The following is a 288358-nucleotide window of genomic DNA, read 5'->3' as shown; positions in this document are numbered from 1 at the left end:
TTCTTACAAGGCCATTTGAGCTCCTATTTTTGGAATTGAAGTAGAGGCTTCAATTTCCTCCCTCTTTGCATCTGGCATCCAATTTTTTTCTCAATTTTTTGTGCTTTCGATAGTTGTTTCTTTGGTTTTGCAAGGGATATATTTATATGTTGTGGGAGGGACACATTTTCCTTTCTGTAATTTACTTTAGAATTGACCCTTCTACTTCCATCTTCTTCTCTCAATGTCGAACCCCTCTATGGCTCGATTAACACCACACAACTACCACAATTGGAAAGCACACATGAGTCAGCTTCTTATGGTATGTTTGGATGAGAATTAACCTATCTTGCAACACCCTTTTGAGGTTCTTCAACATAGGAGAAAAATGGATGAAGCCATGGGCTTGATTGCACTAAATATCTCTGATAGTCTCCTATTTCACTTGGATGGTTTGACCACTCCTCGAGCTATTTGGACCAAGTTTCACAACTTTTTTGACATAGTGAATGAGTTCTGAGCACTATAGCTTGATGTAGAGTTAAATTCTTTGAAACCTACTAGATTTCCCATCATTCATGACTTCTTGATGAAGTTCAAATCTTTGCATTCAGTTTTACAAGGATGTGGGAAAAATAAAACAGATGATGAGTGTATTTTTTTAATACTCTCAAAGTTGCAAGGACAATATCAAATCTTTTCTTCCACTTTCTACTTGACTATGGATGGCTTGGGTAAAAAACATTAGATGCCTTCTTTTGAGACTTTCTGCAATTGGTTGACATAGGAATAGGCAAAGATCTAAAAAGTGGATGCCTCTCGCTCTTCTAGCAGAGCACTGATTGCTTAGTCTTCTTAAGGTAAACCAAAATAGAAAGCTAAACTAAAGAGAGATACACCAAAAACTAATTCTAAACCTCTAGCTAACCCTTCCAAGGGTAAATATTCTTTGAAGTCTACTGAGTCTACCTCTAAGACTAAGAAGAAATTAGTTAAGACCTATAGTTTTTGTGGAAAGGATGGACATCCTATTTCTAGATGCTGGTAATGTTTGGAGGCTTTAGAGGAAGCCTAACAAGAGCACCACATTTCAGCTCCTAAGACTTCATCCCACTTGTAGGGAAAGGTCACACTCTTACTACATGAACTATGACTTCTAGGCCTACCTAGATTCTTGATTCTAGTGCCTCTCACCATATGACAAACACTCAGTAGTTGGTCACATCACTTGCTCCTTGTGCTACTTTACAGATTGTTGTGGGGAACTCATCACATCTTTTAGTCTTGGGTTTTGGTTCTATTACATTAGCTAGGGGTTCTCTTTAGGATGTTATTTTTTTCCTTGACATCTCAAAAAACCTATTTTCTATTTATCAGATTTTCCACTCCAGCTCTAGAAAGATAGTTGAGTTCTCACCACATGATGTGGTTATTTAGGACTTACATGATTTTGAGTTGATTGTGGCTACCGGGAGTGTTGACTCTGTATCTTGATTCTATAGATTTGATAGATTTGAGTCTTTTGATAACACAGGTTCCTATCTTGTAGCACAAATAGATTTAGTAAGCAGAATTTGGCATGAGCATTTGGGTTATGTCAATTATAGATATCTTGAAAAAATGAGCATAAATGCACTTTTTCTTGGGCTTCCCAAAATTTCTTGCATAGATGATGTTTGTCATGGATGTGTTCTTGGCAAACACCATAGGGATCCTTTTCCACATGGATGAGCTACTCATGCTTTTGCACCATTGGAGTTGATTCATAGTGACCTCATGTAATTTCCCACTCCTTTTTTCAGTGCTAGATATGTGCTTACTTTTATTGATGACTTCTCCAGAAACACATGGGTGTACTTTTTGAAGTACAAGTTTGGTGTCTTTGGTTCATTTTGAGTCTTCAAGACATTTGTGGGGAAGCAGTCTGGTCTTTCTATTTGATGGATACATATAGATAATGGGGGGGAGTATGTGAACCAAGCTTTCAGGGATTTTTTCTTTGAACATGGTCTTCAACGTCAGTTTTCAGTAACATACACCCCTCAGTAGAATGGTGTGGCAAAGAGAAAGAACATAACACTTTAGGAGATGGCTAATTGTATGATTTAGTCTAGGTCCATGGATTCATCTTTTGGGTAGAGGTAGAAAACTGTGCCAACTATATTTAGAATCAAATGCCTCACAAGGTAGTTTGACATATGACTCCTAAGGAGGTTTGGTCTCATGTCAAGCCTGATGTATCTTCATTCTGAGTTTTTAGTAGTGAAGCATGTGCATTTGTACCAGATGCTCAGAGGATAGAAATGGAATAGAAGAGCTGACACCTCATTTTTGTTGGCTACTGTGTGGATGTTAAGGCTTACAGGTTGTTTGATCTTGATTCTAGAGAGGTCCTATTTCGAAAGGATGTCCAGTTTGATGAATGCCTTCCTGTAGTAGATACCCTACCTCTGGAGTCTACTTTACTTACCACTACTTCATCATCCTTTCCAATCTCTTTTTTGGATGATGAGGATGATGATCTTCTACCATGGGACCCTCCACATATGCCTAAATGGGCTCATGTTACAGCTAAGCTTACAAGATCTCTAGTTGGTGACCCTTCCACTTCTCGTTGCACCCGTTCTCATACTGTAGGTTCTAGTCTTTTGAGTCATGCTATTTGCACTAATCCTTAGACATTTGCAGCTATGACAAGACATTCTAAGTGGGATAGTGCCATGGAGGAGGAGTATTCTTCTTTGATGAAGATTCATACTTGGGATCTTTGTCCTCTTCCTAAGGGAAGAAAGTTAGTGCAATGCAAATGGTTATATCGTATTAAGTTTGTTGCTAATTGTTTGATTGATAAGTACAAGGCACATCTTGTTGCGAAGGGTTTTTCACAAGTTGAGCGTATTGACTACACTAAGACATTTTCCCTTGTTGCCAAAATGAACTCTATTTGCCTTGTCTTATCCCTCACAACTTCTCAGGGATGGCCCATTTTTCAAATGGATGTGAAGAGTGCATTCTTGCATGGTGATCTTATTGAGGAGATTTACATAGAGCAACCTTAGGGATTTGTGTAAGATTCCTCCTTGGTTTGCAAGCTTTGACGCTCGTTATATGGTCTCAAACAAGCCCCTTGGGCTTGGTATGGGAAGATGGATTCTTTTCTACTTTCTATAGGCTTCACATGCTGCCATTTCAATCTTATAGTGTATATTCAACATCTTGAGGTTGAGGTTTGGATCCTTATGCTATATGTTGATGATCTTATCCTCATAGGTAGCTCATCCTTTATGCTCCAGGATGTTCAACGTGCATTGATGGAACAGTTTGAGATGACTAATCTTGGTCTATTACACTACTTTCTTGGTCTACAAATTTTTCAGTCCTCTACTGGTATTTTTTTTTTATCAACAGAAGTATGCTCTTGACATGCTTTGACACTTTGACATGCTTGATTGCAAGCCTACTCCTACACCTTTTTAGTTAGGTGTAACCTTGTCTCTCTCTGGCACTTCACATTCAGTGGATCCCACATTGTACCGACAATTGGTTGGCAGCTTGTTGTACCTAACTCACACCCATCCTAATCTCTCCTTTGTAGTTTGTCTTATCTCTTAGTTTTCCCATGAGCCTCATGAGAGTCATTGGCAAGATTCCAAGTGTAGTTTTATATGCATTCAGGGCACACTTATGTATGGCATTCATTACATATTAGGGACTCCTCACATTGTTGGCTAGACTGACTCAGTTTGGGTTGGTGATGTTGATGATTAGAAGTCTACTTTTGGCTTTGTTTTTTGTCTTTGCTTTGGTCCTATCACCTGGTCATGCAAGAAGTAGCATGCTCATGCACTTTCATCTACCAAAGCTAAGTATAGAGAAGTAGTGATTTCTAGTTAGGAGATCTTATGGCTTCGACAGTTGATGACTGAGTTTGGTTTTCCTCCTAATTGTCCCACTATTCTATGGTGTGATAATTACAGAGCTATTCATATTTACTGCAACTTGGTGCAGCATCAGTGTACTAAACACATTGAGCTTCATATGCATTTCACCCATCAATAGATTCAAGCTTTTGTTTTCTCTTTGGAGTACATTCTCACTAATGCACTGGTTGCTAACATCTTTACCAAACCTTTTGCATCACCATGATATCTTTAGTTATGATCTATGCTTAGGGTTACAAAAGTTGTCCTTGGGGGGTGTTGTTAAGGCCTTCCTTCCTTCATGTTTTTTCTGCATGTTTGTTCTATCTCTTTTTGGAGAGGATTTTTTCCCACTGGGTTTTCTCTATTGTCTCCAATTTACAAAGATTTCCTTGTTTTGGTTACCTGATCAAGCCTTATTGCTGGGACCCATTTTCCTACTTTCATTGCTTTGCTAGGTTAGCTTACTTCCTAAGCTTTTCTTAAGGAGGGGTGTTAGAGTAATTACTTATTTATGCTTATTAATTAGATCATGTTTATTTAATTAATTATGTTGTTTATTACTCTAGTTTAATTGAGCTATCTCTTAAGTGCATATAATTAATATTTTATATTAATTATAATGTGCAACTAGTTTTATTTCCCTTTTAGGGTTTCATTCACATTTAAGGTCAAACTCTTGTAATTTTGTTTTCATTATTTTGGAATACATTTTTCTCTCACTCCATTAAGATTTCCAAGCTACACTATTTTTCTTCTCTGGTTTCTCTTTAGCACAGGTTATTTGCATGTAGTTGTTCTTGGCGAACTATGAAGCTAGTTTTCACAACTTCTACAAGAATTATTCCTTGAAATTGAAGGTCTTAAGAGACTTAAGAGACTTAAGACTAAAAGAAAAGTTGAAAGACTTTGTTGTATCCCATTGGCTTGCATGGTAAATAATGGATAATTCAAAGGACGTGAACATGGTTGCCACCTTGAAAACTAGATTTGGGAAGGAGGTGCCAAAATGATGAACAATTTTGGCAACTCAGAGGGGATGCTTCCTTGCTAAGCATGAGATTAGTGGGCTTAAGCAATCCATTGGGCTGGAGTCACCAAAAAATGAACCTCGTATGCTATCTAAAATCACACACTCTTCTCCTCTACAAAAACTTCAAAACTTGGCTATCTCATAGAGAAAAGCCTATGCTCATGCACTTCTTGGAAAACTAAAAAATTGAAAAAACACCTACTCTTCTATATAAAAGAATTTACAAATATGAGAGCTAAAAAAACTCATTGATTGGCTTGTTAAATTAGTTATCTTTCCTCACAAGTTGGTTTCTTTTTCCATGTACATGGACATCTAAAAATATCAGTAGACATGACAAGTACACTGCTACATTGAACACTTTTTCCCCAATGTTGAAGACCATGAAGCTTTCTAGCACTGGGTCACCTTGATTTTGAACAAAACATGCTTTCTCTTCCTCATATACATATCCCTCATACTTTGGAATTAACATGACTAGGGGAAACTTACATTGCTACAGAGCTAGATGCCTTATAGGGCATCCTCTTGATGGTGTTGGGTCTAGGAAATCAGCCTTGACCAGGTTCATGTGCTCTGCAATTGTAGCATCCAATTGATTTGGGAGTGGCTCCTTGTCTTGTGAAGAAATAATCTCCACCTTCTCTTCATGTTGTTTGTGAGCCATCTCCTTGGGAGCTACTAGTATGGTGTGGTTCTCTACTTGTTGCAACTATCGAAAATGATCTTCATATATAGGAGATGATGATTCAACATATATGGAAGAGAAGATAACATCAAACTCATCCAAAAGATCATCGTCATCCTCAACCTCCTCCTTTATAGTGGCAATAACATGCATAGGTTGATGGGCAACCCCATACATGTCAACATGTTCTTCCTCAAGGATGGAGCTATCCTTGGGATTCTCTTTTTCATCCTCTATATCATGAAGGGTTTTCTCCTACAACAAATGTTCCTCATATGTGGAATATGACTTGTTAGATAAGCACGAGGCCTCAAGTTTGTAGAAATCAATCTCCCCCACCCACTATGATGTCCTTATGTCACAAAAATCCCTATGATGGCTTGAAGAAGAAAGAAACTCTTCTTCTTGGATTGTCTTCTTTGTTGTGACATTGCATGTAGGCTAAGGAGAATCCTCATGCACACCAATTTTTTCCTCCTTGAGGACAAGGATCTCCCTCTGATGTTCCTCTTCCTCAACATCTTGTTGTAGCACATGTTCTTTAATCGGTGGCTTCTCTTTTGTTGTCTCTGATGTGGGAAAATACATGTCAACTTCTTCATGAACTATAAATAAGGGACAAAAATAATTTTGGGGCTCATCATTATTGACATGTGGAGATGTTTGAACTGTAGGTTGAGGTTCAGGGTAGCTTGAAGTGGAAATCTAAGGACAACTACTTTTCTTGAAGCTAGCAAACTTCCTCCTTGGAGGCTCCTATAATTCAAATCTCTGTATTTGGGCAAGATTGATTCTTTCCTCCTCCTCAAGTCTCCTCTATCTTAATTCTTCCTCTTGCTACAACCTAAGGAGGGTCTAACGAGATTTATTGAAAATATCAACAACTTTAGACACCATGATGCAAACATAAGGATCATTCTCCCATATCACCTTGTCATCCTACAACTCTTTAATCCAAGAAGTCATAATAAGAATAACATGATAAAAAAAACCCGTAGTCTATATTTGGGTATGGATTTTCAACATGGCTTAAAATATTTCCAAGGTTAGTAAACTTGAACCCCAAACTATATAAGTGGTTATAAAACACTCTAACCTTCGACCTAAGATGACTACAGGGTTCTTAGGAAGACTGGGTAGGCTATTCATAACTAGGTTGTAGCTAATATAGGGTATGAGAGGGTTGAGGAACAAGCTCTTCATGATTTGGGGGAAAATGAGAGGCATTTATTTGGAGGGAATCCATGATAAATCAATTAGGAAGACAACTTCATAGAAATCTTAGGGAAATATAAAGGCTTAAAATCATACCAGCACTTGGTTTGTGAAATCGAAAGATGCATAAAGTCACCATGTTGTTAGATGAATGCCTCTAAAGGTTGATGGCACTAAGAAAAAAATCCAACTTCTCAGTGAATAAAGATCAACTACATAACTAGCAAACTTATGAATCTAAATATTTGTCCCACCAGGCATGCCAAAAATTGTTGACATGAAAGTTTGCACTATTTCCTAATTTTTTTACCTAAAGAAAACCTCGTGTAACATGGAAACAATCTCAAAAGTGTGGGACTTTGAAATTAGAGATTGAGTCTCTAGAGAAGGTTGAATTCCTTACTATCAGGGTGCACTTAACTATTTCTTGACAGGAAAATGGAGAAGGAATGCATGAAAGAAAACTACTTATTCTAATCTAAGAGGGGTGATACACCAAATATTATTGTTCAATCTTATCCCTACCCAAGGAAGAAAAATTCATCAATATAATTCTTAGATACACAGATTCTATCTTAGCTTTGACTCAACAATCATGCACAGACCATAAATCAATGAAATGGTATAAGGGACTTCACTCTATATCATTAAAAGACAAATTAACACAACATATAACTAAAGAATGAAAGTAATACATCAATATAAGGAAAAATATATTGCACGATTTAAATGGAACAAGGAGATACCACTGAGAATTATATTCCTTAAATCAAGCTCAACTACTACCATTACATTTTCTAAAGAACAATCATTGCTGATCTAAAGAAGATTTGATTGAGTGTGTTTCCCAATGCAAAAAATCATGTCTTCATACTGATTATGACCTTGAAGAGACAAAAATGATAGTTATAACTACATAGCTAGCTAGAAAGCTAACTCAAAGTGGCAATGGGGTGTCCGTTGTATCAAATAGGTGTGGAGGTGATCTAAAAGTAGTTGCAGACAATCAATGAATTAGTTCACCATTAAAGAGTTGCCTCTAAGTGTGTTTTCGATGTGCTAAATCAAATATGTCATCAATTTGACCATCAAACCTGCCACATGGCTCAATAATACTAAAGCATTTTGTCACCTTGTTTAGATATTCAACTATCTATTGACCCATGCTCATCACCTTATTTTGCAAATTTCTGACTTATTTCCTTCATTAGCTATCAGACCCTACAAAATTTTCAACTGCTTCATTTTATGTTTATCGCTACTTTGTAGCTTACATTCACTATATTCCTTTAACTAGTGCAATCTTGTGAGCAATGTGTAATTAGCTCTTTGCATCATTGCCATGGTTTAGATTTAATATTTTTCTAACCATGCGATGGTGTGAAGACAAATATGTCTTACTTGTCACCCCTTAGTAGCTAAAACTAATGTTACCTTTACTGCATATGCTTCCTTTTTGCACAGTTGCGACTTACATATGAATTGCAACTTGGACACTTGCGACCTAGCAAAGACTATCTTTTAACCATAATTGTACCATCATGAATTGATCTTTTAACCTTGATGTTAACTTAGTAGTGATGTGATAAGGGTGCTTTGTAGCTCTAGCCTCAATTAACCCTTAACTCCTTGCGACTATGCCACCCATAAACATTTGCAACATTGTGGCCTAAACTATCAAGCCATCTCTCAACTCCACAAATATGTGATAGTAGAATTTTGCCACTTTGTGACCTTGACCTATGGTTGACCTTAACCATTCATAACTATGTGAATAGGAGGAAGATCTCAATGTCACCACTTGAAATTTTAACTCAAACAATAACCATACAAACAAGTGATAAAGGGAATCACTACATTACAACATTGACCATGGTTTAGGCTTAACCACTTGTGACCATGTGATGACTTCCATTGTGAATTATTAGAGTTAGAGATCATGATGTGGCACCCTAAAAATGAAAGTTATCCTTGTGATTTGTGAAGCTATATTGATGGTTTGAGCCAATGGTTTTGCACTGTCATGACTTGATTGAAAACTACTCCTTAACTACTTGCGACCTTGTAAAAGGAATGATCATGTCATTATAGTTCATAATTGTTCCTTCAAAATGAAGGTCTTAAGAAACTTTAGACTAAAAAAAAATTCAAAAGACTTCATCGTATCCCATTGGCTTGCATGGTAAATAATGAATAATCCATAGGATGTGAACACAGTTGCCACCCTGAAAATTGGATTTTTGAAGGAGGGGCAAAAATGGTGAATGGTCCCCTCAAAACCTACTTTTTCCCTATTAATAGAAAACTAAAATAGTTCTATTCATTACTACTTAAAGGGATTTGATCATTAGCAACTATTCACAAATTTGAACACTTACAAAATGGAGAACAGAGGATGAAAGATACATAAGAATGATCATTTAGAAAGCTAGAAAAAAAAATTAGAATAAGCTACACGAGAATGGAAACATTACTTTATTCAACATATCTAGGAGTGAATAAAATGCAAGAAGATATTTAAAAACTTTACACTATTATGGTCACTATGGATTGGTTAACTAAGGTTTCTTCCTTATCACCCTTTTGATCAGCTTATACAACATCTACTATTGCAAGATTCTTCATGGAGGATATTATTTTCTTGTACAACATTCCTAGGATGATCATCTCAGATCAAGAACATATTGTTAAATCTCATTCTTGAGATTCCCTCCAATAGAATTTGAGGATAAAGTTAAACTTTAGTTCTTCATATCATTTAAAGTCATTTTTTTAGACACTGAGAGTTAACTAGATCTTGGAGGAGATTTTGGATATGTAAACAATAGACCAAAAATTACATTGGGAGCATTATTTTTCCTTTGTGGATTTTTTTTCTTAAAAAGAGATACCACAGCTCAACTAGGATGTCACTTTTTTCAAGCCTTGTATAGTTTCCTTGGTTGTATGCCCCTAAGTTAGGACAAATTAGAGGATCGTGTGTTGATGGGATATGCAGATGCAAGTAGAGAGGATCTGTGAGCACTTGATTCTAGTCTACAATTTATAGAATAAATATTCAAATTCTTAATGGGTAGATTGATAGTTTGTAGTAGTTGATAGTCTATGTATTTTTTAGAGGGAAATCATAGAAGGCCCCAATACTATATTGAAAGAGTTCTAGTTGTTTCCTTGTTTTATAGGCACCTTTGATATTCTTGAGTATGTAGTCCCATTTGTCTATTATCTTGTCTTGTTGATGTCAAGGAACTTGTGTCCAAGTTCACCCTAAGGGATTGTCCCACCTTTCCAAGGTTTCTTAAAGAAAATCCTTTAAGACAATGAGTTTCTTTGCAACACAACCTCCTTAACTTGGAAAATGTTTCTTCTAAAAGATGGCTACCATAAATCCCTTACCAATTAGTAGTCCAAGGTTCTAAGATTATTTATGACATTCAAACAAGTGTGATTCAAAACCCTCTTCCAATGTTATAATGGGTTATGTCCAATCATTTATAAACTTCAAGTTTCTAGAGGAGATCTAATTGGGCCTGATTGAATAAGCCATGTTAAAGGATTTTGTTGTTACAATGGTTAGAGAGTAATAGAAAGAAAATGATTTATGATTTGCACTACCTCTATATGATTAGATCCAATTAAGTATTTTATCTCTTCAATATACCCAACACTCTTCTCTAGCTTTATCACACTTGATTCTTGCACTTCCTAAGCTATTGAATCTATATCCAACTTTACAAATCAAAAAAAAGCTTCTTTATTATTTTATCCTTAAAAAAATTTCCACCACCTTAAAAATCCCTAGATCCAACAATCCAAATCAATTTAGGTAAGTCAAAACACATCTAACCATTCATAAACTATTTTCTTTTGATTTCTTGTAAATTTTTTCATCTCATAAGTTATTTTGACCAAAAAGAAACTTCTTGAATAATCCTCCTCATACATATCTCAATCAATTTGTTGTTGAAAATTTTCCATAAATCATGCAACTACATTCTTTCTTCTCAAATATCATCATTGATCCCAATAAAAAATTGAATTTCTTGACCACTCCCCAAATCTTCATCACCTTGTCTTTTTTCACCTATTTAACCTTTACTTATTTACCTATTCATCTATTTATATAGATCAAGTATTTATCCAATTTATCTTTTTACCCATTATCTTTTTCCTATTAGCATCACCTATAGATCATTGAACTACCTTTACATGTGCACAATATAAGGTGATATATTATCCACATCATCTATAAATCATCACCAATCATATTCTATGATCGATCCTAAAACATATTATCGATTTGAAGTAAAATACAAATCAATTAACTATTTATAACTGATTATGTTAGTAATTAGCCACTTTAACCTCATCAATCATAACTTACTCAATTCTTCACAAAAAAGTTTCTATCATAAACATAGCATCATGACACATACATTAGATTTCTTGTAGGATATAAATACTAAGTTCATGCCACAACTCGTCATTTACTGAATTAATATATGTAACATGCTAAAAACACCTAGTCAAATAGTTGGCATCAATGACAACCCAATATTTGATTTACTTGCTATCAAATTTTTGATCAAATCATCACATACCATCCTTTCAACAATCTCTTCATCTATTATCACCACTTTGTATCAATTATGCCAACAATCACTAATCACTTCATTACTCTATCACTCCATCAGTTATGCCAACAATATCCCTCTTTGGCATTGATGGCAACACTATAATAACTTATTTATTGATGAAAACACTCATTTATATCATGACAAAGTGTGATATCATAAATTACTACAACAACTTGATGGCAACACCTACATCTTCAAATAATGTTTCAAGTTCTCTCTATACTTGTAGCATTTTGTATGTATTCCCTCTAGGATACTACTTCATCTCTTCTTCTCTCTTCTTCATGTTTTTATTTTCTTTTCTTGGCTCTTCCTACTAGATCTCTCCCTTGTGGAAGCTCTCCCCCTTTGGCTCATGTCTACATGATAATTGATCTCTATCAATCTCTTCATACATCACCTCCCATGAACATCAGGTCCCCCTTTCACTTGAGAATGTATCATCGATATCCATCTCCTCTTTAACCAATAGGACCCCCCTTCACTAAGTCTCTCCTACTTTGACACCAATATCAAAGGTAACAATTCATTTATTTAGGTATCTCTATCTTTTATCTTCCAACTTTGATGATTTAAGAACCCCTTAGAAATCAAAGAGAGAGTGAAATACATATGCCAAACCAATAAATTAAACTTATTTCATATGTAAATAGTGATGGAATAACGAGAAGTTTCATTCAAAATTAACCTACCATGATGACATGACTAATCTGACATAAGACAAAACCTATCAAACCCCTTGTCAACCCAATCCAATCACAAAAATGGGAAAGCTCATGCAACAAAAAAAGACACTTGGAAAAATATTCTTGACAATTTTTTTATTTTTTTCAAATCATTACATAGATATCATGCTTCTATTCCTAATGTCAATATATGAGAATCTCCCCTTTTTTTGACTCAAAGAGATATCCACAACATTGTACAAACATTGTGCTAACCAAATCAATTCATTTCCAATGAAATTGATACTATTAGAAGGAGTCTCTCTGAAAGATAAAATAAAAGTTGTCTTAAAATTATGCAAGTAAAAATATTTGTCACTTTGGAATATTCATGACAAAGTTCCCAATATACGAGTTACAAACTAAATATAACAATTGAATAAACCACGTTGGAGGTGTGATAATTATCTATATTTTAGAAGGATAACTCCCTCGTGTGATAGGTGTATTTGATATTTTGCAATTTTTAAAGAATAAACATACATGACAAAGAAAAATGAGAAAGAGGGAAATATTCTATATCTAAAAATATTCAACACATCTCTCTTAAGATACCAAAAAAATTATAAGTTCAATCAACCCACATAAGACACTCAAGAAAAAATATCCACTAATGAACATATGATCATGAATAATAACACATGCGAACTTTGAAAGCACTTCCAAAATTGTTCTTTATTTCTTTTCTTGAAAATACCATTCAATTTTCTTTACAATGACCTTATGTAAGAAAGTTTGGAACCCCTTTTATAATAAGTTTTCTCAAATTTATAGGCAACGAGTGGTATAGCAACTTCAACCACTTCATATAACTACCTAACTACCTCTTATAACTACTTGAGGCAACTAACTAACTACATCTTCTAAGTACTTGAGGTAATTAAGTAACTACATCTTATAACTGGTTAGTTATTTGAAACAAAACTATTTATATTAATTAACTAAGAAACTTCCAAACGTGATCACCTAGAATAGGTTTTTGAACTTAGAATAACTACTTTGGATCAAGTTATGATTAAGCCTAAATTTTACAAAATATGGCTACCCAAAAAACCTTAGAAGTAGAACAAATCATATGACAAATTCGTTAGCATAATTGATGAAGTTAATGGAATAGGTGATTATTTGATGATGTAAAGAACAAGTGTTGATTTGATTACATGATGTTCATGTTGAAATCTGATTGAAAAGATCATTATTAAAGAAGGGAGATTGTTCATAAAGAATGTTTTCAATCTTTGTTTTGTCACTAATGTCAAACTTACTATTTGTTGGAATGACAATTGCTTATAAGATCCGAGTACTATCACTTAGTTGATTGATGAAGAGGATTTAATCAATAAGATGTAACAAAAGCACCTAAGGGAAAGGTTGAGTTATGGTTTTGTAATGAAGTACAAGGATTAGTCAAGACATTGGTAAAATGACATATTGATAATACACTTGAAGATACAGAGGTTGACTACACTTAGAAACTTTAGAAGAATAAGTTGTAAGAAATTTGTTTGCAAAGATTGACTAAATTCATCAATGGGTGTTGAGAAAGTTAGTTAATGCTGAGTAGATTATCAATAAGTGCCAAGAAAATGCAAAATCTAGTGTGTGTCAAGTGAAACAGAAGGTGTCGAGCAAGTTCAGGTGTCGAGCTAGATAGAATGTAATAGGTGTCGAGCATCAGTAAAACTTAGTTGATGTCAAGTGAATCCATAATAGGTACCAAGTAACACAATATGTATCGAGCATCAGAAAGTCAGTAGTACTGAGCTACTGCATTATTTGAAAAGTCAAAAATTCACCAAATCTGAGCCAACAATTTTGTTACCTTGAATTTTGTAAACCAGATGGAAGATAAGAATGTTGAGTTGGTGGCACAAAATTCTAGGTTAAGTATTTTTAAGCAAATATAGGGGGATTCTACATGATGTTTCTAGAAGAAAACAAGATAAGGGGAAGATACATCATATCTTACCTAATCCATTCGAACCCAAAATAAGAGCAAGAAAAGTATTCCAAACTTCTATTTAAGGAGTTACATGTCAAGAAGCAAAGGGGTAGGAGAGAGTGTGCAGTGCCAAGGAGAAGACATTGAGAGGGAGGAACAGAGTACAAAGACTTTACTTCAATAGGTGACCAAAGAGGTGATTGCATTGGCACAACAAGCATGGAGACTTAAGGAGACAAAGCTTGGAACGAGGACAAGCTATCAAAGCTAAAGAGACTAAAAGCCAAGAAAATTTGTGAATTGAAATATGAAATCTACAAGTTATGTTGTGAGTTATATTAGATCAAAAGCCCTTATTTTTACTCTCTAACAATTGTACCAGTTAGGAAAAAATCCTACGGACTTAGGTTGGTTTAACAACCATTTTGTAAATCCTTTAACAGGGTGACATTCCAAGTGAATGTTCTAGAGTCCTTTAACCAAACCCACTTCTAACAAGGTGGTTGAAATCCTTTAACTAGGTCACATTTAATAGTGTGTTTTGTAGCCTTTAATAGGGTAGGGCTTTCATAGGGCATGTTACTGGTGGTTTTTCCCAAATTGGGTTTCCACGTAAATCACTATGTTATGTGCTGATCTTTCATGTCTTACTCCTGCATGTTGATTTATCAGTAACTTGCTAAGAAAAATGTTTAGCTTGGATGCATGGTTAGTTTAAATGGGCTCACTATACTTAGTGAAAAAGTTTTATTAGGACATTTGGACCCTGAATAACTAATTCACCCCCCCTCTTAGTTATTCTAAATCATTTCTACCAATTGGTATCAGAGCCATTTGTTGATTTGGTTTAAAGGTACTAGAAGCAGAAGGATCAAGATGTCCAAGAGAGAAGTTCCCAAGCTCAATAGAGATAGTCTTGCAGCATGGAAAAGTTTAATGAAGCTGCATCTTGGATCAATAGGTGGTCATGTACAAACCTTAATTGAAGTGGAACATGTTGATCCAAATGGTATCCCTACTATAGAAGATATGAAGAAAAAGAAGGAGCACAATTAGATAATGTTGGAGATTGCCTCTGCCCTCAGCTAGTTTGAATTTGATGACATCAAGGGATGTACCTCTGGATTCAAGATGTGGAAAACCTTGTCAAATATTTATGGAGGAGATTAGAATGTCCAAAGAGCAAAAAGAGAAAGCCTCAGAGGAAAGTTCGATGACATGAGAATGGAGGAAGGTGAGAATATAGCTCAATATGCCTCTAGAATAAAGGAAGTAGTAAGTGCAATAAGAAGTTTGGGTGGTCATTTAGATGATGAAATTGTTATTAGCAAAGTCTTAAGAACCTTGCTCCCCATCTATGCTATTAGAGTATCAACCATCCAAGAGTTGAGATGCATACCAAGAAACAAACTAACTCTTGAAGGTATAGTGGGAAGACTTACTACAATTGAGTTATCCAAATTTGATAACTATAGACCTAAGAACCTAGAATCTACTTTCAAGGCCAAGCTATTTTTGAAAGACACTAAAGAGGTGAAACTAAAGAAGAAGAAAAGAAAGATAAAATATGCATCAAGTGATAGCAACACAGATGAAGAAGATGTAGAACAATTGGAAGTATTGCTAGCCAAAAGATTTCACTGAGGCAAAGGTAAAGAAGGTAAATTCAAAGGTAAGTTGTCTATCATTTGTTTTAATTGTAATGAAGTAGGACATATTTCTGCAAGGTGCACACATAAAAAGAACTATAGAGAAGGCAACAAGCACAAGAACAAAAGAGAAGATGATGGCAAAGATTACAAAGACAAAGACAAAAAGTGCTACATTGTTGAAGAAGAGAGTTCTAATGAAAATGATGATGAGGTAGTCTATGTAGCCATGAAGGATGAGTTAGATGAAGATGAGGCAACAAAACCAATAACCTATGTAAAGAATAATGATAGGTGGATCATAGACAGTGGGTGCTCACATCACATGACAAGAGACAAAAGAAAGTTTGTTACTCTAACTTAGTATGCTGGCAATAGTGTTAGATTTGGAAATGATGCTCCATGTCCAATCAAAGTAAAAGGTTCCATTAAGCTTATAGAGAAAATTTCATGTGATAATGCATATTATGTTGAAGGATTGAACTACAATCTGCTGAGCATGTCACAATTAGGCAATGTAGGATGCAAAGTAGAATTTGGAAACAAAACTGCCAAAATCTATGACATTGATGGAAATCTAATGGGAAAAGGAGACCAAACTAGGAGTAATCTATTTTAGCTAGATATGGAGGATGTTTCTTTTCTTATTGTAAGATTTGATGATGTGTGGATATGACATAAAAGGCTATGTCATGTCAATTTTGATAATCTGATTAGCATTAGCAAAATGAAGAAAGTTAGAGGTTTGCCTAAACTGAAAAAGCCTGACAATACAATGTGCAAATAGTGTCAACTAGAAAAGATGACCAAGTCAAGTTTCAAAATAAAAACCTACACTTCCAAATAAGTACTAGAGTTAGTCCATACTGATTAATGTGACCCAATAGAAGTGCAAAGCTACAAAGGAGACATATATATAATGTTGTTTGTTGATGATTACTCTAGGATGATGACTATCATGTTCTTAAAGAAAAAATCTGATGCATTTCAAATGTTTAAGTGGTATTTGGCTGGGGTTGAGAAAGAAATATGGAAGAGTTTGAAGTGCCTAAGATTAGACAAAGGAGGAGAGTTCACATCAAAAGAATTTAAGACATTTTGCAATGATAAAAGAATTAAGAGACAAACATCAGCACCTAGAACTCCCCCAAAGAATGTAATTGTAGAGAGGAGAAATAGAACAGTGATGGACTGTGCTAGAATATTAATGATAGAGAAGAATGTTGGTCTAAAGTATTGGAGAGAAGTTTTAAGTACAACTATCTACACCCTGAATCAAGTAAAAATCAAGAAAGGTACAAATGCAACACCTTTTGAATTATGGTATGGTCACTCACCCAATGTAAAACATTTCAAAGCATTTGGTTGTAAGTGTTATATTCTTAAAGATTCTTGAAATGGCAAGTTTGATGTAAAGAGTGATGAAGGCATATTTCTTGGATACTCCACTAGACATAAAGTGTTTAAATAGTAACACTAACAAAATTGTGGAGAGTGCAAATATAAACTTTGATGAGCATACATAAGTTCAAGTTGATGAATCCAAGAAACTAGAAGAGTACAAATCTTTTGTGTACTTCTATGAAGGAATGTATGCTAAAGAAGAAGCTACCAATCAAGTCAGGAATCAACAAAAAGTTTAAGTATCAACCAAGTCATAACTAGTAAATGTCAAGTTGTATTCAGAAGCTGAGTTACAAAATAAAGACAATGCATTTCAACTCTAAAATTAGTACACATGAAAGAGATGTTGAGCTACCTGAAAGAGATGTGCATAGTGACTCTGAAGCTAAAAGACCAGACATGGAAATAAGGAAAGAACCAAGGCTATCCAATTATGTGAGAAGACATCAACCTACTAAACAAATCATTGGTGACAAGGAAGCTCGATCAATGAAAAGGAACATACTAAGAAATGAATCATGTTTGCTAAGCAAGATTGAACCCAAAATAGTGAAAGATGCACTACAAGATGATGATTGTTGTAAAGCTATGGAAGAGGAGATTGAACAGATAGAGAAGAACAAAACTTGGAGTTTAGTTCCAAGACCAGAAAATAAGAATGTGGTTGGTACCAAGTGGGTATTTAGGAACAACCTAGATGAGAATGGTGAGATCACAAGAAATAAGGTCAGACTAGTCTATAAAGGTTATGCACAAGAAGAAGGACTGGACCATGGCGAAACATTTTCCTATGTTGCAAGGATGGAAGGAGTAAAAACTCTACTTGCATATGCTGCTTACAAAGGTTTTAAAGTCTACCAAATGGATGTAAAGTCTATTTTTCTGAATGGTATACTGGAAGAGAAAGTCTATATAGAACAACCAGAGGGATTTGTTGATGACAACAAGGATATGGTTTGCAAATTGCATAAAGCACTCTATGGTTTGAAACAAGTGCCTAGAGCTTGGTATGAGAGACTTCACAAATATCTTGTGAAGATAGGATTTGAGAGAACAAATGACAAAAACAACTTATATATCAAGACAAAAAAAGGTAAAGACATTTTGATATCTGAAATCTTTGTTGATGACATTGTATTTGGAGGAAAAGATGCACTATGCAAAGATTTTTCTGATTAGATGAGACATGAGTTTGAGATGTCAATGTTTGGGGAAATCAAATTCTTTGTTGGATTGTAAGTACATCAATTGAAATATGGCACATTTGTGATTCAATCAAAATATATCAAGGAGATACTCAAAACATTTGGCTTAGAGGATTCAAAACCAGTCAGTACACCAATGGTAACAGGACATAAGTTATCCAAGAATGATGAGTCAGCTGAAGTAAATCAGACAATGTATAGATCGATGATTGGAAAGCTATAGTATGTTGTACATAGTAGACCAAACATTACATTATCTATTGAAATAGTGGCAAGATTTTATGAAAACCCAAGAGAAAATCATCTTATGGTAGTAAAAAGAATGAGGTACCTAAAAAGAATATATGAATTTGGTTTATACTACAAGAGAACTGAAAAATTTGAGTTGAATGCCTACACTAATGCAGATTGGGGAGGTAATATAGATGACAAAAAAAGTACTAGTGGAGGAGCACTCTTCTTAGGAAAAAGTTTAGTCACTTGGACTAGCAAAAAACAAATTTGTATCTCACAGTCCATAGCTGAAGTTGAGTATGTTGTTGCTGCCACCAATTGCACCAATATTGTATGGACCAAGCACCTATTGAAAGATATGAAGGAAGAGATGACTAAACCTATGATACACTATTGTGATAAAAAAAGTGCAATCAACATATTAAAGAATTTTGTGATACATGCTAAAACAAAGCACATTGCAATTAAGTATCACTATGTAAGAGAATTGGTGGAAGACAAACAAGTGAAGATGGAATATGTCAACTCAAAGGAGAAAATTGCTGACATCTTCACAAAACCATTACCTAAAGATGCATTTGAGTATCTTAGATGTAAGTTAGGGGTGATACCCCTATCTAAGGTTTCTTAAGTAATAGCAAGATTATCCTGCATCAAATGAGTTGATTGCTAAAATGATATAAATTGATGCAGAGGATACTTACTTTAGGTTTTGCCTGAAATAATTAAAATACTAAAAATCCAAATAAGTAATAGGTAAGGTGACAGAGGGAGATATAATTGGAGTTCCTACAAATCCTACACTTGCATGATAAGATGCTAAAACAATATGTCTTTGGCATTGTTGTCAAAGAGGAAGAAATAGCAGAAATTGATTAGAATTTACAAGATCAAATGCGTAAAGGAAGAAATAGAAAAAAGGAAGGAGAAATGAAATAGCAGCTAAGAGGGAGAAAAAAACATAGACATGAATCGATCAGGATGACAAGATCAGAGAGGGAGTAGAACAAAAAGGAGAAGACATTGTATTAGCAAAAGAGATATCCCTAATACTTTGAAAGAGGGACTTACTTAAAGAATTCAGAGGGAGTCATAAGAAATTCAAAGTTGCTAATAGAATGAATAATTTTGGATACAAACTTTTCTTTTTGGCGTTTGACATAGTATTTTAACCTAGTTAGCATTTTGATAATTTGGTTGATTAGTTTGGTTTGCCATCAATGCCAAAGAGGGAGATTGTTGAAATTTGATTGAAAAGATCATTATTAAAGAAGGAAGCTTGTTGATAAAGAATGTTTTCAATCATTGTTTTGTCACTGATGTCAAATTTGCTATTTTTTGGAATGACAATTGCTTATAAGATTCGAATACTATCACTTAGTTGATTGATGAAGAGGATTTAATCAATAAGATGTAACAAAAGCACCTAATTGAAAGGTTGAGTTATGGTTTTTTAATGAAGTACAAGGATCAGTAAGATAATGGTAAAATGATGTATTGATAATACACTTGAAGAAGAGGTTGGCTACACTTAGAAACTCTAGACGAATAAGTTGTAACAAAGTTATCTGCAAAGCTTAACTAAATTCATCAATGGGTGAGAAAGTTAGTTCATGTAGAGAAGATTATCAATAAGTGCTAAGAAAATACAAAATCTAATGTGTTTCAAGTGAAACAGAAGGTGTTGAGAAAGTTCAGGAGTTGAGCTAGACAACATTTAATAGGTGTCGAGCATCAATAAACTTAGTTGATGTCGAGTGAATCCATAGTAGGTGCTGGGTAACACAGTATGTGCCAAGAATTATAAAGTCAATAGTGTCAAGCTATTGCATTATTTGAAAAGTCAAAGGTTTGCCAAATCTGAGCTGACAAGATTGTTACCTTGAATTTTGTGAACTAGATGGAAGATAAGAATGTTGAGTTGGTGGGATAGAATTCTAGGTTAACTATTTTTAAGCGAATATAGGGGAATTCTACATGATGTTCCTAGAAGAAAACAAGATAGGGGGAAGATACATCGTATCCTACCTAATCCATTAGAACCCAAAATAAGAGCAGGAAGATTAAAGTAGGAAAAGTATTCCAAAATTCTATTTAAGGAGTTACAGGTCAAGAAGCAAAGGGGTAGGAGAGAGTATGTGGTGTCAAGGAGAAGACATTGAGATGGAGGAATAGAGTACAAAGACTCTACTTTGATAGGTTACCATAGAGATGATTGTATTGGCACAATGAGCATGGAGACTCAAGGAGACAAAGCTTGATAGGAGGACAAGCTATTAGAGTTGTAGAGATTGAAAGATAAGAAAAATTGTCAACTGAATTTAGATCTAAAATTTGCAAGTTATGTTGTGAGTTATATCAGATCAAAAGCCCTTATTGTTACTCTCTAGCAATTGTACTAGTTAGGGAAAAATCCTATGGACTTAGGTTGGTTTAACAACCATTTTGTAAATCCTTTAATAGGGTGACATTCCAAGTGAATGTTCTAAAGTCTTTTAACCAAGCCCACTTCTAACAAGGTGGTTGAAATCCTTTAACCAGGTCACATTTAGTAGTGTGTTTTTTAGCCTTTAACAAGAAGGCCTTTCATAGGGCATCACTTTAGAAGAGTGAGAAAGGAGTAGCATGTTACTGGTGATTTTTCTCGAATTGGTTTTCCACATAAATCACTGTGTTATGTGCTAATCTTTCATGTCTCATTCTTGTATGTTGATTTATCGGTAACTTGCTAAGAAAAATGTTTATCTTGGATGCATGGTTAGTTTAAATGGGCTCACTATACTTAGTGAAAAAATTTTATTAGGACATTTGGACCCTGAATAACTGATTCACCCCCCCTCCATCCCCAATTATTCTAAAGCATTGCATACAGATCATTTATTGTGTTGTCATTGCTGGCAACTATTGAATTTTTTTATAGTATGTTTCCAAGTACAATAGAAAGGATAGAGCTTGAGTAAAACTATTGTAGAGAAGAATGAAAGGATTAGTAAAGTAGAAAGTGCAACTACTATGAGTAGTTAGTGATAATTAGAAAAGGTTATTTGATTGGTTTATTAATTCCATGATAAATTAAATGGATCAATCATAAGAGGATATTCACTAGTCAATGAAGCTAACTTAGTTATGATAGAAATACATTATCATTATAGATAAAGTGTTTCCAAGATGGAAAGATGACAAGTGAGACAATTGTAGGTTAAGCATAGTTAACCAATGAAGCTATGATAGATCGGTAAACAAAAGAATGAGTTATTGAGTAATAATTAGTTAATCTTGAATTAGAAAAAAGGTGTCACAATTGAAATGACTTATAATGAGTTATTTTTAATTCTACGGCATGGACATACATGTGGAGGTGATGTTAGATATAATAGTGATTGAGGTCAAGTATTATAAAGAAGATTTTAGAGGATGCTTGTGACAAGTCAAAACATGTTCAATATATTGCACAAAATACTATGAATTAGTGGTGTGGTCATGAAATTTGACTTATTAAATAAGATAGCATCTTATAGAAATTGGATATGAGTAGGCTATTTGAATTTTCCAATGATAATATATTTATACTATTTTTTAAGTCAATAGAAGCAAAAAAAACTACTATAACAAGTGAGAGGACATGTTTTGTTGTTGTTGATCATGTTCTAGTGGTGTGTGAAGAAGTGGAAAGTGAATTCCAACAAGAGAAGAGAGAAGAGGAAAAGATCTCAAATGAATCTAAGAAATTAGATTAAGTGTTATTTCATAGATCATTATTTATGTTATTCCCTAATAGTTACAATAGGTGAAATCCATTAACCTAGTGGATCCTAATAGGTCCTCACTATAAATCCTCTAATAATTTGGAACTTTAATTAGTGCTAAGATTCCTCTAACAAGTCTCCCCCTAATAGGGTAAAGGTCTTAATAGGGATGGAGGTAAATCATCTAATAGGGTGGCACTTAACCATGCCTTTGTAAGCTTCTAATAGGGTTAAGCTCCTAACAATGCATACTTTAGAAGAGCACAAATCATTTGTGGGTACTAATCCCCACCATGAGTTTGATCCAAGCTAGATTTCCTTGTAACCAAAATATATGTTTCAAATATGTGGATGCTTTAACATGTTGGATGTTTCATTTGATGCTTTAAGTTTTATTTCTAGTTAGTTGTTTAAAAGGTGAAAACATTGTTTAAGTTGTTGATCACTAATTCACTCCTCCCCTCCAATAATATGATAACTCAGGACCAACAATTAGTATTAGAGCTCTAGTCCTCGATTGTGGTGAAAGACAAAAACTTGACATAAAGATCAAAGGTGATGAATAAGGAAACTCATACTATTTTAAGAGTAAACTATCCATTACGATGTGGAAGTATGAAGTTATACCTTTGGGGTATGGGAGAGAAATACTAGAATAATGTTGTCACATGATATGCCACTCCCATAGTAATTCTTGATTTAGATTAGTTGAGGGCACAACAAGAACATATAACTACAATGGATGTTATTTCTTGTACTTTGTGTGATGATGAATATTTAGATGTAAAGGCCCATGTATACAACTTATGACAAATGGTAGAAACTAAAGACAATCTATTAAAAAAATGTACATGTTCAAGAAGAAAATGTGGACAGTTTGAGAGGTAAATATGATAAGATGTAGATGATGTAGGACAAAAGGATTGGACAATACAGTCAAATGATTAAGGATGTGGTTGATGCTATAAAAAGTGTTGGTAGATCACTTGTTTTAGATGATTTGGTAAGAAAAATTTATAATAACTTTGACACTCAAGTGTGCTATTAAAGTCTATGATTTTCAAGATCTTTTATCTTTAAGCACTAGTGTAGTTAAACATTGGATTCAGTGCTAAGTAAGTTGACATCTTTTGAGCTTAGTAGTTTTGGTAATATTATGCCTAAGATGGAAGTTTCTTTCAATGCATTTATGACTCTTTCTCCAATAAGAAAGGGAAAATAAATTGCTAGTTATGTGTCATCTTCTTATAATTTTAATTTTGTTTTAAATGAGGAAAGAGAACAAGAAGAACTAGAGATTTTTTTGCAAAAAGGTCACCTAAAGGAAAATGCTATCCTACATTTGAAGTGTTTCAATAGGAGAAATATTGGACATCTCTTTGTCAATTATCCTGAAAAAGAGCACATGGAAAAGAAGTGCAAGGAGAAGAAGAAGGGACATTATTTGCAGAAAAAGGTATTATTAATGACATAATTTTAATGGAAATGATGAAAAATAGATTGTGTTTATTAAATTCAAGGAAGAACCTATAGGAAATGATGAAAAGACTTTGATTTTTAGAATGAATAATAATGAAAATTAGTATCAATAGTGGTTTTTCACATCACATGACATGTGACAATAGAAAATTCATTAAAATTAAACAATGCAATGGAGGTACAGTAAAGTTTGTAACAATAGTCATTGTGTTGTGAAATGTAAAGATACATTTTTTCTAAATGTTAAAATATTTTATGAAGATGTTTACTTTGTTGAAGGATTACAATGTAACTTGTTAACTATGTCTTTGTTAAAAAACAAAGGTTGCCTACTAGAGTTCAAGAAAGGACAGTGGAGATTCATTAGAAAATTAGGAGATGTCATTGATATAAGTGAACATGCAAGAGGATTACAATGTAACCTATAAACTGTGTCTTTGTTAAAAAAACAAAGGTTACCTAGTAGAATTCAAGAAAGGATAGTGGAGACTCATTAGAAAATTAGGAGATGTGATTGATATCCCTTAACCAAGTGGATCCTAATAGGTTCTCATTGTAAATCCTCTAACAATGTAGAACTTTAACTAGTGTTAAGATTCCTCTAAAAAGTCTCCACATAATAGGGTAAAGATCTTAATAGTGATGGAGGTAAATCCCCTAATAGGATGGCACTTAACCATGTCTTTGTAAACTCCTAATAGGGTTAAGCTCCTAAAAATGCATACTTCAGAAGAGTACAAATCATTTTGGGTACTAATCCCCACCATGAGTTTGATCCAAGCTAGATTTCCTTGTAACCAAAATATATGTGTCAAATATGTGGATGATTTAATAAGTTGGATGTTTCATTTGATGCTTTAAGTTTGATTTCTAGTTAGTTATTTAAAAGGTGAAAACATTGTTTGAGTTGTTGATTACCAATTACAAATGGTAGAAATTGAAGATAATCTATGCAAAAAATGCACATGTCTAAGAAGAAAAGGTGGATAGTTTGAGAGGTAAATATGATGAGATGCAGATAATGGAGGACAAAAGGATTGGACAATACATTCAAAGGATTAAGGATGTGGGTGGTGCTATAAAAAGTGTTGGTAGATCACTTGTTGCAAATGATGTGGTAATAAAAATTATAATAACTTTGACACTTAAGTATGCTATTAAAGTCTATGATATTCAAGATCTTAGATCTTTAAGCACTAGAGTAGTTAAACATTGGATTCAGTAATAGGCAAGTTGACATCTTTTGAGATTAGTAGATTTGATAATAGTATGCCTAAGATACTAGTTTCTTTCAATGCATCTATGACTGTTTCTCCTACATGAAAGGGAAAATAAATTTCTAGTTAAGGTCATCTTCTTATAATTTTGATTTTGTTTTAAATGAGGAAAGAGAACAAGAAGAACTAGATATTTTCTTACAAAAAGGTCAACTAAAGAAAAATGATATCCTACATTTGAAGTGCTTCAATAGGAGAAACATTGGACTTCTCTCTACTAGTTATCTTGAAAAAGAGAAGGATATGGAAAAGAAGTGCAAGGAGAACAAGAAGGGACACTATTTTGTAGAACAAGGTATTATCAATGCAATAATTTTGATGGAAATGATGAAAAATAGATTGTGTTTATTAAAGTCAAGGAAGAACCTATAGGAAATGATAAAAATACTTTGATTTTTTAGAATGAATAATAATGACAAGTAGATAATCGATAGTGGATGTTCACATCGCATGACAAGTGACAATAGAAAATTCATTAAAATTAGACAATGTGATGGAGGTGCAGTAAAGTTTGGTAACAATAGTCATTGTGTTGTGAAATGTAAAGGTACAATTTTTCTAAATGATAATATATAGTGTGAAGATGTTTACTTTGTTGAAGGATTGCAAGATAACTTGTTAACTATGTCTTTGTTAAAAAAAAAAGGTTACCTACTAGAGTTCAAGAAAGGACAATAGAGATTCATTAGAAAATTAGGAGATATAATTGATATTAGTGAACATGCAAGAGGTAACTTATTTTGACTCAATTATACTATTAATAGTTGTCTTATTAATAAGGTTCAAGATTGTTGGTTGTGGCATAAAAGGTTATGTCATTTAAAAATTTATAATTTGGCCAAAGTAAGAAAGATGAAATTAGTAAGAGGATTTTCTAATCAAGAAAAATAAAACAATGTTATGTGAAAAGAGTGTCATCTTGAAAAGTTAACCTATTCTAGCTTTATTAGTAAAAGTTTCACTTCTAAAGGTATTCTGGACATAGTTCATACAAATCTATGTGGTCCCATAGGAATTCAGAGTTATCATGGATGAATTATTTTGTTCTATTTGTTGATGATTACTCAAGAATGATGTGAGTTATCTTTTTGAAGTGAAAATTAGATGCATTCTACATGTTAAAAATGTTCAAATCCAGAGTTGAAAGAGAAACTAGTAAGAAGATAAAATATTTGAGACTAAATAGAAAAGGTGAATTCACTTCATACAAATTCATAGTATACTTAGAGGAACATGGAACTAAAAGACAAATGTCAGCCCCTAAAACACCACAATAGAATGGAATTGTTGAATGAAGAAATGGGTCAATCATTGCTTGTACAAAACTTTGATGGTGCAGAATAGTGTATCGAAAACCTTTTAGAGAGAAGCAGTGAACATTGTAGTCTAAGCACTAAATTGTGTATAATCGAAGAAAGGTATGGACAAAACACCCTATGATTTATGGTATGGAAAATCATGTAATACCCCTCCTTTGCTATCATTGTATACTTAGTTGTTGAAGTTCTATATGACTCTCCCATAGATGTGTTAGCCCTTATTTGATATTTGAAATTCAATACATTGATATGTTGAGTAATTGATTATGTCAGGTTGTAACAATTTTCTACTTGTAGTGATAATGATTTAATTACTCTTAGTTAATGAAATATATTTATGATGATGTCATATGGTGTGTTTTAGAAAGATATTTATTATATCCTCATGATGATAAAATCTCCATGTTAGAATATGATGTTATTTATATTTAAGATTTACTACCCCATACTTGCATATGTATAGTGTGTGTGTCTATTTTACTTTTTTGTGTGACACATCTAATATGGTTAAGGAAGGGAGTCGTAGTCACCTACTAGTTGGGATCTACATGATTTACCAATCCCTATCATTGATGCCCAATCCCTATCATTGATGCAGGTACCAAGCATCGATTTCTCTGAATTGTCAAGATGAGCATGTCATATCACAATAACTCAATGGTAAGAATGAGAAGATAATGTTTAAGTCAAATCCCAACCACAGCCTAATTTCTTGTCTTGAGAAGAAAATATATCTGACTTTTCATCCCTTTTAAACCCATGAGTTTATCTTTGTCTGTATTGTTCAATTTTGAATTTTGGTTAGTTTTGGTAATGTTGCTTTTATGTGGATTTGGATAAGTGATTTATTTGGTAAATTGTTTAATTATAATATTTAGGTTAATCATATAATATTGAAAATTATTAAGTATTATTTGATTAAAAATAAAATATTGAAATATGAGAATATTTAATAATTTAAAAACTAATTAAGTATGTGCTTTAAATTAAAATACTTAATTTGGAAGTTTAATTTGAAAAATTAGTTAAAGAGAAACTAAAATACATGATGATATTTATTTAATTAGAAAATAATTAAATATGTGCTTCAGTTGAAAAGATTTAATTTAAAAATATAATTTGAAAAGTTCTATTAAAAAATAATAAGAATATTACAAGGTTAAAAAATTAATATTATTTTATTATAATTATTTAATTACTAGTAATTAGATTAGAGTTGCATTTAACTAATGAACTTTAATTATTATTATAAATTTAAATAATAAACTACACTATAAGAAGTGCTTGCACTAATTAATAAAGTGGAGGAAAAGAAAAGAAAAGAAAAGAAAAGAAAAAAAATTGATTTAAAAATTATTTAAGTCTGCATGAAAAGATTAAATAATTAAAGTAAATATTATTTAATAAAGTTAGTGGCTTTTAGTAATTGGGGATTAGAAACCCTAGTTAGGGTTATGGTTATTTATTAGAGGGACACATGTGTTTTGGAGAGTGAAATTTGGAATTGAAGCAAAAGAATTGTTGAAAGTTTCAGAGGGTTTTTTGCATGCATTCACAGATTGTCTCAGATTTTAGCTGTTATTTTGAGGTAGGGTTTGAAAGCCCATTGTAAAATCTTATTGAAATTTTGTATACTTTGTGTCTTCTTGGGTGCTTGCATAATGCTTATTAGTTTATTGTATTAATTTTTGGATAAAGAATTATATTGTAGATTTTGAAAAGGAAAACTTATTGATTAAGAAAATTTGACTGAGGAAAATTGTAGAAAAAAATAGAAAACTATTATGGTTATTTTAAAACCCTTTCTAATATAGGAAAAAATCAATTATAGAAAATTGGAAGAAAAAAACAAAATAAATAGCTAGGGTATCAATTTTCAATTTGTCATTAGAACCATGTAATTATCATGATTTTTCTAAATAAAGATAAATATTCTTCTTATATCTAAAAGAATTTGGGTACAAAATTTATTAGAAAAGAAAAATATTAATCGAGAGGAAAGTATGTAGTAACTCAACTTATACATTCATGTGACAATAAATATACTAAAATTAGAAACTAAGTATATTATGCTTGCATTATTTGAGATATCGAAGACATATGAAAATACTAATTGTATGTTTTATTTTATTTTATAAAAATATAATTTAATTTATGAATTTTTAATTAAAAAACTTTTTTTATGATTCAATATTAATTTTGGAAAAAAATTATTAAAAACTAATTTTAAAAAATTATTATTTATTTATTTGAGAATTTAAATAAATAAATACTACTTATTTTCTTTCAAGTGAGTTTTTAATATTATTTTTTTTAAAACGTGTAGTTTTTTTAATAGGTAATGGGCTAAAGCCTAGAGATTATTTTATTTGTTTATATTAATTATTATTATGTATTAATGTCAAGCAGATTGAAACCCAAGACCTCTCCTAGAAAATAACATTTTTCATATAATAGGTTATAAGAAGGGAACCTTTCAATGTAAATACCTAGGGATCCAAATAGAAAAAGGGACTAGAGAAGGAAAAACTTGGGATCCAATTATTAAAAAATTATATAAGAAAACTAATAACTAGAAAAATAGATGGCTCACTAAGGTAGGTCAAGTCACAAAGATCAAATCGGTCATGTCAACAATACCATCATATCACATTTCATGCCCCCCATTACCAAAAGAAGTAAAACACCAAAATAGATAAGAAACTCAAGGATTTTTTTTTGGAAAAGGGACAAAAGAGAAGAAAAAAGCTCTAATAAAATGGGAGAACATATACAAACCAAAAACTCTAGGAGGTCTAGGAATCAAAAACCTCAGCTGGCAAAATGAAGCCTTTAAAGCCAAGTTAGTAAGGAGAATGTATACAAATCGGGAAAACAAGTGGACAAAAATACTTTATAACAAAAGCTCAACCCAACTAATCCTTTATCTCTTTTTCATACAATTAATCCCTTGTGAGGCTGTAAAACCTAGAAATTTATGATGCAATGCAATTCATTAATCAACAATAGTCTAATTTGGGATATAGGTTGAGGAGAAGAAACATTATTCTAGGAAGACTCTTGGGATGGGCTTCCCTCTCCTAATTTCTCCAAACTCCTGACATCCATAAAGGTTAAATTAACTAATCTATGGGGAGTAAATGTTAAAGATTACAAATATAGAGTAATTGACAACATAAAGAGAATTGGCAATGAAGAAATGTGGAAAATACTAATCTATCGGTACAAGAAAAACTATTGTATGAACAATTCATTCATCAAAGATGAATCAAACACTTTGACTGAAATGATAAACTAATTGGGGGGTTTTGAGAAAAGGATCCTACAAAGTAAAGATAGGATATGACATAATTATGAATTCCCAAAGATGGGAGAAAATCAAAATCACCCTTGCCCTGTGCTAGGATCCAACATGCCTCCCCAAGGTTGGTATCTTTCTATGTGTAGCTATCCAAAACATAATCCTGACCCCTAATAGATTCACTAAAATGGGCTTTGAGGGACCCTCAAGATTCCCCCTTTGTAAATAAGGGGTAGAGACAACAATCCATCTCCTTTACCAATGTAGTTATACAAATATAGACTAGTTATGGTTATGAAAAAAATTAAACTTGTCAATAACACTACACTGCAACCTTTGGGAACATCTAAAAAGTTGGCCTAAAGATAGGTGGTCCAAAATCTACAACAATATTTGGAAAAAATTTCCTTCCATCCTCCTATGGGAGATTTGGAAAGAAAGAAATAGAAGAATTTTCAAAAATGAAGAAATGCAACATTAATTACTCTTAAGAAAAGTAGAAATAAGCATTACCAAAGTTATTGTAAGAATTTGGTATAGCTATGATACCAAATAAGAATTTTCCTTAGGAAAAAATCACCCAAGATCAAGGAACTCAAGCACAAGCACAACAGTAGACCAACAAGGTATGATCAGAATAACAATATCCAAAATTGATTTATTGTCATTTAATGTTCAGTTGAGTGTTTAAGTACACTAGGAGTGCTTGAATATAAAGGCCTTTGGAATGCTTCTAGAATGCCTAGGAATCAGCATATTGATAAGTCTTACAACCAAGCACATGTCCACCAGGAGTGGATTTTCCTCCATTAAGCACAAGAGTATGTGCAATGATGAGAGGAAGCCTACAAAGGTGTAGCATGCAAAATTATGTTGTAGACACCATGTGCTAAAATAAGAGTGCGAATAAATGTGTTGTCTACATGACAACTCAGTTAATTATGCAAACTCTAGTGTGTAGACACCATGTGTTGAATTAGAGTTGCTTACTCCTATGTTGTCAACATGACAACTCATAAAAGTATGCAAACTCCTAGGTTTCAACCTAATAAATAATAAAGTAATGCATTGACCTAAGTAAACTTATGTAAAATGTAGTAAGTAAATACTTATTTACACCAACACCCCTTAAGTGCAACTTAGGGGAATGCACTTAAGCTCACAAAAGCTAGCATGAAAATGCAAGATGGGTCCTGACTACTAGGCCATGTTAGGTATTCATGTACATAATGAAATGCAATCTCTCATAAAGTAGAGGAATAGGGAAAACCTCATGGGAAAAACCCTCCCACAAAAAGAGATGAAAAAAAAAGATGCATGGATGGATGGAGTAATCAAGACCCTCCCATTATGACATACATCAAGTATATACAAAAGAGAAGTATGAGAAGTATAAAACCCCATAAGAAGAAAAAGTCCCTCGCATAAGAGAGAAGAAGAAGACAAAGTAGTCCCCCCCCTAAATGTAGTGTGTGGATCAATGATAGCTACTCCAATGTAGAAGATGATCCATGATTGCTAAATAATGGACCTCCCCTTTGGAAGAAACAATGGCAAAGGTACAGGTGAGATGCTTTCCCTATGTGTGGAAAGAATCTTGATGATGAAAGGTGTCTCTAAAACCTGCTCAACTATCCATGTGTCGATATTGATGGTTGCTCCTTCCAATACTACTAAGAAGAAGTGCAAATCAAGCAAGGATGTATGTAGAACATGGTCCAAACAAAAAAGTGTCTCCTCAAATGATAAAGAGACCTTTTGCAACTATTGTACATAAGGATCCATAATCATATCAACCTGTGAAGACTGATCATGTCGAGAATGGATAGGAGGGTCTGAGTGAACCCTCGTGGCAACTGAAGAAAGATCTACTTCATCAAAGAGAAGATGTAGATCCAAATCTTCTATGTGTGACTCCACAAAAAAACCTAAAATATCTACTATGTAGCCATTTACTGATGCTAGAACTAGAAGACGAGGTGTACCTATTGTGCTAGACCTATTACTGTGGCAATGGATGAAGTATTTTCCTCAACAAAGAGAAGATAAATATCATCAATGATGTCTCCCACATCTTTAATGTGAGACTCCATGAATAACACTACAATGTCTAGAAGGAAGTCGTCCCATGAAGCTGAAGTAGGAAGACATGGTAAATCCTACTACACTGAATCATAAGCATTTGTGGCTGGAACTAGATTAGTAGTAGCAATAGGAGCATTAGGAGGTGTGATCTCATCTGGAGAGGATGCAACTACAATTGGAGGTAAAAGATCTTTTGGTAATGGAGGAATGTGTGGATATCCATACATCTCTCAAAGATAGATCCAAATATCATATGGATCAATTGACTTCATGTCATCAAGTGAATTCATAACCTCCATATCCGTGAATAGAAAGAGTGTACACCGAAAGATGGAACCAATGTCCTCATCATATGAAATTCCTTTCGCATATGTCAATGCATTATGCTGACTAAGATAAGGGATAACCAATTGACTCCACTCCTTGTTGTTTTGTGTTATCAAGGTAATTAAATATTCTTCATCCATGATGTACTAATCAATGTACCTCCCAAGATGCAAAAAAACAATCAACCCCCCCAATGTATGATTTGGTGCTTTATAGGTTGTGCATGTACAAGAGGCCACTTGTCAAAATGTACAAGGTGGACTTTTGATTTTGCTAGTTACAACTACCTTTTGAGGCCTAAATCGAGCACTAAGCATTGTAGCTCAAATGTACAACAATTTTGAAAAGTAATCAAAGCAATACAATGCAAAAAATGCCCTAAGTCTGAAAGTGATATTTTTGTCCACACAACCCTATAATATCATTACAGATCTAGAAAGTAGACCAAAAATTAAGTACTTTAAAAAAAAATGAAACTTTTTTTATAGTCTAGATGATCCCGTATAGAGCGTTTCAAGTTTCAAAATGCAAGATTAGATAGGTATAGTCACCAAAAAAGTAATTTTTGATAAATTCGTGCACCAAAATTAGAAAAGAACACCACCACAAAAAAGTTCAAGAAATTCTACCCAAAATATATTTAAAAATGCACCTGATTTGGAGTCTGGATGACTGAGTTATGGCCTCCTAATGTCGAACTATCAAATCAAAACTACATATGGAGAGGGGTTTGGGCAAAAAACTACAAGGTTAAATTTGACAGTCAAATGTTCATTGTGGCAGGTCAAAAGTGCCTAAGAATGACGGTCATATGACCATCAAATTTAGTGTTGTGAAATGCTTACATGAGTGAAAACACAATCCCATTGCTCACATGGAAAGGTTGTACTGTCAATTTGACATGTTATTGACATGGAAAAAGTACGATCCACATGTCAAATGATGTGGAGGGGTGACTAGGATGGCTACTTAGGTGGAAGAGTGCTACATGGCAAGTGATTAGTGGTCCATGTGGAGGTTTGATGTAGACCCTAACTGTGTTTGAACTGACATTGCATGTATGCTCGGTGGACTCATGGTGGTCCACGTGGATGGTTGGAGGTTTTATGCATGGAGTGATCTCTGTGGGCCACATGGAGGATTCTCTTCTTGCCATGTGGTGGGTATGTGAGTTGAGCATAGATGTCAGAAGCTATCACCGGGGTTTAATAGGTTGCTAGGGACGTGGTTTTTACAGTCGATAGTGGATGTTCACAATGTCAGGTTGTAAAATGGCAATGGGAAAGGATCCCACATGCATTGTGGGGGAGTCTCCATAGGTAAATAAAATCCAATTCCCATGATATGGTAATAACAAAGCACACTGAGAATTGTTGGTTGGCTAGTGTTGTAGTGTGTGCCAAAAATTTTATAAGTTTTGATCGTGGAAATGAATGAAGTTTTTTGGAATAATAGTAATAGTCAAACTTTGACTGAATTTTCCTGTTGGTGAAATTAAGATGTTAATGGAATATTTGACTTGCAAGGGTCGGGGTATCACTACTTAGTTCTTGCAAAAAAAAATTCTTTGAAAAATTTGCAAAAAATATTTTGCCAAAAATGCAAAGAAAAATAAATACCAATCTGAAATAAAATTTACAGATCTAAAGAACTATCATACCAAAATTGTAAATTGGGCCTTTGGGTACCAATTTGCAAAAAAAAATTGCCTCAAATTCAACTATGGCCTAGGGTATGCAAATTTATAGTCAAATTTCACTGAATTGACATTCCAAACACAATGGCAAGGTTCATTTTGGATGTAGACGCTCCTAATGACTACGATACTTTGGATTTGAGTTGAGATCCTTTAAGAGGTGAAGCAAGAAAATGGTCTTGAATAGCTATGTGAAGAGAAATTCTCTCAGCTCTGATATCATGTAAGAATTTGGTATAACTATAATACCAAATAAGAATTTTCCTTAGGGCAAAATCACCCAAGTTCAAGAAACTCAAGCACAAGCACAACTATAGACCAACAAGGTATGATCATAATAACACTATCCAAAATTGACTTATTGTCATTCAATGTTTAGTTGAGTGTTTAAGTACACTAGGAGTATCTAAATATAAAGGCCTCTAGAATGCTTAGGAATTAGCATACTAATAAGTCTTACAACCAAGCGCATGTCCACCAGGAGTGGATTATCCTCCATTAAGCACATGAGTATATGCAATGATGAGAGGAAGCCTACAAAGTTGTAGCATGCAAAATTATGTTGTAGACACCATGTGCTAAAATAAGAGTGTGAATAACTATGTTGTCTACATGACAACTCAGTTAATTATGCAAACTCCAGTGTTGTAGACACCATGTGCCGAATTAGAGTTGCTTACTCCTGTGTTGTCAACATGACAACTCATAAGAGTATGCAAACTCCTAGTGTCAGCCTAATAAATAATAAAATAATGCATTGACCTAAGTAAACTTAAGTAAAATATAATAAGTAAATACTTATTTACACCAATAGTTATTAATAATAACTTGAGACTTGAAACACCAAAGAAGAAGGAACCTTCTCATAATGGGATGCCCTGATGAAAAGGAATTGGTAAAATTTGATAATTCCCCCATTTCTCTATTCTAAAGCAATCAAATAGGCCAAGAAAAATTGTAGGTAGAGTCCCCCCATAGGATGGGCAAAGGTTAACTTCAATGGAGCATCTAGGGGCAACCCCAAAATAGCAGGCATAGGATGTTTCATCTCCAATCCAAATAAATGGATCATCACATGAGCCAAACCTTTAGGTAAATCAACTAATAACTTGATAGAATTAGAAGCTCTTATAGAAGGACTTCATCCAAGTTTGGATCTGGGAATCAAGAAACTTATAATAGAAGGGGACTCTCAAATCATGCTTGATGTGCTTTAAAAAATAAGTACACCCAACTAGACATTGGACTCTAGACTTGAAGTCGTGTTAAGTATAGTGGATAATTTTGAAGAGATTAGATATCAACATATATATCAAGAAGGCAATAAAGTAGTAGACTCATTAGCAAACTGAGGAGAAAATGATCCAAACTTCACTATTAGAAATACAAAAGAATCTTTATAAAAACTTTATAAAAAAAAGAATAGAAAGGTTGTAAAACTAATCCACTATGAAAATAGCCATCTTTGGGTGCTAGGCTTGTGTCATCTAACACCGTCCACTTAGCAAAGCTCAAGGAAAAGCTCAGACTAACACCTAAGCCTTTAGCATAAAATTGTTGAGGGGTGACATTGGATTCAAATCACCCCCTTTATACTCATATTAACACTAGTTCAACTAGGGGATTCCATCATTTAAACATATACACTAAGAAATCAATGCAACACATGTAAACAAATTGTGATTAACTTGTAATTTGTACCCATCTAATCCCAATTTTCCTTAAAACAAACAACACATTAGGTCAAGGACAAAACTAGGCATCTTGTACTTAAAACCACTACGTAATAAGATCACCCAAATATTCGGTATAAGTGTCAAAGTGAAAAGCAACTTATAGTGATGACAACCCAACTATTTAAGGTCCTTGATAGTAAAGATGCCTCACACTATTACTAAGTTATAGGAGTTAGTTTGGTGAATAATATTTGTCTCTAACTGGGTATAGGACTAGGATGGATACATCCATTAGGATGAAGTTTGGCCTTAGAAAAATGGCCTTCTGCAAGGAAATCACAACCCTCAAGATCAGTAAGATAATAAAAAATATCGATACATTAGTTCACTGGGCTATTAAGATCATCCTTGGGGATGAATTCTCTGACCTAGCTAATTGAACCAAGCATAACTCTAACATTGTAGCTATGTTTATCATTACCATTTTTCATGTGGATAGGGACAAACCAGCCATTGGGCACTTCTGTAAGACTATTTTCAAATCGTCAATTATTAAGGAGCTTGGTGTAGTTTTAAATAACATTGATGATGGCCTCTACGTTCCCAAAAGGGGTGAGTATAATATCTAGGATGGTCTAATTGAAGTGTTTCCAATTTTGATCATGAAAGATAAGAGGGCCTTAATGTAAAGAATGAAGTGTATCACCCGTAATTGGATGTTCCTATTGGCAGCCACAAATACATGCATATGCTTTGACTAGAGAGGTATGGAATCATATCGTCAGGTGGAAGACCTCTTGGAAGACTAAAGATATAATTTCAGTGCAAATTTTGGTCTAGTTTAGTTTAAGACTGATACCACATATATGGTTATGACCTAGCTCGTAGGGTTTGTTTTTCCATTTTATGGTAACTCTATAAGGAATGCCAACATTATATCAAGGGCCATTTTTTTCTCTACTATCAAGGTTAGCATTTTAGCAAGTAAGATATGTAAATTTAGAAAATATAAATATATCAGCAAAATGGTAGCTGCTCCCTTAGATAAGATGGAACATTTTTGAGATTGTCTAAAATCTAGGTCCGATAATAATATTTGGTATTAATACATAAATTTAAGGTCTTAGTTTAAGTGGTGTCCTCTATTCACTATCATTTTTTTCCTTCTTATGATGTTCTTTCTCCCCTTTTGGTTTCCTCCCTCCTTCATTTCTTTAGCTCTTTGATTTATTTGGTAAATGATTTAATTATTATATTTGGGTTAATCATATAATATTGAGAATTATTAAATACTATTTGATTAAAAATAAAATATTAAAATATGATAATATTTAATTATTCAAAAACTAATTAAATATGTGCTTTAATTTAAAACACTTAATTTGGAAGTCTAATTTGGAAAATTGGTTAAAGAGAAATTAAAATACATGATGATATTTGATTAATTAGAAAATAATTAAATATGTTCTTCAGTTGAAAACATTTAATTAAAAAATCTAATTTGAAAAGTTGGATTAAAAAAGAATTAGAATATTAAAAGAGAAAAATTAAATATTGTTTAATTACAATTATTTAATTACTAATAATTAAATTAGAGTTACATTTAATTAATGAGTTTTAATTATTATTATAAATTTAAATACTAAACTAGTACGCTTTAAGTAGTTCTTGCACTAATTAATAAAGTGGAGGGCAAGAAAAAAAGAAAAAAATTGATTAAATTTTTCTTTAGGTGTCCATGAAATGATTAAATAATTAAAGTAATTATTATTTAATAAAGTTAGGGGCTTTTAGTAATTGGGGATTAGAAATCCTAGTTAGAGTTATGGTTCTTTATTAGAGAGTTAATAGTTCATTTGAGGGACACACAAGTTTTGGGGAGCGAAATTTGGAATTGAAGCAAAATAATTGTTGAAAATTTTAGACCGTTTGGATTTGCATGCGTTCACAAAGTGTCTTGGATTTTAGCTTTTTTTTGAGGTAGGGCTTGAAAATCCATTGTAAAATTTTATTGAAAGATTTGTTTACTTTGTGTCTTTCTAGGTGGTTGCATAATGCTTATTAATTTATTGTATTGATTTTTGGATAAATAATTATATTGTAGATTTTGAAAAGGAAAAATTATTGATCAAGGAAACTTGAAAAAGAAAAACTATACAAAAAATGAGAAAATTATTGTGATTGTATTATTTTAAAATTCTTTCTAATATAGGAAAATTTTAATTATAAAAAATTGGAAGAAAATAATAAATTGAACAAGTAGGGTATCATCTTTAAATTTTCCATTAGAACCATGTGATTATCATGATTTTTCTAAATAAAGATAAATATTCTTCTTATATCTAAAATAATCTGGTTGCAAAATTTATTAGAAAAGAAAAGGATTAATTGAGAGGAAAACATGTTGTAACTAAACTTATGCATGCATGTTAAAATAAATATACTAAAATTAGGAAATTGAGTATATTATGCTTGCATGATTTGAGATATCAAAGGCATAGGAAAATATCAATTGTATGTTTAATTTTATTTTATAAAAATATAATTTAATTTATGGATTTAAAAAATTATGATTAAATATTAATTTCTTAAAATAAAAAAATATTTAAAATATTTATTTATTTATTTCATAGTTTAAATAAATATATACTACTTATTTTCTTATAAGTGAGTTTTTAATAATATTTTTTTTAAACTCTTAATTTTTTGATAGGTAATGGGCCAAAGCCTAGAAATTATTTTATTGTTTGTTTAATTATTATTTATTTATATTAATTATTATTATATATTAATGTCAAGTAGATTCAAAATTATCTAGTTATGAATATTTAATATAATGAGAGAATTTACGAATAACTTAATTATAATTATAATTTCAAATTTGTGTGATCTTTAGTTGCATTATGAATTAAAGGAAAAGTAAATATTAATATTGGATTTAAATAGAAGTCAAATTAATATTTTAGAAATAAAATTGATATTAATATTTAATCAAATAGTATACATTTATGGTTTTTTTTTTTCTAAGAGGGGTAAACGCTTTGACCTGGAGCTATGAACCAGTGAGGCCACAAACAGGGGACCTCATCCCCATGAGATTTGAACCTTGATGGCAAGAATAACAACGCAACAACTTAAAATGTTGCATGATATTTTATATGCACAAAGAGATTTGGCAATTAAAGACTTATTGATTTAACTAAGTATATTAGTATAACAATTTATATTAACATATATATTCTTACTTTATTTCTAAACACATTCTAATGACCCAAACTAAACAAGAGAAATTGATGAAATCAAATCATATAGCTGAAAACTCTGTGTTTTTTTATATTCTATTTACAGTCTTGTGATGTTTATTTTTGTGATGATTTTTCTTGTGAGTTGTTTAGTTGGCCAAGTTAAGACGTGCACCATACACATTTTGAGATTTCTTTTATAATTATTTGGCTAGATTTCATGATGTATTTTATGATTCAAATTGAGATTTATTTTATGAGATGTCTTTTGATGAGCAATTATGAGAACTTGAGTTTTGAGAACTTATTAAGGAACCAAATTCGATCAATATTACTTTTGTGGTATGGGACACATTGTGGTTTGTGAGTTTTGGGAAGGTAGTTTAGGCATATGACTTTGGGTGTGGGTTATAATAGGAATTTGGGACCCAAAGTGATTAGTACCAGGGTAACCTATTGTAAGTTATATAATAAGTGATAGTCTAGTAATTAATATTTGGGAAAATGCACTTAAAAGATAAGTTAGAGATATTTTGTCACTCATGCCTTGAGTGCTTGTATAGGCTAAGAATGGGAAGATACCTAATGAGAGGTATGACTAGTTTGCCTCATCTTCATGAGAGGGTATTCTAGTCTAGTATGTGTGACATTAAGGGTTCAGGATTCAGAGTGACCAATCCAAGGTAATTTAATGCTTGATGGGTCGAGGTCTAATAAGAGACCAGGCCAGGGTAACTCAAGTAGATTGATGATGTGATGACACTCCCTAATAGTGTAGCTTGAGTCTCCTCCATAGATTTTGTTTTTCCTCTGGTGGTGTAGTTATTGTTGGATGTACTTATTGTTGGTGATTTACTTTTACTGATGATAGTTGTTATCATTTTATTATTGTTCTTGGACATGTGGCTTTTGACTTAAGGTAGATATATTTCATTGACTTTATCTTGATTTTGGCTTGGTATGTGATGTTGGTATTGGAATGAGTATCTTTTTGATGTTGTCATATTTTCTTTGGTAGTTTGATACCCTTGAGGTAGATTTGGCTATTAGGATTTCTTTCCTAGGAATGTTTTATGATTGATTAGCCATATGTGGATCGTTCATTATCTTCCTTGCATGGTGTGAATGGAAGCCTAACTAGGTGCCCATATGGTCAAGAGGTAGTGTCTTGATGCAAGAGCATCCTAGGTGTAAGAGAAATCTTTCATCACCCAAAAATGTTTCTTTTTTTTTTCTTGAAAAAGGGATGTCATAGTGTAGAGTTGTTTGTGAAGGCTTGTTACTTAGTAAGTTAGTCATACGAGCTCAGAATGTCATAATTTCAAAGGTGGATGTTCATCTTCAATATATCAGCCTACCAGTTGAGGCTTAGTACCATATTATGATTATTCATGGATTTATTGTAGATTTTTGGTGTGTAATTTGTGTACAAAAACTTTAGGCTCACCATTGAAGACCTTAGAGGCCCCCGATGTCCTTTGAAATAGGGTCAACTAGAGCTTGCACAAGTTGGGCCTTATAGATCAGATGTTGCAAATTCTAAAAAGGGATTATAATAGTCAATCAAAGCAAAAATTCAAAATTTATAGCCTTCCAAAGTTTGGCCGACCTAAATTTCTAAAATAAGTGTCAAAAGTGTATGGGACTAACTCTATATGCAACATTAGAGTTAGTCAGTCTAAAGGTTTAGGGTTTGATGTCTAGAAACTTTCTGGACGGTTTAAAAATGCCTATTTAAGAAATGCCTATACATTGTCTAAGAAAACTTTGGGTGATAGTTCATGGCTCTGTGTTACAAATTATTGTAAAGAAGGCATCCATGTAAGTTTTCATATTATATCTAAAATTTCTACAATTCTGCATTTACGTCGATAATAAGAAACACATATTTTGTTCTTGCCAATTATTGTTATTTCTTTGTTTTTGTTATATGTTTTTGGTATTAAGGGGATTACCCTTCATCAAGTGGTATCAGAGTAGGAGTTCTTAAGTGTGTAAAAAAATCAGTGATTGTGAGGTAGTTACATTAGGATTTTGGTTTGGGTTGTGTGTGTAGATGGATCAACGATTGTGAGATAGTTTGTGCTAGGGTTTCAACGAAAGTGTGAAGATGTCTCCATGAAAATAGTGTGATGGGAGAGTCATAGGTGCTACCTTGAATGTTTTAGAGCCCTCTAGAGGAAAATTCAAGCATTGCAAGAACCAATATGCAGAGGAATGAATCTTTCTGTAGCAGATGATGAAAGTGAGGATGAAAGAGAAGATGAAGAAAATGTTGATAATGTGGTACTAGATGAAGTTCTTAACCTAGGAGAGGGAAAAAAAATTAAGGCCATTTATATGAATTAAAAAAGACCTAAGTTTTATGTTCCCACATTTTTGGAAAATCTTAACCCAAAGGAATTAATTGATTAGATCAATGAGTTGAAAGAGTAATTTGAATATGAAGATATTGAAGATCCAGATAGGGTCAAGTTTGCACAAGCCAAACTAAAGGATCACACAAAGATATTTTGGTAGGAGATCCAATTGGAGATAAATAGAAGAGGGAAGGAAAAAATCACTAGATGATATCAAATGATAGCTAAAATGAAGCAACAATTTATTCCTATGGATTATGCTTGATCTACTAAAGAAAATGCAAGGGTTGAAGTAGGCGAGAAGATATTTTTAGGAGTATATAGAAGAGTTCTACTAAGTTATCATCATAATAGGCCATGTAGAAGATAAAAAGGACAAGGTTTCTCATTATCTTAATGGGATGAGGCTAAGAAATTAGGAGGAGATGAGTCTGGTTCGAATGACTAGTATTGAGGAGGCGTACCAATTTTCGCTAAGGGATGAGAAAAAGCTGAGCAAAAAGTTTGATAACAAGAATGGTAGAAGAGGTTGTGGTGGAATATCTAATAGATGATCTTATGGATGATGAAATGATGATCAAAATAATAAGGATGATGCAAGAAGTAGCAGTTAGAACTAGGGGGAAATAGTTCAAATAGTTTTCACAATCAAAACAATAGAGAGTAGAGAGGAAGAGGTAGAGGGCAAGGATTTGGAAGAGGAGGTTTCCATGGATAATACTTCCATTGTAGAGAAGAAGGGCATAGAGAATTTAAATGTTCTTAGCATGAAGGAAGGATAGATTAGAGAATAGAATGTTAGGTCAAAGATGTGCATGTTGATGAAGATGCAAAATCATCTCATTCTAAAGATGTTGAAAGAGGAGAAGCCTCAAAAAATAGGAGGGTCTTGTTGAATTATGAGAATGAACCTGATCAAAGGAGGAGTTTGTTTCGCACCAGGTAAAAATGTGAAGATAAATGTTTTGATGTGATCATTTATTGAGGAAACACTGACAATTTGGTGTCAGAAAAAATGGTCACAAAGAAATACCCACATCTGTATTGTATTATCAGGGTGTAGGATAACCAAAAGATCATAGTCAATGAGTAGTGCCTAGTGAAGTTCAAGATTGGAAGCTACCAGGATGAGGTGCTTTGTTATATCATACCTATGGATATATGTCATATGTTGTTGGTTAGGCCGTGAAAGTTTGACATGCATGTTGTACATGATGGGCAAGAAAATACCTTAATTGTGACAAAGGATGGAGTGAAGCATAACTTGAAGTCATTGAAGGAGAAAGAAGAATAGGTATGTAGTGCTACTAGAATATGTTTTGTTGATGGAAAGGATTTTCTCAAAGGTATAAGGAAAGAACATATGTGTTTCTCTATAATCCCAAAAGATGGTAAAGAAGAAGTAGAGGAGTTACTTGCAGAAGTTATAGATTTTTTGGGAGAGTTTTTTGATATTGTGTCAGATAATGTACCTGATGAGTTACTCCCAATGAGGAAGATCATTCATTAGATGAAACTGATCCCATGAGCTATTTTTCCAAACAAGGCAGTGCATAGAATGAAACCAACAAAAAGTGAGTAGTTGAACAGACAAGTGCATGAGTTATTGTAGAACTAGGGGTTGATTGAAGAGATCTTGAGTCCATATGTTGTACCAACAATATTAGCACCAAATAATAATGGAGAATAGAGGATGTGCACATATTTGAGGGCTATCAACAAGACAACAATTAAGTACATATTTGCATTGTCTAGGATGCATGATATTATGGACTGTTTGAGTGGAATTTTGTATTTCACAAAGATAGATTTGAAGAGTGGGTACCATAAAATTCACATCAGAGAAGGAGATGAGTGGAAGACTACCTTCAATGCAAGGGAAGAGTTTTATGAGTGTTCAATCATGCCTTTTGGTCTAACCAATGCACAAAGCACTTTCACGAGGCTTGTGAATGAGGTATCAAAGGAGTTTATGGGTAAATTTGTCACTGTTTATCTAGATGATAGTTTGATATTTAGCAAGACATTGGAGGAGAATTTTATGCATATTCATAAAGTATTTGATAAGTTGAGGGAATAAAAATTGTTGATAAATCTAAAGAAGTCTAGTTTTGTGAAGGAGTTCGTGTACTTAGGATTCGTAGTATCAACATAAGCTTTGAAAATGGACCCTAAGAAAGTGAAGGTCATCCTTAAATGACCTACTCTAATGAGTGCAATAGAGGTTAGAACTTTCCATGGACTGGCTAGTTTTTATAGAAAGTTTATCAAAGATTTTAGTAGTATTTGTGGGCCTTTGACTGAAACAATGAGAGGGGATAGGAAAGAACTTAAGTGGATTGTAGGAGCATATAAGAGTTTTAATTTGTTAAAACAAAAAATCATTTAGTTGCATGTTCTAGCACTTCCAGATTTTAACAAGATGTTTCAAGTAGATTGTGATGCTAGTGATACTGTAGTAGGAGTTGTTTTGAGCCAAAAGAAAATATTATGTTTATGATGAGAAATTTTATGCTATAGTTCAAGAATTGAAGAAGTGAAGACACTATCTTCTTCCTAAAGAGCTTATTTTGTATAGATCATCAAGCTTTGCAATATTTGAATAGTCAAGAAAAATTGAAGTAAAGGCATTTGAAGTGGGTTGAGTTTTTGCAGAGTTATATATTTGTTTTGAAAAAAAAAAGAGTGAGAAGTCTAATAGAGTTGCAGATTCTCTTAGCAAAAGACAACTTTTGTTGACAGAGATGTAGATTGAGGTGGTTGGATTCAAAGAACTCAATAATTTGTATCCAGACGATCCTAATTTTTAACAAAGCTTGGAAGCTGTATAGAACATGTTACACTAGACAAGACAAAGTGGTTAGATTTCATAATCCAATATGGTATGTTGTTTAAAGGAAGTCAATTGTACATTCCTAGAAGTTTTATGAGAGAGAATCTCATCAAGAAGAACCGTAGTTGAGGGTTGGTTGGACACTTTGGTAGAGACATGACCATTGCTTTGGTTGTTGAGAATTATTACTGGCCATAGTTGCATCAATATTTGAATAATTTTATGTAGAGTTGCAGAGTATGTTAGATGGAAAAAGGTATGAAATAGAATACAAGGTTAGATCATCCATTATCTATACCATAGAATTCATAGGAGAAGGCTAGTATGGATTTAATTCTTGGTTTGCCAAAGACACAAAATGAGCATGATTATATATTTGTGGTGGTTGACATATTTTCAAAAATGGTGCATTTCATTCCTTGTAAGAAGACCAGTGATGAATGATCATATGGAAAAGTTATTTTTTAGAGAAGTGGTGAGACTAGATGGTCTGCCAAAGAATATAGTTTCAGATAGAGATACCAATTTTTTTGGGTATTTCTAGCATACATTGTAGAAGAAATTGAAGATTGATTTGAAGTTCAGTTCACCACATCATCCACAAATTGATGGACGAATTGAAGTTGTGAATCAAAGTTTGGTAAATTTGTTGAGATGTCTAGTTGGAGATAAACCAAATGGTTGGGATCTAATTTTACCATAGGTAGAATTTGCATGCAATAATTCTGTCAATAGGAGTACTAGTAAATCACCATTCTAGATTGTATATGAAAGTGTAGATACCTAAATCTGATCTCATAAATTTGTAATCAAATTTAGTTATATTCTAAAGCATATTTTAATTATATATTAGATATTTAATTTTTTTGTGCTATCCCCTAATTAATTAATTTAAGCAATTAATTATAGCCAAATTAATAAATTAATAGACAACCAATAGTCTAATTTATTAATAAAATCCCCTCTCCTCTATTAAATTAAATAAATGCAAATCTCATATAATTTAATCTGTAAAACCCCTCTCTATTTAATTAGTTTAATTAATTAAATCCCTTCACCCACAAGCTAACCATTCAACCCAATAGTTACTCAAACTCAACGCATGCACCAATAATTCCTCTTTTAATTAAATGATTAATTTATTTAATTAAATATCACATGCACCAATAGCTCATCTTTTAATTAAATTATTTATTTATTTATTTAAGTTCATCCACCAAACTTTTCTCTAATAAATCCATCCACCTCCCACATCCTCCAATTAATCGATCCACCTCACCCACCTTAACTTAAATACATCACCTCCTCTTCCATATCTAAAATCCCTCTTTGGGTCACTTGCATAAATTAAGGCATGATTTATCCCCTCTAACTCAAGCCCAAGTCCACTCTCATGCCACATCTCCCTCGTCCATATTTAAACACAAAAGTCTATCTCCTCCACCTATCTTAGTCAACTAAAGCCTATTTGACACCTCACTGAGTTAACTATCCATCAGAAATTATGATCTCCTCCTCCCCCAATTGCATATAAATTGAACCATTTTCTCCTCACAAACCATCCACCTTATGAGAAGAATTATTATTACTCTCAAAGTGCTATTTGGCGATACTCATATTTCCATGCATCTATCAAATTTGTCCATTGTTGAAGCTTGAGCACCACATTTGAGCACACATCCATGATCACAACCACATCTACATATCAAGGAGGCTACACAGAGACACATGTTTGCATGTTTTGTTCTTTGGTTTCCTTATTGGTTTATCATATATGTTTGTTAATTGATTTAGTTTGTTAGATGTTTTTCTATGGTTTTATATCTTTTGCATCTTGATTTTAATACATACATTTTAGCATGCCTGGTGGGACCCTGTAAATGGGTCATTTCACTATCCAAAATTCATTTATTATTTGTTAAAGGACTAAAATATTATCTTACAGTTTTGTATTTTTGTGATTCATTTGCATAGTTTCTTGAGTTTTACAAGTCAAGGTTGATATCAAGAGCCTACAAAAAAATATATTTTTGGGATCAATTTTTAAATTTATAATTGTTTCAATGATTTTCATAAAAAAAATATGTTCAAAGTAAATGAAAGAATTAGAAGCTCAACTTTTGGTTGGAGGTTTCTTCTGATGTTGATAGCCTAGAGTTAAAAAATTAGATTTTTTAAGCACTGTATGATATTTTATATTTTTTCCATGCTTTTTCATTAAAAGAATATTTTAGGAGCAAATAAAAGAATTAAGAGCAGAACTTTTTTTCAAGGTTACTATTCATTTTTTCATGCTATAGTAAACAATTCATTTTTTTTTGAACAATTTATGATTTTATATATTTTTTGCATGCTTTTTCATAAAAATAAAATTTAGGAGCAAATAAAATAATCGGAAGATCATTTTTTTGGAGGTTGTTAATGTTAGAAACTTATGATAAAGCAATCAGAGTTTCAAGATCAATTGCTGTCAATTAATAATTTTTTCATGATTTTTATTATTAAAAAAATTTAGTAACAAACTAAGGCATTGTCCGATGATTTTTTTTTTGTAGGTTGGAAATATTGTTAGGAGGCTACAATAAAAAATTCAAATCTAAAAAAAGCTTTGGGAGTTAAATTTTTAAATCTTAAAATTTAACTCACATTTCATTTTGGGTACTAAAAAGAACAATGCATGGTCTCACATACACACAATCTTGAATGATTAAGAGAATAAACTAAATGATGAATTTTTTAATTTGGGTCTAAAATGAAGTCATGCAATCTTGAATGCATCAAGTTTCAAAGAAAATTGCAAATTACACACTTTAATTTGGGTTTTAAAATCAATGCACAATTCTTGAATGACTAAGGTTAACATGCTCTTATTCCCTTCTCTTTCCAGCTTTCATGATTTGATTTATTAAGTTGACCCCTTCAAATGATTTCTTAAGTTGATAATCAATTTACTAAGATGACCATGTATATGTTCAAGTTCAGAAAATGAATATTGCATCTTAATCAGATGTGTCTTTTGTCATAGATAACCAGCTTAAAATGATTCAATTTGTAAAGAACAAACTTTTTGCTATGTTTCTAGGAGTGTTTCTACTACAAACACTTTCATGGGTTCATTTGATTCTTGCATTTTAAAATCCAATTAATTAGGTGACATGTTATTGAAAGGTTGTTAGCAAGATGATCCACAACAACCTTAGGAGCACTTCTAGAGAGGCTTTTTCATTAAGAAGCATCACCCCATTGGAGAATAACCTCACACTAATAAATTCCCCAACCGGTATGGAAACAAGGCACTGAAAGTAATTCTTTCTTTATATCTACACAAGTTTGGGTGATGCATTTTTTATGGTGGTCTAGGGTAGGAAAATTTTCCTATGGTTTTAACATGGTTAGGATAGACTCTTAAGTGGGTCACATGCATAACAATTGTTTGGGAGGACTCCACTGATCTAATTAAGAACCGAATTAGTAGCTAGCTATATTTTTAGCCATATTTTAGAAAACCAACTTGACCTTAGGGATAATGTGTTTCTAAAGTGCTTGTATTATGATTCAACCTCGTGAAAAAAATTATTGAACATATAGGGTTGTTCTTATTTTCTAAAATCCTTTTTTAGAAAAGACTATGTACTTGTCCCTCCCAAAGTTGCTATGTCCCTTGAGACACCATTTTGTCATGTATCTTATTGATTGGTAAATTTATCTACATGTGCCAAAAGGTTATAAATTTAATTCATAACAATCCTAGGATTTATTTCTTGAGTAAGTATTATTAATCAAATCATTTCCATTGTTTTTTAAAGATTGTTTGTTCACATATACGGTTTTCCATTGAGATCCCTATCATTGATGTATCGAAAGGTTGTTAACCAATCCATTCACAAAAACCCCAGGATTTTTTCTAGAGAGATGTAAACCTAAGCTAAGGTACACTTACCATAATCACTACCTCATCAAAACAATTTTCCAAACTTCCCAACATGGTCATCCTAGTCTTAGAGTCTCATCCTTGCTATCATCCAACATCAATTTTCTTCTAGCATCATTATTCTAGTCTTCTATCAAATCCTCCTTTTTCTCATCCATCTTAATCCTTCATCCCTTTCGAAATTTTCATCAAATCATGATGCCAAAATTCTATTATGATGATTTTGGTCATCCCACCTTGTCTCCCGCTCCATCCTATTCTAGTGATAATGAGAGTCTTATTGAATATGATGGGTACATTGAAAGTATTGGAGATCTTTCTCCAAACATCCTCCAAAATCCAAATCATCCTATTATGCCTCCATGCACTCCCAAAAATACTCCTTATCCTACCTTTGACAATAGAAATCCATTTTTGCATTCATCTACACCATCTTCCTATATCCCACCCACATTTCCCCCACAAATATCATCCATGTCTCCATCTTCCTCCATAGTAACATCACGATCTCCACCTTTCCATAGAAATTATACTAACTACATTCCTAGTGTAAATACACCACCTTCATTTTCTCCAACCCATTTTCCAAATCCTCAACTCAATCCTAGTTATGCAATGCATCAACCTAACTCACCTACTCTTTCAAATACAATTCCATCCGCTATATCCTTCATCACTCATCCACCATGTATTAGCCTACCATATGACACCCCACTATCTATTACTACCACCACACCATTCACAAAAAATATGAGCAAGTCCATTCCATGTCCATTGACACCATGGAGATTATACCAATCAAAAATACAAGTAAGAGGCATCCCTACTTTCACCCCCGCTATGCCCACTCCACCACAAATAACTTCCCATACAAAACCATCACCACCACCTATAAGTTCAATTCCACCTATCTAATTTTTGATTTGACTACTAATAAGTAGCCACACCACTCATCCACCACCACCTAAAAATAAAAATCCACCTATCATCAACTACTTTGCAAAGCCACCACTCGAAAGTGGCTACAACACTCATCCACCATGCCTATAGAAGACAAGGATGAACCCCACTATCAACTACTTTTCACCACCCACACCCATCATTCCTCTTCCATATCCCCAAGCTATTGTCCCATTTTCATCCACCCCACTTATAGATCCCCTTCCGTCTCCTACCATCATTGAAACTCTCCTAGCCATTGAATCCCTCTAATTCCTATCTACATCTCCTCCTTCTAAAATTATCTAAACCCCATATAATTAACCTTATGATTTTACCCTCCATCTTCCCATCCCCATTGAAGAAACTCTCATTTTTCCATCTAAAGATTTCACCCAAACGTCTCTTAACACACCATCCACTCACAACCAATTCTATCAAGATCTTGTCCAAACTCATGTTGAAATATTAATTGGCATAAATTATCAAGATCCCATCATCATACCTACTCCATCTCATGATCCCACCATCCCACTTATTCCACTTCATGATCCATTTTTACCATCCACTCCATCTAAAGAGAAGTCACCATCTCCTCAATATCAAGATCCTACCCTTTCATGTATCACTCCATTTCAACATCCTATTATTTCATTCATCCCTCCAAGTCAAGATCCATTTCTATTAACATATTCAAATAAAGATAATAAATCCTCATTACCTCTACTTCATGATCGTACATCTCCTATAATCCATGGTAATAGATCTATAGAAGAAGAAACAACTGCCATACCCAAAACTTTTACTCCTTCACCTACTAATGGACTCAAATATTGTGTTCCAAATAATGAACATCATATTGAAAAAATAAATAAAAGTATCTCTAGATGTTGGTATCCCTTATATCCCTTCATGGTCCCAATTCCTTCCATCTTCATGTCAAAGTTCCCATCCATCATATTCCACATCTATTTTGGGCCCATATCCTACTATTTCTTTCCATCCCTCCATTTTGAGTAGCTATATCCCTTGTCTAGAGCCTTCATCCTTTCCATCTATTTTGGATCCTACTTCTTCCTTGCTTCCATCTATTTTAGGTGCTTATCCTTCATTCCTTCCATCCATTTTGGGCAATTACATGCATCCATATATTTTATTCCAATCCATCACTATGTCCCCTCAAATCCACAAGCTAGATCATCAAAGGCACTGATCCTTGAATTCCCTCCAACCTTCAACCTCAATCATTCCATCCATAATCTATCCATATCCTCTATATGCTCATATTCTCATATAATGGCTAATAGAAGAAAATAGGATGTCAAAATAAAAAACCATAAAACCACAAATATCCAAGTATCAACATGTCCCATCTAAAATACATGTTCAAGAAGAGAAACATCTGATCTAAAAGAAAGAAAATTTTGAAAGGCCCTTAAGCCCAAAATGAAAAAGTCAAATATCATGTGGATACCCAAGATACTCATAAAAGAAATGTATCTCAAAGAAAAATCTTAATTGGAATCCATTATTGCTACTCATAAAGCCTCATCCATTCATTATTTATCCAAGTTTCCATATATACATCCTCCATTCCCCTAGTTCATTCTTAGTCCTTGTGCTTCTTATCCTAGCTTGTCAATCCTTCATCTTCCAACTTTACTTTTGTTATTTATATTCCTCATACTCCATTTTCTCCTTAGTCATGTTCAACATCATCTTTCCCACTACTTATTCATTCTTCAACGTGTGTGCCAATGATGATCTTTCCAATTCCCTCAACCATTTATCCATAAGTCTTATATTTTCTCATCCATTATTTGCAATAAGATAATTCAATACATTCAAATTGAATCTATAAATCTCAATTTGAATCATAAAATACATTCGGCATTCATGTCAAGCCTTAATTGGTTAGACAGTATGCTTAATAGAGTTCCATATCATTTGAATAATGAAGATGATTTTATTGATGAAGAGGATTTGAAGAAAGTATGATGGTGTAAGTGTTGATAGGTTTATGGTATTCAATGGACACTTGAATAAATTACTTTGGCAATGTAATGTTGGTTTGATTATTTTACATGACTTGATTAAGTATTGGAGATCACATATAAAAAAGATTGTTTGGTTGATGAATGAAGAAACACACTATTAATCAAGCTACTACAACTATCACCAAGCACTTGATCAAGAAGTGAAAAAATTTTAGTGTTAACTGAGTCTAGTATTGACCAAACAAGTTGTAATGTTCATCAAGTATGAACAACAAGAACAAGTTTAGAAAATATTTAATTTGAAGCTGACATTGGATGAAAATTAAGATCGTTTGAGAATTTTCAAGGATAAAGCCGAAGTTAGTTATGAGATCAATGACTAGAGAAATTCAAATAAGATTTGATGAAGGAGATTTATCAATTCGAAATGGAGAACAAAGTTCACTTGGTGGAACTATATTTTTTGGGCATGTAGATCTAAAGAATCTAAACCTAATGAATATCTAACAATTATGATTAAGAGAAAAAACTTGAAAGATTCTAAAGGAAAGATAAAGGTTTTATATTGAAGGGATGAACGTGATATTTTTTGTCACTGATGTTGTTAATTATTATTATTGAAGAAGAAGATAGTCATAAGGTGAACCAAGGAAAACAATATTATGGAGATCAAGAAAAGGAAATGCTAAGTTGATTTGTGAAGTGTGAGAATTAGCTAGGAAGGGATTAGAAGAAAGAGATAGATTGACGAAGAGATCTAAAGAAGCAAGGTAGTGATAAAACCTAACAAATCATTTCACTGTCACTTTCTTGCTATTATAGAAAAAAGATCTTTTGACTGAGTGGATCTAATAGTATTTTGAAATCCTATATGGTAGCATTATTTTGAGTGTTTTTAAAGTCCTTTAGAGAAGGCCACTCTTTAGAAACATCAAGGAGTGATAAGGTATAGAGGATCTTTGGTGTAAATCCTCTAACAGGGTCACTTGTGTGCCATCTTAAAATAGACACACTTTCCCTTTTAAGACTTTTTATCTCCCTCTTCATAATTCTATCTTTAGACCATGGATCTCCTTTTTCCCTCTATCTTCTTCCTCTTTCCACCCTTATCTTTATGGCAGGTCTACCTCTTCTTTCTATGGCACTTGGGACTGGACCTCCAAGACCATGTTAAATAAGATCAACCTAGTCTAGACAAGGTTGACCTAGTCCTAGACCAGGTCAACCTAGCATGAGGGCCAACATTTTTGGAGCTCAAGGCTTGAAAGATCTCAAGGGTTTAATTAGGTTTTGATCATTACCTAGTTGGCCTGTATTGTTTTCTTACCTAAAAACTCATATATAAGGAGACTTGGAGGCTTCATTTTAACATCACACACTCACGTAATCTAAGCTCTTTCTCTCAAGTGAATATTTTTATCTTTTTCTTTCAAGGAGTTCAAGTAGTCAAGTTTTCCAAGAATTCAAGTAAGGAGATTTCTATCTAGCATTGAATAATCCTTTGTGAGCATTTTCTCTTCAAAATCTAGTTTATTGTTAGTCATCAAGGGAGATCTACACTGAAGCATTCATCATCTTCTTCATTGGTGCACTCTTATATCCATGGCACCATGAAGGGATTATGTTAGATCCATTGCAAAGGGTGGAGATAACCTACATGCCTAATTCAAGATGTACACTATATTTACATACATACAAGCAAGGTGGATCTTAACATTTATCTTCTCTTTCTGTCATTTACATTTATATTTCTCAATTGTGGTTAATTATTTAACCTAGGGCTTGACCAAGGAAAGCCCTCATCAAACCATAGCCCCCAAACCTTTCTCTTCTTTGTTGATTTCCAAGTTGATAGGAAAAAAGATTACAAATATGGAACTTTATGTTTGTAATATTTCTAGAGTCAGTAGTTGCAGATCGCCAACCTATGTTAAGCTAATTGTAAGACATCTTCCCAAGTCAACATATTCCTTTAGTCTTAGATTTTGGGGAGATTTTTGGGTTTTGTTTCTTTCATTGTTTCATTCCAAGATCCACGGATGACTATTCAGATATAGTTTAGAGCTACAAGTTCGGAGTGTGTCATGCCCAAAACTAGGGGCAAAACACACATATAAATTTTAACCACTATTTTAATAGTACTCCATGATTCTAATACTAAAACTAAACTAAATTTAACTAACCTTAAACTACCACTAACTTAAATTTAACAATATATATATTTAACCTAAAGAATTACCACAACCCTATAGCTTCTAACTTAATATAACACTAGGACTTCACTAACAATTTAACCAACCCATCAAACAACTAATCTAAACCTGTCCTATACTTACCTAGACTAACCCCTATACCATGTGACACATGTCACATCTCACCTTCCCAACACTTGGGCACCTTCCAAGACATCATCCACACTGCCCAAGGCAAAAAGAGCGTAGGTTAAAAGGATTATGGAAGAATGGTATGCCAGGTCTGCAGGGGGGGGTGGGGTGGGGTCATAAAGGTAAAAGGAATGTTGGCCAAACACTCCTAAACCTTTTCAAACAAATCTTGCTCCAATCCCAAGCGTTGACAGGACTATAATGACAGTCTGGCCATAAGTGCATGATCCCAAGTTGCTTGGTGGAGAGAATTTGCATGGACATGGACAAGGTTTTTGGAAACAAGGACAAGCTACCATTTCCATTAATTTCTAGTTGACTTGGTGGCCCAATAACATAAGTTGTAAAAAGAGCAAGAATATTTCAATCTGCCCCAACTAGCATTCATAGGTAACTCTGACACAAGGATTTCGGTGTGTGGGGGCTTGATTTGCATGATAAATGAAGGAAGCCCTTACCACACCTAGGTAGGATGAGTGGGGTGGAGTTAAGAACCAAGTGGAAAGGGGAGGGGAGTGCAATAAAGACTAAAAGTTTATTAGGTGAGTTCATAGCAAGGGATATCTACAACTAAATATTACCTTCAACCAACTTTATATATTTATATATATATAGAATTTGAATAAAAATTAAAAGAAAAAGAATCAATTGGAATATACTCTGTTATCTCCCAAAGGATTAAATTTTGTCTCTCATACAAATTTCAAAGAGCAAAAATGCTCCTGGGTGTGTACTTTTTTTGTCAAGTCAATTCCTTTCTAAGTGTTGATTTATTTTAGAAGTGCGAAAATTTTCTAACTTGCCTAATTTTCTAAGAGGCATATTTTGAGTCTAATAGGGTTTTATAACAAGGTGGTGTATATTTATTTTTGTCAATTCCTTTCCATACTTGCATAACTTTCTTCCAAGAGACCTATTTTTTTTGTCATACATTTTAATACAAGGAAGTGTATATTATCTTACTCCTTCCTAATTGAATTTCCCAAAAAGACAAGATAACCAAGAAATCGAATAGTGTGTTTAAACAAGAATACAAGATTTGTTTTATTTCCAATTAAGCACGGATTGAATTGAGAATTTCAACGTGATATAATTTACTTCCATAGCAAGATTGAATTTGAAAATGTATAATTGACCATCATCATTCTATCAACTCATCGATGCACATATGCAAGAACTAAAATAACATAAGCTACAATGCAAGCAAGTTCCTCAATCTTTTCTCTCTATTAATCAACCTGGTTCAAGGCTTCATCGAGAAAGAACCAGTAAGAAAGCTTGACATCTTTGCCAAATACATCAAAATTTAAATACATTTCTTACATAATGTTATAATTCAATTGAATTCTCTTCTTTGTCTTTCACAAGAGGTCTTTTCCAATATCTTCAATGCACCAAGGGAACCATGGGAAAGACAAGAACTAACCCGAAGGTAAAACAACATATATGATGAACAATTCAAGCATGCATTCCCAACCCGATTTTGCACAATAGGTTCAACATTGAACCAAAATAGGGGGGAGGTGGATTTTCTCAATAGGAGATGTCAATCACCATACCATAACATAGCCCTTTCAGAGCTAAAATTCAAAAACTTCCATTCTTCTACAAATGCCCTTTCGAGGCCAATACAACAAGGATTTTCATTCCTTCCCTTCTACAAGAATTAAAATTTTCATACAAGGTATGAGATGACAAGTAGAAGCCCATACACCCTACCCTCTTTCCCTCTTCTCACCATGAGAGGAGACTCTACACTATTGAGGTCCAACTAAGGCCCTTCCCCCATACTTGGTCACTTCTTCCCTATCCAAGGGCGAGTAAAACCAAAACAATCCCCATGAAATCCCCTCGAAATTTCAAAGCAAGACATAAGAATGACATCCAAGAACAATTTAAGATCCCTCCCAAAACACCCTCAACACACATTCAAGCAATACAAAGATCATCACAATGCCTTATGCATGAATCAAGCATGAACAATAAGAAGAAACATGATCAAAAGAGTGAAGAACCCTACCTTCACAAAAATTTATGGTAAAATGACAAGTTGAGAAGAGCTTTTTCCTTTCTTTGCTTCAATCTTCCCACTTCTCTCTAAAAACTAGAGATTGGGTAACAACCCCAAAACTTCTCCAAAAAGCATCTAAATATGATCCTAACTCAACTAGGCTTTAGGTAACCTCAAGGTGACGTTTGAGTCACCAACTCATGAGAGAGACAAATCAATTTTCGCAATCAACCAAAAGTAAGGTTTTTGAGTGACTCTAAAAGTCAACCTAAGAGGCTAAGGGGGTGGAAAGTACTCCCAAACCATACCCTTACCCCTACGATACTTAAATTTAATGTTTTTAGGCCTTAAAGACTCAATAGAACCTTTAAAAAAAACTAGGAGAATTTTAAGACTATATAACAACCTTCAAAGAAAGACAATGCAAAAAAAAGCACAAATAGCAAGGGGTTCAGTTTTGTCTTTCCATTAGATTTTTCGGTTAAAAATCCTGCACACTAATTGCACACATCAGTAGTTCAAGAAATCACATGCATAAATGTAAATTATGTATCAATAAAATCATGTAAATTTAAAACATCCATCTTTCTAATAATCAATCATTTATCTCATTCTACTCATATTTTAGACCATTAAAATTGCATAATCAAAGTGTTAGTTCTGCATTCATTTACTTCATCATTATACATGTTCATAAAGCATTAAATGATGAAATCAGATATCTAAAAGTAGAGCATCACACATCATAAAATAGCATAATAATGTTCAGTGTATCAAATAATGTCCCGAAATATCGATTCATGAGTATCAAAATAGTAATGTATCAACTATACTATGATGGGTAGGGGCAAGGCCTCACAGAGTGAAAATACATCTTCCTCTATACATCTCAAGGTGAATCTTTCATATTTTATTTCCTTTCATATCTTTACCCTAGACTTGCATCTTAATTGGGCTAATCGTGTTTATATAGCATCTATATTTACATTATTCAAGAAAATAGTTCAATTACACATTCACATTATCTTATTGAGGGCCTAAGAGAGTACATTTCCTTGTATTGCATTCTTCTTTATAATTTTTATTTTGTATTATCTCCCTTCTTCCATTGAGTCCTAGTTAATTTAATTTGGATCATAAGTAGAATAATACTTCAAAATTTCCCTCTTTCCCTCATGCATATATTTAAATGGCTTAGTGACCCCATAAAATTAAGGCCTACAACCTTATTTAAAGTGCTTTAGTTTTACCACTAAACATTTTGGTGAACCTGACTTGTGCCCTTTTCTTTTTGGAGTTAGATCGTATTTTTAATAGAATTATATTTGGCTATCTTGTGTGTGGTTAGATCTTCCTTTTATTATCTTTATTACATTTTCATGTTTAGATCTCATTAGGGTTTCCATTTTTTATTTCCTCTTTTATAAACTTAATCACACAGAGTCCAACCTATAGCATTTACATTAGGCGAAGTTGTAGACTCATGGGCTCTTTTGATCATGGTTCCTCTTTTCTTCCTAGGTTATGATGACACTCACATATTTACTCATGGTTTTAATCCTATAATGAAGCATAACTCTTCTCACTCATCCCATGATGATGATTCCTTAAGAGTTCCTCCTTCACAATTTGATAAGCTTTCTAGTGAATTTGACAAATAGGAAACTTGGTTTTCTCAAGAAAATTAGAATCTTGATAGTTTTTCTATTGTTGAAGCTCTTAAGAATATTGCTAATAATGATGAAAAAAATATTTCTATCTTGCATGGTATATCTCACCTTATTAATACTCATGTTAATTCTTTGAAAAAATGTGCTCAATAGATGGGATGTCCTTTGCCTTCCACAACTATTGAACCTTCTATCTAAATTTCTACCACTCTTTCCAACATACCTACATATGCTTCACCTCTTATGACTACTTCTACCCATGTGCCAAATTTTTTAAGTGTTGGTCTTCCTATCTTCTCACTACCTATGAGTGTTCCTCCTACTTCTATTACTTCATTACATTCATATAATGTAGTTCCTTTTACTTATTTGAACCATTTCCCTGTTCATTCTAATCCTCCACCAACATCTTTAAATATTCCTTTTTCTTCTTCTAATTTTCCTAATCCATCTACCATACCTATGCCTAGTAGAATTTCTTTTGATCCTACCATTAGTACATTGGTTCAAACTGTCACCACTTTACAAAAACAACTTGCTCAATTAACTCAATCTAAGTACAATATTCCTCCATGTGATGTTGCTAATCCCCTTTCCTCAGATATCCTTCATGTTTCTATTTCAAAACATGTTGAGGTACCTCATCTTGAGACTATAATGGTATGAGAAATTGTATAATTTATAATAAAACTTTCTAGACTATATGTAGTGATTTTTCTATGGACTATAGTCTTATGGATAAATTATTCCCACATACTTTTAGGGATAGAGCTTTGTAATGGTATTTCTCTCTACCTCCTTATTCTATGGATTATTTTCAAACTCTTGCTAATACTTTATTCAATGTTTTTAGAATAATATTGGTCCTCAAAAAACTTTAACTACTTTAATGCATTGTAAGTAGAATGTTGAAGAGAAACTTACTAAAGTTATTGGTAGATTTAAACATTTGTATGCTCAAATTTCTTATCATGTGCTTGATCATGATATTTATCATATATTTATTTCTAATTTACAAAAAGACATTAGTGATAATATTCTCCTTATTGAGTATATATTATTTTCACATGTACGTGTAGTGCTTCACCATTACCAGTTATAAGTGAGTCAACTCGAGAGCTCTACTCTGATGACTCATATTTCTAGTGATAAGAGTGATGCTACCAAAAATTCAAACAAGTTTTCTAAACCTAAAAATTTCATTAAAATCAAGTCTAAAAATATAGTTGATGATCAAGTGTCTACTATATCCTGAGGTATGACTACTTTTCCCTCTATATTTCATCCTAATTCTTAGTATACTCAACTATCTAAGTCTTTATCTTAGGAAATGACTAAGTTGATTTATGCCCATGTTCTTAATCTTCATCCTATTTGTTCTATTGATCATATAGTAAACCATTGCCTAAGTCTTTTGATTCCAATTCTTTATGTAAATATCATCATCAACTAGGTCATGATACTCAAAAGTGTTATGGTTTGAAGAATGCTATTTGAGACCTTATTGGTTCTAATGGTATATCTTTTGATGCTCAAATTAATAACACAAATAAATATGTTGTACCACCTAATTAAAATTTGCAAATTTACACTAATCCTTTACCTTCTCACTCAACAAGAGTTTTTAATCAACCTTCTTATTTTGATCACCTTATTGATTATGATGAGAAGATACAAGAAGAAAATCATGTAGCTAATCATGTTGAGTTAGAACCTCAACCTTAAATAACCTTAAATTTCTTCTCCACCTGAACCTGAACAAACACCTATTATTACCTTTAGTCAACCAAATATGTTTAAATAACCTAATGGCCCTTTTTATATCACTACTAGAGTTTCTCATATTCCTTCTCATGTTACTGTGGTTGATCCTTCCTCTATTGTGAATGTTATCACCGAAGAAAACCTTTTTAACAAAGAGTTGAATAGAGATACTTATGATTATACTCTTGTATGGATTCAAACTTGTAATGGTTTTCTCTATTGTCCTCAAGGTTCTATCACTTTGACTATTACTTTATTAGGTAAATCTATCAAGGAGATCTATTTTTACTAACTTTGTTGTTATTCCTACTTCTGATCAATCTAGATTCTTGTATTCATAAATGTCTTAAATAACCTCATGATGGAAACATGATTATTAATCATTCTCTGTATAATCCATCGCATCCTAGAGACTATGTAGAGATTTATTTTTACTAGTCACCTCATCATGAAAAACCACCTACTCGTCATGATAATCTCTATACAAACTATCAATAGTACAAAATAGCTAAGATCATAGAGCTAAGTCTTCCTAAGAGTTGTTCACATGCAACTGTCTTTCCTACTGCTCCTTTTACTTCTGAACCTATTATTCCATCTGCATCTACTAAACACATTGATGTTCCTTCTTTGGAACCTATGGTATTTGATCCTAATCCTTATATTGTATCTCATAAGACTATTCATAATCAACAGGCTTGTTAGCATCACAAGAATGGTCAAGCTAAAGATAAGGATACAATTTGTTCTCTTGCTTCTCAAGCTTCACCATCTTCTCATCCTTTACCTTCCTTCGATCAAACTATGTTTAAGTATTTGGATAAAATTAAACAAGATTACATTTGGTATTTGGATAAACATGATGATTGTGTTTGCATTTTAGATTTTGTTAACCTACATATACAAGATACTTTAGATGATAGTAGTGATGAATGTTTAATTGATATGGATAGTGATTTTCCTAACATGCTTTATAGTAGCTTACAATTACTCCTATTAATGAGCATAATGATTCCCAAAGTCCCTTCTTAGAACTCGCTATGATTCCTACTATAATGGATAATGTTCCTCTCGTGAGTCGCACACAAAATTCTTGAGTTGGACTTTATTCATCATAGTAGTCTTTTTATTTTCACATTTTGTTTTTGTTTTATGTTTTGTCTTTTGATTTCTTTAGAAGATCCTTGTTGCTTTTTTGAGCTCAATAGGATAACATAATCATCCTATCATATACATCTTCTATTTGTTGTTACATTTTATGTTGTACTTGTGCTATTTGGTACTAGTGATCTTGTGTAGTCTTCTTGGTCGCTTATGATATGGTAGCGCTAATTTTTTTAGGTCTCCATGTTATTGGCCCAAAAAGACTCTTCTATGTTTGTTCTTCCATTGTGCCATAGTTCTACCTCCTTTGGGTAGTGATACTATTTTCATATTTTATATAATATTGCATATTATCATATGATCTTACTAACCCCAAAGTTTGTAGATCCCTTTTGTGCTATTTATTTTTGTCATGTTCTTATTTCCCTTGATATGTTTCTCTTCTTTGGGATAGGTCATAGTGGAAATGTTACCTACTAGATGCATATACGCTTTTGTTAAAGCTATATCTCTCATTAAGGTGTTTGCAATCACTTAAACATGGAGGCATACACTCTACCCATCCTGTGTACATGGAATATAAATATAGATTATATGTATAACTTGGAGTATGTTTCATCCTTTAGTGCTTGCTATGATTTCTAAGGTATACCTACATCTATGCATTATTATTTCATGCTTATCCCCTCTCTCTCTTTTTCCTTCTAGTTTCCAAGATTGGTTCCTAGGGGCTTGGTTTGTTTTGTTTTTGGACCTCTCTCTAAACTAATGATAGTTTGGGAGGCCTAATCCTTTTTTTGACCCTTCTTTTGACTACTAATAGTTTGGGAAGCCCAATCTTGTTTTGGTCCCATAAGGACACGTACATCCTTATGCCTAGGTCATTTTTCAATTCTTCTTTTTGGGATATGGAGTTACCTTGATGTTGAATCCCTCGATGGACTCACTAGCATTCCACACACACTTGCTAGACCATTTAGTTCTTCTTTTGATGGGTTTAATAGCATGCCATACACACATGATAGACCATTCAATGTCATCCCCTTTCAAGGAGATCTTTTCCTCCAATTTATTTTTCTTTTTTGGTTCACAATAAGGAACACAAACCTTATTGGGCAAGTGACTATGCCCCTTTTTGTAGTGCTTATCTCTCTTATTATGATTATGGATGTGACAAAGACTCAAGTTTTTTGGGGGCTTGATAATTTCTTTTCCTCCTAAATCATGATAGGATTTTCTCTTTTTCTCATTCTCTACTTTAGCGTGAGTTTGAGGAAACTCATGCTCTTGCTAAAGTGAGGGCTAAATGTACTATCTTAAAATAGATGCACTTTCCTTTTAAGATCATTTATCTCTCTCTTCATAATTCCCTCTTTGAACTATGGATATGCATGTGCTCAATCTCCTTTTTTCCTCTATCTTCTTCCTCTTTCCACTCTTATCTTTTTGGAACCTACCTCTTCTTTTTGTAGCACTCAGGATAGGACCTCCCGTACTAGGTCAACTCAAGTCAATCTATTCTAGGTTGACCTAGTCCTAGACCAAGTCAACCCAAGTCCACCTAGTCCCTGACAATTCTAGAGCTCGAGGATCGAAAAGCCTCAAGGGTTTAATTAGTTTTTTATTGTTACCTAGTCAGCTTGTATTGTTCTCCCACCTAAAAACCCATATATAAGGAGACTTGGAGGCTTCATTTTACCATCACACACTTAAGAATTCTAAGCTCTTTCTCTCAAGTGAATATTTCTATTTTTTGCATTCAAGGAGTTCAATCAAGTTTTTCAAGCATTCAAGCAAGGAGATTTCTATGTAACATTGAAGAATCCTTTGTGAGCATTTCCTCTTGAAGATCTAGCTTATTGTTGGCCATCAAGAGATGATATCTATACTAAATCATTCATCATCTTCTTCATTTATGCACTCTTATATCCATGGAACCATGATGAGATTATGGTAGATCCTTTGCAAAGAGTGGAGATACCCTACATTCCTAATTCAAGGTCTACACTACATTTACATACATGAAAGAAAGGTAGATCCTAACATTTACCTTGTCATTCAAATATTTACATTTACATTTCTCAATTATGATTAATTCCTTAACCTAGGGCTTGTAAAGGATTAAAAATTTGAAACTTTCTATAATTAAGCTTTTTGGAGTAATCATTTGTAGATCGTTGGACTACATCAACTTGGTTGTAAGGCATCTTCCCAAGTTGACCTAGTCCTTCAATATCAGATTTTGGAGAGATTTGTGAATTTTGTTCATTTCATTGTTTCATTCTGAGATTTGCATATGGCTATTCAAATATAGTTTAGATCTATGAGTTTTGGGGTGAAATACATCTTCCTCTATACATTTCAAGGTGAGTCTTTCATATTTTATTTCCTTTCATATATTTACCCTAGATTTGTATCTTAATTGGGCTAATTGTGTTTATAGTATCTATATTTACATTATTCAAGAAATTAGTTCAATCTCACATTCACATTATTCTATTAAGGGCCTAAGAGAGTACATTTCCTTGTATTACATTCCTCTTTATAATTCAAATTTTGTATTAGGCCCCTTCTTCCATTGCGTCCTAGCTAGTCCAAGATCATAAGTGGAATCATACTTGGAAATTCACCTCTTTCCCTTATGCACATATTTGAATGGCTTAGTGACCCCCTAAAATGGAGGCCTACAACCTTATTTAAAGTGATTCTATTTTACCACTAAACAACATTAACAATGCATATGTAACCTTTAATAAGGTTGGCTCCTAACAACTCTCACTTCAAAAGAGTAAAAACATTTGGGTTACTAATTCCTAGGTGGTTTTTTGCTTTACAAGGTTTCCACATTAAATACTTGTGTCAAAATGTGTGAATTCTTATTGTGTTGCATGTTTATTTGATCTTAATTGTTTAATATTTCAATTTGGTATAAGGTGGATGTTTACTCTAATACTTAGTATATTAAGGAATAATAAGTTGAACGTTCCATAAAAAGTATATATTAGCTTGTGTTATGATGTTAGATTTGGTTATTGAGTTAATGACCTAAGAATTTAAGATGTTAAAGTTGGTGAAAAGTGTGTTTAAGACATGTAGGATGATTGGTTACAACTAATTCACCACCCCCTCCCCCTCTGATTTGTATAATAATTGGTATTAGAATTGAGTGTTTTAAGGAAGAGGTTTGAAGGAGCTAAAGATCTGAAAATGTATAAGAGAGATGTACTAAAGTTAAACCAAAGTTGGATAATGAGAATTTATTTTCATGGAAAAGAAAGATGAGGTTTTATCTATCTTGGATTGGAGACAATATTCTAAGTTATATAGACAACTAGTACACTTCTCCAAGCCCTCATATGACACTAAAGAAGATGAAACAAAAGAAAGAACACAATAGTTTGATGATTGAAAATTATTCTACACTAAATTATGTTAAGTTTGATGATGCCAATGATTGTAGTATTGATAAAAAAAAGTGGGACAAGATGATACTTGTGCATAGCAGAGATTGTAATGTATTGAGAGTCAAATCAAAAAGCCTAAGAAGCAAATATGATTGTTAGAAATGCTTTAGAATAGCTGGGGGGGGGGGGGGTGGGGGTGTGAATCAGTTATTTAAGGTCCAAATGTCCTATTCAAACTTTTCTCTAAGTGTAGTGGACCCATTCAACCATTCATTCATCCAAGCTTTAACTTTTCTAATCAGCAAGCTATTGTAAATCAACATGCAAGCATAACACATAAGAAATCAACACATGACACAATGATTTATGTGGAAAACCAATTTGGGAAAAACCATCAGTAACATGCTACTCAATTCTTACTCTTCTAAAGTGATGCCCTATGAAAGGCCTGCCCTGTTAAAGGCTTAAAACATACTGTTAAATGTGACCTTGTTAGAGGATTTAACCACCCTATTAGAAGTGGGCCTGGTTAGGGGTAAAAGTACAGATCTGTGTCACTGTTTGTGATACCAAAACCTGTTTTGGTCAAATCTCATTTCTCTATCAAAACTCATATTTTTTTCAAAAACTAAAAATACCCTTTTATAGATCTTAGATTCAATATCATCATTATATAATTTTTTGAGTGTTTTGATTAGTTATGATATGTTATAATCTCAAAGTATTATAAGTTGATATTTTAACATTTCAAAAGATGCTCCCTCAAAAAGGGAAAACAAATAGTAAATCATATCAAAAAAAATTAAAAATTATATTTATCTCTAGAGGAGAGAATCCTCTTCACGAATATGTAATTTTTTTTCAAGAAGGTATAGATTTGATAGAAAAGTTTTGGCGGGAGGAAAAAATTGTTGGATTCTGATAAGGTCGAACTTGAGTACTTATAACAAAGAAAATATACATCAAAAATATTTATTTCTTTTTTTGTACACTAGCTATACATGTCATCTATAATATATTTTCAAGTTAGAACAAAAAAAGATGATTTGCATATACTTGTTTGACGGGAACTACACCCTATATTTTTTACAGTTAAAAAAGGGACTTCAAAATAAAATAAAATGAATAAATTACCACTCAAAAAAATAATAAAAATTATAGGCATAAAATTCATCCAATTCTACACATTTCATCAATTTACATCATCTTCATATTTTAAACACAAATACCATTTTTTTTGTCACTAATGTTGAACTGTCACATTCTGATATCACATTTCTTTATAAAAAGGTGACACAGGTTTGTGCTTTTACCCTTAGAGGACTTTAGAAAATTCACTTGGAATGCCACCTTATTAAAGGATTTACAAATGGTTGTTAAGCCAACCAAAGTCCATAGGATTTTTAGATTAATACAATTGCTAGAGAGTATTAGAAAATCTTGACCTAACTACAACATACAACTTATCTTGCAGATCTTAGATCCATTCTCAGCTCATACACTTGCCTGGCCTTCACTCTCTGCAACTCTTAATAGCTTGCCCTCCTTTCAATTTTAGTCTCCTTGAGTCTTTATACTCAATGTACTAGTGCAATAATTTCTTCATGACCACTCATAGAAGTAAAGCCTCTATGCTCTTCCTTCTCTGAGATGTTTCCCTCTGTACACCCTTCAAACTACTTCGCAGATTTGGCTCTTTAGCAGCAACAGTATCAGTAGCTCTAAGTTTCTTGGTCTATGGCTCCTTAAATAGAAGTCTTGGAATTCCTTTTCCCACTCAATTCTTCCATTCTTTAATTTCAATTAGCATGGATTAGGTAGGATTCATTGCATCTAACCCATATTTTGTTTCCTCTAAAAACTTCTTGAATAATCCTTTAGAATTTGCCCAAAAATAATTTACAGAGGATTATGTGCCAACAACTCATCATCCTTATCTTTCAACTTGTTCACAAAATTCAATGTAACCACTATGTCAGCTTAGATTTGACAAATCTTCATCATTTGAAATAATGTAGTAGCTCAACACTATTGAAATATTGGTGCTTGGCACATACTATGTTACTTGACATCAATTGTGTTTTTCCTGATGCTCAACACCTGAAGATCACTTGACACCAACTAAAAATTTTCTAATTCTCGACACCTAATCTTCACTCAGCACATGAAGATCACATGACACACACTAGAAATTTCTAATACTTAGCTTCTACTGAGAATTTTCTTGGCTTCAACTAACTTGTTCGGCACCCACTAATGATCTTAGTTTAAGCTTTGCATTCTACCTTATTATAACTTCTTCCTCTAATGTTTCTAAGTGTGACCAACCTCTGTATCTTTGAGTATGTCATCAATACATCATTTAAATATTATCTTAATTGATCCTTGCACATCATTACAACATCATAACTCAACCTTTCCCTTAGGTTCTCTTGTTTCATCTTGTTGATCAAATCCTCACTAATACATTAGGGGTCAATTTGCGATGCCAATTTGTGACGGCGGGCAAATGTTTTTTTTTTTGGATTTTTTTTTTCAATTATAGCCTGACAACATCACAATTGCGACATTAGGCAACGTAGGTGTCACAATTGCGACGTCGTCAGGCTATAATTGAAAAAAAAATTTGGAACACGAGTTTTTTTCGGTGGCATACAATATATGTCATTTCAAACATTTTTTCCCATCACATTTTTGTTGGTGTAGAGTCGATGTGGAGTACGTGCATATCTTAGCCTCATGAAAGTGTGGAGTAATTATGGTAGATCTTATCTACTAAGGCATGGGCAAGGGGATTGGTCGAATGCTTTGAGAATTTGGATTTTGATCAGTACCCTCCAGTACTAGCTATGAAACCCTCCAGTACCAGCTATGAAACCAACATACATTTCTTCCTTTAGAATCTCGGACATACATTAACCACGTTCTAGGGAAAGCCTAAGTTTTGTACTGTATAGAGCAGCTGGTTGAAGTAAGGGTGATTGGCAAGAAGAAGGGTCTCACTGCTAATATCTGGTATTTACATATCTCCATTTTTTTTTAATGTTAATTGTTATGCATACAAGAATGTAGGGTTGTAGTTTTTTTTTCATCAATTATATGTTAGTTTAAGATATTGTTATTATTTTCCCCATAAGTTTTCCTATGTTAAGAACTATTCATTCTATATGTTAGCTATAAAAAGAATTCAATCATGTATATAAGAATGTTTTCTTCCCATATTGTGCTTCATTCTCCTTAATGTGTGATGGTATTGTCCTTTTCTATTTACCCTTTCATGTGTTCTATTTTATTCCTCAGGAACTACAATCCATGTCGATCCCTCTGTATTTCTTTTCAGGATACTCCTATGATGGTTATACTTCATATCCACCAATGTATTGATTTCTTCTAATTCATAACCCAATACTCACAATAATCTCGAATCAATGTAATTGTGGGTTTGTTCAAATTTGCGACAGGAAATATTGCAATATTCAAAAGAAATTGTTCTTTCACTAAAGAGAAGGCACAGGAAATGAAAGTTACTCTGATACCATGATAATAATATGAATAAATTGATAATAAAAAATTATTAATCTGAAGGCCAATACTTATATTTCTATTGCTGCCTGTTATATATATTTTCTAAGTTAGCCCTCATACTAATATATATACTGACAGCCACTTAAAAGTCATACTTTATTAATAACGACCATTCATACAAATGGTGATCATTCATAATGAAAATTAGTTATAATTATGTTTATAACTTTATATATATACATGTATGTATGTATGTTTATTATTTCCACATATATATTAAATATACAAATATATATACAAACTCATATCCATTCCAAATAATAACCAATATAGTTCATATAGAATTCAAGATTGATTCTATATTAATCCATTACTGATCTGACTAAAGCTATAACACTGACAGCAATATCATAGATTCATGAATTCAAATACAATTGGCCACAAACAATACAGGCTTACAGAACATACAGGTATATACCTATGCTCCACGGTATAATGGCCCGCCTAGGGCAAGACATGAAAAATAGAAAACTACATTTTTTCAACCCAAAAAAGATATAACACACTATACATTGAATGCCCTCAAAAGGCTATGAAGCAATGTGGGAGTTCAAGAAAATGGCATGTTTATTCAACAAACCCTGGTTCTGGCAATGAATAGGCCAGTGGGTTTGGAATTTTATTACACTGTGCATAACTATTCACAAAGATCTACATAAACACATAGAGTAAGGAATCAAAGAAAAATAACTAATAATAACAAGAAAATGTGAATTTTAATTCATATTAAGGTAGTTTCTCGAGTTGCAAGCCAGACTGTGACAAAATTGCAGTGTAAATGCTATTGCTTGCTATTAAGGTTTGAGAAAAACCTCAACCAACACATACACTAGGCCTTGGATGACCTTATATATCTCCATATGCCATGTTCCAACTGTTTGAACTGACCCATAACCACCTTTGGAGATTTTGTAAAATCTTGCCCAAATGTTGAAGTTAAAATGACAACTTTACAACTTTTTAGCATCTTGACTCCTATCAACCTACCATCACCTCAAATCAATGCAAAATGCCTTCCTCGGCTACATGAACCATGTCTCCATCCTTTTCAAACAATTACACACTTTTTAGGGTCATTTGGCATATCTCATTTTTCCAAACTTGGCAATTTCTTGTCACCTATTGGCAACTTTTGTCCAAACACACACAAACTACCCTAACACACCACTTAAACCCTCTTGGAGTCTTTATTCATCAATGACCTGGCTAGGATCACAAAGACACACAAACTACCATGACACACCACTTAGACCCTCTTGGAGTCTTTATTCATCAATGAACAGACTAGGATCATTTACAAGCTAGAATATCTTGGGGTTTTAGCCCAAACCCTAGGTCCTCCTACACCATGGTGCTAGGAACATGTCAAACAGGTCTACATGAGAAAACCAGCCAATTCAAAATAATGTTGAAAGAAACATAGAACTGGAATGAAAAGGAACAAACTCAAAGCAAATATTTTTGGTTGATTCAAGATTGCCAAGAACCACTTATGCTCCTACGTCACCTTTATAAACTTCTAAATTTGGCATGAGCTTTAATGGACATCCACTCATCAAAATTCCCATTTGGCACAAGCATAGATTAAGTTTATGAGAATAAAACAATCATGTGTCCCACAAGATGACATATAGTGAAGAAACCTTTCAAATACTTCATAGGCTTGCAACTCCCATTCCACATGTACTAAAGAAACCTTTCAAATATTTCACAGGCTTACAACTCTAATTCCACATGCTCTAATAATGGTCAAAAGGTTGTAGAACTCAGCTCTATTCTTGCTAATGGCATTTTATTTTTAGTTTACCATTAACTTGGTGAGTGAACTTTTTGGGTTGGGTTAGGTGTTTGAGGACCTTGGAAACCATAGTAGAACCCTCGTGAAGTTGATTCCTTGTATTTGTATATGTGAGCCATTAGTAGCCCTAAGGAACATTGTTATTTTGGATTGCAATTTGATCTTTTGGCAAGACTGCCTAATAGTTGATAAAGAGCCCTTACCCATCTCTGCATCATTCCCCTCATCCTTAGTAGGGATGAATCTTCTAAATAGTACCACGTAGATTTTTTTGAGACAAAACATATGAAAAGATCAGATATATTCCATCTAAATTAACCAAAGTAGATATATAAATCCTATTTTAACTATAAGTTTGCATAAATTATAGAAAAAGACTATATTCATATCTCCTTCCTAAAGCCAATCAACCCTTACCTTGTACTTCCTAAAAATAGTTCTCATTACTTACTTAAGTTCTCAAACAACTTGAGACTCCTCTCTACTCAAATCCTATGAAAAGACAAGATCTTGAATTTTGGTAAGTGACAACACATGATCTTGTGCCTACCTCTTCCTAGCATAAATATTACCAATACATGACCATTTCTTGATATGCCATTTAAACATATTACAATTTCTTACTTCTATCATATGCTCATATGGCAGGCCTCCATCTCAGAACCACGAAGCCATGAAATGAAGCCACATTGGTTGGAACTTAAATGGAGGATTCTTAAGAAGTACAACTCGAGTAGCATAAAACTTAATAGGCCAATTATCTAAACCCCTCCAATGAAGAACTTGAAAAACTAGATAATGTACCCAATTTTGCTGTATTACTAATCTCTGACTACTGTTTCTGATCTTCCTATCCTTTGATATCGATATTCCTATTTACTCACTATTTCCATGTCACTTTTATTCACATTCATTTTTTATAATTTATTCATAACATCAATCATTTTTTTGCATGTATATTCACCACTATCTTTCTCTCTGATGTCACTATTTTTTTCATTGCAGTAGCGCTATTTGGATGCATATCTCCTCACTATTTCCTTACATTTTTTTATCACTATTTTTTTTCTTATACATATATTATTGTTGCTTTTATATGGCACACACATTGTTTCTACCCTTGGCCACCTCACTGCTCTTTTTTGTCTAATGGCCATCATAATATTCTTACTGCGTTTCTAGGTCTACTTTGTGTAACCAAGAGCATCGTTTCATACAATCACAGATATTGTATCTTCACCAAAAGTGTTGTAGCATTATTAACGGAAAATCATCTTTGACATTATTCTTTGGACCCCTTAGACAAGATAGTAAATTGATGATCATTATATGGCGAATATTTTTCAAATAAAAGCTGTGAATGTATCCAAGGATAGTGAATCACCTTGCAAACACTCTAAATACCTTTAACAAAAAGGTGAAATTATCTCTCTTTCTACATCTCATCATATGAGTCATGCTCTCTAATATTTATCATAGCTTTGATCTTCTTCTTCACTGAAATTAATTGTGATCATGTTGTTTTAATGTCATTAAATCTACTCATATCATTGTTGATAGCTCTTCTGTAACCTCTGATGATGATGCTCCTCTAGAAAATGGTAAATGTACATCTTGTCATGTCCTATCATCTTTGAGTTTCTATAATAGTCCATCTCACTATCTCGTCGTCACTGTTATGGATTCCATTTGATGACATATCTATTTTGTTATTTTCAACATTTACCATTGTTCTTGATCTGTGCTCACTGAAGATACATATAAAAGTGTGTCAACATTTCTTCATCATTGTCCTTTAATATCATATTTCTTTATCACTGTCCTTTAACATTGTTCCTACTGATTTTGATGACTTCTAATTGATCTCTGCTCAAGATATCTCTAATTCCTTCTCACTATTTTTACTCTTTTGCAGCACTTGTGTTTGTCTTTGAATGAGCACCATTTAATGACTTGGCTCTTGTCCATTAATTTTATTTTTACTATCTTAATTGCATGATTCTTGACTGTTGCTATCCTTTAATTTGTTGATCACTATTTTGCACTGGAATTCTCATTCTTTGGGATTTCCTTTTAGATTTCAGTATTCATCTTTTCAACAACAATGTTCTTGTCTTATTTTATGTAATTCTTTTCTCTTAGACAAACTTGTATCTTTGTCTCTAAGACACATGCCTTCCATTATCTCTTTCTTACTGCTATAATATTCACAAGACCTTATGCTCTGTTGAACATCCTTTTGATTGAGTTGTCATGACCATCACTTTTTTTTCAAAATTCTATAGAGTTAAATATCATTTAGGACCTAATATTCATGTAAAATCCCTCTGAGTCACAATATTTTCCATGGATGTCTAGATCAACCTAATCATCCTACATTTGATGTAAGGTGTCATTCTTACCCAACTACCAATTGTAAGTTTACCAGAATCATAAAGATTTTCTTTGCAAGCAATGCAGCCTAGATAGATCTTCATTTATATAATGAAAGTTAATAAAAATGGAGAACTATTATAAGAACTCCTATACTGGAAACATTTATGTAAAAATGTATTTCGTCTACTTTGTATCGTCTCTAACAGCTATCGCATTCTTTCGATGTTTTCATTAGTGTCCTTGATATTGTCTTCATTTCTTAGTTTCTTTCCTTTTCTCATGACTCTTCATAATGCTACTCCTAACTGCTCTTATCATCTTCAAGATCTCTGTAATATAAAAGACCTTGCTTGTCATAGCAGTGACATCTATTGAGCATCACTATCTTTTACTGATATCTCACTGTCGAAGAGATGCGTACTATCTTAAAGCATTGTTGATATCATTGTTACATTGAATATCATTGCTATCTATCACATTTTTTTCATTCTGAACATCAACACCAGAATGTACCCCTTGAGACTCAAGTTCTTTAGAAGTAGAAGCATTGCCATCAGCTCCAGCAACTAGCTCCACAATTAGCAACCCTTCTTCTTGTTGCTTCACAATATCATCACTTCGAGACAGGATCTCAATTGATGATTGAACTATGGTTGGAGATTCCTGCTTTTCCACCAGGTGCATCTCAACCTCTTTAGTTATATCTTGTTGCATGGGAGTTTCAAAATTTTCAAGTCTTTTTTCACTAGAATCAACCTTACCTAACTGGCATCCATCTTCCTCAAGTGGTTCATTCATTTCCTTTGGTTTTTCTGAAGACTTTGGTTTCTCTACTTCACCATGTTCCTCAGTAGCACTTGGATGAATGGTTGGCATATTAGCAACTACAAAATTTGAGGCCTCTTTAATCATGGCTCTCTCATCTAATTGAGCCTTAGCAGAAATCTCACCAAGTGATGAAGCACATCAAATGGAATCTTGATTATTTTGTAAAAATCTTGATTATATGCCAAACACAGCTGATGATTGATAGTTCAATGTCTAATGTCAAGTGTTTATAATAAATCAATTTCATTTATATTACTTGATATTGAATTATCAATTTACAGTTGTGTTTTGTATTTTTAGTTCGTATATTTTGTGCAACTATATATTCAACTAGTTTTGAAGAAATGTGTAGTTTCCCTAAAATCATCTATTGTCATTGAAATAACTAAGGAGACATCTTTTATTTAATTAGTGTTTAGATGCAACATGTCCATCAAGTAGTTTTGAATTTTTAATTATTTTGATTAAGTACTTTGCTATTTTGTATGGTTATTATGTTTCTAATATACACATGAATATTTCCAGGGTAAAATATTGGCATTTTTGTTGCCTATTCTGGAGTCATTAACAAGTGGACACTATTCCAAAGGTAGGAATAAGTCCTATGGAAAGCTACCTAGTGTGATTGTTTTGGTTCCAACTCGAGAGCTTGCAAAATAGGTATTATGTCAGCATTGACCTATAAACTGTCTGATTATGTTAGTATTTTGAAAATATGTTCTTTCTTTGGCAATTTCTCTACATCAGGAAATCTGGGAACTTTGTATGATGACTTTTGATATGCAGGTTCATGCAGATTTTGAGTTTTATGGTGGATCTATTGGCATTAATACATGTTGTGTGTATGGAGGTGCTCCGTATGGTCCACAGGAGAATGCACTATGTAGAGGTGTAGATGTTTTTGTTGGAACACCAAGTCATATCAAGGTAAGTGAGTAGCTTTTATTAACTACTTTCCTAATATGCAACAATTCATTGGTTAAAAAAATGTTTCAATTTCTTTACACAGGATCATATTGAGAGAGGTAGTCTAAACTTGAAATCATTGAAATTTTGTGACCTTGATGAGGCTGATGGAATGATTAACGTGGGCTTTGTGGAGGACGTGGAAAACATCCTTGGTATGATTTGTAATTTTGTATTGAAATTGTAACTAATAGACTATATGACTTCTTATTTGAATGACATAAATTACATGTTTTCTGAGTTTTCAATAAGAAGTGCCAATTTCCATGATGTATCTTTAGCACCTCACTTTTAATAGTTACCTTCTCATGTTTACTTGTTCTTATTCTCAAATTGAATTCAGTTTCAAGTGGTTTTTTTCTGCAGTGTGTCAAATTATGCTATCTCTACATTTAATTAAGATATCTAAATTCTTGCAATCTTGTGATTTGTACAGATTACTCAAATATTTGGTGCTCTGTACTATATCAATTTGTGCTTATTTATCTGGATTCAACTTACAGTGATCCATATTTCAATGAGCAGTGGTTAGTGGTTAACTAAAGTTCATATCTCATGACCCATGTTTAAACTTCGTTGAACCATATTGAACATCAAAAATATTTTCAAAATTTGTTTGGAAAAATTGACCTTATATTGTGATATCGCTAACAGGATTCAACTCTTGACCATGTTTCACAAGTAGTGTTCATAACAAAAAATTTCTCATTACATTCGCTTGTATGCAGTCATATAGTTTGTTGAGGCATTTTTTTGATGTTATTTTTAGTCAGAAAAGCTGCTTCTCGGGCACTTACAGGGCCAACACGTGATTTGTAAAGCCAATATGTGACCAAACTCTTCATAGAAAGAGTCATCATTTATAAGCTTTAGCATAAAGTCTTGTTAAAATCTTAAATAGCTTTTGTTTATATTTAACATTTATTATTTAATCAACTTTTTGGAATTTAGATTTGAATTCTATAATTTTATGGAAGTATTGGTATTTAATGTTTTAATGTTATTTTAATTTTTAAAGTATAATGTTGATGTGTGTTTTATGATCACACCAACAACAAAATAAATTATGAAGGTATCTTATCCTTTCTTAAGAAAAACCCCTTGTATAATTAGATTGTGAAAGATCATACATGATTCCAAGGTTCTTTACCAATCATGTCTTGACTTGTGATAAGTTCAATAGTTGATGTGATATGTTGGTGTCATAAAGGGACTTACATTTAAATTGTTCTTCACTTCCACAATAGTGATTGAAACTACATCACTTATTGCAATTTCGCTATACTTTTTCTTTGAACAATATAACTAAAATGAGCTGAAATTAAAAGGAAAAAGGTTAGAAGGATCTAAATCTATTCCTAAGGACAATGATGTCAATGGGTAGTTCTCTAGTAGACAAGCTCCCAATAACTAAGCTCTACTTCACCAAGATCAACTACAATTATACCATAACTGGTGGAATCTTCTAATGGTTATATTCAAAGAACTTTCACATCTCTATGAACAATATTATAATGAACAATGAACATTTATTGATAGAAGTTAAGCATCCATAAAAGGGGTGCAGGCTAACTTTACATGACAATTTTAATCAACAAACTACCAAAAGAATGATTGAGTGAAATTTATCAAACACTATTGCATTCTCCATTTTAATGAAGACACTTTATGTAACAAATCAATTTTCAATGAGGGAATAATGAAACCATGCAAGCACTAAAATACATCTAGTAGCACCAAATCTTTATTATCTTGGTAGCTTTTAGCAATAATCTCAAAATTTTCCCCTTTACAAATGAGAAGGGAGGCCTGTATATAGGTCTCAGATTACAATGGGTGACCAGGATTGAAATAAAATAAACATTGTAGATTTTGCCACTCAAGCCCAATTAGGGTTAGGGTAAGAAGAGTAATCTATAAGTAATGAGTGGGTCCATGTGGATGAATAGAAATACATATGCACAACAAGGTGGGGTAGTAAGTGCCTATTGTCCATATCCATATGTTTTTTTGAGAGAAAACAAGATTGCCTTTATTAAAATAATATCCTCACTTAGTTCAAATAATTGAAGTTATATAACCTCAGAAATGTTTGATCCTTTAACATTTACTAAATTTGGATGGTGCATTCACCAAATGGATGTGAAGATGCATTTCTGCTTTATTCGTTCATCCATAGGCATCTGGCATGCTTTAGATGATAATCGTGTATACATTTGCTACAGTTGTGAAGACATGTTTAATTTTGTGGAGCAAGCTCATTATAATTTGTGTATAACAGAATACACAAAAGAACTACAATTTTATGTAGAACCTTTTCTTTACATGGTAACACCAATTATACTAAAGTTGCTTAGACTAATTGAAGTTATTGTTATGACATTTTGTACTCTAGGTCTATTCAGTCAGTGAGAAAAGTGTGCTTTCCCAGAAAGCTTACATGCTATTCTATATACGAGATAAGAAAACTAGCATTCAAACAACAAGTGGGTCTAAATCTCAGTATAATGGCTCTAAACTAAATAATAGGGTGTCATTGAACATTGGACATCCAAATGAAAACCACTTACAAGATTCATATGGCCCCCAAGTGATAGAAAACATGCATTCTTTCCAAATGACAACAATCTCTTTTAGTGTTGTAGGTGTAAACAAGATACCCCAGCAGGTAGAAAATTTGTCAAATGTCAATTTCATTTCAGAAAGTCTAGAAAAGAACACAAGTTTTGGCTAGTCATGCAGTAAATCTAGATCATTAGCAAATCATGATGCTACGTTACAGATGATGCCTCCAAGAACCAATGGTATTCAAACAAATAATGTCTTCTAGTCAAGTCATACCATAAGTAATGGATGCACATCGAATGGGTCTGGTAATAATGTTAAGAACCAAGAATCTGAAATAAAGGGAACTGATTCTGTGGGTAATTTTAATGATATGGTTGTTAGACATTCTCAAAACTGCGATGTGAGCAATGATAATGAGAACTATATTGGTAGAAATTCTCAAGCTTATTCAAAAATTAATGGTAACATATCATGAGAATGTCAAACATTCTACAAATGGTTTGACATGCATTATTACTCAGCATCATGCTACTAAAATTCCAAAAAATGATTCAAATGGTAAACTTGTAGTTGGTGAGCATCTAGAGAATGGTAGTGTGGTCCACAATTCTATAGATAATGAGAGTGAAGCTGCTAAGCTCCTATCCCTGGAAGATGGTTCCTTATTTTAGGTGCTTTTTTTTTGTATTAATGTTGCAGTGTATATGTTTTTTTTTGAGAAAATTGCTTTTAGTCCTAATGAATCTTTATATGTTCCTTTTGGTAGGGAGGCAAAAATGGTACTTTTCTCTGTAAGGGAAGGGAAATGAATGGGTCATGTGTAAAAGCTATGCATCCACATAGGTTGCAGAAATATAGTCAAGAAACTAAATGTATTTCTAGCCAAAAGTGCCAAAAACACCATGAAGACAACCACTACCTCGTTAGTAGAAATAGATTGAAGCTTATGAAGAATCTTCCATGTCCTCAGTTTTTACAAACATTGTCTTTCAGGGGGCATTTTATTCTAAGAGAAATGCATATTTTGAGGAAGAAATGATCCAATGAAAGGAAGAAATACATGAAGTTACAGCTTAAGAAGGCTGACATTTTTCTTAAGTAGAAACACTCTGCAAAAATGCCTTCTAGAAAAGAGTATCTAACTACGAAAAGTTTTGCATGTTTAGTCGCTTCTAAGTATCCACAAAAATCCCATGGAAAGGGTCTGCCAAACAAAATAAATGGTTGTGTTTCTGTGTAGCAAACTAGGACATTTGAAATAATAGCTGGTGTGGTTCAGAATGGGTGTAACATTGCTAAATTTTGTGATACTCTGATGCCTCTTGTAAATAGGTAGCTTTCTAGTGGAAATGGTACTAAGCTAAAGAAACAAAAAGAAGTTCTTGGCAGACTTGGTTTAAGTAAAGCTAGACAATATTCTGATGTTGAGCAAGACTCTAACATTAGCACAGAGAAAAACTAGTCTACTCTCTGTGTTTCTGTGCAGCAAACTGAGACATCAGAAAGTATAGCTGGTGTGGTTTAGAATGGGTGTAACATTGCTAATGTTTGTGGCTAAAGCAGCAGGCTAAATATTCTTGCGGTGAGGTTGTTGTGGCAGCGACAGTAGCTGGCATTGCCACCATAGAGGCCCCATCACAATGCTTGTCATGGATGTCGCAATTGCGATGTCCACCCAACCATTATGATGGCCCTTGACGTTGCTACCATAGCGGTGCCATCGTCACCACAATGACTTGTCGCCAGATGCCATCGCGACCCTTGTCACAATTTTTTGTGGACGTCGCTATTGTGACATCCAGGGCAAGTTCCACAGTGACCCCATCACCAGATGTCATCGTGGCCCTGTTGCAATGCTTGTGGCAGACGTCACAATTGCGACAGATGTTGCAAGCATTGCAATGGGGTTCGTGCCATAATAAAGTGGTTTCATAGCGATAGATAGGCATCATAATTGTGACAAAATAGGATAGACGTCATAATTTGTGACTAAAAAACAGCAACGTCTATTACTATTGTAGTGGCGACACATTGCGATCATAATTATGACACTTAGCTGTCACAAATCGATGCCAAATGTATTAGTGCCTCTTCATCAATCAACTAAGTGATAGTACTTGGATCTTATAAGAAAATATCATCCCTACAAATAGTAAGTTTGACATCAATGACAAAAAAATGATTGAAAACATTCTTTTACAATAATCTCCCTCTTTGATCTTCAACAATGAGATTTTCAATCAGATTTCTAACAATGATGACATGAGAATGAAAGAAGAAAACATTGTTCAGTATGTGAACCAAATCAAAGAAGTTATGAGTGCTATCAAAGTTTTTGGAGGAGCCATCAATAAAAAAGAAGTAATAATTAAAATTCCTTGGACACTATTGCCTGTTTAAACTATAAGAGGATCTTCTATACATGAACTCATAGTTTTTCCTAGTAGTGATCTTACTCTTGATGGTTTAGTTGGTTATTTGACTACATTTGAATTAAGTAATTTTGATAATAGTGTGCCTATGATTGGGAGTTTTTTCAAGTCATCACTAACCATTGGAAGTTTAATAAAAGACAAGAGCAGTAAGGATGAGAGTGATTCAAATTTAGAGGATGGAATGGATGATATTGAAGCAGTGCTTGTAAGGAGGCTACTAAGAGGTAAAGGAAAATTCAAAGGTAAACTACCTCTCATACATTTTAAATGCAATGAAGTATGTCATATTGTTGCTAGATGTCCTAACAAGAATAGGAGTGATAAAATGACAAGAAGAACTAAGGATTACAAGGACAAAGGAAGAAGTCATGCTACATTGTTGAGGAGGAGCAAGTTGAGTCAGAAAATGATGATGAGAATGAAGGAGTAGAAGTGGTATATCATGTTGTTAAATAAGATCATAATGAGGAAAGCTATGAGGAATAGGAAGCCCTTATTTCTCATGTTAGTAAGAGTGATACGTGGATTATTGATAGTGGATGTCCACATCACAAGGCTAGTGATATTAGTAAGTTTGATAAGCTTCAAGAATATGATGGTGACATTGTTAAATATAGAGGTTTATTAATGTTAAATGATAAAATTAGATGTGAGGGTGCATACTAACTTCAAGGACTAAAGTAAAATATGTTGAATGTTGCATAGTCGAATAATACAAGTCACAAGATGGGATTTTAGAACAAAAAAGTTAAGATCTATGATGATAATGGAAATATAATTAGTATTGGAGAGAAAGAAGGAGGTAATCTATTTTACCTAGATCCTACTATCAATACATGTCTATTTGCAAAAGTTGAAGATGTGTGGTTGTGGAATAAGAGATGTAATGTCATGTTAACTTTGACAACATGGTCGAAGTAAGTAGAAAGAAGAAAATATGAGACTTATTGAATCTATATAAATATGAGAATTCTATGTGTAAACAATGTCAACTTGGTAAGATGACCAAAGCTAGTTTTTCACATGACACATTTAAGTGATGATATTATGGAATCGGTTCATACTAATTTGTGTGGTCCTATGAGTTGAGAGCTACTATGGAGATAGGTATTTCATACTCTTTGTTGATGATTATTATAGGATGATGAGTGTTACATTTATGAAGTTAAAGTCAAATACATTTGATATGTTCAAGTGGTATAAAGCTAAAGTTGAAAAAGAAACTAGTAAACAACTAAAATCGTTGAGATCTGATAGAAGTGGTGAGTTTATGTCTATTGAATTCACTAAATTTTGTGTTGAGCATAGAATTAAGAGATAACTATATGCACCAAGGATACCAAAACATAATGTGATTCCAAAGAGAAGAAACAAATCAACTATTGTTGAATGTGCTAGAACATTGCTAATTAAAAAGGAAGTTGCTCAAATATTATGGGGAGAAGCCATAAACAATATAATATATACTCTCAATAGATTTTAGATGAAGAAAGAAACAAATAAGACACCATATGAACTTTCCTATGGTCATACACTGAATGTAAGTTATTCCAAAATATTTGGAAGCAAGTGGTATATTCATGAAGATGCAAGGAATGAGAAATTTGATTCAAAAGGAAATGAAGGTATATTCCTAAGTTACTCTAATAATAAAAAGGCTTACAAATATTTGAATAAAGCAAGTGACACTATGATTGAAAATGCAAATGTTAGAATTGATAAGTTTATAGATAAGAATGATGAAGAGAGAAAAAAGAAACTTGATGATTACAATCTTGTTTATGTTTATGAAGAAGAACTTGGTGTAGTACCCAAGCAACAACCTACACTATTTGAGCCAAAGGAAGAACAACCTAATCTAAATGCAGAGCCCCAAATGAGTGAAGATAATACTAGAGATCACAAAGCATAACCCATCACATAAAACTATGTGAGAAGGAACCATTCACTGATGAAAATCATTGGAGATAAGAGTGTTGGAGTCATGACAAGAAGTAAGTTGAAGAATAGTACATGTTTGATTGCTGAATTTAAGCCAATAACCATGAAATTTGCACATGATAATGATGATTGGATCAATGCTATGCATGAAGAGAAAGACCAGATTGAAAAGAACAATACATGGACATTAGTGTCAAGACCTGTAGACAAGAATAGCATTGGAACCAAGTGGATTTTTGGGAATGCTAATTGAATGAAAAAGGAGAAGTTGTGAGGAACAAGGCCAAACTTGTTTGTTAAGGTTATGTCCAAGAAGAAGGAATTGATTATGGTGAGACATTTGAACCTCTAGCTAGATTGGAAGGAATCAAAACTCTGTTGGCATATGTGACTTACAAGAAATTCAAGATATATCAAATGGATGTTAAATTTGCATTTCTAAATAAAATATTGGAAGAAGAGGTATGCATTGAAAAACTGAAAGGATTTGTGGAGCTAAACCAAAATCACCTTGTTTTCAAATTGAACAAAGCATTGTATGGACTAAAGCAAGGAATGAGAGCATGGTATGAAAGGTTGCCTTCATATTTGATCAAGATTGGATTTGTTAAAACAAGCAAGAGCAGTAACCTATACTTGAAAAGTGAAGCTAAAAACAAGGTAGTGATTGTTGAGGTATTTGTAGATGATATAATATTTATTGGTAATGATTTTTAGTGCAACTCATTTGTGGATCAAATGAGCAAGGAGTTCAATCAGAAAAGTTTAGAGGATTAAACAATTAATAGAAGGAATGCAAGCAGACATAACTAAACCTATTACTATATATTGTGACAAAACAATGCAATAAACATATCTAAGAATCATTAATGTATGCAAAAACCAAGCACATATCTATGAAGTACCATTACTCAAGGGAGAAAATACATGGAAAGCAAGTAAGATTCGAGTATGTGAAGCCTAAGGAGAAAATTATAGTATATATTCACAAAACTGTTGCTTAAGGATGTGTTTGAGTATATGAGAGGTAAGTTAGGGATCCTACCCCTATCTAAGATTCACTGAGAAAGGATGTACATTGCATCAATTCATGGATGATCAGAAATATCTTTCTAGAGTAAATGCAAGAGCTCATTCTTTAAGGACTATTTCCTAAAGTTGTGAAAGTAACTACAATGAAATTGATGTAATAATTACATACAAGGTACAAGGTATTACTTAAAGATTTAATAAGTTTCTCATTGGAATTTATAATTACCTTTGGTATTGTTGTCAAAAGGGGAGAGAAGTAGTATGGGGAACAATGAATACAAAGGAAGAAGTATCATAAGGAAGATGATATCTTAAGGGGGAGTTCTACAGGATGATATGAAGAGATGTTGCTAAAAAGTAAAGTACACCCTAAGGGGGAGAATTTTTTTAAGTAGAGAAGAGTTGAAAAGAACCTAATTTTGAACTTGTTGCAAAGAACCTGATGAAGTCAGAGAGTTGAAGATTTTTTGGCATTTGATTATTTGATGATGTAATGTTATGTAATGTAATACCTTATATTTATGCATTTCCATCAATACTAAATGGGGAGATTGTTAGACCCAAATCACAATGTTGTTAATGTATGTGAAAGATTCATATCAATTGTTATGTTGCCACTGATTTCAAACCTTAATTAGTTAGACATAATGCTAATTTAATAGAGTGTCATATCATTTGATTGATGAAGAGGATTTGAAGAAAGTAAATGATGATGTAAGTGTTGATAAGTGTATAATATTCAATGGGAACTTGAATGAGTTAGAATTAGATAGTATAATGTTCATTTGATTGCTTTACATTATTTGATTAATTATTGGGCATCATGTATAAGCAAGACACTTTGGTCAATAAATGAAGGAGCACAATAATAATCAAGCTACTATGGTTGTCATTAAGCACCCGATCAAGAAGTGAAGAAAGTTTATTGTCAACCATGAAATCGCAATGTTAACCAAGTTTAGTATTTACCAAAAAAGTTGTAATGTTCATTGAGTATGAACAACAAGAACAAGTTTAGAAACTATTTAATCTAAAGTTGACATTTGATGAAAATTAAGATTGTTTGAGAACTTTCAAAGATAAAGATGAAGTTAGTTATGAGATTAATGGCTAAAGAAATTCAAAGGATATTTGATGAAGGAGATTTATCAATTGAAAATAGAGCACAAAGTTCAAGGTCAAACTATATCTCCTGAGTGTCTAGATTCAAAGAATATGAACTCAAATATTGTGACTAAGCAAAAAAATCTAGAGGATTCGGGAGGAATGAAAAAAAATCTATTAAAGGGATGAACAAGACATTTTGTTGTTGTTGATGTTGATTATATTTTTTAAGAAGATAGTCAGATGGTGAAATGAGTAGAATAGTATTGTGGAGATCAAGCAAAGGAAGTGCTAAGTTGATGGGTGAAGTGTGAGAATCAACTAGGAAGAGGTCCAAGGAAAGAGACAGAGTGAAGAAGAGATATGAACAAGAAACATGGTGCTAAAACCTAATAGATCATCTCACTATTACTTTCAAACCATTGTAGTAATAAAATCTCTTAACTGAGTGGACCTAATAGTCTTTTGAAATCCTATATGACAAAATTATTATGAGTGTTATGTAAATTATTTAGAGTAGGGAACTCTTTAGAAATTTCAAGGAGTGATAGGGGCTTGGTGATCCAAGTGTAAATCCTCTAACAAGGTCACATTAACAATGTGCATGTAACCTTTAACAAGGTTGGTTCCTAACAGAGCTCAAATCCAAAGAGTGAATATTTGGGTTATCAATTCCTTGGTGCTTTTTCCCTTTACAAGGTTTCCACATTATATACTTTTGTCAAATGTGTGAATGACTATTGTGTTGCATGTTTATTTCATGTTAACTATTTAATGTTTCAACTCGGTATAAGTTGGATGTTTACTTTGATACTATGTATATTAAGGAATATTAAATTGATATTTTGATACAAATTTTATATCAGTTTGAATAACTGGTTATAAGTGATTCACTCCCCCTTTTACTTATCTAACAAAAGAAAGAGTAGTTTGCAAAGGTTATGCACAAGAAGAAATACTAGATTATGGAGAAACCTTCACACATGTAGCAAAACTTAAAGGAGTCAGAATATTACTCACATTTTCTTTTTACTAATGATTCAAGGTCTATTAGATAGATGTAAAGTCAACATTCATAAATGGTATATTGAAAGAAGAGGTCTACATAGAATAACACATAGGGTTTGCAAATTTGAAGGGAAAGAACATGGTGTGGAAATTACAGAAGTCATTGTATTGATTGAAATAAGCTCCCAAAGCATATATAAGAGGTTACATTCATACTTAATCAAGATTATATTCACAAGGACACATGACAAAAATAATGTATACCCAAAATTAGAAAGTGAAGACAAGTTTGTTTATCATAAAACTCTTTGTTGATGATATTATCTTTGGAGGCAATGATGTGATGAGTATGGTATTCTCAAAAGACACTAGTAAATTTGAACTCAAATTTTGACCAATTTTGGTCAAAATTTCCACCCAGGTTGGTCAAAATTTTGACCAAGATGTTCATCAAAGTTTTTCTCATTGAAATTTCAACCAATACATTCATCAAAAAATTCTAATTTTTGGTGGTCCTAATTTTTCAATGTTGGTCAAAATTTTGACCAATCCATTCATCAAAAAAAAATTTATTGCTCAAAATTTCAACCAATCCATTCGTCAAATTTTTTTTGATTGGTGGAAATTTTGACCAATGCTTGGTAGAAAACTAATAGGCATTGGTCAAAATTTCCACCAATGTTTGGTCAAAAAAAATTAGCATTAGTGGAAATTTTGACCAATTCTTGGTAGAAAACTAACAAGCATTGGTCAAAATTTCCACTAATGTTTGGTTGAATTTTTTTTAATGTTGTATCAAGCAATTGCTTCTTATCCAAGCCATTTAATTTGCAACCTTTTAAATCTCTACAAAGATAAAGTTGGAGCACAAAAAAATTTCTTTTCAAAGGTGTCCTCTGATTGTAAAGCATCCATTCCATTATCTATTCAACAAACAAGACATATCTAGTTCAATAGATAATGGAATGGATGCTTTACAATCAGAGGACACCTTTGAGAAGAAAAATTCTCCTACTCCAACTTTACCTTTGCAGAGATTTAAAAGGTTGCAAATTAAATGGCTTGGATAAGAAACAATTGCTTGATATAGCATGGAACAAATGGAAATTTATGCATAGGGCACCATCAACTATGTGAGTGATGCAGATGCAACTAAAATTTTTGGGGTTAAAGCCACCAATTAATATAAGGTTTATAATCTCTATGAGGTCAACGTTGTGGTTATAAGGGTTGTGGAGAGGGCATTTCTTCATTTTCTACTTCATCATTGATTAACTTGCACCACAGATCGACAATCTTCATCTCTGTTGTGGGCTCCTATCCCTTATGTGAGTGTTGATGTAGAAGCCAAAGTGGAAAAAATAAGTGAAAGCATGTTGAATAAGGTTTCTAATCTCAACTTGGTCAACATTGTTTATTTAAGGGCTATGGACTGGGCAATTCTTCAATGTCCAATTAGGGGTAGCATTGCATCCTCTTTAACTATTACATCTATAGCCCTAGGAGGAAATAGGTTGTTGATTGCTTCTTCTAGCCTTGCACTTTCTTCTTTGTGGGTTTTTCTTAAACATAGCTCTACATCCATCCCTAGTTTCAATTAATTTGGCAATGCATCTATTTGCTGCAAAAAATAATACCCATTTCTTGTTTTAGTTTTTGATAGGTCTTGCTCAACTCTTTCATTTGGAGAGAAGGTTTTCATCATGGCAGTAGCACATAAAACATCTCAAGGCAAAATTGAAGATGAAAATGAATACAAGCATATAGTTGACTTACCTCAAACAAGCTTCACCCTGAAAGCCAATTCAACAGCAGATGAACTAGAAATATAGAAGCTGTGGGATGAGAAATAGATATTAAATAGGATTGCAAACAAGAACACAAGGGATATTTTTACTCTTCATGATGGTCCCCCCTTATGCCAATGGAAATTTTCATATTGGGCATGTGTTAAACAAGATATTAAAAGATTTTATCAACAAATATAAGCTGCTTGAAGGGTATAAAGTGCACCATGTGCCTAGTCCCCCTATTTGACACTTGCTCTAGAGTATATATGAAGTTGCATAGATTGAAGTATTTGGGGAAAAAAATTTGAGGGCCACATTTATAGAGGTCAAAAACCAGTTCATTGGAGTCCCTCATCTAGCATGGCTTTGGCTAAGGCTAAGTTGGAGTATCCAGAGGGACACATATCAAGAAGTGTTTATATTATTTTCAAAGTGGTTAATGTAGTAGACACAACTCCTAATTTTCTCAAAGGACTTCTACCCAATTTGGTTTGGCTATCTAGAATACAACCTTATGGACAATTCCTACAAATTGTAATGTCCCCTTTTTATGTTTCTTGGACACTACGTGAGCTATTGCAATATTATAGCTAATTATATTGATTTAAGAATGCTAAACAATGAAGGTATATTTATGTGAAATGGGCTCCTCCATAGGCTGAGAACCAAATAAAATCCATGATAGTTATTGATCTCTTGAACTATAGCAATGCATCTATTTGCTACAAAAAAAAATGGTACACTAATAGAACCAAAACATTTACAACACCTTAGAGTCACAAGGAAAAACAAATGCTGATATGAGAATTGGTATCAATCATCAATGCATTTAGCATTGAGATTAAATATATTTAAAGTGCATAGAATGAATTTCAACTTACTTGAATACATTTTTGAATTGCCTCGTGCTAGTTGTTTGCTACACTCTCCTGGATCAGGTCAATTTTGTTCTGTAGAATAATAATATGTTGAAGATGCATTATTTCTATAGCATCTAGGTGCTTTGAAGTTTGGGGAAGAGGACAACTCTCATTACTTGCAATCAAAAGTAATGCACTATCCATAATAGCAGCACCATTTAACACGGTAGCCATAAGAATATCATGACGCTACAATAAAGTAATTCAAAAGATGTAAATCAATTCATTATTGAAAAAGAATCATTTATTATCTAATTTGAAAAACTATAATCAACTAAAAATAATGACATATCTTAAAAGCTTCATGCATGCATTTTCAAATCCACAGACATCACATAAAGGATTGTCTTCCTTTCCACTACCATATGCCCTGCAATGTGAATTGAATGACATTAGTTATTTACCATGCTCCAAACCAAAGAGAAAAGCATCATTCCACTTTCATAAACCTTTCAATCATCCATTATGAATAAGAAATAGTACTTATCCAAACCATCCTTGTTCACAATGTCCTCTATACATATGCATGAGAGTCTAAAGATTTAGCAAATTTTAGATAGAACCCAAGTAGGAAACAATAATGTATTGGAACAAAAAGATGTGTCAAGTTTAGCATATGGTTGACTTACCTCAAACAAGATTTACCCTCAGAGACAATTGAAGATGAAGATGATAATTTATATTTCATACAAAATTAAGAGAACAACTAAAAAAACATTAATAGTAAAGGAAATAAGGTATGTTAGTTTGAGCTTCACTTTGTTTTTAGAATTACTTAATATTCTCTACTTAACAAGGCCAACCATGTGAAGGTGGAAGCTCATCTGGCCTCACCCCCCTCCCCCTAACATCAATCTAAATTCCCCATTAACATCTAATTACATACTTCATTCATTTCATTCATCCATTGATGAACTATAAAATTCAATCAATACAATCACATAACATTCATTAATATGATATAAAATTCATTAATACACAATACTAACAAGACTTTATATTATATTATCAGAAGATTTTTTAAAAAAAATTCCCTATTCAATTGCAGACACTGAGGGAAAAAGAATAGGGCAAAGAAAACCCCTGGTATAGCCCGGGACCAGAGTCCTATATACATTACAAATGCCCTTTATAAGGGTCTTTAAGAAAGCATACCTCCTTTTATACAAGGGGAGGATTTCTGGTAGAAGAACCTCCAAAAACAAATACAAGGTTGGATCAAAATGTATCTTAGCCAAATTCCCTTCCCAACATATTGGGGATTACAAATAATAATGGCTAAGACGGTCACAAATATTAATGTTGGAGGAAATTGGAGTGACAAAATTTTGAGGAGATCTCTGGTCTGGTTAAAGAAATTGTGGACACTAGAGGTAAATGTTGCAATCCTTGAATAACCTGCAATAAAAAAACAATATTTCATGGCAATGAAAAGAAGGGGGGTGAGAGGTTAGTAGGTCTTACCCCCTAAAACAAATACCCGACAAGTCACCTATTCTCAAAATAGGAATCTGTAAAACTACTTAGCACCTTACACTTCTAGCTTTGGTCATAAATAGAAATATACATATATAGAGGGGAGATTATGAATGATTCAAATTTGCATATGTATACATATACATGTATATATTCTTATGGGAGATAGTTTGTATATATATAGACATACATACATATATGCATATATGGAAATATACATTTAAACATATATATCTACATAAATAAAATTATAAATATATATATATATATATACATTTATATATACATATATACGTATATAAATCTCTATACATATACATACATACATACATACATACATATATATATATATATTACAGATTAACTTGCACTAGTGATTAACAACAGTAGATAGAAGAAAAGAAGGAACAACAATTTATTATTCTCCTTAGCATTATAGAGATGTAAAACAATGAGTTCAATATCAAGTGTTGTCAAATTAATGGACGGTCATATGCTGAGTCATTTCTAGTCAGCATAAATCAACATAGAAGCTATATGAAAGTATGAAGGAACAAGCATACGGTTGACTTACCTCAGACAAGCTTCACCCTCAAAGCCGATTCAACAGCATATGAACCAGAAATATAGAAGTTGTGGGATGAGAAACAGATATTAAATAGGGTTACAAACAAGAACACGAAGGATATTTTTACTCTTCAGGATGGTCCCCCTTATGCTAATGGAGATTTGAATATTGGGCATGCCTTGTACAAGATACTTAAAGATTTTATCAATAGATATATGTTGCTTGAAGGGTATAAGGTGCACTATGTGCCTATTTGGGATTGCCATGGGTTGCCCATTGAGCTCAAAGTTCTACAGTCTGTCGACCAAGAGGCAAAGAAAGAGCTCACACTATTGAAACTAAGAAAGAAAGCTACTTAATTTGCCAAGAAAACTGTGTTTATATATGTTTAAACACATATATAACATGTTTCTTTATATTCAAGAAAATGCAATTGGCAAGTATAAAGCTAAATCACACAACCTTTGCTAGAATTATTGATGCTTGTGCCAAAACAAGAGCTTTGGAATAAGCTATGGACATGCATTAAAGCATAAAGAATTTTTGTCAGATGTTGTAGTCACAATCGCCATGGTAGACATGTTTGAAAAATGGAAGCATGGACAAGGCATGTGAATTTTTTGATAGAATTCACAAACAAAATGTGGTCATGGCATGCCATGATTGCCAGAAATGTGTCAAAATAGATTTGATGAGATTATATATATGTTTAAGTTGTGATTGTCCTGGTAGACATGCATGCAAAATTAACAATATCAAATTTCCACAATCCATTTGTAATGCAATTTTATTTTGGATTTGATTGTGTGTATTTTTTAGCATCATCATTTTAGATCACTCTCTATAATCCATCATCAGAATGAGAGAGTGTAGGATGCATGCAAAATCTCAAATCATAAGCAAGGCATGTGAACTATTAATGTTGTCATTAGAGAAGTTAAAATAAAAATAAAAAATTGTTATTGTTTTCAGGATCACTATTGATAGATATTGCTTTGTTCATCGATGTGCATAAAATATTTATATTCTTCCAAAAGACATGGCCCCATAGGGGCATGACTCTACATGGCCAAAGGCCATGTAGAGTCATGACCCTACATGGTCATGACTAATCAAACTGTCTTAAACACCAATAGTAACTAATATGCATCTTCATTAATATGCCCAATACAATAAGCAAACTTGGCAACTATGCACAGCAAGTTATATGCTAAAAGGAAATCATTTAGGAGATACAAAATATGGGAAGAGTGGGACAATCCCTATCTGACACTTTCTCTAGAGTATGAAGCTACATAGATTGAAGTATTTGGGAAAATGTTTTTTTAGAACCACATTTATAGAGGTTGGAAATTGGTTCATTGGAGTCCCTCATTTGGCATGGCTTTGGTTGAGGTTGAGTTGGAGTATCTAGAGGGACACATATCAAGAAGTGTTTATGTTATTTTCAAGGTGGTTAACATAGTAGACATAGTTGCTAATTTTCTCAAAGGACTTCTACCTAGTTTGTGTTTTCCTATCTGGACTACAACCCATGGACAATTCCTAGAAATGTTGTTGTAGTCAATGGTCAGCTTCTTTATGCAGTGGTTTAGGTAAGAACAAAATCATCTATAGATACTGCTACAAAAGGTGCTAAAAACCTTTTTTTGAAAGTAGCCAACATATTGTTGTTGCAGCAGATTTAGTCAGTACTCTACAATTGAAGTAGGGGGTTTAGCTTGATGTGTTGGGAACATTTTGTAGTTTAGATCTTGAAAATTAGAGTTACATCCATCCCTTAGAAAATAGGGAATGCCCTATTGTTTTGGGTGGAGATTACATAATGACAAAATCTGGAACAAGGCTAGTTCATACTACTCTAGGCCATAGCCAAGAAGATTTTTTGACTAGCATGAAATATAAGCTTCCAGCACTGTCTCTTGTAGATGATAGTGGCAAGTTTACTAAAGAAATTGAGCAATTTTCTAGTTTGGATGTCTTGGGTGATGGAAATGTGGCAATTATCAAGAGCTTAGATGAACATTTCACTGACAATATCATCCACAAAACCGTTATCTGAAATTATCTCTTGCAGGAATACAAGTATTGTCTGATACATAGAGCTAACTTAAACAACTATTTCAATTTGAAATTGAGAGGAAGAGAGGTAGGGCTCCCAAAAGTCTTGTAGACTTGGTTATTTATTCTACACATGAAATATCTATCCAATTTCCTTATAGTTCAACCAAATGCCATGTCCAATATTTATTTGATATGCATGTTAGTACATAGAATTACCATATAATTGCTTACGAGTGCATCTCAAGGATTGGGAATGGTGTTTTTAAAATGCATTGGGGAAGAGTTAAACCCAATTAAAATGCTTGCCAGTTAAAGACATTTGGAATAATTTATCAATTACAAAACAAGGTGATAAGAATATATTTTAGAGATGCTCAAGTTTTTCCCTATTCTTAAATGTAAGATTAGGGGTGAAAAAGATGAATTCATGCTAAAATTAATTATCTGACAAGTAAAAAATAATAATTATACCAACTCTGAATAATGTGAAACTAAGGAAAAAGTTTGCTTGATGTTGAAAAATGTGACTTTGGTTGATGCTTTATACCTATCTCAAGAATCTTGTTGATTAACCTTGCACGGGCTCTCTTTTAGTTCCCTACTTCCATATAAATGATTTTAAATTGCTAAGATTCAAGTGGTATTTATTTAACTATTTGAGTTAGTTTAGCTTCTTATAAAGTTGATTCTCTTGGATAAGTTAATACTCTCAATGACTACATTTAAATGTCTTTTTAGTAGAAAAGGGTAGTTTGGGTTTTGATTATCCTTAGACAAGATTTCATTTCGAATTAATTTTAAAACTAACATATGCTTATGTTTGTTGATATTTTCTTAGGGTTAAGGGCAACCAAAAAATAGCATGCATGTGGTGCAATCTATTCAGGTTTTATAGAGGTGACCAATATTTCAACTCTAATGCATCACTTTATTGAAATGGACATGAGAAAGGATTACCTATATGATTTATTTATGGCAGGCCATCTAAATAGATTTCCTTGAACATTATGATGAAATTGTTTTTGTTAACAACAGCTCATTGAACAATCATAGATCAAAGTAAATAAGATAGAGAATGTAAAACCAAGAAGGAACCTCTAGAAATTTGAGTTGATTTGCTTGAACATTATGATGAAAATGTTTTTATTGGGTTGATGATAGCATTGAACAATCATAGTTCAAAGTAAATAAAAGAGAGAATCTAAAACTAGGAAAGAACTATAGATTTTAGTAGTTTTCCTCAGGCATTATGATTTAAAAAAATTTGTTAATAATAGAATTGAATAATCATAACTCAAAGTAAATAAATGAGAGAATCTAAAACCATGAAAGAATCCCTACAAATTTGAGTAGATTTCTTCTAACATTATAATGAAAATGTTTTTGTTGACAATAACATTGAATAATCATAGCTCAAAATAAAAACAAAATTCTCAAAAAACCTTAGCAAAGGTCAAATTTCTTGACAGGGACCTTGCCTACAAGATTGTGTGGCCTTAAAGGATTGGGGGTTTTGGATCTTTGAGGTAATAAGCTCAGAGATTCCATTGATATGTTCCTATTTTCACACCTAGAAATGCAGTAACTCAATCTACCATGAAATAGTTATACTGTGCCATTTTCTTAACTTCTTTCCACTTCTTTTCTTGCATCTCCTTCTATGGCTATCTTTTCTACCATGTTTTCTACTTTCCTTTTCCTAGTACAACTATATAATTTTTCTCTCACCATACTATACTCCTCTTGGTAGGTACCTCATCTCTCACAAGTAGTGTCCCTAGGTGACTCTAGCATCACCTTAGAATACCCTTCTATCATTTCTTGTGTCATTTTGTAACCCATAGGATGTATGAAGATATTCCATGGGTCAACTACTTTCATGTAGTATAATCGATCTATTTCCACAATAAAGAAAATGTTCTCTACATACTTCTCTATAATTTCCCTTGGAATTCTATGTCTTTATTTAATATGAAAACCTTTAATCATTCCAAAGTTACTTTCTATAATCATAGCCTTATTCTACATGTTGTATTAATCAGTGATAAGTTCCATAGTGCATTTATCAGACACCCAAGATGAATTTGACATATTAAGGAATTTATGTAAGATATGAAAGTATATATACATAATCAGTTATCCAAATCTAAATGGTTGGATCTTTTCATGTTCAATTATCCTCACATTTTCAAGTAGTTATTGCCTTATGATCTTGCACACATCAAAAATTTCCTTTGTCTATAATTGTCTTATATGTAGTTTATATGACTTCTGCTATCATTGATATGTGTCTTGAACTACAATATATTTTATATCCTAGAATCTTTGCTAAACATCTTACATTAATTTTCCTAATATAAGACAATTCCATTTCTCTTCTATCCCATTTAGTCCCTATTTTTTCTCAACTTCCTTCTTTATAATTTCAGTTCAATAAAAATATGTATTGAAATTTTAGTTTTCAAGGTGCTTTGGTATCCTAACCAAACATATCATCATGAATTTTCCTCAGAACAGTTATTATCCACTTTTTCTAATCAAATTCCTCATAGTCAATGTATTGTAGGATGTTCATGTTTGCTGAGTGTTCAAAAAATAATTTGAATGTCTTATCATCATTATAGAACTTATCTAGGTCTAAACCTATATCTCCATCTCTAATAGATTCTAACTTGTACTGAATGTAGGCTATAATATCCTCCACATGTAACACTCTCATAGGGGTTTGTGAAAACACACATGATGGGTCATCTCCAATAGATATAAAGAGGTATTTCTAAAATTGATACCTCAGCCTATATTTAAAATCACATAGATATGACTGATTCATGATTGAAATAATTCTCAAATGAATGCAAATGAAAGGTTAATTACTATTTGAAATAGATAAATACCTCTTTATTGATCTCTCTAGGGAATCCATAAAACCTTGGAATCTTAATCCAAGATGTTTGCTTGATCTGTTAGCTTGAATGGTGAAGAATGAATCCAAATTTGCCTTTAAAGTCTTACAAAATTTCTTTAGCATTAATTTCAATTCATAAAAGTACATAAAGCTGATGAAAACTCACAGTAAACATAAAAATCATTAGTGTTCTTCAATTCCTTTAAATTATCATCTGGGAACTAAGATTCAAGAAGGTTAACAATATCCTTCTCTTTCTCAATTGATCTATATTATTCTCTAGAGGGTTGAATGTGTGTTTATACTTCTCTTTTTTTCCTCTATCTAACCCTTGCAATCTAATCATCTCCCTTATTAGAGTCATCCCCTATGGGAAATGAAGATGTATCTTCATTTACCATTGATGGAAATTAATAGTGTACCCAATATGTCTAGGGTTAGGAGCTTACTAGTAGTTGTAGATATTGATTTGAATAGAATGGGTTGCAAACAAGAATGCAGGGGATATTTTTACTCTTCACCATGGTCCCCCTTATGCCAATGGAGATTTGTATATCATACATGCCTTGAACAAGATACTAAAAGATTTTATCAATAGATATAAGCTGCTTGAAGGGTATAAGGTACTAAAAGATTTTATCCATAGGCACCATACATAGACGGTGGTTTCAAAGCCCCAAAAGAAAAAAAAATGCATTCCAAATAGATGATCTTGGTGGCCATAAACTATAGGGTGGTCGATTCTTACCTCCTTTCTCCTCTCTTGTTGACCCTGCACCAAACTCCCGCCTGCTACAATCATGCACATGAAAATAAAATGAACGTTGCCTTGCCCTTTTTTATTATCACATCATATGTTTGTAAGGTTGAAATTTTGACTATCAATTTAACCATGGTCAAAATTTTGATGATATCCGGCCCATTTTTAAAAAAAAATGAATTTAAGAACCCAAATAGGCCTTTGGTCAAAAATTTTAGTCAAAAATGGGGGCCTAATGTACTAGTGAAAAATGAAGGAATTTGAAATGTCTATGATTAGTGAGATCAAATTCTTTACAAGTTTACATATTTACCAACTCAAATATGAGACATACATTAGTTAGACCAAGTACATAAAGGAAATATTTTTAAAAATGTATTGGAAGATTAAAAACCAATTGGTGCTCCTATGATTACAAGATGTAAGCTATACAAGAAAGCTGGGGAAAAGGAAGCAAATGAGACAATCTACACATCTATGATTGGTAAGATATATTATGTAGTTCACAACAGATTGGATATAGCACAACCAATTGGATTAGTAGCAAGATTTTTCTTTAAGCCAAAAGAATCACATATGAATGCAGTCAAGAGAATCTTCAAATATCTCAAGGGAACTAAAGAATATGGATTGTGGTATGGACATAAAGGACATTTCACATTGGATGCACTTACTGATGTTGATTGGCTAGGAAATGTGGATGATAGGAAAATCACATGTGGCAATGTATTATTTTGAGGAGAAAGACTTGTTTCATGGGTAAGTAGGAAACAAAATTGTATATCTTAGTCTACAACTAAAGTAGAATATGTTGTTGAAATAAATTATACATAGGTTAGCTAGATACATAAAAAAATTTAAAGAATGCAGGAAAAGGTTGGTGAATAGGTGATTATCTAAGGTGATGACTCTAGTGCAATTAAGATTTCTAAGAATCCAATGATGCATTCTAATACCAAGAACATAGCTATCAAGTATCACTATCTTAGATAGGAAGTACCAACTATATGCCTAAAATGTGGGCACACTTCTATGAGTTATTATATCCAAGATTGTTGAAAAATGAGGTCTCAAATGATGGCTCATACTCTCTATTCATGGAGTGCAAGGGTTTGTAATGGAGGCCCTCAATTTGACCTGGTTTGTGCCCATGCAAGTACACCATGAAACAAGAGATTCAAGGATCCAAAATGCATGCAAATGGAGATGAAAACTAATCTATATGATGACAATGCAAAACAATGCAAGAAAGGAAATGTAATAACAATACAATACTAATATATGAAAAAAAATATGGATTTAAGATAATATGGAAATGAAAGGATGAAACCTCATGATGGAAGCCATGGATGCATGAGAGAAGAAGACAAGAAGATAGAAGTTCTCCACAAAAATCTTTAGTATTCAAACTCCTTCAAAAATCGCTCTCAAAACATGTAGCATAATAATGGATGTCCAAAAATGAGGAGAGGGCTCTCCCTTATAAAGAAAAATGTGGAAGTGGGAAGCCTTTCACAACCAATATGAGATAATAGAGTTTGATCCATGTGAGACAAAATTTCACCAATGAGAAAAGATGAGGAAAATTAAATAAGTGAAGGAAAAAAGAATTTATTTAATTTTCATTTGTTTCATTTCCTTTTTCAAATGGGATTTTATTTAATCAAAAGGGAGCAAGTTATTTTAATTAAATAGGAAATATTTAATTAAATTAAAATAGGGTATTTCTCTTAATTAATTAAATGTGGATGAATTATTTAATTAAAAGAGAGGTTTTTTTTAAATTAAATGGAGACTTATTTTATTTAATTAAAAGGGAGATTTTCTTTTAATTAAATAAGACTTAGGATAAAATGATTAACCTTAGAAAAATAAATAATCAAATTTGATCAAGGAAATTGATTTGAATTGATTTAATAAAATATTGCAAACCATTGATTCAGAAAATTGATAAATTAAATAATGGGGGCCCATACTCTAGGCAACCATTTTAGGGTGCATAAATTTGCCCCTCTTTGACTAATATGTGATCAATTTGGGAACACATGTAGTCAAAAAAAGAAATTGAAGTGTGAAGTCAATTCGGGATCACAAAACAACTCAGATGTGTAGTCAAATCAGGAACACATCAGGACAAAGAATACAAATAAATTTTGACTTGAAAAAAAGTTGAGGATAAAATTGATAAAATTGAATCAAGGATTGAAGTTTGATAAGTATTGTCCTCTCATGATTGAAATTGAAATGAGATAGAGGAGAAACAAAAAATTGATAAATTGATCAAATCGAACAAAAGATAAAGTTCTTAATGTAAGATAAAAGATATAAGAATCATAGAACCAAGGTAGATCATCAAGCATTAAATATGATGCCCCAAAGTTGAATTAGAAGAAAAGAAGTGGGGTAAAATAAAATGGAACATAAAAGTTTGGAAGAGATTAAAAGAAATAGAAAGAAGAAAAGAAAAAATTTCATAAGAAATAGAATGCTCCAAAATCATCAACTGTTTAAGATAGAAATTTTGATTGAGATGATGAAAGAAGATAAGGAAATGAAGATCAAAACATGACCATATTTGATTGAAATTCCACAAGAAATATGAAGGGAAAACCCTCTCAAACTCATAATGCAGCCTAAAAATGCAAACTAACATGAAATCTAACAATGCAAGGTACATGAAAATGCAAAGTTGTACTTGCAAAAGAGCAATTGTAACATAGGATTTTGTGTTCATAATTTATTAGAGAATGTAAAGGAACTTATTTTCGTCATTGAGCTATTATTACAAACATTGAAAAATTGCACAATCATCACTAGTCACAAGTGCAACTATGAAAATATGAATGTGATTTATATCAGATTGGAATGTGGAAAGATTCTAACATAAGTATCAAAGACATAAAGGTCAAGATGACTATGATTTTAGCTTACCCAATTTAATGTAGCAAAACCATGCTTGTATCAAGGCATAGATGCCAAGATGACCAAAAGAATGGTTGTGTAAAAACAGTCAAGGATGATGCCTCAAATCTCCTAAGTGTTTCAAGGGGACAACAAGAGACACTTTATAGTTTTCAGACCACATCCACAAACAAAAAACAAATTAAAACATGCCCCATGCCCAAGTCCTCTATTTATGCATCCCAGAGAGACTTATTAGACAAGGACACTCAACAAAAATCAATAATAGTTAGCACACAAAGAAAAGGTCATGACATAATTCAAGAAGTGTGTTAACTAATACTGAGTTCTGAGGATAAGGATCTTGCAAGTAGGTAAGATCGCATGACAAAACTAGGTAAGACCAAAATAATAAGTGCTGAAAAAACACTCAATGTCAAGGGTCATATTGAAAAATACAATTGGGATGGTGTTGAAAAACACTGGTTGAGATGTGTCCTAAAGACTAACATAGCCAAGAGACCAAAGCTAACACGGTTATGCCTCCTAGACAAAGACCAATTCCAAACCAAGGCAACAAGGACAAGGCATGATGGAGAAAGGCCAAGTGTTGAGGATGCACGCTAAGAAACAAGGGTACAAAGGCCTCAAGTAGCACTTGTTTCCAAGTTTTCACTACTTGGATTTTTTTGAGCACTTTTTTTAAAAAATTGTATTTGCTACCAAGGTGTTTGTTTCCAGGTTTTCACCAAGGCACTTTTTCTTTTTTTGAATTTTTGAATTTTTGAATTTTTTTTTGTATTTTTGGAATATATAATTTTTTTGAAGATACATCAAAGCACTTATTACTAGGATGATCATTTTTCAAGACATTTTCCAATTTTTAGAATTTTCACAATATATCATTTTTTTGGATTTTTGAAATATATCATTTTTTTGTATTTTATTAGGATCAATAAATATGTACAAATAATATATAATTCCCCCAAATGAAAATAAGGACCAAACTATCAAGCAAGATCACATCGTGCAATCCCAGTGTCTAGCAAGGTGAAGGACAAGAGTGATTAGCAAGTTGGTGGAAGAAATGAAAGATGAGAATGACGGAGGATAAAGGGAAGAAATCCTCAGGGGAAAACTCCTTAATAGTACCCAAGCTAGGAGAAAATTGTCGTGTAAAGCACATTTGGACAAGAGATGAAAGGCCAACATAGGATAATTCATGAAAGAAAAATGTAAAAGTGGGAAAGATGCAATCCAAAGGAGTAGAAATGTCAAGAGGCTTCATAGCATTGTATTTTACTCTTTTTTATTAATCAAGACCAAAGGGGTAAAGGATAGCAAAAGAATAGAATGAATGGAGGAAAATAGATATGAAGGCTAAACATGAAAGGAATGAAAATAATATTATCATAAGATAGCTCACAAGGTAGCCAAATGTTTGTGTATAGGTCAACATTGTCAAGATCAAAAGAGAATGGATGAGAGATGTAGAAGAACTATGCATGATGCCTAATTGTTAGGTTTTCATCATGGTACTTATCCAAGGCCCACAAGGGATTGGTTTTCACCATAGGACAAATTTATTTCTTTACTTTTGCTACCAAGGTGCCTAATTACTAGATTTTCACCAAGGCACATAGGTTTTCATTTTTTTCTTTCTTTTCTTTTTTTTCTGAATTTTTTGGAAGAAGTCAAGCTTTTTAGATAATGCACCTTGAAAGTTCAAACCATGACATGCAAAGGAGTTAAAATAATATGCTCAAAGATGATGATAGGGAAAGGAAGATGGAAGACAAAAATGGAGGGTATGGCTTTATGCAAAGCGAGTGAGATTGGAAGATGGAAATGAAGGCAAGATCAATGTTAACACACACCTTGAAGGGTGGTGAGAGGATGGAGAAAACATAAATGAAGGAATACGTGAAGGAATATGGTGAGTGAATAGAAGAGGTTGTAGTTTAGGTGCATAGAATGGAAGAATGCTTTTGGAAGAAGATGAAGTAGAATTCTTTGAAAGCTTCTTAGGAATATTTTTGGAAGAAGATGGAGTGGAAGCCTTTGGGAGCTTGAATGCCACCTTCAATTGTTGTTCAAAATTAGACTCTCTCAAGAGAGACTTTGGAATCCATATAGCTATAGGCCTCTTTTCATTTCTTTTTGATGATTTAGAGATAATGTCTTCAATGATGGATTTTGGAACCCATACTTGTCTTATAATTTTTTTCGTAGATATCTCTTTTGACTTTATGCCCCCATGTCGATTAGAGGAGACATGGTGGTCTTCTTTTTTTTATGAATTCTTTAATTGCTTCTTTTTCTTGTATTGAACATTCAAGTTACTTTCAGAAGACTTGGGACTTGTGGAAGAAGAAGGATGATATGACTAGTTTAGGTGAGTGGGTGGATGAAAAGGATTCAAGGATATGCATCTATGTTGATCTTGAGGAAAGATAGGAGAGGGAGAGATGTAAGGACCCAAGATGGATGATGAATTAGGAGAGTTGGAAGGGAAAAGTGAAGGGACATAAGGACCCAAGATGAAAGGAAGACATGAAGTATTTAGTATTGGTGGGGGAGGTACAAGGATGGATGTGGAAGATGGAAAAGGATAATCAATAAGTTCATCAACATCTATATGGCAATCAAATACATCAGCATCTTTAGAGTGAGCATTAGGATTTTCAATAGGATCATGAACATCTTGAATAGGAGCAACTTCTTTGATAGGAGAACTTGAATCTTGAGAAGACTTAAAAAGAGTAGAAAATGGAAGGGAACATGGAGTGGTAGAACAAGAAGATGAAAGAGTTTGATCTTGACAAGGATCTTTGGATAGCATAAGTGTAGAGTTTTGCTCTTGATTTTCAATAGGCTCAACATTGGAAGTAACAACACTATTTTTAATAACCCTAATGGAAGTATCATCTTTGGAAGGCACAACTATATTAAGGTCATTTTGATTATCAATAAGCTCAGTGGTGTAAGTAGTAGCTTGATCTTGCTTAGAAGAAGACTTAAGACATGGTGGAATGAATGAGGAAGGGCACAAAGGATCAAAAGAACCATGAAATGGATCAGAGACATCATAAAAATAATTGGATGACATGGAGGGTTCTTGATCCTGATCTTTCTTTATATTCTTTTCTTTATTATTTTTAGAGTCCTCTTGACCTGAAGCCACTCCTAAGGAGAAAGAAGCATGTTGGAATTGTATGGAAGAATTTGGAATAGATGATGAAGGACTAGCTGAAGTAGCAATTATAGCACATGAAGGCTTAGGCTCTTTAGGTTTAGCATTATCAAAAGTATTTGCATCCAAGTGAAGGTTAGCTTGAGTATCTTTAAAAGGTATCCTTTGAGTATACCTATAGGGAACCACATGAAAACCATTAGGATCTTTGTTGGATGAAGGATTGGTAGAAGATTTGAGAGACATAGAATCTTTAGGGGATGTATGGGTAGTGAAGGAAGTAGAAGATGGAAGGGGAGCATTAGAAGACAAAGATTCAGCATTAACATGATCTTGCTCAAGAGTGTAATCTTTATTTTCAGCATGAGGGTTCTTAGAAGAGGAACTCTTATGTCATTGATGTTTTATTTCAGCAGAAAAAAATGCTTTCTCTTCCTCAAAAAATGTAGATTTATCATTTAGGTATTGTTCACAAAATTTATCAATGTTGTTTTCAAAATTTGAGCCATATGGATTACCATCAATATCTATTCGTGACTCATCTCCTTTAAGTGCAAGCATAGGACTAGGAAGACTTTTAGGATGCATAGGAATATAATGGTCATCATCATCATAATAATTGTCACTATAAGCATTATAGATAGGCATATCACAAGACTTTTCATGTTGTTCATTATGGTATGTCTCAATAAGACGAATAAGACTCTTGGTAGAAGTAGAAGAAGAATAATATCGTGAAGAAGAAGTAGGTGAAGACCTACACGAATGATATTTAGAAGAAAAATGGTAAGACTTGGAATATGGAGAATGTGAATGATATTTAGAAGAATCATGAGAAGACATAAAAGATGAGGAATGTGAATGATATTTAGAAGAATCGTGAGAAGACATAGAAGATGAGGAATGTAGATGATATTTAGAAGAATCATGATAAGACTTAGAAGATGAAGAATCTGAATGATATTTAGAAGAATCATTAGAAGACTTGAAAGATGAAGAATCTGAACAATATTTAGAAGAATCATGATAAGACTTAGAAGATGAAGAATTTGAATGATATTTATAAGAATCATGATAAGACTTAGAAGATGAAGAATCTAAACGATATTTAGAAGAATTGTGACAAGACTTGGAAGATAAGGAATATGAATGATATTTAGAAGAATCATGATAAGATTGGAAGATAAGGAATATTTGGAAGAGGGATATTGTGATATGATATTGTGTATGATCCTAGCAAGAATGTCTAATTTCTTCCCTTCTTTCCATCATTTTTGTCACAAGGTTAGCATCCATATATCTATTGGAGTAACAACACTTTTCAAATTCAATAAGGAGGTTGAATTCATCTATGCGCAAACAATGGTCCCTAACAAGTTATTCAAGATCCATGGTTCTAGAAAAAGAAGAATCAAGCATGGAAGAAGAGAAAGGATGAATAGAAGAAGGTAAACTATATGATAATAGGAGGAAAAGAATCAAGAAAACATGAAGAAGAGGAAGAATAGAAATGGGAGATTAGAAAGACATGGAAGATGAAGAAGAAAGAAGACGAAGAGTCATTTTGGGAAATTTGATACCATTTGAGTTCATTTGAATGTTGAGCAACATATAATAGCACTTGTAACCAACATGAAAGAAAAGGTACTAGTTGATAGGATAACCCTAAGAAATGTTGGTACCAAACTAGGATAGAAAAAGCACTGACTTGTCCAAAAGAGAAATGATAAGATTAAATATTGCAATAGGCGTAAACTAACATTGCCTCAGAGGTGCCCACAACTTTGGGTGAATACCCTAGCACATATGGACCAGGAGGATGATTTACCCAAATTTTAACTAATTGAAATTGAATTTTGATGAAAGTGGATGGACAAGAGATTACTAAGACTCTCCAAGTGTAATATTAAAGAATCCAAGGTATATCTTTCTCAACAAGGACAATCTCTAACTCACCAACTCCAAACAAGGTCTCTTTTGTAATCAATAATTACTAATTCAAGAGGTCAAAGCACAATAACTCAAGGTGTAAACAAGCTTCTAACAATGGGGTAAGTAGCCTAATCTGAACTGGATCAACCTAGGCAAGTTGGAAATAATAGGACAACAAAGCAGTTTGATTGTAAAGTCTTGACTCAAAAATTTAGATTTTGTTCATTTTAAATGTCCAACTAGGTGTATCAATAGATTTTTAATCATGAACCATGCATGCAAGATAGCAATAGGGATTTCAAGAAAATTTCTTCAAACAATGAGCAAGGGAAAAATCAACCTTGCACATGAACAAGAATAGTGTCATAGTATCAATCTAATCCCTAGAACCACTACTGTGTATGTTCTCAAAATGTTTTCCAATCATGCACATAGCCCTAGAAAAGAAAATTTGGTAGCACTATGGTTCTTAATAAAGTTCAACTCTGCAGCTTTTGCAATCTAAAGTGGGCAAAATCCAATCCCAGTGCACTAGGATTTGACATATTCTGAAAATTTAATTAATTGGAGATACTGAGGAGATCTGAAAGCCCAACAAAAGACTACACCCATGAGGATTTTCCCCACAAGGACATTTATATAGCGGTTGCTACTACCACATCAAAAATGGTTATTACTACTTGAGGTTTTGTCCACATGGCTGACCCAATAAAGGGAATGTCTGCTATGGTTTAACCCTCTCTAATCAAGGAAGACTCACAAAGTTGTACCACATGGGGACTTGGTTTGGATTCAAGGGTTCCAAATTTCTGATGTGCCCAAAAGGGAATAGAGCATACTCCTCTAGCCTCTTCACCTTACCCAAACATAGAAAACAAGATTCTTTGACATGCTAATTTGAAATCACCTCACCAACTATTTGGAAAATCCAACAACAAACATCACCAATCTCAAAAGATAAAGGACTAATGGATGTTGAGGACAAATCCAAGTAGAATAGTGAAATAATAACAAATATCCTTCCCTACCTACAAGGGGATTTGTCATCAATAGGAGCTTCACATGTAAAGCAAGCGAATGAAGCTTAGTCTCTCAAGAACTCCCAAATAGTGTTCATAGGATACACAAATGCATGAAAGAAAATCTATATCCAATTTTAGAGCACCAAATGTTCAGTGTGAATCTATGAAAGCATGTAAGAGCACTCAAGCCAAACACGTGAGAGGGTTCATTTTACTTCTAAATCCAGATGTTATAGAGATCCAACAAAATACATGGTAATCTTTGCAATGTGTCTTTTCTCTGTTGTACCTTTCATTTATGCTTGAATGCTCACTCGCAACAAACAAAGCAACAAGCAAAACAAGAAAACACAAGATATATAATGTATATCCAACTTATGCAAAACTATGGTTAGATCTAAAAATATAATTTTTAAGAGTGATAATAATTAGCAAATAAACCAAATGAAGCTCACATCATGCATTGATCCATCGTAAAATTAAATGCACGCTATTCATTAAATGCCCCTTTTTTTATTGATTTTTGACCTAGTCATCAAGATTGGACCTATATGATATAAATTTGAATTCAAAATCCTAAATGTAGAAAAGTGACCCCTATAAAAAATCAAGATCTTTCCAAAACTGTTAGAATTTTGAAAATATCTTTTCATTTGTGCCCTAGGGAGCCATTTTGTCAAAACAAACTGGTTTTTGCAAATTGAATTATTGAGCCCTAATATGATCTCTAAAATTAAAACACAAAGAACCAACTCTATTTAGAATTCAGAGAGATTTCCAAAAATGCAGACTTTTCCAAAAAATTTGAAACTTTCTCCTTCAAATGATTTTTCATTAAAAATAAAGAAAAATTATTAAAATTTGAAAATACATTGAAAAATTTTGAAAATTGGACCGAAGCTTGTTTGATATGTCGCCACCTTGCAAAAAACAATTTCAATCAAAATACTTAGTTGTTTGAGAGATATGATCAAATCTTTCAGATCTAGGGTTTTTTGTCTCCAATCAAATCTACACATGGGGGTTAACTCCAAAAATATCTAAAAATAGCAAGAAAAGGTGGGTTGCCCCATAGTGGGTGCCAAAAATGTATGCCTAAAATTTAGGTACAATTCTTGCTGGAAATTTGATTGAAAAGCTCATTATTGAAGATCAAAGAGGGAGATTGTTGCAAAGAAAGAAGATTTTTGTTTTCAATCATTGTTTTGTCATTGATGTCAAACTTGCTATTTGTAGGAATGATATTTTCTTATAAGATCCAAGTACTATCACTTAGTTGATTGATGAAGAGGATTTGATCAACAAGATGTAACAAGAGTACCTAAGAAAAAGGTTGAGTTATGATGTTGTAATGAAGTGCAAGGATCAGTTAAGACAATAGTTAAATGATGTATTGATAGCATACTTAAAGACACAAAGGTTGGTCACACTTAGAAACATTGGAGGAATAAGTTAAAAAAGGTTGACTGTAAAGCTTAAACTAAGATCATTAGTGGGTGCCGAGAAAGTTAGTTGAAGCCGAGAAAATTCTCAGTTAGAGCCGAGTAATAGGAAATTCTAGTGTGTGTCGAGTGATCTTCAGTTTCCAAGTGAAGATTAGGTGCCAAGCATCAAAAAATATTAGTTGGTGTCGAGTAATCTTTAGGTGTCGAGCATCAGGAAAAACACAATTGATGCCAAGTAACACAGTATGTACTGAGCAACAGTATTTCAATAGTGTTGAGCTGCTGCATTATTTCAAGTGATGAAGATTCACCAAATCTAAGCCGACAAAGTGGTTACCTTGAATTTTATGAACAAGTTGGAAGATAAGGATGATGAGTTGGTGGCACAAAATTTTATGTAAACCATTTTTAAGCGAATTCAAGAAGATTATTCAAGAAGTTTCTAGAGGAAACATAATATGGGTTAGATGCAATGAATCCTACCTAATTCATATGAATTGAAATTAAAGTATGGAAGAATCAAGCGAGAAAAGGAACTCCAAGACTTCTATTTAAGGAGTCATAGACCAAGAAGGAAATGTTGTTGATACTGTTGGTATTGAAGAGCCAAACTGCAAAGTGGTTAGAAGGGTGTCAAGGAGGAGACATCTAGGAGAAGGAAGAGCACAGAGGCTCTGCTTCTATGAGTGGTCATGAAGAGATGATTGCACAAGTACATTGAGCATAGAGACTCAAGGAGACTAAGCTTGAAAGGAGGGCAAGCTATCAGAGTTACAGTGATTGAAGGCCAGGCAAAGGTATGAGCTGAAAAGTGATTTGAGATCTGCAAGTTAAGTTGTATGCTACAGTTAGGTTAAATATTTTCTAATACTCTCTAGAAATTGTATTAGATCTAAAAATCCTATGGACTTAGGTTGGTTTAATAGCCATTTGTAAATCCTTTAATAGGGTGGCATTCCAAATGAATGTTCTAAAGTCCTCTAACCAGGCCCACTTCGAATAGGGTGGTTAAATCCTCTAACAAAGTCACATTTGACAGTGTGTTGTAAGCCTTTAACAGGGTAGGCCTTTCACAGAGCATCACTTCAGAAGAGTGAGAATTAAGTAGCATGTTACTAGTGGTTTTTCTCAAATTGGGTTTCCACGTAAATCACTATGTTATGTGTTGATTTCTATGTGTTATGCTTGCATGTTTATTTACAGGAACTTGCTAATTAGAAAAGTTAAAGCTTGGATGAATGAATGGTTGAATGGGCTCACTACACTTAGTGAAAAGTTTAAATAGGACATTTGGACTTTGAATAACTGATTTACCATGCGCCAGGGCACTTGTCCTTTAAAAGAGCACTTCTCTTTAGACACTAAGCATGTTATGTGTTATTGTATTTAAGGATCTAAAACAACTTCCCCGCAAGGAATGTGGGATATTGCTTTATAACCATGTTCTCCTTAATGCAGGCTCGAGCACTTACAATCTTCTTACCATGCTTTCTTGTAATCAACTTGCGTCACCTTCATTCATCTTTCTCTCAATGCAAGCAATCCAGCTTCAGTGCATATAGCTTTTATATCTACCCCGAAAAATTCATCCTTAGTCATAATGAATTCCTCTAGATTAACATCACCTGATAAGGTCATTCTTGAGGTATGTATCTGGAATATACGCCTCTTTATTTTTATGTCTGGTAAGGGAAATTCAATCTTTCGGTCTATTCATCCAGGGTGCAACAAAGCAGGGTCAAGACTGTCAATTTGGTTTGTTGCCAGAATAACCTTCACATCACCTCTTGAATCAAACCCATCTAGCTGATTTAGTAACTCCAACATAGTCCGTTGAATTTCACGTTCACCACCTGAATGTGCATCATATCTCTTTGTTCCAACTGCACCAATTTCATCAATGAAGACAATTGAAGGAGAAATATCATCAGCAACTCGAAATAGTTCTCTGACCAACTTTGGACCATCACCTAGATACTTTTGTATAAGTTCACTTCCAACAACACGCAAAAAGGTTGCTGAAGTGGAGTTAGCCACAGCCTGCACCAATTTTCAACTTGTCATTTTCATCCTTCTTGTCATTGCCATCGTATGGGACCGCCCCTTTCGAGTACTAAATCTTCTTTATCCAATGGAATCCCAACATACTGCGAGTTTTTTTTTATAAAAGGAGGAAAGACCCTTCTTTTGAGATAAAACCACTACATTTGGCATGATAAAGAAGCAATAAAAAAAATGTCCATATTTATAATCATGGAAATAGGAAGCCCTTGTGTTTAGCAATTGCAATCTGAATGATTTCAACCCCCCACATAATTTCATCTGTCTAAAGTAATTAGTCGGGCCCCAAAGTGGGTCCGACTAAAAAATTTTTGCTTTCGAACAACTGAACCGCCAGATTAATCCATTGACCATCTTGAACTGATTCAAATTGATTTCTAGCATTAATTTGATCATTAAAAACTCATTTATCCACCTTTTTCAAGCTGTCAACCTGGTGCTAGGAGGTCCATTGACTGGCCTTAAAAACTGACCAAATCACCTGATCAAGCTCTTAAAACTGGCATACTGAATCTTTGTTCCGCACACTTGCACCCTATCAGATCTTGTTTTATGACGAATTTGGATTCAAAAGATATTGACCCTCAAAGTCGCCTTCTCAGATTTATCTGCAAACAAACATGTTAGAAAACAACAAACTGGGCTCGGAATTGACCTTGAAAATTGGTCAAATTAGCACATGGGAAAATGAAAATTGGGACACTCATTCTTTATCATGAGGACATTACGGATCTATGATTTAGGCTCATGATGAATAATAGGGCACAAATGGCGATCAGTCAAAGTGGGCTACTCAAAATTTTGCAAACTGGACATGCTGACAAAAAGCATTTTTGCGAATGGAATTGACCTCGAAAAGTGTGCAAATGGATTCTTCATAACTTGCAAACTGGCACACTTAAAGTAATTTCAGTATAGAACACAGGGAAACCAACCATTCGATCATACCTATCACAGATCAGGAGATATGACGTCCCAAACAAGGGTTACAATCAATCTGCAATTACTGACACCAGTTAAAACTTATAAATTATGTTTGGAATCATGCTTGAAAAACTTACCAAATAGATTCTTCATAATCTGAAACTTGGAAGATAACAAGTCTCTGACATCTAAAATACAACGCAAAAAGAATTTTCTCATTTGGGTCAATTGGTCAAAAGTTATTGCACGTCAAATAGGGCTTCCCAGAATTAGGTGCAAAGTGCAAAAGCATGAAAACAGTAAATGACCAACTTTGAGGGATTCAAAACCTATTCAAACGGACTCGAAATGACTCGAAATCTGAAACATAGGTTCTCAGGTATGGATATTAGATACTTCCAAAGCGATGAATCACAAAACATTTTTGGTTGTGAGATATTTATTTACAAACAAAGCCTCCTATCGCTGTTTGACACTTAGGTGAAAATGCAAAATTGATACTAGCTCAAAACAAAACTTTTCCAAATGACTCAGAAACTCAATTTAACTTCACGAAATGCTTAGGCATGTTGAATGAAAGGTGCTAGAAGCATTAAACACCTTAGGGGTCTCAAATGGACAACCGGGTACAACCAGGCACATACGCATTTTAAAAGCATTTAAGGGCTTGATTTTTCAATGGTGCTCAAAATCGGGAAGGCAATTTTGAGCGCCAACACACCTCATTGTGCTTATCTTCTTATTGTGGAAGATATGTGCTTAGTTGTCATGTTTATCTCCTAGTTCCTTCTAGACACATTCTAGATACATCTTAGAGGCCCTTATATACAGGCTCTCCTAGTGTGTATGTACATGCTTCTACATGCTTCTAATAATAGAAAGAATTTTCATATTGATCATACTCTTTGGTCTACTATGTGCTTGTGGTTGTGATCCTTGATATTGGGTGAATCTTTCCCTAAGAAAAATTCTTACATGGTATCAGAGCTATACCAAATTCTTGCATGGTATTAGAGCTCGGGGAGATTATCATCACTAGTCATTTGAGACCATAGTTGCTTCAATACCACAACCCAAATCTAGAATATCACTATCATTAAGAGCATCTAGAGCTAGATCTAACCTCACCATTGTGTCTAAAATGCTGATTTGGTGAAGATTGACTATAAATTTGCCTATGCTAGGCTAAAGTTGATCATGAGGCAAAAAAAATTGCAAACCAGCAACAGGAAGGCCTGATTTACAAAATTGATATGATCATTTTAGATTTGTACATTTAATTTTTAGATCTACATGTTTTCATCTACCTCTCTACAATTTTTTTTGGATTTGCATTATTTTTCCAAAAAAATTGGCCAATAGGCTTGTAGGAGAGATATTTTGCAAGTGACAATTGAAGCTTGCTGGTGCAAATCATATATTTGCATCATATTCAAAAGGTCAAAAAATTCCCAAATCAAATTTTGTTTCATCCAAATTGAACATCTGAGGCAAAATCTAGATCCATTTGATTTTTGGAGGTGCGGCGACAATTCAAGAAAAATAAAATAGCAGCAATTTTCAAACAGTGATATCTTCCTCATACGGACTCCTTTTTGTGAGCAATTTTTTTGTTTTGGGGTAGAATTTTGTGATCTACACATTGATGTAGGTGGTTTGAGATCTTTGTTCCTAAATTTTTCAGCAAGTCACAAATCTCAATTTTTGCCACTTCAAATGCTTGGTACGAGCTCATCTGGACTCCAAATCAAGTTCCATTTTTTTTGAAAGTGCATTTTTTTGTCTACTTTCTAGATCTACAATCAGATTATAAGTTCTATGAATAGAAATACTACTTTTAGAAATAGGCCCTAAATTGGCATGTGGCTATTGCACTAAGTGCCAAATTGTACATTAGGGGGGTTGATTGATTATTTATGTATTTTGGGGGGTGCATACATTCATTGATCTCATGGAGGCTTGTCACATATGTCAGTTTGGTATAAGACCAAAGTTGACACAAGGGAACTATAAAAAATGGAGTGCCTTAACTATTGCTCATCTATTTCTGCTCGAAGATACTGCCACCTCATCCAAATTGGGTAGATCATCTTCATCATCTTATTCACTTTATATATAGCAGTATGAGTAAGGAATCTTTTGCTCCTCTTCTTATGGAAAGTTTTCCTTATGATGTTTGGATGGCTCTTTGGGAAGCATATGGAGATCCAAATATTTCTTCCTTTCCCAAAGACATTATATCTTTGGTCACCTCAACCATGGTTCCTCCAACTCCAAATGAGATCCCACCTCTTGATTCTCCTATTGATTCTACTAATCTAGTTCCAACCATAGATGCTTCAGATTTAGTGCAGCAAGACTCTTCATGTCTTTCTACTTTACCTTCATGTGATGACTTCCTTCCCACCCTTATAGGCCTATTTGTGAAGTCTCACATTGAATATGTGGGAGACATCATTGATGAAATTTGTCTTCTCTTTTTTGAGGAGACTACTTCATGCATTGTGGAAACTGATAGTGACAAGAGTGATAGTACTTCAAAAAATTTAGATATGTGGGGTTCTATCGACAGTTGCAGCGAGAGGTTATGACATCAGCATATTCCACATTCACACATAGCCACAGTGATAGATTCAGCACTATAGGGTAGACAAGGTCTTCCAGCCTCAGGTGATGCCTTCTTGTCAGATATTGGAGGTTTATTCATGGTGTCACACACAGCAGATTTGGGAGACTTCTTTGATAATATCCAGCTTCTCTTTGATGAGGACAATCCTTCTACAGTTGTTGAAAGGGCTCACTCTGACCCTCATATCCATTCTCTACATGATCAATCTTCGCAGGTTGATGTGATTGTGGATCCTTATGTATAGAAGTTGCAAGAGGTCTCTCTATCATTTGAGGAGACTATTGGTTCTTTGAGACAAGTTCTACATTGATCCTTGGTCAATGTGTGCATGTTCTTTTCAGCAGTCTTGGAAGTAGCAATCATCGACATCAACACAAGGATACTTGAGTAGGTTTCAAAGACACCATTCATCATTGAGATTTCTTCTTCATACAGGGGATGCATCTCCTACATACCCTTGCCATTGTTTTACTTATTTGCACTTACTTAATATTACTTAGGTTAATGTATATATTTTATTATTTATTACTCACCTAGGAGTATGCACGCTCTTGTGAGTTTTCATGTTGACAAAACAAAAGTTTGCACTCTAATTATGCACATGTTGTCCACACTTAGGAGTTAGCATATTATTTGAGCACATGGTGTCTACAACATTCTAGGCACATCATCGTGCTTATTTTCTTATTGTGGAAGATATGTGCTTAGTTGTCATGCTTATCTCCTAGTTCTTTCTAGACACATTCTAGATGCATCTTTAAGGCCTTTATATATAGGCTCTCATTATGTGTATGTACATGCTTCTACATGCTTCTGATAATAGAAAGCATTTTCATATTGATCATACTCTTCGATCTACTATGTGCTTGTGGTTGTGCTCCTTGATCTTGGGTGAATCTTATCCTAAGGAAAATTCTTACATGGTATTAGAGCTATACCAAATTATTACACTTCTGTTCTCAAAGTTTCTTCCATTGTTCCTTCTATCTCTGAAGTTTCTTTCCATTCTACAATATTTTTTTGTATGTCCAAAGTTGTTGCATAACTGAGATACCGGTGCTCTACTTCTAGGATTTTGTTGATCGTCAGGTGCATGAAAATTATGAGCAATGTGTCCAAAGTTGTTACACTTATAACACACAATTTTTCTTCTATCTTCATAAGGTCTTCCTTCTCTTGATGTCCTTTTATTATATCTTCTTCTATTTGCAAGATTAGTATTTCTAGACACTCTACTATTTCTTCTATCATTATCATACTTAGATTTCCTAAAATCAATTGCTTTATGACCCATACCTTGTCAATTATGATAATAAAAATCCTTAACATGATTAAATGACTTATTTGTACAATCTCTTTTTATATGACCTATTTCATTACATGGAAAACACTTACGTCTAAATTCATACCTAGTTTCCTTAGGAGATTCAACTTGCTTTGGTTCATCCAAAATGTCAACTTCCTTGTCTTGTCCAACTTCTTTAGGTTTATCAGAAGATTGACTAGATTCAATCTTATCATCACATTTATCTTTTTCTTTCATATCTAATCTAATCTCAGGTTTCTTAGTAGACATGTTAATTAGATAACCAACACCAGTCTTACCATAAGTAGGTCTCTGTATTGACATTGAATCATCAAGCTTTTCTCTGCTAGAATAAAGCTTCTCAAGTTGTTGCTTGCACTGAGTTAATTCACCTTTCACAATAGTTTTGTACTTATGAAGTTCTTCATGATCTTCTTCCAATGTTTCAAATTTAGATGTTTTCTTTTCCAAACATGCTCTAAGATCTGCATTCCTAGTCTTAAATCAAATTCAGCTTTCTTGGGATCATTTCTTAAAGTCAACTTTAGATTCATAATCTTTAATTCATGCTGCAAGATCTTGTGCTTTGTCTTTAGCTTTGAATAGTCGTCATCACTAGTTCCAAATTTAGTAGATACAGGCTTGGATTTGAGATGTTTAATCATTTCTTTTAATTGTCCAATGTATACTTTGGAGTCTTCATATTTGTCTTCATATTTGTCTTCCAGCTTATCTCTTTCTTTAGTAAGGAAATCAATTTGTTCAAGTGCCTCTTCAAAGTTCTTCATCAACTATTCCATGTTTATAGGGATCTTACTTAAGCTGTTGAGCCTCTTCAAAGTAACTGTGCTCTGATACCAATTGTTAGAAATAGGAATTACTAAGGGGGGGTGAATCAATAATCTACAAACTTTAGTCACCAATTGGATATTATTTCTTACGTTAAACCATACATAAAAAGGTAATAAAGTAATGCTAAACAATAACAATAACCATGCACAAAGATAACTCATACCACCATATTTATTAACTAAGGAAACCCTAGCCAAGGAAAAGTCTAGTGGAAATGATACCCACTAGATAATATACTGATACATAAGTCCCTTGTTAGAGGATGGACCTTGATAGGAGTCAATGTGAAAATTTAGTATGTGGAGTCCCTATTAGGAGACTTTGAATCCCTTTTAGGAGATTCCAACCTTGTTAGGAGTTATAATATAGTACATGCAAGATGAGCCCACTACCCAAACATGCATTTCCAATTACAAGAAGAGCTCACTACCCAAACAAGTAATTAGACTTCTAGAGTATATGTACTATAACTTCTTCCTTGACTGATCTCTGATCTTCAACTCAATCTTGAATCACAAAATAACCTTCACAAAACTTTGCATATATTTCTCTTTACAAAAGTTTGCATATAATCTCTCAACATCATAATTAGCACATATGTGGTCACCACTTCTCATCACAAGTTGTCCTTTGCATAAATACCATGTCTTTACAAAAATTGTTGTCAGGTTGGCTAAGACCACAATATACTTTTTCAACTTAGAGTAAACATCTAGGATGTCAGCCCTAATTGGACAAGTAATTATTTTGTAAAAAAAAGAAATCCTTTCTTTCAATGTCATTGTCTTGTTTTTCTAAAACATGATTATCTTTGTTCTGTACAGTCTATACTAACTTCCAGGGTTATACACATCATCACCAACATGTATACTATCTCTATCTAACTTCACTAGTCATAATATGACATCAGCAATAAGTTATAAACAAAATAATATACTGTTATACTCGAAATTCCATACTTAGACAATTTTATGATTACCAAACACTAAGTATCTTTATTTCTGAGGTTTCCTGTAAGCATTTACATCATGTGTTTCCATAAATGACAACAATTACATACCTCAATTAGCCAATTGTCAACATAATTAACATCCCTACTAGTAATAAATATTTAATAGATTAATTACATAAATGATAAAAGAAAATAAATAATAGAATGATTAAGTAATTACTAGTAAAGTGACAAGTAATTAATAATCAAAAAATGAATTTTGGTTATACAAAAAATACAAGTGACAACTACATTGCTAAATATATAGTTGTTTTAGTGACATCGAAAAAAGTTATTTAAGAAGAGGAAGCAACATCATGTAAAGTGGTAGTTTCATGATGTGTGTAGCAAGTTGCATATGCATAAATAGTTGAGTAGTACCAAACTGTACATTTCAATAATAGGTAACAACAACATTGAATAGAAAATAGAGAATTATGGACAACAAAGCTAATTTGAAATGCCCAAGTAAATAGATCATATCATGCATAAAAAGATATGACTTTAAAGATTGTAACATAGTTCTCCTTTTTAAAATTAGTATGGCCTAACATTTTAAACATAACCCAATGCTTTGGTCTCCAACACTTCCTCTGAGTTTTTGGAAACATTTATTTTTCTTATATCTTCTTATACATTCCCTAACACTGGGTTTTTTAATATTTTAACAAATACAAATCAGAGAGTGTGCATAGGCTTGTACAGCTAAAAAAATACTCTCTAAAAGTTGATATAGCAATCAAAACAAACCTATTTTCCTTTTTAATAATTAAATTAATATATTTATAAGATGAAAGTAGAGCTAATGAATTTTTCTACATTCCCAACAATAAATCAAATTTTCCTTAATAATCTGCACATTCATTTAAGCTCTTATCTAATCACAAAGATATAACAATGGAGAGCATAGAAATCCCAAGGTTACCATAGCATTAGAAAAGTGGGAAATGGTGGGCAATAGAAATCTCTTGGGGACTCTACTTGGCTTTGATCACTACAAGGTGGAGCATGGTGCATATAACATCCAGTCTTCATTTTTGTGATTAACATTCTCTAGGTCAACCTACAAAATATGCAAGTAAAAATATTATTTCGAAGGGAGGCCACATTCAGTTAGAGCAAGGAATCTTACACCAATAATTACCAATAAATTTTGAGGGAATTAATCTAAATGTTGAAACCACTATGTTAGACAAGCATATAACAACCACACTGCAGTACATGTTTGAGTTCATTACATGCCCTTTTGCATGCTTTATGCTAGTTATTACTAATAATCAACCCTTATTCCCATGTAGAAAACTCAATCAATGCTAATGGTGAAGTCCTCCAACTCTGTAATATGCATTAGTCTCCTTATCGTAACAATTGCACCTCACAAAGATACATTAGGTATGCATCACGATGCTTAAACAATAAAATGATGCTTAAATGACTAACTTTAGTGGCTAGGAATTTGTCATTGCAAATATAATTTGGGCTTAAAGTCACAAAAGTTGTGGTAAGTGTTTCCCCCTTTATGAAATAATATATATACAATATCCATCCACCATGCCCAAAATACACCCTCGCTAATGTACCTTCAGTACAAGCAAAATTTGAATCTTTCATAATTTAAATGAGATCTAGATTATATCAATTATATTTCTTATTTAATATTAATATTATTACATATAATGCATAATATTTTTACTTTATATATTTAGTTTATTAATCTAAATATTATGTTTTATCTCTTAATATAATATTTAATTTTCATATTAATATATTATGTAATATTCTAATATAAGGGTCTTGCTAGGACTCTGACAACACCTATTCAAATCACAATTGGTTATAGAACTAGGGTTGATTCTAGACAACATTAATGCAAACCCGTGCATCCCAAAATGGAGTGAGTTCACAATGGTGAACTAAATAGGAGGGGTTAAACCTATCTTGGTCATTGAAAATCAAGAAGGCAAACTCCTCTCAATTCATCTTAACTGGTGGTTTCTCCTTGATATTTTTGAATTTCCCACCCCCCATCCCCTTGAATGACATGGTTAAGCTTGGTTCCTCTTGGCAAGACTAAGTAGAAAACAGTGAGTATGAAGTGGATTCCTTGGATGAGGAATGATAATTTAAAGTTTACTTCTCCTTTTATCAATATTGTGAATAATTGTATGTTTTTGGCCTCTCTCACAAATAGTTGTGTAGTCTCATCTTTTTATGGCTGTTTTTGTTTCATGGTTAGGGCTTAATGTTGAACTTCTCCAATAGTCTAAATTAACCCCCTTAGTTTCTAGCCATGCACACAAGCAGAGCATTATGTGCATGAATTGGTCATAACATGATGTGGACATCTAAAAGGTGTTTTTGGGCCTTTTTTATATCTAATGAATATCTTGTACATCTAATCAAACATTCTTGGTCAATTAATATAGCTACTTCATTATGTTTCGATTTCATTTTATATTTTGGACTCTCTCTCTCTCTCTTTGCTTGGTCCCTCTTAAAATATTTTATGTTATCTTCTAACAATTTATATTTGCAAAATCTTAGATGCAATACCAACATGAAATTTAAAGTTGGGGTTAATTTATATTGCACTTAATAAATCAGTAACTTCACGAGTTCTTTATGTGGAAATAGTCTCTTAAATTGCAAATGTTATCAAGCCCCCTAGCCTCTTTTGGGTTCTCTTTTCTCTATTATGGAGCTTTGGGATTAGCAATTGACACCCTCTTTAGAGTGCTCTTAGTTCTGAAATAGCTCATATAGCCCAAGGGGTGGATTCTCTCAACCTTCTTGAATGTGGGGAAATGAGTTTACCTAACCCCCTCTCAACATCACTCTCGTACCCATTTTAGCCTCTTAATGAGAACTGGGTTGATATTTCCTTTTCATCCCCAACTTAAAGGCTTATGTGGCTTTATTTCCCTTACCCACTTGAGTTGTCTTGCATAAGTTCCTTTTAACATTTGAACCTAACATGAAAATTGACTTACAATCTCCAAAGCACCAAGGTTGGGAGATGATATTAGGGCTAATATAATCCCTTCTCTCTAATCTCTCCATCACAAGGTTGGATGGTCAGTGCATTTTTTTCTTTCCCTCCTCTAATGCAACACAAATATCTTTATTTGTATTATTAACTATGTATTTTATATTTGGATTAACATTCCAAAATCAGCCCTTCCACCCTCAAATCTCTTTTCCCTTGGTATCTGATTGTAGATTTCTTAAACTGAGTAGGAATGTGTTTTAGTTGCTATGCATCCCATGTTTTCAATTTTTCAGAAATTTCATATATTAAGGACTTTTCCTTCCCTCCTCTCCACTAATGCACTCTTTGAGGAGAATGGTTTATTTGCACTTTCTTTAAGTTTTTGAATACTCCTACTGAATGTGATTTACCTTCTTATCACAGGTTGGGTGAAACTTTAACCCCCTTGGGTTGTCTTCGCATGAGTTCCTTTTAACATTTGAGCTAGGCATGAATGTTAATTTATAGTCTCCATAGCCACCAAGGTCGGGGAATGATATTGGGGCTAGTATAATCCCTTCCCTCTACTCTCTCCATCATAAGGTTGGATGGGCAGTGCTCTATTTTATTTCCCTCCTCTAATGTAACACAAATATCTCTATTTATATTAGTGACAACATATTTTATATTTGGATTAAGGTTCCAGAATCAGTCCTTTAGTCCTCCAATCTCTTTTCTCTTGGTATTTGATTATAGATTTCTTCAACTGAGTAAGAATGGGTTTTAACTACTATGTAGCCCATGTTTTCAATTTTGTAGAAATCTCATATATTAAGAGCTCTTCCTTCCCTCCTCTCCCATAATGCACTCTTTGAGGAAAATGGTTTATTTTCTCTTTCTCTTGACTTTTTATATACTCCTATAGAATATGATTTAGCTTCTGATCACAAGCTGGGGGAACCTTTAACCCACACCACCAACCACTTCCCTCACCTCAATATTTGGTGTTGCCTTAGTTGCAGGGAGGGCTAAGTTGGGTAAAGGTTAGAGTTAAGCGGTCATGAGATCTTTTCTGTGCAATACTTCTCCTAGATCGCTACCTGAGAAGGATCCTTCTAAGATATTCCAATGGAGGTCCTCATTTGCAGGCACATGTATAGATGGTATTCCACCTCAACCATAGGATTTTGGCCATGTAAGTCAAGGGTATGCCCTTGTCTCTTTGTATTGTAAGTTCCCCTCCCCTTGTTCATAGGACTTCAGTCTCAGGCTAGACTAGGGGTTTTTCTTCTCGTTCTTTTTCTCATAGTGCTCGCACTTTGAATAGAGTAAAATTGATGTAAATTATTAATTAATTTGATAATTGCCTATTACATATGAAAAAATTATAATCATATCATTATTCATATTATATTATTATTACTATTTTATTTATTTATTATTTATTAAATTATATGAATCTTATTTTGATGAGGATACCATTCATGCCCAACAACCACCACAATAAACTATCATAATATGATTAAAACAATAGTAATCTAGTTCTGATCAACATAATAGTAATTCAATTCTCATTCCAATGTATATTGTTTTTGCAATCAACAAATGCATCCTTAGGTTAAGCAACCAATTGAGACAATGGCTTGAACCTTGCATTGCTAAGGTAAAAAAATACGCATAGGAAACTAATCAAACTATGAAGTTGGTCCCAAAAGAAAGTGAGTGAGCATGCGTGCATGTATGCGTGCATACATATAGCAACCACTTGGAGGCAATGGCTTGAACCTTGCATCATTGAGCTATTGAGGAAAGAAATAAAAAACACAAATAGAAACCTATTTGTTAACAGTTTGTCTTCCTTGATATTTTGGTTTATACTTTGACTCTTTGATTGACCAATGGCTTATGGAAAATAAATAAGTTAACAACAAAATGGATCAGTGTAGTAATCTATCAAAGACCCTTGAATTTAAAGGTAGAGCTCCCTTATGAATGTAATATATGCAATGAATTTTTTCTTTCTAGTTTTGGGGGTATTCTCTTAACCAGAGAGAAGAAGAGGCAAAAACTAAGTTGTTAAACACTTTAAACAACCTAAGAAAATGAACAGAGGGACTAACTCGAACCGTGCAATCTATTACAACCTAGATGCAAGAAATGGAAACATGCATAACTAGCTATGATAGTCAAAAGAAAGGAAGAGATGGTGAAATAAGTAATTCCCAAATTACATGGTAGCTAATGTTTTGACAATTCATGAATTGTCTATCTCTCAGTTACTCCAAACACTAATTTTTTGGCTTCCTTATGCAACTAACTACTCTAAACACATGAACTAAGAAAAACAATAGAGAGAACAAAAGACATTCTTATGCTAAAGAGAGTAAGACATACAATATATTGAACGAAGGAAACAAAACCAAGTTCATTTACATTCATTCAAAGTTCAACATTAACACATTCATTCTATATACTCAACTTTAAACTAAATGAATAGAAAAACTTAAAATGAACTTAGATTCATGCACAGCAGTCCCAACTAAAAGAGTTTTCCCAAAGTAAATTTTACCGATCTTATTAACTTCATCAAAGATTACATTTATAGGACTTCTCAAAATGGTTGGTTATATGGATGATTGTTTCACAGAGCATCTCTAAATAGAAAGACTAAGAATAGGACAATCTTGAATCATTTTCCATTATAGAGACTGACAAAATTCCAAGAATGACTAAGTTTAGAACATAGAAGGAAAATGGAAGATGTTTGGAAAAGTATCATAATCATCATGCCTTTTTAGAAGTAACTAATTTGACTCTATAAGCTTTCATATTTTCATTTACTTTGTCCAAATCTTTGACATCTGGAATGATGATATTGTCGGCTTAGACCATCCAGTAGTCATGCATCTCTATCACCTCATCAATTTTGGCCACCCTCAATTGGAATTTCTCCATTTCTCTCCTTATGATTGCATCCTTTTCTGAAAGTTCCTGGATCTTGGACACTTGGAAGTTGAGCGGGTCAACAGCTTTGTCGATAAAAGCCAAAAACTTTGATTTCATTCTCTCAATGTCCATAAGCTTTCAATTAGTGGACATCAAGCACTCTATGTGCAATATCTTCAAATATTGAAACAACTTTTCAAGGACCTTTTTCACCAGATCATGCACATCTTTAAGCTCATTTGCAGATCTCATGGAGCTTTCTATGACAAACTCCAAGGATTGCTTCTAGTGAAATAGTGACTCCTTCCATTCTTAAAAATCTCATGAGCAATGACCACATTTGTCTTCAAGTGTATCACTTCCTATAGAAGGGCGAATTTCTCTTGCATCTTGTCTCTTACCTTTTGTGTGGTTGTTTCATGATTTTAAGTCACTTCCCTAAGCTTGTGAGCATCCATTATGAGGCTTCCCAAATTCTCAACTAGTGGGGGACCTTGACCCTTCATCTAATCCACCCTGGCTTGGCCTACCTGCCCGAATTGTCTTTCTTGTTGTTGTTTCAAGAGTAAGTTCTTATTCTCCTCTATATTTGAGTCAAACTAACCTGAAGAAGTTCTCCCAAGTGTAGACTTTATGTATTCCAATAGCTCTTTGTTTGAGGCCTTCAATATCTCCTTCTCTACTCTAAGCTCTTCCAACTTGTCCTCGATTTTCTCATTAGTTGACTACCACATGTTCACCATGGAGTTGTAAACTGGAATGCCAAAATCCACTGTCCTAATTTGGAAATTTTCCTTTGAGAGCTCATGAAATATTCCTTCTTTCCATGGCTTAGCAATCTCAACTAGCATATGGCCAGTTGTCGAATTTATTTCTAGTGCAACAATTGTTTTCTTCTTCTTTTTTCTTCGTAGATGGATGAGAGGAGGTCACTTGTGTGATGAAGTCCTTTGATGGGGCTGAATCCTCATATCTCCTCGTCTTCCAATCAATGGTCTCCTCGAGCCATGACTCTATAGAGAGCACATTGATAGCAGATTGTAATGCAATGAGATCAAATAGCTTCCTCAAGATTTATGGAGTTGGCTTGCTCTAGGAAGCAACATGGAAGGCAGCTACCTTGGTTACTGAAATGGCTAAAGTATCCCCTTGCTTCTTGTGCTTCCTATTCCTGGTCATCCATGGGGTTAGTATTGCCATCCAAATTTATGACTTGAAAAGGGAAGATGGCTTGGCCACTGATTTTTCTTGATCCTTCCCCTTATCCTTGTCATCTTCCTTCTCTCCAGTATTCTCGACATTCAGGAGAGGGCCAGCTCCGCAAGTAGGAATAAGGGGCACATTCTTTTCTGGAAGCTAGTCTACACCTTGGCCAATGGATTGTGATGGCCATGCATATGCTGACATAGTGGCCACTATGATTGTTGTTGTGGTTGACTGGGTGGCTCTAGCTGATACCTCACCTGTAGAACTAGTAGTTTTGGTCCTCTTTTTCCTTGCTTGGGTCCACTGTGCCCATTTTTTTGTTCTCTTTATTATTCCTTGCATGAGAACCTCCATAGTATTAATGAATGGATCTATAAGTGGGGTGGAAAAAATTGTTGTGCCCTTGATTTTATCATGAGATGTGGGGTGCATGTAGGCTCCATCATTAGCAAGGTCAGAAACATCAACTAAATCGTTATATAATTTAATTTCATCAATGGTTAGTCGTGACCAAAATCTCTCCTGAGTTTGGTACTCATTGAGACAACTAGACTAGAAGTCTTCAATATTCGGGACATGCCTATAGGCATATCGTAACTTTAGATGATCCCTTACAAATTTAATTGGATCATATTAAGGCCTAAGCAGCTCATAGTCTAACAACTTAATCTTGCTCTCAAAACTCTTTACCAAATTTCAAGCATCTGATCTAGAGGCACATGAATATGGGCCTACCATCATAGGGAATGAAATATTGGCAATCTTCTTCACATTGAAATAAAATTTGTTCACTTTAAGTATCTATCGACACAGCTCAACTAGAACCACCTTATCTTCCACATATCTTGGAAACCTCTTTGAAAATCTAGCAAAGCTTCTATTTACAAATAGGAGAAACGTGGAAAATGGATGAATGAGCATCCAAATTAGCTTATGGCCAAAATTTCCTCTGGTGAGAATCTCCTTTTAGGGCATCCTTGCAATTCCCAGCATAGCCTCTTTGTAAAAGAATCATTGATAGCTATGTACTCATATCTTTTTTGTAGCTACATATGCAGGTGGAATTCATAGACTTTGGTGTGCCCATCATAATTTGGGATGCTAGGGAGACTAGGCCACAAGTGGTCTATTTCTAAAGCATAAATTAAATAAGAGGACATGTAGAATTGCTTGAATCCTCTGGCCGAATTCAGCCATGAGGCGAGCTCATTAGAAATTATTTGTGCCCAGTCAATCTGCATATCCTCAGCACAAATTTCATGTTCTAAGAAGAAGTAGTGTTTGATGAACTCCAAAATCTTCTCTTTTCCTTTTAGTTTGAGCAGTGTGAGGATGTCCACAATCTCTTGTTTCATATTTGTGCCAAAAAGAGTCTTTGGCATTTTGCTCTTCTTTTAGCAGGTAGTCTGGAACCAGGCCTTCTCCATGTCTTCCCATCTAAGGGTCTTCTTCTCATTCAACATGGACACAAAGGACCCAAAATCAACATCACAATACTAATTCTTCATGGGGATACCAAATATAGACTGCATCAGCACCTTGTTTATTGATATGAGAATAGACTGGTCAGTAAACAAAATCTGTTTTGTTTATGGGTTGTATCTCTCTATGCATTCCTTCATTAACTCAGGTGCATGAACTACCATTGGAAAACTAGTTGCTTCTAGCAATCCGCTCTCTTTAATTTTTTGAGTGATTGGGTGAATGGGTTGAGAATTAAGTCTCCTATGAAGATCACCCAAATCATAGAATTTGAAGGATGTTTTTGCAAACTTTTTTAACTCACTCTCCAAGCCAATTAATATATCGTAACTAGTAGCTCTGACTGCCATTCACTATGATTGCACAGGATGTAGTTCTCAATAAATAGTCATTTAAATGTACTTGAAGAAACCAATTGCATGCAATTCTGATGAAATAGCTTTATGAATTAGAATGTTGGCACCACATGAATGAAATTAAGTTTGACCAACGATTATAATGGTAGGATTTGCATTTAATTCCATGAGTAGTGGTTATTTAAACTTTTCATTCATTTGCACATAAAATACTAAGTTCCCAAAAGCATTCTTACTTTACTTAAAGTGATATGACTAAGAATCACTTAACAACACAAATGCTTCATCTTTACAGGAAGTGCCTTACATTTCTTCAGAATCTAGAATACAGATATACTTAATAATATTAACACATGCGGGAGAGAGAGATGCTTAGCTTTTCCACAAACCTATTTTCCTTTATCAAGAATCTCGACATGGGGAGTCATCCTCAAATGGCTTGCGCACCTCATTCTTTCACTTTCAGCTTAAATCTTTTAACACTGTATCGCTTCATAATAGGTTCGCATCTCCAACACTAACTTCTCTAAAAGTATCCCTTGAGCATCTCTGAAAGATATTTGTATTTTAGAGTGAGTTGACTTTCTATTCTCAAAGCATCTGAATAAGTGACCTTTTTTTATTTCCTTGGGATGGAAAACCCCTCTCACAACAATATTTCCTAGACTAAAGCATGACAAATGACACTCAACTTTTTACTTCATTTTGATGGCCTCGATGCTAAATCTCGAGTGTGCCTTACTTGTTATGAGCCTTTAAATGGTTCTTTCAACATTGTGTCCACACTATTTAAAGATTGGAACTAATATTTGGCTTACATTCCCATAGCCTTGGAAACAAAACAAAATAGCTTCATTTCAATGAATATGCAACAGAAATACCATAGACCTATATTCCCTAGTAGTACTTGATCTTATCTCCACAAATTTGAATGAGACTCATCCTGGCTTCGATTCATAGTTTTGTACGCCTTTAGGAATGACAAAATCATATTCATTGCTTCTTAATCATTGCCACGACTTCATCCTTCAAATTTGCACTTGATATAGTTTGCTCAAGGGGAAAATCAACTCGAAAGCCCGAAAACTATGGGATATGAAATGTTAGGGTAAGATAGAAGAGAATTCAATGGAAAACACTTACTTCTCATTGGGAGGATGCTAGAACACACCCCAACCATGTCTAAATCACCTAAACCTAGTGCGCACTAGGAAAGCATGAAACCCTGCTTAGAATGATTAAGTAAAGGTAATGCAAAGGGAGACCCAAAAAACAAAGTAAGCAGAGTACTTCAAGAAAGATGAGAAGTAAGTGACCTTAAAGACACTTAGACATAACACTTGGACACACACTCACTTTCATACCAAGGACTTCAAGCTTTTAAAGGGGTCAATTTCTTGATTTGACAGGTCAAATCAATACCTTGACCAAATTGTCAATTCTTTGCCAGTTGTTCGATTCTTGTAAAGTCAAACCCGTCTTTAATAAATCTCACCAAAAAATATGCAAATCCTATCATTATGTTTACAAGTCTTAAACATATCTTTTATGGTGTCAAAACCAACTTCCTCCAAGTTTGTAGGCTTGCATTTGTTCTTTGTGAACCTCACCGAATAAAATAGTTTGACCATACACTACATTAATGCTTCATACTTAGACAAGTTTCTAGGTTATTGAATACCAAACTTAACTCTAATCATCATCGGCCTCAATAGTTCATAATGTTTCCATAAATGACAACACCTAACAACTTATCTCAACCAAATTGCCAATAGGATATACATGTATATATGTATTGGTGTGTGTTTAGTTTCCTTGTGATGGTACTTAATCAAATGTGATACCCCCTATAATAATGAAATTTAATCATAATTAACATCCCTACTGGTAATTAATATTTAATAGATTAGTTACATAAATGATAAAAGAAAATAAATAATAGAATGATTAAGTAATTACTAGACAAGTGACAAGTAATTAATAATCTAAAAATGAAGTTTGATCATACAATATTGCAACTAACAACTACATTGCTAAATATATAGTTGTTTTAGTGACATTAAAGAAAATTGTTTAAGAAGAGGAAGCAACATCATGTAAAGCGGTAATTTCATGGTGTGTGCAACAAGTTGCATATGCATAAATAGTTGAATAGTACCAAACTTGATGTTTCAATATTAGGTAACAACAACATTGCATAGAAAATAGAGAATTCTAGATAGCAAAGCTAATTTGCAATACCCAAATAAACAACTCATATCATGCATCAAAAGATATGACTTCAAAAATTTTACCATAGTTCTCCATTTTAAAAATAGCATGGCCTAACAATTTAAACATAACCCAATATTTTGGTCTCCAACACTTTTTCTAAGTTTTTGGAAACATTTATTTTTCCTGTATCTCCTTATACATCCCCTAACTTTGGGCTTATGAACATTTTAACAAATACAAATTAGAGAGTGTGCATAGGTTTGTATAGCTAAAAAAATACTCTCTAAAAGTTGATATAGCAGTCGAAACAAACCTATTTTTCCTTTTTAGTATTTTTAATAATAATTAAATTAACATATTTCTAAGAGGAAAGTAGAGAGACTTTTGCTCCAATTCCAATGATAAATCAAATTTTCCGTAATAATTTCCACATCCGTTTAAGCTCTTGTCCAATCATAAACATATTGGAGAGCATAGAAATCCCAGGGTTACCATAGCATTAGAAAAGGGGGAAATGTTGGACAATGAAAATTTCCTGGGGACATCTACTTAATTGGCTTTGATCAGTACAAGGTGGACCATGGTGCATATAACATTCAGTCTTCATTGTTGTGATTGACATTCCCTAGGTCAATCTACAAAATATGCAAGTAAAAAAATATTCTAAAGGGAGGCCACATTCAACTAGAATGGGGAATATTACGCCAATAATTACCAATAAATATCAAATATAGTTATATGAGGAAATTAATATAAATGTTGAAACCACTATGTCGAACAAGCATATAACAACCACACTATAGTACATGTTTGAGTTCATTACATGCCTTTTTGCACGCTTTTTGCTAGTTATTAATGGTAATCAACCCTTATTCCCATATAGCGAACCCAGTTAGTGTTAATGGTGAAGTCTTCCAACTCTGCAATATGCATTAGTCTCCTTATCATAATAATTACACCTTGCAAAGTTACATTAGGCATGTATCATGACACTTAAATGACTAACTTTAATGGCTAATAATTTGGCATTGCAAATATAATATTTGGGCTTAAAGTCACAAAAGTTGTGGTAAGTGTTTCCCCCTTCATCAAATAATAGATATACCATATCCATCCACCATGCTCAACATACACCCTCGCTAATGTACCTTCAATATAAGCATTGCTCAGGTATTGAGGAAAGAAATTAAAAACACAAATAGGAACCTAATCAAACTATGAAGTTGGTCCCAAAACTCTCTCTCTCTCTCTCTCTCTCTCTCTCTCTCTCTCTCTCTCTCTCTCTCTCTCTATATATATATATATATATATATATATATATATATATATATATATATATATATATATATATATATATAATTATAATTACTGAAGAAGGTAATATGCCGAGTTGAAATATTGACTTTAAAACCTTTCTATTATGATAAATCTAGAAAAGAGACCCAAACCTTTCTATTAGGATAAATGGCAGAGAGCCTATCATAGGCATGGAAAATTTAGTTACAAAAGAAAAGTGAAGTGCCAAAGAGAAACATTGCCTTTAGTTTTTTCCATTATGGAAGGTCCACTAGAAAGACCCAAACCATTAGAACCAAATCAAACTACACAATTGATCCTAAAAGACAATGCAAGAACTGAACACAAAATTTCCCTTTCATAGAGGTGCCTTGATATGTTTTCTAAGACGTCCATGTTCACCAAATGACAACATATATATAGGTATTAGCTAAACTCTACTTTTGTAAAACAATTATCTGTGAAGACAACACACTTCAGATACTTAGAAATTAAAATGCATCTTTTAAAAAACGAAAATGATTCCTGATAATTTCTGTCAATTGCAAATTAACTACATGACCCTCAACTAAAGCTATCCTATCTCATACATATACCAAATCTGAATTTAAAAAATATATAATCATGGACAACTTCAGAAACAACATTACAAGCACTTCTGAAATGTCCCAGAATCTGTGAGATGGCTAATATTATTTTCTTTGGCAAAGATCTCTGTCAAAAGAAACTTCCCTTCAAAAATTCGACCACTTCTAATTTTTCTAAAGCATGCTAAATTTTGAAGGAAAGCAATTCTTACATGTACGTAGGGTTCTAATGCACTCAAAGTTGAATTGAACAAGTTCTTCTAAGGAAAAATCACCAAATAATGAGACATGATCAATTGTCAATATATAATAATATGTTACTAGCACTTGCACTCGACAGAGCAAGGAGCACACTGATAGTCGAAAAAGGTAGAAGTCTATAAGATGATTGCACACTTTTCTTTTCTTTTTGGTAGACATTTAATTAATTTAAAAGGTTCAAACAAATAAATTAAACGTTGTTAATTTGAAATAGTTAAATATAATTATTCTTAAATTCATAAGATTCATCATAAAACAAAAAGAAATGTAAGAGAGGAAAACAAAAAATTAAGATACTTAAAATGGTACGTATTTTTTTCCACAAAGTAAACTATTTTTGAAGAAAATAGTAGAATCTTTTATACACATTTTTGTTTACATGGTTTATATATTGTATGTATTACAAGGTAATGGGTTATTTTTATTCGGAACAAGAACAAATGGATTTTAAGAAGCAAAAGTTTTAGTTGGTAATATAATTTCTTTTCAAAAAAACACAATTTACATCGCCACAAGGGGCATTTTCTCACGATGCCTATAGCACAAAAACTTTATTCATTAGGGAAAGATGATATTGAAATGCATAAATGTAACCAATATAAAAGTGATGAGTAAACACACACACACACACACATAAACGAAAAGTAAAAGATTTTGTACCTTTCCACACTATAGTGAAAGTCTTCCTTTTTCTTGACAATTGTATATGGATTGTTTTTCACTCTTAAATATCAATCAAAGGAGATTGGTTGTCCTATATGAAGGTTTTCTAGTTATTTAATTCTTGAACCAATATTAATTGTTATTTTTTGAAGTGTCAATCCTTGGGATTTATGTATGGTGAGTGTCAATAACATGGATAGTGGTATTTTTCTATGATTACCTAAAGATATATGTCTTATACATTAATATTTTTGGTGATCTTGATTCCAAGGTGGACCTTTTGTATAGTTCTCAAATCAAACAACCACATATAGAGGTAGTTCTAAGGGTTTACAACTAGGTGTGTACACAATATATACCCCGCCCTCCCCCCCCCCCTCCATGTGATCCATTTACAAGACCTATTGAATCAAGAGTTTTATTTTTATCATTATTTGTTGGCCTCTACATAGAAAGAGTTCTTTTGGAAGTGAGTCAACATCATTATCATTGTTTTCCCCACTAGATTGTTTATAGGCTAAAGGTGTTTTGATTAGTCAAATGCACTTTATTCAAAAATACAACCTATTATTTCTACATTGTGTTTGTAATTCCCAATATTGTTTAGTCAATTATGCATTGTGTGTATTTTGTAACATGCAACGAAAGTCAATTTGTGTTGGAGTGTCACCTTGTTGGCAAAATATTGTTGTCTATGTGATAGGTCTTGTGAATTGCTCCCAAAAGTTATGTATACCCTATAACGATTTATATTTTTATTAAATATTATATGATAATTTCATTTATTTAGGATAATTTAAAATATTGGTTAATTCTTCAATGTGTCTATTGTATCTAAGAGTTGCAAGTGTACATATAGGAATCCATAAACGTTATGACTTCGAAAGAGGGCTGAAAATTGACTAAAAATATACCAATGATCAAGTGGGTATCTCTAAAATTACCACCATAATCTCACGTGTCTTCTCAAGTTTCTAACTATACAATTTTTCTATGTTTGCACAACATTAGCATAGTAAACTTTTATTAATTTACCAGTTTTGTTAGGAAATGTGGTTCTCATTGTACATTTTGATCTCAATATTGATAAAGGTATGTTACTCATAGCTATGTAAATGTACTTGTAATTCAAGTAAATTTGAATTATATTAGTTGTTCCAGTTTCACATGTCTAGATAAATTTGATCCATTTAAACCTTCATAGTGCATGTACCAAAGAGACATAAAATGTCCAACACAACACATTATACATAGCTAGATTAGAAGCAATTTGCAAGGGTCTAACCATTGTCAAAGAAAAATAAAATATTTTCTATTTGATGGTTCATGCTTGCTATTTTGTATCTACTATCAACCCTCAAGTCCAAATCATTTAGCAAGAGTCTAACCATTGTCAAAGAAAAACACATATTTTCTATTAGATGGTTCATGTTTGTTATTTCCTATCTACTATCAATCCTCAAGTACAAAAAAGTTGTGTGAGCATTTTAAATATTGCCAATGTTGGTCTCATAGATAAAATTTATTCATTTTTAACAAACTATATTCGAGTACTTTATGTTTTACATAGGTTAGAAGATGCAATCAAGGCTTTGGAGTAAGTAAAGACACTAAAAAAAAGCATTAGATGTATTTGGTTGATAACTTATACGATCATAAACCTATGAAATCTTTTAGTGGCTACTATTAGACCCTAGAAAGTGTCAGAACATCAAAACATCGGTGAGAATGTACATAAGTATCAAACTATTTGGAAAGGTCACATTTTGTAGATTTTAATATTACATTAATGGATTCACTAGTATGAGCTTTTGATAGTGTGTTTGCATAGTGTGGAAATTTTATAATCTCATTTGTTTTGATAATCTAATTTCAACAAATAATATGTTTTAAACTTACTTTAAATTTTACTTTCAAAAAACCTAATGTTAGTACATGTTTTAACACTAATCTCACTCTTGTTAGCTCCAACTTTCTATCTTCAATATGATTTCAAAATTTGTGGATGACGATCCTTAATTTTGCTTTAAATTTGAATGGTGCATGATTGTTTGCATGTAGTACAATAAGATCAAGGATGATTACAATTTGATTATTGTTAATAAAGGGTTCATACAATAGTAAGTCTAATTTAGATAGTTATTATTAGCTTCTTGTTATTCATCGAATATCTTGTTTTTATTGGTAGTTTATTGTTGTATAAATAATATTTTTATGCATATTGTAATTATTGAATATTAGAGATGCAATTTTATTTTCACAAATCCTATGTTTTTTCTTCATCTTTTTCTTGCCTAGATTTATGTTGAAATTTTAACACCTCGTTGATTAATTTTTAGCCTTCCACATGACATTAACAACTATGGTTATGCTCTTATTTTAGACACCATGAGAAGGAAATTTGAGCAAGGGCCATACTTTTTGCAAAAAAATTTAAAGTTAATGGATGAAATAAAAGAGAGACAGTAAAATAATTGTTGAGATATGAACAACCAATCAACATCCATATTTTTGTTAGAATGAACTGCTAAAAATGTACATTAATGATACCTCAAGAAGGGGATGTTAGATAATCAAAGGAGAGTGTAAGATTTTGAAAAAATTAACAAAATAAATGTTTAACAACATTTTTTGTGTATCTTAATTATCTTATAAGTTTATTTTATAAATATTAAAGTATAAGTATTATAATAAATAGTATTAATTTTTTATTGGCTAAGATCAAAAAATTTAATCACTAGGTAAAAGCTATTGCCTATATTTTACAACTTTGAATATAATTTTTTAAAATTTTAAACATTTAAATCAAGTTATAAATTTGTAAAATATTTTTAATTTTTTTTTTTACTTCGGTTTTAAAAATGGGAACATATTAAATTGATCATATAGAAATAAGCTATATATAAATTTATATATTACATATTATGATACTTAACCAATGTTTAAACAATGTGTGCCAAAGTGTATAAATTCATTTTCATCATGTACTATAAACTCTCTTTTTTTAAACAGCTCTTGATCTATATGGCTATATATGCAACAAAAAAATATGCCTATTTTGCTCTCATGTTGTATAGAGATTGATATAGAACCCAGTAAACCACAATACATAACTCACACAAAAAATAAAAAATAAACAGATACATGTTATCCATTATACCTGTAGTAGAGAGCTCATATGTAGGTTGTTCTGATGATATTTTGATAACCCATACGATTTTTTATTGGTGATAGTTGATTCTTGATAGTTGATATGATTTTTGAATAAAAATTTATGTTTACACTCCACTCATTGTTGCAAACTATGTTTAAGCTATAGTACCATTTGCAAAACCACACATTTTGTGTAGTAACTCATTTTGGTTCCTATTTTATAGCATTGTTGATGGCATAAAAGATCTTCCATTTGCTTTTTCATTATCATTGAAGCCTTTGATTGTCCTTACTTCATCTTTTTAGCACCATTTGTATCTTTTACTTTCAATTTTTTATTAATAGTTCATTTACAAACACATATTTTTTATTACCTCTATAGTTACAATTACTGGTGTCATATTATTAAAAATTAAAAAAATTAATAAGATTGTTAGTAATTATTTGATTTGCTCCAGATTTTTGAGGCCTCCATTAGAGGCCACCTTTTTTCAGCTATCATTGCAAGAAGAAACCTAAATTGAAGGTTTATATGAATAAGAAGAGGGCATTTATTTTGACATCAAAACTACAAAAAACATCAATTAAATCATTAATTTAAATATTAACTCATAATTGCAATAAATTTCCTACTTATTCAAACATCATGTAGTGGAGTATATATGTAACTCTTCTTTTATTCCTTTTTGATACTGCTTTCAATCCTTGGTGAACACAACACTGCCAATTGTAGTGCAAGCAAAATCAATTTAAAAAACTCTTGTTACTGACCGTCTTACATGAGGAGGTGGAAAACCAAACATGGCATTCGAACTATGCACTCCAAGCTCTCCATAATGTACCTCAAATTCAGTGGAAGCAATCTACAACTTTAAAACTCGAAGAAATTTAAGTCCTTTATTGAACGCCCATAATTACAGTCTTCTTTCTTTCACATGCCACGATTTAAGACTATAGAGAAGCATAATTTGGAAAAATAAGTCATATTGATGGATGAGAAGCCACCCCAGTGCTTGCATATGAAAAATGCACATCCAATCTCACTATTCACTAATAACATTAGCGACACGACATTGTACTCTAATCGACAATATCTAATCATAGACAGCAATTTGTTTATTCAAAAACTCATCTATGAGCACCTCTTCTTTTTGAAAGACAACACAAATTTTAGTGTGGAAGGAATGGGAGAGTAAGTTTTCATATGGCAAAATTGCATTGGCAATCATTGCAATATCTTATTGCTTCGTTTGCTTCACCATTCCCCTCGCAATTGCATGCCCCTCCCTGAAAGAAATCTTCTCCTAGATTTCAAGGCAGTAGTTGTAGATGAATATAACATTCTTAGTTCCTGGCAGGGGTTCAACTGCTGCACCCGAAGGGGAGTCATCTGTAACCTCCGCACATACCATGTTTCTCTACTCAATTTGAGTGGATACAATTCACAAGGTCACATCAGTTCATCTTTATTTGAATTTGCACAGTTGGACCACCTTGATCTCAGTTACGCTATCATGCCCAAAATTACAGGGCAAAAACACGACTGAATTTGTTTTTTTCCCTGCTCATTATTATTATTATTATCATTATTCAAAATCAAAGTGTCCCTTACTGGTTGAGAAACATTGCAGTTCCCATATCATTGGTACCTTAAGTTTAAATTTGTCTTAACTTATAGAATCCTTGTGTGTTACACTGTCGTTGCCATCTATATTTTTTTTATATGTGGACCTAACATGAGTGGTATGTTATGTAATACAATCTATATTTACACAACCCTAATAACATCTTAGTTTTGTAGGTACATAAACATACCATGCTATCCAATACCTATAATATTATAATTATATTAACCACATAGTATTGAAGGTAATAATTATAACATACCATATGCTATGCAACTAATTTCATCTAACTATTACTATTATCTCAAAGACACCATATTCACATGACCCACTAACTACAACACAAATTACTAACATACCTTATTCATTAATTTGTCATATACTTTCCATTTACTATGTGACCATGTATAACATCTACCTTTCGTTAATTGGAGAATTAACTAGCTAGCTCTATTTGTCACAATATCATCAACTTTCCATTAAATAGTCTTATACAATGATAATGCTCATAGTGGGAAATTTAATTACTTTTAATTCATGTTAAGATACATATCATATAGATTTAATTTATTGAATAAATTCCATTAACTAACAATGTTATTTCTCAAATCTAATTCTATATTCATCTTGGCTAACAACACTTAAATATCTCTTAGGCTATTACTTATTTATTTCCTATTATTTTATGCACTAACTTTTTATTATTACAAGGATTTTTTTTGCCTATTTTTATTTATATCCCTTCACTACATTATCTAAATCCTTTCTTACCCTTTTAGCATTTCCAAACTTACCAACTAATTACATACTCACCAACTTACTAACCTATTCCTCTTTATTAACTAACTAATTTAATAACCTTCTTAACTTGATCCACCTCCCTCCCCTTACTCCCACCATCTGCATTTTCTAAAGGAGTCTCCTCAAGACACGTATTAGATGAAGGAGAAGGCTGAATATGTCCTTGGGCGGCCCTTGGAGGCACCTAGGAAGATGGGAGAGGAGGTTTTATAAAGGAGCTTTCATCTTAGATGCTACCTTTTTTTCCACCCAACGTATAGGCTTTCCCATTTACCCAAATCTACACTTTGGAGGGGCAATGGCTAAATGGTAAACTTTTTTGTTTACCTGCCTATGGTGATGGCTAGGCCCCCTGCCATGCACGTACACCATCTGCCCTGTCAAGTATATGCACGCATGTCAGTTACCTTTCAAAACAAATGTCGGCATTGAAGTGACATTTTAGTTAATATGTTCCTATCCTTTATTTAAATAAATTTATAATGTAAAAAAAGAAACATATTTAAATTTTAATATTTAAAAATAAATTCTTTATATTGAATTTATATTAAATGTAAATGTAATGACTGTTTCTCCAAATTCTAAATCAAATATATTTATTTTTAAAATATGCACACTAATTTTTATTTTTTTACTTTAAATGGTAAACTTTTAAATGGTAAACTTTAATATGTTTAAATAGTTTAAAACATTTAAATATGGCTAAATGGTAAAAAAAATTGTTTACCCTCCCTATGGCCATTTAAATAGTTTAATAGGGAAGGTAATTTTTATTTTTTACTAATTATAATATGTTTAAATAGTTTAAAACATTTAAATATCATTTACAACAATTGAAATAGATTAAATTGTAATTTAAAAGTAATAAATTATAATTTATTTTAATTTTTTATAAATTGATTTTAATTTATAAATCTTTTATAACAATACTTTCAAATTATAAATATATAAAAATATAACTTCAATTCAATTTTGTTTTAATTTTATAAATCGATTTTAATTTATTGAATAAATATTTCAATTATTTTAAATAACATATTTAAAATAATTAAATGTTTAAATAGTTTAAAACATTTAAATATTATTTACAACAATTGAAATAGATTAAATTGTTTATAAATTGATTTTAATTTATAAATTATTTTAAATATGTTATTTAAAATAATTAGTAAAAAATAAAAATTACCCTCCCTATTAAACTATTTAAATGGCCATAGGGAGGGTAAACAAAAAAGTTTACCATTTAGCCATATTTAAATGTTTTAAACTATTTAAACATATTAAAGTTTACCATTTAAAGTAAAAAAATAAAAATTAGTGTGCATATTTTAAAAATAAATATATTTGATTTAGAATTTGGAGAAACAATCAAAGTCATTACATTTACATTTAATATAAATTTAATATGAAAAAATTATTTTTAAATATTAAAATTTAAATATGTTTATTTTTTTTAATTATAAATTTATCTTAACAAATAAAATAAAATATTAAATTATTATAATTTAATTATGATAATATAAGTTTCCCCTCAACTCACTAACTTTAATTAAATTTTTAAAAAAATCATGCAAAAACTTTATAAATTTTTATGTTTCAAAATTATTTGATTTACAATTTTAAAAAATAACCAAACCTATATTACATTTGCATTGAATTTAATATAAATAAAAAATTTAAAAGTTAAAAAAAAAATGCATAAAAAAATTGTAAATTTAATTAAACAAATGAAATAAAATATTTAATTGTGTGCACAAATGTTTAAAGCAATTCAGCGGAAACATTATAAGTTTATTTAAATAAAGGATAGGAACATATTAACTAAAATGTCACTTCAACGCCGACATTTGTTTTGAAAGGTAACTACACGGACATGCGTGCATATACTTGGCAGGGCAGATGGTGTACGTGCATGGCAGGGGGCCTAGCCATCACCATAGACAAGTAAACAAAAAAGTTTACCATTTAGCCATTGCCCTTTGGAGGGGGGGGGACACGTGATCCTATGTCAGGCATGTTTTCCAATGCATGAGATGAGGGATGGATGTGTGGGTAAAAAAGTAGGTGGGGTTGAGGTACAAAGTATTGAGTTTGATGAGACACTCCTTTCTTTTTTTTATGTTTGGTTTGTTTAAATGAATATTTTTATCTATAGGAATGTGACATTCAAGTCACGTGAGATCTCTTAGTCCTTCCAAAACCCCTTTCCAATTAGGATATTTATTTCCTATATTATTTTTTGAATAAGATTCCAAGCATATATTCTCATTATTTTATTGCTCATATTAGGAAGGGACTTTTTCTTTTTTCTTTTTCCACTCCTCCATACAAATTCCAAAGAATACAAAACACACTTCCAGATTTAATTGTTCATGTAAGCTTGTGTAATGACTTCTATCAAATTTATTTTCCCTTATCAATGTATCAAATAGAAGGTTCCATTAGAGTCCATAGTTTTATTGAAGATTAATTTTAAGAACAATAACCTTATATTCGCTTGCAAACAATCAATTTGAGGCTTGTGATACTTTCGAACTAGTCCATTCCTTCAGGATCATCATAAGCCTATGATTACAGATTGTTATTTTCATTAAAATAGCCTCTACAAGGTCAACTTGGATGAATGCAATACTTCCCACAATATTTCATAAAGCCAATAGACATAATTCAAATCTACTCTTAATCTCTTTAGGTAAGCGCTTAGTACATTAGATTTCCTTACAAGAAGGTTTTCTTGCCACATTTCTCTATAACCTATAATGCTAATCCAACTTTCAATCATAAGCATGCAAGACATATTAATGAAACCACAAGAGAATTACATAAGATTCTTTCACAATAACAAGTATTCTCTTACATGAAAACTCTCTCTTTTGCAAAGATAACTATATAACCTCAACTTTCTCTTGACACGTTTACAACAATGTACAATAAGAAGTAATCTCTCTCACATTTCAAGGAAACACAATGAAAGCTTGATAACACAACACAATCACATGATGGCATGGGAAAAATTGGTCTCTTCGCTATACTTGGTTCTTCAACATTGCCAAGGGTGAAACCCTAATCTCTTCAAAGGATCCATCTTCACAAAACTTGCAAAACAACACAAACTTGGAACCATGGAGACTCACCTCCCATCCTAGGCTTCTATGAAGCCACCCACTGAGCGAGGGAAACAAAGCCCAAACAGGATGCACACTATTTTCTAATGCGTGAAAACATACAACACTACAGATAGCAATCCCTTCCAAGGTTTGCACATTGATTCACCATTGGAATCATTAACACATTGGGTGAAGGTGGACTCTTCAAGGAGGAGAATGTTATATCCATAACACAAAATCAAATTGCAATTGCAGTTTTGCCTTTCTAGGGCTTTCATAAAATCTCCTCCTTACACATACACTTATACCTCCCAAACAACAAAAGGCATATGGCTACTATGGAGCCCATACTCTATGAAAGAAAGAACAACTCCTCATCGTGAGGTAGATTTTCTCAACTACAATGTTGAGCCCAACTAAACCCTTCACCTGAGACTTCTCTTCCCTCCCAAGGGTAAGTGAAGCATTCACACCCATGAAAAAATTTCAACATTCAAACAAAACAAAGTGATCAAAGAATAAACCCAAGAAATCATAAAACAATATACACAATAACATCACAACACAAAGATTACAATGACAATACATGATCCCATAATAGCACTCCATACTTGCAAATTCATGATGCAATGCAAAGACAAAATGATCATTGTTTGAGTACCAACCTTGGTACAAGCTAAAGGCAATGATAGTTGATGAAGAGCTCCCTTAGCCTACTCCCAAAACCCTAACTGTCGCTAAACTTAGAGAGTGGGTGAACACCCCACTAGTTTGTCCAAGACTCTAAAAAAGCCTTCCCACTAACTATTTTAGCCAAAACACCAAGCCACTTCCTCTTACATACTTGTCTCCCCCTAAGTTTGTTATTTTGACTTAGTGGAAACATGGGAAAGAGCTCATGTGACAACTCCATTTTCGAATTGGTGGAAGAATGCATGGGTAAAGGGGCCCTCTAGGCTACCCAAGCATTAACATGGTCAAAATTAGGTCCCTAACATGCTATACTATCATATGGGTAGCTTATTTTCACACAAAGGACACTTTGGGAACACCTAAAGACCCTTCAAAACCCTAGTCAAGTCTAAATTCGAATTCCCTTTCATAATGACCCATCCTACCTCTTGTCTAGTGGGTTTACTTAATCTTTAACAAGGTAATTAGTTTACAGATAAAATGTTGCCATGACCAAACCTTAGGTGACATATCATTAACACACACACAAAAAAACCTACAAGTGTCAAGTGACACATTAAAGCACATTACACATTACCCTGACATGTCTCTAATGCATTTTGAGATTACAACTTTCACACACACACACATAAGCAAGCTTCCATTTACAAAGTAAAATACATCACAACGAGCCTTTTGAACCTTCCAAAGATTCACCTTGGCTATACTTGTGTCCACAAAAGTTTGGAACTTGTTTCCTCCAAAAAATTTCATGGTTCCACTTCCTACGCACTAAACTCGAGCATCAGTAGTTCAAGGTAATCATATAAAACACATATCATAAATGCATAAAAATTTAAATGTTACGTAATCCATATTAACATAATTCAATAAAATTTCTTTACTTAATTATTTCAATATAAACATTCAAAACATTGAAATATCAAAATTTGCATATCAACATTAATATCTAATCAAAATTGATTTCCTATCATAGTGATGGAATTTTGAATCTACACTATTAAATCAGTCAACATGGAAATTAGTTCCAAACACATATTTTAGGTCAATATCATCAAAATGAAAACATCTCCACTTATATCCTTTGATTCAATTAAATATCATCTGGTTGTTGTCAATATCCCCATTATCATTATGAGATAATTATAAAGTGTATAAATTATGTCAAGTAGACAAGATGTTTGCATAGTCATGTCACATGGTTTTTAGGATCTAATCATAAAATAAATTGATTATATTTTATTAATTCATAAAATATTTCCTTATAAATACCAAGATATCCACCTAATTAACTTACATCATATCAAGTTCTTTTGTGTAAACCTTTATCCAAATTTGATAACAATTTTCATCTTATGACTATTAATATTATTCACAAGAGTGGGTGTCGATTCATCTTTCCATACTAGCCATCAAATATCAGAAACCCATCAACATAGTTTTCTACGTTATAGCACCTCAAGTCTTTATTCCATAAGGTCTTAGCTTATCAACCTAATGTAATTCGAACATGATACTTAGTACAACAATGACTACAATATACATCAATCTCAATAAGAGTTCAAGTTCATTATAAATCAAGGCATACTTAGATTCCAAGACCACCTTACCATCGTTCTATCATAAGATGTGCGGTAACAATCTAACATTCACAAGAGATAGAACATCACATCTTATCTCCTTTATTCCTCCTAGATCTAACCATATTCATGTTATTGAGATTTATAATAAAGTACCAGAGAAGGGGCCTTACATAAACCTCCCCTAGGATCCTTGCCCCACATGGACATTGAGGGGGGAAAATTGTTGGCTCTCACATTAGGAGCACTTATGCATTCCACTTCAGAATGCACGTTATTTTATGATTTCCCAATGAACTTTAATCTATTAATAGACAAGGCAGCGATGAATTAAAATAAATTCTCGTATCAAATCACTTATTAGATGTATCCCAGATATATATAAAAATACCCTATGTATCCAGGATGTGATAAAAAATTATTCCTCTTTATTGCAAAAGATTGCTATCAGATTTAGCACTTGATTTCCATACTATTTCCATACTATTGTATTTATCTATAGATATACAATCCAGTCTATAATGCAAACCACGAACACAAAACAGTTGGTTGTTTCAAGGGCCGGACAGGTTTTGGTTGAAATCTTCACCTATAATAGCCTATCGGCTAATTAGTATAATAATATATAATTTTAAAAAATGTACAGGAAGAAAAGTTCATAATTTAATAAAGATAAGCACGGCCCCTGCATAAGGATGACATGCATAAAAGTTCATAATTTAATATAATATGAATGTACACCAACTTTTACCCCTTCTTAATACACCTCAGATTAAACATAAACCATTACCATGTTGTGGCACGACTAAATATTCTAGACATTACATCCAGCGGCTATCTTCCAAAACGGAGTAGTGAATGTCCATCCAAATGGTAGTATATTATATAGTTGAGGCTAGCAGCTATTAGATTAACCATCCAAAACAGATTATGATTATCACAATAATCTACGGAAGGGATGCCACGTCTACAGGATACAGCCCTGCACATGGAGAGATATTTATAGCTATCAAATATAATCAAGAATTGGACTGCAGAGATGGGAGGACCATACACAAGAGATCACAGAGATGAGAGAAGATTGCAGAGATGAAAGAAACTTGTCTCGATATGCCAATCAACAGAGAGAGTTGGAAAACAATAAAGGACGAATACCATCTTGCAAGGCCCAAGTCGGAGAAGATTTGATATATATATATGAATATATGAAAATGCTATGTCACGCAATTCTTAGACTGGACCAGCGTCTTCTTTCGTCCAGTCAGTAAGTTTGGACAATAGAGTCAAATATATCGTGCACGATGATTGTCCTGAATCTGACATATGAGAGCAGCGTTAAGCACTAGTGAAAAATGAATTACATAATCTCAGATGATATATGACAGCATTCTGGGTACCTCCAATTTATGTATTGGGTGTTAGAAGTCCGAAATAAATAAATAAAATAGGCTCAACCTTGGCAACAGGTCTTAAGAGTAAATTAATGATTCATATTAACTCAGTACTTCGTAGATCATCTTCATTATCTCTGCCACTTTGGAAACAGTCTATGAATACATCAATTTGTTATACAATAATAATAATATCATGATAAAATAAATTATACATAAGTGACACATCTATGTGACTAGAGAGAGATGAAGAAGGGTCGTTATGCAATAATAATAATATCATAATAAAATAAATTATATATAAGTGAAAAGTGACACACATCTATGTGACTAGAGAGAGATAGAGAAGGATCGTGTATTGGATATCATATTTTATATATAATATCACAGGAGAGAGAACTATGCGAGGGAGAGTAAGATATACAGTGTTTGAAACCAACAAATTCTAGTTCCCAATGGATCAATTCTGAATGGAAACAGTAACATCATTATTAGACCTGCTTCAAGATAAAGGGAACAATATCGCTGAAAGTAGTAACTTTATACAGTCTGTTGCATACATGTATAGGAGCATATAAGATATAACAACTCGATAGCTGTATGCAATTATATCAGATCATTCTGTATACACAACTTATCAGTATAATAGGAATAATATCCTAAATATGACCATCATATGGCATAGTCAAAACTACCATTCCAATAGAATAGAGACCATATCGTACATATTATCATAAGATCGAGTCGTCTCAGTAGACGTATAATTTTATAAACAATAAATCAGAAATAACAGAGACTGGTATTGGTCATTACTCTCAAAATAGCTTATCATAACCTTTTTCACAAGTTAATAGTGAGATCATAACTATGATTTGTAAGGAGCTTAGTTAATTGTCCCAAAATTTAAAGGAAGATGTGTTAATGTTTTATAGCTTCTGTGAGATTAAACAGAGAATGTGAACTAAAGGACATTCCCTTGTTTATATATATATATATATATAACCTATATTTATGTCAAGGATTACTTATATATATATATGCAAAGAAATGCAAGAAATATACAAAAACAAATCATCTGATAGTATGACTGTGAATCTATAACACTTAAGAAAAATGTATTTTCTCTTATACTCTAGGCTTCTCCATAATGTTTTGTTTTGTTTTTTTATGGTTGGGTGCGAGTTTTGATATGTGGGTTGTATGAATTCAACCGAATGGTTCAATTTTCCTGAAAATCTATGTTCATCACACACAAAGTTATGTTTAGTTTTTGTAGATTAATTTGGTACATCCTCTTGTTTTTGCATGCTTTATTGTATGCAATTTTGTTGAGAGAAGGGTATGCTCAATATGCTTAACTAGGTTTAACTAGGTTTGTTTTTCCTTACGCTGGTAAGACACGGGAAAAGCTGATAATTTTCCTTTATTATCAGTTCTTCTGTCTGTGATCCTATTTATAAGTAGATGTAATCTAGAAATGTTTGACCTTTCGAGTGGTCATGTACCTCGCATAATACTATTTTGTGTATTAATTTTTTAATGTTTTTTTGCCTTCTCTGACCGCTGGGCCTGCAGATGCTCCCGGAAGCCCTGCGGCTGGCTTCCGGCCAGCTGCTACAAGGCTTCCAGGCACATCCAGCATCCGCCCGCATCAGATGCGGAAGCCTGGGCCAGTCCACATGAATCGGTATCCTAGCTTATTTATAAATAAACATGTTCGAGCAGATTAATCTCCATTTGTTAAAGCGGGCCATCCCACAATATGACCAAGTGAAGAGCACGTCATCATCGTGTCAGATATAATGTCTCACCTATGTGCCACTTCGGAGATCACATCACCATCATAGGATAAATTGGTGTCATCGCATGACTTGGGTAAGTTGGGAGTATCGGCCTTTGCAAATATCCTTGTACCAACCATTATGTGTCACGGGATAAGGTGAGGTGACAAACCATTTCAAATGTGCGGGATGTCTTAATAAGTTTTAAAATCCTTATTTCATTTGATCTCATAATTTGTAATGGTTTGGCTAGATGGGCTAAGTCAGGCACTTTCACTTGCAACACATACAACGGGGCAAGTGTGGTAGATTATGTAATTTGTTCGCAGAATTTGTATGAAAATATTGAAGAAGTTGCAATTGGAGAACACATTTGGGATCTCAAATCAGATCATAGACCGCTGTACGTAAATTTGTATTGGGCAAAGGATAGGTGGATTGGAGCAAAAACCCAAGGCCCTCAATACCCCCCTTCTCAGGGTAGAATTTTGTTAACTTCAGAAAACAGTAACACTTTCAGAACTACTCTTGAGGAACTTTGTATGGGACACCCTATGTATAAACATGGTGTTAACAGTTATGATTTATCAAATTTGATTCATGAGGCTCTTTCAAAATGCAAGAGAGCAAAAAATAGAAAATCTAAAACTAATTGTTTTCCAGCCAATGCTTGGTTTGATAAGGAATGCAAGAGGGCTAGAAGAAACCTAAGGGAGTCAAATAAAACTAACCTTGACATTAAGGCCTACAAACAGATCCTAAAGAAGAAAAAACTGATTTTATGTTCACAAGGAGAGAGGAGTTAATTTTCTTGGGCAGAAATAACCCCAAACGTTTTTGGAAAGAACTCCAACCAAGGAGAAAGCAAACTGAAAATAATAATATTACTGCCACCCAATGGTTTGAATATGCTAAGAAACTTTATGAACAAAAGGGTGAAGTGGGACAGCCACCTTTGGTCAATGATGATACAAATTTTTTCACTGTGCAAGAGATAAGAGGCAGGGATTAAGAAGTTAGGTGGAGATAAAGCAAAAGACCTTGTTGCGCTCCAAGCAGAATATCTGAAGTGGGGTATGAAAACTCTTGCACCGCACATCACTGAAATTTTCAACAAAATTTGCCAAGAAGAGTTTCTGAAAAATTGGACAATCAGCCTTGCAATACCACTTTTTAAAAGTGGTGATGTTAACAATCCCTCCAACTACAGGACTATAATGATCAATCCCCTCTTTGCTAAATTTTTTGGCAGCATGATAGAAACTAGGATCAGCAAATCGGCAGAAGAAAACCATAAACGTGCTAAAGGGCAAGCTGGTTTTAGGCCAAAACACTCGACAGTGGATCACTGTGTCACTTTGAGACACATTATTGAAAAAGAATGGGAGAAAAAGGAAGAGGTATTTTGTTGCTTTGTCGACTTTAAAAAGGCTTTTGACACCGTCCCGAGAGACAAGCTTTGGTTTAGGATGGAAGAATTGGGGATTCCTATGCATCTCAGAGCTACTGTTCATAGGATGTATGAAGAGGTGAAAGTTAAAATCAGAACTTCAGATGGCATTTCAGAATGTTTTAGAAGCGATATCGGGGTCAAACAGGGCTGCCCTTTATCTCCTACTTTGTTTGGTTTATATATTGACAAACTGGAAGAGTGGTTAAACATGCAAAAGGGTGAAGGCATTCAGCTAGGTGAATTTGTTATAAAACTACTCCTATATGCGGACGATCTCATTTTAATTGCCAAATCTGCCTATGATTTGCAAGATCATCTATCTTCTCTTGAGCGCTTTTGCGGAATGGTGGGGATGCAGGTCAATATCAGCAAGACTAAAGTTATGATTTTCTCTAATAATAAAAAACAACACCAACATGAATTTTATTACAATGGAAGTGTTCTTGAAGAAGTTGCGGAGTATAAATACCTTGGCATCGATTTCAACAAAAAACTAAGCTGGTCTAGCTGCAGGTATAAAAGGATATTAGGTGGGTGGAAGGTTTTTTATGCTCTTCAGAATAGGTGCCGTGAAGCAGAGTTGTGGGATTGGAAAACTATTCAAACCTTGTTCGGTCTTCTTGTGCTGCCAGTTGTTCTTTACGGGTGTGAATTATGGGCCAGCAACACTACTATAGCACAATGGAAACAAATCGAAGGAATCCAAAAGCGCTTGATCACAAGCAAGTTTAAAATCAAAAGCATTGTTCCATATGATATCATGCTAAGTGAAATGGGGGCTGCTCCTATTGAGGCACTTGCTATGGTTCGCCTTCTAAGTTATCTAAAAAGAATCGAAAAAATGGAAGAGGATAGATGGCCTAAAGTGGTCTTTAGTAACACACTATGTCAGCGAAAAAGGACATGGATGCAACAAAACATCAAATGGATGAGTACATGGAATATTCAATTCAATATGTGCCCCACAAATAATAAAAAAATAAAGGTCTTTGTCATGGAGAAATTCTACAAGAGAAATTGGAGAAGTGAGATCGGAAGGAAGAAATTATATTATATAAATGAGTTCAACCCCGCTTGTGATCAACTCCAAAAAGCATACATAGGAGCCAACATTTCTTGGAAGGCTAAAATTCTTATTGCTCAGCTGAGAACCAACTCTCACCAACTTCGTTGTGAGACCGGACATTGGAAGAGGCCAAAAGAGGCTTGGGAAGAAAGAATTTGCAGATTCTGCAATTCTGGGAAAGTAGAAACTGAACAGCACTTTATTTTAGAATGTGAAGCCTACAAGAGTAGTAGAGATAAATTTGTGGACACTATATGTGACAGTTCTTGGCATAACCTATTCAACGAAGAGTACATTGAGCAATTGGGTGGACTCATCATCATCCTACACAAGCAACGAACATTGTTACTTAAGTCTGCTTGAGTTGTCTTGCTGTCCCATAGGCTATTTTTAGCCTCGTGGACGTTAAAATTTTTTCTATCTATCTATCTTTAGTTATCAGTGATTATCGATGACTCCCATAAAGAGTTATGTGATTTGATATGAATCGGTTAAGGTGTAAAGTTGTGCTCTTTTATATTACAAGGCATAAAAGGGAGTTAGAACTCTCTCTTGAAAAATATATAAATTATATCAAATGTTATTACGAAGGGAGGGTCTCTACTATAAGCATCATATATTACAGAGAATTAAATTGTAGAATTAAATTGTAGATCTAATCATAAAATTCAACAAGATGAACAAGGATCATCACCAAAAACCAAATCTGAATTGCAGCACTTCACTGGTAGTTGTATGCTTATGTTATGTAAAGCAATTCATCTGGCAAACTCATAGCATAACAAAAACAAATGAGGAGTGCTTAAAAAGAGCATCTAAATACAAAGAGATATGTTGAAGATTCTAAAAATAATTATATAAGACTTAGATTTCCACAATCCCTGATATCAATTGCTATTATTTCTGGATTAAATTGTGTTAACTTTTGTTTGCATCAACATTTCAGATCACACTCTCCAATCCATCATCAGGATGAGTAAACCAAAGCATAAGGAGTAAGTGAATAATGTAGATCACAAAGTGTGATCCGAAACGTTATTCACTTACTCCTTATGCTCTGTTTTACTCATCCTGATGATTCACCATAGAGTGTGATCCAAAATGTTGATGCAAAAAATAGTTACACAATCGAATCCCGAAATAATAGCAAATAATTATATAGCTTTGAGTCACAGAATAATGAAACAGATGAATACTGCAGCAGTAACAAATAGTGATGCTGTAAGTGCCTCGGGGCTGCAGGATTTTGTGAAGGTGACTAGAGTATACAATGGGCAGCTACAATTGTTCAAAAATTTCTGGCATACATTTGGGGGTGATTCTGTGAATGTTTGGTGATGCTCCACATTGTTTTCAGCATCCATTTGAGAATGGCATTGAGACTGTTTGCTCAAGTCAGCATGCAACTCGATTAGCATCATAGCACAACAGCATGAAAATGATTTGGCAGCTAAAGTGGAAACATCAGAATACAAGAATAGAAGGCAAGACAATGGTGAGGAAGTTGAAGTGACAAAATCTTTGTCTACACTAACAGCCAAGTCCATACACACATCAATATTACCGTATCTGGGCACTATTTGTTGGTAGCTTCTGAGTGATAATTATCTGTAGAAGCAAGTATGGTCTTCCAATAGAATGGCATTGAGACTGCTTGCTCAAGTCAGCATGCAACTTGATTAGCATCATAGCACAAAAGTATGAAAACAATTCAGCAGCTAAAGTGGAAACATCAGAATACAGTAATAGAAGGCAGCACAGTTGGACAATGATGGGGAAGTTTTAAGTGACAAAAATCTTTGTCTAAGCTAACAGCCATGTCCATACAGACACAGATACTACCCTATCCAGGCACTATTTGTTGGCAGCTTCTGGATGATAATTATCTCTAGAATCTTCCAATTTAGTTGGCAACAGTTTTATAGATGGTGCACCTTGCCTAGGTAAACATTCATTTTAACTGGCCATATGACAGTAATCTTTTCCTAGTGGCAGGTACCATTTTTTGGTCACTAGTTTTCTTGCAAGGTGTAGCCATTTAATCAATACATGCAGGTTTTGATTTCTCAAATAGATGGCAGCAACCATGGCAGAGAAATCATAAGCAAATGTAAGCGGCTCTCGCAACCATTGGCAGGGGCTGAAAAAGCCATTTGACAGGTAATAAATGAGTAGTTTAACTTCCTAGTAGCATGCAGAGTAGTGGGAGCTCAATTGTAAAAAGGGAAAGGATGGGGTTTCATGCAGAGTAGTGGGAGCTCAATTGTAAAAAGGGAAAGGATGGGGTTTAACCAAAACAATGTAGGCAAACTTTGGTAGAACTGCGTTTCAATTCAAATTTCCACATTAATCCAAGTAATAGTAATCTATAAAGACTTTTATGTTTATTTTGAAATCCTGAAATGCGTTTTACTCACAAAAAAAAGGTGAAACTACTTTCGGAGATGCAAAAAATTTAATAATGAAGAATTTGACATTTGGGAGTCAAGAGGAGGAATAAATGGAATGTATAGCGAGCATTTTGCAATTCTTTGACGAAACCCCATCAGTTTGGCATCATTTTCTGTGAAGCTATTTCATCGATTTAGAGGCTGCCTGTGGATGGATTGGGACTATTTCCCATTGGAAATTTCTAGACGCACTATTTCAAGGGTTTGAAATGTTACCATTAAATTGATTATAAGATTGTCATGGTAGATGATTGTTTTCGACCGAATTCAGAGCGTAGAATGATTTAAGAGCAATTACCAGGAAAGTGTGGATTTAGATGATTTCAGCCGTGTCTACAAATTCGACTGTAAAAACAAACATACTTGACATTCAAAACCAGGGCCCATGGCCGTAGCCCTAAATACATAGTTAAGAGCTGAGATTGTTAACAGATCAAAAATACCTATGAGGTCGACCCTTTTGGACCGTCTCTCACCACCTTAAGACCAGTTGTTGACCCTATGGAGTTGATTTGTTCTCCCGTGCAAAGCTTTTAAAGCCTTCTCTCAGCAAGCTCATAACAGTTGTGGTCCTGACAAATGGAACTGTTTTGCCGACCTAAGCTATTTCAAAAATCACATCAATTTATAATTTCCTATGATAGTAAGTGGTTATTTTTTTGTGTTAGTTGTTTATCTTTTACCTGTGCCTGCTAACTGGCACTGCATAGTTATCCACTAATTGCTATGGCGATGAGTAGGGGTTTTGGCTATCGTCTGATTTGGTGGTACCATTTTTTTAAGGCAATGGAATCTCCGGCTGCGTGAGACATTTTCGGGGAGTTGTGCCCTCTTAGTAAAAGCCTTATCGGCTAACTACAAACATATTGCAAATCTGAAACCGAAAACAACACATTACATTTGTAAACTTTATCACTGCTCTTGTTTTGAAAAACCATTGTCATGACTCATTATTTCAGATTTTCTATAAATATAAAATCATGTTAAAAAAAAAAGTTTGAAGTAGCCAAGTACCCCATCCACTAAAGTATGGACAACATTAATCAAGGTAGTCATGGAACATCAACAAGAATATTCAGTGTATAGGACAGAATCACAGGTGTAATAGAACATGACTGCAAAAATGATTTTGCTGATTAAAAGATGCATTAGTTTTTTAGAGCTCAAAGATACATCATCAGAATACATAGCCAAAGCAATGACATAAGCAAAAGGCACAACAGTCCTGTTATGCAGCTACCGGGCTATGTCTCAAAGTTAACATAAAAACATCAAAGAAACAGAACAATGACAGTTTTGAAGTGTGAGAGTCGGATAAAATAGCAAGGCAGCCATGGTAAATCAACATGATAATAAATGAGAAAAATAGAAGCGATTATCAACATTTTGTTGAATAAAATACTGTCAACATCAGCAGGAACAGATATGCAAGAGGAAATCCAATACATATCAAGTCAAGGGCACAAACATTAATAGTGCTGCTATAATACTGAAGAGGATGCTTATGTCAACAGAAATATTGACCATATTGAAAAGAGTCATGAAAAATCTGATCAATGGTTCACACAAAAAAGACAAGCATCAATTGCATTCTGTTCAAAAGGCATGATAATTGCTTAAAAGTTCAAATTCAGTGAGAGGATATCTTTTGGGTGTAGTATTTTTAGAAGACAGTTACAGGAAAAGATCCGTTACAATGTTTTCTTGCATAGAGATTACTTCCCTTTTCCATCCACTTAAAAAAAATAAAAAATTTACCATGCTGGCATCATCTCAAAACTTGAGAAAATGTCAACCTGAAATATTAAAAATAAACAAGGAATCTAATCAGAAACTTTTAATATATCAAAATATCCAAGAAAGTCTGTCTCCACAGCCACGCACAGCCTCTCAGCTTAACAAAGAGACTATAAGATTATTATGAAACTCAAAAATTGTAAAACTCAAATATTATAAAACTCAACTAAATGAATTTAAAAAACTACAATAGTAGCGATAGTAATCTGCCTGTTATAATATCTCTTAAATCGACAATTGTGGCTGCTCTCGAACATGTTGGACACTGCAATCATTTAAATGAAAATTCAATTTGATTTTTAAAAAAATAACATAAAGAATAGAAAGAGCTAAAAGAAGGAATTCCACCTGCATGGGCTTTAAAAAAAGATTCTCATTAAAAGAAGACTGCAAGTGGAATGAGAATAGAAACACTACAGAACGTTAGTTTGCGAAATGTACTATTTGTTACAATTCATTCACAACAGACAAAAAGCACAGTGTTTGGTGTGTTTTACATTGAAATGAGTATAAAAATAAATCAAATATTTCTTAATTTGGTAAAATCTCTAATATTCATGATTGTGGAATTTCAGTTCGCTCCCTTGTGGGCATTTATTTGAAAATTTGTATATTACCGGTGTGATGAATACTGAATCTAAAGTATGTTAAATTAAACTAATTTCTTTTTATCAAATAGGATTGTAAATTTTTTCTAAATCAGATTGAACTTTCATTTAAATGATTGCAGTGTCCAACATGTTCGAGAGTAGCCACAACTGCCGATTTAAGCGATATTATAATAGGCAGATTACTCTCTGTAGCTTAAATCGGCAGTTGTGGCTACAAATAGTAATCTATCTGTTAAAATATCTCTTAAATCAACAATTATGACTGCTCTCGAACATGTTGGACACTACAATCATTTAAATGAAAATTCAATTTGATTTTTAAAAAAATTTACAATCCTATTTGATAAAAAAAAACTAGTTAAATTTGACATACCTTAGATTCAATATTCACCACACCAGTAATGCACGAATTTCCAAATAAGTGCCCACAGGGAGCGAACTGAAATTCCACAATCACGAATATTAGAGATCTTGCCAAATTAAAAAATATTTAATTTATTTTTATACTCGTTTCAATGTAAAACACATCAAACATTGTGTTTTTCGTCTATTGTGAATAAATTGTAACAAATAGGACATTTCACACGCTGATGTTCTGCAGTGTTTCTGTTTTCATTCCACCTACAGTCTTCTTTTAATGAAGCAATCTTTTTTTGAAACTCATGCAAGTGTAGTTCCTTCTCCTTCTGGCTCTTTCAAATCTTTATGTTGTTTCTTTTGGCTTCCAGGACAGTACTCTTTAGTCCTTCCATATCTTTCTGTAATGACATTAGAATCTTTTCATTCTCTTCTAGTTTGTCTCTTAAATGGTTGTGCTCTTCAATTGCAATATTGTCTAAAATCATTCAAACCTTGAGCCCCAAGAAGCCTGCACTCATCCATATCCCTACAAGAAACACCATTAAGCAAATTAAGTTCAAAAACAAGTCAGCACAAAGAAAAACATTAACAAATAGTTCAGTATAGAAGACAAACAATTCTGTTAATACAAAGCATATGGGAATTGGACATTTTTCGAGTTGACATGCACAGATGGCATAAATTAGAGTAGTGCTATTGGGAACTCTCAAAGAAACTTAACCATGTTTCATATCCTTAGTCATCATAACACGTTGCATTAGAAAAATCAAATATGACTCAAAGATGCCAATGATTAAAATATAAAAAAAATTAAACGTTTCTTCTGATCTGGACCATTCAGCTAGAAAACGCTGGAAACAGCAAAGTGCCAGAGCATGAGGGATTATAGTATTATACTAAACAGAGTTAAATCAACATCAATTCCAAGCAGCATAGATCATTGAAAGGAGAGCAATCAAATTATGTCCGTCATAAGCCATAAATTTATGTATGCATTTGTTTTGTTTATATATAAATATATATATATATATAGTCTATTCAAAAAAAATATTTCTTTGAACATAAATACATAATTCCTTATTGACATTTAATTGATATCAATATTATAAGTCAATATTAACATAATTAAATTCCATTAAGGAAAATGGTGCTCTGCTCTGACTTTTTGCACAAAAACAGGAAAAAGTTCAGCTGTTACGAAAATCAAAAAAGTGCTCATGCAAAACAATTAATCTCGCTTCCATGAGATATGTGAAAATACCAAATATAGTAAATCCTCTGATTATCTCCTCTAACCAAGTTAGCTTATTGGCGGAAGATGCAACGAAGAAAGTGATGAATAACCGGGAAATATCAAAGAGGCAAAACAGTATACAGTCTAATCAAAAGAAGCTTTCCCTGCCAAACAGGGATGCAGAAAAAATCAGACCATCAATAAAAATCAATCATCTAAAAGTACAGCATCCCTATGCCACACCTGATAGATGATTTCAAACAAAGAAAAAAGCAGAAAAGCAATTAAGTTTTTATTCTAAAACAAAATATGGTAAGAATCAGAATAATTTACAACAGACGAGTACACCATCTATCCATTGTTTCAATCCATATGAAATCCTATCAAATTAATAGGATGAAGGGGAGAAAATAATGTCTAGATGATATTCCTAAAATAATCCGCCAGACCAACCGATTAAAGAGAAGACATCAAAGGACCATGTCAAAGCAAGATCAGACAGTTGGAATCAAAAAACGAAGAAAGGTTATCTAAACAAACTAATCATTGGCATCAATGGGATAAAAACAAATAAACATTACAGAATAGCGATGAAATTTTTTTTTAGAACTTTGATGATCCCAGGCGAACACTGAATCTGAACATGATATGCAAAAACAATATTGAGTCATTACTAAATAAAGATAGTATGACCAAGAAGGAAACTCTTCCATTCTGGAGTACGCCTTCACATAATTCCAATACTCTAGATAAAGCATACCAGACCTGCCATAAAGAAATCAAAGAAAGGAAAGAATCGACAGTTGTAATAAGCAACTACAGAAAATCAATGGTTTGATTGTAAAACCCTTGGGCTATATGCAATCTGGAATAACCCAACTCTGACAAAATTCACTCTGGAAAAATGGATAAGTGCAGGTTGTGAGGACCAGATAAGTATGACTTCCCTCTCTGATTCAGTAATTTATCATCAATGTAATAATAAGCAGATTAAAGAAGAACTAATCCAGGAATCTAATCATTTCCTAAATGGCTATAGTGTAATTTTTTGCAATTGGTTCCCTAACTTTGATAACTCTCTCATTAATAGTCTCATTAAACCAACTTGAATAAATTTTAGAAACCTTTCCATAGGATTTATTCATATTCAAATGCTAAAAAAAATTGGAAATTCTATAGGTGAATTTTTAGGTTTATTATCTAGTTTTCATCCTCTAATGATATTAAGGTATTAATTAATATTATTTCTGAATTTCAGACTTTACATCCAGTTAAAATTATTACGAATAGATCAATTTATAGGTTGGAACCCTGTTTCTACCAAAATTCTATTCAAGAATTTATGATTTTCGATTGAGAATCGAGGCATAATGAATATAACTTTTATTCAATAATTAATCTCACTACTAACTTCAAGTTAAAGAAATCTAAGATTCAATCTGAGGTGGGGAAACCTTGTTGTAGGATGGATAATTGTCAATCTTTAGGTGAATCTCAAAAGATAGAGAATCACCTTAGCAGCAAGATTCTAATTCCAAATCTAGAAATTGAAGAAGGTAAGAAAGTGGAATTGGAATCTAATATAATTCTGGATATCAACTTAGTAACATGCAAGAATAATAAGGAAGTTTTATTAGATAATAACATAAAGGAAATGATTAAGTCAAAAAGATATATGGTTAAGAAGGAAAGTGGAAGGAAATAACTAAGAATAAATCCTACTTCTAAGGCACTTCTGCCTTTAAAGACAGTTGATCCCTAAGTCTTGTTGTTTATTAGTGTCAAACACATAGTCATTCCTATGGCAGAGTTGGCCGGTCATCACTATGACCGACCCATCCTATTAAGATTGAGCTATCTATATTGGACTTATTCATATCTCAACTGGAGCCGAGAAGCTATTGTTAACGAGCAAGTCTATTGTCGCCAAGTACTCCAATACATTTCAAGTGAGACAAAAGACAATACATGTCGAGATGATCAGAAATATGTTTAAGCCGAGCTATCCAGAGTCAGGTCATGTCGAGTCATAAAATATGCGTTGAGCAAATAGAAGCCGAGGGACAACATGAATATTAGTTATGACCAAGTATCAAGGTATTCATGTGCCAAGTAAACCAATTTTGACATATTTGTTTGGAATGTCACAAACACTGAGGTAAACCATTTTTAGCCAACTTAATGCATGCTTAAATGATCATAGAGTTATTTAAGGAGATTGTGCATTTTGTTATGGATCATTAATCCCTATGCAAGATGATCAGCCAATCAGAAAAATGGAAGGTTGAAGGTTTAAGCAGCAACAATGAGAGATTTGGATCGTTGATTTTGATCTAGAAACTTCTCCAGTTGGTTATAAAAGAAGGATCCAAACCTTAATTTTATGCATGTGGGAGAGAAGCGAAGGTTGGATGCAAGAAGCAAAGTTCGAAGGAGAATCAGAGAGAGCGACTGAGCTAAAACAATGAAGGACAAAATACAGATATACCAAATTAGAGATCAGATCAGAGATTGGAAAGAGGAGCTCTCTAATCAGCATATTAAGTGCAACCCGAAGGATTAGGTAATAATACATTTGAGCAAAGTGTTTCAAGGTAAATCTCTTAACAAAGCAGTCCTAAAAGACCTTTATAAATCTCCTAACAAAGTGCTTACTTAGTTGTAGGTTTAAATCCTTTAATCAAGGTAGATTAAATAAGTCTTGTAAGCTTTTAACAAGGCAAACCCCTCACAAGGTAGATCATCAAAAGTGATCAAATTTGTAGCCCTAACAGGCGAATTTTATTTCTATCGTGGTGAAGATTTGTGGGTGTCATCCCCACCCCAACTTTACCTTCACCTTGGGGTTTCTGGATGACCAAAATCTTTGTGTCATGTGTTGATCATTTGTTTGCGTATTTCATTGATATGATTAGTTGTTAGATCTAATACATCATTGAAGTAAATGTTTGTGATTTATGATATTGTTCACTTAAGGGTTTAAGGTGAAGTTATCAGATTTTATATTTCGTTCAAAGGGTAAAAGTTTTATAGATCCCGATTCACCCCCTTCTCAGTATCTAACTTTCCTGATAGACTTCCAATAGAAGACAAGATCAAGAATTTACACAATGTAAGCTTTGTAAGAAACAAAATTTATTCATCGAAAACATAAAAAGATAATTTAAGGTTGAACACTAAGCTAATCAAAGATATAATGTTAATTCACAACAATATTTGCGATCAACTTATTTTATGGGATAAGGATCATAATCCTCAAACAAACGAAGTTAGTTTGGATATTGAGGATAGTCGAAGGCATGTATTATCCCCAAAAAAGGATATATGTACATAACAACTCTAACATAAATCTTAGGGAAGTAGATAATCCAAATTTTGTTGAAATGAACAATAAGGATGTTAGGAAATCTATGTCCCTAATGGTTCAAGATAGTGGTTTAATAAAAGACAATTTATTTACGGTTTCTCCTTTATTTAAGGTTTCTTCTCTTAAAGGTTTTTCTTGTAAGGGAAGGTAAAGACTCAATAGGACTAAGAAGAAAAATCATACAAAGAACAAAGAGAAGAAAATTCAATCTAAGAATTTTAGCCATAAAAACAAAAATACTGAAATAGTAAATGCATAAGAGTTAAGGGAACCTGTTAACCAAAAATGCTCTTCCCCCAAAAAATTGAATTTAAATACCAAAGCTCACCTAACGGTCACTTTTCATATTTAAATATTCAAATGCCAATGGAAATACGAAATAAATGGAATTAAAACCTTATGTATTTCTATATTCTCCGAAGTTTACTTTTCGGCTCCTGCAACTTTTCGGACAGTCAGATCTTGCATAAATCCACAGCGGGCACTTTCCCACATTATGAAATTGCTCTATCTTTATGCAATGCAGGCAAGCGCCTCGCTGCCATGTGGCATGTGGGTCCGTTTTCTCTTGTGAGCCGCAAAAAAGAAAAGGATATCAGGTGAGTTGGCATACTGAAGGCACTTCATTAGCCGAGATACTGACATAGGTTGTCAGTGGACTACATGTTTCCATCCACCGTCAAATCGAAGATGATCGACGGCAGGTGCTTTCTCGCATTATGGAGTTGCAAGATTTTAAGCAATGCGGGAATGCGCCTAATTGCCACGCGTACTTATGGGTCCAAGTTCTTCAGTGGGTCATCTTTTGACAATGCTGACATGTTAGTGTTTGTTGGCATTTTTATTGGTCGTCGCTTTCCCGAATTCTATGTTTTGTCAAAGTTTCTGACAATGCGAGGAGGCGAATTTTTGACATGTGGACATGTCGGTTTGTTCCTTCGTGTGGGCCGCTAGGGTTAAAAGGTAGTGTCAAAAAGGATGCCAGGTCGTGTTGAGGTGGATTTCATCACAGTTGCTTCACGCTGATTTGCCAAAAGGGGTGACGTGTTGTCGTAGTGGATGTTCAGTAGTCCAGTGGGCCCGAAAGTTTTAAGGGCAAGCACAGTAATACTAAGGTCTTTTGTGATCGTCGATCTTTCGCCGATTGACAATCAGCGCTTTCCCGCATTATGGAATTGCAAGGACTTTAACCAATGCGAGGAAGTGCCTGAAGGACAGGTGTCCTTGCAGCCCCAGGTGGTAACAACAGCGGTAACATCACGGTTAAGTCGCGGTTTCTTGGGCAGTCACGGTTAGGGTTTTAAAGGACGGCGTAGTTATGATGGACGAGATGGTCAAACCACGAGGACCTTGCGAGGTGGCGGAAAGATAAAGACTATTGGCCCATGTGGCTCATCTTGGTTGCAAGACTCAATTGACTTGTTGACTTTTGCTGATTTGTCGAGCCAACTATGGAAGAAAGATAGTTTTCCTGCACAATCCGATCCTCTTGATCATTTCCAATCACCCTCGAATGAATGCCATACCTGGTAAACAAAGGAAACACTCCACCTCTAGTTTTATCCATCTACTTGGTCAGAACGATTAAATGGCATTGTTTTTGTCTTCTCAGGGCTCTGTTTTTGGCAAAATATTGGATTTCATTACCTCTGAATCTATGCCAAGATCAGATTTTCTCCAAATCATCTTGATTATTCTCTGAGCACTTAATGGCAGTGGTTGTGGAGTAACTTCAGTTAGAAATATCTTAGTTATGCTTGAGCTATAAAGGCAAATGTTGTAAATTTCGTAAAAGTCGAACCCTCTATGTTTTCTCTGGCATTGCTCTAGCATGCTACTGTAAATCCCCTTTGCCTTTGAACTATATGGCATTCTACCTTGTCTCCTTCAACCATTGATGTATTGTGCAAGACCTGTTTACCTCTCATTAGTGCATTCCTTTTGGCCTATGAATAATATATAAGTGAATTCTCTTCTTCCTTGTATAATCCATTTTGGTTATCCGATCTACATGTGATTGTTAGATTAAAACAATCTGAATCTATATATCTTTGATGTCATATGGCCCAAGTGTGCATGTATCGACGGAGATTGATTTGAACACTCCATTTTGGTGCACCACCCCTTAGGTTAGAGTAGGTAGATTTGCTTTCATGCATTCCTTCTCTCTTTTCCTCTCCAAGTGTAGTTAGGTGCACCCTAATAGTAAAGGAAGTCGGCCTTCTCCAGAGACTCAACCTCACAGTTCAAGTCCCACAACTTGGAAGTTGTTTCCATTATTCACAAGGTTGTCCTTAGGTAAAAACTTTGGACAAGGGTGTAAACTTTTGTGACAGTAGGCCCTCAATCTAGAAGTCAACAATACATAACATATGTGCTTAGATCCTCCTATTACTCAAAACTAATATTAGCAAATACCAAAGAAATGGAGAAGCGTAATACTCAAGAAAGTCAAGGATCTAAATTGCATTTAGATAATTTCACAAATAACAAAGGAATTTGCTAACAAGAAGCATAAGTTTTGGCAAACAACTTTTGGAAGGAATAAGCTTTTTGGCAAAGATAACATACAAGTTTGTCAAAAAGAAGGGATGGTGTAAAGTGTCTACAAATTTTGTAATAAATCAGACCTAGACTATACCTTGTTCTTGTACTTGCAGAGTATAATCTTCAATGTTCAGACTTGAGTGAATTTAACAAGTATAATTTTGGAGATGTTTTCCTATCTATGAATTGTCTTGAGGGTAGTATTGATCAAGGAGAAGACGTCTAATAATTGTGTGTCCTTAACCTTCAACCCCACCCTGCATAAATATAGAACCCAGGGGCATGTCCTTACAAAGGACATGTCCCTTCCAAAGTCAGCTTTGACTCATCTACTAAAATTGGCGACTTTCCAAGCAATAAAATAGTTTAGTACCTAAACTAACCAAGGAGATTAATTAGATCTAAAACTAGTTTGTTCAAGATAGGCGTCGATACTATTAGAAGGATAAGACAATATAAATAAAGACTTCGGAAAGGATTAATGCAAGAACAAATAAGTATGTAATCAAATTAGTATGATTTAAAGTTATGGAATTAACACTCCCTCTTAACTTGATAATCATACTAAGAGATATCATATCTAGCAATAGCAATTAAGATGAACAAGCAAGAATTGATACTCTATATCTATCTGAATCTTCTTAGTATGTGGTATCACTGAACACGTGATACAATATCATATCACCATACTTGTGATATGACTTATCACTTATCACTTGTGATAACAGAATTGCATGAAATGCAATATAGAGGCTAAAATTCAGAGAAAAATTAAATTCTTCATTTATCCAGGTTGTGACTCATAGGTATTGGTAATCCTATATCACAACATGATCCTGAGTTAAGATCTACCAGAACACTGAATAAAGTCTGAAAAATAAATTCTTCCTTCATCCAAGTTGTGATTCGGAGGCATAGAAATCTCTATGTCACAAATGATCTTGAACTCGTCTAGATCTCACAGCAGTTCTCTATTGTTCAACACATTATTTAAGAGATCGTCATCTCTTAGATAATGAATACAAATGGTGGAGCCCATAACAGTCAATAGCCTTACAATAAATTTAATTTATTAATAATTTAAAGAATACAAAATTTTATAATTCAACCATACCAAGTCTTTTCCTAAAGTGAGCTATCTTCACTCGAGGTTTGGTAAGAATATCTGTTGTCTGATTTGTAGTACAAATGTATTCTAATTTTACAATATTCCTGTTTACCATATCTCTAATATAATGGTAAGGAATTTCAATATGCTTGGACTTGTCATGGAAAACTGAATTCACAAAAAGCTTGATGGAACTCTAATTATCACAATGAATAATCGTAGGATTCAAGGCTTGACCAAATAATCCCACAAGTAATTTTTGAAGCCAAACTATTTCCCGAGAGTCCATCGTTGCTGCAATGTATTCAGCTTCTGTGAAGCTTTGTGCTACTAAAAAGACTGCTTTCTACATATCCATGACATCATTGTTGGTCCTAAACTGAAACAAAATCCTGAAGTACTTTTTCTATGCTTCACACTTCCACCCCAATCTGAGTCTGTGAATCCATGTAAAGCCAAGTCAACTTTCTCATATTTGAGCCCAAGGTTAAGAGTGCCTTATAAGTATCTCATGATGTGTTTAACCGCAACTAGGTGAATCTCCTTTGGCTCACACATAAACTGACTTAAGGCATTAACAACATAGCAAATATAAGGTCTTGTATTTACCAAGTACATAAGAGACCCAATCATCTATCTGTAGAGAGTAGAATCTATGAAAGGTGATTTTGTTGCTACTTCTTTAAGTTTATATAGATTAGTCTTCATTGGAGAAGACATAGACTTGCGATTCCACATTCCAAATCTCTTCAAGATATCTAATGTATACTTTCCTTCATTAAGTATAATGTTGTCAGAGTTCTGTCGTACTTCCAGTCCTAGGAAGTAATGAAGGAGTCCCAAATCCTTCATCTCAAATTCTTTGATTAGATCTTTCTTGCATTGATCTATGAGATGATCATCACTTGGTATTAGTAAATCATCAACATACAGTATCAAAATTGCCACATCATCTTTATCCCTTTTATAATATAGATTTGGATCAGCTTCGTTCTTATAGAATCCTAAGCCGATGAGATACTTATCAATTCTTTCATACCAAGCCCTTGGAGTTTGTTTAAACCCATTGAGAGCTTTCCTGAGCCTACAAACAAAAACTTTAGGGTCATGAGTTTCAAATCCTTCAGGTTGCTCCAAATATACCTCTTCTGTAATCTTTCCATTTAGAAAAAAGAAATTACATCCATCTAATGTGCTTTCCATCCCTTTGACGCTGCAATGTCTAGGACTACTCTTACAAAGCTGTATCTGGCAACAAGAGCAAAGGTTTCTTCATAATCAATCCCCTTTTTCTGAGAGAATCCCCTCGCTACAAATCTAGCTTTATATTTTTCAAAGCTACCATCAGCAACATGCTTTATTTTAAATATCTACTTGGAAGAAACAACAGATTTTCCTTCAGGTCTTAGAACAATTTCCCAAACATCATTCTTCATGATGGATGTATTCTTCTGTCTTAGCATCTTTCCAAGCTATATGTTTAGTAGCATCTGAAACATTGGTTGGTTGTGATTTAGACAAATCATTCATGTTTGTTGTATAACTAGAAAATCTTTTGCGTCTTTTGCTTTCTTTGACTGTTCCAGATGGTATAGCAAAGTCTTGTGCTTTCTCTACTGCCTTAATGGCCCAAAGTGGTCTTTTCTTAGAATTTTGAGTTTCTTCTAGATTTAGATTTTGAATTTCATCTTCAATTTCTTCAATGTTCTCCTTCTGAGACTCAAATTCAGTATTTTCTTCAGAACTAGGTAAGGGAGAGGGATCTCCAAAACTTAGGGCTCTTTTGAATGCTAAATCTTCTTCAAAAATTACATCCCTACTAAGTTCAATATTTTTCTGACCAAGTATGAAAATCCTATATGCTTTAGATGTTTCACTATACCCTACAAAAATACCTTTTCTCCCTAAGGGTTCTAACTTAGTTCTTTTTTCTTTTGGAACATGTATGTATACTGGGCACCCAAATATCCTAAGATGACTTATATTATGTTTAACCTTAGTAAAGACTTCTTCAGGAGTTTTATCTCTTAGGTAGGAGTGAGGACTTCTGTTTTGAATATAGACAAAAGTACTTGAAAACAGATAGTAGTACAACAGGCTTCTGCCCAAAGATAATATTCTAGCTTTTGTTCAAATATCATAACTATTGCAGCTTCTATAATTGTCCTATTCTTCCGTTCTACTGCCCTGTTTTGTTGTGGGTTATAAGGAACAGTATACTCCCTCTTCATTCATGTTTCTTTACAAAACTCTTTAAACAAATTTGAGGTATATTACCTCCCATTATCAGTCCTGAGGGTTTTAATTTTGAGTCCTGATAAATTTTCAGTTAAATTTTTGAATTCTTTAAATCTCCTAAGGGTTTCTTCTGATTCTTTACACTTTAAGTAGTAAATCCAAGTTTTCCTAGAGAAGTCATCTATGAAAAGTATATAGTACAAGAATCCTCCAAGAGAAGGAACAGACATAGGTTCACATAAATCTGAGTGGATTAAATCCAAAACATTGTTAGTTTTCCTAGTGCTATCATGAAATGGACTTTTGGTGTTCTTACCTAGAGCACACCCTTTGTCAGTGCTTGAGTGATTTATATTCAGCTTAGGTAAACCAGTAACCATCTTTTGCAGAGTTAATAGAGTTTTGAAATTTAGATGTCCTAACCTTCTGTGTCACATTTCATTTATATCAGCAACTTCATGACTTAAGGCTTGAATAGGTTGACAAGATTTTATATTTAGCTCATACAAGTATCACTTTCTTTTACCAATCAACTTTGCTTTCTTAAATGAGTTCTTAGACCAAGTCATTACTTTATCGTCCATGAATGCAACATTATGTCCATCATCTTCAAGTGTTGTAACCGAGATTAGATTCCTTTTTATTCCTGGTACATAGAGTACTCCTTTGAGATGTAGAGAACCTCCCGTCTTTAGTTTAAAGGTGCAATTCCCAATTCATTTGATTGAATGAGCGGAATTATCACCGATGGTAACTTCGCCATCAACTTTTTCAAATATAAAGTCTAACGCTTCTTTATATCTGGTAATATGTCTGGATGATCCACTATCAATCACCCATGCCTAGCTTGATACTTCATTTGATAGTGTTGAATACAATACACGATTCTCAGGCTCATAGTTATCTTCCTTAGTAATATTTGTACAATTTACTTCTTGTTTAGAATTCTCATGGCAATTAAATCTATAGTGTCCAAACTTTTCACATTTGAAGCATTTTATTTTGGATAGATCTTTCTTAGGTTTGTCATTCTTTTGATTACCCTTTTTCTTCTTGAAGTGCATCTTCTTTCCTTTATAGGAATTTGTGCTTAGAACATGAAGTTCTTCATCTTCAGTTTTTTGAAGACAATCCCCCTTAAGTCTACTGAAGTCAGGATGATTGTCTCTGGCACTTACTCTTTGTACGAATGTTTCCCATGAATCTGGTAATCCATCTATAGCCATCAGTGTCAGTTCTATGTCATTAATTATGGTTCCCATACTTGCAAATTCATCTCTAAGACTGGCAACCCTTAGGAAGTAACAATTCATCAATTCTCCCTTCTTTATTTGTATATGATTTAGTTGTCTTTTTAGTGCGAGAACTCTAGTTGCATTGTTAACCTCATATGCATTTAATAATGCTTTCATCACCTCAAATGGTGTTTGATGTTTTGTTAGCATGGGTACTATTTCATTTCTCACTGCATCTAATATAATCTATATGGCTTTCCTGTTCCCTTTACTCCAGATGGTTTTATGAGGTTCAGTAGTAGGTTGTTTGAATGTTGAATCAACAAATTGTTTTACATCATTTTCTTCAAGAATCATTATGATTTTGAATTTCCAAGCATCAAAATTTTCTTTCCCATCAAACCTGTCCTCGAGTCTGATTGTGTATGCCATTGAAGATAGACAAGTGATGCTAAATTATATCAAGTCTAATTATTTAATTTGCAGAGCCTAGGTTTGACTACCAGAGCTTTGATACCATGTAAAGTTCCTACAAATTCTGTAATAAATCAGACCTAGTTTATACCTTGTTCTTGAACTTGCAGAGTATAATCTTCAATGTTCAGACTTGAGGGAATTTAACAAGTATAATTCTGGAGATGTTTTCCTATCTATGAATTGTCTTGAGGGCAGTGTTGATCAAGGAGCAGACTTCTAATGATTGTGTCTCCTTAACCTTCAACTCCACCCTACATGAATATAGAACCAAGGGGCATGTCCTTACAAAGTTACAAGGGACATGTCTCTTCCAAAGTCGGCTTTGACTCATCTCCTAAAATCGACGACTTTCCAAGCAATAAAATAGTTTAGTACCTAAACTAACCAAGGAGATTAGTTAAATCTAAAACTCGTTTGTTCAAGATAGGCACCAATACTACTAGAAGGATAAGACAATATAAATAAAGACTTCAAAAAGGATTAATGCAAGAACAGATCAGTACGATTTGTAATCAGATCAGTATGATTTAAAGTTATGGAATTAACAGATGGCAGATCAAATACGAAACTCTGAATTAGCCTTAGAAAAAGACAAATTTGAGAGCATAGACTTTGAATTAGAAGACGAAAAATAGTAAAGAAGCTCAAAAAGAGAAAAAGTGGTTAATAGAAAAAATCTTGGAATTAGATAAGTTGGAGGAAGAAGATAAGATTTTAGAAGGAATTCAATTAAATCATAATTCAATAGATTCCATAGGAATTAATGCTCATGATAATACGAACTCAACACTATTAGAAAAGGTAGTTGAAGGAAAGTGCAAAACATCTAAATCAACTTGATGGTTACCTAGAATAATTTTCTTCAGGAAGAGCTATTTCTCATTTTTGGAATCTTAGATTGAGCAGGCTTGCGAAATAACGATTTTTTGCCATTCCGGAGATGCGGCAGCTGCAGGGCATTGGGAACCCAAAATTCAGAATATCAGGAAGATGATATAAAGTAGAGAACAAACTTGCCAACTAAAGAGTGTCTATTATAAAATCTGCATCAGAAAACCTCAACTTAATTTGAAGAGTTGAGATAAAGGTACACCCGCCTAGGTCCGTACAGCCTGAAGTGTGGAAATTGAGATATTTAAATTTCAGTCTCTGAAGTTGGCCAAGATTGTGTTGAGATTCCCAAGATTGATAAGGCAAGGCTCATAGGAATTCAACCAAAACTTTTGAGAACCAAAAGATTAGCGACTCTGCTGAGGAGAGTTGCTCACAATTCATATTTGAAGTTACCCAGAACTTTCAGTTTCACAGAGATAGAAAAGAACTAATATTTTTGTTCAAAGTACACTTAACTAGAGGGAGGAATTCAGAAGATCCAATAAATGTTCCTTTGAGAAGAGGTGGCGACTCTATTTGTAATTTATGAATATATGTGTTCATGAATGACGAGCTATTTGTCGTTGAAAAGAAGCTAAGTAATAGACATTTATTCCTAAATTTTATGTGGGGAAAAAGATCGATTCAATCCGGAATAGAATATCTCGAATACACTCCCAAGAAGAGTAACACAAAAAGAAACCAAACCGCTGATATGTCATTCACCGGGTATAAGAACTTTGCTGATAGAGAAGGAAAATTCTATGCAGAGGATCAGCCCAATAACAGTGAACGAGGGGAGGAAAATCGATTTCACAATATTGACTCAGCTCTTAATCAGGAACAACTTGAAGCTCATCAAGTGGACGATGAGACTAGCGAGGAAGGAAATGATGATGAAGATGAGATTAATAAGAACTCACAGAAACTCAAATAAGCTCTTCAAATATTGTTATGCCCAAGCAAAGCACCAAAAGCCCTGAGAAAGGTCCCCAATGAGCTGTTGGAAATAGCAGGCCTCAAAAGGGATGAAATCATTGATCCAAAACAAACTAGAGAAAAGACAAGCAAAGAAAAAGGTGAGTCATCTAAATGAAGAGACATGTCATGAGAAAAATAATGTGTCTAATCAAAACAAGAATCAATGGAATAAAACTGATGGCGATTGGAGAATAATCGTGCTAATAATCAAAACAATGTGGTGAATAATCAAAGAAGACAGTATTTTCACCATGCAAATCAAGGAATGAGGGCCCCAATGGTAATTGAAAGGTACAAACAGTTAGATTTTACAGTAATAGTGGGTTATCCAGACCCTAAATCAAATTATTTGAGAACTACCATACCAAAATTCTCTGGAGATGAGAACCAATCTGCTGAAACATGTGATTAATCTCAATAACTTTGTTGAAAATTTTGAAGAACATAATGAGGATGTGTTTATGAAATTATGAATGTACAGAGGACTTCCTGATAAATCTATATCAAGCTGGCAAGAATTTGTTGACTTATTCCTTGAACAATTTGGAAATCGTACTAATACCTCCTTTGCCTCACATGAATTAGCTAATATCAAGAAAAATGCCAATGAGTCAGTTTTTGAATTTAATAAAATGTTTAATAAAGTTCTAATCAGGATACTGCAAGATATTAGACCTGTAGATTCATTCCTTATAAACTTTTATTTGAGTGTTTTTGAAAGTAAAACTCGTTATGAGATAAGGTCACATAGACCAAGCACATTACAAGAAGTCTTTAAGGTTGCAATGACAATTAAAAATGATAGAAAGGCTGCTGGTAAATTCGGTAAGAGAGATGGCCCAAGATTATTTGATCCTAAAGCCCCTAAGAAGTATAAAGATGAAGATAAAACTGACAAACTTCTAGGTATGGTTAAAGATCTCCATTTTAGATATAATAAGAATGAAGGAATGAGGTCTTATAGGAATGATAAACCTTACAATAAGGCAGATAGATATAGATTACAAGATATGCCTTATAACACATCTTGGAAAGATAGATAACCGATAACGAGCAATGAAACTCCTGATCCTCTAAAGAAGAATAACAATTATGTTCACAATGGTCCCTGGTGTGAAGCTTGCAAGCTGCCACATATACCAGAGCAATGTTTAGTGGCAAGAAGCATAGTAGAGGATGAAACTCATCCAGGGGATGATCAACAAACAGTAAATACATTATCATCCGAACCCTTTTGGGGAGAAGATGGCTCTTCCGAAGATGAATACATTCCTGATGTCCACACAAGGAGAATAGGATAACAACATACTCAACAAGTCTTTTCTATAGTGATGAAAAGCCTATGATGAGATCATCAACTAAAAAAGAAAGAAGGGCTCGTACGATTGCAACAATTGAACAGGCAACGAGTAATGACAATCTGAGGAACATAACTATAAATCTGGACATGAGAAAGAAGGTTGAAATGCCCATTTTACATTAGGATAAAGAAAATGTAAAGCCCAAAGATCAGCAACAAGGTGACCCACAGGTAACTCATCCTTCAGCAGGTAAGCAATTGGTAAGTAGCGACACATTCATATCTAATGCTTTGTCAAAATTGAAAATTTCAGTTCCACTTTTACAAATTGTTAAAATTCCTGAATATGAGAGAAGTTTTGGGTATTTTGTCTGAAACTAACAAAGAGGTGTATGTGAAAGGTCAGCTGTTGAAGAAATATCGGTTATCTATCTTGGGACAAATAGTCATGTGAGTGCCCCACAGGTGGATCCTTTTTATCCAACTCTATTGATTACTAACAAACTAGTGAGGAATTGCATGGTGGATTCATGAGCAGCTATGAATATAATGCCAGCAAATGTTATGAAAGAATTAGGATTGAAAGTAGATATTCCTTATGGGAAGTGTTATGCTACGGATTACAAGTCAGTACCTATAGTTGACGCAATAAGAAATGTTCATTTCAAGTTCCCTGCTTGTCTTGATGTCTCCTATAAGACAGAAAAAACTGTAGTGGTAGTTCATACCTGTTATGGCGTGTTATGTTCAAGATAGTGGTCAAATTTAGTGGGAGGACATACACAATTGGATTTGTCTTGTGCAACTATTCCAATATATGGCCAAAACATTAGAATTGATAACGAGCCAAGATTTGAATACCTCATTGAAAGCTTTCATCCTGATATTCGAATCAACTTCTGCCATACAGATATTGATAACTTCCAAGTATAAATAAGCCTATACAAATCATAGAGGATGCTAATGAGGTTCATATGCAGCAAGAGAACAATGAAGAATGGAAGATGCATTTTGACGGAGCCTATAGCAAGGAAGGTAATGGTGCTGGAGTAATCTTTACATCACCATCAGGTAAAATGTTTAGGTATTCCCTTTTGTTGAACTTCGAATGCAAAAATAATATTGTTGAATATGAGGCTCTAATCCTAGGACTAAATATGGCAAAATTCCATAAAATAAAATTGCTCTCAGTATTTGGAGATTCTGAATTAATAACATATCAGATTATAGATAAATTATTGACAAAAAACTCAAGGCTAAAAAGATACAGAAATTATTTATGGGATTTACTCGAGATTTTTGACACATTTTCAATTAATTGGATTGATAGAAATGATAATTTTTTAGATGATATAATAGCTAATTTGGCTATCAAACAGATTAGCATCCCATTGCAAGAAGTTGTGCAGGTTTAAATGAAAAATTGACCATCTGTTCCTGATAATGTTCATAACTAGCAAGTTTTCAAAGATAACAAAGATTTGTGGCAATTCCTGACATGTGAGGAAGATTATCAAGATGTTGGTATTGATTGGACTGGTCCTGTTGCAAATCAAGATGGAAAAGACACTATCTTTGGAGAAGAGATTGTGCAGCTTAAAACAAGATACCAAAGGGATTAGAGGCTTTGGAGCACATCTTTGATGAACATGAAAAACTCAAGACTCACACCCTTGTTGCTATGCACAAGCAGATTGAGAAGGTACAAGATACCAAAGGGATTAGAGGCTTTGGAGCACATCTTTGATGAAATGAAAAACTCAAGACTCACACCCTTGTTGCTATGCACAAGCAGATTGAGAAGGTTAATCTTGGGAATGAGCATTCTCCTAGGGAAGTCTTATTAAAAAGAATCTATGAAAAGGAATAAGGTCAGAATTAATTGCTTTAATGAGAAAATGTAGGCATATGATTTCCTAATCATATGATGATTTAAAAGCATATAGAGAAGATTTGTTCCAGCATGAAATACTTTTGAAACCACATACCAAATCATGCAAGCAGAAGCAAAGACCAAAAGATCCCATGTTAGCCCCAAACATGAAAGAAGCACTGATTAAAATGAGAGATAAAGGTATAATCATACCCATCAGATATTCCACATGAGTTTCTAATTTGGTTCTTGTCAAAAAGAAGAATGGAGATATAAGATTTGAATATATCATCAGTAAAGGATAATTATGCTTTCTCAAACATGGAGGTTTTATTGCAAAAGGTTACAAGAAACTTTGAAATGAAGTCTTGTCATGATGCATGGTTTTTCTGGTTACAATCAAGTGAAGGTCAAAGAAATAGAGCAATATAAAACAACATTTACTACCCCATGGGGAACATATTGCTATGCTAAAATGCCTTTTGCTTTGACAAATGCTGGAGCAACTTTTCAAAGAGTGATGGATGTCGCATTTGAAGGGCTTATTGATCACATCTTAGTGGTTTATCAAGATGACCTTACTGCCTATTTAAAAAAAGCTCAGGATCACTGTAATCATTTGGAAAAAATATTTAAGAGAGCCCTTGAATATGGGATATCACTTGGTCCTAAAAAATGTCAATTTGGAGTCTTGCAAGGAAAGTTATTCGGACATATTGTATCCAAAGAAGGTGTAAGAATATTTCTTGATAGAGTTGTTGCTATTGATAACATAAAACTTCCCAACACTATTAAAGCTATTTAATCTTGTATTGTGCAGATTAATTTTGTAAGAATATTTGTTTCAAATTTTGCAGAAATTATTAAACCCATGTCTAAGATGTTGAAGAAAGGAGCAAATTTGGTTTGGATGATGAAGCTTTACAGGCTTTAGCAAATATAAAGAAAGCAATAAAAGAAGCCCCAGTCCTTAAGGCACCAGATTTCAAGAAGCTTTTTCAAATATTTTCCTTTGCATCATACCATACAATTGTTGCAGTCATGCTCGAGAAAAATGAAGGACATCAACAGCCAATTGCCTTTTTTAGCCAAAGTTTGCAGAGCTCAGAGTTAAACTATGATATCAATGAGAAACAAGCATATGCTTTGGTAAAAGCAGCTTAAGCTTTTAGACCACATTTGGTTGGTGTTGGTGTTGTAGCATATGTACCTAATGTTGCAGTCAAAGATATCTTTAGACAAATAGAGACTACATGAAGAAGGTCTCGATGGATTAATCAAATTCAAGAGTTCAATATCAATATTCAAATAACCAAATTAGTAAAGAGGTCAAGGATTAGCTCAGGTCATGGTTGATTCTAATTTAGAAGCATCACAAATATATCAAGTGGAAGAAGAATACCCTCAAGTATGTATTGAAATGTGCCCTTGGTAAACTGATAGTGTTTATTACTAAGAATGACAGAGTGACCAAGAATCATAAAAGAACCATAAAGTTGCGAGCAACAAAATACATCCTTATCGAAGGAGATCTTTACTAGAAAAACAGAGATGGCATTTTACATTTTTGCCTAGACATTGGTCAAGCATCAGTAATTTTGAAAGAGATGCAAGAGGGGGTCTGTGGAGGACATTATTCTGCCAAGATAATTGCTCACAAGATTCTACGAGCATGGTATTACTGACCTCACCTTTTCGATGATTGTTGTGCTTATAGTAGAAAATGTGAAGCATGCCAGAAATTTTAATGAAAGTTCAAATACAATGGAGCTTTTCCTCTTAGAACCTTGCAAGCGGAAGAACCATTCCAAATGTGGGGAATTGACTTCTAGGTGAGATCAATAATAAATCGAGCAGTGGGCATAGTTGGATCCTGGTTACCACAAATTATTTCACTAAATGGGTAGACGCTATACCAACGAAACACTCCACCAACATGGTTGTTACAGATTTTATTTCTGATGAATAATATAATGACCAGATTTGTAGTCCCTCAAAAGATTATTGCTGATAATGGTATGTGTTTTAGATCATAGGAATTTTCAAAATTTTGCATTAAATATGGTATAATTTTCTCCTACTATTCTCCTTATCATCCTCAAGGGAATGGCCAGGCTGAATCTAGTAATATTAGTATACTTAAGATCATCAAAAGGATGTTAGGAAATAACCAGAGGGCATGGGATTCGAAATATTGAGAAGCTAATATAAAGTGGACCCCCAATTTGTGATTTCGGAGTGGATTGAACTTTCTATGTCCGATTTCACGATACCTTAAATTTCGACCATCCGATTTCATGATTTCACACAAGGCACAATCCTACATATACAATTTTGCGATTTCATAGTGTATCGTTTCCTAACAGCCCAATTTCGCAATTTCTCTAGTCATGAAAGGTTGTTGTCTTGATTTCCCAATTTTGCAGGGTGGAGATTTCTTCAAGGCTGATATTGCGAAGATCAATGTTAAAGGTTATGCATACTATTTTTCAAGCATGAGATATAGCTAAATATACTTTTTGTCTTCAATTCACATAGAATTAGATGTGACAATATCTTTATATTGCCGTTTGTGGATAGTCGAATTTAATGCATCCCTAACCGTTGTTAAAAGGACAACACCATGAGATCACTTATCGGCAACTTTCTTGCAGTGCAATATTTGTGTTTTTATTTGCAAGTGTTGGAGATACATAGCTCTAGGATTACCGATTCAAGCTTATAATGGTAAGAATGAACTAAGGCCTGTTATGCAACCTGATTTGACTTCAGCCCAAGAAGACACTTGGACATTATCAATAGTATGTGTGGCTGCTTGGGAATTGCAAACCAGCTATGCTAGCTTTACCGATGACAGTCGTGAGCTTGTGCTCAAAGAGGACAAGGCAGAGGTCCATTCTAGTCTTGCAAAATTTCAAGATCTTCAGAGAAACCACCATTTTGTTGAGATTCTCGATATGATGTGAGAACTATAATTTTCTTTAAAAACTTCATAAGTTATGTCATTGTAAATTTTCGTGAATGGTTGCTGTTAGTTTCTTTTTGTAAAGGTCTAAAGCTTTTTGCACTCTTTCGTTTTCTATAAGAAAGGGTACAGAACCATAGGATTGGAGGGAGGTAGAGAGAGAGAGAGAGAGAGAGAGAGAGAGAGAGAGAGAGAGAGAGAGAGAGAGAGAAGTAAGATATAAAGAAATACTGATAAATGTGTGTATGTATGCTGCATAGGATAGATACTACAACCAGTAACAGCCTAATTGTACCTTTTTTCCTAATTAATAAAAATAATCCATTACTGTTCCAAAGCATGGGAATTGATCATCAATATTGCTATATGTGAATTGTCCTCTTGGATTAATATTGTTTTTGATCGATTGATACTAAGACAAACCCACGAAATGGCAAAACCCATATGCTTGTGTCTGTTTTGATTAATTGGTCTCAATCTTTGAAGTTAAATTCAATTAACTAGGGTTTTATGACTTCAAGTTCTCTGCCCAATGGTTGATGATAGCGCACTCGTCTCCTGGCAGTTTGATATTTGTAGTTAATATTGAAATTGACTCTATTCTCGCAAAAGAAAAGGATTGATCTTTTGTTTCTTCCGAAGATAAGTACAATTTTGTGGAAGGTGATATTCTTTATCGTATCCATTTAAATACATCATATAAACACTTCATTACACTCCATTACTTAACAACCTTCATATCCATTGAAAGTATTCGTAATCAATATCTTCTTTGAGAACAAACTTGCCAACTCGAGTATCAATTATAAAATCTACAACAACAAACCTCAAATTAATTTGAAGAGTTGAGATAAAGGTACAACTGCTTAGGTCCACAGGGCCTGAAGTGTGGAGATTGAGATATTTAAATTTCAGTCTCCAGTTGGCCAAGATTTGTTGAGATTCCCAACCTCAATTCTTCTTCAATAAAAAAAAGTGTGGCCAAGAATTTTATCGTAGGTGTAACCCAGTCTTAGTAGATGACTGACACATCACCTCCCAGACTCACATGTGTCAACTAGGAATGAATCTCAAGTATCTCGTAACTCTCGTCTAGCAATTTGTCAATGTAGCTTAGACAGCTACTCCATGGACAATTAACAAGTTTAAATTGTAATTTTTCCCTTAGAAAGTCAACCTGGAGGAAGGAGATAACTTCCACAACAATATAGTTTTAATGATCTTTACCATAACCTGACTAGAATTGCTATTATTCTATGCTTAACATTTCCAATTGCTAATATTGGAGACACGATAATGTTGATACTTAAATTCTCCTTTTGTTTCTATTAATCACAACAAAGGTTTTATTTCTCACCCATACGCATCTAGTAGTTATGGCAATTCCAACAATTGTTATAATGAATGGTCATGTACTCCTTACCAACTTCGATTATTCTCTGCAAAAATGGTCAGCCTATTTGCTCTGAGTCCAACGTCATCTTCAGGAGTTTATTCTCTGAATTATGAAAACACTGTAACCTGTTCCTATAACCGTCGTTTCAACTCCCTCTATCCTTTCTTTCAATAGTGAGAGAATTTCTCGTTACTTTTGATGAAAAGTGAGCTTCCAATATATGTCTGAGAAAGTCAGGACTCATCAAACTTAATTTCTACAAAAGGCTTTGCATAAACCTTAACCTCTACACAAAATACATAGGGTCAAATAGTTATTTCTTCCCCTCCATATTATAGATATAATATTCAAACTATATATCCTAACCTGAAACGTTGAGAACTTCACTAAGTGAAGTTTATTACAACTTTAGGATCTACAACCTATAAGCTCGGCCCAAATCAGAACAAGATAAGGTATTATTTGCCAATAATCTCAAGCCAAAACCCACTCTAATAACTCAAAGAAGCCCACGATGGCATAGCGGAAAGGGCTACGAATGTGACAATAGTAATAAACCAAAAAAAGGGGACATTACACAATGTTACATCCCAAATTTTGCCAAAATTTTTAATTTGATCATAATTGTTGGTTTAACAAACTATTTCTTTTCCTGATCATGTGAAATGAATGAGTTATTTATATACGTTGTATCAATTATAAACAGATTATTTCTCTTCTTGATCATGTGAAACGAGTTAGTTATTTATATACGTTGTACCAACTGATAACAAATTATTTCTTTCATGATCATGTAAAATGAGTTAGTTATTATAGACGTTGATGAAATAACCAGTAACCTATAATGTTATTAGATGATTAGCAGTTGTTTGATTTGAATTAATGATCAATATATATTTTTGAATTAATGTTTTGCTTGGTTGATTATAGGAGAAGACTGAAGAGAGGGGAAGCATTGCTAAACGGGATCATCGAAATGGGATGGTATTTTGATTCAGTCATCAGGATCGTCAAGTATGACCTAAGACTCCCTTGGAAAGGATACGAAGACTTGACCATAGGTTACATTATAGGACTGCATGAGCTATTAGGAAGACAATATAATAAAATCGTAAATTAATCTAAATTAAAATATAATTCATACCTTTAGAGATTAAAATTAAATCTTCTTATTTTATCATTATAATATACACTTAAATACAAACGCATAAGTATAAAAATGAAATGACACCAATAAATTATAATAATATGATCTAATGATGTCACCTAATCAATATACATATGTGAACGTATATAAGAGCATATAATAATATAAAATAAAATTTAAACTCTTCAACTCCTTATTTTTTCAACTCCTCCAATAAATTATAATAATATAATCTAATGATGTCACCTCATCAATATACATACGTGAACATATGTAAGAGCATATAATAATATAAAATAAAATTTAAACTCTTCAACTCCTTATTTCTTTTCCCTCTACATTCCAATCTCATGAGAGATGGATTCATGTTGAATCACTACTCATGAAACATGGGTCAATGAGTTTGACTGAAAAATCACACAGTTAAATCCTAATAGCAATATCACAATTTAACTTGCTATGGAAATTATCTTCTACTTATCAATTGATGAGCTTAAGGAGCTTTCTAATGAATGGTTCATAAGGCACAACACTTGGTGAAGGTTTTGCAAATGGGGTTGCAAGCTTTGGGTTTAACCATGGAGGAAACTCCATAGTTAAGCGCATTTAGGCTGAAGTAGTACTGGGATGGGTGACCTCTCGAGAAGTCCCAGTGCTTCACCGCTATGAGCGTCACCTAGATCCAATGAGTGCTAAGTGTTCCATTTATTCTCACGAGAGATGGATTCATGTTGAATCACTACTCATGAAACATGGGTCAATGAGTTTGACTCAAAAATCACACAATTAAATCCTGATAGCAATATCACAATTTGACTTGCTGTGGAAATTATCTCCTACTTATCAATTGATGAGCTTAAGGGGCTTTCTAATGAATATGGGGTTGCAAGCTTTGGGTTTAACCATGGAGGAAACTCCGTAGTTAAGCGTGCTCAGGCTGGAGTAGTACTAGGATGGGTGACCTCCCGGGAAGTCCTGGTGCTTCACCCCTGTGAGCATCACCTAGATCCAATGAGTGCTGAGCATTCCATCTATTCTCATGAGAGATGGATTCATGTTGAATCACTACTCATGAAACATGGGTCAATGAGTTTGACTCAAAAATCACACAGTTAAATCCTGATAGCAATATCACAATTTGACTTGCTGTGCAAATTATCTCCTACTTATCAATTGATGAGCTTAAGGGGCTTTCTAATGAATGGTTCATAAGGCACAACACTTGGTGAAGGTTTTGCAAATGGGGTTGCAAGCTTTGGGTTTAACCATGGAGGAAACTCTGTAGTTAAGCGTGCTCAGGCTAGAGTAGTACTGGGATGGGTGACCTCCTGGGAAGTCCCGATGCTTCACCCCTGTGAGCATCACCTAGATCCAATAAGTGCTAAGTGTTCCATTTATTCTCATGAGAGATGGATTCATGTTGAATCACTACTCATGAAACATGGGTCAATGAGTTTCTCAAAAATCAAACAGTTAAATCCTGATAGCAATATCACAATTTGACTTGTTGTGGAAATTATCTCTTACTTATCAACTGATGGGCTTAAGGGGCTTTCTAATGAATGGTTCATAAGGCACAACACTTGGTGAAGGTTTTGCAAATGGGGTTGCAAACTTTGGGTTTAACCATGGAGGAAACTTCGTAGTTAAGCGCGCTCAGGCTGGATTAGTACTGGGATGGGTGACCTCCTGAGAAGTCTCGATGCTTCACCCCTGTGAGCATCACCTAGATCCAATGAGTGCTAAGTGTTCCATTTATTCTCATGAGAGATGGATTCATGTTGAATCACTACTCATGAAACATGGGTCAATGAGTTTGACTCAAAAATCACATAGTTAAATCCTGGTAGCAATATCACAATTTGACTTGCTGTGGAAATTATCTCATACTTATCAATTGATGAGCTTAAGGGGCTTTCTAATGAATGGTTCATAAGGAAAAACGCTTGGTGAAGGTTTTGCAAATGGGGTTGCAAGCTTTGGGTTTAACCATGGAGGAAACTTTGTAGTTAAGCATGCTCAGGCTGGAGTAGTACTGGGATGGGTGACCTCCCGGGAAGTCCCAGTGCTTCACCCCTGTGAACATCACCTAGATCCAATGAGTGCTAAGTGTTCCGTTTATTCTCATGAGTGATGGATTCATGTTGAATCACTACTCATGAAACATGGGTCAATGAGTTTGACTCAAAAATCACACAGTGAAATCCTGATAGCAATATCACAATTTGACTTGCTGTGGAAATTATTTCCTACTTATCAACTCCTCTTCCTTTCAAATTGAATTTATGTTTATGAATTCAATTGGACATCTTGAAAAACCGATAGAAGCCAAGGAGTCTCCGCAAATCTTTATAACAAGTCGTGAATCAACCCAGCAATATCAACCTTTTTCCATGTTTGCTACGAATTCATTCTAAGTTGTGAGTCTTTTTCTTAGTTGAAGCTTCCATTTCCATCTGCACCTGTATCATTCTATTCTCTCCTGCTCCACCAACACTTGCATACCAAGTCTCAGAGTTAGCAGGTAAAACAACTCGCCAACAGGGGGTTCCGACCAAGGACGGGAGGAGCCACGTCCAGACCGACTGCAATCTCAACTCAAGGCATGATTAAATGCTAACGTAATTCATAGAAATTCCTTCTTTGTTGTACATATGCCCGACTGTAGTCGGCTATAAGAAATATAACATATGTGTTTGTGATTCATAATTCTTCCTTCTTTGATTGCTATCAAATACATATTGATAGTGCTGAGAATAATGCAAAAAGGTCTTCATATTCATAACCTTTTCTTTCCTGATCTGAATGTTCAAACCATTGCTAGCTATACATTGTTAGGTTGAGACTAGTTTATAATACCTCCTTGTTGGTTTCCGGCTTGATAATGAGTTCACTGAGATCTTCATCAAATATCCATGTGATTAAACATCAATTATGAAATTCAAATCATAACTGTAAAAACTTGAATGTTTGAATGAACCAACATCAATGACCATGTATTTATAATCAGAATACTTATTGATCCACTAACTCCAAAGAATTCACCGGCAAGATGCCATAGAATGGTGAAAATGTGTAAATAATATCAGAAAGCTCATAACCTTACAAACATCGAGGAATTCACAGCAAAGAAGCCAAGGAATGGTGAAGAGGTGTAAATGATAACAGAACAATCATAATCTTCAGGCACCTAGGATTCACTGGCAAAGAAGCCATGAATGGTGAAGAGGTGGAGTTAACCTGCAAGAACCAAGAATGAAATCAAATATGAATAACTATGTAATGAAAAACACTTGATAGCTCATGCATGCCCCGGTAATGAAATCTGTTATCAAGTCGAGTAGTGGTGATCGAGTTCACGAACCCAACTGAAATCCTTGGCCAAGGTAATTATAGGCATATGTGCCAATCATGAGATCATTTTGTTTGCCCATAGACATCAGTTATATAGGTATAACTGATGGGGCACTCAAACCACTGGGTAGCTCGGATGGCTGAACTTAAGAACATCTCAAGCCCGATCCCGAGGTAGGGAGGGTTGTTCTATTAAGTTAGGATGTGTGGAGATAAGTATGGTCCGAGGTTGAGAGGTTAGTATAGTCTGAGGTTGGGAGGTTAAGCCTATGTCAATGCTTCTCTCACCAATGCCAAGGCTTGAACAACAAAGATAAAGGGATTCCTCTATTATTACTGTATGTTTCTTTCGCACTTTTACCTTTAATCCTTAGAAGAATAATTAGATAGTTTAGTTTTCTAATAGCATAATTTGAATGAATATATTAGTTGATATAGAAGTTAGTCGTTACTTTATTTTCAGCTGAATTTGTTATCAGATATAAATGGTTAAAATGTTAGCAATGTATTTATTTATTTATTTCGTTATACTAGTTGAACATGAATTACGGTTAGAATAGAAATCAGTTAATCATAATTATATTTAGTTAATGGAAGTCATTGTCATGTGAAATGGAATCAGTTATTAAATCAGATTATTAGGTGTTTTTAATTGGTTATGAAAATTCGTTTGTTAAACACAAGGTACTAGAGAAAATTAAAAACAAGCTTTGATTAAATTGTAGAATATTTGTTAACCTAAAGAGTTTGGAGGACTAGGTATAAAAACTTTAAATTAGCAAACTAAGGCTTTGGAAGCAAAACTCATCTAGAGAATGTTCAAGGGAATATAATAGTAAATGGGCTAACATTCTACATCATAAATATCTCATTAGTAACAATCCCCTATCTTTGTTTAAAATTATTAATATGCCAAAAGGCTCTAGAATTTGGAGTTATATGAGAGTTGTCAACCATTAATAACTTAAAATGTGACTTGGGATATAGGTTTAAGGCAGAACATCTTATTTTGAGAGGATTCATGGGATGGGCTTCCCTCTCCATATGGCATTACTTTACCTATAAATATAAAAAATATGTTGACTAGCCAATGGGGTAAGCATGTAAGTGATTATAAAGCCAAAATCAATAACAATCAATATGGAGGATGGCAGAAAATCTTTAATGATACACCGCTAGCATTAGAAGAAAGAAACATTTTTAAAAAATTTCCTAAGTAATAAACAAACAAACCATAGAGAGATGGAAGATAAACTTATATGGGGAGCCTCAAAAGATGGAAATTACAAAGTCAAATTAGGTTATGAGATCATAAATTTGCTACAATGGGACAAGATTAATATTTCCTCTGAATTGATGTTGGGCTCCAATATGCTTACCAAGAGCAGGCATTTTATTATGGGCAACTATGCAAAAGTGTTAAAATTCTAACAGTAGACAAATTTACCAAAATGGGATATGAAGGTTAGTTTAGATGCTCACTTTGCAAAAACAATTTGGAAACCTCCAAACATTTACTTTCATGTGCTCTTTCGCTAAAACTCAATGGTACAAGGTAACCAAGAAATTAAATTGGCTATCAATTTTTCCTTTAAATCAATTAGATTTCTTAAGAAGTTGGCCAAAACATGGAAGCTCTAAGCGATATAGTAATTTATGGAAAAGTTCCTCATCAATTCTCCTCTGGAAAACATGGAAAGAAAGGAACAAACGAATCTTTTGTAACCAAAAGTTGGATATTACCTCCTCTCTTAACAAGGTAGAAGCTTGTATAACTGAGATTGCTAATAATATGTAATGTCCCATTTTTTCTAGGACATTTTGAAAATTAATTGCCCAACCCCATTTATATTAATACTGACAATTGAGTACTTAATACAAAGTTTTGAAAGTCAATTTAATATTAAAAGGGGAAGTCAATAAGAGACAAACTGGCAAAAATGACAAGGACAGGATTGGAAAATTTAGAGTCGAGCAGAGGGACATGAAAGGTCACCAAGTTGTGTTTAAAAAGGGTAGGAGGAGCACATTCCAGTATGCTTGGATTTGATTTTGGATATTGAGCTCTCTTGGAGAGTCAATTGGAAGCTTCAACTTTAAGCTCGCTTAGAGAATGAAAAACCCACAAGTCGGAAGACAATGGATGAAAATTCATTGTAGCGGATGCATCATTTCAGGTGTCTCACTTGTACTTATTTGTATCTCTTATTTTCAGTACTTCCAATCTGACTGTATCTCTGTTTGTAAGATTGGATTTGAGTGGTAATGAGAGTTATTGTATTGCTGATGTATAATACAATAACATATCTAAAGTTTTTTAATCTGCGATATTGGTGGAATTGTTGGTTTTGGGTTGAATAACTGGTAAAATCTGTTTCATGCATTTGTTGTTCCTTATTTTGTGGTTTCACTTTGAGGGGGTTCAAAACGATACCCAATTGGGTATTACAGTGGTATCAGAGCTAAAAGTCCTGCCATCCTGTGTGGAATTTATCCAAAAATATATTTTTTTTATAGAAAAGTTTTATCAAAGCAAAAGATTCTGCCATCACGTGGTGTTTGTTGAGAAACAAAGAAGTTGTGCAAACTGGCCTTCTTCAAAATTTAGCTACAGGAAAAACATGGATATTGGCCGTATGTGCTATGTTATGGGCCTTTTGTTACGTGTGCACAAAATATGATATTAAATTCAGAATGAAGGATTTCTTTTAGTTTTAATGTTTGGGAAGAAAAAAATTGACAGAGTGACATACCGCGGGCCCGCATTTTTGTGAGGTGCCTATATTGCAATAAACCTTAAGAACAAACCAGAGTATTCAGGCATATTTCATAGTGCATTGAGAGTAAATATCTTGCAGGCAAATATAGAATCCTTTGCCGTAAAGCAAATTCAAATAATTCTAAAAACATTTGCAATGACTCCCGGCAATATAATTGATTGATTATTGACTGCTGGAGGAGCCAGTCAAGAAATTGCTAGAGTTTTCGGTGATTGAATCACATGATTTTAATCTTGTGGAAGTTGTTATCAGTCGCCTAAATCTTGAGCAATTGTCATTCACCCTTATTGCTTTCCAATCAAGATATTGTTTCTTTCTGTTATACATAGACGCGCAAGCATTAGCCGAGAGTTCATTAGACAAACGTCTTGTCTATTGTCGAGTGCTAAATCTGCATGTGAAGAATCTCATACCCGAGAGCAGGTGTCTCTTGGTAGTCACCACAGATTGTCGTGAACTGAAAACTCCTGCATAGAGTGCATATTCTCTCATGGGTTACGACATTCTTTGGCAGGCTTAAAATGAGATTTTTTCAAAGGACAATTTATTGTGAAGGACTGCTCAGAACCGTTACCGTGGATGTCATGAAAAGAACATTGTCAGGAATTTGCCACTGTTCGTAACAACATCTTGCATTCCATGCAAATTGGGGAAACTTTGGGTGGAGGAGGAAATATTAATTGTTTATACCTGGCACCAATCAGGAGTTCAGAAAAAAGTTCCATCTGAATCAAACTAAAATTTTTTAATTTTTTTGGCTGGTGATAATCGTCTATTTGTGGCGTTTGAAAAATTTTACGCAGAAGGAGCCCATTCTTCTGCAATTCAGACCAAAGTCTCAGGCAGTTGCATACAACAAACTTGATTCCTCCATGTTATGCACTATAGTATAACAACATATTAGTGTCCTTTCTCCAAATACAAAATGTCAATGGGAGATTAAAAAAATTGCACATAATCACACCTGGAGCCTGCAGAAAGCCATAACATGGACTTTTCTATTCATAACTACAGGTTGTCAAGCTTCCAGCGGCCACAATGAACACAACGTGAACAATACAGAGTCACAGCTGTACAACAGTTGCACTTACCAGCGGCCTATTGTGTTTCATCTACAGAAAATTGTTTAGGGTAAAATACCATCAGAAGAAATTTATATGCCTATTGCTCCAAATAATTACTTTCAGTGGGATTTAGCACAATAACAAAGTTTTTGGGATATAGAAAATCTGTGTCTTTTTCATATTGCAGGAGCCTGAAGATTATGTTTTTGTGTGCTGGGAAACCTCAATCAACTTATATTTACGGTTGTACCATACTTTACTTTCATGCAGCTACACACAGCTGGAAACATTGGTGATAAATTTTGGCACTGATAAGAGGTTTTGAAGTGTAGCGTAAGGTGGTGGTACAGTTTATTCAGGATTAATCTTTCTGTACATCATCACTTCCAAGTCAGTGGAGGGATTGCTAGAGGGAAATCACTGCTCCAAAGGTTACTAATTTTGATACATTGAGACAAGCAGATCCTAGCGAACTCAAACTCATTTTATATTTGAGAAGATTACATTGGAGTTGCTTTGGCAAAGACTATAGACAGAGAAAGCTTAACCTCCAGTAAGAAATTCTTATTGGTTACTGTTGATTATTCTGATCATCTAAATATCCCCATTTGAAGGTTACACGAAACAAGAAACATCCATTTAAGGATTCTGGAAGTAATCAATTTTTAGCAGCCAACAGTTCAAAATTAGTGGGCAAACCTGTATCTGATTAAGTAGCCCAAGCAATCAGATATTCCTTGTGTTACTGCTATTGTTTTATAGTTGGAAATATCTATTGTTTTATAATCAAGATCCTTCAGGGAATAAGTTGGTTTCGTTAAGGGATCAGAATTGAGTCTTTGCTGCTCTCAAAGGTCAGAAATAATTTTCTGTTACCATCATTCTCTGATTTCTGCAATCTAAATTCTTTGAAGTGTTAAAACTTGAGCCTAGAAATAAAGAAGATAAACAGAAATAAGAAAAGAGCCAAAACTGAAACCATGAACACCAGAAATATCCTGGGAAAACCCTTCTAGAATGAAGGGAAAGACTCTTCATATTACAATTTTTCAAATTTTCATGCCTCAATGCATGTCGCATTACATTAATATAACAATTTAAACATAAGTGTCCTTTTCAGCTGAAGGTCACAATAACAGTAATAACGTCCATATTTCAAGAGATAAAGATCTCTATCACAGCTACAATCTTCAACATAAAATGGGCTTAATATTAGTGCACTGAAATCTAAGGAGTATAAGTTTATCAGATTTGCATTTTAAATTCCCCAAGATCATTTGATTGAAGCTTATATTGCAAACTCTTTGTCAAAACCATAAGGAAAAAATGGAAGATCTCAAAAGTGGTGTTTTTTCAGAGGAATTTAACAATACGTTCAATGGCCCTCAGCTAAAAGACTTGAAGAAAGAATTTTATTTTGGTTGGCTATACATATTTGGGTTGCAATTAGAACACGTGGAATCCTCAAATGATGTTCTCTCCAAATTGGAAGAGATAGAAACATATTTCACCAATGCAGAGCAGGCAGGTTGTAGACTTGCAAATTGGGCTTTACAACCCTCAGTGGTCACCTTGGTCCAGCTCAAGTTTATGGAACATCCACATAAAAATGTGAGGCTTCTAGTTGCTTCATGTCTGAGCGAGATTATGCAAATATCATCTCATACAACAGCCTACAATGATGTGGTGTTGAGGGAAGTTTTGCAGCTGATGGTGAAAAACTTACAAGGATTATATGGTGACAAAGACCCTACGTTTGCCAAAAGGGCTAAGATTCTAGCTACGATGGTAGAGACGAGATTGTTTTATGTTATGATTGACCTTGAATGCAATGACTTAATTCTTCAGATGTTAGAATACTTCTTGTTCACAATTGGGAAGCACCATCCAAGAAACATAAAAACTTGCATGCACACTATTATATCATCAATTTTTTATGCAAATACTAAAATCTGCAAGATGTTGCAGTCAACCTTGTTAGCTTTTTGGAGGAGGGAGCATAGATATTGCAAAGAACTATTTAAATATATGCTCTCATCTGCAGCCTTCAAACGTGTGCAAGAATTAATCAACGATAAAATTGACATGTTTCAGGATCTCATGATTGATAGCGAGCTGATCTCCATGGGCTTACAACGTAAAGAGACTCTTAAAAAGAGGGAAAAACAAATGAGGAAGGAACCAATCTGCTCTATGGTACAGAGCACCAAGGCACTTGGTTTAGATTTTGGTTTTCATGTTTGCTTTCACCTACTTAGGCTAGAATAAACAAAACTTGGATGAAAGGTTCATGGTTGTCAACGCAAGACACCATTTTATATGCTCAGGGCACTCTATGCAATTTATAAGCAAAAGTTGCTCATTAGGCAAATTTGTGTTTTTTAGTGTTTTTGGTCAAGCAAGCCTAGGATTAGGTGTTCTTAGTTGTTTTTAGGTATGTTGGAACCTTTTCCAAGTCCTAGAAATGAAATTAAATGGAAAATGAAAAAATTGCACTTTTTGTACAAAGTTGCATAGTTGAAAAGTTGTAAAAGTTGCTTGAAGTTGTAACTTAATGGGAAAAGGGTTATAACTATCAAAATCTTGGTTGTAAGCGTTGGAATAGACATAGGAGAGATATATACCTCATTTCTGAGGTCTGGAGGGCACTAATGTATGGATTGGAAGAAGTTACAAAGAAGAAAATTCAGTTTTGGAGTCTTTTCCTCTGTTTTTTGGACGCTGCACATATTGTGCGGATTGTCAGACCACATTTGATGGATGCTTGAGATAAAGCTTTGAATCAGCTTTCATTTGTTTTTGGTTTCATATTTCTAAGTGTTTTCTTGTTCAAGTTATCGCATTTTCAGTGAAACAAGGTTTTTGGGACAGCATTTTGGTGCATTCAGCAAAGATGGGCCTCTAACTGCAATCTCCCTAGTTGGAATTTCATGGCCTCTTGGGAAATGGTAGTTAGTAGGGTCCTATTGAAGATTCCAGGGTTCCAAAACTAGAGGATGTGTTTTGTGATTTTTCCAACCAAGCCCTAGGTCAAGTGCCATGAAGGATTTGACCTCTTGTAGCGTGTTGTTTGGTGAATGGTAGGAGTTTGGAACTTGGAAGGGCTGAGCATTTCGAACTAAGTTATTTTAGTGGTGTCAATTATTCTTGAGAATTTACTTCCATGAGCCCATTTCCTACCGGTTGCTTTGTAAATCAAGCCGAACTTGATCACTTAGGTTTGTGTTGCTTTGTGAAGCAAATGGGATGCTTGAGTGAGGCCAGAACTTGGTGCTTTGGGGTTCAAAGAAACTTTGAAAAAGGTATTCAAAAACTTGTTTTGTTTGGGTTTTGTTTGGAACTTTGTGAAGTTAGATCCAAAGAGCCATTTCAGGAGGGCTAAAAGGGGCTCATAGGGCTACTAGACTAAATTGGGGTTTGAGGCTTTGTGCAAGCGTATGATTCAAACCAATGGTGTAGTCTATGGTAATTAGGTGCCCTAAAATCATTTAACATCTTAGAACCCTTGGGACAAACTTCTAAGGTGTTTTACTATTATTGATCTAGTTGAGGGAAATAGGTCCAAATCCCATAAAGTGGATGAGATTGGTTCTTTGCACCTAGATTCTTGGTGAAGTTGGAGAGTGTGTTTCTTTGATCCATTGGAGGATTGGAGTGTGCTGAAACCTTGTAGGAAGGTTGAAGAATTGATAGCCAGTTGGTTGATTTCAAGAGTGGGAAGCCAATTTGAAGCTTCTTAGTTGTGCTCTCTGCATTAGGTGGTATCAAAGCCACTAAGTATCTTTTGGGAAAGAAAAGATGGCAGAAGGGGAAGATATCCCTTTGAGGATAACCAACATTGAGTTGGCAAAGACAGTGAAAGAACAAATGGCTAAGAGTAGGGCAATCAGAGAGGGAAATAGAGCAATGAGAAGGGAAAATGATAAGTTGAAAGGCCAAATACAGAGAGGAGACCATGAAGAGTATGAAGGTGAAGAAGCTGAGGAGGAGGATGACTTGCCTAAAATGCTTGAAGATCAGAGGATCATGGTAGCAGCCCTATGATGGGTGGGAAGAAAAGATAAAGGGGATATACCCATGTTTGATGGAAAGTTAGAACCGGAGGCTTGTATGGAATAGTTAGAAGCTCTTGAGAACCGTTTTGAATTTGAATAGATACCTGCAAATCAGAGGATAAGAGTGGCTAAAGCCAAGTTGAGGGACCAGCCCTAAGTTGGTGGATTTCCTCCAAAATAAGAGGGTAGAAGAGAAGAAACAGCCCATTGCCACATGGAATAGGATGATGGCAGAAATCATGAAGCAATTTATTCCTAAGGACTATGAAGTGATGCTCCACGAAAGATTACATAACCTTAAGCAGAAGGACATGGATGTAAGTATTTATACTCAAGAATTTCATACTTTGACTCTTAGAGCTAAGTTGTAGGAGAATGAAAAACAAAGCTTGCAAGGTATATTCGTGGACTTAGACATAATATACAAGATTAACTAACCTTGGTGATAGTAGAATCAGTCCACAAATGTTATCAGCTTGCCCTCAGAATTGAGGAGAAACAAAAGAGAAAAGGTGATCAAAGTAACAGAGGAAGAGGGAACTCTTTCATAGGAAGAGATAGATTTCAAGGAAGAGGAAACTACCCAAGCAACCAAGGGGAAGCTAGCAGCAGTCAAGGTGCTGAGAATGATAGCAGCAGTAGCAGAGGTTCCTTCAGAGGAAGGAGACCTAATCAAAGAGGCATATTTGGTGGAAGGGGAACAAGCGTCTTCACAGGAAGGTGTTATAGTTGCAATCAAGTGGGCCACCAATCTTTTAGGTGTCCAAAGAAGCAAGGAGTAGTGAGCAGCACAAGTGAAAGAAGAATTAACTTGTTCCAAGATGAGGATGTACAAAGTACAAGTTCTCATGACAGGACAGCAGATCCAGAGACGAGAGTGCCTCGTGCTGAAAAGAACTCTCTTGAAGGTACCTACCGATAAGGAGCCACCACAAAGAAGGTCATTGTTTAGAACCACATGCAAGGTAAGTGGTAAAGTTTGTAAAGTTATTGTTGTTTCTAATTCACCTAATAATTTGGCTTCTAAGGATATGGTCGACAAGTTAGGATTGCAAACAATACCTCATCCTTACCACTATAGAGTGTCCTAGTTGAACAAAGAGTTGCATCCCTTGATTAGTGAACAAGTATGGGTAGAGTTTCAGATTGGGGAGTATAAAGATAAAATTCTATGTGATGTGATTGAAATGGATGCTTGCCCTTTACTTTAAGGGAGGCCTTGACAGTATAATGTAGATGCTAGGCATGATGGGAAACAAAACATTTATAGCATAACCTAACCAAGGATGGAGAAACCTACACTATGAGGCCACTCCCTAATGATGGAAGCCATAGGGTGACTAGTGTCATGATGGTAGAAGTTAAAGAATTTTAGCAGACCATTAAGGAGGAGAAAACACCATGTTTTGCCATCATAGTCAGAACAAAGAAGGAAGTCATTCTCCAAGCCAAGAGTATGGAATATCAAGAAGGGCCTAGAGAGGTTAGGGAGTTGTTGGAACAATAGAAGTGTTGTTGCAGGTAGAGAACCAGAAAGTTTGCCACCACAGAGGGAGATAAGTCATTGCATAGACTTGATACCAGGTGCTACATTGTCAAATAAGGCAGCCTACAAGCTTACCCTGAACAAAATGCAGATAAGATAAGATAATAATATTAATGTCCAATAGAGAACCACAAAGGGTTTATGGGATTGAGCATACAATCAAAAGAGTCAATTATACAGGAGCACCAAACGGTGACTAAGAGAACCAAAACAAGACATTAACCAAGAAAACCAAGGTAAGGACTAAGGATCCTTCCTTGGTACAAAGATAGCAGTCATAGAAGGATATAACCGTGGACGATTCAAAGTCATAGATCATCGTCGAGAACCACTGGAGGAGTATCGCTTCCTGGAGAGACTGGTACAATATTTGATCGATATGGAGGAAGTGACACTGGATGGTCTTTTCACACCCCATGATGGAGACAAAGGGGAGAAAAAGGCGGTGATGAGCTGGTCAAAGGTATGGCCCTAAGGTGTGACTGACTGTAGGGACTGCTCATGAAGCTCGGTGACCTCCCGTAAATAAAGTGCAAGAAACCACTAATCAACATAGCTGAAGAAGGCTAAAAGACAAAAACAATCTCTAAATAAACAATAAAATCTCCCTCTAATCTCATAGTATATAGGACAACGAAATATGCAGTTTGTCTCAGTATCAACCTCTGCCAAAGTACACAGTCTACAGATCCGATCATCTCTATCGATATGGTGGTTGGTCTGGACTCGAAGACGATGAGAGTCAACTCTATAGGAGCCCAAAGAGAAATACAGGGCGTGACACCAGCATCAATGAAGATAATCAGGACACATGATAATACCATTCTGAATCTCAATAAAAGGACATCTTAGGACGTAATCCACAAGGAGGATTACTCCAAAAAGTGATAATGTACTGTATATAGATATCCTCTCTAAAAATTCGTTCAACTCCTAACATGAGGCGAGGAGGTGAGCCAAAGCATCAAGCGAAAACTGGTATTGAAGAAGACGATCAATCTCAATCCCGATCAAACCCAACAAAGAGGTGGCCTGGGCGTACCAACAATGAGATCTGGTCCTAGTGTCAAATCTCATAATCTCAACAGAAGAACAATATCCCAAATTAGAATATCTGTGTCGATAGACATCTGAATCCATAAATCCACAAAGACGATGGAGAAACCAGATCAAGTCAAAAATAGCCACAAGTTTGAAAGGATCCAAACTCAGCTAAGACAGTGTTGTGGGGGTGAGTCTGTGGCATCTAATAATACGCCGCAAAAGCAACCTCTGAACACACTCAATAGAGGCCTAATCAACAACAACAAGAGGTGGTCCCCAAACCACCAAGCCATAAAGAATGGTCGGTCTAACCAAGGGGTTCAAGAGGGGCAGCTTGGACGAAATGTCCTGAAAATGATGTATGAAGCACTATATTTCAAGCAGGGCTAGAGAACCCATGCCCTTACTAACCCTAGACTGAATACTCGATCTCAAACTGAAGCGGGGTCCCAAGAACTTAACCCTGAGATACATATAAGAAGTGATCTCAACCTCCTATCCCTGAAAAAAGAAATGAAGATGAAAGGTCTTTAAACAATTGAAGATCATAACCTGAGTCTTAGCCAGATTGACCACGAGGTGACGCTGATCACAAAATGAAGCCAAGCCATCAAGAAGTCAATGTAAATTGTCAAGAGTAGAGGCCAAGAGAACATCATCATCTACGAAAAGGAGAATGGAGATCATAACCTTATGCAAATAGCACCCATCACCCAGTTGCGAGGAGTTCACAAGGAAATCCTCGAGCTCATCAATATACAATCCGAACAAAGTAGGAGAAAGAGGGAAGCCATGCTTCACCCCAATGGTGCTTTGAATTGGAACAGAAAAGCCATCTGAGGTCCTAAGTGTACCAATCACCTTCTCGTACAGTCTCATAATAGCAGTCACATCATATCTGAGATCCCAATCTCACTTAGTCTCTGACACAAGGCCATCCTAGGAACAAAATCAAAAGCCTTCTGAAAATCCACAAAACAGCAGTAGACTTTCTCAGAATGGTGCCTAGCCTCCTCAATAATAGCCCTCGGCATAAAGATGTGATCCATAGTCTGGCAGTTTGCATGAAAACCAGCCTATCCCTTAGTGCTACAACCTCTTCTGTCAAGCTCTCTAGATAGCACGGTGTTAAGAGCAGTGGCATAAAGTTTGGCAAAAGTATGCCCAATCATGATAGTCTTGTAGTTTGTTGGGTCGGAAGTAGGCCCAGACTTATGAATAGGGTAGATCAAAAGCCACGATCAGGACTCTGGAAACCCAATACAAACCACTCTATTAAAGAGTATAAGAAGGAAGTACCCAAGAACCGAAGCACCAAGTTGGAAAGTAAATTAAAGAATCGTTGGTCAAGGGATTTGTGTTGTACATGGCGTACTAGCTCCTAAAAAGGAAGGTACATGGAGGCTATTTACGGATTTCAGGACCATTAACAAGATAATTATCAAATATAGGTTCCCCATGCCAAGAATTGAAGATCTTTTGGATTGTTTAGCAAGTGCAAGTTATTATTCAAAGATGGATTTAAAATGTGGTTACCATCAAATCAAGATAAGGGAAAGTGTTGAATGGAAAACAGCCTTCAAGATAAATGAGGGACTGTATGAATGGCTTATGATGCCAATTGGACTATCTAATGCACCTAGCACATTCATGAGACTCGTGAATGAAGTAAAAAAACCTTTTATTAACAAGTTTTGCATTGTTTATCTGGATGACATTCTTGTTTTCAGCAGGAGCGGGCAAGAGCGCCTAAAGCATTTGGAGTCAGTCCTTGAAAGGTTGCATGAAGAACAATTGAAGATAAATTTGGATAAGTGTTCATTTTTGCAGGAAGAGTTGTTGTTCCTTGGGTTCATCATTTTCAAAAATCAGTTAAAGATGGATCCATCCAAGGTAGAAGCAATATTGAATTGGCCTATACCTAGGACAGCCATTGAGGTAAAAAGCTTTCATGGTCTTGCAAGTTTTTATAGAAAATTTGTAAAGAACTTTAGTGGGTATTTGTGCCCCTATGATTGATATTATAATAAGGGGAAGAAAATGTAAATTTGTGTGGACTAATGAGGTAGATCATTCATTTGAGTATCTTAAGAGGAGAGTTGCGGAGAAAACAATCTTAGCATTACCTAATTTCCACAAGGTATTCACAGTGGAATGTGATGCTGGCAACAAAGCAATAAGTGGAGTGTTAAGCCAGGAAGGGAGGCCTATAGCCTTCTTTAGTGAAAAATTAAATGAAGCCAAACAAAAGTATTAAACCTATGATTTAGAAATGTATGCTTTGGTTTAGTCTTTGAGAAAGTGGAGGCGTTATCTCTTGCCCAAAGAATTTATCATTTTTACTGATAACCAAGCTCTTAGCTTCTTGAATAGGCGGGAAAAGCTGAACCACAGGCACATGAAGTGGATGGAATTCATCCAAGCTTACACTTTCTCCATAAAACACAACAAGGGGCCAGAAAACAAATTTGCAGATGCCCTTAGCAGGAGGAATCTTACTGTAAAAGAGATTCAAATGAGCAGCATTGGTATTGAAGCCATGAAGAACATGTATGCAGCAGATGAAGACTTCAAGGGAGCGTATGAGGTTTGTCAAGACATGAATGAAAGGTATCATACTGATTTTCCTGAGTTTATTTTGCAAAATAGGCTATTATTTAAAGGTAATCAGTTTTGTGTACCTAAAGGTTCAATTAGAGAGAATATTGTCAAAGAAAAACATTGTGGGAGTCTTGCAGGGCACTTTGGCATTGATAAGACTTTAGAGCAGGTTAGAAGATTTTTCTATTGGCAAAAAATACAGGCAGATATTAGGAAAATTGTAGAATTTTGGATGATATGTCAAAAGGCCAAAGGGAGATCATCAAATGCTGGACTGTATACTCCTTTACCTACACCCACTAAGCCATGGGACTCCATCAGCATTGACTTTATCATGGGCTTGCCTACGACTAAAAGTGGATTTGATAGCATATTTGTTGTTGTTGACAGGTTCTCTAAGATGGCTCACTCTCTACCTTGCAAACAAATTCATGATGCTTCTCACATAGCTGGTTTCTTCTTTAAGGAAGTTGTTAAGTTCTTAGACTCCATGGATTACCATTGAACATTGTGTCTAATAGGGATTCTAAATTTCTTGGACATTTTTGGAGAACATTATGGAAGAGGCTGGGCACAAACTGTCATTTTCTTCAGCATACCATCCCAAATCAGATGGCCAAACTGAAGTTATCAATAGGTCATTGGGTAACCTACTGAGATGTCTAACCAAAGAACATGGAGTTGCTTGGGATATTGTTCTTCCGCAGGCTGAATTCTCATATAATGATTCAGTGAACAGAAGTACAGGTTTAACTCCATTTCAGATTGTATATGGAGGCCATCCAGGAGGAGTCTTCGAGTTGAGAGGCTTGGGAGATAATCACAAGAGGAGTGCACAAGCTGAAGATTTTGCAGAGGTTATGAAGGAAATCCACCAGCAAGTTAAGGATAAGTTGGACCTTTCAGCCAGCAAGTACAAGGCACATGCTGATAAGAAGAGAAGGGACTTTCATTTTCACGTAGGGGATCCAGTAATGATTCAGCTAAGAAAGGAGAGAATGCTAATAGAGAAGTATACTAAGTTAATGATGAAGAAGAGAGGACCATTCAAATTTCTGAAGAAATGTGACAACAATGCCTATCACACTGACTTGCCTACTGATTTAGGGATCTCTCCTATCATTAATGTGGCAAATATCTATGCATTCAAGGGTCCAAGGAATACTGAAGAAGTTGAGGCAGTGCAGCAGCAAGAAGAATAAGATTTACTACAAGAACTACCACAACTGCCATTGAAGCCATTTTGGGCAAAATGCAAACACAAAAGACAAGGAGAAAAGGATATTATGAATACTTGGTCAACTGGGCAAACAAACTGTTGGAGGATGCAAGTTAGCTTTCAAAGAGAGAGATCATCAAGCTTGGTAGCAGACTTGAAGACATTCCAACTCAAGAGACTTGAGTTCTTTTCTCCTGGGGAGCATGGTGCAGAGCACCAAGGAACTTGGTTTAGATTTTGGTTTTCATGTTTGTTTTCACCTACTTAGGCTAGAATAAACAAACCTTGGATGAAAAGTCCATGATTGTCGAAGCAAGACACCATTTTGTATGCTTAAGGCGCTTTATGCAATTTACAAGCAAAAGTTATTCATTAGGCAAATTTGTGTCTTTTAGTGTTTTCGGTCAAGCAAACCTAGGATTAGGTGTTCTTAGTTGTTTTTAGGTATGTTGGAACCTTTTCCAAGTCCTAGAAATGAAATCAAATGAAAAATGCAAAAATTGCAGTTTTTTGTGCAAAGTTGCATAGTTGAAAAGTTGCTCAAAATTGCAACTTAGTGGAAAAAGGGTTATAAGTACTAAAATCTTGGTTGTAACCACTGGAATAGATATTAGAGAGATATATACCTCATTTCTGAGGTCTGGAGGGCATTAATGTATGGATTGGAAGAAGTTACAAAGAAGAAAATTCAGTTTTGGAGTCTTTTTCTATGTTTTTGGACATTGCCCATACTATACGGATATTCAAACCAGATGTGATGGATGTTTGAGATAGAATTTTGAATCAGCTTTCATTTGCTTTTGAAATCATCTTTCTAAGTGTTTTCTTGTTCAAGTTATTGCATTTTTATTGAAGCAAGGTTTTTGGGACAGCATTTTGGTGCATTCAGCAAAGATGGGCCTCTCACTGCAATCTCCCTAGTTGGAATTTCATGGCCTCTTGGGAAATGGTAGTTGGTAGGGTACTATTGAAGATTCCAAGGTTCCAAAATTGGAGAATGTGTTTTGTGATTTTTCCAACCAAGCCCTAGGTGAGGTGCCATGAAGGATTTGACCTCTTTTAGTGTGATGTTTGGTGAATGGCAGGATTTTGGGACTTGGTGAAGGGCTGAGCGTTTGGAAATAAAATATTTTAGTGTTATCAACCATTCCTAAGTATTGAATTTAGTTCCATGACCCCATTTCCTACTATTGCTTTGTAAACTAAGTGGAACTTGATCACTTACGTCTGTGTTGCTTTGTGAAGGAAAGGGAATGTTGGAGTGGGGCTAAAACTTGGTGCAATGGGGTTTGAATAAACTTTGACAACAGTATTCAAAAACCTATTTTATTTTGGGTCTTGTTTGGAACTTTGTGAAGTTAGATCCAAAAAGCCACTTTAAGAGGGTTAAAAGGGGCGCATAGGTCTACTAGGCCAAATTGGGGTTTGAGGCTTTGTGCAAGAGCATGATTCAAACTAGTGGTGTAGTCTATGGTAATTAGGTGCCCTAAGATCATTTAATGTCTTGGAACCCTTAGGACAAACTTCTAGGGTGTTTTTCTATCATTGACCTAGTTGAGGGAAATAGGTCCAAAACCCATAAAGTGGGTGAGATTCATTCTTCGCACCTAGATTCTTGGTGAAGTTGGATAGTGTGTTTCTTTCATTCATTGGAGGATTGGAGTGTCCTGAAACATTGTAAGAAGGTTGAAGAGTTGATAGCCAATTGGTTGATTTCAAGAGTGGGAAGCCCACTTGAAGCTTCTTAGTTGTGCTCTCTGCATCACTCTACAAGTGAAAACACTTGGACACCCAATCGTGTTTGCGAGAATTGTAGTATTGAAGAGGAAGCTAAAGAGATGCAGACCAGCGATAGGAAAGATGTAGCTGAGGTGGTTTCAGCTACAGATAAGGGGCATACAAGTTTTTACATTAGTGATTTGGAGGTTAGCCTTGACAAACATATTGACAAGGCGAGTCCTGTTAAATCCTTATAACTTGCTAATACCAATGTTCTGATATTTTCAATCAGACTAATCCGATATGCATATAAGTTTCTTTTATTTGCCTCATGATAAATACCTCTCCAAACAACATGATCGGCGTCTTATGAGGTATACTTATATGCCTCTTAGATAACTATTGTAGTTGATTGTCATTAACTCTTAGTTAACTGTTAAAGGCCATCGATTTGTTATAAGAAAGGGTTTAATTCATGGAGGGCCGAACTAGAAGGGATGTGTCTTTTGGAAAGACAAGACCCTTGATCTATGTATAAATAGGAACATGTTTGTGGATAGAAGACGCACAAAAATTACCAAAGGTTGTTCTTCTAGCAATCTACTCCAAAGGATTTATATCAGAGATACAATAATAATTTCCAGAATTCATTTTAGATTCCTAAACAGTAACATTTTAGCCCAAAATTGAAGGAGATCGATTTTCAGCAAGACTTAAATCATTATTTTACAACTGGTTGATCAGAATTTGTAGAAACTTTACATGGTATCAAAGCTCTAGTAGTCGAACCTAGGCTCTGCAAATTGACAATCAGACTTTAAAATATCTAGCAACATCCTTCTACCTTCAATTACTAGCACATTCAAACCCGAAAATAGGTTTGATGGAAAAGAACACTTCGTTCCTTGGAAATTCAGAATTATGATGACTCTTGAAGACAATGATGCGAAACAGTTTGTTGATTCAGCATCCAAGCAACTTGATGCTGAACCTAATAAAACTATCTAGAGTAAAGGAAACAAGAAAGCCATGTAAATCATATTAGATGGAGTGGAAAATGAAATAGTACCTATGTTGATGAAACATCAAACAACATTTAATATGATGAATGCATTATTAAATGCATATGAGGTTTACAATGCGACTAGAACCACTAAAAAGGCAACTAAATCAACTAAATCATATACAGAAAAAGAAGGGAGAATCTATGAACTCTTACTTCCTAAGGGTGGTTAATCTAAGAGACGAACTTGCAAGTATAGGGACCATAATTTAAGACAAGGAACTAACACTTATGGCTACTGATGGGTTACCAGACTCATGGGAAACATTCTTACAAGAAGTAAGTGCTAGAGACAATCTTCTAGACTTTAATAGACTTAAAGGAGATTGCTTGCAAGAAGAATTTAGGAAACTTAAGAAAGGAGGAAGATTGAAAATTGAGGATGAAGAACTTCATGTTCTTAATAGAAATTCCTATAAAGGTAAGAAGAAGCACTTCAAGAAGAAGAAGGGTAATAAAAGAAATGAAAAACCTAAGAAAGATTTATCCAAAATAAAATGCTTCAAATGTGAAAAATTTGGACACTACAAATCTAATTGTCTTGAAAATTCAAAACAACAAGTAAACTGTACAAACGTTATTGAGACAGATGAGATAAGATGAAAATTATAATCCTAAGAAACATATATTATATTCAGCACTATCAAGTGAATTATCAAGCAAAGACTGGGTAAGTGATAGTGGATCATCTCAACAAAATTACAGGATACAAAAAAGTGCTAGACTCAATATTAGAAGAAGTTGATGGCAAAGTTATCTTAGGTTAGTTCCTCTCATTTAGTCAAAGGAATTGGGAATTGCACCTTGAAACTGAAGTCGGGTATTTGTCTCCATCTCAAAAGAGTACTCTATGTACCAGGAATAAAGAGGAATCCAATCTCAGTTACAACACTTATAGATGGAAATAATGTTGCATTCATGGACGATAAGATAATGACCTAGTCTAAGAACTCTTCATTTAAAAAATCAAAGTTGATTAGTCAAAGAAAGGGATTCTTGTATGAATTAAATACGGAACCTAGTCAACCTATTCAAACCTTAATTCATGAAGTTGTTGATATAAACGAAATATGACACAAAAGGTTAGGACATCTAAATTTCAAAACCTTATCGACTATGGAGAAAATGGTTACTAGTTTACCTAAGTTGAATAAAGATCATTCAAGCATATGCAAAGGATGCACTCTAGGTAAGAACACCAAAAGTCCATTTCATGATAGCACTAGAAAAACTAACAATGTGTTGGAATTAATCCACTCATATTAGTGTTCCTTCTCTTAGAGGATTCTAGTACTATATACTTTTTATAGATGAATTCTCTAGGAAAACTTGGATTTATTTCTTAAAATGTAAAGAATCAGAAGAAACCTTTAAGAGATTTAAAAAATTCAAAACCTAAACTAAAAACTTATCAGGACACAAAATTAAAACTCTTAGGACGAATAATGGAAGGGAATATACTTCAGATCTATTTAAAGAGTTTTGTAAAGAAGTAGGAATTAAGCAGGAGTATACCATTCCTTTAACCAACAAGAAAATGGGGTAGCAAAAAGGAAGAATATAACTATTATAGAAGTAGCAAAAGCTATGATATTTGATCAAAATTTAGAATATTATCTTTTGGCAGAAGCCTCTTGTACTGTTGTCTATATTCAAAACAAAAGTCTTCACTCCTACCTTAGAGATAAAACTCCTGAAGAAGTCTCTACTAAGTTTAAACTTAATATAAGTCATCTTAGGATTTTTGGGTGCCCAGTATATATACATGTTCCAAAAGAAAAGAGAACTAAATTAGAACCCTCCGGAAAGAAAGGTATTTTTGTCAGGTATAGTTAAACATCTAAAGCATATAGAATTTTCATACCTAGTCAGAAAAGCATTGAACTTAGTAGGGATGTAATATTTGAAGAAGATTTAGCATTCAAAAGAACCCTAAGTTCTGGAGATCCCTCTCCCTTACCTAGTCCTTAAGAAAATATAGAATATGAGTTTCAAAGGGAGAACATTGAAGAAATTGAAAATGAAATTCAAAATCTTAATCTTGAGGAAACTCGAAATCCAAAAAAAAGACCACTTTGGGCCATTAAGACAATAGAGGAAGCACAAGACTTCACTCCACCATCTGGAACAGCCAGAGAAAGCAAAAGACTCAAACTATTTTCTAGCTATGCAGCAAACATGAGTGATTTATCTAAATCGGAACCAAACAATATTTCAAGTGTTATTAAACATAAAACTTGGAAGGATGCTATGACAGAAGAATACCAATCATTATTAAGAATGATGTTTGGTAAATTGTTCCAAGACCTGAAGGAAAATCCGTTGTTTTTTCTAAGTGGATATTTAAAATCAAGCATGCTAGTGATGGAAGCATTGACAAATATAAAGCCAAATTCGTAGCCAGTGGATTCTCTCATAAAGAGGGAATTGATTATGAAAAAACCTTTGCTCTTGTTGCCAGATACACCTCTGTAAGAACAATCCTAGCTATTGCAGCATCGAAGAGATGGAAAGTACATCAGATGGATGTAAAAACAATATTTCTGAATGGAAAGATTACAAAAGAGGTATATTTGAAACAACCTGAAGGATTTGAAACTCATAACCCTAAAGTTTTTATTTGTAGGCTCAAGAAAGCTCTCTATGGATAAGTATCTCACCAGTTTAGGATTCTCAAACAATGAAGCTGGTCGAAATCTCTATTATACAGATAAAGATGATATGATACTATTGATACTATATGTTGATGATTTACTAATTATAGGTGATGATAATCTTATAGATCAATGCAAGAAAGATTTAATCAGAGAATTTGAAATGAAAGATTTAGGACTCCTCCATTACTTCCTAGAACTGGAAGTATGGCAGAATTCTGACAACATGATATTTAATCAAGGAAAGTATACATTAGACATCTTGAAGAGAATTAGAATGTGGAACTGCAGACCTGTCTTCTCCAATGGAGACTAATCTACATAAACTTAAGGAAGCAGCAACAGAGTCACCCTCCACAGATTCTACTCTTTACAGACAGATGAGCGAGTCTCTTATGTACTTGGTAAATACAAGACCTGATATTTGTGATGTTGTAATGCCTTAAGTCAGTTTATGTGTGAGCCAAAAGAGATTCGCCTAGTTGCAGTCAAACACGTTATAAAATACTTACAAGGCACTCTTAACCTTGGACTCAAATATGAGAAAGTTGACTTGGACCTACATAGGTACACAAATTTAGATTGGGTTGGACGTGTTGCTAATAGGAAAAGCACTTTAGAATATTGTTTTAGTTTAGGCTCAACGATGATATCTTGGATATCCAAAAAGCAAGCATCAGTAGCACAGAGTTCCACAAAAGCTAAATACATTGTCGCAGCAATGGCCTCTCGAGAAGCAGTTTGGCTCAGAAAGTTATTTGTGGGATTATTTGGTCAACACATGAATCCTACTATTATTCATTGTGATAATCAGAGTTTCATCAAGCTTTTTGTGAATCCAGTTTTTCATGACAAATCCAAGCATATTGAAATTCCTTACCATTATGTAAGAAATATGGTAGATAGGAATACTATAAAACTAGAATACATTTGCACTGCAGATCAGATAGCAGATATTCTTACCAAACCTCTCTCTTGAGTGAAGATAGATCACTTCAGCAAAGGACTTGGTATGGTTGAATTGTAATACATTTGTATTCTTTAATTATTTATAATTTTGAATTAAAATTATTATTGTCAGGCTATTGATTGTTATGGGCTTCACCATTTCTATTCATTATCTAATAGGTGACAATCTCTGAGATAATGAACACTTGTATAAAAGACATTATGAGAGATGATGATCTCTTAGATAAGAGATCTACTGTCAGCTCTAGATGGGTTTAAGATCATATTGTGACATAGACATTTCTATGCCTATGAGTCACAACTTGGATGAAGGAAGAATTTAATCTTTCTCTGGAGTTTATCCTGTGAACTGGTAGATCTTAACTCAAGATCATGTTGTGATATAGGTCCGCCAGTATCTATGAGTCGCAATTTGGATAAAGGAAGAATTTTATCATTCTCTGAATTTTATCCTGTGTATTGCATTACATGTAATACTGTTATCACAAGTGTTAGAGATAATCCAGATTACAGGTTTGGTAATATAACTATCATGTGTATCATGACACTACATGCATGAAAGAATCAAAGAGATATAGAGTCAATTCTATGCTTAAGCTATGTTGCTAGATATGTTTCTCTCGTTTATATTATCAAGTCAAGAAGGAGTGTCAAATCCTGATAACTTGCTAATAGCAATGTTCTGATATTTTCGATCAGATAGATCCAATATGCATATAAGTTTCTTTTATTTGCCTCATGATAAATACCTCTCCAAGCAACATGATCAGCGTCTTATGAGGTATACTTATATGCCTCTTAGATAACTATTGTAGTTGAAAGTCACTAACTATTAGATAACTCTTAAAGGCCACCAATTTGTTATAAGAAAGGGTTTAATAAATGGAGGGCTGACCCAGAAGGGATGTGTCTTTTGGAAAGACAAGACCCTTGGTCTATGTATAAATAGGAACATGTTTGTGGATAGAAGACACACAAAAATTACCAAAGTCTGTTCTTCTAGCAATCTGCTCCAAAGGATTTATATCAGAGAAAATAATAATTTCCAGAATTCATTTCAGATTTTCTGAACAATAACATTTTAGCCCAGAATTGAAGGAGATTGATTTTCAACAAGACCTAAATCATTATTTTAGAATTGGTTGATCAGAATTTGTAGAAACTTTACAAGTACTAATCAAGTAAGAGCACACTGGAATCTCCACCTGATGAGTTTCTGCATGAGAATGATGTCAGAGCAGCAGCTTTGCCTTTGCATTCAAATCAAATGAACAAGGAAATTGAGGCCTATGATGATGATATTATTTTCAGCCTACATAGTGTTGATTTGATTAAGTATAGTACTTCACTTTTTGAGATGAGTGTTGATTGGATAATGGAGAATACGCTATTTGAGTTTGATGATGGCACACTCAGTGATGTTGGTCAAGAGTTTCAGATTGATATGTGTTGCAGCCAAGAGGTTGCTTCACCGACAGAAGGACATAACACTGACTAAGCCTTTGATAGAGATGTGGTGAACAATATAGTCAGGGAGCATACAATTAGAGGAGCAATGTTGTGGCAGTTGAGGATATTCAATCCTTTTTAGGCACAAAGAAATGGGATATTACAGACAGTTGGGAGGAGCAATGGCCTTTTTGTTGGTGGGATCCAGGGGGAACATTCCCATGGTTAGTAATATTTCCAAGAGTTGGTTGGCACAATGTTGAGCTCCCACCATCTTTTGTTCATAGTGATGCTTGTGACCTTAGTTCAATGAGATTATCAGTTGGATTGAGGATCCTCTTTTATATCACATCATCATATGGCATGTTGTTTTGACTAATCATGTACAAGTCATGATTCGGGATCCTAATATTAGCATGCTAAAGATATCGTTCTTAAGGGAAGCCAATGAATTGCTTTGTAGTTCTAAGTCCTTTGTTCATATCATAGTGGCACAACGGATTGTCAGAGCAGTTTTCATGATGTTGATATGGGACACAAGGATTAGGATCACATGCAATCAGTTGTTTCTGGGCAAAAAATTCAAGGAACGAGGATTGCAATGTCCCATTCTTCTAGGACATTTGAAAATTAATTGCCCAACCCCATTTAAATGAATACTGACTATTGAGGACTTAATACAAAGTCATTAAAGTCAATTCAATATTCAAAAGGGAAGTCAATAAGAGACGAATTGGTAAAAAGGACAAGGACAAGATTGGAAAATGAAAAGTCAAGCAGAGGTACATGAAAGGTCACCAAGTTGTCTTTAAAAAGGGGAGGAGGAGCTCATTTTAGTATGCTTGGATATTTGCTTGAATGTGATTTTGGATATTCAGCTCTATTGGAAAGTTAATTGGAAGCTTTAACTTTCAGCCTGCTTGAAGGACGGAAACCCGCAAGTCAAAAGACAGTGGACAAATACCCATTGTAGTGGATGCATCGTTTCAAGTGTCTCGCTTGTACTTATTTGTATCTCTGATTTTCAGTACTTTGAATCAGAATGCATCTCTGTTTGTAAGATTGGATTTGGGTGGTAGTAAGAGTTACTGCATTGTTGATGTATACTGCAGTAACATATCTATGGTTGTTTTAATATGTGATATTGGTGAAATTGTTGGTTTTGGGTTGAATCACTGGTAGAATCTATTTCATGCATTTGTTGTTCATTATTTTGTGGTTTTGTTTTGAGGGGGTCAAGAATGATACCCAGCCAAGGTATTACATAATAATCTTAGAAATACTTATAGAGAGGAAGGATCTTTTTCTGATTGGGATGGAGAAATGCGCAAAAATTGGTTCAATCTTCTTAATCCCCCGTTGAAGTATTCCAAAGCCAATAAACTAGATAGGAAAAACTGTAAATGGGAACCTCCTCCTACCGAGTGATCTAAGTTAAATTTTGATGGGGCTTCAAGAGGGAATTTGTAAAATTTCTATGAATTCTGAACAACCAAACTTTATAATGCCTTTAATCTACTTGTTGAAGATGATCTTTTGTATATCTGACTTGTATTAAGTGTTACCAATAGTATAATAACTATTCAAGAAATGTTCTTATCCCTGCAATAAATCGCATAAGGCAGTAATGTAGAGGAGCAAACTTGATTGTGTATTGTGTGTTCTCTAACCTTATTTTAAATTCATACTTTTATTGCATCCAAGAGGCATGTCCTTTCAAAGGACATGTCTCTTTCTAGGTCGGCCCTTATGAATAAACTAATGATTATATTCCATGATCGACATCTCCTAGCAAACATAATTAGTTAGTAATTGTACTAACAACAATCATGCAAAAGAACATTATAAAATGCTCCTAACGAGGTCACCGATAATGGTTAATCATCTAAGGTTATTAAAAATGCAAATTCGACAAAGGATAATCATGCATTTATAGGATCTGTACTTCAGATCGGTCATGATTACTAGAGTTACATAGTTAACACTCCCTCTTAACTTGATAATCATAATTAAAAATAACATATCTAACATCATCAATTAAAAAGAATAAGCATAGATTGATACTCTATATCTATCTGAATCTTCTAAGCAAGTGGTATCATCGAACACATGATACTATGTCATATTACCATGCTTGTGATATGACTTATCACTTATACTAGTGATAAGGATATTGCATGGAATGCAACAAACAGGATAAAATCCGAAGAATGATTAAATTCTTCCTTTATCCAAGTTGTGACTCATAGGCCCTGGCAAGCCTATATCACATTATGATCCTGAGTTAAGATCTACCAGTGCACAAGATAAAATCCAGAGAATGATTAAATTCTTCCTTTTATCCAAGTTGTGACTCATAGGCATAGAAATGTCTATATCACAATGTGATCTTAAACTCATCCAGATCTGACGGTAGTTTTCTACTGTTCAGTACATTATCTAAGAGATCATTATCTCTCATAATGTCATATACAAGTGTTCATTATCTCTGAGATCATCACCTCTTAAATAATGAATACAAATGGTAGAGCCCATAACAATCAATAGCTTGACAATAATAATTTTAACTCAAAATTATTTCATAATTAAAGAATACAAATATATGATAATTCAACCATACCAAGTCTTTTCCTGAAGTGATCCATCTTCACTCGAGAGAGACGTTTGGTAAGAATATTTGATGTTTAATCTGCGCTGCAAATGTATTCTAATTTTATAGTATTATTGTCTACCATATCCTTAATTTCTACTCCGTATTCATTAAGTTCTTTGGTTTTGATGGTGTCTTGAGCTCTAGTATAGCCATTATAGTCTTTGGGGGTTAGTTTTGTTTAGCTAGCATCAACAGAATTGTGTCATGGATGCAGCAGTGGTACTCTTCCATCAATATGAGAATAGAACGATGGCCTTTCTAGGCTTGGTAAAACCAGAAAGGTGGAATAAGATTCTCCAAAGCCAAGATGACACGATTTGGTTTGCCGTGGGTAGGGCTTTAGGGGAAAAGCTCTTCAACTATAGCAACTCATGGAGAATGAATGGTGAACTTATTGGGTGCTTCATAGCAATTTCTCTGAAAGATGGAATCACATCTGATATTGTAAAGCTTTGTGAGACCATTTTCGACCCTAAATGGATGAAAAGATTGCATCAAGCAATCTTTAATATCAACCATAAAATGGAAATACCATATCCTGAGATGTATGTGGATTGGCCCATAGGGAGTCTTGAATGGGTAAAGGTACCCAAAAGACCGGTCTTATCCATTAGAGATCAAGCACTATTTGATAAAATTTGGCCTACGTAGGAAGCTAATAGCTTCTTTCTCTTATGCTGGAGTAATGTAATCAAAGAAAGAAATAATTTCTGGTTTTAACTATCTTCAACAAGGCCAAAATTAACCATCCTCCATTAACAAACAATGATGATCACAATGCCTTCAATTTTTCGCCTTCCAAGATTGAAAAGCTCGAGCAATCCGAAAAAGGTCAAGAATGAGGTGGCTATGGGCATAGTTGGAAAACACTCACTCGCCAAGCCGCTAAAAGTTTATTAGGGAAAAAATTGGCCAACTTAAAAAAAAAACTTGAGAAAACTTAGCACATTAAAAAACCACTAAAATTAAATCAAAAATGCATTTTTTTGTGCAAAGAAGATGCATTTAATGAGTTATTTAAAGAGAACACAAAAGAAACAAGCACAGTTCAGATATATAATGCATAGTGGGTACAAAATCGCACTCTCATGCGGAATAATGATGTCAGGAAGCAAAACAGCAAATAGTTTCTGTCAAAAAAAATAAGGTTTTTCGTTCTAACCTGCCGCGGCCGAGTCATTTTCTAAAACTCGCAGAGTTTTTTCCAAATACTAGAAGATTAAATGGCGAGTTTTTGAAAAAATCAGCAATTTTTTTTCTGCAAGTAAAACAGCCAAAAATTCAGCGATTAGTGGCAAATCGCCGAGTATTCAGCGATTATGCCAACTATGGCTATGGGTAAAGGGGTAATGGTGGATGGTGAAGAAACAGATGAAGAGCTTCTTGTTATCCGCCACTCGGAAATGGGAAGGCCCCTCTGCCTTAGGTTTCTTCTGGTCTTTCAGTATTAAGCGTAGCTTTGGATGTATATCCTGTTAATACTTTGTATATTTTCTGTCCTTTTATGTTAATATTAAGTCTAACGCTAAGTTTGTATAAAGACAATATTAGTTTCTAGGAGTAAAGTTGAAGATAATTTTTGCTTAGGAATCTGTAAATTTCCTTGATATCTCAAATGATCCTTATAAATTTCGGGATGTATACTCTTTTAAAAGTACAGTCATATATAAAAGACTTTTATAGAATTTTATAAACTTTCTTCTTATTTTCTCATAAAGGCTTTAGTTTTTTCAATATGTAATAATATAATCAAATCTATGGATATGGAATCCTGTTTTCCGAAAAAGTCTGGTTTAAATATTATACAGTAATCAGAAGATTAGCAGTATCTCTTCCCTATATAAGTTAAGGATTATTAGATCTGGAATGCATTAGTTTTAATTCGATAAATTCTTGAGTTGTAGACTCCGATAAAAGTCTAAATCTGATACAGATATAAAAGGGTACATCTAAAATCATCTAATTTGCAGTTATGATTCCAAGATTTGATGATTTTAGCAGGCATAAAATCTTGACAATTAATGTATTCTTTATTTCTTGGAAATGGAACTTTCCATCTTTCGATAGTTACTTGCAATCTAAACTCAGAATTTAAATGAGAGTTGTAGATTATTTGAATCTTTGAGTTAGGAAATTTCAAATTACATCTTTAATCCTTATCTGCTCATCTCTATAAAAAGTCAACTTAATTGGTTTTTTTTCTGTCATTTAAGCTTCTATTTTTCTCCTTTATCTGAAATCTGTGGTTTGTGTTTAAAACCAGTCAATATTGCCTCTCTTCTGCTCTCATTATCCTTGTTTTCTCTTTAGTCTCTAGTTTTATAATCTAGGTTTCTTTCTCTTCTTTTCTTGTTTGCCTTGGGCCTGTTGTTCTCTTTCTTTAGCTTGTTCTTGTTTTCTTTGATTGTCATCCAGGTAGGTTGTTTGTTAGTTAAATCTAGTCTCTATAGGCTTTTTAAAGATCTTTTCTTATTAAAGATCATTTCTTTTCGTTTCTTTGTTAGTTAGTTGTAATCCGGTTAGAATCTGTGTATGTGAATTCAGGTTTGTAGCCTCTGTTTTAAGTATAGTTAATTATAAATATATTTTTTGTTGTTTCATTCTCATTTCTCTTTTGAAGTGCATTATGTTTTTCTTTGAAATTACAGTGATTTATAGGCTTGTTCTTAGTTCCAGAACTTAAGAAGTTTTCACCTTGTTTTTCTGGTTTAATTAGTTTTGTTGTTATACATTTTATGTGATTAATAATCAGTTTTGCTGTTCGATAAAGTGCTCTGTAATTGGGTTTTTCCATCCAAGTTCCATTTTTCTCTTTATACTCGCAATAGATGGTTGGTTCTTTTCTCTAGATATATGAAGATTAGTTTTTCTATTCTTAACTAATCTTCCCATCGATAGTTGGCAGTTTTCATTTTTATTGGTTATCTTGCTTTCCTTGTTTCTTTTCTTCTTTTAGTTTCTTTTGTTTCCTTTTAGGTTTCCCCTTTATTGGTAGTTACTGCGCCATTTCTTAGTTTTGTAGGCTCTCATTTTTCCTCTCTTCTCATCCTATTAGCTACTTCTTAGCTTGGGTTTCTCCTGTTTCCTCTTCCTTTTTCCTTTCTTATTTTTCCAGCCCGATTTTCTTCCTTTTAGGCATCTTTCTGTTCTTATCTGTACTCTTTGTTTATTCTCTGTTTGTTTCAGACTGTCAGAGGCCTTTTCCAATTTTAGGGTTTCTCTCCTATCCTTGTGGTTTTTGTTCTATTTATTGTTTTCTCTTCTTGTGGCTTTGTGTTGTGTTTGGGTTTCCCTCCCTTGGGATCTTGGTCTGTCTTTCTGGTTCTCTGTGGCTTCTCTGATCCTTTTCCGGAGACTAACATTTCATAGGACATAGTATGTACCGAACATGACAATGTTCCTGAAATTTTCTTCTCTGACTTTCCTCTTTTTTCTGTATCCGATAGAGAGGTATGAGTTAGTATGAGTTAGTTTCTCTGCCTCTTCTTTCCTCTCTCTAGTTTTTTTGCATTTTTTCCAATTTTGTCCTTGTTTGATAGATTTTTCTTTCAGTAGTGCTTAAGAAAGCTTCATTCTTAAGATTTGGTAGTTAATTCTTTCTATCTGTTGACACTAAGCGTTCTTTGTATGAAAGACTGAGCTTGATTTATTTTAACTACCTATTTTAAATCCTAGCCAAGCAAATATATTTTATTTTCAGCTTCAAGCTTTGGCTCTTCATTTTCTGTAATAGCAATCGTTTAGGTTGGTTTGTTTTATATCCCTTCCCTTTCCTTCAACTCTCATCTTAGTGTATATATAGGCTTTTTGGAACTAGATACATACAGGCCCATCGTCATTCATGAAAGTTATGGATACCATAATCAAGCTATGCGGGCCACTGAATCAAATTACTTTTGATAGGCCTGTAACTGATACCATTGTTAAGGATATGTTATTATCAACCCATTTTCTAGTTACAAGGGCAGTTTATCGTATTTTGGGTAAAGAGTTTATCTTTAATATAGATAGATATAGAGTTCCTATTGATATAACCTCTATGTTCATAGCTATGGTTCATTCAGTGGAAGCTAAGAAGTTTGGTATATATCTACTTTGTAGAAGACTCTTCAAGAGAATGTATTTAGGAGATCTGGAAAAAGTTTTAATCAACACAAATGAAGATTGCTTGATACCTAGACCATGTAATTATAATATCAATATTATAGGTAGAAATAATGTACTATTTCCCATAGTTTTTATAGAAGATCAAAGGAGGTTCAATAAATGGAAATCGATTGTTAAAAGGAGAGTGGACTTTCTAATTTATTGTCTACACATTAGATTTCCTCCTGGATACGACTGGATAGATAAGTTCATGCAGGAGGACCATGTAGGCTTGTGGAAAGATATTAAGAATATCAACCTTGAATATATCAAGCCTAATCATCCCTTTAATGAATTATCTGAATCAGAATCCCTTTCTCAATAATCTCTCTTTCTTCTCCTTGGCAATTGTAGAAGAGATTGAATAAAAAAATTGTTTTTTCCTATGTCCATATAAAATCTGACGACTTAAGAAATCTCTTAAATAGATATTTTAAGTAGAAACTATGAAAGAGGCCAAAATAAGTTTAGATTTATTTCTGAATAAATATCTTGAGATATTTCCTTTTTTGTGTAATCAGTACATAAAGTTAGTTAATAATTTAACTTCTTATAGTTTGATTCTTTATTCAATATTCTAACAACTTGATCTTAGTCTAGTTTAAATTGCAGGTTTTGCTTCAAGGAACTATAAAATGGAAATCTAAATGAGTCAAAAGATTAATCATTTCAGAAAACTCTGCAATGGCTTTTACGAAAGATTATTTACTTCAATACTTGGGAATTAAATAAGCTGCAGCTTTAATTTATTTTCAAAAAACTGGGCCTTAGGGCCTTTTATCTATATATATATATATATTGATCAATAATATAAACCAATACTATTAACAATATAAAAATTAATCAATCATTATTAGTCCCAGCAGGTAACTTATGTTCCCACTTTCCTAAGTTAATTAATTTTGGGAACTCCAAAAATCTAATGCCATAAAGTTTGGGGACAGTTGATTTAAAAAATAATTTCTTTGCAGAAAATTAGAAATTATTTGCTTGGTCATCTTGAATTTTTTGTCAAGAGGAAAATGACAGGGAAATGATGGAATGATTAATCTAGACAAATTATATTGATAGAGATATCAAAGATGTTACATAAAATCTCCTCGTTTCTATTTTTAGAGTGAAACTGCTTTTGGAATGTTGAGACAACAGTTATGAAACTGATATTTTGGATTTGAAAGGCAATGGAGAGAAGTCCTATCGGCTACTAAACATGCTAAAGGTAATTTCTTACAAATAAGGAAAGACAATGAATGTCCCATAGAATAAAACTGAAATTTACAATCTAACTAATTAAGAAGCTTCTCGTTTTTAGTCTGGTTTATTCGGACTTTATGTGTACTAAATATAGTGTGAATTCTACAAGGAGTCTATCAAAAGTCACATCTCAAAAGGCCAACAGTATAAAAAATGGGGCCTAGTTGGACCCCTCAGCGCTGGGCTCTAAGTGAAGTAAGATTAGACTATTGTTTACACAAATCTGAAATTACATACAGTATTTAATGAATACTGTATGTTATGAACAGCATCCTTGCACTTCGTAGTTAGACTCGGTGTGTTTTGTTTTTTTGGGTAGTAGCACTTGTGTGCCATGAGAGTTATGATCATTCATTCTTATAAAAAAAAAGGGTTTATGTGAATCGTCATTTTTCATGAAATATAGTCCATTGGACGGATTGCTACGCTAAAAATAGCATATATTCCTTTCCTAATACTGATTCCAATATTTACAGTGCAGAAGCAATTACTCAGAGCTCTGTAAAATTTGTGTAGTCCATTATGCAATTGATTGAACTCAAAGATAAAACGTACACTGTGGAAGTGAAATGTCAAGTATAATGACAACTTGCCATGGCTAGGGCTTTGAAGTTTACACTATGGAAGCGACTTAAATATTAATTTTGAAAAGATTTGCATTTTGCCTCAAAAAAGTGTTTTCCTGTAGGCCAATGGCTACCCCTATCTCAGTATTTATGGAAATTTACATTTGATTCTCGGTTGCACGCACATTGCTCGACTCTTGCCGATAACTACTCTCTGATAGTATAAACTACTTCATAAGCTATCAAACTGCAAGATATTCTTAAAATATTTGGATTTGTATGGTATAACAACCCGATGAGCAAACCTGAACTGTTGAATCGCGTTCCCTTAAAATAAAAGATTATTTTATCTCAAGATAATGAATTTCATATGCTATACTATTTAAACACAGTAAATACTAAATATTACTGCAAATAACAAACGTGAAAAGATCTCTCCCAAAAAAAAAACAAGCGATCGAGTTTTGAATCGGAGGCACGTCTTTCGAGTGTTAGAACACAGGAATATTTTATAAAGGAGCTTTAATAAACCCTTACAGTAAATACTTTCAGTCTCCCAACGCTTACACAAAGGCCAATGCGGTTATCCTTTCTAGAAGCTAGTATTCTTGTTACATTACTAATAATTTCAATCCCCTGCCCACCATTCGACCAATTTTATGCCTAACATTCAACAGAAAGTGATAAATTTGGTATAACTTGAACTTTTAACACACGATGCAGCGATGGCGGCAAAATATTTCTGGCATTCTGCGGTAGCTGATTAAAATTTCAATGCCGATATTGCGTACTCAAACGATATCTGCCCGGTAGTGAGAAATGCTCCCAAGATGCTCAATACATACCAGCACGTTGCTGTATATAGATAAACAAAAATGAAAAACCCTCCAAGGATCAAGTTCTACCCTGTTCAGTTTCCCGTTTGCGTCCGATAGTTATAAAATCGTCAATAGATCATCTCTGTTCGGATGAATGAATAAATAAATTCCTAATATCTAGAAACCCCAAATAAAATTTCTAGGCACGAAAGCCAAAGACCCAAAGAAAACAAGAGACCAGTTACAGGATCCCACGCATACGCAGTAAAACTAAAAAAAGTAAAAATAACATGATCATACCCAGAAAAATTAATTGCAAAAACCCAAATAAATGGAGAGGCCACCAACATTTTCAAAAAAACCCACAAAAATAAATACCCGTATAGCTTGTGATGTGAATATCAGGATTTAACTGTGTGATTTTGAGTCAAACTCGATGACCCATGTTTCATGAGTAGTGATTCAACATGAATCCATCTCTCATGAGAATAAATGGAACACTTAGCACTCATTGGATCTAGGTGATGCTCACAGGGGTGAAGCACCGGGACTTCCCGGGATGGCTACCATTGTCCATGCGTTCGGATGGCTGTTCATTTCTGGCGAAGGAACGCTGTTCATAGTTGATCTCAATGCACTGTAGGCTCTTCCGTTCCCATTATGAAGAATATTAAGGCCCCGTTTGGTTGCTGGCATAGGAATAGAAAATTAGAATAGAAAAATGGAATGGGAATGGAAATGAGGAATGGGAATAGAAATAGGCAATTCCAATCACAATTCCAATCATGTTTGCTGCACTTGGAATTCGACTGAGAATATGTTAATCTATTGTTTCGTTGTACAAAAATAGAATAGGAATAAGGTTAAGTTTTGTATTTTTAAAAATAATTTTTCTAATATTTTTATTTATTTATTATTTCTTTAGTTAATTCATTTTCATTTTCATTTTTTTAAACAAATAGATATAATTTTTTAAAATGTTATTAAAAAAAATTTAACAAAAAAAATTCAAAAAGTAAAAGTAAAAATCAAAAAAATCAAAAAAAAAAATTCAAAAAAAAATTTTGAAAAAAAAAATTTTTTTTTTAAATTTTAAAATTTTTTTTAATGGAAAATCGGAATAGGAATGGAAATGGCCTATTCCAATAACAGATATTTTTTGGCATAGACATATGCCCATTTTAGGGGCAAAATTGGAATATGTCTTTCTATTCCCAATTCCGATTGAGCTTACCAAACAACGAATATAAAACATATTCTAATTTCGTTTTCCTATTCCACTCATATTCCAGCAACCAAACGGGGCCTTAAAGGCATGTGTACATACCAATATTGCAACAATATTAAAGCATGTGTACATACCAATATTGCTATGTATACACGACTTTAATATTGCTTATGAATGGGAACGGAAGAGAGATCAACAATTTATCCAAACAAGACAGCCTTCCTCCACTGGAAATGAACAATGTAATATGCCAGCTGACATGGAGAAACTATGAAAACTTAATAATTGAAAAACCTTAAAATAAAATTTATTACTATTTTATATTAGTATGACCCCGTGTAACACAACCAATTCTTCGCATTTTTTATTCCGTGACTTGTGTACTCCTATAATTCTTTTTCATTTTTAAAACTAGTATTGTCTGCACATATCTCCTTCGTGAACAATGTTAAAAGCATGTGTACGTACAAAGTTTCATTCAAGATAACATGCATAAGGGATGGACACTTAAACGATGACAATGAATATTTTTTAATATTTGGGTATGAGAGGCGTACCCTTCTTCTATTCCCAAGGACTAATTTTCTTGCATTGAATGGTACAGTCCTCCATTCAAAGTAACACATCGCATATGTCTGAACGGCATGCGAACCAGGGAGGATTTGAGCATCTCTGATGAGGATAGAAATAGATGTGTGCTTTGATGGGACTGGCAATATATGTATGTAGACTATAGATGCCAAAGTAGTAGAGGAGCATTAAATGGCATTAATTTGTAAGAATGTTTGTTTAAGAAGTTTAGTGATTATTGAATTTGAATATTTTAAGCTAACCAAAGTTACCGTGATCTAATTAAAATGCATTAATTAAAAACAAATTCTTTCAAGTGACATTCCCTTCAACTATATTGTATTTTGGGGGATTAAGTTGTTTCTAAGGGACATTCCGTTGAACTATAGTATCTCTTGGGGGATTAAATTGTATTAGCAAACTACGAATAATATATGATGATTGCATAGATCAACAATTTTTTACCAATCCATATGTTGAAATAGACCACTACTAAATGTTGAAATGACACGAGAATTCTTTAGGATTGTTTTTAAGTATACAAAGGAGTAAGAGGGCGCTGACTTGTGGTACAAACAACATACACTAACAATATTAAAAATAACGAAACCTAGACATAAGATTGTTTAAAGTAGGCCACCATAGCTATTTTGGTGGTATGACGTTTAGTAGCACTTAACATTTATGACTCTTTGTTTAAGATTAACAATTGATTAACATATTCTCATATAGATCTGCAATTGATTACCTTCTTGTATAATACAATAATACAATAAACTACCACATTATAACCAACATGCACATTATTTTGTGTGGGTGTCATTAAAATATTTAATTAGCAGTCTTAGATTCTTTCTATAAGATATTTAATAACAAAAACTCTATAGAGCTAGAGTCCTAGCTAATGTCAAAAGTAAGTAAATATAATTTATTATGAAATGAGTTTTTACTCATTACATTCTATGGCTAAAATGATAAAGTGATACATTAAAAATTGTACCATGAAAAAAGGTTAAGTTATTTATATCAATAGACCAAAATAGTAATATTTACTATTACTATGTCAAAAGTAGGTAAAGATAATTTATTATGAAATGAGTTTTTACTCATTACATTCCACAGCTAAAATGATAAGGTGATACATTAAAAATTGTACCATGAAAAAAGGTTAAGTTATTTATACCCAAAGAAAAGAGGAGATAACAAATGGGGGCCAAGAGAAATAGCAACGATAGTTAGAGTTTTCCCAAGGTTTGTATCTATTCCTCCACGAGACTCCAACAAATGGGTTGATTTTTGTTCATCTGAGTTATTGTTGTACAAACCTTTCTGTGACATTGAGAGGGACATTGGTGATACTGATGATACTGTAGTGGCCAATTGGGAGTTGCTCCAATATACTGCTTGGCATGTTCAACGAGCTGAACAACCAGAAAATGATGAAGCTGCAAGTGACTAAGATGTAGAAGATGTTGCACGTGCTCAAGAAAATACTATAGAGCATGAATGGGAAATCATTTCGAGATTGCATCGTGGTCAACACATGCAAGCTTTTGAAATAGACATGTTGAGAAGAAGAGATATTGATAGGAATACAAATTGGTCTATTAAATATCAATGCGAAGATAATGTTATTTCGGCTATCAACTTCATTGTTGAAATGAAGAAACATCTATGCCTCAAGAATGACGACATTCCAGAATGCATCAACTTTACCAGTCTTAGTGGAAACCAACAAAAGGCCATTGACATTGTTATGACACATTACCATAGCAATCAGGTGGGGAACCCTCTATGTATGATAATTCAAGGAATTGCAGGAATGGGAAAATCTTATCTAATTGGTGTCATCAATCAATCTTTTTGTATGAATTCAATGCAAAATCCTTCTCCACTTCTATTACTTGCACCAACTAGAGTAGCCGCTTTCAATATAGGAGCTTCAACAATTCATTCAAAGCTGTGAATACCAATAAAAGATTTTACTCAACTAGAGGGGGCACAACTTACAAGTTTTCAAGAAGAAATGGCTCACATTAGATATATTTTGATTGATGAAATAAGCTTCATTGGTCAAAACTTGTTGGAAAATATAGATTCTCATCTCAGACAAGCATTCCCACAAAATGTTGATAGAAGTTGTGTAGGTAAAGCTTTTTTTTTTTAGTGTATTGTTTATGTCAACTAATATTTATTATTACTATCCATCTGTACTATTCCTAATTAATTTTTTCAACCTTTATTTTCTTTCTTTCAGGACTTTCTATTATTTAGGTTGGTGATCTTGGTCAATTACCTCCAGTCAATGATAAACCAGCATATGCTAGCCAAATGCAAGCCACATTATTGTGGCAAGAATTCAAAATAGTGGTTACATTAGACAAAATATTTAGGCAAGATGGTCAAGACAATGATCAACAAAGATTTCGTGAACTTCTAAAAAATTTGAGAGATGTGGATCCTAAGATAGATGATTGGAATCTTCTTATGATGAGGATCACTATACGGCTTGATTATCTAACCAATGATGAGTTTGACCAAGAAGTACATTTATTCTCAACCAATGAGAATGTCCACAACCATAATAGGAGAATGATGTAGTCTTTGAGGTATCGTGTTGCACGCAACCTTGCAACTAAGACAAGGAATGATAACATACTTGAAGATGGTTCAAATGATGAACTTGAGTTAGAGTTATTAATCAGTAAACATTCCAGGGTGATGTTGACTACAAATCTTTGGATAGAAGTTGGCCTTGTCAATGGAGCTTTGGGATATATACGAAGTATTGTGTATAGACCATGAACCAGTCCTCAACCACCAACCTATGTCGTTGTCGAATTTGATAATTATTTTGGAATACCATTTGATGACCACCATCCAAAAGTAGTTCTTATAGCCCCATTACAGAGGGGAAGTACCTTCCAACTACCATTAAGACTGGCATGGGCATTGACAATTTACAAATCACAAGGATAACTCTTCCAAAAGCAACAATTGATATAGGTTCAAAGGAAATAGTTGGATTAGCATTTGTGGCTATTTCTCATGTAAAGTCTATTGAAGGATTGAGAATAATGCCACCATTTACATACGACCGCTATGAAAAAATGAAAAGTGGGAAGCAACTTTCAAATATGAAGGTAGAGGAAATGAGAAGCCTTGAACATCAATAATGTAATAATTCATAATTAATTATTCTTCTTTTTTGTGTCAAATTTGTGCTTTATTACTTTGAAACAATGCATTGGTACTAGATGCTACAAAATTATGTTTTCTTATTCTTTAATGTATATGAATGGTCATTATAATGTCATGTTTCCATACACAAAATTTCATTGCAATTTTCAATGCAATATGGTTTTCACATTGATATACTCTACACTTCATAATGTTAATTAACTTATTATGTTATGCAAAACAATTTGATTTCCAATTTATATCCCTCAAATTAAGTATCATTGACATGATTGTAGTGCCTCTCCCATTTGACTTTTGTAAGTCGTCCTGATGGATGCACCCTTGCTGATCTTTTGTTGTGATGGATCATGATTGTGACCCTGAGTGGTCTACACCATTGAGGTGTTTGGATTTATGTTTCTGTATCAGTTGCTTTGATTATGCTTTTGACTGATCTTTGAGATTATGATGTGATTTTTGGTTCACTGAGGTTTGTGCCAGTGGTTACCAGGATCGATGTGGTATCATGAGGTTGTTCCATGATTACCTTGAGATGTGTGCAGAGATTGCACTATGTTCTTTTACCATGCTACACTAGATTAAGTTCCTGGAGTAGTGGTTAGTCATGTTTATAACTGTGTTTGCTTATGTGTTTTAAATGCCTTTTTAATGTAGAGTAATCAATCTTTATTAAATGCATTAATGATTAGAAATGGATTGTCCATGTTGATTTATTTGGTTATGTGTTGCAGGCATTTACCTTGTTATATTTCTTATTAGAGAGATATTTGTTACTCATGTTATGTTTACATTTGAGAGGACCCGAGGGTCAAATGCTACACTTTGATTCTAGTATCATAAGATTTTAGACTACTATGATGTTCAGTTAATCATATTGCATGATGATGCCATTTTGAGATGACAGTGTGTTTTATGATGATATTTGGTTATATGGTATTTGGACATACCTCTGATTATGTTATGTGATGGATTTAATGCTATGTTTATTTACTTCATTCCTACGTTGTTATGCTTTATGCAAACGTGAGTGATGTAAATAGATTATTTTAATATAATTAATTAAATGGTTAAATTAGGTGATTTAATACATTTATTGCTTCGGCTATGTTATTATATGCAATTGCACTTGATCGTGTTGTTTAGTGTGCAGGATTTATATCCCTGGCAATGACACATGGAGTTAGTGATTCAGCCTTTCATATTTTACCAATGTCGTCCTTGTATGGTCGACGTATCTTTTATTAAAATGTTTAATTTAAACCTTTCGGTGATTATTAAATCCGAACTCATTTGCATTATGTGATTAGACCAGTAAGCATGTCTGTGCATTTAGAGGTTCACATTGTCGCGAAAGTTATTAAGGAGATTTATGTGTTTTTGGGTTTTCGGGCTTTTTAATTGTTTTATTTTAATTTCTGGCAGCTTTGCCATAGATGAATTCCTATTTATAGGAATAGCCTGTTTTCATTTGGGTCGATTCGGGGTTTAACTAGATTGGCTGGTTAAATGCCCTAATCAATTATTCACCCGAGAAGTGAATAAGTATCCAAAGAGGAATTTAATTCCTCACTTCTCACTTTCAAATTGGAAAGTTGGAGAGTAAAACCCAAAATCCTCTTCATGAGGATTTACTGTTTTTGTTCGTTGTGGGAGCTACGGGCGTGGGATCGTCGCGAGGTTGGGCTCGTTGGATCCAGCTCGAGGAAACCTTGGATTGCCGCAATTTTCAACTACTTCTGCGTGATATTTATTTTATGGTTCGGATTCCCGTTTTGCCCTTTTGGCTGTGAGGTAGGGCTTTCTTGTTTTATTGTTTTTGCTCCATTTTTGCTTCTGTTTTTGGTAGCCGTTTGTTTGGAGTCTGAGAACTAGTGTTCCCCTTCGTTTCTGTATGTTAGTTCTACCTGGTTGGGTGGGTATGAACATTTCCCTATTTTTCGGGATGAGGGTTTGGAGTTTTGCACCGTTATGCTGGCCGTTTTTGCATACGGTGTCCGATTTCATTTTTTTTGGATTTTTTGGGTTTTTGAACCCAAAGGCCAAATGGGTTTTAATTTTGAGTACCTTTTCGAGTAGAGGCCAATTCAATCATGAAATATCATATTTATGGCCATTGGAGAAGTTTAACTCCTCATGTTATTCATAACGGAAGAGTTATCTTATCTTCATAATCTACTAGGTACTTGTTGGAGTTCGTGCTTGGGTTTTTGTGTTTCCTATTGCACTGACCCACCCTTGTGAGGTGTAGTGTGGTTTGTGAGTGTTCCTTGTTGTGGATGATGTTGCCTTATCGTTTGGGAGTGACTCAGTTCTTTGATGAGTCTACATTATCCTTTCTGGATGTTGACCTTGGAACATCTCCGTATTCTTTCTCTCTTGAGAGAGTAGGCTAGTGTGGTTATGCCACTAGCTCAGTTAGTGTTTTCAGGTGAGTATGTTGATGGTTGGTGAAATTGTGAGTTTCCTAATGCATCATGGACTAGTTAGTGTAGAGGTTGAGAGAGAGACTCCCTCTCAGTCCTAATACTCTGTAGTATCCTTCTCCCTAAGCTTATATCTTCATCTGGATTGTCTCAGTCAAGTTTTCTCTTTAACCGTTCACTTGAGGCTAGAGATTGAGTTTAACGGTAGTTTGGGTGTAGTTTTCCTAGCATGGTGCTGGAGGGACATGGTATTGTTGGACACATATTACCATCTCGTGAGTTGGTATGTAGACATTTGATGATTGTGTCCACTGATGGAAGTCTTTGGACCTTGTGAGAAGGTGATATCTTGTCTGGTTGGGTTGTGTTACCCTAGTTTGCAGTGTTAGTTGAGCTTTTGTGCCGTGGTGAGGCATCGTGCTCCTACGCTTGGTGGTGAGTAGTCTTTTGGAGTGTGTCCTTTTGTTGGTTAACTTTCATCCTCTTTGTTCTAAGGGTGAGTTTAAGTATATTCCAGAATGATCATGTGTGACATGATAGTATTCTTGGGATTTTGGGATGGTTTTTCCCCCATGATTCCAACTTTTGTTGGAAGTGTGTCGTGTTTTGACCTAATTTTGTGGTCATGTGGTAGGTGCATGTTTTGTTGGGCACCTGTTGACAAGGTAGAGTGACTTGTTCCTTACCTTGTATTGTTGACTTTATGGCTAGATGGGTTTTTCCTAGCACATAGAAGGTTCCTTGTTGGAGGACCTTGTGTCTGTGTGTCACCCATTCTCTTATGGTTAACCCATTTGGGGGTTAACATGATGGTTTGAGAATGTTGGAGTGTTTTGGGTTTGACTTGTACAGAGTTGTTGAGTCATTCCTATTGCTCGCTTTTGATTTTGTTCTTGTGTGTTTTGGGTTCTATTCTTGGATTGCAGGCTTCCAGGAGTAAGCCTAGTCTTTGGGGGGGATGATGTAGTGCCTCTCCCATTTGACTTTTGTAAGTTGTCCTGATGGATGCACCCTTGCTGATCTTTTGTTGTGATGGATCATGATTGTGACCCTGAGTGGTCTACACCGTTGAGGTGTTTGGATTTATGTTTCTATATTAGTTGCTTTGATTATGCTTTTGACTGATCTTTGTGATTATGATGTGATTTTTGGTTCGCTGAGGTTTGTGCCAGTGGTTACCAGGATCGATGTGGTATCATGAGGTTGTTTCATGATTACCTTGAGATGTGTGCAGAGATTGCACTATGTTCTTTTACCATGCTACACTGGACTAAGTTCCTGTAGCAGTGGTTAGTCATGTTTATAAGTGTGTTTGCTTATGTGTTTTAAATGCCTTTTTAATGCAGAGTAATCAATCTTTATTAAATGCATTAATGATTAGAAATGGATTGTCCATGTTGATTTATTTGGTTATGTGTTGCAGGCATTTACCTTATTATATTTCTGATTAGAGAGATATTTGTTACTCGTGTTATGTTTACATTTGAGAGGACCCAAGGGTCAGATGCTACACTTTGATTCTAGTATCATAAGATTTTAGACTACTATGTTGTTCAGTTAATCATATTGCATGATGATGCCATTTTGAGATGACAGTGTGTTTTATGATGATATCTGGTTATCTGGTATTTGGACATACCTTTCATTATGTTATGTGATGGATTAAATGCTATGGTTATTTACTTCATTCCTACGTTGTTATGCTTTATGCAAACATGAGTGATGTAAATAGATTATTTTAATATAATTAATTAAATGGTTAAATTAGGTGATTTAATACATTTATTGCTTCGGCTATGTTATTATATGCAATTGCACTTGATCGTGTTGTTTAGTGTGCAGGATTTATATCCCTAGCAGTGGCACATGGAGTTAGTGATTCAGCCTTTCATATTTTACCAATGTCGTCCTTGTATGGTCGACGTATCTTTTATTAAAATGTTTAATTTAAACCTTTCGGTGATTATTAAATCCGAACTCATTTGCATTATGTGATTAGACCAGTAAGCATGTCTGTGGATTTAGAGGTTCACATTGTCGCGAAAGTTATTAAGGAGATTTATATGTTTTTGGGTTTTTGGGCTTTTTAATTGTTTTATTTTAATTTTTGGCAGCATTTCCATAGATGAATTCCTATTTATAGGAATAGTCTGTTTTCGTTTGGGTTGATTCGAGTTTTAACTAGATTGGCTGGTTAAATGCCCTAATCGATTATTCACCCGAAAAGTGAATAAGTATCCAAAGAGGAATTTAATTCCTCACTTCTCACTTTCAAATTGGAAAGTTGGAGAGTAAAACCCAAAATCCTCTTCATGAGGATTTACTATTTTTGTTCGTTGTGGGACCTACGGGCGTGGGATCGTCGCGAGGTTGGGCTCGTTGGATCTAGCTCGGGAAAACTTTGGATTGCCGCAATTTTCAACTACTTCTGCGGGATATTTATTTTATGGTTCGGATTCCCGTTTTGCCCTTTTGGCTGTGAGGTAGGGCTTTCCTGTTTTATTGTTTCTGCTCCGTTTCTGCTTCTGTTTTTGGTAGCCGTTTGTTTGGAGGCTGAGAACTAGTGTTCCCCTCTGTTTCTGTATGTTAGTTCTACCCGGTTGGGCGGGTATGAACATTTCCCTATTTTTCGGGATGAGGGTTTGGAGTTTTGCACTGTTATGCTGGCCGTTTTTGCATACGGTGTTCGATTTCATTTATTTTTGAATTTTTGGGGTTTTTGAACCCAAAGGCCAAATGGGTTTTAATTTTAAAGTTTTCCAAATTTTTGGGGTTTTTACCTCGTTTTGTGTGCCGCCCTATTTTCTTGGCACAATGTGGGTCGTGGACCTTGATGATCCGTTTGGATATCATTCAGACCACTTTTGCACTTTCATGTTGCATTGGGATGCGTGTTGCATCCGTACTCCCGACGTTGTGTTCGGTTGAGTGATTTTATACCTGTTATGGTGTCTTTTAGACCTTTGCTTTTGTTTCATGAACGCTAGGATTCGTGTGGAATCCATATTCTCGGATTGAGGCCGGTTGAGTGAGTTCATGATGTTTGGTTTTGTTGCATCATTGAGATTTGTGTAGAATCCATACTCTCGGATTGAGGCCGATTGAGTGATTTAATGATGTATGGTTTTATTGGCTTGGGATTCATGTAGAATCCATCCTTCCTGTGTTGCTTTCAGTTAGGTGTTTTCTTTGCATTGTGTTCTCATTCCTGTCCTTGTGTTATGATCTTCGTGATGGTGGTGCGCCACACACAAGTACATGCACGTACATTTGTTGGGTGACTTGCGAGGCCCGATCTTTCGTGGATTTGCCAGAAGTTATGATCATTGGGGTTGGGATGGGAGTATGCATGCCCACGGGCACTTGTCGTAAGATGAGCATGGATAGGGTAGGGTAGCATATGGAGGGGGCTTCTATCCTGTAACCTGGTGACTACTTCCCGGTTGGCAGAGAAAGTTTTATATAAGTGATAATTAAATAAAATATGTGACTGGTAATAAAACTTAAGATAATAAAATGGTACTTTTGTGTATTGGCCTTCCGTTGAGGGAGTTGAGCTACACGGTGTATTGGCCTTCCGTTGAGGGAGTTGAGCTACACAGATCCGAGCTTGGGCTTTTCGATGCCAAGTGACTCTCCATGATGTTAGTCCCTACTTAGCAACCTTTTGAGTGTCTGACCAGGACCTATACTCCTTGCATTGTCTTAGGTTCTTGGTTGTAGCCATCATATTGTCTGGCGTGAGTGTTAGTCTTGGATGTTGTGCTTTATGTGTGTTTGTGGTTGGATCATTATCTCCATCAGCACGACGGGTGTGGACCTACGGGTGCCACGTGGTTGGGAGGCGTAGCTACCTTCACCACTGCTAGGGACTGGTGTTCAGAGATGGTCTCTTATCCTAGTGCGACCGTTGCTAGATGTTTTCACTTGGTACTTCGGGTTCCGGAGTATGCTTTCTTATGATTTATGCTTTCATTGGAATGCTTGGATATCATGTTTAGATGATGTTAGTTTATTTGACGCATTCCCTTATCATGATGTTTAGCATATAATTAGATGATGTTAATTGATTTAGTAGTATATCTGTTGCTTATTGATGTTTAGCATGTAATAGGAGATGGTATCTACTGTAGGATTATCTTATGCTTTACTACTAGCATGTTAAATCTCCTTATGCTTATATTGTTGCATGTTTTAGTAGTGACATCCCTATTACGACAGTATCAACGATCTAGTCGGTGGTTTGGGATGTTACGCGCGGGGGATGGCTAGGATCCACGATGGTCTTATGATGCTATTGATGGTTGGGAGGAACCACGTACTTAGTTTGGTTGTTCAGTTTTGTGCAATCCTTATTCAGTGTGTTCTTTGTTGTTGTAGTTTAGATGGTAGATGTTCTTCTCTCTGTATTGTTCTTGCACTCGAGTGTTCATTCCTCGAGCCTTTGTGGATCCGGTACTCTCTAGTGTGGAAGTTCTTTTGTTGGTTTTTCCCCGTTTTTGAGTTCTAGAAGTGTTTTTACTTTCTATGGGCGACATTTGTTTAGCATTGTGTGACACTGATAAAGTATTGCACGCCCATAGAAAGAATGTCGTACGATACTATAAAGTGTCGCACGCATTGCTGGAGAAGTGTTGTACGACACTGGAGGAGTGTCGCACGGCCTTATGAGAAATGTCGCGCAATACTTTTCCAGTATCGCACGCCTTCTTGAGAAGTATCGCACGTAGTAAGGGAAAAGTGTCGCCCTCCCTTAGTGAAAAGTGTCGCACGCCTTTTGGTTAAAACCTGCGTGTGCCAACAGCAGGCACTTTTTGTAGTGTTCTGATCTTTTTGAGAGTTGATCTGGATACCCTTTTGGGCATTCTTCAAGCCCATGTTGTTGCATTTTGAATTTAGGAGGTTTCTTTTGAAATTCAATTTTTGGGTTTCTGTTGTAGTCCTTCGGGGTTTAAAATATATCTTAAGTATAAGTTGAACTTATACTTAAGATATATTTTAATATATGCGAAAAATCGTTTGAGATAAGTTTCAGACCTCTCGTAGATAAGTTATAGATTCTAGGAAATTTTAGGGCTTCAGAAATCTAGACTTAACCAATTTTCAGGGCTTTAGGATTTTAGGCTTAGCCAAATTTCGGGATTCTACATTTTACCCCAGCTTGGTGTTTTGTTTATGAGTGGTCATTTCTTGTGCCCTCATCTTGTTGTGGTGGTTGTTGGCTTTTTTTTGGGTGTGTCAGTTGGGTAGTGGCATTCGGAGATTCATTGGTTGCCGGGATTGTGTTGAAGTCTTTCGTTGTGATCTTTGTGATCCCTGTATGATGTTGTCTTGTGCATTCATACTTGTAAAAACAAAATCTTGGCTTGATTTGAATCCTTGTTTCCAATGATCTTCGGGCGGGGCATTACATGATTCTAATTTTAAATTTATATCATAATTTCTTTCAACAATGGCACCTTCTGACAGAGAGTCAAGGACTGTTGACATGAGCCCAATAGCTTCCACAAGCTCCAACCATTTTTTTGAGATAGAGTTTGATAGGTGCAGGCAGATCATTAAAGAGTTTTGTATAACTATGCTCATAGCTCTTGAGAATGCAGCTCTGACAATTGATGATGTATAAGAAGTTGAGATAATTGAGATGGAAGATGTTGTGAGATTTGTTCGTAATGCATCTACAAAAGTAGACACATTTCCATCCATGATGAAAGAAGTGTATTGTGATCAATTGACAAATGAAGGTCGGAATACAAATTTTATCTCTGAAGAATATGTCATGTACTTACATCATTATGGAGAAATGTTCTCCATGTAGTGAATTCATATCTTCCAATTTTGTCATTTTACTTTATCTAAATAATTGTAATATGAGATATAATTCTTCTTTAATTTATGTATGAGAATAATAACATCCAATTTCACAACAAAGTTCATGTTTATTTCAACTATATATAAGTATATAATGATTATATACTAATCCAAACTTTAACTATAGCCCTAATGCTAACCCTGCCTCTAACCCTAACTTTGATTCTAATCCTAACTCTAACCTTAACTGTAATTCTAACTCTAACCCTAACCTTGATTCTAATCCTAACTCTGACCTTAACTATAATTATAACTCTCACCCTAACCCTAATTATAACCCTAACTCTAGCACTAATTCTAACTCTAACTCTAACTCTAACCCCAACTCTAACCCTATTAATAACCCTAACCCTAACCCCAAATCTAACCCTAACTCTAACTCTATTCATAATCCTGACCCTAGTGCTAATTCTATCTCTAATTCTAACCCTAACCCTAACGTTGACCCTAACCCCAAATCTAACCCTAACCCTAACCTTAAACCTAACCCTAACCCTAACCCTAACTCTTACTCTAACCCCAATCCTAACCCTAATCATAAAAATAAACAAATAAATCGATACTAACTTTATAAAAAATAGAAAATTAGAAAAATAATTATATATAAATATAATATATAAATTAATATTTAACTCTCACACTACTACATTTAACCTCATTTTTCTACCAAAATTTTTGACTATCAACTAAATAAATTTAGGGTGGTCGAAATGTAAAGGCAAAAATTTCTTTTTTTTACATATAAAACCCGTGTTGGTCGAAATTTCGACCAAAACAGGGCTTATACATCCAAAAAGGAAAAAAAACATTTCTCGTTTTATGTCTTTTCCATGTCGGTTTCATTTTGATTTTCTCTGAATTTTCACATGGTATTTGCAGAGGGTAGGGCTGGTCTTGAAAGCGAATTCGAACCCTACTACAGCTACAACAAGATTAGCGAAGGGATTGTCACCATTTTTTACATGGATAATTTGGGAGTGGTCAAGCTTCTTCTGGAAAACATGGGCTCTCATCTTCTTTTCCCTTTCTTGTATCAAAGTCTTTTTTTTAAATACATTCTGTGTTTTCAAACCCAAATTGGACATAGTGAAAGCACAAAATCATTGCATATTTTCCTTTTAGCGTTACATCTGTGGATGTCATACATCTCCTTACAGTAGTTTAGACTCCATCTTCTCATGACTGTAGCTTTAACTGGATTTTAATTTGTAACATCTCTACTACAGTTGCAAAAAATTGCTGATGAAGATCACGATATTTACTTCTTCATGCATTTCCCTATGGCTGGAGTTTATAGTTTTTTCTGTAGATAACAAAATCCTCAACGCAAAATAGTTTTTATTTTTATTTTATATATTTGGGTATATGTTCTTCTGATGGATTTAGTACACAGATATTTGAATATGTGATCTTCTATTAGTCGTGGCTCAATTAACGATAACAATTTTCCATTAAGATATTTTATGGGTTTTATAGCTGCTTGAAACAACTTGATATAGGACTTCATCTTCCCTTTCATTGCATCAACTTTAGGTAGCCATCAAGCTAGATTTGGATATTTCTTATTTCACCTATTTTTCCCTTTGCTAGTTAAGGCTCCATTATGACTATTTGCCCTCTAATTATTTGATTAATTTTTCAAACCATGCTTCCCAAGCTTTACCATTTGCTCTTGTTCAACACATGTTTGATGAGATCTTTCCTTTATTTCAAACAAGATCAATATAAGATCTGAAGCATATTCTTTTGATTGTTTTCTATGTAGCATATCTCGTCCACATTTTCACATATTGCTTCTATTTCTTCTTGAACTAATCAAATTGATAGTCTCAGATGCATTCACATAGCTTTTGTTGCTCTCTTTACAAGCTGAAAATAGATATGACCTTCAATACGTGGCACCAACATAGTCTTCATTACATTTTATAATACCTGAATAGTAATCTTTAAGATATGCACCATATGAAACCTTGTTTCTATTTATTATCATGCCACATGATCCCTGTACAATATAATGTTGTTTAGAAATGGCCTCATCTTTTACACACATATTCGCCTTTTCCACCTTGTAATTACTACATCAATCTGAAATACCATTTTCATTATGATGGTTGAAGTGAGAAACCAAGTATCAATAACACCTCCATCATTATTGTCTCTGATCCAAGCAACTTCTTATTGCTGAAATTTCCATCCCGACGACTACAAAGATCCATTATTTTCTTATTTGTCTTGGAATCTTTGTTCAAATTAGTTACCTCATCAGACTTGCCTTTTAGGTTCATTGGTATTTTGTCTACTTTTGTGATACAATATAATGTTAATGTTATGTTTGTATATGAGCAATGCTAGTATGCTAATAGAAACCAAATTTAAATAAAATTTCTACAAACTAAACAAAATTCATAAACTTAAAGATAGACTAAGATGAGCTCTCAATTGAGAATATGAGCCATTAATGGGCTCTCTCAATGAGAAGCTCTCTTGTTGAGTGGCTTTATCTAAATGGATAGGATGTATGCTCAAGCTTTATGCTTCAAAAAGGGCTTCAAATGGAGTTGGAATTTGGGTGTGAGTGTATGGTTTTGATGTAAAATGGCTTCTCAAAATGGCATTATGACTTTACTTCATGGATTGTGTTATTTTGCAAAGGGGAAGGATCCAATTTATAGGCAAGAGGCTTGAGGGATTGAGGGCTAAGATGCAAGGATGGGAAAAAGCTCATGGAGGGCTTAGATTGCATGAGAGGAGAGCACATGGATTGTGCTTCCTTACAACCAATCAAGGAGTGACACATGTCACATGGTGAGAGGATGGAGGAAAGGGGAAGGATGAGTCAACAAAAGGAGGCTCAAGGGATAAAATCTTCATAAAGACCCTTCATAAGTGCTTTTTAAGAATATTTATGACTTTGTGGGCTTTATAAAGTTTTGTGGTTGAAGATATTTGTGAGAGATACCATGAAATTCAAATTTGAGGGTTTGGGGGGGGTTTTAAGCTTGCTTAAGGTTGTAAAAATGATTAGAGGAAGGGTTAGAGATGGCTTAGGACTAGGCAAGTGGATGGCAAGTGGATTGCAATTAATGAGGGTGGGTGAAGGAGGAGATATTTGTTAACTTTGGCTTGAGTTAGCAAGTCTTAACCCATGTTTAGGGAATGTGACAAGGTTAGGAGGGGATTAGGATTAGGGCTAAAGACATCTTCTAGAAGAGTCTAGGCTTTGGATGAGGATGAAGACTTTCTAGAAGAGTCTAGAACTTCCTAGGATAAGATTTTATGAAATAAATAAAGTTTTATTTATTTAAAGGGTTTGGGTTGAGGAGATATTTATTAAAATATTTTTAATAAACATGAGGATTAATATTTAATCTTAATTAAATATTTTGAGTTGGGATTAGGGGTAGGAAATGATGAGATTAGCCTTTAATCGAAATTAAAGATGGATTAGAAGATTTTGGAAGAGGTTATTGGTCTTAAGGAAATTGGCCAAGTTTTGGGCAAAAAATAATTTTTTTTATTTATTTTGGATTTTTTGGTCAATTTATTAATTAAATAATTAATAAATAAGGAAATAATGTTTAAATAAGATTTAAACATTTTTGGGAGGGATTCCTTAATTAAATATTTTTAATTAAGATAAAAGGATTTAATGGCATAAAAATTAATTAATTAATTAATTAATTAATTAATTAATAAATGATGATGTCATCAGAGATTTTTTTCAGAAAATAAAAATATTATTTTCTAAAGGATTTTTAGGTGTCTACATTTTGCCCCTCTTTGATGTGATGCCGCAAGTGGCATGGCATCAAAGATAAGAAAATAAGATGCCCAAGGCTAGAGCAGAAGAGGAGAGAATGGACTGTGAGATGCCCCCTCAAGAAGGCGGTGGGGAGAGAAAGCGAGGCTCGACGACTTTTTGAAAAGTACAAAAATCTCGGATGAGCAAGGAAACTCAGATTGGCAAAGAGAAGGGGCCGAATTAGCTCAAACTCTCACTATGGGAGAATGATAAAGGAGAATCAGATGCAGAAGAGGAAGCAAGCTTAAGACTTTAGGGAAGGTGGAGGATGAAGGAGCAGAGCGCTATAAAAAGGAATCCAAGATAGGGAGATGGATGAGGGGATTATAAAGCTGATGCAACAGGATTTCAAAGAGTCAGATTGGTGGAAGATGGGTTTCGGAGATCCCTAGGACTAGGATTGTGGATCTTGAAAGATGAGGCTTGGTGGATTGATTTGGATTGGTGGATCCCTAAGACTAGGGTTGTGGATCCCTAAAGCTAAGAGTGATGAGTGATTCAAAGAGATACTGATGCATAAGCTGGAGTAGGAGAGACGAATGCTGGATATGGATGGGGGATAATGGAGATGAAGGAAAACCATTGAAGCTTTTTGAGCGGGGGGATACTTCAAAGAGAAACACCGCCATGTAGTTGAGCACTAGATTTGCTATAGGACTATTGGTTAATTGCCAAGGTTACCAAGAACATCAAGGCCTTTTCACCAACCGTCCAAAGGACTGACAAACTAACTCAAAACAAACACGCAAGGATTGCCCCAGCATCACACATGAATCCTAGAGGAAGCAGCATGGAAACGACACTGGAGAACCCACAAGCAGAAAAGAAAAACAAACGAAAGACCTGATCAAGACCTTACGCTCTAATTGCCCCATTCGCAGCATACCATGATATGGAAGATCGTGGCAACCTTGAGGAGGGAACAAGGAGATTGCTTGGAAAAGATATTTCAAGACCCAATAGGGAAGAGTCCAAATCAAAAGAAAGCAAAAATCCAAAAGAGAACCGTTTGCCAACGAGATGGGTAGGACGAGGTACTAACGGACCAAGATCAGACATGAGGAAAGCTATATCCTACAAGGACCTATCGGAGAGCACCTAAGCTGGTGGATTTGGATGAGTGATGCGTCTGGCAAGCTGAACTAAGAAAGATAACACTTTGGTGATAGGAAATCTAGCTAAAGGATGCATTTGAATAGCTAACCAAGATGTGCGATGGGTGCAAGATGCTGATCAAGGATGAACTGACATGAACGTTGGATAGATGCAATGGTACTAAGCTAAAGAGGATGTACAAGCTAACAGACCAAGATATTTACAAGCTGAAGCTGACCAAGATAATTACAAGCAGGCAAAAGCTCAGGATGATAGGATATCGGGATGGTTCGATGTTGTGCAAGATGCGAAAGCTAAGGGTGGGGTGATAGTGAAAGATATGGATTTGGCAGGATGCATCCAATGATGATGAGAGATTTTGTGACCAAGGATAGCTAGAGGAGCAGGATGAGATGGCTGGATAGGATGGTAGATAGCTAGGATTATGATGGATATAAAGAGATGACATTGGGTTTGCATGAGGATAGCCTAGAGCTAGATACCAATGACAAGGGAGGATGGACAAGACAAGATCTCCAAGGAATATAGTGCCCCCAATCAGAAGATAACATGCGGAAGGAGGTCTTATGATGGATGTGATAGGATTGAAGCTAGGATGGAAAAAGCTGAAGGGGCTAGGGAGATGGATGATAGCTAAGATGATTGGCTGAAGCTGCATAAGATTAGTGGATGGTGTGAGATGGAAGCTGGAGGATGGAGGATAGGTGGATAGATTGGAAGATGGAGTTGGATGTCAAGAGATGACCAAAAGCATGAGGGTGATAGGCTAAGCTGGGGATGGCGGGATTACGCATGACGCTTGTTTGCCAAGTTTTCATCATGGTACTTGTCCAAGGTGCTTGAATTGCCAAGTTTTCACCAGTGGACGCTTTATTTTTCTTTTCTTTTTTTGACTTTTTGACTTTGGACTTAGCTGGAATGATTTTGGCTTTCTTCAGCTATTTTGGCTTTTTTGGGATTTTTCACTGGCTGTTGGAATGTTCAATTTTGTTGCTAGCTGTTGGTACACCGGATGTGTGATTTATGCAATAGATCGAATTAGATGGGATTGATGGTAGAAGATGGAGGGATGAAAATGCTGGAAAGGAGCATGAGATGGGGATGCTTGCAAGAGCAACATTGGCACATGTTGGAACGAGTGTGAAAAGAGCATATGGGGGATAGATGGTAGATGCGGGCGTGATGGAGGATTTGTGGAAGCGTGCTTGGGGATATAGGCACCCAAGATGGAGTTAGGAGATGGGGGACATGAGTCACTAGATGGGGGATTAGCAATGGTGGATGCCATTATGCATTGGGTTTCAACTTTTTTCTTGGGGATCCACATGGTTTTGGATTTTCTTTTCATAGGCTTTTGCATTGTTTTGCATTCTTTGATTGGATTTTGCCTTTTTGGAGTATGTCGTTTAGAATAGACATATGATTGCCTAGGATGTGGATTTTTAGCTTTATGCATTTTGAATTTGGCATTCACATTGCTGTGGTAAGCTTTGGGAAGATGGTTAGGAGAAGCTTTGTGAGATGGAGAGGATATGAAAGAGCATGTAGGGGGATGATGATGGATGATGTGCCCTGATATGTGCCTTTGTTGATCTTGCATAGAAATGGATGGAATAGGATTTTTATGATGGTTGATAGGAGGATGGAGGATGGTAGATTTTGGGACATAGGGACCCAAAATGGATTTAGCGGATGAAGGGGGGATATGGTAGGTTGTTTTGGGTTGTAAAGATGGTGGAGGGGGGATGACATAAGATTTCTTGAAGGAGTGATGGGAGGCTGGCATGGTCGGCTTGGAGATAGGCTTGGTTTGGGGGTGTGGTGTACCAACACCTTTAGATGCTGAGCCTTTGGATACATATCCAAGACCATGAAATCCTAGATTTTTTTTTGCAATAATAGGCTCTCTGATTCCTTGCTCTTGTGGTCCTAAACCTTGACCTTGATAATGCCATCGATTGAGAATTTGAACAAGCTGAGGAAACTTTTTGCTTGCAGAAAATGCTAGAAGTGATTTATTAGGTGTATTGCAATGGGGAGATACTGTTCTTAATTCTTCTGCTGAGAGAGGGCCACCGTGGATGAATGTAAGTGAACCAAGAGGGTAGATTATAGATGGTGGAATAGCTTGGATAGGTGGTAAGATGGAAGCATGGAGCGGGGGAGATAGAAGGATAGGATCTTGATGTAGCTGGTGGGATGAAAAGATATCTTGTAGTGGAGGAGATATGGCTTGAGGTTTTGGAGATGGAGGAGATGGTGACTGCACTATGGATGGAAGACATGGTATGATGATATCTTCATTTATGCTTTGGGGGATGTCAAAATGCTTTTGGGAAGGATCTTGATAGGATTGGTTTGGAGTGGATGGTGCGATAGGAGGTGAAGGGATGGATTCTTCAAAGGCAGCGGATGGATAGATGGGAGATTCAGTAGTGGAGATGGGTGAGTAGAAGATGGATGCATAAGGGTCATTACGAGAGATTTGGGAAATGCTTGGAGGCAATGTGGATAGGATTTGGAGGGATTTGAGAGGTGGTGGGATTTTGATGCTTGCGGGAAGTGGAAGGATTTTAAGCAATTTGATGGATGGTATGGGGATGATAGCTATGGGAGACGGAGGTGATATTATAGATGGGGAAGCTTCATCACTGACTACTTCACATGGTTGGATTATATGACATGGCTTATCGACTGTTGGAGGCAACTTTTCTTGTATTTCCTCTAGGAGATTCCTTGGAGACTCGTGTGTCGAAGGTGGAGGTGGATTGACAGGAATAGCTAGTGTGATGGGGGTGGAAGATTGGAAGCTTGGTTGATGGGGTGATGGAGGGGAAGCTGGAATATCAGATGACATGACTAGATAGTTTGGAATAACTCTTGGATTTTGGGGGATGCTTGGGGGAATGTTTCTAAGGCTTTCAATATACCCATCATAGTCAACAAGATTTTCATCATCATTGGAATAGGAGGTGGTGGGAGCAAGGACAATGCGACCAAACACATCATGATAGGATTGGTACTTCATGCTTTGATGATGAGTTTGATGGGGATGGGGTCTTGTGTATGGATGAACACAGAAGCTCATGGTTAGATTTGGGTTAAGCACAGATTTTGGATTGGCTGATGAAAGATTTTCGAGGGAGAGTCAAAGTTGCATGACAGACCTAAGGAGGATTGGCTGGAGATTTTTGGCTTTCCTGTGGATGGAAGACTTCAAGGGCATGCTGTCAAAAAGTGAGAGTTTTGCTTTCCTATGCGCTGGATTGGTGGAGATTGTGTCAACCTAAGAATAGACTAATGATCCTATGGGCATGACACGAGATTGATCACTTGTGGATCCCAACCTTTAGCTCAAGGTGATGAGGGATAATAGGTGACAAAGCTAGACTACCCTAGACAAAGCTCTATCAAAAGGATAACCATGGTGAGGCTGGTGGATTGGTCGAATTGATTGGATAACAAATTCTAGCAGAATGACAACAACTCTCTAAAGGCTTGGGTGTGATTTTGGATTGGGTTTCTAGCTAGCTAGGGGGGGGTGATTTGGAGAGACTTTGGATTTGGGATTGTTCTAAAGCAAGGAACTAGATAGATTTGGTTGCAGGGAGGGAGCTTGGATGATTTTCTGATGAGGTAGTGACTATGCTAAGTATGCCTTGAGCTGGGAGATTTTTGCTTTTTTGGGATTTTGACCAAAGTTGGCAAACATTCATTCAAAAGCTATGAACAAATAAGCAGACAAAAGTTTTGAGCAAGCACGTCAAACACACCAACATCCTAGGAAGCTTTCTACAAGGATGAAATTTGTTATAGCTAGGGAGTCCTCGATATACGCAAAGTACGTGAGGCCCAAATCCATAGATGAAACCAAAAAGATGTCACACAGTCGAGAGGAGCGGTAACCCACTTCTCCTCTTTCACTTCTCAAGGGTATAAAGTTCCTTGAGGCTTAGCCCGAGTGACAAAATTTTGATCCCAAGAGAGGTGTCTTTTGATTCACCTCCCGATCTTTATACTCCACCGGAACGCTGGAGTTGAGGTCATCCCAAGGGGTGATGAAATCCCCAAGCAGGCCTCTTAAAAAGTGTAAAACAAGACCACATACATGATCTTGAGCTTTAAAAGACATGCGTTCATTCCAATTGATGATTTAAATTTTGTAAGCTATGATTGAAGACACTTGTGATTATGGCATACAATGTTCATTCCAATTTGACAGCGTCATTAGCATAATGAAAGTCGAGAGATCGTCAACATAAGAAATGCGAGCGCCATTGAAAATGCGTCAAAACCATGCGATGTTCATTGATTTTTAGGCATTCAAGATTGAGTGTGAGTTTATTTTAAGCCCAAAACAAAGATGTGTGAAACTCGATTGCCAAGTGTGCACCCGAAGGCCCTCCACGTCAATAGTTGTTCAATTTTTATGCCCAAATGAAGTGTGAGCGAGATTAATGCACATTCAAGGAATTTTCTAACTTAGAAAAACCACTAAAAACCCAAGTGAGTGGAGTTTGATTTGCGTGGAGCACTTAACACCCTCTTAGGTGGACCCATCCCCATAGATGGCACTGAGATTGCAACCAACGGTTAAATTGATGGGTGATTAAAGAGGGTGAGTCCAACGACAAACTCACTCAAAGCATTTTTATTTGTTTTTATAACTTAAAAGATTACAAAAATGTAGATTTTTTTTATGCTCCAAAAGATGATTATTTGATCTATGGCATTCAAGATTGGATTTGTTGTTTTAATCATGTATTCATAAAAAAAACAAACTTTGATTTTAATCCATGGTACTCAAGAGTGATTTTAGCAACATGCATTCGAAGACAAGTGATTAAACATTCAAGTTTTTTCCTTTGAGCATTCAAGATTGAGATTTTGTGTGTTGTTTTAAGAACTTTGAACTGCTTTGTTTTAACCTTAGATCATTCAAGATTGTTTTTGGACTCAAAAGTGAAAATGACTCTTTGGACTTTGCTTTTCATTCAAGATTTTGTGTTATAGTTTGCATATTTTAAGCCCAAAAATGATATTCCTAGATTGTTTTGATGCATCAAAAACCTAAGAAACATTCAAGATTTTGCAACAAGACATTTGTTTGGAACAAATAACAAAGCTTTTAGGACAATTTTTGGCAACCATTTAGGACTCTTAGTTTTCATGAGATTTTTAAAAGAACTTTAAATTATTTGCAAATGAGATTCATTTTATCCTTGATTGATGCTTTGAGTTTGATTTAGATTTTAATGTGCACTTAGTGTTGATTTTGAACCTTTTGAAATGGAAACTTGAAGTTCTTTTTAAATTCCCAAAAATGAAGTGTTCCTAACTTTGCATGAATGAATCTAAAACCTTGATGTTGCAAGGATGCAAATGATTAGATTGGTTTAGTTTCACTTGTTAAAAGATTTTTTCTTTTTTGCAAATTTTTAATTTTTCAATGGATTTAAGTATGATTTGGGGGTTCATTTTAAGCAATAAAAAGAAGTGTGTATGATTTTTCTTCCTTAAAAAATAAAATGGCCAAGATCTCCCACAAGAAGAAGAAGAAGAAGTAGATGGAATAAGAAGAATATAGACAAGAAGAGGAAGAAGAATTCCAAGTTCTTTGTCCACCTATAAGCTTGAAAAATCTGCAAACACTATGAGATAGATTATGAGTTCCTTTGTCTTCTTCATGCTCATGTGGACCTACAAAACCAATTTATACAATCCTACCAATCACAAAAACAAGAAAAATTAGCCAAAATTAGCAAATGACATACAAAACTTGATTAAAAAAGCTAATGAAGATGACCCATGCGGGGTCCCACCGGGCGTGCCAAAATGTATATGAGCAATGTTAGTATGCTAATAGAAACCACATTTAAATAAAGCTTCTACAAACTAAACAAAATTCATAAACTTAAAGATAGACTAAGATGAGCTCTCAATTGAGAATATGAGCCATTAATGGGCTCTCTCAATGAGAAGCTCTCTTGTTGAGTGGCTTTATCTAAATGGATAAGATGTATGCTCAAGCTTTATGCTTCAAAAAGGGCTTCAAATGGAGTTGGAATTTGGGTGTGAGTGTATGGTTTTGATGTAAAATGGCTTCTCAAAATGGCATTATGACTTTACTTCATGGATTGTGTTATTTGGCAAAGGGGAAGGATCCAATTTATAGGCAAGAGGCTTGAGGGATTGAGGGCTAAGATGCAAGGATGGGAAAAAGCTCATGGAGGGCTTAGATTGCATGAGAGGAGAGCACATGGATTGTGCTTCCTTACAACCAATCAAGGAGTGACACATGTCACATGGTGAGAGGATGGAGGAAAGGGGAAAGATGAGTCAACAAAAGGAGGCTTAAGGGATAAAATCTTCATAAAGACCCTTCATAAGTGCTTTGTAAGAATATTTATGACTTTGTGGGCTTTATAAAGTTTTGTGGTTGAAGATATTTGTGAGAGATACCATGAAATTTGAATTTGAGGGTTTAGGGGGGTTTCAAGCTTGCTTAGGGTTGTAAAAATGATTAGAGGAAGGGTTAGAGATGGCTTAGGACTAGGCAAGTGGATGGCAAGTGGATTGCAATTAATGAGGGTGGGTGAAGGAGGAGATATTTGTTAACTTTGGCTTGAGTTAGCAAGTCTTAACCCATGTTTAGGGAATGTGACAAGGTTAGGAGGGGATTAGGATTAGGGTTAAAGACATCTTGTAGAAGAGTCTAGGCTTTGGATGAGGATGAAGACTTTCTAGAAGAGTCTAGAACTTCCTAGGATAAGATTTTATGAAATAAATAAAGTTTTATTTATTTAAAGGGTTTGGGTTGAGGAGATATTTATTAAAACATTTTTAATAAACATGAGGATTAATATTTAATCTTAATTAAATATTTTGAGTTGGGATTAGGGGTAGGAAATGATGAGATGAACTTGGTAGACTTTTTTATTAGCCTTATTTCAAGTTGCAGTATTCTGATTCAATTTGCATGCACATTATTTATTTAGAGTATGGAAAGTGGGAACTAATAGATATGGTGTTGTTTTAATTTGTTAGAAGACTAAATTCTTGGAGTGCCTTTATGTTTTGGTGAGAACCAGAGTTGGCCAAGAGGATTTGATTTTGTTTTGTATGATTTACATTTTCTTAGTTAGCATTGAAAGTGCTATGTCTTTTTGCAGCTTGACCTTGCATATGAGCATATTTGTTTAAGCTGATTAAATGACTATTATCAGCTCTTGGTCTGAAATGGGATGTAACAGCTTCGAGCATGATGCCTTAATAGAGGATGAGAACGATCCAAAGGAGTCTTCACCAAAGTCATCTGACAAAGTAGAAGGCGATGTGAAACAATAGAAGGGAAGCACCATTTGGAATGCTAAGGTAACTTGAGGAGATGAGACAAGCCTTTATTGACAAAGCGGCTAGTGTTTGTGGAGCTTATGCCATCATTTGAGAACACATGAGCTAAGTCATTAGAATTTTAGGTTGAGTTGTTGTTGCGATCAATCTGTTGAAGTTTGAATGCAAACTTCAAGTTATACTTATTAGATTACTGGTGATGATAGTTGTTGCGTTATTCATAGTAATCTCTTAATTGTACAACTTAATATAGGAAAGCTTACATGATGACAAAAATTAAGACCAATATGTAGCTGGTTTGGTACTGGTGGCAACATCGAGCTTTTGGCATAGGCGTGCTTGGAGTTTACATCAAAAGATTGTTTGTTTTCTTTGGGCTGCTAGATGACAACATTCAACAATATAGATTGTCATTAGGGATGCTTATCTCTTATGGTTAATTAATATCAATAAATTTGATTGGTCCTAATAAATTGAAAGTAGTGGCAAATGACTTCCTAATATCTTTCTAGTTAGCACTCTTAGTAGTTAAAGCTGATGCATTTGTTTTTCTTATGTTATGTTCTGTAGGTCATTCTAATGAGTGGAATAAATGTGAATGCCATGATAGAACTTGTTTCTGATAATATTACTAAAGATAAAGTTCTCCATGTTCATAATGTGTTAAGATTTTCCATTAATCAGAAGGATCGCACCTTTTTTGCAGCCAGAGGATCATGGGATAGTGTTTTAGATGGTGGGGATCCAGCTAGCGATGAATCTACTTTAATTAGGACAGCTATAAGGTAAGTGAACACTTTGCTGCTTGTGAGAGCCTAGTAATAGTTGATGCTGGTATTATATTGTAATTTCTTCTAAGTAATATAATATTTTTTTTGACAGATGCTTCAAGGGAGCCACTCAACTTGATCTGACCAATTGCAAGCATTGGAGTCTTTTTGTTGAGGTATTTCATATTACTGGCTTTTATCCTTTATCCTTGGTTTATTTTCAATTCTTTATTATATTAAATTTTATAATTACTAGATGGATTGCAAGGGTTAAAATTGTTTTATTGAGCTATTAGTTATTAGTGGCTTTTATCCTTCTTTTGGGGAGTCCTTCTTCTGACTTGTTTTGTTTGTTTAACATTTTTTATAAGTACTAGTCCTATGAGGCTTGTAGGCGTGGAGTTTGAAAGTTTTCTATGTTTCACTGGGACAATGTCTCCTTTCCCTTTATCCTTGATCCTTGTAGCCTTCCTATTTTGGGGATGCCTCCCAGTGTTCCTGATCGGTAAAAATTGCTGGAAATGATAGGATTTGTTCTCGGACGTGATGGCTAACTGCCTTTGAAATCACTAGGGGATGTTGATCCATCCCCCATCTGGCCATGGAATAGCTCGTTGTTCCCTATGCCTTAAGATGGTTTGGGCATTTAAAAGACATTTTTAAAAGAAATTATTTTTGTTAAAGCAACAATGTGGTGGCCCACAAGGGCATTAATTTTTTCTTCTTAACCCTAAACTGATAAATATTGAAAAGAGATCAATATAAAAATCCATTCTTTCCTGTACCTTGGGATGATTTAGGCTTAAAAAAATGAAAAATGAAATACTTTCAGTTCTTAAATACAATGATATTTGATTAGTTAACACAATTGCACACATGTGTAGATAAGTCCCCAACCTTATTTTTGCAAAGAGTTTGAGTTTGTTTGAAAGTTTGTGTTTTGTTGGGTATTTGAGCATGTATTCTCACAATTTGATGGTCCAATTGATATAGGTTCCCCTGTGATGATTTCATGGTCAAGCCTTCATAAGAAATATCAAAATGAGTTTTGTCTCTTTCTTATCAAATTTTATATTTGATATCAGTGTTCCTTCCCACAGAATTACCACTTGTGTTGGGGATGTTGTTGCATTGCTTGTTGTATGGCACACGACATACATATTGATAGCAAACTTTTTGAAATCTAGTTTACTTTTCATGGGGCACTTAGATATGTTATTTTGCAGATTCTACCTAATATTTCAATTCTTCTCAATTTGTATACTGGATATGTTCCTGCCCACGAATCTTGTCTCAGGGCAATTAAGTTTTTAGAGTATATGGTGACTAGATGCATCTGGCATCTTGACAAATTGATTCATGACCACTATCATTTGATACCTATCTTGTTGGTATTTTTTTTGTGAAAGAAATATACAGTGCTGTAATAGTCATTATTTTTACTTCAAAATCAAGTTATGGATGTCATATTAGGTTTTGTTGGAGGGAGGCTTGGGGTTGGACTTAGTTAACTGCCTTGCCATGATTATTGGTCCTTTTTAAATGTAATTTAAACATCACTACTTATGGCCACTTATGTTGCCTTGATGTGGTAAACAATGAAAATCAGAGCTATGTCTATGTTTAAGAAGCCAAAATTGAGAATGTAAAGAGTTTGTGAAGGGAAAAATGTCTAGTTACTAAGGGCAAAGTCGGGTTCTCATCAAATAATATAATTGCCCCAATTTTGATTTGTAAAGGATCTTGATAGCATTTCCTCAAGTCTCAGAAAAGCAAATTGTTAGTTGGGGCAAATCTATTCAGTCATCCATCTTATCTTTCTAGACCAAGTCTCTTAGTAATAAATTGTAGTGCCATTTAAAGATTTATGAGTTTATCATAGAGGCTTCAAAGTTGTTTCAATTAAATATGAAATTTTTCTTTAGTGTTGATTGAATCCTGGAAATTATATTTTTATGTTCTTGCTACATATGGTATAGAGCTTGTTGACATGTTATAAGTCTCTTCTTTACTTTCTGTTTCTAACACTTTATTTTCATTATTTATGAAATTTTATTTGTGTTCCTGTTTTGTATAAATTTGTTCTTCATATGTGAAGCATCTTTGACATGTCTTGGACCACAACACGTACTTTTTTTTGGTGTATTGAAGAATTTAGATTTTTTTTGGTAGCTAATTGAGATTGAACTTCTCTTAATGCAGGTGCACTATGAGAGAATAAGTAAAGATGGCCTTCCGAGCCATAGAGAAATTACAGTTATCTTTCTTCCGGACATTTCTACATGCCTTCCATCATTGGAGAGTTGGAAAGCTCAGTATGTTAAACAAAAAAATAGAAGGCTGGAGAGGGAATGCGAGGCTGCTTCCAGAAGGGAAAATGTATTGATAGTGTTTCTTTGATCATTGTACTTTCTCTGTTGAGAAGATAGTGTATTTTTTGCCTAGCGTTTACTATTTTTTTTGTCTCTTTTAGAGAAGTCCACTGATAAGAAGGATGGCATCAAAGGTGAGCTGCAATATTATTAAATTTTTTAGCTATTTAATAGAGAGATAAAATCGTATGCTAACTTCATTTTATGGAATTTCAAAGCAGATAAGGAAAGCAAATCCGCAGAGAAAAGAAATAAAGAAAAAGATGGCAAGAAAGAGAAAGAAAAGAATAGAAAAGATGAGAAAAGGGAGGAAAAGAAGGATGATATACAACAAGTTGAGATTAAAGAGGAGGAGAAGAAAGAAAACGAAGATAGGAAAGAAGAGAAGAAAGTAAAGGAGGAGAAGAAAGTAGATATGGAGGAATCAGAGGTTAAGAAATTTGAGAAAAAGGATTCTGACATGAAAAAAGTAGAAAAGGAGCAGAAGAAAGTAGAGAAAAAGAAAGATGATAAGAAGGAGTTTGAAGGGAAGAAATTTGAGAAGAAGGAACCTGAGGGAAAGAAAGTTGAAAAGAAAGAATCTGACAAAGAAAGTTGAAAAAAAAGAAAAAGGATGAAAAGAAAACTGAGAAGAAAGATTAAGAGAAGCAAAGTGATAAAAGTAAAGACAAGAATAAGGATGAAAAGGATAGGGAAGAAAATAAAGAAGAGAAGTTAGATATGCATGATGGTGCTCAGGACATAAATGATAGTGATAAGGTGAAGAAGAAAGATGAGAAAAAAATCAGAGGGTAAAGACAAAGATGTGAAAGAAATTGATTCCAAAGGGAAACTTTTGAAAGAAAAGAAGGATAAAGAAAAGGTAGACGAGGTTCCACCTTATCCGGGATTTTTTTCTCACTACAAAATGGACCAAGAAATCCAAGGTATGTTAAGAAAAATGCTCGTGTTAATGCTAGTTTTGCTTTTTACTATAGTAATATCTTATACAACTATTTAGCTCAATTTGATTTTGTTTGATTTAAGGTACATATCATTGAGTTACTTTAGACCTTTAGAAATTTTTGTTTGAGGTGACAACTCCTATCTAATAAAATATTATCCCATGAATTTCACAAGGCTAGTTTAATCAAATACGCTTTCCTGCCAACAGAGAAATTCCCCTTCTTTTGCTCAAAGTGTGTTACTCTTCAAAGAATGAGAAGGTAGATAAATAATTTAATAATTAAAATGCAGTAACTAGTGAGCAATGAGCATACATGGAAAATGCACTTTTAATGGGTGTACATGAAAAATGTGCTATCTAATGTGCATGCATAAATATGCTTTATTCTGCATACATGGTAACAAGTTTATCCATAGAAGTCAGTTCTCTTTCAGATTCCAGGGTTTTGCAAATTTTAATTAAGAGTAACTTTTTTGATTTGGAAAATGTTCTTAACATTTTCATTATTGCAATTTATAGAAAAGGATGGTAAGTCATTTTTGCTAACTTTTAGGTCTCCAAATTGGCAATTTATAGAAAAGGATGATAAGTGATTGCTTCTTACTGGAGCAATGAAACAGTGGGGTCACAATGGGGGACCACTTTCCTGGGAACATGTTGGGGCATTAACACCTTGATTCTTTTTGCCTCCTTATCATTGCTTTTAATGCTTATCTTTCCTTGATTCTTTTTGCATTCTTAACGCTCCTCTCTCGATCTCCTCTCTCCTCTTCACTGCCTTCTTATTTATCACTCCTTTCATTCTTTGTTAATTCACCAAGAGAGCCCAGACCTGGTGTGAACATTGTGTGAGGATTGCACCATTAATATTCTATTCAATTACATTGGCTCCTTTTTATTGCTGCAGTAGCTTACATTGAACTCCTATTCTCTTGGACATCCATTTTCACTGACTAGTCCTAGAAATTTTATGATAGCTTTTGCTTCTGGATTATTTTTGCATTCAGTTGGAAGTAGGTAAAAAACATTAAAAGGGATATCTGACTTCTTACAAAAAATCAAATTTTTTTCAATAGCCAAATGAATTATGATCTCGATTCTCAACTCAATTCTTTTAGAGGTTTCTTTTGTACATTTGGAATCTATATTCTATTCCCACCAAATTCATTATTAGGTTGTGCATAGCAATTTGATTTTAATAAAAATCTTCCTTTAATTTTTTTTTTGAGTTTGTATAGATGCTTATTTGTTTGTAAGCATATTAACACTTGTCCATACCAACAGATCCATTTCAAGGTACATGTAGAGATAGGTTTTTATACATTGATTATGAATTTAAATATTCATTAACAATTATAAAAGGTTCGATTGGGGTTTGGAGTCTCATTCTATTATGGGTTTTAATTTGTTATTTGATAAATTCTCCATTGTTGTTGGTTTATCATTGGTCTTATGACTTCATTATCTGTTCTTATTCTAACCTTCTTATAAATATTTTTTGCATGAGAACATTTACCTAAAGTATGACCATTAGAGGTATTAAGTAGCTTTGTTGGTTATTCAATATCTGAGGCCCAAAGGACAGTGGCAAAATCATCAGGATTGATGCAACTCAGGATCTTGAACAGGTGAGTATCTATTATCGATTACCATACAAATTGGAATGAGTCTAATGACTAGAATTAAAATATAATGTTTTAATTTAAAGTCTAGAGAGACACCAGTTTTCCCTAGGAAAATCTAAATTGCCGACATTCCATAATTTGTATTACCTTTTTCATAGGTAAAGCACAACCAATGGAAACAAGGTATCTTGATGTGCCTTATGGCTTGGTTTAATCGATTCAGAAATCAAAGTATCTGGCTTGATAATGACAGATCTCACATCATGATATAATAGCTAAACTAAAATTAGAAGCATGATTACTGAAAATAAGTGCCTTCCACAGAGAAGCCCTCTTCTATTCTGACTGATCATAGTAATATGGCTGCCATGGGACACACTAAGATATGTCAAACTTATTATCCACTTTTAAAGATAGTTTTAATGATTTGTATAGAGGTCCTAGAAAGGGGGAAAAAATGTGGATATTCCTTGGTCTGGTAGAGCTAAGGGTTCGCCATCTTATTTAACTGGCGATGAGGTATACACTAGATCTAGAAGAAAAAAATTATAACCGTTGATATTGAACCATTAAGAGCTTGAACCATTTTATTGGTCTAGTTTTCAGATCCTGCCTTGCCATTTTGCATTTATTGGTCTAGTTTTCACAATACTGTCACTTGTCAATTAGGACAACCAAAAGATACATCAGTACTTTCCATCAAAGCTTGTGCAATATTATTGACCAGGTAATCCATAATCATATGAGGTTTTGCTGCCATTTACTTTGATACTTATTGTATTAATGTTATTTTTCTGTGGCAAATTGAAAATAGCTTTTGTAACAGCAATACAATTGAAATTTGAAATTCCTAGCTAGCTTTTGAGACTGACTATTTTTGAATATTGCTTTTGAGACTGATTGTTTTTTTGGCCTTTCTTTTGACCTTAATCTTTTGGTATGGAATAAGTGCAATGCTAATGTAAATATGCCACATTACAAATTTTGTTGATAGTACTATTGGAAATATAGATGAAGTAACTGAGAGGGGAGGGGTGAATCAGTTACCACAAAATTCAATTCCAAAAATAAATCCCTTAGATGTCTTTACTTACTGTTGATACTCAGTAAACAATGAATACTATAACTCGGTAGATTAACTAACTATTGATTACCTAGCATTCATAGTCATTAATATGCTTGCAAAGATTAAAATAAATGAACACAAGAGAACACCAGATTTAACGTGGAAACCCAATATGGGAAAAACCACCAAGCAACTAGTCACTAATTTTCACTCTTCTGAAGTGAGCCCTGTTAGGAGCCAACCCTGTTAAAGGTTACAAAACACACTGTTAGGTGTGACCTTGTTAGAGGATTTATAAAATGGCTGTTAAACCAACTCTGTTAAGAGATTCTAGATTCACTGTTACTATGGTTAGAAACCAACAATGAGATGACCTGAATGATATGCAACTTATCTTTTGCTGATTACAAATCTATGTTTTGCTTTTACTGGATCCTAGCTGATCGAATACAACTTTGCATCTCCTCCAGGATATCTAATCCTTCATCAGAATTCACTCAATTCACTTATTCCATCCTTATCCATATATTCATATTCACATTCACACTTTAATTCACAACTTGAACATATATATATATATACCTTTCAGATTATCAAGTTGGCTTAAATATAGGTTCTAATAACTAAAAAATCATTACATTAGTCGGCCGCATGAAGCAATTAAATTTAATATCAAAACAGTAAAATCCTTTTTTGGCTGACCAAGCTCGGTAACCACTGCTCCAGAATGGTTTTCTAGTGTTAATCAAGTGAATCTTGATAAACACTGCAAACCCTGCAAAAATCCTTTGGAGATCGAGTGAGCTCGGTTAGCACTGACCTTCCTTTATTGACCATGTGAGCTCGGTAGACATTAACTTTCTTTTGTGAACCTTGGGAACTCAGTAAACATTAACTTTCCTTTGTTAACCTTGGGAGCTCGGTAGACATTAACTTTCTTTGTTAACCTTGGGAGCTCGATAGACATTAACTTTCTTTTGTTAACCTTGGGAGCTCGGTAGACATTAACTTTCCTTTGTTAACCTTGGGAGCTCAGTAGATATTAACTTTCCTTTGTTAACCTTAGGAGCTCGGTTAATACTAACTTTTGCTACAAAATCCTTTGATTCCCGAGTGAGCTCGATAAACATTAACTTTTCTTTGTTATGTTCAGGAACGTTCGGTAGACACTATAAATTGCTTTGTAGATCATTTGAGCTCGGTAGACTCTGTCTGATGACTGATATGACATTTGTGTAACATCAAAGACAATACACAATTAACAATTGTATCCAAAAATCTCCCTCTTTGGCATTGATGGCAACACAACATGTCATAGCAGAATGAAATTGAAAACAAGTCTCCCTCTTTCAGTAATCTCCCTTTGTGAAGGAATTACATAGCAAACTTTTCTTCTCAAAATTTCAGAAAGAAATGATAGTAAAACTCTCCCTCTTTGACAACACATGCCAAGGACAACACAACTCAAATGAATTTCAATGTACCTTTAGTACTGACTCATATACAATATTACCTGATTATGTTGCATCAACTGATAGATCTTCAACTTGGTATGCATTGATGCATTACTAAAACTTAATTTTAGTGAACTTTAGATAGGGGAGTGATCCCTAACTTACCTCTTAGATACAAGAATGCATCCTTAGGTAATGGCTTTGTGAATATTTCAGCAATTTGTTCCTTTGTATGAACATATTCCAATATGATCTCCTTGTCTTGCACCAATTCTTTGACAAAATGATATTTTATTGCGATGTGCTTGGTTTTGGAATGCATCACTGGATTCTTAGATATGTTGATTGCACTTGTATTATCAACATAACAACTGGTTCTTTGATTTCTACCTTCATGCCTCCCAACAACTATTTAAACCAAATAATATTAGAACAATTTATTGCTGCAACAACATACTCTGCCTCTGTTGTAGATTGAAGTGTACAATTTTGCTTTTTGCTTGTCCAAGAAACTAACCTTTTTCCAAGAAAGAATGCTCCTTCACTTGTACTTGTTTTGTCATCAAGGTTTCCTGCCCAATCAGCATCAGTGAACACTTTCAAATCTAGATTACCTCCAAAATTTGTACCATAAACCATAATCTTCAGTTCCTTTCAAGTATCTCATTATTCTTTTGATTGCCATCATGTGATTTTCTCTTAGTTTTGCTGAAAATATTGCTACAATACCAATTGCAAGGGCAATATCTGGCCTAATATGAACTACATACTGCAACTTTTCAATCATAGATCTATACAATGTTTGATCTACTTCTTTTGATTCATCTTCCTTGGTAAGTTTTAATCCAGTACACATAGGAGTCCCAACTGGTTTACAATCTTCTATACCAAACTTTTTCAATATCTCCTTGATGTATTTTGATTGAGTGATGTAGATACCATTTTTATTCTGCCAAATTTGAAGACCAAAAAAGAATTTGATTTCACCAAACATAGACATTTCAAATTCCTTGTTCATTTGCTCTAAAAATTCTTTGCAAAGATCACCATTCCCTGTGAAAACAATATCATCTACAAATATTTCTGCCAAAACAATCTTATTATCTGGTCCTTCCTTTATATACAAACGATTGTTATCATTAGTTCTTTGAAAACCCATCTGAATAAGATAGTTATGCAATCTTTCATACCATGCTCTAGGGGCTTGTTTCAGACCATACAATGCCTTGTGTAATTTGCAAACCATGTTCCTTTTATCTGGATCAATAAAACCTTTAGGTTGTTCAATGCAGACCTCTTCATCCAGTATACTATTGAGCAATGGTGACTTGACATCCATTTGATAAACTTTGGATCCTTTGTAAGTAGCATATGCAAGTAAGGTTTTGACTCCTTCCAATCTTGCAATAGGAGCAAAAGTTTCTCCATAGTCTATTCCTTCTTCTTGAGCATATTCTTTGCATACTAGTCTAGCTTTGTTTCTTGATACCTTACCATCTTCATCCAACTTGTTTCTGAATACCCACTTGGTTCCAATCACATTTTTTTCTTTAGGCCTGGGTACAAGAGTCCATGTCTTATTTTTCTCTATCTGTTCTATTTCTTCATTCATAGCCTCAATCCAACTATCATTTTCCAATGCATCATTGATATTTCTAGGTTCAAAATTAGCAAGTAAACAAGTACCTTTCAACTTACTTCTTGTCATGGTTCCTTCAGATTTGTTTCCAATGATCTAATCTGCTGAATGATGTCTCCTGACATATTTTTCTAATATAGGTTCCTTGCCTTTTGAAAGAATTTCATTGTTATCTTCTTGCATTTCAACTTTAGGTTCTGGCTATTCTGGCTCGGTAGATATTGGCTCGGGTCCTTCAGACTCAATAGACACTTGCTCGATAGCATCTGAATGTAACTCGGGTTGCTATAGCTCAGTTTGAACTACCTGTAACTTGATTACTGATGACTCGAGAGTAGAAGGTTCTTGATTGACTGGTACTATATCAGGTTCAATGAAAACAAACCTTCTATAATCTTCTGATTCCCTTTTGCTTTCTTCTTCAATCCTTTTTGCAAACTCATCAACTTTCACATGTGCACTTTTTATGACTTTGTAAGTAGACAAGTTCAAACATCTATATGCTTTACTTTTGCAAGAGTATCACAAAAATATTCCTTCATCACCTTTTACATCAAATTTTCCTTTTCTAGATTCTTTCAAAATGTAACATTTACTTCCAAATACTTTTAGATAACTTACATTATGTTTGTAGCCATACCATAGCTCATAGGGAGTTTTAAATGGGTCCTTTTTAAGCTGTACCCAATTCAAGGTATGAACTGCAGTGCTGATAGCTTCCTTCCAGTATTTGATAACAATTTTCTTTTCAATCATTAAGATTCTTGCACAATCCATGATAGATTTGTTCCTCCTTTCAGCTATTCCATTTTGTTTAGGAGTTCCAGGGGCTAATACATATCTTTTGATTCCTCTTTCAATGCAAAAGTTATTGAACTCATGTGAAATGAATTCTCTTCCTCTATTTGACCTCATGCATTTCAATCTTTTTCCTATTTCCTTTTTTACTCTGGCCAAATACCATTTGAATTTCTCAAATGCTTCTGATTTGTTCCTTAGATACATGACAATCATCATTCTTGAGTAATCATCAACAAAAAGAATGAAGAACTTTTCTCCAGTATAGCTTTCAATTCCAATGGGTCCACATAAATCAGTATGCACAATTTCTAATATATCTTCAGACTGATAGTTTTTACTTTTAAAACTAGTCTTTCCCATTTTACCAATCTGACAATTCTTGCATAGACCAACCTCAGGTTTCTTTATGTTAGGAATGCCTCTTACTTTCTTGAATTTTCTTATCTTTACCAAGTTATCAAAATTTACATGACACAACCTTTTATGCCATAACCAAATTTCTTCAAATTGAGCAATAAAACATGAACATTCACCAAGTTCAAGGTAAAATAAGTTACCTTTTGTTTGAGTGCTTGATCCAATCAGTTTTCCTTTGTCATCCAGCAGTCTTGCTTTTCCATGCATGAATTCTACTTTGAATCCATTATTGAGTAGTTGTGCCACACTCAAAAAATTATGCTTTAGTCCTTCTACCCAATAGGCATTATTACATATAAGTTCTTTGGTTAGAGAGATTCTTCCTCTTCCTTTTATACAACAAGGTTCATTGTTACCAAATCTTACACTGCCACCATCATAGCCTTCAAAGTATTCAAACTTAATTTTATCACCAGTCATGTGATGAGAACAACCACTATCTATGATCCATGTATCATTTTTTCTCATATGATAAATAAGTGCCATTTCTTCATCATTATCAGACTCATCTTTCATAGCAATGTAGACAATTTCATCTTCTTCTTCATCATTAGAATCATTAGAATCTTTAGCCATAAAACATGTTTTTTTACCTTTATCTTTGAATGATTTGAAGTCTTTTTTGCCATTGTACTTGTAACCTTTCTTGTCATCTTTGTTCTACTTGTTTGGGCACCTAGCAGCAATATGACCAATTTCTTCACATGAAAAGCAGATTAGAGGAACTTTACCTTTAAATTTACCTCTGCCTCTAGAATATTTCCTTGCTAGTAGAGCTTCAATCACTTCAAGATCACTGTCTGAACTTTGGTCTGATTCATCTTCACTTCCTGACTGAGATTCCTTTTTCTTTTTTCTTTTCTACTTAAGTGAAAGCTTGGCTTCAAATGTTGATTCAATGTTCTTGGAAGCTGGAACATAGTTGTCAAAGTTGTCTAGTTCAAATGCAGTCAATCTTCCAACTATGGCCTCTAGATTTATCTTATGATTTGCTTCACATCTTCTTTCTTGAATTGTAGAAACTCTGATTGCATAAATGGGAAGTAGAGTTCTAAGAACTTTACTTATTATTGTCTCCTCCTTGATATCTCCTCCAGATTCTTTGATTGCACTGACACATGCTTTGACTCTTTCAACATATTTTACAATGTTTTCATCCTCTCTCATCCTCATTTGATCAAATTGTCCTCTCAGACTTTCTGCTTTGGCTCTTCTTACATTATCATCTCCTCCATAGATTTCTTTTAGCTTTTCCCACATTTCAAAGGCATATTTGCAGTCCTTAATGTCATCAAATTCTTCATAAATCAGAGCAGATGCTATATCTATCATCATAATGTTGTGGGTCTTCTTTTTAGCAATATCATTGACAGATAGTGTACCAGATGGTTCTGCATATTTTTCATCAAGGTATTTTAGTCCTATATCTCCAATAGAAGCTAGATTAAGTCTCATCAACCCTTGCCATGCTGAGAAGTTGTCCCTATTAAGTCTTGAAATTTCCCTCTTATAAGACATCCTGATCTTTGGCCTAGATCCTTGAAATCTTGTCCTGCAAGCACCAAAAGCTCTGATACCAATTATTGGAAATATAGATGAAGTAACTGAGAGGGGAGGGGTGAATCAGTTACCACAAAATTCAATTCCAAAAATAAATCCCTTAGATGTCTTTACTTACTGCTGATACTTGGTAAACAGTGCAGGAATACTGTAACTCGGTAGATTAACTAATTACTGATTACTTAGCATTCATAGTCATTAATATGCTTGCAAAGATTAAAATAAATGAACACAAGAGACACCAAATTTAACGTGAAAACCCAATATGAGAAAAACCACCAAGTAACTAGTCACCAATTTTCACTCTTGTAAAGTGAGCCCTGTTAGGAGCCAACCCTGTTAAAGGTTACAAAACACAATGTTAGGTGTGACCTTGTTAGAGGATTTAATCACCCTATTAGGAGTGGCCTGGTTAGAGGTTTTGAGAACAATTCAACTGAACTGCCACCTTGTTAGAGGATTTATAAAATGGTTGTTAAACCAACTCTGTTAAGAGATTCTAGATTCACTGTTACTATGGTTAGAAAGCAACAATGAGATGACCTGAATGATATGCAACTTATCTTTTGTTGATTACAGATATTTGTTCTTCTTTTACTGGATCCTAGCTGATTGAATACAACTTTTCATCTCCTCCAGGATATCTAATCCTTCATCAAAATTCACTCAATTCACTTATTCCATCCTTATCCATATATTCATATTCACATTCACACTTTAATTCACAACTTGAACATATATATATATACCTTTCAGATTATCAAGTCGGCTTAAATATAGGTTCTAATAACTAAAAAATCATTACATCAGTTGGCCGCATGAAGCAATTAAATTTAATATCAAAACAATAAAATCCTTTGCTGGCCAACCAAGCTCAATAACCACTGCTCCAGAATGGTTTTATAGTGTTAACCAAGTGAAGCTCGGTAAACACTGCAAATCCTGCAAAAATCTTTTGGAGATCGAGTGAGCTCGGTTAGCACTCACCTTCCTTTGCTGACCATGTGAGCTCCGTAGACATTAACTTTCCTTTGTGAACCTTGGGAGCTCGGTAAACATTAACTTTCCTTTGTTAATCTTGCGAGCTTGGTAAACATTAACTTTCCTTTGTTAACCTTGGGATCTCAGTAGACATTAACTTTCCTTTGTTAACCTTGGGAGCTCGGTAGACATTAACTTTCCTTTGTTAACCTTGCTAGCTCGGTAGACATTAACTTTCCTTTGTTAACCTTGGGAGCTTGGTAGACATTAACTTTCCTTTGTTAACCTTGAGAGCTCAGTAGATATTAAATTTCCTTTGTTAACCTTGGGAGCTCGGTTAATACTAACTTTTGCTACAAAATCCTTTGATGCCCGAGTGAGCTCGGTAAACATTAACTTTTCTTTGTTATGTTCAAGAACATTCGGTAGACACTGTAAATTTCTTTGCAGATCATTTGAGCTTGGTAGACTCTGTCTGATGACTGATATGACATTTGTGTAACATCAAAGAAAATACACAATTAACAATTGTATCCAACAAGTACTGTTGAGTATAGCAATATGATTGGTTTTTACGACTATCTTTGTTTTGCTCTATTTAGTGCTTATTAATTCAGTAATATATGATTAAAAATGCTATAGGAAAGAGAAAAGCATTTAGATAACACTTTGTTTGTAGTTGTATTTGATAGCATAGTGTTTTTAGAAGGGTATACTATACATTTATGTACTATATTAAAATATAAAAACCCTATCAAAAGAAAAACTTAATTCACAAGTTTCTTAGTGGTGCAGGGCTTACAATTATATGCAAGAGAATGCACTTATACTCCAATGTGCTCCTGTTGTTGGGCTCATGGTTTTTTCTATATGGGGACATGGGCCATTTTTGTAGTTGTTTCGTGTATGTTCTCTGAACCAAAACCTGAAATTAACACTGATGTTTTTTGAATGTAACTTCATTTTCCATATAGTTAGTGCCTATGACTAAAATCATGATATTTTGTAGTAGAATTCTGGAAACTGGAAGAAGAGCAGTACTTATTATTTTATGAAGTCTTATTTGTGGCCGATCATCCTATGGATTGGTGCAATGTTGATTTGTAGGTAATACCATTATAGATCTTGCATTGTTATTGTGCTTATTGGGGCCTGCATTATATTATCAACTGTTTGATCTAATGCTAAGTGTATTTTGAATTTGATTGTTTGGATTTGGAATAAATTGGTAGCAGATATTATTTTTGTTAAGGGAAGTGTTAGATATATTACAGTAATGGATTTCTTTCCAGGGCATTTGATCTTAAGCTTTGTGAGATTGATCTTGACTATCATGGCATTTGCATATTCTACATCCTAGTAAATCATAAATCACTATCAACTGTCTTATCATTTGTATATTGTACGACTAGGTAAGATATTGAATCATGTGATTGCATAATGCATGTAGATTATATTAAATAATCAAATATTCCATATAATTTCGTGCAACATGATTCAACAGGTACAAAAATCTACCACTGAGCACCAGAATAGCCTGGAAATGAGAAATGTATGCTATCATCATTTTTATTATTATTCTATAGAACAATTCTTATGGTTTAAGTTTTTTACAATCAATTTGTAATTTCAGTCAGAAATCTCTATATATCTTTTCTTGCCAAACAGAGTTGCTTAGTTTTTACGTAAATGTCTTTGCTTTTTTAGCTTGGACTTGAATTCACCACCAATGCTCTTTATACTACAGTGGGGGTGGCCATATTGGCCTTGTTTGTTCAGCTTCTGGGCTCTTCTATTTAGAAGGGGATCTTTGCTGGAGGTTTTGAAACAATATTGTTGACTCTAGTTGGTCGTAAGGTAATTAATATTACTTTATTCTACCATCAGAAGGGGGTCCACCTTAGCTATGGTGTATTGTTAATAGTTTCTTCAAGTGTTTGACGTTGTAATGTGTGCTTTGAGTTTTAGACTTTAGTTTATACCTACCAACAATAAGACTACTTTGCTTCATTAGAATCATGAATAAGGAATGCAGAGGTAAGCTTTTCTAGGTTTTTGTTGAGAAAATGTTGATATTAAAGCAGTGGGGCTTCTAAAATAGCTACTTGGCATTTTATGCAAAAAAATTTGGTGTAATTTAAGATTTGAAGAAAACTATTGAAATTTTTCCTGTCCTTCCTATCTATCTTTCCCACTTTCCCAGTGTTGATATTAATTTGCATCAAGCTGTTGTGGAAACTTTCATGTCCATGTTATCTTTTATATTTTGGACATATCGCATGCACCTTCTTCATTAGATTTTTTATTTATTATATCTTAAGTTTTAATATTTACCGAGCTCTTTTGATTGTAGATTTTTAGCAACTATATGTCAAGCATAATGCTCCATATAACCCGACCATTTATTGCAAATGAGTGGATAAAAACCAAGATTCATGGGTATGAAGTTTTTGGAACTGTTGAGGTTGGTAATATGTCATTACATGCTTCAATAGTACATAAAATAGTTGCATTTATGTACAACATCTCAAAAGATGTTGAACTTGAAAAGATAGTGAACTGTACGCTTCTCTTTATCATGTTGATAGATGTATAATTTGATTTCCATTTTATTCATATTATTTTCAAACACTTATTTCTATGTATATTTCTCAATTTAACTTTTTCAATGCACAATTTATAGTTTGTGATTTTTTTTTAATTAAATGGCCCTATTTTATTCTATAATACATGCATCTTAATACTGATGTCTATATTATTAAGGAACACAACGAGACTAATAAAAGCAGTCTATCTTAACACTGATTCACTCTTATAAGCATCTAGATTGGAACTTACGGGTTATCATCACTTGAGCTTAAAGCAATACTAACTCCTCCAGCACTTGTTAACACAAATTGTACCTAATGTCCATAGGGGATCACAATATGCAACATACAACATTTAGAAAGCTATTAGTTGTTGTCCATAAAAATCTCCTCCAATATAGCTAGGTAAGAAATGTTTTATGCAAAAATCTCCCCCTTATCCACATACTCCATAAATAAGAATCTCTAATGTGTATGTTGTAAGAATTTCAAAACGTTCATAGAAACTCTAAAAGTAAAATGCCTTTCCACAATAATTGAAGATACATAAATTGTATACATCAAATACTAGTAATTATTAAATGCTTTCACACATGAATTTCATATATTGCATATGACATAAATAGAAGAGTTAAAAAGTGCATACATTGAGTTCAGAAATATACTTCTCACTAACTACCACCCTACGTTGCATGTTACCATTTATCTCATAACTAAACCTTTTCAAAGTCAATACAGTAGGTTCCCAAATATCAAGTGTACCAATTTGCAAAAATTGACATAGTTAATAACAGATAAACTAAATGATTATTATACAACATTATTCCTAGATCTTGGCAGAGCCAAACAAGCAAAGCAACTGAAATTTCATCTAAATTCATGATTTTCCTCAAGGACGAAATTTACAGAGTTTTTGGTTCTTGGTTGTTTACATAATTTAGAGTATTTGTTCCTTTTGTGCTAAATGTTTTATTGTTTATCAATTTAGAACTTTCTCCACATTGTGGTCTTGTGTTTGTTATTAATAGATTTATTTTTATTCCATCTCCGAAGTATTTTTTGGGGTTAGTAGAGAGTATGAAATAAGTAATTTGCTTAAAATTGTTGTTTGGATGTACTTGTAAACCAAATGGTGTCCAGCTCCTGGCTGTGAGTATGGTGTTGACTTCATAATTGGAAGTGGGTGCTATGATATCACTTGCAAATGTTCACACAACTTTTGCTATAATGTAAGCTCTGTTATATTGTGCTTAGTAATAGTCCTTCTGGCAGGTGCTTTTATTTTCCAACAGATTGTTCTTAATTTTAATATATTGTATTGAAACTTAAATAGTTTAAAATTTTGATTGAAATCTCTTCAGTGCTTCGAGGAAGCTCATCGTCCAGTTGATTGTGAGACAGTACATTAACTAAGATCACATGTCAATTAAGCTTCTACAGTTTCTTTTCATCTAGAGACAATTCTAACACTTTGTGAACATTATGTTATGGAAGAAGAAAATAGCAAGGACACTCTTAGCATCATCTGCAAGGAGCCATGGGGACAATTTAAAGCAATATGCTTCTCCAAGTAAAAATAAAGAAGCCGGTAAAAGAGATGAAGCTTCCTTCCAAGGGGCCAAAACACCTTCCACTCCATGTGAATCACACAACTTCTCAACATCAAGGTCTTCCACATACGAGTCAAATGAAACTAATCTCTCTAACCTTGTTGATATGGACTATGGTAAAGTGTATGATATGTAAGTGTATGATGGAATAGAGAAAATCTAGAGCACCATTATAACTTATAATATAGAGGGATGGTGATAGTAGTTAGTTGGAGGTTGGTTCTGACATTCCATCCATCCCTTTTTGGGTAGATGATGATAATTTTATTTTGTGGTTGTTGAGCAACATAATAGTTCTATTCACATTATATATCAAGTAAATAAATGGCTTGACATTACTTAAACTTTTCATGCTATCCATTTCTTTATATAATCAAAAGGCTTGAAATGTGGCAAAACGTTCACCATTAAATGGGGACAATCCCTATGGACATTAACTAAACTTAGTTGAATTGTGTAATAATAAGTCATGTTATGTGTACCTCATATGTTAAAAACATGAAAATAATTCTTTTTATCATATGTTTTATCTTTTGGTGGGCCTTGTCAGCCATGGACTGTCTTCATACAATGTACATGAGTTGTCTCAATCATATAACTAATTATATATGCTTCATATTAGTTACTGTTGGTGTTTTTTAGGCATTCTATTAAATAGTTCACATGCCTTGAGTATGATATGACATTTTGCATGCATCTTGCACTCTCTCTCATTCGACTGATGATGGATTATGCAAAGCGATCTGAAACCATGATGCTAAAAAACACACAATCAAATCCAAAATGAACTTGCACTACAAATGGATTGTGGAAATTTGATATTGGTAAAATTGCATGCATGTCTACCAGGACAATCACAACTTAAACATATATTTGTCTTGGTAGACATGCATGCAAAATTAACAATATCAGATTTCCACAATCCATTTGTAGTGCAAGTTCATTTTTGATTTGATTGTGTGTGTTTTTTAGAATCATGGTTTCAGATCACTCTACGTAATCCACCATCAGCTAGATGAGAGAGTGTAGGATGCATGCAAAATGTCATATCATAGGCAAGGCATGTGAACTATTTTATAGAATGCCTGAAAAAAATTTACACCTAGCTGTTGGTGGAAATTTCCACCTTCATTGGTTGAAATTTCCACCAACGCCTGGGTTTTTTCTACCTTTGTTGGTGGAAATTTCCACCAACACCTAATTTTTTTCTACCTTTGTTGGTCGAAATCTTCACCAACGCCTAATTTTTTTTCTACCTTTGTTGGTCAAAATTTCCACCTTCATTGGTCAAAATTTCTACCAATGTCTAAATTTGTTTCTACCTTTGTTGGTCGAAATTTCTACCAATGCCTAAATTTTTCTACCTTTGTTGGTCAAAATTTCAACCTTCATTGGTTGAAATTTCGACCAATTCCTGATTGAACCTAGGCAATGGCTTTGGAAGGTTTTTGACCAATAGATTGGTGAAAATTTTGACCAACCAGTGAGTTGGTCAAAATTTCAACCGAAAAAATATCGACCAATGGGTTGGTCAAATTTGGTCAAAATTTGGTCAAAAACTAGGTCAAAATTTTGACCAATAAAGGTCAAAAAATGAACCCAAATGTACTAGTGCCACTCTAATCATTATCCTAACCCTAATCCTAACTCTATCTCTATTTCTAACCCTAACCCCAATGTTGATGCTGACCCCAACTCTACTCTAATCGTAATCCTAACCCTAACCATAAAAGTAAACAAATTAATCGATACTAACTTTATAAAAAATAGAAATATAGAAAAATACTTATATATAAATATATATAAATTAATTAATATTTTAACTCTAACCCTAATCATAATCCTGACCATAATCCTAACTCTATCTCTATTTCTAACCCTAACCCTAATGTTGACCTTGACTGCACCTCTAACCCTAACCTTATTCCTAACCCTAACCCTAACCCTAACTCTTACTGTAATGACCCCTTTTTGGGGTTCATTTGGTTTTATGATTTTTCCCTTTATTTATATTCTTTTTTCCGTATTTTTTCAATGATGCCTATGATAGTTGCTAAAATTTCAACACTCACACCATTGAAGCTAAGAAAGAAAGCTGCTCCATTTGCTAAGACTGATTATGATTGGATCACTGGTCTGTAGTCCCCATTGAAGAAATAGACTAATTTATATATTTTTTCTCTTAAATAATGTAACAACGATTTCATTACCTTATGCCATACTTACCACTTTAGGGTTTTGCAAATAAAAATTTCTTTGCCTTGTCATGTGGTGATGTTGAATGACTGCAGGAAATCTGCTTACAACTTCTGCGACTGAATTCTTATGACTTCTACGCATTATTCATTGAGAGTTTGATGTACTTACCATCTATAATTGGATGTGTTATCTTCAACAAATATTTAGCATGAGAGATATTATCTCTGTGGATCTGGCAGCGGCAACGACAACTATTGCTGTTATGATTGAATCTGAAGAGTTGGCACCCAAGCTTGTCTCATTAATTGCTGCTACACTTGACTGTGAAGAGTTGGATCTAATGTTATTTTATCTCCACATAGTATGTTATTATCCAATGTGGTTTTTATCTAGAAATGATATTTTAGTGGAGAATGTTTATGTACACCTTACATATGGCATCTAAAGTAATGTTTACGTCTAATACAATCAACGTATAAAAAATGTGCTCAACTTGTAGATGTGTTCATCTGTTTCCAATAATAATTCATGAAACCATCGTGTATATCTTGCATGAGATTGTTGTAACCATGGAAGGCTTCATTCATGAGGACAACTTGATGTTATGGATATTGCCCTGTGACCTACGGCTAGGCTTGTTGGCATACCCATGGTATTTTATTGGCTAGGCTTTCATTTACATCTTTTTGTGTTGTTTCTTAGATTTTGACGTTTTTCATGTTTTATATTTCTGAATTTATGTGGACCAGTTTTCCATGCCATCAATTAATGCATTAAAAGTTCATTAGATAGTGGGATGGTAAGGGCAGACATAATTTTGGTTCTCGTAGCATGTTAGTCTCCTTGAGTAAGGGATAAGCCAAGTTTTGAAGGCTAGTTCTAAATATTATGGTTGTCATCACGTTATTTTTCTTTTTTTTTTTCCCAATTGTAGGAGACAAATGGAAGAACCCAATAAAAAGAAAACCATGTGATGCTATACTCTAGTGTTGTTCCTGTGAAGATTCTTGAAACATTTTATGGGACATAGAAAGTCATATCGTCACTAAAATAATTTGGAAACCTATGCTTTTCAAACCTTTTAAATTACTTTCTTACCCAATTGATGGAATACTAATCTTACGCGAATTTATTTCTTGCACGTGAATTTTTATAGTTTTAAAAATATAGATGAATTCTTCTACCAAGACATCTATGAATGCATCTTCCTCTTCAGTGACGGATTGGGGCAAGGTCTCATGCAATGGAGAAAGTAATTTTTTGTTGTCCACATCAATTTCGCAAAAGGTGGAAAATAAAGTTTCTCTTTCACATCTTCAATCTATTCAATAAGATCATTGTATATCTCATAACAAGAAATCTGTAATGACTGCGTTTTGCTCGTTTTGATTTTTCATTATGAACTCTTTCCTATTAGTTCTTCATATTTTGAAAAGGGGAGAGCTAGCTACAGTTTGTCCAACTAATGCCTATATTCTTTGCACCTTTCAGTAGTTTATGCAACCCAAGATTTATAGTACTTAACAATTGTAGTCTCTTTTCCACACTCTCCCTAAAGATTCATTGATGATATCTCTTAAGGTGTGAGATAATCGTTTGTCTCTTCAATCCAATGATTCACAGGCTGGCAGGATTCCAGCTCTGATACCACTTGTAATGACCCTGTTTAGGTCATTCATTTTTTTCTTCTGTTGTATCCTTTTTGTCATATGTATTTTTTCTGATCATGCAAATAAATACTTGCACCTTTGATTGCCTTGACAATTTTCCACTCTAAATAGAGTGATCCATGAAGGGATGCAATATATTTAAAATTCTTGCTTGTTCATTGTTGCCCAATCACGTGAATGTTGCAAGTTCGTTGAATAGCATTAAACCTTCTAATGATAGAGACCAGATAAGTTCTAATATTTTAGGCCACTAGTGCTCTCAACATGACCACCAATTTATGCAGTCTTTGATTGAGATTTCTGTCTACCAATTTGAACCTGGATATTGTCAGTGTCTTCTATTGCTGTCAAGACTATGAACCCTTGATCTTATGCAATGCTTATCTGCAAAATCTTCTATCTCCCCTTACATATAGAATCCTTGTTTAAATGTGAGTAGCTCATTTTATAATCCACGTTGGACTTCAGTTTGGTCAATCTGCAAGGAGACACCTATCTATATCATTTATGATAGTCTTTTCCTATCTGTCAACTTCTGCATGTTCGCTGGAGTCTATTGTTTCTTCTTGGAGTTGGAGATTAATTATTCTTCTCATCCGAGATGAATCACATTCAATGATTTTCTTCCCATCATAATTGGTTAAATTATTTCTTTTTGGAATATACACCACTCTATGTATTTACTCTTTTGTAATGTTAGGTGTAAAACCAATAGTCACTAAACTATGATAGGTCACTACACCTCATTTCATATATTTCCATGGTTTTTAATACTTCACTTGAGAAGTGGGACAACATTTGTCATGGCTCATGCCACACTTCTTTTCTTTTCTTTTTCTCAAACCTATTTGATTTCCCCTAGTCTAGTAGTCTATTGATATTATTCTCTTTTTCCATTGTCTATTGTTATTAGAATACTAGGATGGTCTTGTTTATGTAAAATTAACTGCACACTCTATCCAAGTATCTTTTTAAATCTTAGTGGTACCTAGTTTACAATATCGTACTCCATACGTACGATCTACAAAATTTTCATATATTCTGATTTCATTTCATTATAACGAGAATCATTGATAGAGTATTCAATATTCTTCACAATAACAAAATGTAATAATAAGAAAGTTAATAATAATAATATTCTATATGATAATAGTAACCTTTCAAAATAAAAATATAAAGAAATATATAACTTACCTCATACCTCGTGTGATAGGGTGATGATGTTGAATTTCGTAATAATATAACTCTTCTATTCGACATTAAGACTCTTATCCAATGATATCTTCTATATCAGCACATTGAATGAATTAGTCCTTTTTCTCTAAGTTCAATAGGTATTCAAGATTTTATCTCCCCAACGGTTCATTACTCTAATATGCTATTTAAATGTGAAAGGTTTTGGTACTATTCTAGACATATCAATACACTATTTTGTTTGTGTACCACATTTCTCTCCACCTTTCATCAAATGAACTCATGGGTCTAGCCAATAAAGCATCACCCTTTCAAAATGATAAACATTTATTTAAGTAGAAATAAATAAACAAATAAATCAATACTAACTTTATAAAAAAATAAAAAAATAGAAAATTAGAAAAATATTTATATATAAATATACATATAAATTAATATTTTGAACTAATAAATATAGAAAATACTTATATATATATATAAACAAACTCTAACTCTACATGAATTCATATCTTCCAATATTGTCATTTTACTTTATCTAAACAATTGTAATATGAGATATAATTCTCCTTTAATGTATGTATGAAAATAATAACATCCAATTTCACAACAAAGTTCATGTTTATTTCAACTGTATATAAGTATATAAGTATATAATGATTATATACTAATCCAAACTTTAACTATAGCCCTAATGTTAAACCTGCCTCTAACCCTAACCTTGACTCTAATCCTAACTCTGACCTTAACTATAATTCTAACTCTAACCCTAACCTTGATTCTAATCCTAACTCTGACCTTAATTGTAATTCTAACTCTCACCCTAACCCTAATTCTAACCCTAACTCTAGCACTAATTCTAACTCTAACTCTAACTCTAACTCTAACCCCAACTCTAACCCTATTAATAACCCTAACCCTAAGCCCAAATCTAACCCTAACTCTAACTCTAATCATAATCCTGACCCTAATGCTAACTCTATCTCTAATTCTAAACCCAATCCTAACCCTAATCATAAAATAAACAAATAAATCGATATTAACTTTATAAAAAATAGAAAATTAGAAAAATACTTATAATAAATATAATATATAAATTAATATTTAACTCTCACTCTAATCATAATCCTGGCCCTAATCCTAACTCTATCTCTATTTCTAACCCTAACCCCAACGTTGACCCTGACCCCAACTCTACTCTAACTGTAATCCTAACCCTAACCATAAAAATAAACAAATAATCGATACTAACTTTATAAAAAATAGAAATATAGAAAAATTACTTATATATAAATTAATATTTTAAATTAATTAATATTTTAACTCTAACTCTAATCATAATCCTGACCCTAATCCTAACTCTATCTCTATTTCTAACCCTAACCCTAATGTTGACCTTGACTGCAACTCTAACCCTAACCCTATTCCTAACCCTAACTCTTACTCTAACCCTAATTGTAAGCCTAACCATAAAAATAAACAAATAAATCGATACTAACCCTAACTCTAACACTGATTCTAACTCAAACTATAACTCTAATCCCAACTCTAACCCTATTAATAACCCTAACCCCAATCCTAACCCCAAATCTAACCCTAACTTTACCTCTAACTCTAATCATAATCCTAACCCTAATCTTAACTCTATCTCTAATTCTAACCCTAACCCTAATGTTGACCCTGACCCCAACTATAACTCTACTCTAATCCTAACCCTAACCCTAACTCTTACTCTAACCCCAATCGTAACCCTAACCTTAAAAATAAACAATAAATCAATACTAACTTTATAAAAAAATAGAAAATTATAAAAATACTTAAATCATAAACTCTAAACTCTAATCATAATCCTGACTGTAATCCTAACTTTATTTCTAAATCTAACCGTAACCCTAACGTGGACCCTAACTGCAACTTTAACTCTAACCCTAATCCTAACCCTAACCATAAAAATAAGCAAATAAATTGATACTAAGTTTATCAAAAAATAGAAAATTAGAAAAATACTTCTATCCAGATATATATATGAATTAAAATATTTTAAATAAAAAATATTATCATATCTTCCATGTGCGGGGAGACTGTTACTAGCTCATATATACTTTTGTATATAAAGTGCCGAGAGTCATCCTTCTCGAGGCACCTATTTTAATTCAAATCGTATCCAACACAAAAAAAAACCCTTACAATTTAAATTAAAATAGGTGCCTCGAGAAGGATGACTCTCAGCATTATAAGCTAGTAATAAGACAAACATGGAAATCAAGGCATGATATAATGAATTGGTTATGCAACCAAACAGAATGGCTCAATATTTTAATTTATTAATTCTTAGAAATTTATAAACTAGTGAACTTATAATTTTAAATTAATATTAAATAATAGATTAATATCCAATATGTCAATGGGGTAGAAGCTTCCATGATATACACAAAAGATGTTACTTTCAATCAAATAAAATGCAAAAAAAAACATTTTTCTTTATTTTTAAAAATAAAATGTATTAATGAACTTACAATGTTTTTTAGCAGAAAAAGTTAATAATGTAAGTATATTTTGATTGGTTGCTAGAAAGTGTCGAATTTTTTTTTTAAAATTCGAAGGGATAAGGATTAGAAAGAACTGTCATTTGAAATATTGATTGGGACTGTCATACTCTAATTGAAAATTGACTCACACTTGCAAATAGGATGTTGGAAAATGATTTCAACCTATAGTAATCAATATTGGGTTGAAAATGTTCTTTCCTCTTCTTATCATTAGTACAAGTTACACAAACTTGTCCAAAATCAAAAATGTAAGTTGAAAATGAAGTGAACGCTACATTCAAGCACACGTAACTATTTTTTTAGGAGGCTCACTAACCAATAAGACCATTAAAGTTCTCTCTTACATTCATTCATGTTTCTAAACTCCTATACAACACATCAACTTCATGTCGACAAATGTGACATAGTGCAAGGTAGGAGAATTCATAAAGGAGATGTCCTAGCCCCCATCAATATAACCACATAGCAGAAACACAAAAACAAGAAGCAACAATGCAAGATATGATACCAACTTAAAATAATTTGTTCACAAAATATAACTGATTACATGCAATATGCCTGACTATAAGCCCTTTTGGGTTAGGGACAAATACAAACAATAATTATAAAATTAGTTCTACAAGATCCAACTTACAAAACCAATCTCAACTAGTCTAGATACACAATTGGATAAGAACACACACCAAAAAGAACCCACACTTGTACCCTCAAGTCCACCAAGAGATCCTCTAGTTCCTAAGTTGCAGCTCTAGCTCTTCAAATTCACATCTATCCTTCATTCCATCCCAAATGAATGACTAAAAGACTCCATAAGGCCCCTACTTATACTAATCTAATCCACAAGTTGGCCCAAAATGCTAAAATCTAAAATTAAATACTTGAAGAGCCACAAGTAGGCCTGTAACAACAATTAAATGTCTAAAAATTGATATCCAAGTAAAATCGTGATATCTCATAGCTCTAATTGAATTAGAACTTGTGTTTCAAACCGAAGGAATTAATCTAGGTCCTCTACAATCCCATAAATGTGTAAAGGCTGATTCATCAAGGATAGTTGGGCATCCGTCGTGAAAGTCACATACAACAAACTGTCGTGCAAAATTGCCAGAAATCATTACTCTAGGAGAATTGCCATTTTTCCCAACTTGTAATGAATAGTCCTTGTGCCTTGGATCATAAATAGTACTCTAGGCCCTCTTCAATCCTTGAAGTATGCATCCTCTCATTCATTATAAAAATTAGTTACATGGCTCGCAACAAGCATCTAGAAACCAAAAAAGTACAGCTAAATCTCTGTATAATCATGAGGAAAGGTTCTCCAATGTGTCTCCAACACATCCCTAACCATGAAAGAATAACTCCACCAAAATACAATCTTGATTATCCTCAATACTTAACCAAAATCCCTCCAAACATGTAGGATTGCAAGCAAACCCAAGATGCTCCTACATCAAAATGACACCATCCTCTGCTCTAAAAATACACAATTTTTTGCTAGGAAAATTTGGTTTGTTGTGAATTTAAGCTAAATATCTCCACATTCCACAACCTTGCATGAGGATTATGTCTATGAGTATTGAGATGGGATTAGGAATCATTAAACATGTTTGTACATGGTGAAATTATGTATTCATTAGACTTTAAAGAAGAGTGTAAATCCAAATAACAATGAACTAATTAGACCCAAGATATCATTGTTAATCAAAGACTCCGCGAACATCCCATGTTTCCCTAACTACAACCACTAAGATTTCTCTTAGACTAAAATCTCAGTGACAATTCTAGAAAATGAGTATGTCATGAATGCAAATCTACAAATGTGTATGCAAGATCTGTGTGAAAAAATGTTGTTTAAATGAAGATAGTAACAGTAGAATGTTGGAATAATGTGTCTATGATATGGATAACAATGCTAAATGATACTAAAAAAGTGCTAAAATGATATCACAATGATACTAAAATGCTACTAACATGACATGAATTCATCATAATAACAATGCTAAATTAATGACAATTCTATATGTGCCTATAATGCAGATGCATCAAACTTGGGTCCTTTTGCTCTTGAATCTCCCTCCTATTTATAGAATTCTAGAAGGGGGTTGGGATAAGGATTAGGATTTTACTTTTATACTACAGGGCCATGTTGAAACAGAAAATATCTCATAAGGCACCAAGAGGAAAAGTCTGATAGACTTGGTTTGTAAGGATAAATGAGGATTTTTCAATTCTTTTAAATGCAAAAAAGAGGATTTTCACTTTTGAGAGGATAAATGAATTTTATTGATTTATTTATTGTTCCATTTATTTTCAACTTTTTTTCTTTTCCTTTTTCCCTTTTTAATTTTATTTTATGATTTATGAATTGTTTTTCCTCTTTTTAAATTGATTTAGGTCCTGTTTGATTTGATATTTGATTGATTGATTAATGACTTGATGTAACGATTGATTTGGAAGTCTATTATTTTCCTCTGATTTAATCCTCAATTCATGTCATTTGATCAAAATTGTGTTGTTTTAGGTCTTTTCCAATTTTCAGTTGTTTATAAATGCCTTTCTTTGAGCTAATACTATCTTGATTTTTTGATTTTAGGTCAAATTCTAATGATTGGGTGTTTGATCCATGATGTTTGATTGATTCGAGGTCAATGTGATGCCTGATTGTTGATAATTTGATGTTTGATCATCATTGGTTTTACTAATTCGATGTTTGATATTGTAATGTTTTACTTAGATGCCCCAATTTTGTTTTAATTTGATGATTAAAATTTTGGTCAAAGTAGAACATTTTTGATATTTGGAAAAAATATTTGATGCCCCGATGTGATATGAGTATACTGCCCCCTCAGAAATGAAATTGGAAAACTGGATGTTGAAAAGATGGGGGGGCCAATTTTATTTCTGAAATATTTGATAAGAAATTTGAGTGTGTGTCTGTCACATAGGTGATGTTTGAAGAATACCCGATTCGCAAAAATGGGTCAAAAGGTCTTAAAAAGGGTTTATAATGTTTGCAAATGTCATAAAATGCCCTAAAAGAGGTTTAAATAGGTCAAAAAGACCTTTTTCACCTTTCATTTTTACACTCCCCTTTTACCTTTGGTGACTTGGAGTTTTGAGCTTGCAAAGATGGTTCTCTCATTGCAAGAGCATAGGTTTGAGAAGGGTCGTCGATACGAGCGGTCGATAAAGTACGATGTCGCGGTGAGTCATCGAGATCCTCTATCATTAAGATGTTTGAATTTTTGCTTGAATTTTTTGAGTTTTGTGCATATTTTCTCTGTACATTCTTAATTTTAGCATTTTAGCACATTTGATGTATGTTGTAGCACTTTTAAATTATTGTAATGCATCTAGCCCATTAAATAATGCATTTGCATAGTGAACTAGAGCATACAAAACCCTAGTTTTTCAGTGAATTAGCGCATACATAAAAATAATAGTGCATATGTGGCTTTCCCTAGCACTTCTGAATGGTTTAACACATACGAGGTATTGTATAGCGCATATGAAGTGTGAAAGAACACATTTAGTATTTAGGGTTTATTGAGTCCAAGTGATGGGAAATGGTATGTTATGTGGATGAGTGATAGCACATATGCCAAGTGTTTTAGCACTTTTACATGTTCTATCACTTTTGTGGGATTAGATAGCACATGTAAGCAATTGAGTAGCACTTCTGAATCTCATAACGCATTTGATTATTATCATGGTGCATGTAAGTAGTAGAATAGTGCATATGGTTCATGCAGTGCATTCATGGAAAGTATTGGCGCTTATGATGAATTTTATGGCACATATGTTTTTTGTGGCACAAACATTGCATGTAGAAGTGCAATGATGTATGAAATAACATTAATTAATACTGCATTGCTTTTTCTTGTTGTAATAATGCTTATGATGATTACAATAGCGCAAACAATTTGTTGATCAGTTGTTAAGTATAAGATAACACAAAGAGCTAGATTATCAATTTGTTTGATAGTTGAATGACCATATAGATGAGATTGACTGTGTGTTGAATTGTTCAGAACTTATGGCAGGATTTGTCATAGTGTGATGTGTAAAATCAATCAATTGATGTAGGATAGGCAGAAAGCAATTCCCCCCTCAAGATATAGAGTAGGGAAAATGAACATGTCCATCTTAGGATATAAAGTAGGACAAATAACAATTCCAAGATAGAACCATTAGTTGAATAGAAAAAAATTGAGTTGATTGATGTAGGATGATCACTTGTGATAAAAAATGACGTCGTTGCTTGATTGTTTGGATGAAACAAGTACGTGGGCAAAAGCTCATGGTGTTGGGATTATACCCATGGCACTCAAATTCGATAGGAGGATTGTTAGTGGTAGAGTGTCAGGTCATCGACAGGTGTGGATTTACTTATCTTCTATAGATGCCTCAGTTCTAAGTGAACAAAGGGTTATTAATAGTTTTGGTTGAGCAATGGCACTCAGACCACCAACACCTTCCACATGCCACTGGGGTAGATGAATATTACTCCTGAGGATGTATATCTAATATTACAGATCCTAACAATGGGAGATTAGTGTACTATGATTAGATCACAGATGGGACAACTTTTAGAGATGTATTTAGTGATGATAGCATCAGGGATGACAATGTGTCTTGGTTTCAAATGTTACAGTAAGAGCCATTGCTAGTTGTTTTGGCTAGACTGATAGGGGGATTTTTGTTACTAGATAGACAAGGGTGGGGATGTCCAGTTGGATGGGGTCATATTATAAAAGATATGATTGATCAGTTGTAGAGGTTTGCATAGGGCAGCTACATATTGGCTCACTTGTATCATGATTTGCACTAGCTTGTGTATTTAGATGCCTCATCATTGTCAGCAGGGGTAGTCTTGTTACATATATGGACATGGGAGCATCTTCTTATCACTCTATTGATATGTGTGCGACAGTGACTATAGTATATGCCATATATATATATATATACCTATTCAGGTGTTATCTTGCAGCCTCATTTGGGCAAGATAGAGTATTGGCATTGAATTTTGTATGACCTTGATGATGTCATATGGTGGCCAGATAGGTTTATAGAGGCATGGGTTGAGGATGATGATGAGATGGTATACTTCTTTTGTCTGTGATTTTCACTTGGTTAGATTCCCTTAGTGATAAAGAGATTTTGTTTCAGGAGGGTTGTGAGACAGTTTGGCCAATGGCAGGGCATGCTATAGGGATCATCACATTATGCTCAAGTATTGTCAAAGAGGCCAGTATGGGGGCTGACCTTGGAGTATGAGGCCTGTTGGGAGGAATTTCTAAAAATGATAGAGATACCACAGGTATGAGCGTTGAGGGATGGAGAGGCAGACACAGGGATGGGGGGTGATTATACATGATGGTTCAGAGAACACCCATTCTTGAGATACACAAATATGACAGAGTTGATTCCTGGTATTGATAAGTAGTCGAGTGAAGGGGATGATGGTGATGATGAGGTTAGATGAGGGAGAGGTAGGGGATGATGTCAAGTTGGAGGTAGAGCTAGGGTGTGAGTGAGATATGGAGGTCAAGGTCAGGAAACAATATTACCACAGCGACAGATTGTTGTATAGGGCCCTGTACAGAGGCCAATAGAGGTGGGAGTGGAGAGACCTAGAGAGGTTTGCAGAAAAGGTGGGGTGGTGATGAGGGGAGGTGGTAGAATAAGTGGTGCAGGGTCTAGCCAATGAGCAGAGGATGTTGGTCAAAGTAGGACAGAGCAGACCAGAGCCAAATTATCAGATGATGTGCAATTTTTTAGGCAATAGAGGCCTCAGAAATAAGTCCCAAGTGTGGGTGCATAGGATTTATAGCCATAGGGGTGGTAGTAGGTACCACTATAGGAGTAGCTACTACCATAGAGACCAATTAGGTAATTAGATATAGAGGCTCAGATGAGTGCCATGGAGGCACAGATAAGCGAGTTGACGAGTACAATATAGGTGTTCATAGCTAAAATGGTCCAAGGCCACCACTACCACCACTAAAGATAGAGGGGGCTAGTATGAGCTAGATAGCCACAGACATGCCTGAGACACATACTACAAAGCTTGTAGATCAAACTACACGAGGTGGGAGTAGTGCCCCCAGTCAATAGGTACCTCCAGGTCAGACACATACAAATGATGCAGGTGGTTATACACATGAGTGATCAAATGTATCATTTTGTATTGCATGTTGGTGGCTTATCATGTATTTTTCTTATGATGATGACCTTTTTGATGGATTATGACTCGATCTGTTTGATGTACATTGACCCTTTTTGATATATGATTTTTGGATTCATATTGGCCATATGGATTCTTGTATCTATGTATCATGGATTGTATGTTATGGATGTATATAGGTGATATGCATGTTTATTTTGATGATAGTTGTAGATATGTAATGTAGATGGATTATAGATGTGGATGTAATGTGGATTATTAATGTAGATACGTGAATGATTCATGTAGGAAATATATGTCTAATGCATGATATCTAGATGGTAAATAAAAAAATGTGTGAATGAAATGTAGTGTAATGAAAATGGAAATAGTGTAAAGGATGGTAATAAAAGTGGAAAAAGATGAAAAGGAGAAAAATGAGAATAAAAAATGAGAAAAATGAAATAAATGCACTAAAAATATGTAATAAGGTGATATAAAATGAATGAATGTGATAACGAGAAAAGATGAAAATAAAATGGTTATGAAAAGGAAAATGGATATGAATGAAAATGTGATGCAATAAAATGAATTAATGATAACAAGATGATGATAATAATGAAATGGGATGAGACATAAATAAAACAAAGAAAAGATGATGAATTGGTGAAAGTGAAAAATGGAAGGAAATAATAAAACGAAGAACAAAGGTTCAACATGGGATATATGGTAGAAAAAGGCAAAAATAAAAATATAATGGGGGGGAAAAGAAAAAGGTGATAAGAAAGAGAGGTGACAAAGATGAAAGATTGGATGATGAAATGAAATGAAAGAGGGCAACTCAACTTTTGAGATTCAAAGGTCACATAGTAACCCTTAAGCAAGAAGGGTGAGATGGTGATTTCAGATAATGTGATGGATGGGAAAAACAGGGATGGTAGGAGGGACTAGTGATGAAAATTGTTTAAGATTCAAAGGTCACATGATGCAATGGATGATTATGAAGGATATTACCTAAGAAAGAAATGGTGACCAAAATTGTTTGAGATTCATAGTCACACAATGCAAGGCATGGCATGCAAGTGACGAGAGATTGAGCAAGTGAAAGGTGATCAGATGTGGTGATGAAAAGTGGGATCCATGATACAAAAGAGGTGAAAGTTCATTGCAATATTGATGGTTTCCTTGGCTATGTACTACCATGTGCCAATTTGGTGTTTAATCCCTTAGATGATGGCATTTAAAATTCCCAGATTATTCCCCTTGTGTGTATCAACTATGTGTATGAAAGGAACATGTGTGATAATGAAATCAAGATGAATGTAGTGAATATAGCTAAATATCACTTTTGAAAATGAGATGCAAACTAAATGTCATCATTGAGCACCTAAATAACAAGTGATATAGTACAACCCCCAGAGGCTTAGCTATGGTGATATGAATACTTAAACACGCCAAGCTTTTATTTCAATAATAAAAACATTGTATAGGAAAGATAAGATAACTAATAAGAGTAGAACTTTTGTTGCAAAAAATGAAAACACACACGCAAACAGTCACATATCAGACAAGCAACCTCACCTAAGATGTCATGCAAAACTGGTTAAGGAATGCATGGCCCTCCAAATGAGAGGAGGCACTTACAAGTGGACACCAATAGGGCACAAAATCCACGGATCATTGGATTAGAATAGTGAAAATCAAAAGCAAGAAAAGGTCATGGTTGCATCCTGATATCTCCAGTCAAATACATCATGGAGATAGTAGAAGCTCATGACTATAGAAAAAGCCATTATTTGCAAACAAACATTGCTAACAATTGTGTGCAATAGTGTAAAATTTGTTCAGTTCTTTGTGGATTAAGGTTGTTGGCCAATGTTGTAGTAGGACATATAGTGTATTAGTGGCAAGCATGCAATAGAATGCATGGCGGATGTGCTGGAAGCTATATGTTGGTGGGGAAAGCAAGGCGTCATTATGTTAGGTAGAGCGATATGTGTATTGGGTACTGGTGCGATGGGTTACAGGGGACGGGTACATGGAAATGATGATGAAGTGTAAAGAGAATAAAGAGATGTCTTATAAATATATGGGTATGTGGGCATGAAGTTATAGATGATGAAGTGATAAGTATTTTTGTTGCTTAGAGATTTCCTCGTGATCAAATTGAAAGAAGTGTTAGGCTGCCAACATGTCAAGCTCACCAGATCAGTCACGACAGGAGGCAGAGGAAGGGGATGTTACTCAGGGAGGTTGGGTGAGACAAGGACGAAGGGTAAAACATGCCCGAAGAACATCAAGTAAACTAGTGTATCAGCCTAAACTTTAGGCATTGGTTGAAGAACATGGTGAGTGAAGTCAAGTAGACCCAAAGTAGACACAACCTGAGGGCTTGGAAGGCAAGGAGGAGGAGCCTCCCTTTTTGGCATTGCTAATGTTATCAAGAAGTGAAGCACAACATGTGATACATGAAGAAATAAGTAGGAAGCCAATGACGAAGGTGGAAGGCAATACACCCAAGGAAGAAAAAAGTGTGCTCAAGGGGTCAACTAGTGTGGGAAAAATGGTCTCTATGAGGAAGATGATTAGAATAGAGGGGAAGGTGGCTGACAATGTCAGTAGTGGTGAGGTGATGAGTGCGATGACTTAGTTAATCAATCTGGTAATCCTAATACATTAGTCAACGAGTGAAGAGACAAGAGGTGTAGGCATGTTGTAGTCAACGCTAGAGGTCAGGGTGCGACACACAAAGTGGAGGAGTTACAAAAAGCTTTGGCCATGAAAAGAATCTAGGTAGAGAATGTAGAGCAAGAAGTCACATTTTTGTTAGGTTTGATGGATAAATCCTAGGAGGATGGAGCACAAATAGAAGGCAGATGGCTTTGAGGGGTGTTGGATGTAGAATAGGCTCGAGTGTAATCGATGAAAGGAGATTTGCAAGTCGAGAGGTCACGGGTAGAGGGAAATGATATGGGCTTCAGGTGGAGCAAGTGTGAGTGCAATGATTACAGGATTCATTGTGGCACAAGTTAGTTTGGAGAGTGCGTAGAGTGAGTTGGTGTTATTGCAAGTGTAGTTAGAGTCTTTTAAGGATGTAGTAGCAAAGACAAACATGAAGACTTTGCAATAGCAAGAGCAGTTAACAGCTAGTGAGGGATGGGTAATATAACTACAACAATAATTGAGTGAGGCAAAAGTGGAGGTGGAGCAGTGGAGAATGGTAACTAATCAGATGCAACAAGAATGAGATATGGCACAATAGATGATTACAGCTCCGGGTATCAACAAATTGGTGGAAAATGTGTTCACAGATATGTAAAGGATGACAAAGGTACATCAGGAGTGCCTATTACATGGGACTTTATTATCAGGCAACCTCAATGAAGCATAGACAAGAGACTCAATTTGTAGATAGGGAGTTTATAAAACTGTTGAACACGTAATTGTGTAGTGGTAGATTCTCAATACCCATGGATGTTTTTTGGGTGCCAAGGGGAAGAGAAGAGAAGAAAGAGGTAGTTGAAGAAAAAAGTAGTTGTACTTATGCCTATAGTAACTTCATTAGTAATAGCAACTAGAGCATCAGCAACAGTATCAATTCCATTAGATGATGAAGATCAGAAAGGACAAATGAGCACCTTATGCAAGCTATTTGAGAAGAACAAATTTGTGAAGTCTTTGGAGAAGTCTTGGATCAAATGCAAAAGATAGTTACCACAACTGTAATTAATCTAGACTTGTAGGTAAAAGCCAAAGAGTTGGTGAAGACCTCTAATGGAGAATTCAAAACTTTAGCAGAAGTACCTTTAGTACAAGCTCAACTTACTCATGATGCAACACTATTTAACACAGTGTGTACCAATATGCATAATGATCTGAAGGGATTTGATGGAAACATCGAGGAACTAAGAAAGCATATTGATGAAGGGAAAATATTGTATGGACAATGTGCATTGTCATACAAGTACCTTGGAGACTTTGAGAGGCAAATAAAAGGTAAATTGAGTGAACTTGAAACACTCATTGTCAAGTTACAACTCCTAGAATCCAACATTGAAGACTATGGAGCCAAAGTGGAGAACATATATGTTATGATCAGAGACTTGGAATCTGATAAAGAGAAAGAAACAAGGAGATTCTCTAGTCTTAGAGCAATATTTTCATCAAAAATCAACATTTTATAGAGGGAACTTGAGGAATGTCTTACAACTAAGGCTTCCTATGACAAATTTTCCTATAATTACTTGAGTGTAGTTGAAGTGGCATCTTATGCACTTTGTGCATTAATCAGTATGTCAGACACAATAAAGGAGAATTGGAAGAAAGAGATAGAAAGACTAAAGGTCATTTATGCAGATTATTTTTCTAGATTAACACGTTGATCAGCAATAGAACACCCAAATTTTTGTAAACAGTTTTTGGCACCTTTTCCATTGATGTCAAAGGGGGAGAGTAATATCTAAATAAAATTGTATATTTATAAGTATTAAGAAGGAGTATACACAAAGGGGGAGTAATACTGTATATATGTAAGGGGGAGTGTACTTATGTATCATTGTAAAAAAGTGATAAGGAATGTAATGATCCATCAAAACATGAATAAAATTACTATGTTTTGAATGAAATTTTGTAGTTACTTTTATTTTGTTTTTGTTATGTATGACATCATTTTGGGACTTAGCCAATTTTCCCAAATGTTGTCATCAATTCCAAAGGGGGAGATTATTGGAAATATGGTTAGATAGATGTCTTGATGGTTGTCATTTATGGCAACATATATTCAACATTTCATTTATGCATTTAGAGTTAGAAAATTGTCTTAGTGTTAGACAGTTTACAATAGCATAGTGAACAAATGTTAAGTGTATGGGTGACTCGTTGAGAGTTAGCTTATGTGTAGTTGAGGGAAGCTTCATGATAATACCATGATGACATGTTATAGTGCACAAATGTGTATGAATAGTATGATGTGAGTTATGATTAAAATGCCAGTGTGAGTATTTAATAGTGCATAATAGAGCATAACAAAAAATTGGATTATATGACCTTAGGAATTATTTTGGTTACAAAATAACTACTAAGTTATGATGAGACAAATATGTGGATATTATTCCATAAGTTATTTTATATTATGTCAAGCATTTGAAGACATGAAGGAAGATAGTGCAAAGTTTTGTAAATGTGCAAGGTATAAGTAAAGATCTTATCTTATGCAGTTATTGTGAAGTCATGTGGATTAGATGTGACATGCAAACTATTGCGAGAACTATCTGTGAGCCTTACGTGATATGAATTCTAATGTATGATTAGAAATAGTATGAAGTACAATAGTGAGAAAGTATTCTATGTTTATCTATTCTTGTGAAGAACTGAATTGTATAAATTGCATGTTAGGGCAGTGGGCTCATCTTGCATGCATTGTATTTGCTCTACCAAGTCCTAATAGGGGAGCCTTCCAACAAGGCCTAGCCTTCTAAAGGGGAATCAAGATACTATATATATTTCATAGACTCCTAACATGTTCAATATCCTTGATAGGATCCTATTGTTTGCTGAATCATTTAGTGGGTGTCATCCCCATAGGGGTTTTCCCTTGGCTAGGGATTTCCTAGTTAATAAATAATGGTTTTATGAGCTCTCTATGTGCATGGTTATATTTACTATTCAACATTGTTGGTTTACCTTCATATGTGAGTTATAAAGTAATTAACAATATTCAATTATAGGCAAAAGATTGTAGAATATTGATTCACCCCCCTCCCAGTATTATCTATTTCTAACAAACTCACTTGTAGATTATAGATCTCTAGTTCACTCCTCCATTCTTCTTGGCATTCATACTCTTCATCTCTGATAGCTTGTTCAGCCTTCAAGCATTCATCCCCTTAAGTCTTCTATCTCAGTATGCCAATTGTAGACTCTTCTATTCGGTGACCATATAAAGAAATACCCTAGACTCCTTGTCTTCCTTAGGTTCTTGCACATGACAATAGTTTCTTCTGGCCTTGTATCCCCTTATAAAGATAATTTAGATATTTTTGTTTTTAACCACAATAATACATTTGAGGGTTAGTTCAAATTCATTAAATCCTCCCTCTTTCCATTTTGATCCCTCTAGAAACTTCTTCTATAATCCTCTTTGAATTCAACTTAAAATGGTTTATCTTCAATTTTGTACCACCAAATCATCACACTTATCATCCACATGCTTCACATAATTCAAGAAATCAACTTTGTTAGCTTAGATTCAATGAATCTTCAATCAAACTCTTATTGCTATCAATAAGAAATTACTTGCTTTTGATGCTTGACATACACTAGGTTATTCAGCATCTACTAGAATTTACTTAGCACATACTATCTTTTTACTGTCACTCAACACATACTAAATTTACTCGGCATACACTATTTCTTCAATTTTCTTGGCACTAACTAATTTCCTGCTTGACTTGAACTAACATCACTCGGCTCCTACTGATCACTCGGTCAAGCTTAACTAGCTAGTGTATCCATCTATTTCAGCCTTAAGTAGATAAACAATACATCATATCATCCATGTCTTACTTGGTCTTAGTGCTCATCTTATACATCAAATAACTCAACCTTTCTCTAGGTACTCTTGTTATAAGTTCTTATCAAATCCTCTTCATCATTAAAAAAAATGATAACATTCATACCAAAAGGTAGTTGTTATACTAGCAAGTAGCAGGTTTGACATCAATGAAAAAATAATGATTGTTCCATGACAAAATCCACACATCAAATAATATCTTTTCAACACATCACCAATACATGAAACATAATAATGAGATCCACCAAGGTAAGATACCTGAGTTGGTCCCCATACATTTATATGCACAAGTTCTAACTTCTCTTTTTTTTTTTCCCTTCCCACTCTTCATAAAACTAGCTCTCTTTTGTTTTCCATGCACACAAATTTCACAGAAATCCATATTAACACATGTTAGAACCGGTAAGACTTTCTTTGAATGAATTAATTTCATACATTTCTCACTCATATGTCCAAGTATGTAGTGCCATAGCATTGCATCAAAATCTGTAGCAGCTATTTATTCTCCCTGCTCAATTACAACAACTATTGCTAAACATTTATTTTTCTCTAAAATAATTAAAGTAGAAGGAACAATATGACCCGTAGAAAGATATAAGGTTCCTACTTTCACAATTTTTTCTACTACAAGGAAACCTTTTGAAACCTTCCAATTTTTATCATTAAAAGTAACTATACAACCCTCATCACTGAGTTCCCCTACTAAAATCAAATTCCTACTCAGTTTTGGAGCATGTCTTACCTCATGTAGTACCCAACGATTCTCATTCTATAACCTAATCTTAACTTTTCCCTTTCCAACAATCTGATAGGGTTCATTATCCCTGAAATAAACAAGCCCAAAATCCCCTTGAACATAATCAATGAAATAATCGTTATGACACGTAGCATGAAATGAAGTTCCAGAATCTAAGACCCATGAATTTGTTAGAAATAGATAATATTAAGATGGGGGGTGAATCAATATGCTACAAAATTTTTCCCACAACTAAATATTGTTAATTACTTTAAAACTTGCGTATGAAAAGTAAACCAAAGATGTTGAATAGTAGATATAACCATACACAAAGAGAACTCATAACACCATTATTTGTCAACTACAGAAACCCTAGCCAAGGGAAAACCCCAATGGGGATGATACCCAAAAGATGATCCACTAAAAAAAAGAATCATGTTAAGGATATTGACCCCATTAGGAGTCTATCAAATATATATAGTGTCTTGAGTCCTTGTTAAAAGTCTCAACCCTATTCACCTCACTCAAAAATGTTGAAAGAGACCGTCTCTACTTTTTCATCACAAGTTTGATGCAAACCATGACTATCGCACTTTATCTTTGTCAAAAATTACCACCATCTATGGCACATGGTGACACAGAAAACTAGTTTAGAGTGTCAAACTATCAATGAATACTATAGATGATTCAACAGGTTTTTGATACCGCAGATGGAAAGGAGGCATCACAATATCAAAAAATTGTAGAGATGATTCAACGAGTTAGTTATACTGTAGGCATCAAGGAGGCATCGAAGTATCGACAAGTTCTAAAGATGGTTCGACAAGTAAGTCATACTGTCAACGGTAGGAGGCATCAAAATATAGACGGTTGTTAGAATTTTTTTAAAAAATGTAAATAATTTGTGGCTTGAGATAAAGATCATTATCATAGATTGTAATTTCTCTTTGGTTCCACAAGAATGATGAATAAATTTTGAAATGAATTCCTCGAGAGAAGTCATGGCTTGTTTCAATCTTCGTATACATTATCTTCTTCATAACTAGATGTAAATTTTCTTGATGAAAATTAGTCATTGGAGAGATAATAATACGAACATGGTGACCTTTGAAATGAATAAAAAGTAATGTGAGTTTAAAGGACTATTTTAGGACCAACCATTTATGCAACACCTTAATTGGATTGAAATCCTTATTACCTAGCGATTAAGTTGTGATTTCTACACCTACAATTTGAGTTGATGTTCTCGAGTTACCTAGATAAGGTGCTGATAGTCTATGGATGCTATCCACTCCTAGATTAAAAACTTTAAATTACTCTAAAGATATTCATTATGGTTGTTTAGAAAACAATTAAGATGACAATGATATGATGTTTAAAGTGAAACCCTAGCTCACCATCAAACAATTTCATTACAAAAAAACTCAAAACATCAGCTTATTGTCTTAGTAATCTAAAAAGCTATTTGCTAAATATTTTAAACAATATCTATTTATCTCCATGAAAAAAATATCATATCATGTACAAATCCAAACAAGGCCAAAGATTTCCAACATTATCTATTTATCTTGATGACAACAATATCATTCCATGATAGCACACAAGTTTTAGACAAAATACTATGAAAAATATGATAAAATTGAATGTGTCTTACTTCTCAACATGTACAATCCAAACTCCCATATATAACTTCAGCATATGATTGCATAACTCTTGCTATGCACAGCCAAAAAGTAATAATGTCAATCAAAGCAATTTTGCAATTTCAAAAAGATATTGCAAGAACAAGTATGAATATGCTTGATTACACCAACCTCTTCCCAAGCCTTGTAAATTGTAAACCCATGACATAATAGACTCACTCTCAAATGACAAAAAGAAGACAACTCCTCATGATATATGTATATTGACAATCAAATACTTTCTCCTCCTTGGTGGACAAGTGTGATAAATAATCTCTTGCGAGAGTAGCTTCGTGTCTGCATACAACTTATAGCGAAAGAAGCATGTTGTCCATTTCTATTGAAGAAGCAATGATAATCAAAATTAAATCATAATATACATATAACTTATAGAGAAATCAGCATGTTGTAATTCATAGTACTTATGTTAAGGTCATTTTAAGGCATTCTCCTAGAACCTTCTATGTTCACCCACTAAAAGTAAGTACCATGTTGGAGACTTCAAAGTTCGAGCATCCCCATCTATAATAATGATAATAATGCATGTGAGAGACAATAATGACAAGGAATTCACCTAGAACCTTCTATGTTCACCCTCTAAAAGTAAGTATCATGTTGGAGACTTCAAAGTTTGAGCATCCCCATCTACAATAATGATAATAATGCATGTGAGAGATAATAATGACATGATGAAAAAATAAATTGTAACTAAAATGCTTTTAACAGGGAAATTAAAACCACTAAAGTTTTAACTAGATCATTAATTAACAAACCTCAAATATCATTGTCAAACTCAGGCACGCTAGCTTAAGTTTTTCAGTTCTGCTGCTTGGTACCCTACAACCAAATACAATGAAATTATGATCAATTAACAATACATGACACATTTCAATAAATGAAACAAAACATTTCTTCTAATAAAATCAAAATGTAGAATGTAGCAATAGTAAAAAAAGGAACTCAATGATAGAATGTAAATAGTGAAGAATCAATATTTGTAGCTAGTTAAGCATCCATATGTCTTTGGTTTCTCTTTGTCTAATCCAAAATAAGATTCAATAGCCACTATGAATTAAGAATGTGTGTGCAATAGTGTTCCATATGCATGGACAACAAGTGGAGCTAAAAAGATGCAACATGATTATATTTATGACTTGTATAAAAAATCCAAAAATGTTACATTTTTCAGCTCCACCTACTGTCCCATGCATATCGATTGAGATTGCATGTTGAACTAGGGTCTCCTTCTACATTGCTTGAAACAAAGATGAATGAAACAAATTAATCCAAAATATGGATTTAATCCAAATCTTAGAAGAATAGTTCATTATTTTAAGCTAAATTACTAAGGAATTCTGTTCTATAGGAAATTACAGTACCATAAATTTTTGCATTTAAATCATATGTTTCATTCCTAAATTTTTACATTTAAATCACTAAGGAATTCTATTCTACATGAAATTACACTTATCACCAGATATTTAACGCATATTTATATGTTTTGACTGATATAACAACACATTGAAGGGATCATTGACTAATATTGGAAAGAAGAAATTAGAGCAAGATGAGAAGAGGGAAAACTTGTGTCAGGAAAGGAGGTACACCTATACTACCAAGAAAGAGATAGATAACGAGGCTTGATGCCATGGAGAGGAAGATGGGATTGTCCATTGGGAGTTTGTTCATAAAGCCTTTGAAATTAGAAAATGAATTTGATCCATCTATTTAGAAGGTGTTAAGATGAGGTTTAGTTAAGGTTTATTCGAGTGTATAAGTTGGTAATGCATTTCGGAAAAAATGATGGAAACATATATTGTTGTTTAGTTTTGATAGGTTTAGTTTGACCTTTACCTTTTTTTAAGAATCCTTTCATATTCTCTACTTAACAAGGCCAATCACATGAAGGTGGAAGCTCATTTGGCCTCTCCCCCCAATAATCACTCTAAATTCCCCATTAACAACTAAGTAAATATTTCATTCATTCATTTTAGAAGTATATCATTGAATCATTATAATCACATAACATTCATTAACACGACATATAATTAACTAACATGTATAAACATTCATCAATGATTTGTGAGCACATCAATCATTATATTCACATAACAATCATTAAAATGACACATAATTCATTAATACCTATCAACATTCATCAATAATTTGTGAACATGTCAATCATTATAATCACATAACAATATTCAATAACATGACTTAAAATTCATTAATAAGCAACATTCATAAAAATCCATCAACACATTCATCAGCAAACAAGGTTTTTAACATTCATTTCTTCTTTTCTTTTTTTTCTTTTTTTGAAGATAAAGGCTAATAGGCACATCATGACTATCTTCGACATACTGTGGCTCTTCTAGTTCTGATCTTACAACATGATGCTTCCTCTTCTTTTTTGAAGGGCAAGGCAGATGCGCCCTTGCAATAAGAAATAAAAGGGTTTAATTCTAAACATTTTTGTTTAATGTTACGATTATTTCATTAATCTAAAGAACATAATAGGGATTTTTCTTTACGTGATAGTAATACACCATCTACTATCACATTTTGTTCAGACACAACCTCAACATGCTCAATACTAACATGATGCTCTGCATACTCAAAAATTATCACATAAAGATTACACACAATGCAATTTAAGATGTTAAAATTTATTAATAATTACATGATTATTTTTCAATAGAAACTGAATATGTACTTATATCATTGTGATGCATATAGAGGTCTTCATCATGTGTAGGATCTATGCCTTCGTCATCATGACTAAGATCTGTGCTGGGAGAAGTAGGCTATAGTGAAATGCCATACACACATTGTTATCATTGTTTGAAATTAACATCAAATATATTATTTCTCATAAAGTTCTCAATTACTATTATTATTCATTAGGCATATTTACCTGTGTGTCAACTAGTGCACCAGAATCTTCTACACTTGTTTGGCCACTAGAATTTGTGCGGTGGTGAGCAACCACTACTTTGTAGCCTTGCTTGAATCCAATTTCCCTGTCTTCTTCTATGGGCGCTAGATTAAATTAAATTCCCTGAATTTTTTGCATAATATCATCAATAATTAATGTATTTCTTATTTGTAATATTATATTAAAAAATGATATGAAATTTCATTTGCTGCTACTTACAAGGCACGAGCAAATTTTCATATATCCACTAGAGCCAAGATGGTGTTGACCAACCTTCTCTTTCCTAGATTTTTTTGTCTTCAATGTGTCCTATAGCCTGTATATGTAAAATTTGAAATATGTTAGATTATATAAATTCACAATCACACTTCTAGAAATATGTAAGATTATATAAATACCACATACCTATTTTTTCTGGGTTGTGGGTTAATTCCTTTATCCCTTAGTCTCTTCTCTTTTGCATCTTCAATGATTTCATTCCACTCCATTTGTGGCACCATAGGAGGATTTGGGTTGAGCTTTAGAGCCCTTTTATATTGGTCTCTCACAGTCTTTAGATGTTTGTGAGATTTTTTTAGAAGTTGGGCTCTGTTCAAAATATTTTGACCAAAGAGCTTCTCCATAGTTTTTACAAGCCGATCTTTTAATTCAGGGGCTTGCTCAGTCCAACTTTTAACCAAAAATAAATTGTTAGATTAAAAAAATTAGTTCAAGCTATGTACATTGAATATATTTCAACAAATGGATGAACAAAAAATGTAGCAACCAATTATATCAATCTACACACCTTTCACGTAATGTGGGCCCAAATATCTTCAATGTTAAATCATAAAAAGTATCATAAAAAGGATCGTTTCCTACAAAATCATCATGAGATCATTAGTCAAAAATGAGTTATGAATAAGTAAACTACAATTACACTCTAAATAATTACAATTTTAAAGTACTCAAAAGCTTAGACAATTTTCTTTTGAACTGAGACCATAATCTAGAAATTGTCCCCTTATTTTGTTTTGGGTCCATATTGTTAGGCGTGGACTTTCTTCATAAGCAAATATTTGGGCTATAAAATTATGACAAATATAAACATACAAGCATTAGTAGTATGTTGTATATAATCGATAATAACTAAATAATTAAATATTACTATCTCTTCAGTATAGATGACATCTAAGAAAATAAAATGAATTATACAATATAAATATTGGCATTGGTTTTGAACAATATAGCATTAGCATTGATTCTATACTTCATTCAACTTGGTAGAAAGCTTTTGATGTATTACATCCACCAGTTAAGGGAGAAAGTGCATATCGCATTGTGATGATCGATGCTACCTAACTATGTCCAAGGCATCTGCACATTGGAGGCATACTCCACCTAATAGGCTACCTACATACCTATATACATGGGATCAAGACCCTTGATCTACTCACTCTAACAAATATGTAGTCCTAGTTTCTAATTGTTTTGATGTAGTTGTATTCCTATAACCACTAATGAGCTTTACTCACCTAATACAACTCTTCGCCATCATACACCCACTAGGGAAAATCAGGTGGTTTTCTATAATTACAATCTTGTAATACTCTAGTGTAACCTTTGTGTTGTAGTTTACAGTTAATGTAGGGTTAACCTATATATCTCGTAACTCACTCCTTAGATAGTTATGTTTTAAAGCTTGTGACAATAATCAAAGGGTCTAAATAGACGAGTCAAGTTAATGCTAGTTGGGAACAACTGATTGTTCATTTTATTGTTCCTTTAATTGAACTCATTTTATGAGACTGTGAAGAATCTTGGAGTTTGGGGGTAAGTTTCAATCATAGTTGCTTTGCAAATCCATCATCTAGGAAGCCTAAGTTACTGATCAAGCATTAAAACAGAGACTGTTTTCCAAAGTAACCCTATCCATCCTTTTTGGCATGTTGAAGTATTTAGTAAAGGGTATCTAAAAATATTATATGTTTTATTATTGTTTTAGAAGTCTTAAAAGTTATGCACTTTAGAAGCTTGTTGGAGACCTAATTGGCAGGGGTACTAGGCCTATCTTGTGCATTGTCTAGTTTATGGTCATAGTGAGTTTGGGGAAGGGAAGAACAAGTTGAATCACCTTATAGGGAATATTTTTAGACCATTCAAACCACCTTGGATGATAGTATACATCTTTGATAATCATTTAGGTGTTGGAGGCATTAAAGGCCAATTCATTACATTGAAACTTGTGGATTTTTGCTTTTTCCTTACTCTTGCTGATTCAATCTTCATCCCACCATAACATATACATACATACACATACATACATACATACATACATACATACATACATACATGCATACATACATACATACATACATCTGCATATGCAATTTTATCACCTCATTTAACTAACTTTACTTTCAAATGAAAATTTAGGAACTAAAATATTGGAATCATACACAGGAATCATGGAGGACAGTTAAACAGGTAAGCGAATGAATGTTGGAAGGCATAGATGTTAATGATAGGAAGCACCAAACATTGTAAATGGATATAGAATTTGATGGTTCTTGCTTTGTAATTTCTACGTTGATGATGGAAAATAGCAATTACTTTCACACTATCACTCATGGTTTGAGAAATTACATACAACCTACTCTTATTTTTGATTTTTTGTTATCAAAGGAGATATATGATTACCTTCTATCTTAACAACAAAAATGGTTGTAATTTTGGTATGAATGTTATTTACATGCAATAAGGAATCTATCAAGTCAGATCAATAATGGAGGGAAGTAATATGAGAAAATTGGGAAGAGGCTATTCATCTTACACAATGAGTGGGAAGATACATTCACCAATTTGTGTATGATTCAATGGAATAATATGAGGCAAGATGGAGCCCTAGTTTTTTTTTTTCAAATGTCAGGTCCTCCATTTATGATGTTGGAAAGTTGAAAATGGGCAATCATTAATGTCACTTAATCTCATAAAGAAATACTATCCAAAATCTTGTGAAAGAATATGGAACTTTGGAAAGATTCTTTCAAAAAGAACATAAATAAATTCATTATTACTAGTGCGCTTGGTGTTGGAAAAATTTCAATTACTGAAGGACTTGCTTAACATATTATACAAAGATTTGTTCTTGAACTACTTATAAACTTAAAAAAATTCTCAGTAGATATGGATGTGCTTATTGCTAGAACAAAATTCTGTAGAGATTTTGTAATGATTGAAAATAGTATAAAGAAAATTTATAGCATTGAATGATCATATTGTTGCTTCTATTGAAAATACACAAAATCTCAAGTCACAAGGAGGATGGATTGAGGCTTAGAATAGAATGATATATGAAATAGCATGTAATTATTCTAATGCAAAGCTACAAAATTTGGAGTTAGAATTGGTAGAAATTAAGATTAGATTTCTCCTAGCGGTTATAGCTCATAATTGTAAATCTAAAGATGCTATAGCAAAATTCCAAGAGGACTTTCAATCTTGATTCAAGAAAATGATCTGATATGCATCTTATGGAGGATACATATGAAATTAATGAGTTTCATGGCTAAAAATTATTTCAGATAATGTTCATATCAACATCAAAACCCATAACAACACAATTTTCTTCCTTACTTTATTAATGCAAGGAAGAGTACTTCAAATACATCCATTACAAATTCCTAAACATAAAACATCCTTGAAGATTTTGAAATAAATCATTTTCCAAAAAAAAATTATCCATCCCTGTGATTACCAATACAAATATTTATCATGAAGAGGGCTCATTAATGGAAGATGGAAACATAATAACCAAATTGAAATAGAGAGAAGAATGGAGAAAAACCAAGCCAATGTTGGAAATGAAGCAATGATATATATGTAAAGGATAAAGAGGAAGACGATACTCCTATGGTCTAGCCCATAAATGAGGAAGCATCCAAATGAGAACCAATCTCTACAGTCTAATAGGTTAAATCAATTAAAACTTTCAGATATGATGAAGATACAAAACAAAGTCACAAATGAATATTAAAAGGTGTAAGACATCCAAGTCCAAGTGCACCTGCAAAACCAATATCAAGTGTGTTTTAGATGTTTTTGAGGTCTTGTATTCTAGGTTTATCATCTTTTCTCATTTAGTATTGCTCTTAATTTGATTATTATGTTCTTGATTTGCATTTTTAATTCTTTCTATTTTCTAACATTCTAGTCTTTGCCAAAGTAAGAGAGTCATAGGAACCAGTGACAACAATAATAGTACATGACAACTTGTGAGAGTCTTGTGCAGAGAATATGGATTTGTTTTATATCATGAAGGCATAGATCCATTTTATTATCACATCAAGGGCACTTTTTTGGTTTGGTAAACACTTAAAAATCTTAGATGACTAGGTCTTTACAAAATCCAATCAAGAAATTGGGAAATATGAACAATGTTTGAATGGCCATAATCGATGGCCAAAGTAAAAATCATCTTGAATCCTTACCCTAAAATTAAGCAAGTTGCAAACAAAAATTACCTTGAACCCTTACAACAAAAATGAAAAATACTTTCAACCCTTACATTGAAATTAAGCATGCAAACAAAAGAGGATGAGACCTTACCTTGAAAGAAAGTTCCAAATGGAAGAGGATGTAGAGAATGAAAATGAATCCATCAAAATTGCCTTGATGGCGCTGAAAATCTGTTAATTAGTCATGCCTGAAGCCTCCTACCTGCACTTTACTACATGATATGAAATGAAGTTTCCCTTTTATTTTATTTTTTTGTTTATATCCTCGAAAATGTCAAAAGTTTGATGCCAAACTTAAATGTCATCAAAATTTTGACGTTATTGGGTTCAAATTTTTTTAAAAATGAATTTGACAAGCCAAATTGATCTGTCATAAAAAATTACCCCCAAATATACTATTGGGAGTTTCTTCAACCCTGTTAGGAGTTGTTAGATCAAGTACAATGTATGAAAGAAGAGCCCATTGCCCTAACATGCAATTATACAAATATGTTTCTTCACAAGAATAGATATACATACAATATTGTCTTAATGTTGAATCTCACACTATCTCTGATCGCACATCATTTTTCACATAACATAAGGCTCACACATCATATCTAAATTCTTCACAATAGTTTGCATCACATACTTATCATCAATCTCTCTCATTTATCTGCGCAAGATATGATCCTCATATATACCTTGCAAATTCCCAAAAATATTCTCTATCAACCTTGATGCTTTCACACACTTGACTAATTGTAACTTAGGATGTCAAATCAACTGATTAAGTAATCATTTTTCTAACAAAATTATTCCTGAAGCCATACAACTCAATTTACTAACATGCCCTGTTATGCTCTATTAAGTACCTGGGCTGGTAATTCAATTGTACTTGCATCATACAGTTCATACAGGTCTACACACTAACATGCATCATTATGAAACTATCAAATATCTAACCTCCATTATGCATGAGCTAACTCAAAGTCTATCATCCATACATACTGTATCTATCTCTATACTGCTGCAAACTATCTAACACAGATAATTTTCTGACTCTGATCACACCAAGAGATATCAAAAGTATATGTTTCCACAAATGACAACAATCATATATCTATCTATCCATATTTCCAACAATATCCCCCTCTGGCATTGATGGCAACATTTGGGGAAATTAGCTAAGTCCCAAATCATGTCATGCAAAACAAAGTAAATATAGAAAGTAACCACTCAAAATTTCCTTCAAAACTTGAGAATTTTATTCATGTCTTGATGGATCATTACATTCCTTATCACTCCTTTACAATGATTTCTTAAGTACATAGATAAGCTCCCCCTTACATATACACATACTTCTCCCTTACATACATCTACAATTTTCCTTACATACTTCTCCCCCTTACATATACACATACTTCTCCCTTACATACATATACAGTTTTCCTTACATACTTCTCCCCCTTTGACATCAATGATAAAGGTGTCAAAAATATGTAGCCACAAAAATTTTGTCGCCTTCCTCTGGCCAGATTGATATTCTAGATATACAATCTGGGAAACCAAGTTTTAATATTTCAGGATCCTTCTTCCAATTTTCCTTGACTGTATTAGATATACTAATGAGTGTGCAAAGTGCATAGGATGCTTCTTTAATTGCACTCAGCTCAGTATAGGAAAATTGATCATAGAACACATTTCTTGCAAGGCACTCCTCCAATTGCCTATGTAAAATACTGATTTTAAGTGATGAAAATTCTCTAAGAATGTAGAATCTCCTAATTACCCTCTCCTTATCAGTTTCAATGTCTCTGATAGCACTGTGAATTTTCTCCATTTTTGTTCCAAAGTCTTCAATGTTTGCCTTTGGTTGCTACAATCTGATAGTGAGTGTTTGAATCTCACTCATTTGGTCTGTGATCTAATTATCAAAATTTGATAGATAAGTGTATGACATTGTGCATTGTCCATACAACTTCTTAACTTCATCTATACTTTTCCCCATTTCATTGATGCACACATTTAGATTTTGCAAGTCATTCCTAAGATTAGAGCATATTGTTTCAAACATTGATGTATCATCCTTTGTCTATGCTTGTACTAAAGAACTATTAGACAAGGTTGTGAACTCTTCATCAAAGTATTTCACCAATTCTTTCACCTTTACTTGCAAGTTTGGATTTGTGAGAGTTGTGTGAGTTTTCCTTTGCATCCTTTCCAACACTTTCACTAACATTATATCTAAAGTCTTTACATACTTATTCTTCTTGAGTAGCTTGCTCAAAGAGCTCATTAGACCTTTATGATCATCATCGGATAATACTGGTGATAGTTGATCTATTGTTGCTGAGGTAGCAGCTTAAATATGTATAACTGTTGTTGCAACATAAGGTATGTCAGCTTCATGTTGAAAGACTACCTTCCCAAATTCTATTTCTAAATGTTCTAGATTGGGTAAGAATGCAAATTCTTGCATCACAATCTTCCACTTCTGCTAAAGTTTAGATGATTCCTTCATTTCTACTTTCTTTCTTTCTTCTTCTATTCTTGCTTTTTCCTTCTCTGCTTCTTTCCTTCCCTCTTCTTCTTTTCTTTCTTCTTCTCTCTTTCTCTCTTCTTCTTTCTTTCTTTCTTCTTCTTTCCTCTTCTTATCTTCACTCTTTTTGTTTCTTGCTCCTTTCTTCTTTCTTCTTCTTTTTTGTTTTCTTATTTCTTTCTTTTCCTCTTCCTATGTCTTTTCCTTCTTTACACTTTTCTTCCTTTCTTCTTCTTCTTCATCCTCTTCATCTAAACTAGAATAGGAAGTGATATTGGAAACAATTTAGTTCCATATTCTATGAATGAATTTTCTTTAACATCTACTATTATATGTTTACTATCTACTTGCATGGATTCAGTACCACTAACTATATGCATAGGTGAATAAGTTTGTTGTGCCTCTTCAACTTCTTCTTCACCATTAGTAGGAGTACTGGACTCCACATAAACTAGACTTTTTATTTCAGGTTGCACACTCTCCTTGGCGACTTTAGGAATGGAAGTCATATATTTTACTATGGCTTCTTTGGTTTCCTTCTTTACCTCTTCTTAGTTTCCTCCCATAAGAAGAGTTTCTCTTCTTTTATTCCTCAACAAAGGTTCAAAACCTTTCAAAATTCTTTCTATGTCTTCCTTTGTGCTAATTTCACACAATTTATGAATCATATTCTCTCTTAGTTTAGTATCTTCCTCTACTACTCTTCTCTTCCTATTTAGTAATCTATTGTACAAATCTTTTGGAATCTTATTTTGGATGCTATCAAACCTCTTATTCCTCAAAATCATATTTCTCGCTATAGCATTTTCTAGTTGTCTCCTATCCATGTTACTATATAAACTATAATACTTATTCAATTGAACAAAATTTTCATTATTTATGATTTTCATGTTTGGATTCTCAACTTTAGGCTTCCAGGCTTTCTTACCAGTTGGTTTCCTTTCTTCTCCAACTAACTATTCAACTTCCTTTTCCTCAGCCTCTTCATCCGACTCCTCATAATCCCTAATTTACAGTGTCCTTCTTCTCTTTCTAGGTCCACTAGTGGTTTTATTGATCCTTTTCTTATAGGATGGTGTTGGTTCTTGCCTAACCTTCACCAATATCTCTAATTTCCTTTGCACAATAGATACATCATCTTCAAGTTTCCTCTTATGGTGTACGCTAACTAGTTGAACTTGTGCAACTGTTGCATAAGGTGTAGGAGGAATTTGTGAAGTAGTTCCTACTACTATCACTTCCACAGATGGTATTGCAATGGAAATAGGTGTATCTATGAACACCTTAGTTTTCTTACTAGCTTTCATCTCCAATGCTATACCTTTGATCTTATTGAATTATTCTCGTCATGCCAGACTCCTTAAGAATGGATTCAATCATCTTTTCCACATTCCTTTTTATATCTTTACTATGAAGTTCAAAATGAACTTCATGTTGGAAATATAAGAGTAACTAAGAGGGGAGGGGTGAATCATTTACTAAAAAATAAATCCTTGATCCCTTAGATGTTAGCGCAAAACATAAACTTTGTTGAAACTATTGTTACTTAGTTAAGACACATGCACTTGGTTCACATGAACAATATGTTGTAACTTGACAAGCACTATAATATCAACTATTCCTCAACAAATATTGAACATGAAAATCTTAAGATATTAACTATGATTAACCTTAATTAACTTAGTTGCATATAAAAGAAATAGCTTGAATACAAGTGACACCAAGATTTAATGTGGAAACCCAATTTGGGAAAACCACCAATTACAACTAGTTACTATTTTTCACTCTTCTAAAGTGAGCCCTATTAGGAGCCAAGCCTATTAAAGGTTAAAAAACACATAGTTAGGTGTGATCTTGTTAGAGGATTTAGTCACTCTGTTAGGAGTGGCCTTGTTAGAGGTCTTTATACACTTCATTCTAGAAATGCCACCTTGTTAGAGGATTTACAAATAGTTATTAGGCTAACTTTATTAAGAGATTTGATATAATGCTACAATGGTTAGAGAGTAACAATGATATGATCTAATTTTTGATGCAATTGTATTGCTGATTTCAGATCTCAATTCTAGCTTGAATACTTAATCCTTCCTAATTAGATTAATCTTTGTTGCCCAACAAGGATATTCTACTTATCCTTCCAATTGTCTTCCTCTGAGCATCTTCTTATCTTCCACACACTCTCTTATATTCAATCCTCAACTTGACCTTATACTTATATCATATGCATTGTCAAGTTAGCTTGAATAGAACTTATAATAATTAATATTCATCTCCTCGGTTGGCTAGAACCAACAAACAAATCCATTAAGCTCAATATGTCAAAACAAGAAAATCCTTTGTTAGCCGACCCAACTTGGTAAACACTAACTTATAAATGATTTTCCTATGTTAACATAGTGAACTTGGTTAAGACTACAACTTCATAAACTTCCTTTGGTAACTGAGTGAGCTTGGTCAATACTGGTTCCATGCCAACTTTCCTTTGTTAATTGAGCAATCTCGGTTAACACTAAACTTTTGCAAACTTCTATTTGGTGCTCGAGTGAACTTGGTAGACACTATATTCTAAACTTGATAAACACTAGAATGCTCAATAGACATAGAAAACTGTCTTCATTGCCCAAGTGAGCTTGGCATACATGACTGGTAAAGATATGACATTTTGTGTAACATCAAAGACAATATACAATTGATCAATTATTTTCAACAATTTGCCTCTTTGGCATTGATGGCAACACAACATGTCATAATACAATGAAATTTTAGAGAAAAATAAAAGAAAGGATAATATCTTTAGTTTCATTTTGATTCTCATTCATGAGAACTCCCTTTATCACTATGAACTCCCTCTGACATCAATCATTTCCTCTGATTTCAATTTCTCTCTATGTCAAAAAATTCTCCTTGTTTACTCTATCTTCTACATCTTCTTCTAATAGAAGATTGATGTAGTGCAAGGCATGAAAATCCCTAAAGGAGATGTCCAAACTATTGGAAATTTGTTCAACTATCCCCTCAAGATTTGTGATAAGGGATTAACCACCTCTTGTGTACTATAAGTTGAGTGGTTGTATCAAGAATTTATAGATTAGTCTTTTGGTGCAATGACAACCTCACTCTAACAAGTGGTATTAGAGCTTGTTCACAGGTTCAAATCCTTAGACCCTTGGGTAACATTGAGGGGGAGATTGTTATACATTTTTTTAGCACTCCCCTCAAGATTTGTGACAAGGGCTTAACCACCTCCTATGTAATATAAGTTGAGTAGTTGTATCGAGCATTAAAAGATTAGTCTTTTGGTGCAACGACAACTCCACTCTAACATAATCACCCAACAAATAACCACACAATAGAAACACAACAACAAACAAAAAAAATGTAAGATCTGATACCAAATCATAAATCTTTATTATAAAATAACCGATTAAGGCAATATGCCTAGCCATAAGGCCTTTCAGGTTAGGGCCAAACAATAATTACAATACTAGTTTTGCAAGATCCCACAAGATTCAATTACCACACACCAATTCTAGCTAATCCAGATCCACAACTAGATAAGAACACTAAGAAGAATTTCACACTTGTACCCTTAGGTCTACCAAGAAATCCTATATTTCTAAAGACACAACCCTAGCTCTTCAAAATTTGCATCTACGCTTCATCCCCTTCTCCGAGATGGAATGAATCATCCACTTCTACCAAAAGACTCTACAAGACCCCTTATTATACCAAAATAAGCCACAAGTTAGCCCAACTCATTACAAACTAAAATAAATCCCTTACATTAAATATAGGTCGAGCCATAAGTCGAGTACACCACTAAATTAAATACCCATACATAAATTACATTCCAAAAGTTGGGTCACAGACAACTTGACACCCACAGAAGCTAGAACCAAGCTCAACACCAGTAAGTTCCCAAGCATTGTTGAGTTCTAGTACCATTGCGAGTTCTAGAGACCATGTCAAGTTCCATAGACCATGCCAAGTTCCATAGACCACGCCAAGTTCCAGAGATCATGTTGAGTTCTATAGACCATGCCAAGTTCCACAGACCATGCCAAGCTCCTAGTGTATGTTGAACACTAGTATTTGCCAAGCTCCACAAAGCTTAACCAAAATCCATCCAAACATTTAGGCTTCCAAGCAAGCCTAAGATGCTCTTACATTAGAAACCCTAGGTTTGAAAAGTTGTTCTAGTAGCTAGAAGAACACCTTCTTGGATTCAACACATAAATCCCAAATTGGTTCTTCACATATGTATCCTCCAAGTTCTCAACTTGTACACTCTTTCCCTTGTTCTTTGTTTTCTTCTTCAAATCCATCCTCAGTGTGCTATAGCTATGTTTTCCATGCTGATCTTTGACCTTCCCATAATATACAAACTCAACTCAACTGCCAATATTCAAGTTCCTCCTATCGAGCTCTTCATTTTGTAAAGGAATTAGGGAAAACTTGTTGCCACCTTTTCAACAGTAAACACATTCTTGACACAATCATGCACAACCTTGCAATCATACTGCCAAGGTTTACCAAGCAACACATGCCAACTATTCATATCCATAATAGCACACAATACTTGATCCTTATACTGCCCAATTTGGAAATCAAAAAGGCATTGCTCCTTCACTTCCAAAGCATGCTCACCTTGCAACCAACCATTTCTATAAGGATAAGGATGTCGTACTCTCTTCAAACCAAGTTTTTGAACCATCTCCTTAGAAACAAGGTTATTAGTACTAACACCATCCAGAATCACCTTGCAAACTTTACCACCAAACTTAGAACAAGTCCTAAACAAACTATCCTTTGACAAGAATCCAATGTCCTCTGACCAACCAGTACTTGTCGAGCCAATAAACTCTCTCCTTTCTCAAGTTGACTATCTTGAACTACAATCTCATTTAAAATAGCAGTTGTCCTACCAATCAGACATACAAAAGATCTATGCCCTTCTTTACCACATTTGAAACAATTACCTTTGAATCCACCTCCACCTATTTTTCTTTTCTAATCAACAAGTTTTCATTCATCTTCTACACTCACTTTAGTTTTTGTCAATCTATCCTGCTTCTCCTTCAGTCTAGCATTACCTTGACTCTTCCTCTTCAACTTATCTTCTACCTTCAGGGCATACTCATAAGCATCCTAAACCAAAGAAAAATTTGAAGCATACCAACCTCATCCTAAATATTGAATCTCAAACCATTAATGTACTAAGCTACCTTTTCCTTTTACAATTCTTGATGCCCAAATCAAATAATCAACTTGTAGAAATCCTCACTATAATCCTTCACAGTCATATCTTTCTATTTCTGATTCTACCAACTTAGTCACCATCAATCTCCATCTAGAGATCTTCATTTCACCTTCCTCTTCTATGTCTCTTTGCAGTTCCTTCCACCAAAGAGCAACATGTCCTTTCAACTTAGTTTGTGCCAACCTCACTCTGAGTAGATCCTCCATATCCCTAGCTCAAAGTAATCTTACAATTCACCAAATCAATCAATCAAGTCTTTAGGAGTCAAAGTACCTAAGAAATTAGAATCCTCCATTTTATGCTTTAGCTTCAACTGAGATCCATGTCTAGCAAACTAACCAACCCTAGTTCTAATAGGTCTCTCCACACAATCAATTCTTTCCTCACCACTAGAGACAATAACTTCAAAATCTTCAACAACTTCCTCATAGCTACCTTCAGTGCCAACATGCCTAGGTACACCACCTAAAGTACTCACAATTTTAGCAATCATGTCACTCTTCATCAATGCAATCTTAGATCTAAACACTGCTCTTATCTTCTCTAATATCCTTCCTTCCATGACATCACCAAGATCATCAATTGCCCTAGGATTCAATCTTCTTGGAGGCATCTTCCAATATTTTAGAAAACCCTGAGAAAAAAATCCACCAATCTAGAAGATCAATCAGCCACAAGATCAACCTTCTCTACAATCTTGGTGTAAACTACCTCAGCTTTGATGATTTGTCCACACACTCAAGAATAACCTTCACTCTGATACCATTTGATGTAGTGCAAGGTAGGAGAATCCCCAAAGGAGATGTCCAAACCCCCATTAAATAAATACACTTTAGAAACAGAATAGAAAACAACAACAATGCAAGATCTGATACTAAATCACAACTC

At 34.0% G+C, this 288358-nt stretch overlaps 1 long non-coding RNA gene and 2 pseudogenes across 1 annotated transcript; 1 reads left to right on the top strand and 2 right to left on the bottom strand.

Annotated features, from left to right (window-relative positions):
• The first annotated feature begins 84244 nt into the window (after window positions 1-84244).
• On the top strand, window positions 84245-89633 carry LOC149558139 (isoleucine--tRNA ligase, chloroplastic/mitochondrial pseudogene; annotated as a pseudogene).
• A 15645-nt stretch (window positions 89634-105278) lies between these two features.
• Window positions 105279-140527, bottom strand: LOC149558138 (26S proteasome regulatory subunit 4 homolog A pseudogene; annotated as a pseudogene).
• A 6668-nt stretch (window positions 140528-147195) lies between these two features.
• Window positions 147196-206820, bottom strand: LOC149558137 (uncharacterized). Its single transcript, XR_016352438.1, has 4 exons — window positions 206666-206820; window positions 148895-148929; window positions 147643-147697; window positions 147196-147431 (listed from the first exon to the last, which is right to left on the bottom strand). It is a non-coding gene; the product is annotated as an uncharacterized LOC149558137 (long non-coding RNA).
• Between the last annotated feature and the right edge of the window lie 81538 nt (window positions 206821-288358).

The sequence above is a fragment of the Cupressus sempervirens genome, chromosome 5 (genome assembly GCF_028749045.1).
Source record: "Cupressus sempervirens isolate cs-2001-9-10 chromosome 5, ASM2874904v1, whole genome shotgun sequence".
Lineage (NCBI taxonomy): Eukaryota > Viridiplantae > Streptophyta > Pinopsida > Cupressales > Cupressaceae > Cupressus > Cupressus sempervirens.
This window is presented reverse-complemented; position numbering and strand designations above follow the sequence as displayed.